The following is a 246,488-nucleotide window of genomic DNA, read 5'->3' as shown; positions in this document are numbered from 1 at the left end:
CTCCAATAAAAGTAATTGCTATAATTTAGTAAAAAATTGTATGAGTCAATACAGCTTAACATGAGACATATTTCTGTGAAATTATTCACTCATCACCTCATTGCTCCCACTACTCAATTACAAGCAATAGACATCGACCTGTAACTTCACCCTTTTATGTAGGTGGACAAATATCTCAAATTGTACTTGGAGTGTTTTTCTTAGTTCAAGTGGACACTGAACAAACGTTTTGCATACCCACTGTACGCTTCGCTGAAAACCCAGTGACATCAGAACGTTATTGCTTTGCAGAGTAAATGAACCTAGTGTGTGTTAATATTTATATAGGCCTGATTTAAAAGTTTTATTTTAATAGCTGTGAGAGCAGATGAATGAGCACCTTCTTGGCTGCCATTAATGTGGCTTTGGATCAGCTTCTCCAAGTGCGAGATTTAATCTCTGGTCTCCGGTGAGTAAATTGACCTCTGTAGAGGTGACACTATGCACTGCTACAATTGGCCTCAGTGCCCCTGGATTGGCAGAGGGCGAGAAGGGGATATTTTGGGTTCCTGTTCCTGGTTGCTATCCACTGATGCCCCGAATGAAAGTGCACATGGTGTTAACCAGAGTCAAATACCTGCCAGTGCTCACTGCATAGGCTCAGATGTGGAACAGCCACAAGGCAGCAGAGGGAAACCATACCAATAAAATGATGTCCAACCTTGATACTGCACCTCCAGAAAATGAGAAAATGGTTTTTTAAATTAGTTGGTGGGGGGTTCTTTAAAGAGAAATATATTCCATTTACATGTCAAAAATGGTATCACATTTTTCTCATGTCACATCCTGATGCTTTTACTGGCAACTCTGACCACCACTGTGATCATGGATTTATATGGCACAGAAAGAGACCATTTGGGCCATCCTGTCTACCGGATATGGTTTTGCTACCTGTAGTGTGTTGTGGATCACTGTGCCCTATTTCTGTGCTGTACAGAAATTATGCTAATTATTTTATATCCAGGTCAAAATTGTTTGGAAAGTTTTAGTTTACTTTCTATATTTTTCGATGGACGCAGTGAAATCAGAACCAAAAAACACTGCACGAGGCAGTTAATGTAGAGTCTCTTCAGAGATGATGATTGGGGGGTGATCTTCCCCGGAACTCCATGTTTGAATCCCTCCAATCAGGTTTCCGCCCCGCCACAGTACCCAAAAGGCCCGCATCAAAGTCACAAATGACATCCTATGTGACTGTGACGAAGGTAAACCGTTCCTTCTCGACCCCTCTGCAGCCTGTGACACGATTGACCACACTATCCTCCTCCAACGCCTCTTCACTGTCGTTCAGCTGGGTGGGACTGCACTCTCCTGTTTCCATTCTTATCTACCCAATCATAGCCAGAGAATCACCTGCAATGGCTTCTCTTCCCACTCCCGCATCATTACCTCTGGTGTTCCCCAAGGATTTATCCTTGGCCCCCTCCTATTCTCAACCACATGCTGCCTCTCGGCAACATAATCGGAAGAGCGTATGATGAGTTGGGGTGGGGGGGGGGGCGGTGGGGGCAAGGTATTCAAGAAGGGAGAAATAAATGGTGGGATGACCGGTGACAGGAAGGCAAAGAGACAAAAGGGAAAGTCCCAAGAGGGGCCAAGATAGGGGGTAAAGGGAGATAGAAGTAATGGGCTCGGCTCTGACAAAACAGTCGGTGCTCTGAATCTGCTTATTACTGAAGTTGGAGAGCCCAGATACAGCATTATTAAAATAAGCCTCAGCCAATCTGCGGTTGTGGGCTCCCAAATACATTGAAAACACCAGACTGCTTCCACTCATTGCTCGGTTGGTAAATTCAGTGAGCCATTGAAAACAGCAAGAGTCTACAGGCTCGATTTGTGGGCTTGGGTATAGGGGAGCTGCAATTGACCTCAGTGCCCCTGGGTTAAAGAAGGGAAAAATCAGTTAGGATTCTTGCTCTTGGAACATAGTGAGCGTGTGGAGGTTAGATGAGGACAAGAACTGAGTCTGCTACAGTCCACGCCACATTCAAGTAAATGGCCAACTTTCACTGTCTAGGCTCTTTATTTTTAGCATTCTTCAGGATGTGGGCATGGCTGGCAAGGTCAGCATTTATTGCCCTTGCCGAGTTGCCCTTGAGAAGTTAGAAATGTTGAGCTGTTTGAGTTAATACAATGTCAATAAATTAGCTAAATGCTAATTCAGGTTAAACAAGATCCTTTTTAAAGGCTGCAAGCATCAGAAATTTTTGTCTTGCAAACTGTTCTGAGGAAAATCAAAGATGCTATCGAGAGTGTGCCCCTGTTGCATCAGTTTCTTTTGGGCTGATTTTTTAAAAACTTTTCTTCCTTTCCTCTCCTCACGTTGATTCCTCGTTGGGGGACAGTTCCGAGGGCATCAACGGCCCTCCAAACCCTTGCCCAAAAGTCTAGATAGTGCACGTCAGAAAGATATTCAACCATGGGGGAACATCAGTCCAAGTCTGAACCTATCACCACTTGTAGTGCACTTTCCAGCAGGGATGAGTTGTAGTGCCCAACTACAATTAGACTGAGTCAGCAGAGAGCACAAAGTAAACCTTCTGGTTTCTTCACATAGAATTGCATGGAGTTTACAGCACAGAAACAGGCTGTTCAGTTCAACTGGTCCATGCAGTGTTTATGCTCCATACGAGCCTCCCTCAACTCTCTTTACTTAATCACATCCTATCAACATATTCTTCTATTCCTTTCTCCCTCCTGTACTTGCCTTGCAAAAAGATAAGACTCAAACAGTTCCTGCTGCGGTGTTATCTGCCAGAAATCCACATCGTGGGCTGCCCCGACCTGTGTGAGAACACCACCGCAGGTCAGGGCTATAAATAGAGCTGGAACATCGTGGGTGAAGGATCAGCGAATGAGGGTACGGGGCCCAGAAGAGCCGAGGGCCCAGAGGCAGTACGCACCTGCCCGCACTGCGATATGTGTGCGCACTAGGTTCGTACAGCAGAACAGGTCTCCAGTCGTCCTGGTTCAACCCTTGCCACTGGATAAAGGCCTAGCTCTGTCGAGCCCATGTGGTGGCTGATGTGCAACAATCACCACACATTAAACAAATCCACGCACAGGCATCTTCCACCCCCTCAATTGGAGTTCAGGACATCGGGTCCTTCATTGAAACATCTATGAACTCTTGTGGAAGCAAGTCATCCTCTTTCGAGGGACTGCCTATGATGATGACTTGCCTAGCTTCCCCTTAAATGCATCCATGCTATTCGTCTCAACCACTCCATGTGATAGCAATTCCAGATTCTAACCACTCTTGTATTCCCTGGAATATAGAAGGTTAAGGGGTGAATTGATTGCAGTTTTTAGGATTTTGAAAGGAATTGATAGGGTAGATAGAAAAAAACTTTTTACGCTGGTGGGGGAGTCTCGGACAAGGGGACATGACCTTAAAATCAGAACCAGTGCATTTAGGAGAGAAGTTACGAAATATTTCTTCACGCATTGAGTGGTAGAAGTGTGGAACTCTCTCCCACAAAAAGTAGTAGATGCTAGCTTAGTTAATAATTTTAAATCTGAGATCAATAGACTATGCTAGCCAAGGGTATTGAGCGATATGGAGCCAAGGTGGGTAAATAGCGTGAAGAATCATCCAGTCGGATAATGAACAGTCTATTCACTTTCTGATTGGCGTAGGAAGGCTGGCACAGCAAGGATGGACAAGTTGGGTGACCAATGGTGGGAGTGTGGGGGCGGGTCAGTTGGGGGCATGAGATGATGTGATGAAACCTCCAGAAATATGTCCAACCAGAGTTGGTAATCCTATTTCTTGACCTGTTGTCTACTTTAGAACTGCTTGCTATGGAGGAATAGAGGACCTGGAAGCTGATGTTTTGTTCTCCCCCAGCACCCACCCAAGGCTGGAACAATGTGATGTTCTATTCCAGTGACATTATGAATGGGGACAGTGCATTGTGGGTAGTCACTGGTGTTCCATTGTAAGACGTTGCACCCACAAGCAGTGCTACACAAGGTGTCTAGTTTATGAATCAGTAGCCAGGAGTGACTGAGACATACCAGTAAGTGTACAGATATCTCACTTTATGATGGTTAGGATAATGGGAGAAATTAATTAGACTGTACCTCCCCTTCGATTCCAAATGATAGTTGGTCCCTTTTTTTGATTTTTGCTGCAAAGTTTGGCCTATTTTCTGTTCTGAATGCTGTTCTACATAGGAGGGTCAATAACCAGATGAAAGTTATATCTTACTATCTGATTCCCCCGTAGCATTGTCTTGGGGGAGAGGGGTTGCTGTAATGTCAGCTGGTGGGAAGAAAGTAGAATGTTCAATCTACGAGAGTAAAGGTTCGTTACAGTTTTCCTTCTGATAACTGTACAACAAACTCAGCTACACAAACCATAGAGATAAAGAACATCCTGTGCCGTCTGACCAGTTCTGCACAATCTCCATTACAGTTACTAGATTGATTGCTGGGATGAAAGGGTTGTTGTATGAGGAGAGATTTAGTAGAATAGGCCTATATTCATCGAATTTAGAAGAATGAGAGGTGATCTCAATGCAATGTATAAAATTCTTAGTGGGCTTGAGAGGGTGGATGGTGAGAGGTTGTAAACTGGAGAGGTTAGAACTAGGGGTCGTTGCCTCAGGATAAGGGGTTGGCCATTTAGGACTGAGATGAGAAATTGCTTCACTCAGTGGGTTGTGAATCTTTGCAGTTCTCTACCCCAGAGAGCTGCGGAGGATATGTCGTTGAATATATTCAAGAATGAGATTGTTAGAATTTTGGACACTAAAGAAAGCAAAGGATATGAGGATAGTGCGAGGAAGTGGACTTGAGGTCGAAGATCAGCCATGATCTTATTGAATGGCAGAGCAGGCTCGAGGGGCCGTATGACCTACTCTTGCTCCTATTTCTTTTGCTTTGGCCATATTGTTGCACAAGACAAGCAGGATTTATATTCATAGGCTAATCATTGCCTGCTAGTTTTGGTTTATTATGGGGATTGCATGCTTGATACTGCTAGGGCACACAACTGTGATGGCAACTTCTACGAATGTATTTTTTTATCCTGGATCTGATTTTTAATCTGAAGGCTTGTGAGAAAATAAAATTGTCCAATTATAAAATCAGGCAATGTCTTTAAAACATTTTTTTTTACATAATTGACAGTGGTGATTCACAAAGCATCTACCAGAACTTCCAGTTTTTAAGCCCAGTTCCCCCACCCTATTCCAGAAGGTGTCCGCCTAAAGCTGCACTCTGGGAGTTGTAGTCCACCAGCATTGCATACACTGAATGACACTAGGAATTATAATCCACTATCTAACTGCTAAAACAATGCAGCCTTCAGGAATGTAGCAGAACCCAGGTTCCAGAGAGAAGCAGGGGGGAAATGTTGCAGAGATTTCAAACACTGCAAAAGGCAACTCTGTGTATGGTTAACGAGTTGATGGTGGATGTTGGCATATTTTGTATGTTTTTATCCTTCAACTACTGAGAAAGCAAGATGGCATTTTTGTTTGATTTCATTCGTTCCCTTTCTCCTTACTTGCTGTTTGCTGGAAGCTTTCTTTGCTGTTTACTTTTATTGACAAAATTAGATTATGCTGGAAGTACACAGCAAGTCAGTCAATAGGAGAAAAACAGGTTAGTATTGTGGGTGTGTACCCTTCATCGTGAACTCCCTTGGCTTTAGGCCCACAACATTAACTTGTCTTTTCACTTTTTCAGACGCTGGCTGACCACCTGTGTTTTTCCAGCACTTTTCTGTTTTTATTTCAGCTTTCCAGCATTTGCAGATTTTTCTTTTATTTGTACTTTTATTTTTGCTGATTTCCTTATTCTTTGCTCAGATTAATACCTGCTTGCTCCTTGTTGATTGGTAGATTCCCCATCTGCATTTCTATCTGTGCGGCAACATTTGAGGCAATAACTGAATATTATCCATCAGTGACATTTCTTTTTTACGAATAATGTTTTAGCAATCCAGCACAAGGGTGTCCTACACTTTCCATCTGTGACACTTGCAAGTGTGAGACTTTTTATCCACACAGCAAATGCACGCCAGGTGCGAAACATTTAATTATATAATAGATAGGTTAGCTTATCTCAGCGGGGAGCCATATTGGGAGAACCACCTCGAACTCAGCACCTCCCTGTTGTGGAGGGAATAAAAATCATCCAGGAAATTTACTCCTAAGCACTATCCGCCAACCCCTGCTGCATAGTACATGTGTGTCTAGATACCAGATGAGGACAGCATCCGAATCGCTGTGCTGCCCTTTACGACTGAATTATCTGCAGACAATTAAGCCCTGATTTTAACCTCACCTGCCCAGCGAGAATTGGGTGGGTTTGGGTGGAATATCTGATTCACACCTATGCTCCACTGAAGTCAATAGAGTGTAAAATCAGGTGGGGTGTAAACCAGGGGCCTGACCCCCAACCCACTGCGTTCTCGCCGGCTGGGTTAGGTTTAAATTGGGGCTTGACAGTCTGAGCTTGCGGATGATGCATAGCGACATGTCTGTAACTGTACCCAGCAAGGAATATGGACAGACAAAATTGACGGGCAGAAACAGACCAGCTTTTTCACTGAGCCTGCCCCAAATCATAATGGCCGGACCGTCATGGCTAGACTCACCTTCCCTCTGCCCAACCTCACACCTCCCATCCACCCCCACAGTCACAATCTCTTGGGAGAGGCAAAAAAATCCATGGCTTCAAGAGAGGAGGGTGATGTATTAAATTAAAATTCCTAGGTGTTGAGTTCTACACAGATTTACCAGTTCTTCATTATGTCAGTGATACTCGTTGTAGGACAAACACTTTGTTTAAATAAGTAAGTACAAAGTGCTGTGATCAGAGATAAAAGAAACAGCATAAAACGTGAGGATAACCAGAATTAGAGCAAACAGCAACATAACAAGCAAACCGACTTGGGATTTATTCCCTGCTAAAAGATAATGGAACCAAATATGTATGTTTTTATCTACAGGTATCTAATACTCTACTTTTAAATATGAATCTCCTGCTTGTGAACTAGACCTGGGGTTGCGGTTATCAAATGGGGAACATCAAAGCCGTGGAAAGTCAATATGTTGTATGTACATTCTGAGGGCTGCCACAGTTCAGTGGAGGAGGTGTGTCTCATGCTTCTGTGCTATGAGGTGAGCTCCTTCCTGTCGGGGCTGTCCAATCCACTCTTCTGTTTTGTCGTCCGGTACAGTTCCTTGGATTTCACCTCCGAATCTTCAGACAGAATATTCAGAGTTCGGTTGTCAATGACCTTGTCCTTGTAGTCAATCAGTTTCTCATTGTCTTCACTCATGCATGTGAGGTCATTCCTACAAGGGAATCAAAATGTTACACTTTTTTCTTTTCTCGGTTTTACTCCCCTTCTCCACTAAAATCCAGCTGCCAGTATCTTGTCCAAGTACTCGTTCTACAGCTGTGAGCAGACAGCTATCGAATGTCAGCAGGCTATTCAACAACGGTGAGCATCACTGCGAAGCTCCCACCTTCATCCAGTGACCAAACACAAGAACTTTCTGGCAGACATCACTGATCAGGAGCAGAAAATCAGGCTGATTTATTTGTACCTCCCTCCCTCCAGCCCAGGGGTGTGAGGCCAATTCTGGTCACCCCAATTCATCCCAGCTGAAATCAAATAATTCAATACAGACTGGGATGTTCATGATGCATCACTCAGCACCATGGCTGGTAATGTATTTACTTACTGGCCACAAGGGACTGCCAGCTTAAATGTTAGACATCAGTGAAATAAAATTATAAATTATACACAGACATTTTTTTGTTAAAGGTTTTGATGGAGAAACTAAGGAGAAACTGTTTCCACTGGCAGGAGTGTCGGTAACCAGAGGGCACAGATTTAAGGTAATTGGCAAAAGAACCAGAGGAGAGATGAGGAGAATTATTTTTGCACAGCGAGTTGTTATGATCTGAAATGCACGGCCTGGAACGGCGGTGGAAGCGATTCAGTAGTAATTTTCAAAAGGGAATTGGATAAATACTTGATCAGGAAAAATTTGCAAGGTTATGGGGAAAGAGCAGGGGAGTGGGACTAATTGGATAGTGCTTTTAAAGTGTCGGCACTGGCATGATGGGCCAAATGGCATCCTTCCATGCTATAAGATTCTATGATATTCATCACAGTAATAGCACACCCACGATCCCACTGCCATTGACTGTTGTGGTGAGAACAGAACTGGGCTCAGCTCAGGTGTGAGGCCACTCTTCTGGGAAATGAGTCACATGCACCACTTGCTGCTGTGGTTGTAGAGTATGTTCCCATGCTTTAATCCTTCTCTGGTGGCTTGCCAAAATGCACCTGAATGATGTATGAGACTAGACTGAGCATTCTGTAGGCTATTTGACCTTGGTAAATATATTTTCTGGCAGTGATGGTGATGAGGAATGAGAAAGCTGATTTTCCCTCTTAACCACAGATCCTGAGGCCAAGGATACTGCAGATAACTCAACAGATCTGTTAGCCGTGGCTCAATGGGTACCACTCTCGTCTCTGAGTCAGAAGATTATGGGGTCATGTCCCGCTCCTGAGACTTGAGCACATAATCTAGGCTGACGCTCCCAGTGCAATACCAAGGGAGTGCTGCACTGCCGGAAGTGCTGTCTTTCGGATGAAACCTTAACTCGAGGCTCCGTCTGCCGTCTTGGGTGAATGTAAAAGATCCTATGACAACATTTCAAAGAGGAGCAGGGGACTTCTCCCCAGTGTCCTGGCCAATATTTATCCCTCAACCAACTTCACTAAAAAACAATTATCTGGTCATTATCACACTGCTGTTTGTAGGACCTTTCTGTGTACAAATTGGCTACCGTGTTTCCTACATTACAACGTGGAGACCCTGACCTGTGTGAGAACACCAGCGGTAGGTCGGGGCCATAAAAGGAATGGAGGTGCGGTGGCCCGGGAGCAGCGCGAGCTGGTGCAGGAGGGCGGCGGCAGCGAAGAGTGACGTCATCAAGGTCCAGGTCGGTGACTGGAGCGTGGGCAGGTACAGCAGGAGCAGCGAGAGATCGTGGAGGGATGTGATTGGGGCCCAGGAGAGGCGTGAGTTTGGGGCCAGGGGACTAGGGGCAGCATGGGCCAGCCTACACTGCGATATGTGTGCGCACTAGGTCCGTGCAGCAGAGCAGATCTCCAGTCGTCTTGGTTAACCCTTGCCACTGGACCAAGACCTGGCTCTGTCAAGCCCGTGTGGTGGCTGGTGTGCAACGGCCACCACACGTTAAAAAAATCCACGCACAGGCATCTTCCACCCTTCAAGATGTAGTTCGGGGCCTGGAATATTAGGTCCTTCATTGAAACATCTGTGAACTTATCCTTTTTTGGTGTGGAAGCAAGTCATCCTCGTTTCGAGGGACTGTCTATGATGATGATGACACTTCAAAAGTACTTTATTGGCTGTAAAGTACTTTGGGACTGAGGTCATGAAAGGTGCTATATAAATGTAAGATTTTCTTTGAGACCTTGCTGATCTGTATGGTTCAGCTACTCACTGGATAAACTTCCTGACCCATTTAGGATGGTATTCATGGCACTTTACAAGTGAGGTCCTACCTGTGCTGTCCCTCTGCAGTCACGATGGAGCTTTCGTCATAAATCTTCAGCATGTTATCTGTTCTATCATCCTTCACCTCCTTTGGCTCTTTCAGTCTGCCAGAAATGAGCAAAGTGTGAGTGTCAGTAAAATGGACAGTGTCTTAAAGCCAAAAGATCGAGTGACAAATTGTTCCATTGGAAGGGAGAAAGTAATAGAAGGTTATGCTATTGGGGTTAGATAATGAAGGCTGGAAGGAGGCTCGTGTGGAGCAGAAACACTGGCAGGGACCTGATTCCGTGCTGTAAATTCTATGTAAAAACTCCGGTGAAGGGCCAAGGTCTATAATGCAAGACAGCATAAAGATTGAAAAGAGATGAGGAAGTAGTGATTAGATGATGTCAAGCTTGAAAACCTGAAGCTTGTAGGAGGAAGGAAAAGTGAGGAAAATAAGGAGTTTCACCGACTGATCACACCGTCTCCTACTCTAACCCAATCTGGGAAAGAGAGAGTCAGAATAAACAAGTCCTTTTCAGAATGGCAGGCAGTGACTAGTGGGGTGCCGCAGGGCTCAGTGCTGGGACCCCAGCTATTTGCAATATACATCAATGATTTAGATGAAGGAATTGAGTGTAATATCTCCAAGTTTGCAGATGACACTAAGCTGGGTGGCGGTGTGAGCTGTGAGGAGGATGCTAAGAGGCTGCAGGGTGACTTGAACAGGTTAAGTGAGTGGGCAAATGCATGGCAGATGCAGTATAATGTGGATAAATGTGAGGTATATTATTTGAATGGTGACTGATTAGGAAAAGGGGAGGTGCAACGAGACCTGGGTGTCGTGGTACATCAGTCATTGAAGTTTGGCATGCAGGTACATCAGGTGGTGAAGGCGGCAAATGGCATGTTGGCCTTCATAGCTAGAGGATTTGAGTATAGGAGCAGGGAGGTCTTACTGCAGTTGTACAGAGCCTTGGTGAGGCCACACCTGGAATATTGTGTACAGTTTTGGTCTCCTAATCTGAGGAAGGACATTCTAGCTATTGAGGGAGTACAGCGAAGGTTCACCAGATTGATTCCCGGGATGGCAGGACTGACATATGAGGAGAGACTGGATCAACTGGGCTTGTATCCACTGGAGTTTAGAAGAATGAGTGGGGATCTCATAGAAACATATAAAATTCTGACGGGATTGGACAGGTTAGAGGCAGAAAGAATGTTCCCGTTGCTGGGGAGTTCCAGAACCAGTGCTCACAGTCTAAGAATAAGAGGTAAGCCATTTAGGACCAAGATGAGGAGAAACTTCTTCACTCAGAGAGTGGTTAACCTGTGAAATTCTCTACCGCAGAGAGTTGTTGAGGCCAGTTCATTAGATATATTCAAAAGGGAGTTAGATATGGCCCTTACGGCCAAAGAATCAAGGGATATGGAGAGAATGCAGGAAAGGGGTACTGAGGTTGAATGATCAGCCATGATCTTATTGAATGGTGGTGCAGGCTCGAAGGGCTGAATGCCCTGCTCCTGCACCTAATTTCTATGTTTCTATGTTTCTATATGAGGAATGCAAGGAGTTAGAGTTTGTAGGGCACCTGATTTTCAGCTTAGAAAGAAAGTTCAGAGGAGCACTGACCATAGTTGTATCAGTAAACATTCACAATGTGAACAGTGCTGGAAAGGACCCCGGAAATCAGTTTCTTTATTTTATGCTCAAAAGAATATAAATATATGAAAATGTTATGGAGAAAATGTGTTTCTTTTTTGTTTCCATTCCTGGGTTACGGGAAGGCAAATTCAGTCTCCAGGTTCCCATTTCCAATCACCCAATGAGCCCTGCTTGGAATTAACTCTCCGTGTCTGTGGATATTAGCTGAAGACAGGCTAAGACCCGGTTTGATGCCTCCACAATAGAAAAGCAGCTAACCTTTATGGTCTGTAGATGAAGATAAGCCAGCGGAGGGCGACTGATGCCCCTACACCCAGCCCAGTAACACTCGGAACCTTCACGAGAGGAAAGGAACGCAGGGAATTGGAGGAGAGGGGAAAAAAAGTAGGAATGACGGGAATGTCTAACCTGGGCTCCAGACGCTCCTTCACTTTGGCAATCGAGCGAATGTATGGGCTGATCTGGCGCGTGATTGTCGTTAGGTACGTGTTCTCCTTCTTGAGCAGCATCAGGTCATGCAGTTGTGCTGGAAAATATAATAATAAAACGTGGAAGTCGTATAAGGATCTAGGCTGTACTTTATTGCAGTCACATGAATGCAAACTCCAGTGTAGCGTGACAACGAAGGAACGCCGATATTTGTCCAAGTCAGGATGGTGTGTGAGTTGGAGGTGATGGTGTTCCCATTCACCTGCTGCCCTTGTCCTTCTAGTTGGTCCCGGGTTTGGGAGGTGTTGTCGAAGAAACCTTGGCGAGTTGCTGCAGCCCATCTTGTAGATGGTGCACAGTGAAGCCACGGTGTGCCGGTGGTGGTGGGAGTGAATGTTTAGGCTACTTGTATATGAGCAAAAGAAATCATGCAAACCAGGTGGCAGTTTGAGTCATAAAGATACAAATATTTCACTTCCCCCTTCTAAAAGTTATTTAACTTCCCGTATCCCATCCTCTTTCAATCACAGCACAGCTACCTGACCAAGAAGGAGCACAGATCTCTGTCGGTAGGACTGTGGAGTCAGGCTTGCTGTCGGGCTGTGAGCTGGCTCAGGCATTCTGATACATTTTTGGGGTTGGGGGGGGATGGTTTTGGCAACCCCTCTCAGAATTTGGCTGCGATCATAAACTCAGTGACTATGTTCTCCAGTATAGTGCGCTGGTACAACAAATACTTTGCATCACTGCCTCTTCCCACAAGAACAATAAAGGAAACAATCCAGCCAGCCAGGCGCACGAGGAACACGTGTGTGAGAAACAGACATGGAGCATCAGTACCTTCGTAAATCTCCTGCTCGTTTGCTACCCGCTGGTATGTTTCTTCCCAAACCTGAGCAACAAACAGAAAAGTGAGCATTAGTTTATCCTTACTGTTTGATAAATATGTGCAACACTCTTCAATGACAACTTGCATTTCTTTAGTGCCTTTAACTTAGATAAATGCCTCAAAGGGCTTCACAGAGGCATAGCCAAAACATGTACACTGGGCCAAAGAAGAAAACATTAGGACAAGTGACACTGGTCAGAGATGGGTTTTAAGGAGGGTGGTAAGAGAGGAGGAGGAGGGTTTAGCCTGGTGCCTAGGTGGCTAAAGGCACAGATGTCATTGGTGGGAGGTAAGGGGAGAAAGAAATACTTGCATTTATATAGCGCCTTTCATGACCTCAGGATGTCCCAAAGCGCTTTACAGCCAATGAAGTACTTTTGAAGTGTAGTCACTTGTGGGAAATGTGACAGCCAATGTGTGCACAGCAAGGTCCCATAAACAGAACTGTGATTATCATTTTTTAGTGATGTTAGTTGAAGGATAAATATTGGCTAGATTACCAGGAAGAACTCCCCAGCTCTTCTTCAACACAGTGCCACAGGATCTTTTAACATCCACCTGAGGTGGCAGCTTAGATTTTGTTGTCAAGTCTCAGGAGTGGGACCAGAACTCACAACCTTCTGACTCAGAAGGCAAGAGTGCTATCACTGAGCCACAGCTGACACCTTGCACAAGAGACCACAGTAAGAGGAATGGAGAGCTCTTTGCTTAAATTGAGTAGGGGCAGCGATTACTCAGTCTGTGTTGTTTATTCACGCTCTCAGTTCAGCATTGTCATTAGTTGGTCAGGAAGGAATACACAGAGCACAAATTCTGGGACAGATTCTCTCAATCAACGCTACTCGCATTTTAATAAAAGTTTTCACCTAGTCTGGAATGGGGGAGTTGAGAGGAACAGTAGCAGAGTGGTAATGTTACTGGACTTGTAATCCAGAGGCCTGGACTAATGATCCACAGACCCGAGTTCAAATCCCACCACGGCATTTAAATTCAGCTAAATAAAAATAAATCTGGAATAAAAAGTTAATATCAGTAATGGTGACTATGAAACTATCAGATTGTCATAAAAACCCATATGTTTCACTAATGTCCTTTAGGGAAGGAAATCTGCCGACATTATCTGGTCTGGCCGATATATGACTCCAGACCCAAGCAATGTGGTTGACTCTTAACTGCCCTCTTGGCCTAGCGGGCCACTCAGTTGTAACAAACCATTACGAGAAACAAGAAGAAGAATAAACCAGACGGATCACCCAGCAGCGACCTCGGTGCTGGCTACGGCACACCCAGCCCAGTCGACCCTGCAAAGTGCCAAAATTGGGACAGCTGTCCCACAGACTGGTCAAGCAATAGCCTGACATAGTCATACTCACAGAATCATACCTTTCAGCCAATGCCCCAGACTGCCCCATCACCATCCCTGGGTATGTCATGCTGCAGGTACAGTGGGGAGGGAGTGGCTTGGGAGTCCTCAACATTGACTCCAGACCCCAGGAAGTCTCATGGCTTCAGGTCAAGCATGAGCAAGGAAACCTCCTGCTGATTACCACCTACTGCCCTCCCTCAGCTGATGAATCCGTACTCCTCCATGTTGAACGCTATTTGGAAGAAGCACTGAGAGAGCAAGGGCACAGAATGTACACTAGGTGGGGGACTTCAATGTTCATTACCAAGAGTGGCTCGGTAGCACCATTACTGGCCGAGTCCTGCCAGTCTGGGTCTACGGTAGGTGGTGAGAGAACCAACACGAGGGAAAAGCTACTTGACCTCGTCCTCACAGATGCATCTGTCCATGGCAGCAGTGACCACTGCACAGTCATTGTGGGGACGAAGTCCTGTCTTCACCCTGAGGACACCTTCCAGCGTGTTGTGTGGCACTACCGCCGTGCTAAATAGGATAGATTCAGGACAAATCTAGTAACTGGGCATCCATGAGGTGCTGTGGGACATCGGCAGCAGCAGAATTGTATTGCACCACAATCTGTAACCTCATGGCCTGGCGTATCACTCACTCTACCATCTCCATCAAACCAGGGGACCAATCCTGGTTCAATGAGGAGTGTAGAAGAGCATGCCAGGAGCAGCACCAGGTGTACCTAAAAACGAGGTGCCAACCCGGGAAGCTGCAACACAGGACTACATGCATGCTAAAAAGCAGAAGCAGCAAGCCATAGACAGGGCTGAGCGATCCCACAATCAACGGATCAGATCAAAGTTGTGCAGTCCTGCACATCCAGTCATGAATGGTGGTGGACCATTAAACAACTAATGGCAGGAGGATGCTCCATGAATAACCCCATCCTCAATGATGGTGGAGCCCAGCACGTGAGTGCAGAAGACAAGGCTGAAGCGTTTGCAATCATCTTCAGCCAGAAATGCCGAATGGATGAGCCAAATCGACCTCTTCCTGAGGTCCCCACCATTACAGAAGCCAGTCTTCAACCAATTAGATTCACTTCACGTGATATCAAGAAATGGCTGAGTGCACTGGATACAGCAAAGGCTATGTGCCCCGACAGCATCGCGACTGTCGTGCTGAAGACTTGTGCTCCAGAACAAGTTGAGCCTCTAGCCAAGTTGTTCCTGTCATGTATCTCACATTACTGTACATAACCGTATCTTACCATGCTATACGTGACTGTAACTAGAGATGACCTGTAACCACACGCTTACCTTACCACCAGGGGTGTACTTGCAGGAGGCACTGGATACCTGTCCCAGACAGGTATATAAGGACAGGTCTCAGGCAAGTATGGCATTCGAGAGCTGTGTCCTGAGTGACCTTGACTTCAGTATGTGCCTCGTGTGAATCTGTACTGCAGGGACAGGACTTTACAGTGGCGACGAGTTACGGGATTACAGAATCCACAGAATGGCGACCAGCGGCTCAGATGAAAAATTGGGAGGACTTTATAGAAAGTCTCCAGCAAAGCTTTGTAACCAAAGACTGGTTAGGCGACGATAAGGCAGACAAGAGAAGAGCCCATCACTTGACCAGCTGTGGCTCGAAAACATACGCCTTAATGAAGGACCTGCTGGCACCCAAGAAACCAGCAAGCAAGTCGTTTGAGGAGTTGAGCACACTGGTGAGAGACCACCTGAAGCCAGCGAGCAGCCTACACATGGCCAGACACAGGTTCTACAACTACAAATGCAGTGTGGGCCAGAGCGTACCCGACTTCGTGGCGGAACTTCAGAGGTTGGCTAGCTTATGTGAGTTCTCCGATGAACTAAGGAGGGAAGTACTGAGAGACTTTTTTATTGAAGGAATAGGCCACGCAGGCATATTCCGAAAGCTCATAGAGACCACGAACCTGACCCTAGAGGCAGCAGCACTGGTGGCACAGACATTCCTGGCAGGAGAAGAGACAAGGTTAATCTATACTGCGGGTACAACAACTAACGAAACATCGGAACAAGGGGTTCACAGCGTGAAACAAGCCGCTACCCCCACACACAGACAAAGGCAGGAGAGCATGCCCTCAACAGTAGGCAGTGGCGCCAAAAGCCATCAAGGGCCACATGAATGGCCGTTCACACCTCATCAACCCACAATGCGAGCAATCAACTACAAATTGAGAGAAGCTCAAGAGAGATCAGCCAGATGCAGCTCATCCTTTGGAAACGATGGAAACGGTCTGTGCTGGAGATGTGGGGGAAGGCACTCATCAAGGGGGTGTCGATTTCAGCATGCTGTTTGCAGGGCATCTGGCCCGCATGTGGGATGATGTTCACGCCATGTCGTCAGAGGAATGGACCTCCTGCTCAACAGTTCTAAGTCGATTTGAACATCTCTTTCAGCCAGGTTTGGGCACCTTCAAAGGGGCTAAAGTCAAAATCTACATCACACAGGATGCTAGACCGGGCCATCACAAGGCCAGAGCTGTGCCCTATGTGATGAGGGAAAAGGTTGAACATGAACTAGACAGGCTTCTGCGGGAAGGCATTATATCACCTGTGAAATTTAGCGACTGGGCAAGTCCCATCGTCCCAGTCATGAAGCCTGATGGATCCGTACGAATCTGTGGGGACTACAAATCTACCATAAACAGAGTCTCCCTACAGGACTAATACCTGCTGCCCAGAGCGGAGGACTTATTTGCCACATTGGCTGGAGGAAAACTTCTCTCAAAACTAGACATCACATCTGCGTATATGACGCAAGAATTGACCGACGAGTCCAAGCTACTCACCACCATCAACACACATCGAGGCCTTTTCATGTACAATCGATGCCCATTCGGCATCAGGTCGGCAGCTGCCATATTCCAGCGCAACATGGAGAGTCTGCTCAAGTCCATCCTGGGGAGGTTGTATTTCAAGACGACATATTTATCACGGGCAGGGACACCGACTCCCATCTCCGTAATTTGGAGGAAGTACTAAAGCGGTTGGATAGGGTAGGCCTAAGAGTTAAGAAATCCAAGTGCCTGTTTCTCGCGCCCGAGGTTGAGTTTTTGGGCAGAAGGATTACCGCTGATGGAATCCGCCCAACAGAGTCCAAAACAGAAGCAATTCGCCTGGCACCCAGGCCCCGGAATGTCTCAGAACTGCGCGCCTTTCTCGGGCTACTCAATTACTTTGGGAACTTTATGCAGAACTTAAGCACGCTGCTGGAGCCTCTCCACGTGCTACTCTGAAAGGGGTACGAATGGTTTTGGAGGGACGCCCAGGAACGCGCCTTCAATAAGGCACGCAACCTTCTGTGTTCCAACAGTATTTTGGCTATCTTCGATCCAGGTAAAAAGCTAGTTCTTACATGTGATGCGTCAGCATACGGGGTCGGGTGCGTTTTACAACATGTCAATAGTGCGGGTAAATTACAACCCATAGCTTATGCCTCCAGGTCACTTTCGCGGGCGGAGCGCAGGTACGGAATAGTGGAGAAGGAGGCGCTTGCGTGCGTGTACGGTGTCAAAAAGATGCACCAATACCTTTTCGCATTAGAAACCGACCACAGGCCCCTCACGTCCCTACTATCCGAGAGCAAGGCAATGAACGCCAACGCCTCGGCGTGCATTCAACGGTGGGCACTCATGCTGGCGTCTTACGATTACACCATAAGGCACAGACCAGGCATAGACAACTGTGCCGATGCGCTTAGCAGGCTACCCCTGGTGACCACGGAAGGGTCTGACGAACAGGACTGTGAGATAGTCATGGCAATCAATGCCTTTGAGTCCACAGGTTCGCCCATGACGGCTCGCCAAATCAGAGCCCGGACGACCAGCGACCCCATGTTATCCCTAGTCAAAAGATGTGTCTTAACTGGTGACTGAGCAGAGGCTTGCGATGCCTGCCCCGAGATCATCAAACCTTTCCATAGGCGCATGCAGACTGCCTGATGTGGGGCAGCCAAGTAGTTATGCCTCTGCGAGGCAGAGAGGCATTTGTCCGGGAGCACCACCGTGAGCACCCGGGGATCGTTCTCATGAAGGCCATAGCCAGATCCCACGTCTGGTGGCCTGGTATTGACGCGGACTTGGAGCTCTGCGTCTGAAGGTGCACCATTTGTGCCCAACTCAGTAATGCCCCCAGGGCCCCTGGCCCTGGCCCACTAAACTGTGGTCGAGGGTGCATGTAGACTATGCGGGACCATTCATGGGCAAAATGTTCCTCGTAGTTGTAGATGCATTTTCTAAGTGGATCGAATGCACCATTTTAAACTCGAACACCACCTCCACCACTGTGGAGAGCCTTGGAACCATGTTCGCAACGCACGGCATTCCTGACATATTGGTCAGTGATAATGGTCCGTGCTTCACCAGCACAGAATTCCAAGATTTTATAAGTGACCATGGCATAAATCACGTTAAGAGGCACCATTCAAGCCGGCCTCCAACGGCCAGGTGGAGCGAGCAATGCAGATCATTAAACAAGGCATGCTCAAAATCCAAGGTCCCACGCTGCAGGGCCGCCTGTCGCGACTGCTGCTGGCATACAGATCTCGTCCGCATTCATTGACTGGAGTTCCCCCCGCGCAACTATTAATGAAACGATCTTAAAGACAAGGCTCTCATTAATCCTCCCAGACATGCATGAAATCATTGAGTCAAAGCGCCGTAAACTAACCGAGTACCATGACCGAAATTCGAGGAGGAGGTGGAATGTGATAGGGGACAAAGTGTTTGTGCTAAACTATGGCAGGGGTCCCAAATGGCTTGCAGAGACAGTAACAGGCAAGGAAGGAAACAGGTGGTACAGATGGACAATGGCCAAACCTGCTGGAGGCATGTAGACCAAGTCAAAAGTAGATTTACCAACAACACTGCTGAACCAGAGGCAGACTACAATGTGGAACTCACACCACACCTGGTGGACAGACAGAGGGAACAACCTGAGGAAAGGGCAATCCCAACAGACAGCCCAGGCAAGACACCAACAATCATACTGAATGAAACAGACAGCCCAGGCGAGATACCAGCAATCACACCGAAAGAAAAACAGGCACCAAGGCAAACAACTGAACCACAACTAAGATGCTCCACGCGAGAGCGTAGACCACCTGAGAGACTGAACCTACAAAGACAACAAGACCTTGGGGGAGGGTGATGTCATGTATCTCACATTACTATACATAACTGTATCTTACCATGCTATACATGACTGTAACTAGAGATGACCTGTAACCACAAGCTTACCTTACCACTAGCGGGGCACTTGCAGGAGACACTGGATACCTGTCTCAGACAGATATATAAGGACAGGTCTCAGGCAAGTGTGGTATTCGAGAGCTGTGTAATAAAGGTGCAGGTCCTGAGTGACCTTGACTTCAGTATGTGCCTTGTGTGAATCTGTACTGCAGGGACAGGACTTTACAGTTCCAGTACAGCTACAGCACTGGCATCTATCCAACAATGTGGAAAACTGCCCAGGTATGTCCTGCCCATAAAAAACAGGACAAATCTAATCCAGCCAATTACCGCCCCATCAGTCTACTTTCAATCATCAGCAAAGTGCTGGAAGTGTCGTCAACAGTGCTATTAAGCGGCACTTACCAATAACCTGCTCACCGATGCCCAGGGTGGTCTTGGGTAGTGCCAAGACCACTTGGCTCCAGACCTCATTACAGCCTTGGTCCAAACAGGGACAAAAGAGCTAAATTCCAGAGATGAGGTGAGAGTGACTGCCCTTGACATCAAGACAGACAGCATTTGACCGAGTGTGTCATCAAGGAACCCTAGTAAAACTGAAGTCAATGGGAATCAGGGTAAAACTCTCCACTGGCTGGAGTCATACATAGCACAAAGGAAGATGGTTTTGGTGGATGGAGGTTAATCATCACAGCCTGAGGACATCGCTGCTGCAGTTCCTCATGGCAGTGTCCTAGGCCCAACCATCTTCAGCTGCTTCATCAATGACCTTCCCTCCATCATGTTAGAAGTGGGGATGTTCACTGATGATTGCGCAGTGTTCAGTGACATTCGCAACTCCTCAGATAATGAAATAGTCCATGCCCACATGCAACAAGACCTGGATGACATTCAGGCTTGGGCTGATAAGTGACAAGTAACATTCGGGCCACACAAGTGCCAGGCAATGACTATATTCCAACAAGCGAGAGTCTTGCCACCGCCCCTTGACATTCAACAATATTCTCCATTTGCCTGGATGAGTGCAGCTCCAACAACACTCAAGAAGTTCGACACCATCCAGGACAAAGCAGCCCGCTTGATTGGCACCATCTTCAACATTCACTCCCTCCACCACCGGCGCACCGTGGCTGCAGTGTGCACCATCTACAAGATGCACTGCAGCAACTCACCAAGGCTTCTTCGTCAGCACCTCCCAAACCCACAACCTCTAGCACCTAGAAGGACAAGGGCTGCAGGCGCATGGGAACACCACCACCTCCATGTTCCCCTCCAAGTTACACACCATCCTGACTTGGAGGTATATCGCCGTTCCTTCATCATCACTGAGTCAAAATCCTGGAACTGCCTCCCTAACAGCACTGTGGGAGTACCTTCACTATAAGGACTGCAGCGGTCCAAGAAGGCAGCTCACCACCATCTTCTCAAGGGCAATTAGGAATGGGCAATAAATGCTGGCCTTGTCAGCGATGCCTACATCCCATGAATGAATTACAAAAAAGTTAATGGCATTTCCTCAATGGCTCAGTGAGTTTGTCTAGTGGGTAGCTGAACCATACTGATCAGCAAGGTCCCAGTCTCAATCCCTGTTTGCTAATCTCAGCTGGGTTGACAACAGGAACAACTGAGTTGTCTTATTGCCTCTGCATTAGCGAGGGTAAATCGGCCAACATTACCAGTCACTATCTGGTGACTCCTGCTAGGAAATGTAAGTGTGTGTACAATGTATGGAGGCAAGTTTCGGTTCAGCTATGAATTCCCCCACCCCCTGATCACATATAACCTGCTGCCATTCACCATTTGAGCCCATACAATGATAATGAGCACTTGGGTGAACTTGCCTGGTTCCCATGGACTTGACCCATTCAATGGGCGCATTGGAGGAGAGAGTCCGGGAAGAAAACTAGCAAGAAAGTAAGTTCAATCAGAACTTTTTCATCCAATGAATAGTAAGATTTGTAGAATAAAGAGAAGGCCAGTTAGGTGTAAATGGAATGAGATTCCTTTTTAAAGAGAGAAGGGGTTGAGGTATACGGCGAGAAGCTGGGTGGGTGGAGCCCATCAGTGACCTTGTTTGATCCTAAAGGCCTTTTCCTGTTACTGGCTGTAAGGTTGCGATGAGACACGAGTTTGGACCCATTGCATAAAACTGCTTTGATAGGGTAGATACAGAGAAACTGCTTCCTCTGGTGAGGAATCCACAACAAGGGGATCCAATCTTAAAATTTGAGCCTGGCCACTCAGGAGTGAAATCTGGAATCACCCTTTCACAAACAAAGGTCGTAGAAATCTGGAATTCTCCGCCCCAAAAGGGTGTGGATGCGGGGGCCAACTGAAGCTTTCAAGTCTGAGAGTGATAGGCAAGGGATATGGATCAACGGCTGTTAAATGGAGTTAAGATACAGATCAGCCATGATCTAATAGGCCCGAGGGGCTGACTAGCCTACACCTAGTCCTAAGCTATTAACTTGGCACAAACTGGCCATCTAACTCAGAGACCACAGGCTAAATGGTAGACGAAATGTAAAATATCAACTGGTGAAGTAGGGAGTCCTCTTCTGAGGCTGAGGTACATTGTTGGCACAGTCCAGAGGGAGCTTTACTCCACCCCTAACCCAGCTGCATCTGAGAGTGCTTGACACAGGGTCCTTGAATAGAAAGTATTCAATGCCCCAGCACTAACTAACATTCCCCAAGCACAAAAATCACACTTAAAAAAAAAACTCTATAGTAAAACGATTTGGATCGTTCCTGTCATGTATTCAACTATCATTTTAACCCATGTATAAGCTGACCTAAGTTGTACACCTTGAGAACATTGACCACAAGGGGGTGAACTTGTGCGAGACACTCCTAAACCTGGACTTTCAGGTATAAAAGGGGAAGCTCCACCCACTTTCATCACTTGAGGTCTTGGTAATAAAGGTAACTGGTCACAGAGTGACCTTCTCTCAAGTATGGGCCTTGTGTGCATTTATACTGTACAGTAAGGACATATCATGGGCGACAAGAAACTGTGATTTAAACCACGCGAGCATGGCCACTAGCAGCACAGAAGAGAGGTACTGTGTTGGTGATGATTGGGACGACTTTATTGAGAGACTACAGCAAAGTTTTGTCACTAAGGAATGGTTGGGACAGGATTCGGCCGACAAACGCAGGGCTCATATCCTGACGGTTTGTGGATCCAGGATGTACTCCATGATGAAGGACCTCCTAGTGCCAGAGAAGCCAGTGGACAAGACGTTCGAAGAGCTCAGTAAGTTGATCGGGGAACACCTTAAACCGGCGAGTCGCATGCACATGGCGAGACACCGATTTTACACACACCGGCGGCGAGAAGGGCAAAGCATTCCAGACTTCGTGGCAGATTTCCAGCGACTGGCGAGCAGCAGGTAATCAGGAAGGCGAATGGAATGTTGGCCTTCATTGAGAGAGGGATGGAGTACAAAAGCACGGAGGTCCTGTTGCAACTGTACACGGTATTGGTGAGGCCACACCTGGAGAACTGCGTGCAGTTTTGGTCATCTTACTTAAGGAAGGATACACTAGCTTTGGAGGGGTACAGAGACGATTCACTCGGCTGATTCCGGAGGTGAGGTGGTTACCTTATGATGATAGATTGAGTAGACTGGGTCTTTACTCGTTGGAGTTCAGAAGGATGAGGGGTGATCTTATTTAAAATAATGAAAGGAATAGACAAGATAGAGGCAGAGAGGTTGTTTCCACTGGTCGGGGAGACTAGAACGAGGGGGCACAGCCTCAAAATACGGGGAGCCAATTTAAAACCGAGTCGAGAAGGAATTTCTTCTCCCAGAGGGTTGTAAATCTGTGGAATTCTCTGCCCAAGGAAGCAGTTGAGGCTAGCTCATTGAATATATTCAAATCACAGATAGATTTTTAACCAATAAGGGAATTAAGAGTTACGGGGAGCGGGCGGGTAAGTGGAGCTGAGTCCACGGCCAGATCAGCCATGATCTTGTTGAATGGCGGAGCAGGCTCAAGGGGCTAGATGGCCTACTCCTGTTCCTAATTCTTATGTTCTTATGTTCTTATGTTCCTATGTTCTATGCAAGTTCTCAGATGCATGCAGAGCAGAGATGCTGCAAGACTTTTTTATTGAGGGCATCGGGCACGCTGGGGTTTTCAGGAAACTGATTGAGACCAAAGACTTGACCTTGGAAGTGGCGGCTCTGATAGCCCTGACATTTATCTCAGGGGAGGAAGAGACCAGAATGAAGTATGACAATAATCTTGGCTCAGATGCGGCAATCGACCAGGAAGTCAACATTGTTAACACGGCACACAGTTCTCTAGGTAGGCAAGGGCAATCGGACAGGACCCAGCATGTAGTCGAACCCAAAGGGGGAATTCAACTGAGACAATGGCTAGCTGAACGGCGATTCATGCCATCGCAAGGGACAATGCGGCCAATAATGGGGCCATCAACACCTGTCAATGGTGCGTTTAAGGACAGTTACAGAGACAATCAGAGACGATCGACTGGTAATGGACCTTTTGTTTCCAACAACGGGGCCTTCAACTCATGCTGGAAGTGCGGAGGCAAACACCCAGCCAGAGCTTGCAGGTATCAGCAATATACCTGCAGAAACTGCAACGTTAGCAGTCACTTGGCGCGTATGTGCAGGAAGCCTGCAGCCAGGTTGATATACGAGGAGGACGGGCCAGATGTAAGCCCACGAGGCCAAATGAACACTGGGGGAAATCGCTGGAAGCTAAAGTTCAGCGCGTTCATGTGGAGCACATACACAGTTCATATACCAGGACACCACCGATACTGATGAAAGTGCTCCTCAATGGCATCCCAGTATTAATGGAGCTAGACACGGGGGCCAGCCAGTCCCCGATGAGTATCAAACAGTTCGAAAGGTTGTGGGTGTCCAAGGCCAGGAGGCCAAAATTATTGCCGATTGACGCACTGCTACGGACATATACAAAGGAAATCATTCCGGTGCTAGGCAGCGCCACGGTAGTCGTGACCCACAAAGATTCGGAGAATAGGTTGCTCCTCTGGATCGTCCCGGGGATGGTCCCACACTACTGGGAAGGAGTTGGCTTGCTGTCATGAACTGGGAATGGGGTGATGTCAATGCAATTTCTTCTGCGGAGCGAGTATCATGCTCACAGATCCTGGACAAATTTGACTCATTATTTCAACCCGTCATCAGCCCTTTCATGGGGCCAAGGTAGTGATTCACATAAACCCGGACGCCAGGCCACTACACCACAAGGCCAGAGCGGTGCCGTACGTGATGCGGGAAAAGATAGAATGCGAATTGGACCGCCTGCTGAGGGAAGGCATCATCTCGCCAGTCGAATTCAGTGACTGGGCGAGCCCGATCGTGTCGGTGCTCAAAGCGGATGAGTCAGTCAGGATATGTAGAAACATAGAAACATAGAAAATAGGTGCAGGAGCAGGCCATTCAGCGCTTCTAGCCTGCACCGCCATTCAATGAGTTCATGGCTGAACATGAAACTTCAGTACCCCCTTCCTGCTTTCTCGCCATACCTCTTGATCCCCCGAGTAGTAAAGACTTCATCTAACTCCCTTTTGAATATATTTAGTGAATTGGCCTCAACTACTTTCTGTGGTAGAGAATTCCACAGGTTCACCACTCTCTGGGTGAAGAAGTTTCTCCTCATCTCGGTCCTAAATGGCTTACCCCTTATCCTTAGACTGTGACCCCTGGTTCTGGACTTCCCCAACATTGGGAACATTCTTCCTGCATCCAACCTGTCCAAACCCGTCAGAATTTTAAACGTTTCTATGAGGTCCCCTCTCACTCTTCTGAACTCCAGTGAATACAAGCCCAGTTGATCCAGTCTTTCTTGATAGGTCAGTCCCACCATCCCGGGAATCAGTCTGGTGAATTATGTGGCGATTACAAGGCCACCATCAATCTGGTGTCACTCCAAGACCAGTACCCGCTACCGAGAGCAGAGGACCTCTTTGCGACGCTATCCGGTGGCAAACTTTTTTCAAAATTGGACCTGACCTCAGCTTACATGACCCAGGAGCTGGCGAGTGAGTCGAAGAAGCTGACCACCATCACGACACACAAGGGGTTGTTTGAGTATAACAGATGCCCGTTCGGGATTCGTTTGGCCGCTGCGATCTTTCAGCGAAATATGGAAAGCCTCCTCAAGTCGATTCCAAGGAAGGTGGTTTTTCAAGACGACATCCTCATCACGGGTCGCGATACTGAAGAACACCTCCACAACCTGGGGGAGGTGCGACGCAGACTGGACCGGGTAGGGCTGCGACTGAAAAAGGCTAAATGTGTCTCCTTAGCTCCAGAGGTAGAATTCCTGGGGAGGAGGGTAGCAGCAGACGGGATCAGACCCACTGCGTCCAAAACGGAAGCGATCCAGAGAGCACCGAGACCCCATAACACGACGGAGCTGCGTTCATTCCTGGGGCTCCTGAACTATTTTGGTAACTTTCTTCCCAAATTGAGCATGCTGTTAGAGCCGCTACATGTGCTCCTACGCAAAGGTCGTGATTGGCTCTGGGGGGGAAGAGCTTTTGATGAAGCATAATAAGTTGCGTGCTCTAACAAACTGTTAACGTTATATGATCCGTGTAAGAAACTTGTGTTAACGTTTGATGCGTCGTCCTATGGGGTCGGGTGTGTGTTGCAGCATGTGAATGCCAATGGTCAGTTACAGCCAGTAGCTTATGCCTCCAGAAGTCTGTCCCAGGCAGACGGGAAGGTAGAAAAGGAAGCGATAGCATGTGTATATGCAGTAAAAAAAAAATGCACCAGTACCTGTTTGGCGGGAAATTTGAGCTGGAGACAGATCACAAACCCTTAACGTCCCTTTTGGCTGCCAACAAGGCCATAAATGCAAATGCATCGGCCCGCATACAGAGGTGGGCACTTGCGTTAGCCACCTATGATTACACAATTCGGCACAGACCGGGCACTGAAAACTGCACCGATGCACTCAGCAGGCTCCCACTAGCCACCACTGAGGAGGCAACTGAGCATGATGCTGAGATGGTCATGGCTGTTGAAGCTTTCGAAAGCGAAGGCTCACCTGTGACAGCCCGTCAGATTAAAGTCTGGACAAATAGAGACCCGCTACTGTCTTTAGTTAAGAAATGTGTCCTGAATGGGGACTGGGCAGCCACGTACAGGTCATGCCCTGAGGAATTTAAACTGTTTCATAGGCGCAAGGATGAACTCTCGATTCAGGCCGATTGCCTACTGTGGGGAAACTGAGTAGTCATGCCCCACATCGGCAGAGAGATGTTCATCAGAGAACTCCACAATGAGCACCCGGGCATTGTCATGATGAAGGCAATTGCCAGGTCACACGTTTGGTGGCCAGGGATAGATGCAGACCTGGAACTTTGTGTTCGCAGGTGCAACACGTGTGCTCAGCTGGGCAACACACCCAGGGTAGCCCCCCTTAGCCCCTGGTCCTGGCCCGCCAAGCCATGGTCACGCATCCATGTGGACTACGCAGGTCCTTTCATGGGAAAAATGTTTTTGGTTGTAGTAGACGCCTACTTCAAATGGATTGAGTGTGCCATTTTAAATTCAAGCACATCCTCTGCCACGGTAGAAAGTCTACGGGCAATGTTCGCCACCCATGGTCTACCGGATGTCTTGGTCAGCGACAATGGCCCATGCTTCACAAGCACTGAATTCCAGGACTTCATGGCAGGCAATGGAATCAACCATGTCAGAACGGCACCGTTCAAGCCGGCCTCAAACGGCCAGGCGGAACGAGCAGTGCAGACAATCAAACAGGGGATGCTCAGAATCCAAGGGGGTTCCCTACAAAGCCACTTACCACGCCTCCTGTTAGCCAATAGATCCCGACCACACTCGCTCACAGGGGTTCCACCCGCAGAGCTGCTAATGAAAAGGACGCTCAAAACCAGGTTATCCCTTATACACCCTGCTATGAAAGAAATTGTTGAGAGCAGGCGTCAGTCACAATGTGACTACCATGACAGGAATGCGAGGGCGCGATGTATTGATGTCAATTACCCTGTTTTTGTCCTTAATTACGCTCCTGGGCCCAAATGGCTCGCAGGCACTGTGATTGCCAAAGAGGGGAATAGGATTCTGGTAGTTAAACTTACCAATGGACAAATCTGCCACAAACACGTGGATCAAACTAAAAGAAGGTTCAGCAACCCCATAGAAGAAGCAGATGAAGAACACGAAGTAGAGTTTACTCCACCACAGGTGACCAAACACCGGAACCAAGCGGAGGAGAGTCCAGTCACTGTGGGCGGTCCGGACAGGCCTGAGGCACCGCAAACAGCAGACACTCAGGCCTGTGGCCAACAACCAGAGCCCCAACTCAGGCACTCTACAAGGGAGCGTAAACCACCAGAGAGACTTAACCTGTGATCTCAATAAGACTTTGCGGGGGAGGTGATGTCATGTATTCAACTGTCATTGTAACCCATGTATAAACTGACCTAAATTGTACACCTTGGGAACATTGACTACAAGGGGTGCACTTGTGGGAGACACTCCTAACCTGGACTTTCAGGTATAAAAGGGGAAGCTCCACCCACCTTCATCACTTCAGGTCTTGGTAATAAAGGTAACTGGTCAAAGAGTGACCTTCTCTCAAGTATGGGCCTCGTGTGCATTTATACTGTATAGTAAGAACATATCAGTTCCGTACCTCCTCAAACATGGTCCTCATGGTCTCCACAGAGGAGTATTGGGAGGCGATTTGAATGTCCATCTGCAGCGATTTCTGTAGGATCTCACCCATTGCGTCTGTCTTGATGAGTGAGTGGTGCTTGGTCAGATCCCGGTGCATCTCTTGTACCTGGTCTTTCAGTGTCTGCAGCTCTGTCTGGAGGGTCTGGGCAAATGAGACAATGTCATTAGTTCAATCAGTACAACAGCTCTGATCCAAAATCCTTGACTGCCTTTGTTTGGGTCCTTAATGGCCTATTGCCTAAATTCCTTTTTAACTTGCGTGAATGTACTATGCTTTAAAATCTATTTAAAAGTAACCCTTCTCTTTCCAAATGGTTTCTGTGGGGGGGGGGAAATGGTCAACAAAAGAATGTTAAAATGTATCTCTAAATCTGGTTCTCACTCTCCCAAGGGTAGCTATAGACACTGTGCACTATGTTGCTGGTTCAGAATTATATTGGGGGTTCTTGGTATGCAGCCATGATTCTGTAGGTTTGTTTAATCTGTCAGCTGTAGGAGGCGCGAGTTCGGGGCCAGGGGCCCAGGGGCAGCACGGGCCCAGCCCACACTGCGATACGTGTGCGCACTAGGTCCGTGCAGCGGAGCTGGTCTCCAGTCATCTTGGGTAATCTTATGTAATCCTTGCCACTGGACCAAGACCTAGCTCTGTCAAGCCCGTGTGGTGGCTGGTGTGTAACGGCCACCCCACGTTAAAAAAATCCAGGCATCTTCCACCCTTCAGGATGTAGTTTGGGTCTTTCATTGGGGCACCTGTGAACTCATCCTCTTTTTGGCGTGGAAGCAAATCATCCTCGTTTCGAGGGACCGCCTATGATGATGAGCTCAGTGGGTAGCTCTCTCACCTCGTGAGCCAGAAGGTTGTGAGTTCAAGTCCCACCCTGGAGACTTGAGCACACAATCTAGGCTGACACTCTCAGTGCAGTCCTGAGGGAGTGCTGCCATAATTCAGATGAGACATTAAACTGCGGGCCCATCTGCCATCTCAGGTGGACATGAAAGATCCCACGGCACTGTTCAGAGAAGACCAGGGGAGTGAGGCTCGTGTGGAGTATAAACACTGGCATAGACCGCTTGGGCCGCATGACCTTTTTCTGTGTTGTTAATTCTATGTAATCACTAGTGAGGCACAGGTCGTTGCTAATATTTCTCAAGCCCCAAAATTTCTCCTTCCCCAGCTCTCCTGAGAGGTGCTGACTCCTAATGCATGTCTTTCCTGACACACCCGACCCTCAGCGACCACACTCAAGTGGCCATTCCTCAGGAGGGACCCAAGACAGTGAGTGTCACCAGGATATTTACCAATGGAGAGTCTCACAGCCGAATCCAATCCTGTACTTATCCACGTCCACACACTGGATAGTGATCAGGAGTGGGAATTCTGGCTGATTTCCCCCCCCCCCCCCCCCAGTCTAGTACCTCCAAAACCAAATACAGCAACAACTTATATGGCGCCTCTAACATAGCAAAACATCCCAAGGCGCTTAACAAAAGCAATGTCAATAAAACGTTTTGATATCGAACCACAGAAGGGGATAGTAGGACAGATGACTAAAAGCTTGGTGAAAGAGGTAGGTTTTATGGAGCATCTTAAAGGAGGAGAGAGGTAGTGAGGTGGAAAGGTTTAGGGAGGGAATTCCAGAGCCTAGGGCCGAGACAACTAAAAGTACAGCCGCCAATGGTGGAGCGAATAAAATTGGGGACGCTCAAGAGGCCAGAATTGGAGGAGTGCAGAGATCTCAGAGGGTTGTAGGGCTGGAGAAGGTTACAGAGATAGCAAGGGGCGAGGCCATGGAGGGATTTGAAAAAAAAGATGAGGAATTTTAAACTGAGGGGTTGTTGGACTGGAAGTCGGTGTAGATCTGCAAGCTCATCAGTGACTCAATCACTTGTCATTCAAGGTGTGTGTCAGCTTCAAGCACTCGCAGGTACAGCCCGGTCAGGGCTTGAGTAAAGCTCCCTTTGCACTGCGGCACATTGTTAGCACAGTTAGCCTGTAGCCTCTGAGTTACACTTTTCATTCCTCAAGATGACCCAAAGCACAAATTTGCTGCAGCGTTTCCCACATTACAACAACGACTTCTGAATCTCATTTATCAAGTTCAAAACGTTTAATTTTTTAAATTTCTTAAGTAATGACTTCTCTATTTTAGTTGGATCTATCTGCCTTGTTACTGGGCACTTAATACTACTGGTAGGTGTGAGCCTAACTCCCAATTTGGGTTCCCTTCTCCCTCTGTCCTATTGATCAAATAATACAGTTACAAGATTTTACCCATCTAAAACAAATATCATCGTATGTTGAGTCTTGAGACAATAGCCAATCTGTAGGGAATTTGACTCAACTCCATGATACTTTATTTAAGACTTGTAAAAGTTAACACAATACAGTACATGAGCGATAGTTTACAGAACCAAGCAGAAAGTATATCACCCGCTCCGTCCTGGATAGAGGTGTGCCTCTCCGGCATGGAAATGAGGGGCCGAATGGCCTCCTTCTGTGCCGTAATGACTCTTGAAGTGACACAATAGGTCTGTTCCCTTCCTCCTGGGTGTTTCCCCTCTCGCCTCAGAATTCTTCTACACAAAACAGCCTGAGCGCTCGTCCTTTACATGCCAGAAAACGGAGCTACACACAGCCGAATCCATCAGCACGTACCGCACTTACTTCCCTTGTTTCCGATCACACCACTGTGCAAACAGGCCTGCAACAGTCAGATTCTCATCCTGTCCTGTCTTCCTAGCATTACAGCTGAGATTTGTTGCGACTTCAATAAAAGGATACGGTTTGCTGACTCGCTGCTCAGTAGCTACTTACTATGTTAGTTCCTGCCGATGTTAGTTATAAATGCTATCACCAAGCTTTCAAGCAGATTAATCTTTTCTTACACTATGCTTCAAAAGTACTTCATTGTCTGTAAAACGCTTTGGGATGTCTTGAACTTATGAAAGGCACCGTATGAATACAAGTCTTTCTCACTGCCGGACTGATAACCTGACCTGCAGACACTCCACCAGACAATGTCCTCCTTTGAACTTAAAAGCACCAAACCTCCTGGATGCTGCAGGCTTGAAATGACCCTGGGTCGCTGGCCGCTCCTCACTCCATAACTCCCTTACCCTGAATGTGTTCTCGTAGTTCCGGCAATGCTCCATGAAAGGGCTGTGGACTCCCTCCGCCAGCAGGACCTTGGTGCTAATGTAGCGATGGGAGGTGGGTTTGCATGTCACGGCGTTTGTTAGGGACATGTCCCCCAAGGATGCAGGAGAGGCGGAACCTGGAAATGACTTTGTGCCCACTAAGTTCCTGTATTTTTAAAAAACAAAGAACATGGAACACAGTTAAAATCTCAAAAAAAAAACCAGAAGTGTTCTCTGAATATGAATTTTTAAGTCATTAATGCATAATGCAAACAGATAATGAAATTGAGGGGTGGTTTATGTATAGAATAACAGATACCCGGGAGTGAGTTACAGACTGGAATCAAATCGAGGGGTTCGGTTAGTTCGCTGCTATGACATTTTCAATCAACAGTGAGAGATGTCGCGCAAGGAGAAAAAAATCCTTTTCTCTTGTTTAGTCCCTGCGTCTCCTGAAAGTGCTGACTGTTACTGAGATTCAGTACCTCACCCAAGTATCTATTCTTTACATATCTTTCAGATGAGCTGTTAAACCGAAGCCCCGTCTGCCCTCTCAGGTGGATGTTAAAGATCCCGCGGCATTATTTGCAGCAGGGAGTTCTCCCCGGTGTCCTGGGCCAATATGTATCCCTCAACTAACATCACTAAAATAGATTATTGTCACATTGCTTGTCGCATTTCCTCCATTACAACAGTGACTACACTTCCAAAAAAGTAATAATTGGCTTTAAAGCACTTTGGGATGTCCTGAGCTCGTGAAAGGTGCTAAACAAATGCAAATCTTTCTTTTCTCTTTTATGTCAACCTAGACGGTGAGTGTCGCCAGGCTATTCATCTGTGGTGGCAACACAGTTAAGTCCAAACCAGCAAGAATCATGGGATAGTAATCAATAGCAGGAACCTGGTCCGAATTTTTTTCCCCGTCTCCTCAGCCCACTCTCAACTGCTTAGCACCGACTGTGATTGAACCCAGGCACTCCTGGAGTGTGTGGTTTAGTTATTCACTGGATAAATTGAATGAACCATCGGGGCAGCGACCAAATCACGGTCACTTAAACACGGAAGTGTCACAATGGCGGAATAATCCCGGGAAGGGGGCAAGTGGTGGGCACGGTTTGGGGGGAGGCCACATGCGGCTGTAGATTACAAAAGATACGAGACACCTTATTTTGGGGGATTTGGTCGTGCTGGCCCTCAATCCTGGGGAAGATTCCATGAGGATGAAAATTGAGCCAAATGTTGAAAGCACAAGAAAGAAACAAGGACTTGCATTTATATAGCGTCTTTCACAATCACCGGATGTCCCAAAGCAGTTTACAGCCAAGTAGTCACTGCTGTAATGCAGGAAATGCGGCAGCCAATTTTCACACAGCAAAGATTCACAAACAACAATGTGAGAATGACCAGATAATCTGTTTTAGTGATGTTGATTGAGGGATCAATATTGGGCCAGGACACTGGGGAGAACTACGATGTAACCAGTTTGGCTGGAGATTCAGATCATGGCAGCTTTGGGTTGTCACAAACCTTCATTTTTTCCGTTTGATACAAAAGGCACCAGGAAAACCGAGTAATGAGGAAAGTGAATATTCACTGAAAAACAGGAATGATTGCGCAGGAGTTTGCACTCAAAGTAAAGGAATTACAACCGGCATCAAAGGATGTGCAAAAGAGGTTAAAACCCATTGCTGCAACAATGATGACAGTCTGGAATGATTAACTAGCAAATTAAACCTATAATCAGCAACTTACCTGTGAAGGAACAGTCTCTAGTTCCCCGGTCACTCGGCAAGATAGAATTCTGCTTTGAAATCTTGCAACTATCTTGCCTATTCCAAACCCTGGTCTCCTTTATGTTCCCCTCTGTCTGAGTCCCGTGTGTAACTATTTCACTTTGTGAGGGCCACATACTGACATCAACAGGACTAAATATAAACAATCCCAGTGAATTGTGTCCTAGAGAGTTCCCTGAAATTCTGATAAAAATAGTGGCAGCAGGCAAGGCCTAGCTCCTGAGGCCTCACTCTGCCACTCAATCGCCTGTCAATCACTCCCAGGAGACACCGGGGCTGAAAACGTCACAGGATTTATGTGGAGAAATTACTGGTATTCACGTCATCATTCAGCAAAGAGCAGATAATGCGTTAATCCGTCCAGCACGGCCCGTACTAGCACACTGACTATAAATGGTAGGTAAGGCCTGGTTGCCATATTATGAGGTTACTATACACAAGACAAAGGGCAAGACATTGCTGAGTGAGGTGGTTCATCCCCTGAACAGTCCGTGACAATTTTTGCACCTAAAAGCAAGGTACAAACGGATCATATATAGCTTAAAAAAGAAAGTACTTGCATTTATATAGCGCCTTTCACAAACCCAGGACGTCCCAAAGCATTTTATAGCCAATGAAGTATTTTTAAAGTGTAGTAACTGTTGTAATATAGGAAATGCGGCAAGCAATTTGTGCACAGCAAGGTCCATCGTACAGCAATGTGATAATGACCAGATAATCTTTTTTTAAGTGATGCTGATTAAGGGATAAATATTGGACAGGATACTACGGAGAACTCTCCTGCTGTTCAAAATAGTGCGGTGGGATTTTGTACATCCACCTGAGAGGGCAGACTGGGCCTCGGTTTAACGTCTCATCCTCCGACTGCCTCCGACAAATCGCACAGATGAGAACAGGATTGGGCAGGTGGGGATGCCCCCCACAGTCAATCATCCATCTCACTATCCAGACTCACATGAAGGTACTGAATGGTGGCTTGCATTATGGAACCATACTCTAGCACGATCCCAGAGAGAAATAAAGGAAAGAAGGGGACAAGAATAAAAGACAATGATCGAGTTGAGCTTTCTGCAGTCTGCAATGTGCTGTCATGCCCAGCCCCCATGGGCCACGCAGCACCACAGCTCTCCGCTGTTCCGTATCTACATTTCCAAGAACTGTCAGATTTGGCAGTCACAGCTTGGAAATAAAACTATTCCATGTATTCAGATTATCCATCCACCACCTGTTAGCTGATAGAATGCAGCTCCACTCTAGTCAAGTACAGAATGTGTCTTACACACTGAAATGCACACTTGTCCATAGAAACATAGAAACATAGAAAATAGGCGCAGGAGTAGGCCATTCGGCCCTTCGAGCCTGCACTGCCATTCAATAAGATCATGGCTGATCATTCACCTCAGGTTTTCTCTCCATACCCCTTGATCCCTTTAGCCATAAGGGCCATATCTAACTCCCTCTTGAATATATCCAACGAACTGGCATCAACAACTCTCTGCGGTAGGAATTCCACAGGTTAACAACTCTCTGAGTGAAAAAGTTTCTCCTCATCTCAGTCCTAAATGGCTTACCCCTTATTCTTAGACTGTGTCCCCTGGTTCTGGACTTCCCCAACATCGGGAACATTCTTCCTGCATCGAACCCCTGTCCAGTCCTATCAGAATTTTATATGTTTCTATGAGATCCCCTCTCAACCTTCTAAACTCCAGTGAACACAGGCCCAGTCGATCCAGTTTCTCCTCATATGTCAGTCCTGCCATCCCGGGAATCAGTCTGGTGAATCTTCGCTGCACTCCCTCAATAGCAAGAATGTCCTTCCTCAGATTAGGAGACCAAAACTGAACACAATATTCCAGGTGAGGCCTCACCAAGGCCCTGTACAACAGCAGTAAGACCTCCCTGCTCTTATGCTCAAATCCCCGAGCTATGAAGGCCAACATACCATTTGCTTTCTTCACCGCCTGCTGTACCTGCATGCCAACTTTCAATGACTGATGTACCATGACACCCAGGTCTCATTGCACTTCCCCTTTTCCTAACCTGCTGCCATTCAGATAATATTTTGCCTTTGTGTTTTTGCCCCCAAAGTGGATAACCTCACATTTATCCACATTATACTGCATCTGCCATGCATTTGCCCACACACCTAACCTGTCCAAGTCACCCTGCAGCCTCTTAGCATCCTCCTCACAGCTCACACCACCACCCGGCTTAGTGTCATCTACAAACTTGGAGATATTACACAATTCCTTCATCTAAATCATTAATGTATATTGTAAATAGCTGGGATCCCAGCACTGAGCCCTGCGGCACTCCACTAGTCACTGCCTGCCATTCTGAAAAGGACCTGTTTATCCCGACTCTCTGCTTCCTGTCTGCCAACCAGTTCTCTATCCACATCAGTACATTATCCCCAATACCATGTGCTTTAATTTTGCACACCAATCTCTTGTGTGGACCTTGTCAAAAGCCTTTTGAAAGTCCAAATACACCACATCCACTGGTTCTCCCTTGTCCACTCTATTAGTTACATCCTCAAAAAATTCTAAAAGATTTGTCAAGCATGATTTCCCTTTCATAAATCCATGCTGACTTGGACCGATCCTGTCACTGCTTTCCAAATGCGCTGCTATTTCATCTTTAATAATTGATTCCAACATTTTCCCCACTACTGATGTCAGGCTAACGGGTCTATAATTACCCGTTTTCTCTCTCCCTCCTTTCTTAAAAAGTGGTGTTACATTAGCTACCCTCCAGTCCATAGGAACTGATCCAGAGTCGATAGACTGTTGGAAAATGCTCACCAATGCATCCACTATTTCTAGGGCCACTTCCTTAAGTACTCTGAGATGCAGACTATCAGGCCCTGAGGATTTATCGGCCTTCAATCCCATCACTTTCCCTAACACAATTTCCCGCCTAATAAGGATTGCCTTCAGTTCCTCCTTCTCACTAGACCTTAGTATTTCCAGAAGGTTATTTGTGTCTTCCTTCGTGAAGACAGAACCAAAGTATTTATTCAACTGATCTGCCATTTCTTTGTTCCCCATTATAAATTCACCTGAATCTGACTGCAAGGGACCTACATTTGTCTTCACTAATCTTTTTCTCTTCACATATCTATACAAGCTTTTGCAGTCAGTTTTTATGTTCCCAGCAAGCTTCCTCTCATACTCTATTTCCACCCTCCTAATTAAACCCTTTGTCCTCCTCTACTGAATTCCAAATTTCTCCCAGTCCTCAGGTTTACTGTTTTTTCTGGCCAATTTATATGCCTCTTCCATGGATTTAACACTATCCCTAATTTCCCTTGTTAGCCACGGTTGAGTCACGTTCCCAGTTTTATTTTTACTCCAGACAGGGATTTACAATTGTTGAAGTTCATCCATGTGATCTTTAAATGTCTGCCATTGCTTATCTGCCGTCAACCCTTTAAGTATCATTTGCTAGTTTATCCTAGCCAATTCACACCTCATACCATCGAAGTTACCTTTCCTCAAGTTCAGGACCCTAGTCTCTAAATTAACTGTGTCACTCTCCATCTTAAAAAAGAATTCTACCATATTATGGTCACTCTTCCCCAAGGGGCCTCGCACAACAAGATTGCTAATTAGTCCTTTGTCGTTACACATCACCCAGTCTAGGATGGCCAGCCCTCTAGTTGGTTCCTCGACATATTGGTCTGGAAAACCATCCCTAATACACTCCAGGAAATCCTCCTCCACCGTATTGCTACCAGTTTGGTTAGCTCAATCCATGTGCAAAGGCTGTTTGCACCACAGCCATGGGCTCAGCAAACCGCATGCAACATTTGGATGAATCCAGGACAAAGCAGCCCGCTTGATTGGCACCCCATCCACCACCTTAAACATTCACTCCCACCACCACCAGCGTACCGTGGCTGCAGTGTGTACCATCTACAAAATGCACTGCAGCAACTCGCCAAGGCTTCTCGCATCTCCTAAACCAGCAACCTCTACCACCTAGAGGACAAGGGCAGCAGGCGCATGGGAACACCATCACCTGCAAGTTCCCCTCCAAGTTACACAACTTCCTGACTTGGAAATATATCGCCATTCCTTCATTGTCGCTGGGTCAAAATCCTGGAACTCCCTCCCTAACAGCACTGTGGGAGTACTTTCATCACACGGACTGCAGCGGTTCAAGAAGGTGGCTCACCACCACCTTCTCAAGGGCAATTAGGGATGGGCAATAAATGCTGGCCTTGCGACACTCACATCCCAGAAACAATTTTTTTTAAATTGCAGATGTTTACTGAAGCCTTCTGATTTAGGATTGTGCCCCTGCGTAGACAAAGTTTCAGCTACAGACCTGTACCAAGATTGAGAGAATCAGCCAATATAGGTTCGGCCTATATTCTCTGGAGTTTAGAAGAATGAGAGGCGATCACATTGAAACATTAAATTCTGAGAGGGCTTGACAGGGTAGATGCTGAGAGGTTTCCCCTTGGCTGCAGAGTCTAGAACCAGGGGTCACAGTCTCAGGATAAGGGGTCGACCATTTAGGACTGAGATGAGGAGAAATTTCATCTCTCACAGGGTTGTGAATCTTTAGAATTCTCTACCCCAGAGGGATGTGGATGCTCAGTCGTTGAGTATATTCGAGACCGAGATCGATAGATGTTTGGGCACTAAGGGAATCAAGGGACATGGGGATAGGGTTGAGGTAGCAGATCTTATTAAATGGCGGAGCAGGCTCGAAGGGCCGTATGGTCAACTCCTGCTCCTATTTCTTATGTTCTATGTACTCATTTGACACATTTTGATTTCAGAGATGGGGCCTTTCTCTCTTGTCTCTATTTTAAAATAATAACTAGGTGAGGAAAGTGTCTGAATAAGCAGAAAACTAGCAAGGAGGAATGGCAAATGTATGATAGCAGAATAAGATGATCTGTGCAGACGGATGATAAAAGGGCTGGGACCAGGGTATCATTCTCAGAAAATATACAGGAATATGTTCGGGATACATTCAGGGTTGCCTGGCTGTATAGAATAGATGGCTGGGATTGAAGAGTAATGGAGAGAGTAGACTTAATGCAGTCGATGGAAAATATCTAGATTTCCAAAAGGCCTGCAATAAGGTACAGGTACCACATAATAGACTAATGAATAAGGTCAGAAGACAAATATCAGAATGGAGAGCTATCTCGCTGAAAGACAGAAGGCAGAGAGTAGGGGTAAAGGGTAGCTATTCAGAGTGGCAGGAGGTGGGAAGTGGGGTCACACAGGATCAGTGCTGGGACCACTTTTGTTCACAATTTATATTAACTATTTAGACCTTGGAATCAAAAACACAATTTCTAAATTTGCAGATGACACCAAATTGGGAGGGATTGAGGAGGACTGCAACAAATTACAAGAAGACATTGGTAAACTTGCAGAATGGGTGTATAATTGGCAAATGAATTTCAACATAGATAAGTATGAGGCATTACATTTAGGTAAGAAAAATAAGGCAGTCACCTGTTATTTGGAAAATAAAAATGTAAATGGTGTAGAAGAGCAAAGGGAGTACAAATACACAAATCACTACATACAGGTCAATAAGGCCATAACAAAAGCAAACCAAGCACTCGGGTTTATTTCCAGAGGGATAGAATTGAAAAGTCGAGAAGTTATGCTAAACTTATGTCGAACCTTGGTTAGACCACACTTGGAGTACTGTGTATAGGCCTGGTCGCCATATTATAGAAAGGGTATAGAGGCACTGGAGAGGGTGCAAAAAATATTTACAAGGGTGATACCAGAAATGTGAGGTTTATACCTATCAGGAAAAGATGAACAGTCTGGGTCTCTTTTCCCTTGGAAAGAGAAAGTTGAAAGGTGACCTAAAAGAGGACTTTAAAATGATGAAAGGTTTTGATAGAATAGACACAGAGAGAGTGTTTCCACTTGTGGGGAAGAGCAAAACTAGATACCATCAATATAAGTAGTCACCAAGAAATCAAATAGTGAATTCAGAAGAAAATTATTTACCCAGAGAGTGGTGAGAATGTGGAACTCGCTGCCATAAGGTGTAGTTGAGGCGAATGGTGTAAATGCACTTAAGGGGAAGCTAGATAAGCATATGAGGGAGAAGAGAATAGAGGGTTATGTTGATAGAGTTAGATAAGGAAGGATGGGAGCAGGCTCGATTGGAGTATAAATGACAGCACAACTGATTGGGCGGAATGGCCTGTTTCTGTTCTGTATATGCTATGTAATCCTATGTAATCAGACGGCTGGGAATGAGTTACCAGGCTGTACAGGTGTGAGTGAAGCTGAAGATTTTTCCCTTTAAGTATATTGTATGAGGGATTGAGACCTGAAGCAGAGGCACTGAATTGGGCAAATTTTGGTGAACCGTTTTTGCAGAGGCCTCATCAAACACCCCAGGTCTGATGTTAGCACTGGTCTGGAGGCAGAATAAACCCAGACATGAAGGGGCATTGGGGTGAGGTACCAGAGGGTCACCAGTGCCTACAGAGCCATATTGTATCAAGGGGTAGCCCTTGTCTTTGTGAAACAGGTTCAAAATGTTTACTGATACAAGACTGAAAGTCTCTAAAATGGCCGCCGGTTTCATTACTTCAATAGATCCTCAGGCCTCCCCGTTGATTAACTGGCTCCATCATGTTTCTGATCTTTGATTCTCATCCTTGTTTTCAAATCCCTCCATGGCCTCATCCCTCCCTATCATTTTAACCTCCTCCAATCCTACAACCCTCTGAGATATCTGCGCTCCTCCAATTCTGGCCTCTTGTGCATCCCCAATATCCTTCGTCTCACCATTGGTAGCTGTGCCTAGGCCCTAAGCTCTGCACTGCTCCAATTATGGCCTCTTGCTGATCCTCAATTTCATTCATCCCCACCAGTGGCGGTCGTGACTTCAGCTGCCTAGGCTCTAAGCTCTGGAATTCCCTCCCTAAACCTCTCCACCTCTCTCTCCTTCTTTAAGACACCCCTCAAAAGCTGCCTATTTTCCCTGACCTAATATCTCGTTATGTGGCTCAATGTCAAATTTTATCTGATAACGCTCCTGTGAAGCGGCCTTGGAACGTTTTACTACCTTAAAGGCGCTATATAAATGCAAGTTGTTGTTGATCCCTGTGCTATTAATCATGGTGTCTGTAGAGTAGCTTACATTCCATTTCCATTGTTAATTCCAGTTCCTGGGACCCCTCCAGTCACCGACCCGGAGCGCCGTTGGTTCAGGAAGAGTAGAGGTTCCAGACACCGCGCAAACTCTGGCCTGTACTCCGTGTTAATCTGGGGAAAGAAATGGCCACGGTTTAACCTTCAACCCTTTTCCTCTCCCAGTGGTCCAAGCAAACTGCTTTGATCCTACCTTGCTGCTCTGCGTTGGCCTCAGGCGGTGGGGGAGTTTAACGATCTTCTGCAGCCTCTCCATCAGTTGCTGCGAAGAAGTAAAAAGAAAGAGATCTGAAATTCTTCACGCAGGCTAGGGTTGCCAACTCTGGCTGGGCGTATTCCTGGTGGTTTCATCACATGACCTCTCGCCCTGCCCAGTCAAACAGCCTTTTCTCGGCCCATTTCCAATATTTCTATAACTAATAAACAAGTGTTTGAAGAATATGAAAAAAAAAACTTTTTGTTTTAAGCCCCGATGGTTTCTCTTTCAAGTTGTTTGCAGCAGTGTCTAGGAGATTAATCTTCAATTCCTGGAGATTCCAGGAGGGCTGGCAACCAAACGCAGATGCTTTGACTACCCTCACTCTGAACGCTCTTTTTTTAAAATGTACTGAGCTCATTGCAGAATAAACAAAACGTTTGTGACGAACCAAAGTTCTCGGAGGCCTGAAAGAGTCCCTGCTCACACCTCGCACCTTCGGGATTCGGCTCAGTTTCCTCCCTGTGAAATGTTCTACTAAAGAACGCAGAAATAGGAGCAGGAGTAGGCCATACGGCCCCTCGAGCCTGCTCCGCCATTCAATAAGATCCTGGCTGATCTGATCATGGGCTCAGTTCCACTTGCCTCCCCACTCCCCATAGCCCTTGATTCCCTTAACGCTCAAAAATCTGTCCCTCTCAGTTGGAAGGTTGGAGTGTAAGAGACCTCACTGGGGAGACGGTTGAATCCGGTTCACCCACCACCCCTGCACTCACTGACCGACATTGGCTCCCAGGCTGGCAATGTCTCAAATTAAAAATTCATTGTGTTCAAATCCCTCCATGGCCTCGCCCCCTCCCGATCTCTGTAGCCTCCTCCGGCCCTACATCCCTCTGAGATCTCAGCGCTCCTCCAATTCTGGCCTCTTGCGCATCCACCTCTTCCATCGCCCTGCCATTGGCGGCCGTGCCTTCAACAGTCTAGGTCCTAAGATCTAAATTCCCTCTCTAAACCTCCGCCTCTCTACCTCACTCTTTTTTAAGATGCTCTTTAAAATCTACCTCTTTGACCAAGGATTTGGTCACCTGCCCTAATATCTCCTTATGTGACTCGGTGTCAAAGTTTGTTTGCTAATACACCTGTGAAGTGCCTTGGGAAGATTTTACTCTGTTAAAGGGGCTATATAAATGCATGTTGTTGTTGAAAGATGTCTGATACTGAGGATTAAATTGCAGCAGCTCAAACGGTGAATGGAACTTTCCCAGAGCAGGGTGCTGCCAAACTGTCTATTTAGGTCAAACCAAGGAGAGTGGCTTGGGGAGGAAGGCGGGATCACACACAAACACAAGTCTGTACATGGCAGAAGATTGGCTGGAATGTTCTCATAACACCTCGACAACGCAAAGGATCAGCGTTATCACACATCCCATACTCCCCCATGCAATGAGCTTTTAATCTCTGAGTGAAACCCTTTTACCTCGGATGTGTTTTCAGGACGGGACAGAGTTGTTTTTAAGTGAGTGAGAAATTAGTGCCATTACGATATATCTTTACTTTTAATCCAAAGCTCTGCTGCTTGTATCCTAACTCGCACCGTCCCGTTCACCCATCACCCCAGTGCTCGCTGACCTACATCGGCTCCTGGTCCCCACAATGCCTCCATTTTAAGATCCTCACCCTTGTTTTCGAATCCCTCCATAGCCTCGCCCCCTCCCTATCTCTCTAACCTCCTCCAGCCCTACAACCCTCCGAGATCTCTGCGCTCCTCCAATTCTGGCCTCTTGTGCATCCTCGACTTCCTTCACCCCACCATTGGCGGCCGTATCTTCAGCTCTCTAGGTCCTAAGCTCTGGAATTCCTTCCCTAAATCTCTCTGCCTCTCTCTCTTCCTTTAAGACGCTCCTTAAAACCTACCGCCTTGACCAGGCTTTTGGTATGAGACATGTGTCTGCTGGCCTCAGTTCACCTAGCCTAGGGTGGCGGGGGGCAGGGGTTGGGGGGCAGGGGGATGGAGGGGTGGGGGCGGGAGTGGGGCAGAGGTTGGGGGCAGGGGGGGGGGCGAGGCGGGGATTGTGGGCGGGGGGGACTGAGGGGTGGGGGCGGGGGGTTGGGGGAGCAGGAGCAGGGGCAGGGATTGGGGGCGGGAGGCAGGTGGGGCGGGGGTTGGGGGCAGGAGGGGCGGGGGTTGGGGGTGGGGGGGCAGAAGGGGTGGGGGCGGGGGGGCAGGGGTTGGGGGGTGGAGGGGTGGGGGCGGGGGTAGGGGGGCAGGGGGGCGAGCGGGTTGGGCGCAGGGGGGGGGCGGGGGCATGGGTTGGGGGGCAGGGGCTGCGGAGGAGTGGGAGCGGGGGTTGGGGGGCAGGGCCGCGGAGGGGTGGGTGCGGGGGGCGTGGATTGGGGGGCAGGGGCCGCGGAGGAGTGGGGGCGGGGGCTGGGGGCGGAAGGGGTGGGGGTGGGGGGCGTGGGTTGGGAGGCAGGGGCCGCGGAGGAGTGGGGGCGGGGGTTGGGGGGGCAGGGCCGCGGAGGGGTGGGGGCGGGGGCTGGGGGGCGGGGGCGGGGGGCGTGGGTTGGGGGGCAGGGGCCACGGAGGAGTGGGGGCGGGGGTTGGGGGGGCAGGGCCGCGGAGGGGTGGGGGCTGGGGGGCGGAAGGGGTGGGGGCGGGGGGCGTGGGTTGGGGGGCAGGGGCCACGGAGGAGTGGGGGCGGGGGTTGGGGGGTAGGGCCGCGGAGGTGTGGGGCGGGGGCTGGGGGGCAGGAGGGGCGGAGGCTGGGGGGCAGGGGCCGCGGAGGAGTGGGGGCAGGGGGTGTGGAGGGGTGGGGGTGGGGGTTGGGGGGCAGGGGGCAGGGGGGGGCGGGGGCATGGGTTGGGGGGCAGGGGCTGCGGAGGAGTGGGAGCGGGGGTTGGGGGGCAGGGCCGCGGAGGGGTGGGTGCGGGGGGCGTGGGTTGGGGGGCAGGGGCCGCGGAGGAGTGGGGGCGGGGGCTGGGGGCGGAAGGGGTGGGGGTGGGGGGCGTGGGTTGGGAGGCAGGGGCCGCGGAGGAGTGGGGGCGGGGGTTGGGGGGCAGGGCCGCGGAGGGGTGGGGGCGGGGGCTGGGGGGCGGGGGCGGGGGGCGTGGGTTGGGGGGCAGGGGCCACGGAGGAGTGGGGGCGGGGGTTGGGGGGCAGGGCCGCGGAGGGGTGGGGGCGGGGGCTGGGGGGCGGAAGGGGTGGGGGAAGGGGGCGTGGGTTGGGGGGCAGGGGCCACGGAGGAGTGGGGGCGGGGGTTGGGGGGTAGGGCCGCGGAGGTGTGGGGCGGGGGCTGGGGGGCAGGAGGGGCGGGGGCTGGGGGGCAGGGGCCGCGGAGGAGTGGGGGCAGGGGGTGTGGAGGGGTGGGGGTGGGGGTTGGGGGGCAGGGGGCAGGGGGTGCGGAGGGGTGGGGGTGGGGGTTGGGGGGCAGGGCTAGGGGGTGCGGAGGGGTGGGGGTGGGGGTAGGGATTGGGGGGCAGTGTGGGCAGAGGGATGGGGCGGGTTGGGAGCAGGTGGGGTGGTGGGGTGGGGGCAGTGTCAGCTACGGTTCCCAGTCCTGATTGTTGCTCAGTGACCCCCGCTGGAATGTTGTGCAGGTGCACGATGACGAAGGGCAATATGGGGCTCGATACAGACTGTCGAGGTTCATTCACGATCAAACAGGTGCCTTTGGCATCTTCAGGAGAGGAAGGGAAACAATTGGGGAGAAAAAACAAAGAGAAAAAAAGTTGTTTAAAAAGAGCATTGAATGGGGGAGGGGTCATTGGGAGGTGGAATGTACCCAGGGGTCAGTGGGGGTCAATGGGAGGGGGTCATTGGGAGGTGGAATGTACCCAGGGGTCAGTGGGAGATGGAATCTTCCACTTCCAAACCCAGGGGTGCTGACAGCTGAGGCCTACTGCTAACCTGGCTGAGATCAGGTAACTGAGCATAGACTGAGGATCAAACCTGGGCCTCTCCTGTTGTATACGGCTCAGTGTGTTTACCAACCGGGAATCCGAGGTGTAAAAAGACCATTAATCCACCGGCAATACCAATTTCACTTCAGTACCAATCCCATTTTTCAGGCCCTCCAGTGGCTGGAACGAGTCCACTTTCCATTCCTGTCACACGGTGTTTGGGAATTACTGCTCCTACTTACGTAGCCCAAGTCCAGGAACTCAAACTTATTGGCAGAGCTGAGGAAAGCAGAACAGGTGACAAGGTGGACCTGTATCAGGAGGGAAAAGAGATCAGTTTGTCGTGTTCATTTACTTGAAAAGAAGTAAAGGAAGTAATGTTTGTGTTTATATTGGATCTTGTCACATCTTCAAAATATTTTAAAACACTTCACAAGGTGGCCTAGTTTTAAGTTTAGTGACTGTTTTGTAGGTAGAGAAAGTGAGTTACACAGATAGGGACACAGATAGAGACACAGATAGAGACACAGATAGAGACAGAGATAGGTACACAGATAGAGACAGAGATCGGTACACAGATAGAGATACAGATAGGGACACAGATAGAGACAGAGATAGGTATACAGATACAGACACAGATAGAGACAGAGATAGGTACACAGATAGAGACAGAGATAGGTACACAGATACAGACACAGATAGAGACACAGATAGAGACACAGATAGAGACACAGATAGGTACACAGATACAGACACAGATAGAGACAGAGATAGGTACACAGATAGAGACACAGATAGAGACACAGATAGAGACACAGATAGAGACAGAGATAGGAACACAGATAGAGACACAGATAGAGACACAGATAGGGACACAGATAGGGACAGAGATAGGTACACAGATAGAGACAGAGATAGGTACACAGATACAGACACAGATAGAGACACAGATAGAGACACAGATAGAGACAGAGATAGGTACACAGATACAGACACAGATAGAGACAGAGATAGGTACACAGATAGAGACACAGATAGAGACACAGATAGAGACAGAGATAGGAACACAGATAGAGACACAGATAGGGACACAGATAGGGACACAGATAGGGACACAGATAGAGACAGAGATAGGAACACAGATAGAGACACAGACAGAGATAGAAAGAGAAAGAAGAGAAAAGGATAAAAATAAATAACTTTCATTTATATAGCACCTTTCACAACCTCAGGACGTCCCAATGCGCTTTACAGCCAATTCATTATTTTTGTAGTCACTGTTGTAATGTAGGAAATGCGGAAGTCAATTTGCGCACAGCAAGGTCCCACAAACAGCGCTCTGATAATGACCAGATAATCTGTTTTAGTGATGTTGGTTGAAGGATAAATATTGGCCAGGACACCGAGGTGAAGGCTCCTGCTCTTCTTCGAATAGTGCCGTGGGATCTTTTACATCCACCTGAGAGGGCAGATGGGGCTTTGGTTTAACGTCTGATCCAAAAGACGGCACCTCCGCCAGTGCAGCACTCCCTCAGCACTGCACTGAGAGTGTCAGCCCTTGGATTTTTGTGCACACAGGGAGGGAGACTGAGAGTATCGCAGCCCAAATGCTCAGTGGCACAGAGCAGGGGAGTCGGGGCCCATGTTAACCCCACCAATCTTACAAATTGCCCGTCTCTGTGGTGTTCCCTGTAGGACAGGGTATCTCCGGCAGGGCTGCTCGCTCACACTCTTCCTAGCAGGCCCAGTACCCTAGCCAGGGTCTCGGATCAGGCCGCTCAGCCTGTCAATCAGATACAACTGAAACCCGGGGGCAGTTGCGAAGGAAGAACACAGCGTATGGACACCCACATGAATAGAACTCAGAGAGATATAAATCCACACAGAGATCAGGGCAGGTAATGGACAAAGACTTTTTATATGTGAGCAATGTCTAAAGTTCCCAGCCACCAGCAGCGCCCTTTGTATTTATTTTAACTTTCGATAAACACTCAAGAGACAGTAGCTGTTCCAGTGGCTCAGTAGCTGGGCCATACAGATCAGGATTGTTCCAGGTTTGACTCCTGGTGTGAATCAGGAAAGGTAATTTGGGCCAAGCTTTCTGCTCCTGATTACTATCCACTGGCCCCTGCTGAAGAGTGTGTGCACAGGGAGAATGAGTGAGGGCAGTTCACGCTCGGTGGTGATGCCGTACATGTTCCTCAGAGAGCTGTGGAAGCCGGGACATTGAATAAATTTAAGACAGAGATAGACAGTTTCTTAACCGTTAAGTGATGAAGGGGTTATGGGGAGCGGGCGGGGAAGTGGACCTGAGTCCATGGTTGGATCTGCCATGATCGTATTAAATGGTGGAGCAGACTCGAGGGGCCATATGGACTGCTCCTGCTCCTATTTCGTATGTTCTTATGGTCGAATAGCCGACTGACACTCAGCGTCTGGGCGCGCGCACATGCAGAATGGCCAGGAGCAGAAAGGAGAAAATTAACAGAAATAAAACGTAAAAAGACGCTTAGTGCTGCAGACCTAACTCCAGTGAATGTAAGAGTTTCGATTAAACGCTCGCACTTCCCAGTTGAACCAATTATTTACTGTTTGACTTCCTTTGCAGTGAGCAGATTTGCTGCTTTGTAGCAGCCTGTCTGACCGTAACCCCCTCCCCGACCCCCCAGTTCCTGATTCACTCACCTGAAGGGTGGGCAGGAGTGCAGCCATATTCGAGAGCTGTTCTTTAAAAGCTTTCTCCTTCTCTTCATGTTGGCTAGAAAAAGAATCAGAAAATGTAAAGTTGGAGCGAGAGACTCCTGTTTGCATTTTGTTCCTTTTCAGTGTTTCTTCCTGGCAGTTACCCCCCCTCCTCCCCTCCCCTGAAGGTGCTGACTCTCACTGGGGTTCAGGTTCTCTCCTCCCCTGAAGGTGCTGACTCTCACTGGGGTTCAGGTTCTCTCCTCCCCTGAAGGTGCTGACTCTCACTGGGGTTCAGGTTCTCTCCTCCCCTGAAGGTGCTGACTCTCACTGGGGTTCAGGTTCTCTCCTCCCCTGAAGGTGCTGACTCTCACTGGGGTTCAGGTTCCCTCCTCCCCTGAAGGTGCTGACTCTCACTGGGGTTCAGGACCCTCCTCTCTGCGATATTATTGTGTAGCCTGACATCCAGCCATGTCCTTTCCAGCAGGGCTCACTGGATGATAAGGAATGGGAACCCTCGATGATTTATCCTTTCTCAAGCCCTGGAGCACCGAGGCCTAATGTTGTGCCCATTACTGCTCAGCTCCTATTTCGTTGTGTGTCTCTACAAATTACTCCAGCAGCATGAGACGCGGTATGTATGCATGTGAAGCAGTGATGGCCTGGATCTATAGTGTGTCTCTAGGCACTGCCTCACCGAGTGATGGGAAGCAGATTCGCTTCCCGATTCATCTCACCGTCATTATGTCCAATAAACACTCAAATTGTAATGTAACAGCTGCTTTTATTTGAGACTCTCTGGACCATTACCGATAAATATAACATTCAAGGGAGTCCAAAACTAGAGATTGTAAATATAAGATAGTAACTAATATATCCAATAAGGAATTCATGAGAAACTTCTTTACCCAAAGTGTGGTAAGAATGTGGAACTTGTTACCACAGGGAGTGGTTGAGATGAATAGCTCAGATGTATTTAAGGGGAACCTAGATAAACACATGAGGGAGAAAAGAATAGAAGGATATGCAGATAAGGTGAGATGAAAGGGGTGGAAGGAGGTTCATGTGGAACACAGACCAGTTTACAAGAGGGGTAATTGCTGCAGTATGCTGATTGCCATCAGGGGGCGCTCCAGTGTTCAATGACCAATATGCAAGTCCATATCAGCTCTGACTGCAGCACCTCAGCTCAACACTGAGCAGTTACCCAGTGCTTCCTCTTGGGGGAGGTGGGAATGGTAGGTTGTCTACAATAAGATGTCTGCGCTCCTCAAATTCTGCTCTCTTGAGCATCCCTGATTATAATCGCTCAACCATTGGTGGCCGTGCCTTCAGCTGCCTGGGCCCCAAGCTCTGTAACTCCCTGCCTAAACCTCTCCGCCTTGCTACCTCTCTTTCCCCCTTTAAGACTCTCCTTAAAACCTACCTCTTTGACCAAGTATGCCGTAATTTCTTCTTATGTGGCTTGGTGTCAAATTTATCTGTTTTGTCTTGTAACACTGCTGTGAAGCACCATGGGACGTTTTACTACGTTAAAGGCGCTACATAAATAAAAGTTGTTGTTGTTGTGGGGCGAATGGGTCACTGCTAGGCCTCCCCACTCCTTCCCTTCCCTGGTGCAGGGTCCTGTTCGATACCACCAGCAGGTCGGGAGCCGGTTACCCAGTCACGCACACCCTGGCATCCCTCTCAGACAGGGAATGGTGTCTGGGCTCAGGGGGAGGGATATACACAGGGAGCCCGTGGAGATGGGGAGTCACAGGGAACCATGCTGACTTCAAGCCGCCTCGGGATTTACAGGGGAACCATAGCAGCTGTGAGAGTGCTTTATAAACTCTTGGCCAGCAGGGCTCGTCCACACAGAGACTTTCAGCAGACTCACTGCATCATGATCAGAAGCAGGAACCCTGGCTCATTTCTGTTTCTCCTCCTATAACCCAGGCCTTGGAGAGGCCGCAGAGATTTACTAGAATGATACCAGGGACAAGGGACTTCAATTATGCGGAGAGACTGGACAAGCTGGGATTGTTTGCCTGAGAGCCGGGAAGGTTAAGGGCAGATTTGATCGAGGTCTTCAAAATTCTGAATGGTTTTGATGGAGTAAATATAAGGAGAAACTGTTTTCACTGGTAGGAGGGTCGGCCAGCGGAGGTCACAGAAACAAGATAATTGGCAAAAGAGCCAGAGGGGAGCTGAGGAGATTGTTTTTACGCAGCGAGTTGTTGTGATGTGGAACGCACGGCCTGAGAGGGCGGTGAGAGCAGAGTCAACAGTAACTTTCAAAATGGAGTCAGATAAATACTTGAAGGAGAAACATTTTCAGGGCTATGAGAGTGGGACTAATCGGGATCGTTCTTTGAAAGAACCGGCACAGGGATGATGGGCCGAATGGCCTCCTTCTGTACTGTAAGCTTCTATGATTCTATGAGCAATGAGGCTGATTGTACAGTCCCTCCTGCTGCCCGAGCTGTGATCGGCTAACTTAGCTTCACTCTGGGGCCCGGTCTATGTTCATCAGCTACTCACTGCCCTCACCCAGCGAGCCATTAGTGAGTTGCCCAACATTATTTTGTTGGTCCTGTCCTGCCCGCCCACAATGCTGCCCCCTGACAGTACGGTCGGCTGCCGAGGACACACTTACTTCTGAGCGGTTCTCAACAGCATTTTCTTCCGCTCGGCTAATTTTTCCTGAAATATGAAAAGAAATACTGTCAGGTCTGCAACACGTAATTACCACAGTCCGCCCACCACACCCTCACACTCAGCACACAGGATCCCTCCCACCCACCACACAGGATCCCTCCCGCCCACCTCACAGGATCCCTCCCACCCACCTCACAGGATCCCTCCCACCCACCTCACAGGATCCCTCCCACACACCTCACAGGATCCCTCCCACACACCTCACAGGATCCCTCCCACCCACCTCACAGGATCCCTCCCACCCACCTCACAGGATCCCTCCCACACACCTCACAGGATCCCTCCCACCCACCACACATGATCCCTCCCACCCACCTCACAGGATCCCTCACACCCACCTCACAGGATCCCTCCCACACACCTCACAGGATCCCTCCCACCCACCACACAGGATCCCTCACACCCACCTCACAGGATCCCTCACACCCACCTCACAGGATCCCTCCCACAGGATCCCTCCCACCACCACACCCTCACCCACCACACAGGATCTCTCATGCTGGATCCCTCACACAAGATCCCTCACATAGGATCCAACACCCACCACAGGATCCCTCCCACACACCTCACAGGATCTCTCCCACCCACCACACAGGATCCCTCTCACCCACCTCACAGGATCCCTCCCACCCACCTCACAGGATCCCTCTCACCCACCTCACAGGATCCCTCCCACCCACCTCACAGGATCCCTCCCACCCACCTCACAGGATCCCTCCCACCCACCACACAGGATCCCTCACACAGCATCCCTCCCATCCACCACACAGGATCCCTCACACTCACTACACAGGATCCCTCTCACCCACCTCACAGGATCCCTCCCACCCACCACACACAGGCACTAATACACACACACACAAAGACACAGGCACAAACACACACTCATTCACTCGCGCACACTCACAGTTGGAGTTGCTGATCTCAGATATGCTTCTGTCGAAGCCATCCCTCCCAGTGAGCAAAGGACCCAGTGAACAATTGCCCTCTGGATCTGGAGTGTGGTTTTACAGTTGGAATATCGCCCGCCTGGATCAACACCGGGCTGGTGGGTCACAGTGTCTGTTTACACCGGACTGGTGGGTCACAGTGTCTGTTTACACCGGGCTGGTGGGTCACATTGTCTGTTTACACTGGGCTGGTGGGTCACAGTGTCTGTTTACACCGGGCTGGTGGGTCACAGTGTCTGTTTACACCGGGCTGGTGGGTCACAGTGTCTGTTTACACCAGGCTGGTGGGTCACTTGAATCATTGTGGGTGGAGATTAGAGATAGTAAGGGGAAAAAGTCACTGGTCGGCATAGTTTATAGGCCCCCAGATAATAACTTCACGGTGGGGCGGGCAATAATCAAGGGAATAATGGAGGCATGTGAAAAAAGAATGGCAGTAGTCATGGGGGATTTTAACCTACATATCGATTGGTCAAATCAAATCGCACGGGGTAGCCTGGAGGAGGAATTCATAGAATGCATACGGGATTGTTTCTTAGAACAGTATGTAACAGAACCGACAAGGGAGCAAGCCATCTTAGATCTGGTCCTGTGTAATGAGACAGGAAAAATAAACGATCTCCGAGTAAAAGATTCTCTCGGAATGAGTGATCACAATATGATTGAATTTGTAATACAGATTGAGGATGAGGAAGTTGTGTCAGAAACGAGCGTACTATGCTTAAACAAAGGGGACTACAGTGGGATGAGGGCAGAGTTGGCTAAAGTAGATTGGAAACAAGGACTAAACGATGGCACAATTGAGGAACAGTGGAGGTTTTTTAAGGAGCTCTTTCATAGTGCGCAACAAAAATATATTCCAGTGAAAAAGAAGGGCGGCAAGAGAAGGGATAACCAGCCGTGGATAACCAACGAAATAAAGGAAAGTATAAAATCAAAGACCAATGCGTATAAGGTGGCCAAGGTTAGTGGGAAACTAGAGGATTGGGAAAATTTTAAGCAACAGCAAAGAATGACTAAAAAAGCAATAAAGAAAGGGAAGATAGATTACGAAGGTAAACTTGCGTAAAACATAAAAACAGATAGTAAAATCTTTTACAGATATATAAAATGGAAAAGAGTGACTAAAGTAAATGTTGGTCCCTTAGAAGATGAAAAGGGGGATTTAATAATGGGAAATGTGGAAATGGCTGAGACCTTAAACAATTATTTTGCTTCCGTCTTCACAGTGGAAGACACAAAAACAATGCCAAAATTTGCAGGCCACAGGAATGTGGGAAGGGAGGACCTTGAGATAATCACTATCACTGGGGGGGTAGTGCTGGACAGACTAATGGGACTGAAGGTAGACAAGTCCCCTGGTCCTGATGAAATGCATCCCAGGGTATTAAAAGAGATGGCGGAAGTTATAGCAGATGCATTCGTTATAATCTACCAAAATTCTCTGGACTCTGGGGAGGTACCAGCGGATTGGAAAGCAGTTAATGTAACGCCTCTGTTTAAATAAGGGAGCAGGCAAAAGGCAAGTAACTATAGGCCGGTTAGTTTAACATCTGTAGTGGGGAAAATGCTTGAAACTATCATTAAGGAAGAAATAGCGGGACATCTAGATAGGAATAGTGCAATCAAGCAGACGCAGCATGGATTCATGAAGGGGAAATCATGTTTAACTAACTTACTGGAATTCTTTGAGGATATAACGAGCATGGTGGATAGAGGTGTACCGATGGATGTGGTGTATTTAGATTTCCAAAAAGCATTCAATAAGGTGCCACACAAAAGGTTACTGCAGAAGATAAAGGTACGCGGAGTCAGTGGAAATGTATTAGCATGGATAGAGAATTGGCTGGCGAACAGAAAGCAGAGAGTCGGGATAAATGGATCCTTTTCCGGTTGGAAATCAGTGGTTAGTGGTGTGCCACAGGGGTCAGTGCTGGGACCACAACTGTTTACAATATACATAGATGACCTAGAAGAGGGGACAGAGTGTAGTGCAACAAAATTTGCAGATGACACTAAGATTAGTGGGAAAGCGGGTTGTGTAGAGGACTCAGAGAGGCTGCAAGGAGATTTGGATAGGTTAAGCGAATGGGCTAAGGTTTGGCAGATGGAATACAATGTCAGAAAGTGTGAGGTCATCCACCTTGGGGGAAAAAAACAGTAAAAGGGAATATTATTTGAATGGGGAGAAATTACAACATGCTGTGGTGCAGAGGGACCTGGGGGTCCTTAGGTTAGTTTGCAGGTGCAGCAGGTAATCAGGAAGGCAAATGGAATGTTGGCCTTCATTGCGAGAGGGATGGAGTACAAAAGCAGGGAGGTGTTGCTGCAACTGTATAAGGTATTAGTAAGGCTGCACCTGGAATACTGCGTGCAGTTTTGGTCACCTTACTTAAGGAAGGATATACTAGCTTTGGAAGGGGTACAGAGACAATTCACTAGGCTGATTCGAGAAATGAGGGGGTTACCTTATGATGATAGATTGAGTAGACTGGGTCTTTACTCCTTGGAGTTCAGAAGGATGAGGGGTGATCTTATAGAAACATTTAAAATCATGAAAGGGATAGACAAGATAGAGGCAGAGAGGTTGTTTCCATTGGTAGGGGAGACTAGAACTAGGGGGCAAAATACGGAGGAGCCAATTTAAAACCGAGTTGAGAAGGAATTTCTTCTCCCAGAGGGTTGTGAATCTGTGGAATTCTCTGCCCAAGGAAGCAGTTGAGGCTAGATCATTGAATGTATTCAAGTCACAGATAGATAGATTTTTAACCAATAAGGGAATTAAGGGTTACGGGGAGAGGACGGGTAAGTGGAGCTGAGTCCACGACCAGTTCTGCCATGATCTTATTGAATGGCGGAGCAGGCTCGAGGGGCTAGATGGCCTACTCCTGTTCCTAATTCTTATGTTCTTATGTCACAGTGTCTGTTTACACTGGGCAGCCAATTAGTTCTTTGCTTCTCGCCATTTTCTCCTGAACCAGCATCACATTTGACGGAAGAGAAGCAGCATTTTGCAGCAGAATATTTTTGTGCCAGGGATTATTTATCCCGCTCTCGCTTTCATCTCATGTACCAGTCCCCGAGCGAGGGAGTGAGTGACCTGCTCCCAGCACCCTGTCAGGTAACCGTGTGCCTGGCTATCGACGGGAGGAGTTAACGGGGAGAGTCCTCACTGTGTTCAGGTCTGAGCACCACACCCCAGGAAGGATATATTGACCTTGGAGGAGGTGCAGCCCAGATGCACCAGAATGATCCTCGCATATATTATGAAGACAGGTTGCCTAAGATCTTGTATTCGCTTGAGTTTAGAAGGTTGAAGTGTGATCTGATTGCAGTGTTTAAAATGTTAAATGGATTTGACAGAGTGGATACGGAGAAACTAGTCCCTCCGGTGGGGGAATCAAGAAGATGGAGAAATAATCTTAAACTTGTAGTGTCAGCTGTGGCTCAGTGAGTAGCACCCTCACCTTTGAGTCAGAAGGTTGTGGGTTCAGATCCCACTCCAGGGACTTGAGCACAAAACAATCTAGGCTGGCACTTGAGTGTAGTGCTGAGGGAGCGCTGCACTGTCGGAGGTAACGTCTTTTGGAAGAGACGTTAAACTGAGGACACACTGATTTGTACTCTGAAAATGGCCTTTGTCTATGATTGGTCCCTTGGAGGATCAGCCACACCCTGAAGTTTCACTGGAAAGTGTAAGTAGAACCCTGCCCCCCTCATCCCAAGGTCTCACTGACTTTGCAAATTGTAACTCGATCCACTTTGGCTTCCTGAAGTGACAGAGGACAGAGCTCCCCAGAAGACAGAAAGGGCCAGCCAAAGTGCATGCCTCCCCCAGTCAAAGTCCCTCCTTACATCAGCGCAAGTGCATGTCTTTACCACCCCACCATAGATGACGCATTGTGTGTGGATTGTTAACAGGTTTATTGGGTATGAAGTGAATAATGATAGTGTCGTGACTTCTGGATTTCATCCACCCCAACTCTTAGGGGGTTAGAAGAATGTGATCCGAGTTCCCTCTCTCCCCTCCGCTCTCTCTCTCTCTCTCTCTCTCCTTCCCCCAGTCTCTCTCTCTCTTCCCGCTGGCCGCTTCTCTGCTCTCGGACGCGTGGAATGAGAGCGGGGCTGCACTTCCAGTTCGGGCGGGGGGCAGAGTTTGACAGACGCGTGCACAGAAAAAATGCAGTACAAATAGTTACATCGTTAAATCGAGGCCCCGTCTACCCTCTCAAGTGGATGTAAAAGATCCCATGGCACTATTTCGAAGAAGAGCAGGGGAGTTATCTCTGGTGTCTCTCAATCAACATAACAAAAAAACAGATTATCTGGTCATTATCACATTGCTGTTTGTGGGAGCTTGCTGTGCGCAAATTGGCTGCTGCGTTTCCCACCTTACAACAGTGACTACACTCTAAAAGTACTTGCGTTGGTTGTAGTAAAGCGCTTTGAGACATCCGATGTTCGTGAAAGGCGCTATATAAATCCAAGTCTCTATTTCTTTCTTTAGAGCCAGGTCATTTAGGAGGGAAATCAGGAAACATCTTTTCACACAAAGGGCAGTGGAAATCTGGAACTCTGTCTCCCAAAAGGCTGTGGATGCTGGGGGACAATTGAAATGTTCAAGTCTGGAATGGATAGATTTCTATTGGGTAAGGGTATGAAGGGATATGGAACAAAGGCAGGAAAATGGAGTCACGGTACAGATCAGCCATGATCTGATTAAATGGTGCAACAGGCTCCAGGGGCTGAATGGCCTCCTCCTGTGCCCATGTAATAATTTGAAAAGCAATCTGCAACTGTACCAGAGTTCCAATGCAGGATTTAGAGACAGGGGAGGGTTTGATTGCACACGCACCAAACAGGCAGCCTGTGGAAGCTGGTAACTCAAAGTGTGGTCATTTTTCACAGATGCTCGTCTTTTAAATGAGCAGTCAGGTTTAGAATGGACCAGAGATCCCAGGAGAGCACATCCTGCCACAGCTGTGTGATGTTGCCATCACTCACTCCAGTTATCCATGTGACCTCTCTTGAGCGAATTAAATTTAACCCTCTCCACCTCCTGGTGTTATTAAAGCTGGCATTTAACTCCACTTGCACCCAGTACAGTTGTGTAGACATGACACAGCGATATTACTGTGCAGCCTGACATCCAGCCCTTGGAGGAGGTCACAGAGAAAGGGAGAGGACGAGGCCACGAAGAGATTTAAACACAAGGATGCGAATTTTAAAATTGAGGCGTTGCCGGACTGGGAGCCAATGTCGGCCAGTGAGCACAAGGGGTGATGGGTGAACGGGACTTGGTGCGAGTTAGAGTATGGGCAGCAGAGTTTTGGATGAGCTTACGTTTAAGGAGAGTGGCAGATGGGAGTCCAACCAGCAGATGATAAAACAGCAGCCCAAGTATGAGAGAAGGAGCCCTGGGCCCTGCCACCCTCAGTGGCTGTGCTCACTGACACTCTAATTTATTGAATTTGCGGATGTTGTGCATTACCTGCATACTGTTGAACAGCGAGCTGATCGCTGACTCCTCTTCATTGACATTGTATCTCACCTCATCGATCATGGCCTTTAGGAGGATGATGGCCTCTCGTGTGGACGTCTGAAGCTCCTTCACTGCCTAGTGAGCAGAATTCACCAAGAAGACCTGAGGAATCGTCACCTTATTGGATCTTTAATAGAGGAGCAATCGCCCCCCACCGCCAATCCCCATCCACAGAGCTGGAGCGTCGCTTTCATTACATTACTATCAATTCTTTCATATCATTAGATTTGGTGTGAGCCGTGGCTCAGTGAGTAGCACACTCGCCTCTGAGGCAAAAGGTTGTGGGTTCAAGTCCCACTCCAGAGACTTGAGCACATAATCTAGACTGAACCTTCCAGTGCAGTGCTGAGGGAGTGCTGCACTGTCGGAGGTGCTGTCTTTCGGACTAGACGTTAAACTGAGGCCCCATCTACCCTCTCAGGCGGATGTAAAAGATCCCATGGCACTATTTCGAAGAAGAGCAGGGGAGTTCTCTGGTGTCCTAGCCAATATTTATCCTTCAATCAACATTATTAAAACAGATTATCTGGCCAATATCACATTGCTGTTTGTGAGACCTTGCTGTGCCCAAATTGGCTGCTGTGTTTCCCACATTACAAGAGTGACTAGACTTCATTGGTTGGAGAGTGGCCAAGGCCCAAGGTGCAACTGTACCTCAGCAAGGAATCGGGTGCTTTAGAAAATGAGGGGAAAGAATAAAGGGAGGGGCAGATTATAATTCCTATGTTCTCAAAGGCCATGAGGAATTCATTTTCACTGTCAGAATATATTCTTAAAGGGATGGTCCAACGTAATTAGCAGTAAAATGTTAAAATTTACAACAGGCCTTCAGTGTGAGGTTTCATCCCTAATTTATTTTAAACTTTTAAAATTAACATCGCAGTTCATAGGTTTACATGTAACCTTTAGGGCTCCTGACCAAGGGCCGTGCGGTTCTGTGTCGGCCGGCGCGGACATGATGGGCCAAAATGGCCTCCTTCTGCGCTGTAAATGTCTATGTTTCTATCATGAAACCAGCAGGTTGTATTCTTGCTGTAATTGATGCTGTTGTTGGCTAACTTTGACCATTCCAAGCCTTTCGCGGGTTACACCTCGGATTGGCAACTCCGGTTGGACGTATTCCTGGAGGGTTCACCACACAACCTCCCGCCACCAACCGCCCTACCCTCACACCCTCGCTATTGGCCGCCCAACATGCCCATTATCACGGCGCCCGCCTTCTCTCGGCCAATCGAAAAACAATCAGACTCTTCATTACCCAATCGGATGATTCTTGACTGGCAGTCAAACAGCAGTTTTTTTCCCCAATCTCCAATATTTTTATAATTAATCCACAAAAGTGTTAACAGAAAATTTTAAACAGAACACAATTTATTTTAATGCCCCTATGATTTTTCTCTTGGAGATTTGCCTTTAATTCCTGGCGACTCCAGGGCAATCCTGGAGGGGTTGGCAACCTGAGTTACACCTCCGTCACCCTCCCCCAGAATGAAGTCTGCAGTCCACATACCATCACGGCCTGGTCCAGCTTCTCGCAGCCTTGCACGTAAGCAGTCTCAATGTCGATACAGTGGGCTCGGCTCTCACTGAACAGGAGACAAAAACAGTTACTGTCAGATTGGAATGGCTCAAGGGAGCCAGCAACTACACCCTTAGTGTAACTTTACTTAAACAAATATCCACAATAATTGGTCCTTACTATACAGTACAAATGCACATGAGGCCCATATTAGAGAGAAGGTCACTCTGTGACCTGTCCTTTATTTGCCAGCACTGAAGTGACGAAAGTGGGTGGAGCTTCCCCTTTTCTACCTGAAAGTCCAGGTTAGGAGTGTCTCCCACAAGTTCACCACCTAGTGGTCAATGTTCTCAAGGTGTACAACTTAGGTCAGCTTATACATGGATTACAATGATAGTTGAATACATGACATCACCTCCCCCCCAAAGTCTTATTGGGATCACAGGTTAAGTCTCTCTGGTGGTTTACGCTCCCTTGTAGAGCGCCTGAGTTGGGGCTCCGGTTGTTGGCCACTGGCCTGAGTGTCTGTTGTTTGCGGTGCCTCAGGCCTGTCCGGACTGCCCACAGTGACTGGGCTCTCCTCCACTTGGTTCCGGTGTTTGGTCACCTGTGATGGAGTGAACTCTACATCGTGTTCTTCCTCTGCTTCTTCTATGGGGTTGCTGAACCTCCTTTTTGTTTGATCCACGTGTTTGCAGCAGATTTGTCCATTGGTAAGTTTAACTACCAAAACCCTATTCCCCTCTTTGGCAATCACAGTGCCTGCAAGCCATTTGGGCCCTGCAGCGTAGTTGAGGACAAAGACAGGGTCATTGACATCAATACATCGCGCCCTCGCATTCCTGTCGTGGTAGTCACATTGTGACTGGCGCCTGCTCTCAACAATTTCTTTCATGGTGGGGTGTATGAGGGATAACCTGGTTTTGAGCGTTCTTTTCATTAGCAGCTCTGCGGGTGGAACCCCTGTGAGCGAGTGTGGTCGGGATCTATTGGCCAACAGGAGACATGATAAGCGGCTTTGTAGGGAACCCCCTTGGATTCTGAGCATCCCGTTTGATTATCTGCACTGCTTGTTCCGCCTGGCCATTTGAGGCCGGCTTTAACGGTGCTGTTCTGACATGGTTGATACCATTGCCTGCCATGAGGCCCTGGAACTCAATGCTTGTGAAGCACGGGCCATTGTCGCTGACCAAGACGTACGGTAGACCATGGGCGGCGAACATTGCCTGTACACTTTCTACCGTGGCAGAGGATGTGCTTGAATTGTGAACGTCACACTCGATCCATTTGGAGCAGGCGTCTACTACAACCAAAAACATTTTCCCCATGAAAGGACCTGCATGGATGCGTGACCATGGCTTGGCGGGACAGGACCAGGGGCTAAGGGGGCTTCCCTGGGCGCATTGCCCAGCTGGGCACACATGTTGCACCTGCGAACACAAAGTTCCAGGTCTGCATCTATCCCTGGCCACCAAACGTGTGACCTGGCAATTGCCTTCATCATGACAATGCCCGGGTGCTCATTGTGGAGTTCTCGGATAAACACTTCTCTGCCCATCTGGGGCATGACTACTCGGTTTCCCCACAGTAGGCAATCGGCCTGAATTGAGAGTTCATTCTTGCGCCCGTGAAATGGTTTAAATTCCTCAGGGCATGCACCGTACGTGGCTGCCCAGTCCCCATTCAGGATACATTTCTTGACTAAAGACAGTAGCGGGTCTCTATTTGTCCAGACTTTGATCTGACGGGCTGTCACGGGTGAGCTTTCGCTTTCGAAAGCTTCAACAGCCATGACCATCTCAGCAGCATGCTCGGTTGCCCCCTCGGTGGTGGCTAGTGGGAGCCTGCTGAGTGCATCGGCACAGTTTTCAGTGCCCAGTCTGTGCCAAATTGTATAGTCATAGGCGGCTAATGTGAGTGCCCACCTCTGTATGCGGGCCGATGCATTTGCATTTATGGCCTTGTTGTCGGCCAAAAGGGACGTTAGGGGTTTGTGATCTGTCTTCAGCTCAAATTTCCTGCCAAACAGGTACTAGTGCATTTTCTTTACCACATATATACATGCGAACGCCTCCTTTTCTACCATCCTGTAGCCTCTTTCTACCTGGGACAGACTTCTGGAGGCATAAACTACCGGCTGTAACTGACCCTTGGCATTAACATGCTGCAACACACACCCGACCCCATAGGACGACGCATCGCATGTTAAAACAAGTTTCTTACATGGGTCATATAGCGTTAACAGATTGTTGGAGCATAACAAATTGCGTGCTCTATCAAAATCCCTTTCCTGGCTGTCCCCCCTAACCCATTCACGACCTTTGCATAGGAGCACGTGTAGCGGCTCTAACAGCGTGCTCAATTTGGGAAGAAAGTTACCAAAATAGTTCAGGAGCCCCAGGAACGAACGCAGCTCCGTCGTGTTACGAGGTCTGGGTGCTCTCTGGATTGCTTCCATTTTGAACGCAGTGAGTCTGATCCCGTCTGCTGCTAAACTCCTCCCCAGGAATTCTACCTCTGGAGCTAGGAAGATGCACTTCGCCTTTTTCAGTCGCAGACCTACCTGGTCCAGTCTGCATAGCACCTCCTCCAGGTTGTGGAGGTATTCTTCAGTATCGCAACCCATGATGAGGATGTCGTCTTGAAAATCAACCGTCCTTGGAATCGACTTGAGGAGACTTTCCATGTTTCGTTGAAAGATCGCGCCGGCCGAACGAATCCCGAACGGACATCTGTTGTACTCAAACAACCCCTTGTGTGTCGTGATGGTGGTCAGCTTCTTCGACTCACTCGCCAGCTCCTGGGTCATGTAAGCTGAGGTCAGGTCCAATTTTGAAAAATGTTTGCCACCGGATAGCGTCGCAAAGAGGTCCTCCGCTCTCGGTAGAGGTTACTGGTCTTGGAGTGACACCCAATTGATGGTGGCCTTGTAATCACCACATATCCTGACCGACCCATCCGCCTTGAGCACCGGCACAATCGGGCTCGCCCAGTCACTGAATTCGACTGGCGAGATGATGCCTTCCCTCAGCAGGCGGTCCAATTCACCTTCTATCTTTTCCCGCATCACGTACGCCACCCTCTGGGCTTGTGGTGTACTGGTCTGGCATCCGGGTTTATGTGAATCACTACCTTGGTCCCCATGAAAGTTCCAATGCCGGGTTGAAATAGTGAGTCAAATTTGTCCAGGACCTGTGAGCATGATATTCGCTCCACAGAAGAAATTACATTGACATCGCCCCATTTCCAGTTCATGACAGCAAGCCAACTCCTCCCCAGCAGTGCGGGACCATCCCCCGGGACAATCCAGAGTGGCAACCTGTTCTCTGAGTCTTTGTGGGTCACGACTACCGTGGCGCTGCCTAGCACCGGAATGATCCCCTTTGTATATGTCCGTAGCTGTGCGTCAATTGGCAATAATTTTGGCCTCCTGGCCTTGGACGCCCACAACTTGTCGAACTGTTTGATACTCATCAGGGACTGGCTGGCCCCCCGTGTCTAGCTCCATTAATACTGGGATGCCATTGAGGAGCACTTTCATCATTATCGGTGGCGCCCTGGTGTATGAACTGTATATGTGCTCCACATGAACTCGCTGAACTTCAGCTTCCAGCGATTTCCCTCAGTGTCCATTTGGCCTCGTAGGGCTTACATCGGGCCCGTCCTCCTCGTACATCCACCTGGCTGCAGGCTTCCTGCACATACACGCCAAGTGACCGCTGACGTTGCAGATTCTGCAGGTATATTGCTGATACCTGCAAGCTCTGGCTATGTGTTTGCCTCCACACCTCCAACATGAGCCGTTGTTGGAAACAAAAGGTCCATTACCAGTCGATCGTCTCTGATTGTCTCTGTAACTGTCCTTAAACGCACCATTGACAGGTGTTGATGGCCCCATTATTGGCCGCATTGTCCCTTGCGATGGCATGAATCGCCGTTCAGCTAGCCATTGTCTCAGTTGAATTCTCCCTTTGGGTTCGACTACATGCTCGGGCATGTCCGATTGCCCCTGTCTGCCTGGAGAACTGTGTGCCGCGTTAACAATGTTGACTTCCTGTCCATTTGCTGCATTTAAACCAAGATTTTGTCAAACATCATTCTGGCCTCTTCCTCCCCTGAGATAAATGTCTGAGCCATCAAAGCCGCCGTTTCCAGGATCAAGTCTTTGGTCTCAATCAGTTTCCTGAAAACCCCAGCGTGCCCAATGCCCTCAATAAAAAAGTCTCGCAGCATCTCCGCTCTGCATGCATCTGGGAACTTACATAGGCTCGCCAGTCGCTGGAGGTCTGCCACGAAGTCTGGAACGCTTTGCCCTTCTCGCCACCGGTGCGTGTAAAACCGGTGTCTCGCCATATGCATGCTGCTCACCGGTTTAAGGTGTTCCCCGATCAACTTACAGAGCTCTTCAAAAGTCTTGTCCGCCGGTTTCTCTGGCGCTAGAAGGTCCTTCATCAGGGAGTACGTCCTGGATCCACAAACCGTCAGGATATGAGCCCTGCGTTTGTCGGCCAAATCCTGTCCCAGCCATTCCTTAGTGACAAAACTTTGCTGTAGTCTCTCAATAAAATCGTCCCAATCATCACCAACACAGTACCTCTCGTCTGTGCTGCAAGTGGCCATGCTCGCGTGGTTTAAATCCCAGTTTCTCGTCGCCAATAATATGTCCTTACTATACAGTACAAATGCACACGGGGCGCATACGAGAGAGAAGGTCACTCTGTGACCAGTTACCTTTATTAACCAGCACTGAAGTGATGAAGGTGGGTGGAGCTTCCCCTTTTCTACCTGCAAGTCCAGATTAGGAGTGTCTCCCACAAGTTCACCACCTAGTGGTCAGTGTTCTCACGGTGTACAACTTCGATCAGTTTATACATGGATTACAATGACAGTTGAATACATGACACACACCTCCCCCATTGTTACCGAACTGAAACGTTAACTCTGTTCCCCTCTGCAAGATGCTGCCTGACCTACTCAGTGTTTTCCAGCATTTTCTGTTCTTGTTTCAGATTTCCAGCATCTGCAATATGTTGCTTTTGCCTCAGTGTGTAAACACTCGGCTCAGTGCAGGACTGAACGGCCAGCACACACCCGAAGGTCCCAAAGTGTGATTCCAGGTCCGCTTGGACTATCGTTGGTCAGGGCTGAGAAAACCAGCCTGGGTTCTTGCTCCGGATCGCTAACCCCGCTGAAGAAATCTGTCTGATTCGACCCTCCCGAGCCCAGGGGTGCTGGGGAAAACTGGAGCCTCCCCTGGTGCTACCTTGTCTCAGATCTAAGTGGGGCTTGAACCTGGGGCCTTGCTGGTCTGTGAGGCTCAGCAACTCCCTGGCAGGGAGCTTGTCCTGCTTTAATGCCCAGCAAAGGGAACGAGTTGCTTATTTGTGTGGGGCTGTCTCTTTGCTGTACACTCTGTGTGATTCTGTCTAATCTATTGAGTCCTGGCCCATCAATGTTTGACTCACACTTGCATGTCCCTGAAGCAGTTGATACAGAGCATGGACTTCTTCTCCGTGGAGAACATGATGTATGGTTCCTCGTGAAGAGCTGCAGAGACAAATAGCGAGACATAAGAATGTAAGAAATAGGAGCAGGAGTCAGCCATACATCCCCTAGAGCCTGCTCCGCCATTTAATGAGATCACGGCTGATCTTCGACCTCAACTCCACTGTCCCGTCTTATCCCTTGATTCCCATAGTGTCCAAAAATCTATTGATCTCATCCATCAGAATATACTTACTGGCGATGTTTGTTGGCTGTTAGCAGCAGGGAATGGCCAGAGAAATGGGCGAATAAGATGGAAGAATAGGAGGTCGCTATCAGAACTGTTATGTTCAGAATAAATTCACAGGACTATATTGCAAGCTCAAACTGTTGTGACCTTGGTCTCTTTATTCAGACTCCAGGGTGGGGAAGCAGCATGGTGAATCACCTTTTATACCTGCTTGCCCCAGGGTGCACAGGTGACCCTTAGGTCTCCCACAGGTGTGCCCCATAGTGGCAAGTCTTACATTTGGGTACGGTCTACATACATACATAACAAGAACCAGACAAAGAGGACAGTGGACTATGGAGCTGATCAGCAACTCTTGAGTAAAGCTTAGAGAATAATATAGCACAGAAGGAGGCCATTTGGCCCATTGTGCCTGTGCCGGTTCTTTGAAAGAGCGATCTGATCAGTCCCACTCCCTCTCTCCCCATAGCCCTGGAATGTTTTCCCTTTTTAAGTATATATCCAATTCCCTTTTGAAAGTTACTATTGCATTTTCTTCCACCACCCTTTCAGGCAATGCATTCCGGATCACAACAACTCACTGAGTACATTTTTTTTCCTAATCGCCCTCTGCCCTTTTGGCCAATTATTTTAAATCTGTGTCCTCTAGTTACCAACCCTCCTGCCAGCGGAAACAGTTTGTTTTTATTTGCTCTATCAAAACCCTCATCATTTTGAAGACCTCTATCAAATCTCCCCTCAACCTTCTCTGCTCGAAGGAGAACAACCACAGCTTCTCCAGTCTATCCATGTAACTGAAGTCCCTCAACCCTGGCACCATTTTAGTAAATCTCCTCTCCTTCGATTTTGTACAGCCAATCTGTTTTAACGCCAACCACAGGAAAGTACCTCCTCCTATTGCATCAGCATAACATTTTCTGTATCCCGTAGCCTCTTTAAGTGAGATTGCCAATTTAATGCTCAATTAAGGGCAGTTTGGTGCCGTCGAAACTGGACTTGTTTTATACTTCTGGATGTAAAATATCCCAGAGCACTATTCAAAGAAGAGCAGGGGAGTTCTCCCCAGTGTCCTACCCAATGTTTATCCCTCAATCAACATCACTAAATCAAATTGTCTGATCAATTATCACATTGCTGTTTGTGGGACTTTACTATGCGCAAATTGACTGCCGTGTTTCCTACATTACAACAGTGACTACACATCAAAAGTACTTCATTAGCTTTGGGATATCCTGAGGATGTGAAAGGCACTCTATAAATACAAGTCTTTCTTTAACCATTTTACTAAATGTATTTATAGTGGGTTTTGTTTTTCCCCATTTTTTACCCTCCTGTCTTGAAGGCCCTGACTCACTGGTGTGTGTCAGTTGCCCTATGGTCCCTCATCTAACTGGCCATTCTTCATTCGTGAGCCCAGACAGTGAGGGCAGACAGGCTGGTCAACCATGGGGTACATCACAATCCTGTCCTCACCTGACGCACGTTTCTGCAGACGTCACTGGATGATGATTTGCTAGCTGACTGTTCCCTTCCTTAACTCAACGGCTTAATTATAGCACACTCCTATTGTCACCCTGGCTGGGATCAGACATTCAGCACAGACCGCATTCCTGCTCTGTGTGGCTCAGAGACTGACAGGCTTTACTTACTATTTTTACATACTTTACAAAGGTAGCAGTGAAATCACTTTAAAAAAAAATATTCTTTCTCAGAATGTGTGCGTTTGTTGCCTGTCCTACATTACAACAGTGACAACACTTCAAAAAGTATTTAATTGGCTGTAAAGTGCATTGGGACGTCCGGTGGTCGTGAAAGGTGCTATATAAATGTAAGTCTTTCTTTCTTTTTCATCCCTTGTATAAGTGACTGTCTTGCCAGGCCAGTTAACAGCCAGCCACGTGGGAGTGGGAATGGAGTCACAGATAGGCCAGACTGGATAGGGATGGCAGGTTTCCTCCCCTACAGGACACGAGTGGACCAGCTGGGTTTTTACAATAATCCAGCGATAGTTTTTTTATTTCCAAACTTTTTTTCTTAAATTGAACTTAAACTGGGTTTGAACGCCCGGGTTCTGGATTATTAGTTCATGACATGTGATTACTGATCCAGTAACGCAACCACTGCACCACCATAGTGTAATGTCTGTAAGCTTGTAATGTTTGTAGCTCCACACTATGGATGTGGACGTATTGTGTACTGCAAGTGCAGGGTTAATAATAAACAGAACTAGGCAGATTTCCGGAGACTTCCGCGAGAGCTGCCTGCCATGTTAGGAAGCTGTGAGCACTGTGCTCTGTGAATATATCACATTTGCCGACGGAAGATGGGATTTTTCGGATGATTTAAAGCTTAATTTTTATTGGTGAAGGATTCAGCCAGCCGACAGAGAGACCTTGGAAGTTTCTGTCTTTGGAAAAAAGCTACAAAATCCGAGGTAAATTACAGCACATGGTGTGAACAGCTAGAGATTAAAATGGCAGGTGTATTGGGATATTTGGGTGAATATAGACATGACCGGGAACGTTTTAAAGCGTATGTGGATTGGCTAGAATTGTATTTCATTGCAAATAACATAATCGAAGTTCCAGAAAATGCAGTCCAGAACTGGGCTGTGTTGGAACGTAGGAAAGCGATCTTCTTATCGGAGGCAGGTCCGGCATTATATGACACCCTTGTAAATCTGCTTGTGCCTGATGAGCCAAAAGACACAACGCTTAAAGAGATTTTAACGAAGCTGGAGCAGCACTATAACCCCAAACCATTAGAAATTGCTGAAAGCTATCGTTTCGGGATTCGTAATCAAAAGGCTGATGAAAGTATCAGTAATTACATCGTAGCATTAAAAAAGCTATCGATGCACTGTAATTTTGGAAACTTTCAAAACCGAGCATTACGGGATCGTTTTGTTTGTGGGGTGAAAAATGATGCGATCAGAAGGAAGTTATTGACGACGGATGACTTGACTTTTGAGATTGCTTGTCAGACATCGAGATCAATGAGCATGGCCGAACAATATTCCCGAGAATTAAATAATGATTACGGTCGTAAGTCAACCGAGGTAAATCACCTGCAGATTCCAAGTAAAAGACGGCCATGGCCGGAAGTCTCAGAAACTGGAAATTCTACCAGAACGTCGAAGTCATGCTATAGGTGCCTGGGACAACACATTGCTCAAAGTTGTCCATACGTGAAGGCAGAATGTTTCTTCTGCAGAAAGACTGGGCATCTTGCGAAGGCATGCCGACTGAAGGGTAAACCAGCTTCCAAATCTATGAGTAGAAATCCCAAGAGACTACATAGTATGGAAGAACAACAACAGGACGAGGAGATGTTAAGAGTTACACGTCATCAGGAGCACGAGGTTAATGGACAGCGTTTCGGAAAGCATCAAAATCCACATAGATGTTGCGGGATTCAAAATACCAATGGAAATTGACACGGGTGCATCCGTGAGTGTAGTACCGGAGTCACTATACCGTGACAAATTGTGTGATTTTCAACTGGAGAAATCCAAGATAGAGCTGCGAGGCTACCCTGGAGAGAAAATTCCTGTGGTAGGTCGTATCACCGTACCAGTGACATATAAAGATCAATTTCAGAACTTGCCTCTAATAGTAGTGAAAGGAGACAAGTCTGCCTTACTAGGAAGAAATTGGTTGAGCTCACTTAAGCTGGATTGGAGTAAGATTTTCTGTGTGGAAGCAAGGTTTTCATCGACGGATGAGGTTATCAAGCAATATCCGAAGGTGTTCTGTGAAACGGGCAGTCCGATCCAAGGCTTCAAGGCGAGTGTCAGGGTACAGAAGGACGCTAGATCAGTTTACTACAAGCCATGTTCTGTACCATATGCACTCAAGGAGAAAGTTGAGCAAGAACTCAAAAGACTAGAGACTGAGAACATTATTTGTAAGATAGATTGATGTAATTGGGCCACACCCATTGTTGTTGTACCTAAGTCTGATGGTAAGGTAAGATTGTGTGGTGATTATAAAGTAACCATAAACCAGGTTCTAGAGGGTAATGTCCCCAATACATTGCCGAATATAGAAGATTTGTTCACAACACTGACAGGTGGTCAGATCTTCTCAAAATTGGATCTTACGAATGCCTACTTACAGCTTGAACTAGATGAGGAGTCCAAGTTATTTTTGACTATAAACACTCATCTAGGCCTATATCAATTTAACAGGCTACCGTTTGGAGTGTCTTCTGCCCCTGCCATATTCCAAGGGGTGATGAACTAGATTTTGCAAGGTATTGAAGGGGTAGTATGTTATTTGGATGACATACTAATTTCAGCACCAAATAGGCAAATTCATAATAACATATTGAATGAAGTCCTCAAACGGCTAGAGAAGCACAGAGTACGAGTGTCTGCTCATAAGTGTGAGTTATTTAAAAACTCAGTGGAGTACTTAGGGTACAGAGTAGACAAAGATGGTTTACATCCAAGCATGGAAAAATTGGATGCAATTAGAAATGCACCCACTCCCAGGAATGTCACTGAACTTTGTTCATTCTTGTGTATTTTGAACTATTATGGGAAGTTCCTACCAAATTTGGCTACAGTATTATATCCACTGAATGAACTTTTGAAAAAACAGGTCCATTGGAAGTGGTCAAAAGAATGCAATACAGCATTCAAGGAGTGTAAAAGCAAATTGGTAGAGAGCACCATGTTAGTTCACTATGACATATCTAAGGAGGTTAAGCTAGCATGTGATGCCTCTCCGTATGGAGTTGGGGCAGTAATCTCTCATGTATTAAGTAGTGCGGAGGAGAGACCAATTCCTTTTGCTTCACGCACTCTCAGTACCAGTGAGAGTAATTATGCGCAAATTAAAAGGGAAGCTTTGGCATTAATTTTTGGGGTTAAGAAGTTTTACAAATACTTGTATGGTCGTAAGTTTTCCATCGTTATGGACCATAAGCCCTTAACAGCAATCCTCCATCCAAAGTCTCCAGCTCCAACATTAGCTGCAGCCTGAATGCAGAGATGGGCTTTGATTTTGTCAGCGTATACATATGATATTGAATACAGACGATCAGCTGATCACAGTAATGCTGATGCAATGTCTAGATTGCCTTCCCCATCACAAGTTATACCCGATAGGGAAGAAGTGTTTTATTTTTCATACATTGATGAACTGTCAGTCACAGCTGAAGAGATTGGTAGAGCAACCAAACATGACCCAGTGATGTCAAAGGTGCATGGTTATATTGCAAATGGATGGCCAAACAGGTAACAGACAAAGATACACATCCATTCTTCATTCGTAGGAATGAATTATCAGTCGATAAAGATTGTATCATGTGGGGTGCAAGAGTGGTTATACCAAATAAATTCAGGTCCAAATTAATAGGAGACCTCCATGACCAGCACCTGGGAATGTACTTGACCAAGAGTTTTGCACGCAGTTATTTATGGTGGCCAGGTCTTGATAAAGATATAGAGTACATCGTGAGTCAGTGTACGACATGTCAATCGGTAAGCAAGCAACCACCACCAGTACCATTAAGCCATGGAAATGGCCTCCCAGGGTATGGCAAAGGCTACATATTGATTTTGCCGAGCTAGAAGGACAACAATTGTTCATTGTGATTGATAGCCATTCAAAGTGGGTTGAGGTGTTTCCAATGTGGAAAATAACAACAAGTAAAACATTGGACATTTTATGAAAATTATTTTCTTCATTTGGCCTCCCTGAAGAAATTGTTTTGGATAATGACCACAATTTTATTCAGAAGAATTTGCACAATTCACGAGCAAAAATGGTGTGAAACATACCAAGGTTCCACCATACCATCCTGCTTCGAATGGTGCAGCAGAGCGCACTGTACAAATTGTAAAACCTGCCCTCATAAAACAAATGTTAGATCCAAATCCAAGGAAATGACAGTTGCCATTGGATCACAAATTGGCTGATTTTTTGATTACATATCAAAATACTCCTCATACAACTACTGGTAGAACACCAGCAGAGTTGTTTCTCAAACGACAGCCACGAACCAGATTCTCATTGTTAAAGCCAAATTTGGCACAATCCGTAGAAGAGACACAATTAAGACAGAAAGAGAATCATGATAGAGGTAGAGTAAAAGAGAGAAGTGTGAAATTAACCAGAAGGTGAGAGTGAAGAACCATCACCATAAATGGGTAAAGTGGTTACCAGGAAGAGTGGTGAAGATATGTGGTCCTTGCACATATTTGGTAAAGATGTTTGATAATGAACAGGTTAGGTTGGTTCATATTGATCATATTTTACCTACAGACCTGGAAGGAGTTGAAGGTGGGAATGATTCAATGATTTCTGACTCATCAGATAGTTTTGATATGCCAGTAGCAAATCCTAAATCCTAAATGCACTGGAAACAAATCCAGGAGAGAATCTGAGTCCGAGTCAGGAAAACAAAGAGCCTGAAGTTAGAGTGAGTTCAAAAGAAAATCAAGGAAATTGCGTGGAGGAAAACGTTCCTCAGGATGAGCCTCGAATGAGTGTGAAATCGACACCATGTTTGGAAGGTTCTGTTCTGGAGCGAAGGTATCCTCTTCGAAACAGAAAACAAGTGGTAAAGTTAAATTTGTAAATATGGGGAAAAAAAGTTTATATCCTGTGTTATGTGTAAACATGAAAGTTATGTATGATGTTTGTTATGATGGTTTCTTCATTAAGGAGGGAGAAGTGGAATGTCTGTAAGCTTGTAATGTTTGTAGCTCCACACTGTGGATGTGGGTGTATTGTGTACTGCAAGTGCAGGGTTAATAATAAACAGAACTAGGCAGATTTCAGGAGACTTCCAAGAGAGCTGCCTGCCATGTTAGGAAGCTGTGTGTGCTGTGCTCTGTGAAGATATCACACATGCCACCCCCATCCTTTTGATTTCATCGTCATGGATAGACTACGAGTGAGCTTCCTGAGACCGGGACTGGAGATCCGTACCGCATTTCTTGTGCAGCTCCTTGGTGCGTTTGGCGAGAGTGACGATCTCGTGCCGGGCAAACATTTTTGCCGTGTGCGTGTCCTTGCGGCAGGAGCTGCAGAGCGGCTGGTTACACGTGTTGCAGTAAAACATGGCGTCCGCGTCCTGCACTGGACAAAGCGACAGCGTAAGACACTTCAAGGAGCAGAACTTAACGTTACCTTTTTAAAATGTGTTCCTTCGGCCAATTTCCCCTCCCCCTCTTCCCCCCCCACCCCCTCCCCCTCTCCCCCCCACCCCACCACCCCCTCCCCCCAGCCCTCTCACCCTCCCACCGAACCGCCTTTTCCCCCCACCCTGCCTCCCTCTCCCCCATCCCTCTTCCCCTCCATCGCCCCTCCACCTCTCCCCCTCTCCCCCCCTCACCCCCCCACCCCCTCACCCTCTCCCCCACCACCCCTCCCCCCATCCCTCTCACCCCCCCACCCACCGCCCCTCTCTCTCCCCCTACCGCCCCTCCCCCTCCACCCCCTCCCCCCCCCCACCCTCCAGTGCGGGTGCTGACTCCTGATTAGGTTTTCCGTAAACTGAGCTGAGACATTGGATACCTGCAGACTGTTCAACCGGGGATGTGGGGGGAAGGGCAGGGGCATCACGACTGAACCCAAACCTGTCCAACACGAGCAGGGAGTCACTGAGTAATAACCATGAGCAAAAACCCAGCCAAAAGTTTCTGTTTCGCAACAACAACAACTTGCATTTATATAGCACTGTAATGTAGTAAGACATCCCAAAGCGCTTCACGGGGCGTTATCAAAACTTTGACACCGAACCACGAAAGGAGATATTAGGACAGATGACCAACGTCGCCTATCCATTGCACAGACACATAGCTCTCTGCCAGTCCCGCGGAGCCTGGGACCAGCTTTTTCAATGTTACGTTTCACACATGCGCGAAACTGTGAACGGGCCCTCTTAAAGGGGCCGCGCAGCCAAAAGTAAAAAAGAGGGAACATTGATGATCAATAGCTTGGTCAAAGAGGTAGGTTTTAAGGAGTAGAGAGAGAGGTAGATAGCCGGAGAGGTTTAGAGAGGGAATTCCAGAGCTTGGGCCCAAGTAGCTGAAGGCATGACTGCCAATGGTGGAGCGATAGAAGTAAGGGATGGACAAGAAGCCAGAATTGGAGGAAAGCAGAGCCCTCAGAAGGTCATGGGGCTGGAGGAGGTTACAGAGATAGGGAGGGGTGAGGCCACGGAGGGATTTGAAAACAAGGGCGAGAATTTTAAAATTGAGGCGCTGCTGGATTGGGAGCCAATGTTGGCCAGCGAGCACAAGGTAATGGTCTCCTGACCCAGTCAAGCGTATCTCAGTTGTAGTTTTCTACCTCTAGCCCTGGCTGAAAGCGGCTAACTCAGCACAAACCGTGTAGCGAGCCTGCAATACTCCCCAGTGGTAGTTGAGATGATGTTTAACTGAAGCCCAGTCTGTGTTGCGTTATCTGACCTGAGCCGGGCAGCAGTTAGGGCACTACCATTGGCCTCAGCTCCACCAGATTGGTATCTATTGAACGCGGCTGGGAAAACTGTGGTTCAGGACTGGATTGAGTTTGGATATGACGCACCCCACAACTGAATAGCGACGGCTCAATGTTTAAGCTCACACGTGGCTTCTTGGGCAATGTGGTTGGTGCCCATGGAACTGGATCCCAGCAACAGACGGTGCCTTCAGGAGAGGAGGGGAGAAGACTCCAGAATTCCATCCTGCCCTCATTCTTCTACCCCCCCACCCCCCACCCCCTCGACGGTTTCACAGGCCCCCCCTTACCTGTTTCTTGCACTCCAGATCACAGTTTGCACACTGCACAATCTCCTCGCAGTCAGCCGAGCTGTCGACCAGGAACTTGAGCAGTCGATCTACCTTCGGGAGCCCGCTGGTGCCCTTCACAATTGACGGACGTCTGGAATAGAAACAGAGCCATTGGCCAGTGCAGGAAACCAAAGAGGTGCACAGGATATTCCCGTGGGGCGTGTGGGAAACCAAATACAGCGGTAGGGGTGGGGATGGGAGATGGGTAAAGGCAGCAGTGAGTTACAGAGATCACTACAAGGTTGGAAAGATCACTGAACTGGATTTGAACTTCACATGGAACAAGACCACCTTCAACTAAAGATGGATAACTCCAATCATCTCGGGACACACAGTCACTATAACAACAACCTGCATTTATATAGCACCTTTAACATGGAGAAACATTTCAAGGCACTTCACAGAGGCATGAGGATAAGAACTCTGACAATAGAAAGAAAGAACATAAGAACATAAGAATTAGGAACAGGAGTAGGCCATCTAGCCCCTCAAGCCTGCTCCGCCATTCAAAAAGATCATGGCTGATCTGGCCGTGGACTCAGCTCCACTTACCCGCCCGCTCCCCATAACCCTTAATTCCCTTATTGGTTAAAAATCTATTTATCTGTGACTTGAATACATTCAATGAGCTAGCCTCAACTGCTTCCTTGGGCCGATAATTCCACAGATTCACAACCCTCTGAGTTCCTTCTCAAATCGGTTTTAAATTGGCTCTCCCGTATTTTGAGGCTGTGCCCCCTAGTTCTAGTCTCCCCAACCAGTGGAAACAACCTCTCTGCCTCTATCTTGTCTATCCCTTTCATGTTTCTATAAGATCACCCCTTATCCTTCTGAACTCCAACGAGTAAAGACCCAGTCTACTCAATCTATCATCATAAGGTAACCCCCTCATCTCCGGAATCAGCCTAGTGAATTGTCTCTGTACCCCCTCCAAAGCTAGTATATTCTTCCTTAAGTAAGGTGACCAAAACTGCACGCAGTACTCCAGGTGCAGTCTCACCAATACCCTGTACAGTTGCAGCAGGATCTCCCTGCTTTTTTGTATTCCATCCCTCTCACAATGAAGGCCAACATTCCATTCGCCTTCCTGATTACCTGCTGCACCTGCAAACTAACTTTTTTTGAGATTCATGCACAAGGACTTCCATTATTTGAAGGGGCTGCTCCTGAAATTCTGGCTGCACTTCAGTCCCACTCTCCTGATCTTTGGGCACCCTTTGCGGAGGGGAGCGGGTAGGTCCGAAGGCCTCCTCGTAGGACTGCTCCTGGGCACGGCCAAGGCTGCCATCAGCCGGTCCAGGCAGCGGGCGGTCGAGGGGGTCGTTCAACCTGACTGCCTGCCTCTCTTCCGCTCTTACATCCGGTCCAGGGTGTCCTTGGAGATGGAGCACGCGGTGTCCACCGGTATGCTCGCGGCCTTCCGCGAGAGGTGGGCACCGGAGGGACTGGAGTGCATCATCACGCCCGGCAACCAAATTTTAATTTGATTTTACGTTTTAAAGTTTAATTTGCTTTCATTGCCGGTGCTTTTAGTGTCCCCCTCCCCTTTTATAGGGGGCACTGGAAAAATTTGATTTTAGCGCCCCAAAAAAAAACAAAAAAAGAAAAAAAAGGAAAAAAAAAAAAAGGGGCCTTGAAAATGTCTGCTGTGTCACCCAGGCGGGTGGCATGGTTTTAATGTTTATGTTTATTTTCAGGTAAACTCAAAAGAGTTTCATGCACAAGGACCCCCAGGTCCCTCTGCACCGCAGCATGTTGTAATTTCTCCCCATTCAAATAATATTCCCTTTTACTGTTTTTTTGCATCCCTATAGCACTTTTCACAAGGTCCCAAAGCACTTTACAGCCAATGAAGTACCTTTGAAGTGTAGTCACTGCTGTAATGTAGGAACTGTGGCAGCCAATTTGGGCACAGCAAGGTCCCACAAACAGCAATATGATAATGAGGAGATAATCTGTTTTAGTGATATTGGTTGAAGGATATAGATTGGCCAAAACATTGGGGAGAACTCCCCTGCTATTCTTTGAATAATGCTATGGAATCTTTCCCGTCCACCTGAAAGGGCAGACGAGTTCTCGGTTTAACGTCTCATTCAAAAGATGGCACCTCCGACAGTGCAGCACTCCCTCAGCACTGAGTTGAAGTGTCAGCCTGGATTATGGGCTCAAGTCTCTGGAGTGGAACTCGTGCCCTTCTGACTCAGAGGAGAGCGCGCTATCCACTGAACCACGGCTGACAATTTGAAGCCAATTGTAGTGGTCCTTGTACCACTGTGCTAGCCCAGATGAGAAAATGTTTGAAGAAACAATGTTCAAAATTGGAGCGTATGGCCCCTGCTCCCCTACAACTTAAACAACCTCCGTCCAACTCATCCCCTCACTGCACCTACTGATTAACCCCAGCCCGTATCTCCAATGACTCAACAATCTACAAACGAGAACGTAACACTCAGAAAGAAATGGGAGCTCTCACCTGTGGTCGTCTGATTCATCCAGCCTCATCTCTGATCCTCGATCTTCTGAGTCATCCAGGTTAGGTTTGGCGTGGCCTCCTCCCTAACCTGCCCGCCCACCGCTCTCTGTACCCCTCCCACCACTGGAATGGCCCGAATAGCCGACAGTGCCGGACTATCGAGTGCTGATCAGCGTGACTGGAGGAGCTTACAGGGACAAACTGAGTGTCAGGTTGGGGAGGGAGGCGGCAGAGTGACTAAAAAAGACACAGTCAGTCAGTCACCTGCGGGGGGATTGCATTTCATGAGAAAGGGCTCCAGCTGCCCCGGGCTATGCCTACACTGCACATTGGCCCAGCTCCTGGCCCCTCTGACCTTCATGGCGATACCCACAGTCTAATTATAATCTTCATCTGGAAACAATGAATTCAACAATACTTTGAAAGTTAAAGAAAGCCCCTTCAATCCCTGAGATAAGCAGGCCCCGGTCCGATCACAGACGTGTATATTTTTTTTTATCCCTCTGTGTTTAGATTTTTGCAACGTCAAATCTAAAATTAAAAGTTGACAAGAGGATCAGATCACCTTGTAAATGTCACGTGGGGTCACAACCCAAAAGATACACACCGGGGCTCCTGTACAACAAAACCTTGTTTGTTTACCGTTTTGGGGGGGTGGGGTGGGGTCGGCGGGGGGTGGGAGTGGGGGATGGGGGGGTGGGGTGGGGTCTGGGGGTGGGGGCGGACGGGACTGTCCATCTGTCTTTTAATTGGTCAGTGCTGGATTTAATTCCACTGTTAGATTAGCAAACCCTTTGCTTATTGTCATGGGGACTGCGTGCCTGTGCTATCTCGGCCTGGTGAGCCTGACTCGCCTCACATTCCGCTCCCTCTAAAAGTAGACTGGCTTTTATTGTGCAGCTGTTCGACAATGGGACTGAAGTGATTGATGCTTCTCTTGCTGACTGAGGTTTGAGTGGGTGACAACCGGCTGATCTCAATCAGTTAACTATCCCTTGGGATCGGCCGCGTCATCAGACTGTAAGTGAGGGATGTGCGTTTATCTCTGTCCTCTCTTCAAGGCACCGACAGTTTACCTGCCGTCCCCTCCTGTACCCCACCACAGTTTCAATGCTTCATGTGTGGACCTCGATACTGAGGGGCAATTTTAATCTAACCTGCCCCTCAGGGTAACTGATGGGATCGGGTACAGCGCTGGTTTTACTCCCCGCCCGATTTTACTCTCCACTGAAGTCAATATTAAACAAGTGTAAAACCGGCGTTCCACCCGATCCCATGGGATTCCCGCCCGGTGAGTAGGTTATAAGAACTTAAGAAATAGGAGCAGGAGTAAGCCATTCGACCCCTCGAGCCTGCTCCGCCATTCAATAGGATCATGGCTGATCTTCTACCTCAACTCCACTTTCCCGCACTATCCCCATATCCCTTGATTCCCTTAGTATCCAAAAATGTATCGATTTCAGCCTTGAATATACTCAACGACGGAACAACCACAGCCTTCTGAGGTAGAGAATTCCAAAGATTCACAACCCTTTACGTGAAGAAATTTCTACTCATCTCTGTCCTAAATGGCCAACCCCTTATTTGGAGACTGTGACCCCTGGTTCTAGACTCCCCAGCCAGAAAGAAAGAAAAGTCTGGCCTATATGTGACTCCATTCTCACACACACGTGGTTGACTGTTAACTGCCCTCCGAACTGGCCGAGCAAGACTGTCATTTATACAAGGGATGAAAAAGAAAGACATGCATTTATATAGCACCTTTCACAACCACCAGATGTCTCAATGCCCTTTACAGTCTATGAAGCACTTTTTGAGATGTAGTCACTGTTGTAATGTGGGAAACGCAGCAGCCAATTTGTGCGCAGCAAGCTCCCACAAACAGCAATGTGATAATGACCAGGTAATCTGTTCTTGTGATGTTGATCGAGAGATCAATATTGGTCAGGACACCGGGGATAACTCCCCTGCTCTTCTAAATAGTGCCATAGGATCTTTTACATCCACCTGAGGGAGCAGGTTTAACGTCTCATCTAAAGGACGGCACCTCCAATAGTGCAGCTTCCCTCAGTACTGCACTGGAGAGTCAGCCTAGATTTTTATGCTCAAGTCTTTGGAATGGGACTTGAACCCACAATCTTCTGACTCAGAAACAAGGGTGCTATCAACTGAGCTATGACAGACATCCTCCCAGTGTCTACCCTGTCAAGCCCCTTAAGAATTTTATACGTTTAAATTAGATTTTTTTATTTATTCCTGGGACATGAGGGACGCTGGCAAGGCCAGCATTTACTGCCCACCCCTGATTGCCCTTGAGAAGGTGGTGGTGAGCCGCCTTCTTGAACCGCTGCAGTCCGTGTGGTGAAGGTACTCCCACAGTGCTGTTAGGGAGTTCCAGGATTTTGACCCAGCGGCTATGAAGGAACAGCGATATATTTCCAAGTCAGGATGGTGTGTGACTTGGAGATCACCCCCCATTCTTCTAAAGTCTAGGGAATGTAGGCCTAGTCTACTCAATCACTCCACATAGGACAATCACCTTCATCCCAGGAATCAGTCTAGTGAATCCTCACTGCACTTTCGCTAAGGCAAGTATAGCCTTTCTTAGGTAAGGAGACCAAAACTGTACACGGGACTCCAGATGTGGTCTCACCAAGGCCCTATATAATTGCAGTAAGACTTATTTACTCTTATTCTCCAATCCGTTTGTAATAAAGGCTAACACACCACTTACTTTCCTAATTGCTTGTGGTACCTGCATGTTAACTTTAATTGCTCCCAGAGTGTCGGCTGCTAGCGTCGGGATCACAGGCAGGTCCAGGCCTGACCCCTGCCAGCTGGGGTCACTGGATCAGCATGAGAAACCGTGGCCTCTCTTCCTTAGCCCTGTGATGCCTAGATCGATTGTAGCCACCCCTCCTCATCCCCGCGCCTCACGCCCCTCACTGTTGCTGTGTGGCACAATCCAGGGATTAGGCCTTTGACCTTCCAGGTCTGTATAACGCAGTGGGTCATGAAGGATTATCCATGGCTCATGGCTGAGTCAGAAGGTTGTGGGTTCAAATCCCACTCCAGATATTTGAGTATATAATCTAGGATGGCAGTACTGTCAGAGATGCCGTCTTTCAGATGAGATGCTAAACTGATGTCTGCTCTCTCAGCTGAATGAAAAAGAGCAGGGGCGTTCTCCTGGGTGTCCTAGCCACGATTTATCCCTCAACAAACAGCACAAAAAAATTATCCGATCATTATCACATTGGTTTTATTGTGTCTGTGAGCACTCTAGTAATGGCTCCACGAGGTAAGGTATTGTACTTGAACTGCGGTGACCTTAGTCCATTTATTACAGCTCCTGAGTGAGGGTACAGCATGGCGAACTCCGATTTATACCTGGTTATCTGCAGTGTACAGTTGACCCCTAGCTCTCCACCAGTTGCACCCTCTGGTGGTACAAGCATTGTGCATACAGTGTGACGGTACATCCTTATGTAACTGTACATTGAGCGTACAGGGTATATCTTATGTTTTACATACACAACAGGTTTTTGTGGGAGCATGCTGTGCGCAAATTGACAGTGACTATACTTTGTCCCGAGATTGTGAAAGGCGCTATATAAATGCAAGTCTTTCTTTCAATGCCACACAGGGCTGAGTATTCACAGACTGAGTTTCAGGAGAACAAGTTTCATTTGAAATGGAACTGGTTGCATATTATTATATCATTTTCAAGTTCTTACCCACAGAGAGGGCAGGAGAGGCGTCCTTCTGTAGCTCTACCCCGCAGACAGGTGGCACAGAAGGTATGGTAGCAGTCCAGCAGGCAGGGGTGTTCATACTGCTCATAGCAGAGATGGCAGACCAGGGGGTGGCTGTTTGCATTGTCCAAATCGTACAGGTGATCCAAGGGAGAGAATATTCCACCAGACATCTGCAACAAAGAGAATTATCAGGACCAGTCACTCTCTCAAAATATAAGAGACAGAAATAGTCAATTGCCCATCCCCCCGCCCCCACTCTCGATCCTGTCAGATGCCTGAACTTGTCCGACACAGACCCTGTGCTACACCAGACCCTCCCCCTACACCCAGCCTTCCCCTACACCCGACCCTGTGCTACACCCGGCCCTCCCCCTACACCCGCTCTGTCCTACAGCCTTCCACTTCACTACAGGAATGGGCTCTGGATAGGGGAGTGGAGCCACTGACACATTGCGGTTCAAAGGACAGTAATCACCCTCGTGTACCTGACTGAAGTGGCTTTTCTTCATGTGCGAACCAAGACAATGAGTGTTGGCTGGCTTTTTCACCAGTGTCAGCTGTGGCTCAGTGGGTAGCACTCTCACCTCTGAATCAGAAGGTTGTGGGTTCAAATACTTGAACATGAAAAATCTAGGCTGTCTAGTGCAATGTCGGAGGTGCTGTCTTTCAGATAAGACGTTAAACCACGGTCCCTTCTATCCTCTCAAGTGGATGTAAAAGAAAATCCCATGGTGCTATTTTGAAAAACACCAGAGGAATTATCCCTGGTATCCTGGCCAATATTTATCCCTCAATCAACATCACAAAAACAAATTAGTTGGTCATTATCATATTGTATACCCGCTCAGAGGTTGGACCATGTACAGTAGACGCCTCAAGTCGCTGGAGAAATACCATCAACAATGTCTCCGCAAGATCCTACAAATCCCCTGGGAGGACAGACGCACCAACATTAGCATCGTCGACCAGGCCAACATCCCCAGCACTGACCACACTTAATCAGCTTCACCAGACACGAGACTCCCAAAGCAAGCGCTCTACTCGGAACTCCTTCATGGCAAACGAGCCAAGGGTGGACAGAGGAAACGTTACAAGTACGCCCTCAAAGCCTCCCTGATAAAGTGCGGCATCCCCACCGACACCTGGGAGTCCCTGGCCAAAGACCACCCTGAGTGGAGGAAGTGCATCCAGGAGGGCACTGAGCACCTCGAGTCTCATTGCCAAGTGCATGCAGAAAACAAGCGCAGGCAGTGGAAGGAACGTGCGGCAAATCTGTCTCACCCTCACTTACCTTCAATGACTGTCTGCCTCATATGTGGCAGGGACTGTGGCTCTTGTATTGGACTGTTCAGCCACCTAAGGACTCATTCTAAGGGTTGAAGCAAGTCTTCCTCGATTCCAAGGGACTGCCTATGACGATGATGATGTGTTTGTGAGAGGTTGCTTGTGTGCAAATTGGCTGCTGCGTTTCCTACATTACAACAGTGAGTAACACTGCACGAGGTAGAAAAAGCCATAAGACAGCTTAAAAACAACAAGGCTACGGGTGCGGACAGAATCCCTGCTGAGGCATTGAAATATGGCAGAGAGGCACTGCTGGCACGAATACACGACCTCATTTCTCTCATCTGAAGGGAGGAAAGCATGCCGGGGGGTCTCAGAGGTGCAGTAATCGTGACTATTGTGTTCCTAACACAGATGAGACTGCACACAGGGAGGTTAAAGTAACAGTGACCTCAGTCTTTATTAAGACACTGCAGAGTGAGGAACAGGCCTTAGGGGCCGGCTTATATACAGTGCTCCCAAGGGATGTTGGGATCCCTTGGGACTTCCCTGGTGGTGGAATATGGGAGTGCATGCTTTACAGATACACAACATCACTCGCCCCCCAAAGTCAAAGTGAAAACTATTTACAAGATGGGGCGGTCGGGAGCCTTTCTTTCCCTGGTGGACCACCTCGGTACAAATGTCTGTTCTGGTGTGTTGGCTGAGCCCTCGCTGGGCTGGCGTGTTGTTGGCCCTGAAGGGCTGCTGGGTGAGCCTGGCCTTGCTGGGCTGTTGGGCGTGATGGGTTCAATTTCCTGGTCTGGGGTGGTGTCGTTGATCCTTTGGGTGTGTGTTGTGGGCTCGAAAAAGATGGTGTCTGCTGTGGGTTGTTCAGGGCAGTCTGTGAACTGCAGCCTCGTTTGGTCCAGGTGCTTTCTGCAAATTTGTCCATTGTCTAGTTTGACTACAAACACCCTACTCCCTTCTTTAGCTATCACTGTGCCCGCGATCCACTTGGGTTCATGTCCACAGTTTAGCACATACACAGGGTCATTCAGATCAATTTCCCGTGACACAGTGGCGCGGCCATCGTTTACATTTTGTTGCTGCCTCCTACTCTCTACCTGATCATGCAGGTTGGGGTGAACCAGTGAGAGTCTGGTTTTAAGTGTCCTTTTCATGAGTAACTCAGCCGGGGGCACCCCTGTGAGTGAGTGGGGTCTCGTGCGGTAGCTGAGCAGTACTCGGGACAGGCGGGTTTTGAGTGAGCCTTCTGTGACTCGTTTAAGGCTCTGTTTGATTGTTTGTACTGCCCGCTCTGCCTGCCCATTGGAGGCTGGTTTAAACGGGGCCGAGGTGACATGTTTGAACCCATTGCGGGTCATGAATTCTTTAAATTTGGCACTGGTGAAACATGGCCCGTTGTCACTGACCAGTATGTCAGGCAGGCCGTGGGTGGCAAACATGGCCCTCAGACTTTCAATGGTGGCGGTGGCGGTGCTTCCCGACATTATTTCATATTCAATCCATTTTGAAAAAGCATCCACCACCACCAGGAACATTTTACCGAGAAACGGGCCCACATAGTCGACATGGATCCTCAACCATGGTCTGGAGGGTCAGGACCACAAACCTAGTGGTGCCTCTCTGGGTGCGTTGCTCAACTGAGCACACACGCTGCATTGCCGTACACAGGACTCTAAGTTAGAGTCGATACTGGGCCACCACACGTGGGATCTGGCTATCGCTTTCATCATTACTATACCCGGGTGTGTGCTGTGGAGATCCGAGATGAATGTCTCCCTGCCCGTTTTGGTAGCACTACGCGGTTACCCCACAACAGGCAGTCTGCCTGAATGGACAGCTCCACCTTTCGCCGCTGGATTAGCTCTTGCATTTCAACGGGGATGCTGACCCAGCTCCCATGCAGTACACAGTTTTTTACTAGGGACAGCAGAGGATCTTGGCTGGTCCAAGTCCTAATCTGGCGGGCCATGACAGGTGATTTATCATTTTCAAACGCTTCCATGACCATCAACAAGTCTGCGGGCTACGCCACCATCAACAAGTTTGAAGGCTGCGCCATTTCCACCCCCGTGGTGGGCAATGGTAGCCGACTGAGAGCATCCGCACAGTTCTCGGTGCCTGGCCTGTGGCGGATGGTATAGTTATACGCTGATAGCGCGAGTGCCCACCTTTGTATGCGGGCTGAGGCATTAGTATTTATCACCTTGTTTTCAACGAACAGCGATGTGAGGGGCTTGCGATCGGTTTCCAGCTCAAATTTGAGGCCAAACAGGTACTGATGCATTTTCTTTACCCCGAACACACACGCTAATGCCTCTTTCTCAATCATGCTGTAAGCCCTCTCGGCCTTAGACAAGCTCCTGGAGGCATAGGCGACAGGTTGCAACTTCCCTGCAATGTTAGCTTGTTGTAATACACACCCGACTCCGTACGACAACGCATCACATGCTAGCACAAGTCTTTTACACAAAACAAGCAGCTTGTTGGAGCATAAAATGTTTCTGGCTTTCTCAAAAGCAATTACTTGTTTTTTTCCCCATACCCGGTTCTCACCTTTATGCAATAACACATGTAGGAGCTCTAAGAGGGTGCTTAACCCTGGTAGGAAGTTACCAAAATAGTTGAGGAGTCCCAGGAACGACCGCAGCTCCGTGATGTTCTGTGGCCTGGGCGCGTTCCTGATAGCCTCTGTCTTGGCGTCTGTGGGCCGAATGCCGTCCGCCGCGATCTTTCTCCCCAAAAACTCCACTTCTGTTGCCATGAAGACGCATTTCGACCTCTTCAGCCGCAGCCCTACGCGATCCAGTCGCAGCACCCCACCGACACCTGGGAGTCCCTGGCCAAAGACCACCCTGAGTGGAGGAAGTGCATGCAGGAGGGCGCTGAGCACCTCGAGTCTCATTGCCGAGTGCATGCAGAAAACAAGTGCAGGCAGCGGAAGGAATGTGCGGCAAATCTGTCCCACCCTCCCTTACCTTCAATGACTGCCTGCCCCATCTGTGGCAGGGACTGTGGCTCTCGTATTGGACTGTTCAGCCACCTAAGGACTCATTCTACGAGTGGAAGCAAGTCTTCCTCGGTTCCAAGGGACTGCCTATGATGATGATGGGTTTGTGAGAGCTTGCTTTTGTGCAAATTGGCTGCTGCGTTTCCTACATTACAACAGTGAGTAACACTGCACGAGGTAGAAAAAGCCATAAAACAGCTTAAAAACAACAAGGCTACGGGTGCGGACGGAATCCCTGCTGAGGCATTGAAGTAAGGTGGAGAGGCACTGCTGGCGCGAATACACGGCCTCATCTCTCTCATCTGGAGGGAGGAGAGCATGCGGGGGATCTCAGAGATGCAGTAATCGTGACCATCTTCAAAAAAGGGGACAAGTCTGACTGCGGCAACTACAGAGGAATCTCCCTGCTATCAGCCACTGGGAAAGTCGTCGCTAGAGTCCTCCTCAACCGACTTCTTCCCATGGCCGAGGAGCTCCTCCCGGAGTCACAGTGAGGATTTCGTCCCCATCAGGGCACAACAGACATGATTTTTGCAGCGCGACAGCTACAGGAAGAATGTAGGGAACAGCACCAGCCGTTATACATGGCCTTCTTCGACCTTACAAAGGCCTTTGACAATGTCAACCGCGAGGGTCTATGGAGCGTCCTCCTCCGTTTCTGATGCCCCCAAAAGTTCGTCACCATCTTCCGCCTGCTCCACAACGACATGCAGGCCGTGATCCTTACCAACGGACACACTCCACGTCTGGACCGGGGTGAAACAGGGCTGCATCATCGCCCCAACCCTCTTCTCAATCTTTCTCGCCGCCATGCTCCACCTCACAGTCAACAAGCTCCCCGCTGGAGTGGAACTAAACTACAGAACCAGTGGGAACCTGTTCAACCTTCGCCGTCTCCAGCCCAGATCCAAGACCACCCCAACCTCTGTCGTCGAACTACAGTAGACGGACGACGCCTGCGTCTGCGCATATACAGAGGCTGAACTCCAGGACATAGTCGACGTATTTACTGAGGCGTACGAAAGTATGGGTCTTACGCTAAACATCCGTAAGACAAAGGTCCTCCACCAGCCTGTCCTCACCGCACAGCACTGCCCCCCAGTCATCAAGATCGACACCGTGGACCACTTCCCCTATCTCGGGAGCCTCCTATCAACAAGATCAGGCATCGACAACGAGATCCAACACCGCCTCCAGTGCGCCAGTGCAGCCTTCGGCCGACTGAGGAAAAGAGTGTTTGAAGACCCGGCCCTCAAAACTGCCACCAAACTCATGGTCTACAGGGCTGTAGTAATACCTGCCCTTCTGTATGGCTCAGAGACATGGACCATGTACAGTAGACACCTCAAGTTGCTGGAGAAATATCACCAACGATGTATCTGCAAGATCCTACAAATCCCCTGGGAGGACAGGCGCACCAACATCAGTGTCCTCATTCAGGCTAACATCCCCAGCATTGAAGCACTGACCACACTGGATCAGCTCCGCTGGGCAGGCCACATAGTTCGCATGCCAGACACGAAACTCCCAAAGCAAGTGCTCTATTGGGAGCTCCTTCATGGTAAACAAGCCAAAGGTGGGCAGCAGAAACCCTACAAGGACACCCTCAAAGCCTCTCTGATAAAGTGCGACATCCCCACTCTCACCTGGGAGTCCCTGGTCCAAGATCGCCTTAAGTGGAGGAAGTGCATCCGCGAGGGCGCTGAGCACCTCGAGTCTCAACACCGAGAGCATGCAGAAATCAAGCGCAGACAGCGGAAAGAGCGTGCGGCAAACCAGTCCCACCCACCCCTTCCCTCAACGACTATCTGTCCCACCTGTGACAGAGACTGTGGTTCTCTTATTGGACTGTTCAACCACCAAAGAACTCACTTCAGAACTCGATTCCGAGGGACTGCCTATGTTGATGACAACAGTGACTACACTCCAAAAGTACTTAACTGGCTTTGAGACATCCAGTGGTCATGAAAGGCACTATATAAATCCAAGGCTTTCTTTCTTTTCATGGGGGCATCACTAACAACCCTCACCAAATTATCACCCAACAGTCCACACACATGCTTTCCAGCAGGGGTCAATGACAGGAGTGGGAGCTTTGGCAAGCCCAGGGACACCTATCCCACCACTCTGGCTAAGATCAGATATAACTACAGACTGGTGTTGCCCCAGCGCCTTCCTGATCTGTATGGCTCAGTACCTCAGCTGGTAATATATTTATTTGCTAAGTCACTGGGCGAGTCTACATAAGAACATAAGAAATAGGAGCAGGAGTAGGCCATACGATCTTGGCTGATCTGATCATGGACTCAGGTCCACTTCCCTGCCCACTCCCCATAACCCCTTATTCCCTTATCGGTTAAGAAACGGTCTATCTCCGTCTTAAATGTATTCAATGTCCCAGCTTCCACAGCTCTCTGAGGCAGCGAATTCTACAGATTTACAATCCTCTGAGAAAATACGTTTTTCCTCATCTCAGTTTTAAATGGGCGGCCCCTTATTCTAAGATTATGCCCCCTAGTTCTAGTGTCCCCCATCATTGGAAACAGTCTTCCTGCATCCACCATGTCAAGCCCCCTCATAATCTTATACGTTTCGATAAGATCCCCTCTCAATCTTCTGAATTCCAATGAGTAGAGACCCAACCTGTTGTGTATCTGTAAAGCATGCACTCCCATGTTCCGCCACCATAGAGCTCATCCCCTGAAGTCCCAAGGGATCCCAGCATCCCTTGGGAGCACTGTATATAAGCCGACCCCGAAGGCCTGTTCCTCACTCTGGAGTGTCTTATTAAAGACTGAAGTCACTGTTACTTTAACCTCCCTGTGTGCAGCCTCATCTGTGTTAGGAACACAATAACTGCCGACGAGAATACGAATCCAACGTAAAGATGCAGCAAACTGTGGGCATCCTGGAGAAGTTCTCGGAGGGTGAGGACTGGGAAGCCTATGTCGAACAGGTAGACCAGTACTTTGTAGCCAATGAGCTGGATGGAGAAGGAAGCGCTGCAAAAAGGAGAGCGGTCCTCCTCACAGTCTGCGAGACACCGACCTACAGCCTCATGAAGAATCTTCTGGCTTCGGTGAAACTCACAGATAAGTCGTATGAGGAGCTGTGTACACTGGTTCCGGAGCATCTTAACCCAAAGGAGAGTGTGCTGATGGTGAGGTATCGGTTCTACACGTGCCAGCGATCTGAAGGTCAGGAAGTGCCGAGCTACGTTGCCGAGCTAAGGCGACTTGCAGGACAATGTGAGTTTGATGGCTACCTGGAGCAAATTTTTTTTTTTTTTTTTTTAATTCGTAGCCAATCGTTCCAATTCTTTGTCAAATCACAAACGCCAGAGGTCACCTTGCACACATCAAGGATCACTCTGCGCCAATGCTCTTAGCCAAAAGGCCTAGAGCCACTGCACCGTTCCTGGAAGTACTGCAATACCAGGTTCGTGCCATGGAGGTGGATGGGTCAGGTCCCCCACACACCTCCGTGGAGGTGGATGGGTCAAGCCACCCCACCCACCTCCTACCTGGAGCAAATGCTCAGAGACTTTTTTGTACTGGGCATTGGCCACGAGACCATCCTACGAAAACTTTTGACTGTAGAGACACCGACCCTCAGTAAGGCCATTGCGATATGTCCACCAAACGAGCGGCAAGCTCTGCAAAACCTGCTAACCACCACATCACAGAGGAAGTTCGATCCATGGTGGATCAAAGCAATTTCGAGCCTCAGAGGAGGCAGATGCTGAAGTACACGGGGTGCACACATTTTCGACGAAATGTCCACCTATAATGCTAAACGTAAAATTGAAAGGCTTACCTGTAGCCATAGAACTGGACATTGGCGCTAGCCAATCCATCATGAGTAAAAAGATGTTTGAGAGGCTGTGGTGCAGCAAGGCATTCAGACCAGCCCTGAGCCCCTTCCACATGAAACTGAGAACGTACACCAAAGAGCTCATCTCTGTCCTGGGCAGCGCCATGGTCAAGGTCACCTACGAGGGCACGGTGCACGAACTGCCACTCTGGATTGTCCCAGGCGATGGCCCCACACTGCTTGGAAGGAGCTGGCTGGACAAAATCCGCTGGAACTGGGATGACATCCGAGCGCTATCACATGTCGATGAGGCCTCATGTACCCAGGTTCTTAACAAATTTCCTTCCCTTTTTGAGCCAGGCATTGGAAACTTTTCCAGTAGGCGAAGGTGTGGATCCACTTGGTCCCAGAGGCACGACCCATTCACCACAAGGCGGTACCTCACATGATGAGGGAGAGAGTGGAAATCGAGCTGGACAGGCTGCAACGTGAGGGCATCACCTCCCCAGTGGAATTCAGCGAGTGGGCCAGCCCGATTGTTCCAGTACTCAAAAGTGCTGGCACGGTCAAGATTTGCGGCGATTATAAAGTAACTATTAGTCGTTTCTCACTACAGGACCAATACCCGCTACCTAAGGCAGACGACCTATTTGCGATGCTGGCAGGTGGCAAGACGTTCACCAAGCTCGACCTGACTTCGGCCTACATGACGTAGGAGCTGGAGGAGTCTCCGAAGGGCCTCACCTGCATCAACACGCACAAGGGACTGTTCATCTACAACAGATGCCCGTTTGGAATTCGGTCAGCTGCAGCGATCTTCCAGAGAAACATGGAGAGCCTACTCAAGTCGGTACCACACAAGGTGGTCTTTCAGGACGACATATTGGTCATGGGTCGGGACACCGTCGAGCACCTACAAAACCTGGAGGCGGTCCTCCAGTGAATGGATCGCATAGGGCTGCGGCTGAAGAGGTCGAAATGCGTCTTCATTGCAACAGAAGTGGAGTTTTTGGGGAGAAAGATCACGGTGGACGGCTTTCGGCCCACAGACGCCAAGACAGAGGCTATCAGGAACGCGCCCAGGCCACAGAACGTCACGGAGCTGCGGTCGTTCCTAGGACTCCTTAACTATTTTGGTAACTTCCTACTGGGGTTAAGCACTCTCTTAGAGCCCTTACATTTATTATTGTGTAAAGGTGACAACTGGGTATGGGGAAAAAAAACAAGTAATTGCTTTTGAGAAAGCCAGAAACATTTTATGCTCCAACAAGCTGCTTGTATTGTATAACCCGTGTAAAAGACTTGTGCTAGCATGTGATGCGTTGTCGTACGGAGTCGGGTGTGTATTACAACAAGCTAACATTGCGGGGAAGTTGCAACCTGTCGCCTATGCTTCTAGGTGCTTGTTTAAGGCCGAGAGGGCCTACAGCATGATTGAGAAAGAGGCATTAGCGTGTGTGTTCGGGGTAAAGAAAATGCATCAGTACCTGTTTGGCCTCAAATTTGAGCTGGAAACCGATCGTAAGCCCCTCATATCCCTGTTCGTTGAAAACAAGGGGATAAATACTAATGCCTCAGCCCACATGCAAAGGTGGGCACTCGCGCTATCAGTGTATAACTATACCATCCGCCACAGGCCAGGCACCGAGAACTGTGCGGATGCTCTCAGTCGGCTACCATTGCCCACCACGGGGGTGGAAATGGTGCAGCCTGCAAACTTGTTGATGGTGGCGCAGCCCGCAGACTTGTTGATGGTCATGGAAGCGTTTGAAAATTATAAGTCACCTGTCACTGCCCGCCAGATTAGGACTTGGACCAGCCAAGATCCTGTGCTGTCCCGAGTAAAAAACTGTGTACTGCATGGGAGCTGGGCCAGCATCCCCGTTGAAATGCAATAGCCAATCAAGCCGTTCCAGCGGCGAGAGGACGAGCTGTCCATTCAGGCAGACTGCCTGTTGTGGGGTAACCGCGTAGTGCTACCAAAAAAGGGCAGGGAAACGTTCATCTTGGATCTCCACAGCACATATCCGGGTGTAGTAATGATGAAAGCGATAGCCAGATCCCATGTGTGGTGGCCCGGTACCGACTGTGACTTCGAGTCCTGTGTACGACAATGCAGTGTGTGTGCTCAGTTGAGCAACGCGCCCAGAGAGGCACCACTAAGTTTGTGGTCCTGGCCCTCCAGACCATGGTCGAGGATCCATGTCGACTATGCGGGCCCATTTCTCGGTAAAATGTTCCTGGTGGTGGTGGGTGCTTTTTTAAAATGGATTGAATGTGAAATAATGTCGGGAAGCACCGCCACCACCACCATTGAAAGTCTGAGGGCCATGTTTGCCACCCACGGCCTGCCTGACATACTGATCAGTGACAACGGGCCATGTTTCACCAGTGCCAAATTTAAAGAATTCATGACCCGCAATGGGATCAAACATGTCACCTCGGCCCTGTTTAAACCAGCCTCCAATGGGCAGTCAGAGCGGGCAGTACAAACAATCAAACAGAGCCTTAAACGAGTCACAGAAGGCTCACTCCAAACCCGCAGTCCCGAGTACTGCTCAGCTACCGCACGAGACCCCACTCACTCACAGGGGTGCCCCCGGCGGAGCTACTCATGAAAAGGACTTAAAACCAGACTCTCGCTGGTTCACCCCAACCTCCATGATCAGGTAGAGAGCAGGCGGCATCAACAAAATGTAAATGATGGTCGCGCCACTGTGTCACGGGAAATTGATCTGAATGACCCTGTGTATGTGCTAAACTATGGACATGGTCCCAAGTGGATCACGGGCACGGTGATAGCTAAAGAAGGGAGTTGGGTGTTTGTAGTCAAACTAGACAATGGACAAATTTGCAGAAAGCACCTGGACCAAACGAGGCTGCGGTTCACAGACTGCCCTGAACAACCCACAGCAGACACCACCTTTTTCGAGCCCACAACACACACCCAAAGGATCAACGACACCACGCCGGACCAGGAAATCGAACCCATCACGCCCAACAGCCCAGCAAGGCCAGGCTCACCCAGCAGCCCTTCAGGGCCAACAACATGCCAGCCCAGCGAGGGCACAGCCGACACACCAGAACAGACATTTGTACCGAGGCGGTCCACCAGGGAAAGAAAGGCTTCCAACTGCCTCGCCTTGTAAATAGTTTTCACTTTGACTTTGTGGGGTAGTGATGTTGTGTATCTGTAAAACATGCACTCCCATGTTCCGCCACCAGGGAGCTCATCCCCTGAAGTCCCAAGGAATCCCAGCATCCCTTGGGAGCACGGTATATAAGCCGACCCCTAAGGCCTGTTCCTCACTCTGAAGTGTCTTATTAAAGACTGAGGTCACTGTTACTTTAACCTCCCTGTGTGCAGTCTCATCTGTGTTAGGAACACAATACAACCTACTCAACCTTTCCTCATAGGTCAACCCCTCATCTCCGGAATCAACCTAGTAAACTGCCTGCCTCCAAAGCAAGTATATCCTTTCGTAAATATGGAAACCAAAACTGCACGCATTATTCCAGGTGTGGCCTCACCAATACCCTGTATAACTGTAGCAAGACTTCCCTGCTTTTATACTCCGTCCCCTTTGCAACAAAGGCCAAGATTCCATTGGCCTTCCTGATCACTTGCTGTACCTGCATACTAGCCTTTTGTGTTTCATGCACAAGTACCCCCAGGTCCTGCTGTACTGCAGCACTTTACAATCTTTCTCTATTTAAATAATAACTTGCTCTTTGATTTTTTTTCTGTCAAAGTGCATGACCTCACACTTTCCAACATTATACTCCATCTGCCAAATTTTTGCCCACTCACTTAGCCTGTCTATGTCCTTATGCAGATTTATTGTGTCCTCCTCACACATTGCTTTTCCTCCCATCTTTGTATCATCAGCAAACTTGGCTACGTTACACTCAGTCCCTTCCTCCAAGTCGTTAATATAGATTGTAAATAGTTGGGCTCCCAGCACTGATCCCTGCGGCACCCACTAGTTACTGATTGCCAACCTGAGAATGAACCATTTATCCTGACTCTCTGTTTTCTGTTTTATTTTAAAGTAATCAATCTCCCATGGAGGTGCACACAGGGAGTCAAGACCACGTGTAGACTTCACTTGTAATGGGTCTCGAGGATGGGAGAATGCATGCAGATTTAGAATACCGTGTAGCCACACTTGAACAGTTCCAGTGGTTTCCATATTAGAAAAAGGATATAGAGGCACTGAAGAAGAAGCAAATAAAAATGTAGAAGAATGATACTAGAACTGAGAGGGTATAACAATCAGGAAGGATTGAACAGAATAGAAAAGAGAAGAGTGAGAGATGATCTGATTGAGGTCTTTACGATTATGAAAGGGTTTGATCGAGTAAACGTGGAGATGTTTCCACTTGACAGGGAGTCTAAATCTAGGGGCCATAAATATAAGATAGTCAGTAATAAATCGAATAAAAAATTCAGGAAAAACATTTTTACCCAGAGAGTGGTTAGAATGTGGAACTTGGTTGAGGTGAATAGCATAGATGCATTTTAAGGGGAAGCTAGATAAACACATGAGGGAGAAAGGAATAGGAGGATATGGTGGTAGGGTGAGATGAAGAGGGGTAGGAGGAGGCTGGTGAGGAGCATGAACACCGGCACGGACCAGCTGCGTGAATGACCTGTTTCTGTGCTGTAAATACAGTGTAATTCAGTCCCCATCTTGAAGTCATACATTTAAAAATTGTCATTAGAATTTCCTATGTCAACATTTATAACAGAAACTGACTCTATAAACTTGTCGTATTGTAATGACATCTCCCAACAGTGGTGACATTGCAGCTCGTCCATTGGTGAGAGGATGTCACTTCAGCGTGATATCTTTACTTAGCACGTTCCATTATAAATGTGGATGTAGAAACATGTAATGGAAAATATTGCCAGGAAGTGCGCACAAATGTAATTTTTCACATATTATGTAAATGTCTTAATTTTAATAAGTATGAATTATCGTTTAAAAGTTTTCTAAATTATAAAACTATAAAATTAAAATCAATTTATTTTAGAGCGTTCTGATACTGTGAGTTTGGTGGCATGTCCCAATTTGGTTCTTTTAGTTTATCTGTCAACCCAGTTCACAAATGTGACTCAGAATATAAGGTGTGTTTTATTCATTGTAATATTGTAAAATAGACCAGTACCGGCACTAAAACTTCTATTCAACATGCAACAAGTCCAACATCTAAAAAAATATATTTTGTATGAAATGGAAATTAAGTAAATATCTGACTTCTGTTTTAATTCTTGTATTATTGTAAAGATATACTTGTGAATCTTATTTTTCACAACAACATTATTCCTGTGCTATATTCCAAAAAGAGCAAGCTCATGGAAAAAAACAAATTCAAATCTTTAAACAAGTATAAGCAGTACAAATAGGAGCTGCATACAGCAGTCCCCTCTCCACCTCACACCACACAGCGGATCCTGTGACTGCACGTTATATAATAACATCAGACATTAAAGCGATTTTAACAAGAGTAGCGGGAGATGTTATCTGGGACTCGGCTGTGCTCTCCTTACCTCGGTTCTGTCTCTCTGGCCTCGGGCTGGTATGAGAGAAATCTCTGATCTCTTTTAGAAAGCAGCTGCCCATTGACGTCATGGCCCCATGAACTTGTGTCCTTCACTGGGAGGCTCCTGGGTTATCAGCAGGCTGAGGTCTGGACTGGGAGGTTGACTTCTGTTTACTCCCTCGTGTGTTTCATTTCAGCACACAGTGATGCCGAAGAAGTGATGGCAATTTTAATCAGCCCTTATTGTTTACAGTGGAGAAATTGTTTTGTTTTTTCCACTTTATTTCCCTTCTCTCAAGCTTCTTTCCCACAACTCCAGTCAAGTTACCCCTGCCACAGCACTGAAAAGGTACTAATCAAAGAGTCACAGATGACATGCAATGTGACTGTGGCCCTCCTCATTTTTCTCGACCTCTCTTTGACACAGTTGACCACACCATCCCCCTCCAACGCCTCTCCTCCATCATCCAGCTGGGTGGGACTGCCCTCGGCTGGCTCCACTTTTACCTCTTCAGTCGTAGCCAGAGAGTCTCCTGCAATGGCTTCTCTTCCCACTCCTGCACCTTTATCCCTTGAGTCCCCCGAGGATCTATCCTTGGCCCCCTCCGTTTTCGCACCTATATGCCACTCCTCGATGACATAATCCGAAGACAAGATGTTAGGTTCCACATGTACGCTGCCAACACTCAGCTCTACCTCACCACCACCTCTCTCGACCCCTCCACTGCCTCTGTGTTGTCTGACTGCTTGTCCAGCATCCAGTCCTGGTTAAGCCACTGATTCTATCTTCCTCCCTAGACACTGTCTCAGGCTGAACCAGACTGTTCACAGCCTCGGCGTTGTATTGGACCCTAAACTGAGCTTCCAACCCATATCTGCTCCATTACAAAGACCACCAACTTCCACCTCTGTAACATCACCTGTCTCTGCCCCTGCCTCAGCCGATCAGATGCTGAAATCCTCATCCATGTCTTTGTTACCTCCAGATTTGACTACTCCAATTCTCTCCTGGCCTGCGTCGCATCTTCCAGCCTCTGTAAACTTCAGCTCATCCAAAATTCTGCTGCCTATATCCTAACTCACACCAAGTCCCGTTCACCCATCACTCTTGTGCTCAGTGACCTACATTGCCTCCAGTTCACAATGCCCCAAATAGAAAATTATCATCCTCATGTTCAAATCCCTCATTGGCTTCGTATCTCCCTATCTCTGTAATCTCCTCCAGCCCTACAACCCTCTGAGAACTCTGCAATCCTCCAATTCTGGCCTCTTGTGCATCTATCATTCCCTTCACCCCACCATTGGTGCCTTCAGCCACCTAGGCCCTAAGCTCTGGAATTCACCCCGCAAAACCTCACCACATCTCTACCACACTTTCCTTCTTTGAGTCCATCCTTAAAACCTACCTCTTTGACCAAACTTTTGGTCACATGTCCTAATATCTCCTCTGTCCACTCGTTGTCCATTTTTGTCTGATTAAAATCCTGTGATACGCCTTGGTATGTTGTTCGACATTAAAGGTGCTATATAAATGCAAGTTGTTGTTAAGTGGGTACCCATGAGCAGGCTACCGACTGCACATTAATAGGTTTGTGCATTTAGGTGTATTGATAGAGTAAATAAGAAGAAACTGTTTCCAGTGGCAGAAAGGTCCGTAACCAGAGGACGCAGATTTAAGATATTTGGCAAAAGAACCAGAGAGCAGATGAGGAGAATATTTATGCAGCGACTTGTTGTGATCTGGAATGCACTGCCTGGAAGATTGAGAAGTAACTTTCAAAAAGGAATTGGATATGTACTTGAAGGGGTTACATTTGCAGGACTATGGGGAAAGAGCAATGGAATGGGTCTAATTGGAGAGCTCTACCAAAGAGGTATCAATGGGCCGAATGGCCTACTTCTGAGTCATTCTATTATATGGTGCCTGTTTCTTTAAATGCAGCCTCAATAATGGAGGATGGAAAGATGGATTTCACTCGGCCTGCCCTTCCGCTGTAGCGATCGATCTTTCAGTAACCTGGTGAGGGGCACAGGCACGGTACATGTCTGTGATTGGTGGTTCTCCGCCTGCAATACGCAGGCGCAGTCTCTGTGCTGTGATTGGTGTCTCAGGGTTGTACAGTAACCAGCCCGGAGACACCGGTCGGTTTGCACTGTGATTGGTGCTTCTAAATGTCGCAATGCGCAGGCGCTTTGTTCCGCACTGTGATTGGTGCTTTCTGGGAGCGGGGCAGGCGATGTGTCGCGCAGGCGCGGACCTCTCCCCCTCTCTCTCTCGCTTCCGCCATCTTGTACAGACATGGCTCCCGCGGTGAGTCTACGGCCGCGCCGCAAATAGCGATTCCGAGCAGGGGGACCGCGTGGCCGCCGCCGGCCCTCGATTCCATCGGGTGTCGGCCTCTTCACGGGGACGTGTGAGGATTGGCTCGGCTCTTGTCTTGCCATTGCTGGCGATCTGTGGGGGAGGGAGGCCTGAGCAGTAGGCCGCGGCCTCGGGGTGGGAGTCTGAGTGTGGGGACCAGGCTCAGGCTCTGTAGCCGCGGGGCCGGGGCTTCAACACCGCTTCCGGCCTGTGGATATTTCTGGAAGGGAGCGTTATCTCCCCCACTGCGGGCGGAGACGCCGGGCTCATGTTTCGGGCTGTTTGTGCGACACGTGTTTGGAAAAGTTTGTTAAAACCTTTTTAATTCCCTTCAAAAGTCAATAAATACAGAATAAATGGATATTTTACAATCCTTTGCGTTGACGACAGCTCTTACCCCGCCCCGGCCTTCAGACTCGGAGCGCCGCATGTCGTGACCAGTTCTTCAACATATTTTCATATAATCCTTCTCATTGTGGCTGTAAATCTCAGCCAGTTGGGGTCTGGTCTTTAATGTGATTACAGAATGGCAATTTTGGCCTGCGGCTGTGATGCCCTCCACAGTGCAATATCCTGCTGACATCATTTCCAGACTTTGATGATGTTGGAACAGGAGTAGGCCGTTCAGCCTGTCGAGGCAGTTCCGCCATTCAGTGAGATCATGGCCGATCTGTATCTTGACTTTATCCACCAGACTTTGCTCCATATCCCATAATATACCCATGACTTGTGAAAATCTATCTCCGATTTAAAATTATTAATTGAGCTAGCATCTGCTGCTTTTTGTGGGAGAGTTCCAGCCTTTACGTGAAGTGTTTCCTAACCTCCTGAATGGCTTGGCTCTGATTTTAAGGTTGTGTTCTCTTGTCCTAGACTCCCGCACCAACGGAAAGTGGAACCTGTACCTGAGTAAGATTGTTTGTAAATTCACACTAGTGTTCTAGATTGTGACATGTATATCTAAAGAAGGATGTTTGCACACAGCAACGTCCCACATACATGGTTGAAGGATAATTGTTGGTCAGGACATGAGAACTCATCTTGTGGTGAAATAATGCCTTGTATGTTCAACTGCATGGTAGACGTGGTGTTGGTTTAATGTTTCATCTCAGTATGGCACTGAAGTATGAATCTAGATCATGTGCTATGATTCTGGAGTGAGACTTGACCCCATGACTTTCCAAGTTGTGGACAAGAGTGCTAAGAACAGCTGTAATTTGGCACTCCTGCACATGTTTGCTGAATTGCTGTGATAGTTCTAGAAATGTGGTGCATCTCCTGTCTGTAGGTTGTTGCCCCCTGTTGTGTATTTGCTGCCATCGGGTGCATTGTAATCTGTAATCATTAACCTTTCTTCCTTCCCGTTCTGCCACAGTTGGATTGCCGCTGCCCATTTCAAATCAGATTCTCGTTGTGGGGAAGGTGTCTGCTCAGCAGTCTCGCTGTGGTCAGGAGCCTGCATGGAAAATTGCAATTGCCACTGTAGAAACATCATTGATACACACATGGTCGTTTAAATCAGGCACTGGATCTTTAATAAAAAGGTTCCCTACTTTGCCCTGAAGACCAGAAAGCTGAATCATTTGACAATTTAATCGTAATTGCAGTTATATTGGAAAATTGATGGTTACTTTTTATTGGCTATTTTCACATGATTCAGCACTGCTGTGTCACAGTATGTCACTTCTTGGCTTTGTGCATCCCACTAACATTTACTCCCAATCTCCTTGCTTTGCAGAAGAAGCTTCTGACGAGGGGCAAGAAGAAGAAGCAGGTGCTGAAATTCACCTTGGATTGCACACATCCAGTGGAAGATGGCATCATGGACGCCTCCAATTTTGTAAGTTTACTTGGTGGCAGTTCCTAATGCCTGTTCTGTAAATTAAACCTGAATTGGGAATAGCCCACCTTTTGCACTTGTATGCAGCAGGGACTCTGGCGGTCTCCTACTAGCTTTCCTCTGCGCACCAGCTCACAATAGGCAGAGAAGACACAGCAGACATAGTACGTTATATGCAGGCTGCAGTTGTGGCTGCGTCCTAGCGCTGTGGTGATGAGTACTGTGACAGTCTCTACACTAAACCAGTGTATGCTTCTGCTTTCTGTTCACATTTGTCATTCTGGAACACTAGGTACGATGATGGGGTAACTTTAACCACTCATTGAAATTGTCAGACTGCTTGTCCGATATCCAATTCTGGATGAACAGAAATTTTCTCCAGTTGACTATTGGGAAGACCAAAGCCATTGTTTTCGGTCCCCGCCACTGACTCCATCCCTCTTCCCCAATTTCTGTCTGAGGCTGAATCAGACTGTTTGCAATCTTGGTGTCATATTTGACCCTGAAATGAGCTTTTGATCACGTATCTGCAGCATAACGAAGACAGCCTATTTCCACCTCCATCACACTGCCTGTCTCTGCCCTTGCCTCAGCTCATTCTCTGCTGAAACCCTCATCCATGCCTTTGTTACCTCTAGACTTGACTATTCCAACATACTCCAGGCTGGCCTCCCACATTCTACCCTACGTAAACTAGAGGTGATCCAAAATTCAGCTGCCTGTGTCCTAACCCGCACCAAGTCCTGCTCACCCATTACCCCTGTGCTCGCTGACCAACATTGGCTTCTGGTTAAGCAATGCCTCGATTTCAAAATTATTTTCAAATCCCTCCATGGCCTCGCCTCTCCTTATCTCTGTAATCTCCTTGAACCCCCCCCCCCCAAGATGTCTGCGCTCCTCTAATTCTGACCTCTTGAGCATCGCTGATTATAATCGCTCAACCATTGGTGGCCGTGCCTTCTGTTGCATAGGGCCCAAGCTCTGGAACTCCCTACCTAAACCTCTCTACCTCTCTTTCCTCCTTCAAGACGCTCCTTAAAACATACCAAGCTTTTGGTCACCTGTGCTAATTTCTACTTGTGCAGCTTGGTGTCAAATGTTTTAATCTCATAATACTCCTGTGAAGCGCGTTGGGACGTTTCACTATGTTAAAGGCGCTATATAAATACAAGTTGATTGTACGTGATGGTGCCTATTAATCTGAATGTGTTTTAGCATCAGTATTAAAAAAAACAACGTTCAGGTGGCAGGGTGGATACAGAATGTTTGTCTGTTGAAATAACTGTTTAATTCTAGCAGTGTTGTCACTAGGTGTAGTGAGTGTATTGGTACCAATATGCTCTTAGAAAGCATGCACCATCCAATAGGCTTTCCAATTGTGTGCAGTATTTCAATTAACATCTTTAGTTGCTCACTGTATAACTGTCTTGAGCTATCTGGGTATTTAAAGACACCGTCCAAATTTGGAAATCTATATAATTAAATTGATGGTTATTCTTTGCAATTCAAGTAGCTGTAATGTTAAAATTTCACCCACAGTGTTACATGCTATTTTCCAAAATTTTGCCTCTGTTGTCTAACTGCGCACCAGGAGACTCTAGTTTTAAATCCATGCTCCCATTAACTTGCAGATCTTTTGCATTATTAATACCAACAGATTTTGTCATTCTTGTATAGAAGAATTTGCATGCACTCAGGTCATGAAATACAGCAGAGTACATACTCCTTGATAGGTAATACAATACCTGCAGATACATATGCTGACATTCCTATCTTTTTAATCAACTTAATTATCTGTTGATATTTAAAGGCTAAAGCGCTCTTGTTTGTGAGTTAGACACTTGCCAGCAGTGCAGCCTGAAACTTGGACCTTAATCTCAACTTCTGTCTGTAACTATAGAAATTAACCAAACTCCTCCAGCTTGGTGTGTATTGTTTTTGTGTGCTGTCTGCCAATATAAATGCAGTTACGGCTCCACAACCCAGCTATGTGGAGGCAAGAAAACCTGGCTGCACCGAACCTGTGCTTCTCTCTGTAATTGCTCTTTCAGGAGACTTGATTTAACTGGAGTCCCTTGGTGCAACCGCTGAATAAGTCTCTGCTTTTCCAACCGTACATTATGGTAGGGAGGAACTGAGTTGAAGAAGTATCATCAAATTTGGCTAAAAAAAAATGTCCATATTACCCATGGAGCTCTGGGAGAGCAGTGATCCATGGGATAACTGCAGCCTTCAGGTAACACCACCTCTCTTCCTCTGCTAGCCTGACACTGGTCCCATGTCATTCCAATTGGAAAGAGATGCTTGTTTTTTTTGGTGCTGCCCTCTGGTTTTTGGGAGCCACTAAAGGACAGGTCCTGGGCAAGGCTGCAGTATCAGAAATCAACATTGGGATGAGAGTGACTGATCTTTTCATGAGCATTTCATATGTCCATAGGAACGGTGAGTTGGGAGTGCTATGTGCTCAACAATACCTGCATTTATATAATGCCGTTAACATCTACAGGTGTTTCACAGGGGCATAAGGAAGGAGCCAAGCTAAATGCATTATTAGGAGGGTGACCAAAGGCTTGGTTAAGGGTGGGTTGTAAGGAGAAGAGGCAGGGAGAGTGTAGAACTTAGATAGCTGTAGGCATTAGGAATTAACACTGATGGTGTGAAAAATGGAGGAATTTTAGGATGAGACCATGAAGTGATCTGAATGGGAACATTTAAACTTAGAATTTGAGGTGTCAAGTCAGTGAGGGCAGGGGTGGTGGGTGAGCGGAGTTTTGGATGAGCTGAAGTTTATGAAGGATGGAAAATGGGAGGTTGACCACGGAAGCATTGGGTTAGCTGAGGCTGGAGGTGGCCTGGACATAGAATGGTGGTTTCAGTATAGATGTGGGCAATGTTACGATATGGAAATAGTTACTCTGATGGAGAGGATGTTACGTCGGATGCTTCGCTCGGGGTGAAATGGGATGCTGAGACTGTCTGGCGAGGGAGGTGGAGTCAGTGGTGAGAGTACAATGTTTGTGACGGCCCATGGATGATGGCTTCAGTCTTCCCAGTGTTTAGTTGGGGAAAATTGCAGCTCATCCAAGGCTGGATGTCAGGTGCGCTTTGTAACAACACCGAGGCGGTGGAGGATTTAAGGCAAAGCTGCATGCTATCAGTGTACACGTGGAAGCTGACCCCATGTCCGTTGAAGTCACCAAGAGGCAGCATGCAGATGAAGAAAAGGATGGGGCCATGACTATACTGGCTGAGAAGAGAAGTCGTTAGCGGTCATGAAATGCCATTTGTGTTTTGATTAGCTCCGTTTTGGTACTTTGGGGAGGGGCATTGGAAATCTTGATTGTGGAGGGTTTCAAAGAGGGAGTTGTAGAAAGTTGGACATCTGATCCAGCAAAATAGTTAAGATCTTGAGAGGACGGGTGGTTGAGGTGGGGCAGTAGTTTATCTCCTGGGTGGTTGAGGTGGGGCAGTAGTTTATCTCCTGGGTGGTTGAGGTGGGGCAGTAGTTTATCTCCCGGGTGGTTGAGGTGGGGCAGTAGTTTATCTCCTGGGTGGTTGAGATGGGGCAGTGGTTTATCTCCTGGGTGGTTGAGGTGGGGCAGTAGTTTATCTCCTGGGTGGTTGAGATGGGGCAGTGGTTTATTTCCCGGGTGGTTGAGGTGGGGCAGTAGTTTATCTCCCGGGTGGTTGAGGTGGGGCAGTAGTTTATCTCCCGGGTGGTTGAGGTGGGGCAGTAGTTTATCTCCTGGGTGGTTGAGATGGGGCAGTGGTTTATCTCCTGGGTGGTTGAGGTGGGGCAGTAGTTTATCTCCTGGGTGGTTGAGATGGGGCAGTGGTTTATCTCCTGGGTGGTTGAGATGGGGCAGTAGTTTATCTCCTGGGTGGTTGAGGTGGGGCAGTAGTTTATCTCCCGGGTGGTTGAGGTGGGGCAGTGGTTTATCTCCCGGGTGGTTGAGGTGGTGCAGTAGTTTATTTCCCGGGTGGTTGAGGTGGTGCAGTGGTTTATTTCCGGGTGGTTGAGGTGGGGCAGTGGTTTATCTCCCGGGTGGTTGAGGTGGGGCAGTGGTTTATCTCCTGGGTGGTTGAGGTGGGGCAGTAGTTTATCTCCCGGGTGTTTGAGGTGGGGCAGTAGTTTATTTCCGGGTGGTTGAGGTGGGGCAGTGGTTTATCTCCCGGGTGGTTGAGATGGTGCAGTAGTTTATCTCCTGGGTGGTTGAGGTGGGGCAGTAGTTTATCTCCCGGGTTGTTGAGGTGGGGCAGTGGTTTATCTCCCGGGTGGTTGAGGTGGGGCAGTAGTTTATCTCCCGGGTGGTTGAGGTGGGGCAGTGGTTTATCTCCCGGGTGGTTGAGATGGTGCAGTAGTTTATTTCCGGGTGGTTGAGGTGGGGCAGTGGTTTATCTCCCGGGTGGTTGAGGTGGGGCAGTGGTTTATTTCCCGGGTGGTTGAGGTGGGGCAGTGGTTTATTTCCCGGGTGGTTGAGGTGGGGCAGTGGTTTATCTCCCGGGTGGTTGAGGTGGGGCAGTGGTTTATTTCCTGGGTGGTTGAGGTGGGGCAGTGGTTTATCTCCCGGGTGGTTGAGGTGGTGCAGTGGTTTATTTCCCGGGTGGTTGAGGTGGGGCAGTGGTTTATTTCCTGGGTGGTTGAGGTGGGGCAGTGGTTTATCTCCCGGGTGGTTGAGGTGGTGCAGTGGTTTATTTCCCGGGTGGTTGAGGTGGGGCAGTGGTTTATCTCCCGGGTGGTTGAGGTGGGGCAGTAGTTTATCTCCCGGGTGGTTGAGGTGGGGCAGTGGTTTATTTCCCGGGTGGTTGAGGTGGGGCAGTGGTTTATTTCCCGGGTGGTTGAGGTGGGGCAGTGGTTTATCTCCCGGGTGGTTGAGGTGGGGCAGTGGTTTATTTCCCGGGTGGTTGAGGTGGGGCAGTGGTTTATTTCCCGGGTGGTTGAGGTGGGGCAGTGGTTTATTTCCTGGGTGGTTGAGGTGGGGCAGTGGTTTATTTCCTGGGTGGTTGAGGTGGGGCAGTGGTTTATCTCCCGGGTGGTTGAGGTGGGGCAGTAGTTTATCTCCTGGGTGGTTGAGGTGGGGCAGTGGTTTATTTCCCGGGTGGTTGAGGTGGGGCAGTAGTTTACCTCCCGGGTGGTTGAGGTGGGGCAGTGGTTTATTTCCCGGGTGGTTGAGGTGGGGCAGTGGTTTATCTCCTGGGTGGTTGAGGTGGGGCAGTGGTTTATTTCCCGGGTGGTTGAGGTGGGGCAGTGGTTTATCTCCCGGGTGGTTGAGGTGGGGCAGTGGTTTATTTCCCGGGTGGTTGAGGTGGGGCAGTGGTTTATCTCCCGGGTGGTTGAGGTGGGGCAGTGGTTTATTTCCCGGGTGGTTGAGGTGGGGCAGTGGTTTATTTCCCGGGTGTTTGAGGTGGGGCAGTGGTTTATCTCCCGGGTGGTTGAGGTGGGGCAGTAGTTTATTTCCCGGGTGGTTGAGGTGGGGCAGTGGTTTATCTCCCGGGTGGTTGAGGTGGGGCAGTAGTTTATTTCCCGGGTGGTTGAGGTGGGGCAGTGGTTTATCTCCCGGGTGGTTGAGGTGGGGCAGTAGTTTATTTCCCGGGTGGTTGAGGTGGGGCAGTGGTTTATCTCCCGGGTGGTTGAGGTGGGGCAGTGGTTTATTTTCCGGGTGGTTGAGGTGGGGCAGTAGTTTATGTTCCTTGCGTTCAGTACTCAGCAGTGCAAATGGAGCAACTTAAGCAGGAGACTGCACCTCCAAATGCTTAGACCTAGATGCTGTATGTGGGTCTGAATGTAAGCAAGAGATAAAGACTTCCCTTAGTTGTGTTTGTTGCCTGCTTTCTGTCATAGCATAGTATTTCTGTGGTTTTGGGGTAGTTTGGTGCCACCACAACCTGGAGCTGACCCCTTGCAACTTGCGTAATTCTTTGGTGCCTCCCTTTCATGTGTCTGGGGCTTGCTGGGATGTACATGTCCTGTATCTGCACCAGCCCACTATAGTGAAGTCCAGGTGAAGTGCATTTTGGTAAATTTTAACATCACATCGATGATCAAGTCAGGTGACTTTCTCGTCATCGTTGCCCCCCGCCCCCCCCCCCCGCCCCAACGATGCTGACCTGTGCTCGGATACAGTTACACAGACTCCCTCCAGTATTCTGTCCTCACGTGTGATCCTGAACCTGAGGTATCCAGTCTGACCCTGTAAACCCAGGCAACTCTGTGACTTTAGGGACATGTGCGCTTTCCAGCAGGGGGCTCAATGTTGGGAGTGAGAACCAGATGCTCTGAACCCAGTTCTGGAGCCAAACCACTACCAGAGACTGCTCACTTGGCACAGGCCACTGATTGAATGCACGACCTTCCTGCTCAGTGCTGCACTGGTAGTGCATTTATCGACTGAGGGTGTTGCTTCCAAAGCATTTTGGAGATCATTCTAACGGAGTGCTTCCGGTGGTTTGGCAACAGGAGCTCTCCTGGAGAATGGAGGGTTTTGCTTCTGCTTTCCTTCCCAGTTGCTGAGGCCAAAACAGGTGATTTGGAATTACTTTGCTGTGTGCTTGTGTGGAAGAAGCTTTGATGGTTACATGTGCTTTACTTTCTGTGAAATCGCATTTCTAAAGTCAGGGTTTTGTAGATCTTTATGCTCAAGGTGAGGGAGAGCAGTGCTGGGGAATGGATGTGCGGGGACTAGCTGAGCCATCAGGTTCACCCTGATCTCTTCTGCTGTAAGTCAGAAGTGCAGCTTTTATTCCCTTGTAGTTCGATGCCAAGGAGGGGGTGAAAAATGCAACTGCAGCAGATAAAACGTAAAGAAAGTTATCAGCCATGTAGCCAGATGCTGAGCGATTCAAAAACAGTGATAAATGTTCAGAGTACTCTACCAATCAAGCTAGTTGAAGCAAAATCAAGAAGGTTACTCAGGATACAAAGAGTTAATATACCGCAGGAATGATCTCTCAAATTTAACACACATTCAACCCTTGTATCTGATTGGCTGCCTAACACAGAGCAATTTTCCTGAACACTGCTGCTCAAGAAGCCAGATTGTGTTTATCGGTAATTTTATTTCCAAGGTAAATTATCCTTATTTGAAAACCTCCTGTTGAGATGCTAGGCAGCTCGTCTGCTCACAGTCTGCCAGTGTCCCTTTTGGCTGGCTGCTAGGGATAACAGCCACCCAGGGTGGCTGCTGATACTCTGTCCCCCACCCCCGCCATTCATTAACCCAAGCTCATTGGGAGGCACTGCAGCAGCTGCAGTGTTACTGCAGAGAACACATGTAAGTCAGCGCAGTTTAATGTCGTACTAACGTTTCTTGTGATACTCTTAATGGGCATAGGGCGGGAAAGTGAAGTTGAGGTCGAAGATCAGCCATGATCTTATTGAATAACAGAGCAAGCTGGAGGGGCTGTATGGCCTACTCTATTCCTTATATTTTTAATCTACCGCTTCTAATTGTTTCCACCACTTGCACCACCACTGACTGAACTGTAGCTATCAATATTTCACCCTCGTGTCGTAGAACTCAATATACACACTCCAGTCACAACCTGAATTTGATGTGACAAAATCTGGAATCTAATTCTACAACTGCCCATTGTTTCACAGTCCAAGTGGACACAGTAAAGCTGTTTACATTTATACCATGCCTTTAACATGGAGCCATTTCAGAGGAAGACAGAAGCAAACTATTCAACCCACCCACCCATGCATTTCACGGAATTCCTAGTGACATCATTGCTCTGTATGGCTTAGATGGAGTTGCCGGGGCAGAATTGCACTGTTGTCCACTGTCAGTGACACTGACTTAGTTTGCCTATGCTGGACATTGTTGGGTGCTGGTTTTGTCTCACACCCGATGAGTTGGATATAACAGTAGTGTGGGGTAACTATACAGCGAATTTTCTCATTGGGTCCGATGCTTAATGTAAGTCTACAAATACAAGGGCTCTGTGATAAAATGGCGAATGTTTTAACTATAGTTCTGTCCTCCATTCTGTCTTGAAGTTGCAGACCCCTTGTGGTTGTACAGATGCTGGCGCCTTCTCCAGTGCACGTGTCTCAGGCTGGGGCAGGTATCACAGCCGAACCCTGTGTAGTCTTTACCCAGCCTCCACATCAGCCTGTTTTTCAGCAGGGGTCATTGGTTCATAATCGAGTAGGAACCCTGGCTGATATTTCTGCTCTCTGGCTCCATTGTAGTGTCTGTGTGGCTCAGTGATGCACCAGGCAGAGCTCTTTCTCATTTGGTGATTATGACGACCTTATTAACACATACAATTCAATGCCTCCTATCCGTACACAGCAGGGGGTTAAAAACTTACCATTGCTAATAATTGTTCTTCTCCTTACAGGAGCAGTTCCTGCAGGAACGCATTAAAGTGAATGGTAAAGCTGGGAATCTGGGCAATGTGGTAACCATTGAGAGGAACAAGTCTAAGATCACTGTTACCTCTGAGGTGCCATTCTCAAAGAGGTGAGTCAGAAAGCAGGAGATGAGTCTGCGGTATGTTACAGGAATAGAATTCTTTGCGAATTCCTTCTCTTTCTAATATATCAAATAGTTTGGGTACTATCCGTAAACTAATCAGATCAAAGGGTAGGGGTTAAAAGTAGTTACTCGGACTGGCAAAAGGTGGGATGTGGCGTTCCACTAGGATCGGTGCTGGGAACACTGTTGTTCACTGTTTACATAAACTATTTGAACTCTGGAATTGGATGCACAATTTCAAAATTTGCATAAGACACCAAATAGAGGGTGTCATTAATACAGAGGAGGACTGCGACAAATACAGGAAAACATTGATAAACAGAGAATGGATGTGTAATTGTCAAACCAACTTCAATATGGATAAGTGCGAGATAGTGCATTTTGGTAAGAAGAATGAGGAGGTCACATACTCCTTGGAAAATAAGTGTCTAAATGGGGTAGAGGAACAGGGATCTTAGGGTTCAGGTACACAGATCATTAAGAGTAGCGACACAGGTTAATAAGGCCATAAAGAAGTAAACAAAGCACTGGGGTTCATTTCTAGAGGGATCAAATTGAAAAGCAGAGAAGTTTGTTAAATTTGTATAGAACCCTAGTTAGACCACACTTGGATTACTGTGAACTGTTCTGGTCTCCATTTTATAAAAAGGATATAGAGGCTCTGGAGAAGGTGCAAATAAAAAAAAGATTTATTAGGATGATACCAGAACTGAGAGGTTATACCCATCAGGAAAAATTGAACAGGCTGGAACTCCTTTCTCTAGAAGAGAGAAGGCAGAGGGGTATCCTGATAGTTCTTCAAGATTATGAAAGGGTTTGATAGGGTAGACATAGGGAAGATATTTCCACTTACGGGCCTGATTAGAACTACGTGCCATAAATATAAGAAAGTCACAAAGAAATCCAATAGGGGATTCAGTAGAAACTTTTTAACCCAGGGACTGGTAAGAATGTGGAACTCACTACCACAGGGAGTAGTTGAGGTGAATAGAATTGATGCATTTTAAGGGGAAGCTGGATAAGTACATGAGGGAGAAAGGAATAGAAGGATATGGTGATGGGGTGAGATGAAGAAGGGTGGGAGGCGGCTGGTGTGGAGCATAAACACCGGCACGGCCCTGTTGGGTTGCCTGGCCTGTTTGTGTGTGTGTGTGTGTGTGTGTGTAAGTACTCTGCAATACTTGCTGTTTGCCGAATTATTTTTGTGGGTGCTTGCTGATGTTGGATAGTTTCAACAATAGTTCAATTTTATTCATCCGATTTTAAAAGTTTTCCGGTGTTTACATTGGAATGTGCATTTTTATGGTGCTGTGTACACTTTGCTTGTGCTTGCGAGAGGGTGCGTTGGGTTTGTTTTGGCTATGCACACAGGAGGGTGGGCCGGGGGGGCGGTGGGGGTGCAAGTATTTAGGAGTTGTCTTCAACTGCATTCAATTGGTCTGTGTTCCAACTACTATCCATGGCAAAGCAGCATCCAATTTCTCCTTTCTCCCCCCCCCCCCCCCCCCCCGTCATATTCTATGATTCTGTAATCGTGGCGAACAGGTTTGTACAGTTTATCTCGTTGCGATTGTACAGTGGTATTGTATTTAATATAATGAAATTAAATTGGCCAAGATAAACCTTGAACCTTGACCTCTAAACTGTGTTCCTTGGCATGAATATGTCGAGAATCTGAGCCTAGGTTGGATGAGAGGGGCTCGCGCTCGAGAAATCTTGCTATGTGAATATAATGGCTCCTTTGCGTCTCATGGTAATAACCTGCTCCAAACTTGCTGGTGGTTGTTTGCGCGTGTCAGGTTTGGCCTGGTTCTTTATTATTGCCAGACTTGAAGAGTCAAGGCTCGGTGTGGGACAGCCAAAACTTGAAAAGAGTGAAAGGGAAGAGTCCGGGTTTTGCCAGGTTTGGATTGTAAAAGCCTTTCGGCTAAGGGAGATGCGTTCCATAGTTCTGAGATCAGGGGACAACGAATGGCAGTAAGAGACGGTGTAAGGAGGCCTAACCCTTTGGTAAACCCTGATGCTTTGTATTGAACCGACTGTTTCTTTTCTGCAGGTACCTGAAATACCTCACCAAGAAGTACCTCAAGAAGAACAACCTGCGTGACTGGCTTCGCGTAGTTGCAAACAGCAAAGAGAGCTACGAGCTCCGGTACTTCCAGATCAATCAGGATGAAGAGGAGGAGGAGGATGAAGATTAAGCATAAGGCTGGTCTGGACTTTTGTACAAAATATCTTCAATAAAGGAAAAACACGCAACTCTGGGTTATGTTTTTATTTGTACAGAAGAATTGTGCAATAATGTATCTAGCTTTGCTGTATTACTGTGAACATAAGGTCTCGTAAATGTAATGCAATTTGCATTTCCGCATTGCTTCTGTAGATGCTGACTCATGAAATTCCACTGGTACCAGTTAAGCTATGGTCTAGAAATGTAGAAAATAGGTGCAGGAGTAGGCCATTCGGCCCTTCGAGCCTGCACTGCCATTCAACGAGTTCATGGCTGAACGTGCAACTTCAGAACCCCATTCCTGCTTTCTCGCCATACCCCTTGATCCCCCTAGTAGTAAGGACTACATCTAACTCCTTTTTTGAATATATTTAGTGAATTGGCCTCAACAACTTTCTGTGGTAGAGAATTCCACAGGTTCACCACTCTCTGGGTGAAGAAGTTTCTCCTCATCTCGGTCCTAAATGGCTTACCCCTTCTCCTTAGACTGACCCCTGGTTCTGGACTTCCCCCAACATTGGGAACATTCTTCCTGCATCTAACCTGTCTAAACCCATCAGAATTGTAAACGTTTCTATGAGATCCTCTCTCATTCTTCTGAACTCCAGTGAATACAAGCCCAGTTGATCCAGTCTTTCTTGATATGTCAGTCCCGCCATCCCGGGAATCAGTCTGGTGAACCTTTGCTGCACTCCCTCAATAGCAAGACTGTCCTTCCTCAAGTTAGGAGACCAAAACTGTACACAATACTCCAGGTGTGGCCTCACCAAGGCCCTGTACAACTGTAGTAACACCTCCCTGCCCCTGTACTCAAATCCCCTCGCTATGAAGGCCAACATGCCATTTACTTTCTTAACCGCTTGCTGTATGTCAACCTTCAGTGACTGATGTACCAAGACACCCAGGTCTCGTTGCACCTCCCCTTTTCCTAATCTGTCACCATTCAGATAATAGTCTGTCTCTGTTTTTACCACCAAAGTGGATAACCTCACATTTATCCACATTATACTTCATCTGCCATGTTCTGTTCTGTTGGCAATTCATCATGTTTGAATGATTAAAATGTAAAATTTTCATCTGTGTTTAAATCCCTCCATGACATCCCCCCCCCCCCTCCCCACACACACACACACAAAACTATCGTAACGTATTCCAGTCCTGCAACCCTTTGTTCCTCCAATCATGTCTTTTGTGCATCCCCGGGTCCCTTCACCCCACCATTGGCAGTGTAGGCCCAAAGCTCTGGAATTCCCTCCCTAAACGTCTACTACTCCTTTAAGACGCTCCTTAAAACCTACCTCATTGACCAAGCTTTTGGTCACCTGTCCTAATATCTCGTTATGTGGCTCAGTGTCAAATTTTGTCTGATTACATTCCTATGAAGCGCCTTGGGACGTTTTACTACGTTAACGGTGCTGTATGAATGCAAGTTGTTGAATGTAGATGATGAGGTTTGGAAGGCTATTTGACCCTTTGTGCCCGAGCCTGAAGTCCACATGCAGGAGTCACTGGCTAACGATCAGGAGCAGGAATCCTGGCTGATCTTTCATGTTCCTAGCCCATGGATTTTGAGATAAGTCTCCACAGACTGAGGATGAAAGCCGGGGCCTTAACCAGATGAGTCATTGATTACACTAAATGTAGGTTCAAATCTGAAGAGATTTCCTCGCTGCCCTTTGTCAGGTCATCATTCTCGTGATGTATCCAGGATCATTCATGTATTTTATATTGCATTTATTAATTTGATCCATGCAGTATTTCCTCAATGGACAGGTTTACTAATCATAGAAAGAAAATTTACGACACAGAATTGGCCATTTGGCTTGCTGGCATGATAACAGCATGTAGGAATTTGCACTCATCGGGGTGAAAGTACCTGAACTTCGGTTGGTTTGGTCCCATATCTTGTCCCGTCTTTCTTCCCTCCCCTGCTTGTGTCTGATTCCTTTCAAGTGACTTCTCACGAGAAATTGGATGGGAAATAGCAATATGAGAAAAGGGAGAGAGAGTACTTCCATTCATACTGTCACAGCCTCCTAGGTAGAGTAGCATGGTGTAATGAAATTTTTGGACAGTGAGAGGATGCACTGTAAATTTAATTGCTGAAATTCATTTTTAATTGATTTCCCAAACTGGACTACAATTGTGTTGAGTAGAATTTGAGATAATTCCTGCTGCATATTAACTCACTAAGCATCCAATTGCATTTTCAGTAACCCTGTCATTTTTGCTGTAGCTAGCTTGCTTGGTAGAGAATTCTGAACATTTATCACTCGTGGGTTTTTTGTGATCTAAAAGAATTAGATATAGAGTTAAAAAGGAAATATTTGCAGAGCTATGGGGAAAGAGCAGGGGAGTGGGACTAATTGGACAGCTCTTTCAAAGAGCTGGCTCAAGCACGATGGGCCGAATTATTCTACGGTAACTTTTTACTAAATTCAATTTGCAGCATTTGGTTCTGCTTCCTTGGTGTACTTTGAACTAATCAAGGTTTAAAATTTCCCCTGGTCAGTCGGCAGGCTTTAGTTTGTGAGGTTGGCATTGATTGACTGCTTCCACCGGTCATTGATGTAACAACCCAGGCATCAATTCCTGCTGTTACGACCCAAGATTGCTGCGATTGTGAAATTTTGTCTTGAGGTTTTAGGGCTAGTTTCTCTTTTAATGACTATTCTCTTCCAGTTCAAGATGCCTATATATGTTTTTCAATGCTGCGGTCGATTTTCATTTTGATACTCAGTTTTTTGCTTCAAATTGCTGGTGCGAGTTCTGAAGTTATTAGAGATGTGGGCAGTGTAGCTTCACAGAAGGCTCAGCTGGTTTAACCAGCGAGGAGCTGTGCTGTAGGCACCAAAAAGGACGTGGGTTTTAACCCCTAGTCTGTGCTGCGTCAGCTGTGGCAGGAGAGGGCGAATCAATTGGCTCCGATGCCCCCTGAATTAGGGAAAGTAGGGTCAGCAGGGGATTCCTGCTCCTGAACACTGCAGAGACCGCCGCTGGAAAATGGATGTCGGGTGCGTACCAGAACTAGCAATAACTCCCATAGTCACATGGCAAGCTGACCCTCACTGCAGGCTTTAAAAGAATGGCCACTTGGAAGATGCTTGCAGGAATTTACTCTAGCAACGTTTCAACATCTTAAGGTAAGGAGAGAAAATTGGTGGAAACAAGGAAGTGGGTGAGGGGAAATAAAAGCTTGGGAAATGCATCATTGCTTAACATATGCTCCCTCTTGCTTCAGGGCATTAAGCTCTCTACTTGGATGTGAGGACCCTCAAGGAGGGGAGAGAAAGTGGCCTTAAATTTCTATTATAACTCAGCACAAATCATTTGCCTTGGCTCCACGTTATCAATTTTGTAGAACTTCCAACTGCTTGGGGAAATTCCTGGGACTGTAGGAAAAGCTTTTCCCCTTGAGTGCCCACACTGGTAATTACGGGTACTCTCTGGCCTTGCAGGTTTGGGGTCTTGGGGATTTTGCTTCTATCTGCACATGCATTGTGTGAAAAGGGACCATATGGTATCTCTGCAGTGAGCTCCAGTGAGGACATCTACACACAACTCCAAATAAATCTTATCAGCCAAGCTCGCAAATAACATGCATTTCAAAGTGATGCTACTTAAATAGATGAAGATTTTCTCAGCACGCTTTTGTGCATTCTCTGCTGTTTTCAACAATCCTCCCAATTCATTTTTCCCTGACTCAAAGGTCAATATTGGGTGATAGTTTTAATACTTTGCCCAAGTGGCCTGCATTTTGCAGGCAAAAGTACACTTGAATTTTGGCTGGCCTTTCTGACTGAGGTTAGCTAATTTGGCATCGACTAGGGATTAACCCTTGGGTGTATGCTGGACTACAGTTGTGTGGGGGCTGATGCCTTGCTGAAATTGCCATTTATGTGTGAGCCTGATGCTGTGTGCTAGCGGGCTATTTAACTGTTGTGGAAGTGGATTGAGGGAATAAGTGCTGTCTTCAGCTGATTTTAATACACACGTTGCATGCACAGGGCTCACTAATAGCTGTCAGGAGCAGCACTCTGGGTGATTTAAAAAAAAAATTGTTGACCATCTTAATCTAGATGTGCTGAGTGAGGCTCTTGTGCTCCTGCAACCTCCCTGGCTCAGGTTAGCTATCTCACCAGAGATCATACCTGGGGACCATGCTGATCTGTGTGGTTCTGTGCAATCCAACTGAGCTTTTGAGCAAGGCAATTAAATGCAAGCAACAACTTGCATTTTACACGTTCTACATTGTGATAGAAACCCAAATTTTATTTGTAAATTACTAACAACTGAGCTTTCCCAAAAAGATCTCCCACTTTTCCTGCATGCTAAACTGTTGTGTTTCCTCTGATTTGCAACCCATTGGTGCATTCCAGTAAGGTGACAGCAGCAGGAACATCCAACGGTCAATGTAGATTGAAACACTATGGGCGATAGCCCAGTTTGAGAGAAGCATATTTTCCCTAAGGCTGGGTGAGGCAAAACTCTTCACAGAGTATGGTCCCAGTTCTTGGCCTGCTGCCAGGAGCTGGCTGGCACATAAGTTGCATGCCAAGTACCTGGAACAGGCACCACCTGCCAAACACAGAAACCGTCAAAAGAACTGTTGATGGCCAAAGCCCACAGGGCACTGACAATGGGTGAGCACCACAGTGTACACACACACCACTGACACCGCCTGGGACCAGTCATGGGGTCGTACAGCACCCCAGTCACTCAATAAACCTTGCTCCCACAATGTACCATGCACACTGTAGCAAGGTATGTGTTGTAACCAAAGAATAATTGCAACAACAAAAAAATCAAGTCACGTTTCGGTGGGTTAAAACCCAAATATTAACCTTTCTCTTTCAAGTGTCTTATAAAATCCATAAGGAGACACTGGGTTACTTTAGTGTCATCAAACAAAAAAACCTAAAAAAAGGGCCCCCTTTTTTTAGTGGGACATGACAAATAGAAAACAAAATCATAAAAAGCAAATCTCTCTCAGATGCTGACTGACTTTTCTCTTTCTATTGCACCCTGTGTACCTGACTATAGATGACGAGGGGTTTGTGAAGTTGTAATCTACCGTACTGCTGTATGTCACACTGATTTAAGACCTGTCTTAAGTTGTCGTATCTGGTGTGAGATTTAAACATTTCTGCTGATTACATCCTAGCCTCACATCTGCCAATGTTCAGAGCTGCATAATTGGATGAAATGACTGCTTTTATAAACCTTTAAGGCAAGAAACCAAAAAACCTTTCCACAGTTTTTCCTTTTTATTTACATTGTATGTTGTGGGAATTTGAGTGTGGAAAAACAGCCTGCTGCTTTAGTGCACTGTTCCTCTTTACTCTGGTTTTGACCTCATTTGATCTATGAAAAGAAATTACACTGTGGTGCATGGTTTAACTATCAGAAGGCGCAAGCTAAAGCTGAGCAAGATCAGAGTAAGAAGGGAAGTCAGTCAGAACATTTACATGCAACAGGTAAAAAGAGTTGTGGAATAGGTTACAAAGAAAGCCCGCAAAGCAGGCAGTATAAAGTGCGTTCAAAAGGTAATTAGATGATTTTCTAGAGAGTAAAGGGATTGAGGGATATGGTGAAAATGTTTGAAGTTAGATTTTTGGGTATAATGGCCTTGTACCGTAATATTGTTCTGCATATCCAGCAATGCTATTTTCCAGTAATACACTGCAGATTAAATTTTGGTAATCTTGCCTACAATGTGTCAACAGTATGGAGCATTCTAGTCAAACAAGCCAGTAAGGTAGAATCAAAAACGCCTTTCGCACTGCAACAGGTCAGGTGCCAATGTTATGGTTATAAATTATGCTGTTTGTATATATTTTGGAAATGATGAGTATGGAGGATATAATGCGGTGAAAATAATCTCATTGAGGGGGTTTTGGCTGACAATATGACCCCCTGGAGAAGCTTGTATTGCCTTGTGACTCCTGCCTCTCATTAATTTCTCTAAGAATCCCTCACTGGCCTGCTGAATATCTTGGCAAAATAGTTATGCAGCGAGATCAGAGTTCAGTTGTGAAGCATAGGGTGCATTTTAAAAATTATTTGCAGCACAAGTGTACACTGTACATTTTTTTAAAAACCTTTTGTATATTTAAATAAAAATGTGTGTTTAAGAATAAAAAGTTCAAAGTGATCAGTAATGGAGAGTGGCACTAAAACTTCCCCCCTTCCCCCCTTCCCCCATCCCAAACAGCAGACTCCACCAGCACCAAAACCTGGTTAACCACTACCATAACTAGCAGGTTAGGGATAATTATGGGATGCATGGTTACCGGGGCAACCAGACGAGACGTCACAACTGGGCATGTGCGTTCCAATTTTTCTCTCCCCTCTTTCTGTCTCTTTTTTTGGATTATTTTCAGGCGGGGGGCTGAGGAGATTTTTTTGTTGGTGTGTGGCGGCCATTTTTCCACCTCACCCTGACAAATCTGTCAATATAGTCACTCCATCCGACTCCTGCCCTCTTTAAAAAATCCAACAAGGGCTTCCACCCCCCACCCCCACCCCCGTCTTTTTATTCATTTAGAAAAAAAATCCTCCTTATTTGCATTTCCTGCCTCTTTTTATACATATAAATCCTTCCCTTCCAGGATTTTTTTTAAATGTAAATTTTCTGTGCCCCCCCACCACCACCACCTTTTTAAAAGATATAAATATATAATTTAACATTTCAATGATGCCGGCATCTTTTGGCAATGAGGAGGACGGGATGGAAAACGATGAGGGAGCCCCAGGTAGGTGCTGATGAGGATCTCATTAATAATCATTTTCACGCTCAAGTTGTCGGTGCAAAAAGATAAGAATAGTAACCAGGCAGCAACTCCCTTTTATATATATAAAAGAATTTGTGTATATCTCTATTTAAAAGAATCTAAAGGCCAGCAGCGAATGCCGGCAACTTCATGGCTTGGCCAAGCCCGGAGTGCCTGCAGAAAGTGTGTGAGGAGGAGGAGCGGGAGCCGGGCCGCGGGAAGCCGCGATTCGGGGGCTTCTCCTCGGTTTATTTTGCAAGTTTATTTTTCCGGCTGCTCTCCGCTCCCTCGCAGCCGCCGCCGGCACTTTGTGCTCGATGCTACCGATGGCGCGGGGTTTGGAGCAAGAAAAGGGGCTGATGCATATTCATTACTATTTTTTTTTTAAGTTTGTTTTTATTAATTGTAGAAAATAATGTTTAGATTCGTGGCCTTTAAAACGCTTCCTAACGGGAAGACGGCCGTTTAAAGCAGTGCAATCAAATCAGTTTATACAGCAACAAAAAAAATGGGAAAATTAACCAAAACCTTCTAAATCTGTTCCTAGCAGTACTTGACATACGTGAAAATGTTGTAAATGATTATATGTGTATATTTTAATTTTTTGAATTCTGCATTTATATTTTCATAATCCGTTTTGATTGATTTGTTGTATTATGGATCATGTTGACAGATCTTATCTGGACCTATGCAGAAAACACAGTATTCATACCCAGTGACATTTGAATTACTCTTGTAGTATTCTAACCTGTGATCTTGCTTCCCCCCCCCCCAATAATTTTAAATTAACATTGTGTTGACTAGTTGCTACATTTTTGCACTGGATACAAGCAAGATCTGGACACAGCATTGCAATTCTGTACCGTGTTTTTATAGCTCAAGATGCAAATTATTGATCCCAGCACCAGTCTTAATTTTTGTGACATGTATCTTGTACAATACCTGTGTGATACATTAAAAAAAGGGAGACTCAATACTTTTCATTCATTTCTATATTTAAAAAAAACATAGATAGCAAATATTTTTGAAAGAGGGGAAGTTTTAATGCTAAATGTCAGACGGTTGGTTACTAATTCTGACATTGCATTTCTGGAGGAGTTTTTTTCTTTTTAAAAAAAACAGGAGAAAAGTTCTGCGACTGACTATTCTGGGCTGGCTGAGAGTTTGGGGTTTGCACTGAACGGTCTCTGGTCTGTTTTGCCCCATCAGCTGCCCCGCTCTCTCCATTGATGAACAAATTTATTCAAAGCAGGCCCATTATGACGTCACAAAGCCGGCTGCAACCTACCCTGCTGGCGGCCGGAGCCCCGCCCCCTCCTGTGCCCTCCCATTGGCCCGCCGACTGATGGCTGGCTTGGTGATAGGTCAGTCACGGCGGGCTGACAAGTTCGGTTGAGCCGCGCTGAAATGTAGCAATTATTTATATACCAAAAAGGCAAAAAAATAAAATGCTCTTTTGTTTCAGCTGTTCCACTACCCAGGGTTGCTGCTCGACCCCAGGGCATGTCATAAGGCGGTGCCAGATCTCTCTCCAAAGTTTATTTTCTCTTTTTTTCTGCTCTCTGTCTCCTTGAAGGTGGCAACACCTTTATGGCAGGGTACTGCTACATTGGTGCCCCTTGGCCTTTGGTACCTCACCCAAGTGGTTATTCTGTACGCTTGAATCTTGAGTGATATATGTAGATACGCGCACATACACACTTTCCAGCTGGACTTGAGTTAATTTTTTTTAAAGAGGTGCCATTATATAGCACCTTTCACAACCTCAGGGCGTCGCAAAGTGCTTTACAGCCAACAAAGTATTTTTTGAATACAAAGTCACTGTTATAGGGGAAAGTGGCAGCTAATTTGCGCACAGCAAAGTCCCACAAACAACAATGAGTTAAATAACCAGATCAACTGTTTTTGGTGATGTTGGTTATAAGAATATAAGAATTAAGAGCAGGAGTAGGCCATTACTCCTCAATCCTGCTCCGCCATTCAATAAGATCATCATGGTTGATCTTCTACCTCAATTCCACTTACCCTCACTATCCCCATATCCCTTGATTCCCTTAATATTCTATCGATCTCTGTCCTAATATACTCAATATATATATACTGAGCATCCACAGTCCTCTGAGGTAGAGAATTCCAAAGATTCACCACCCTCTGTGAAGAAATTTCTCCTCGTCTCAGTCCTAAATGACCGACCCCTTATTCTGAGACTGTGACCCCTGGTTCTAGACTTCCCAGCCAGGGAAAACATCCTCCTGGCATCTACCCTGTCTACCCCTGTAAGAATTTTGTATGTTTCAATGCGATTACCTCTCATTCTTCTAAACTCTAAAGAATATAGGCCTAGTCTACTCAATCTCTCTTCGTAGGACCATCCCCCCATTCCAGAAATCAGTCTGGTGAACCTTCATTGCACTCCCTCTATGGCAAGTGTATCCTTCCTTAGGTAAGGAGATCAAAACTGTACACAATACTCCAGATGTGGTCTCACCAGGGCCCTATATAATTTCAATACGAGATCTTTACTCTTGTACTCAAATCCTCTTATAATAAAGGCCAACATACCATTTGCTTTCTTAATTGCTTGCTGTACCTGCATGTTAACTTTCAGTGATTCGTGTACAAGGACACCCAGGTCCCTCTGAACACCAACATTTCCCAATCGCTCATCGTTTAAAAATACTCTGCTTTTCTATTTTTCCTATCAAAATGGGCAAAACAGTGGCAAATGGATTTTAATGTAGGCAAGCATGAGGTCATTCACTTTGGATCTAAAAAGGATAGATCAGAGTACTTTCTAAATGGTGAAAAGCTAAAAGCACTGGAGGTGCAAAGAGACCTAGGGATAGAAACATAGAAAATAGGTGCAGGAGTAGGCCCTTCGAGCCTGCACCACCATTCAATGAGTTCATGGCTGAACATGCAACTTCAGTACCCCATTCCTGCTTTCTCGCCATACCCCTTGATACTAGTAAGGACTACATCTAACTCCTTTTTGAATATATTTAGTGAATTGGCCTCAACAACTTTCTGTGGTAGAGAATTCCACAGGTTCACCACTCTGGGTGAAGAGGTTTCTCCTCATCTCGGTCCTAAATGGCTTACCCCTTATCCTTAGACTGTGACCCCTGGTTCTGGACTTCCCCAACATTGGGAACATTCTTCCTGCATCTAACCTGTCTGAACCCATCAGAATTTTAAATGTTTCTATGAGAACCCTTCTCATTCTTCTGAACTCCAGCGAATACAAGCCCAGTTGATCCAGTCTTTCTTGATATGTCAGTCCCGCCATCCCGGGAATCAGTCTGGTGAACCTTCGCTGCACTCCCTCAATAACAAGAATGTCCTTCCTCAAGTTAGGAGACCAAAACTGTACACAATACTCCAGGTGTGGCCTCACCAAGGCCCTGTACAACTGTAGTAACACCTCCCTGCCCCTGTACTCAAATCCCCTCGTTATGAAGGCCAACATGCCATTTGCTTTCTTAACCGCCTGCTGTACCTGCATGCCAACCTTCAATGACTGATGTACCATGACACCCAGGTCTCGTTGCACCTCCCCTTTTCCTAATCTGTCACCATTCAGATAATAGTCTGTCTCTCTGTTTTTACCACCAAAGTGGATAACCTCACATTTATCCACATTATACTTCATCTGCCATGCATTTGCCCACTCACCTAACCTATCCAAGTCACTCTGCAGCCTCATAGCATCCTCCTCGCAACTCACACTGCCACCCAACTTAGTGTCATCCGCAAATTTGGAGATACTACATTTAATCCCTGTATATTGATCATGAAAATGACATGCATAGGTACAGAAAATAATCAAAAAGGCTAATGGAATGCTGGCCTTTATATCTAGAGGATTAGAATACAAGGGGATAGAAGTCATGCCTCACCTATACAAACCCTGGTTAGACCAGATCTGGGCACCACACCTTAGGAAGGAAACATTGGCCTTGGAGGGAGTGCAGTGTCGAATGATACCTGGACTCCAAAGGTTAAATTATGGGGAGAGATTACACAAACTAGGGTTGTATTCCCTTGAATTTAGAAGATTAAGGGTGATTTAATCAGAGTTTCAAGATATTAAGGGGAATGGTCAGGGAAGATAACGAGAAACTCTCTGCGCTGGTTGGGGAGTCTTGGATTAAATTAGAGCCTGACCTTTCAGGAGTGAAGTTAGGAAACACAAAAAGGGTGCTAGAAGTTAGGAACTCTCTTCTGCAAATGGCAGTTGATTAATTTTAAATCTGAGATTGATAGATTTTTGTTAACCAAATGTATTAAGGGATATGGAGCGAAGGCGGGTATATGGAGTTAGATCACAGATGAGCCATGATCTAATGGTGGAACAGGTTCAAGGGACTAAATAGCTTACTTCTGTTTCTATGTCTGTTATATTTCATATGCCATATTTCTGTCTACAAATATCTTCTGTCCAAATCGCCCTGAATAATGATCATAAGCAAGAACCTAACCCTGACTCAGGCTTGATTTTGTTTTTTCCTCTTCTGAGCTAATGGACATCGAATCCCTATTGTCTTCCTAACTGAGACCAGATAACTCTGCGCACACTGGAAATTTGACCTCATCCTTCCCCATTACTGCAGCCACTTATTTGTTAAATGATTCCAGGGTTTTTCCCCGACTATTTTATCTGGATGTCCATTCCAAGTGGTGATCACTTTCTGCATGAAAATCTTCCTGATATCAATCCTGAAGTTACCGTTTACTAGTTTAAACCCGTCCCCTTGTCAAACTCCCATAGTTTAATTTAAAGTAGAATTCCGGATGAACTCTTTCCATACTATTGATTATCTTACATGCGACGTCTCGGACACATCCTTTCCAGGCTGAAGAACCCAAGTCTTTGCTCATAACTCATACCCCTGACCAATATTCCTCCTAAGGTGGGTGGCCGCACACCAATTGTGAGGTCCCGCGCAGGTTGCTCGCCAGCGGCAGCCCCTGAAAAAGATATCCCACATGCACAGCAAATTTAAAGGGACCGCGCACCAAAATTTAAAAATGAGCAGGAACGTTGCCCCGAAACTAATGAATCAAACTTGTTGCTCTGTTCTGCGCTATGTCTCCCTTGTTTCCCAACCACCAGTGTTGGCCAGGACACAAGCAGTTTTAAAATCTCATCTGAAATACGGCAAGTCCGACAATGCAGCCCTCCCTCCATAACACAGAGGGAGTATCCGCCTCTATCAAGTTCCCAAAGCTTTCCACCACCGGAACAGAGAAACTGGAGTAGGCCATTCAGCCTCTCTAGCCTGTTCCACCATTCAATTAGATCATGGCTGATCTGTACCTCAGTGCCATTTACCTGCCTTTGCTCCATATCCCTAGATACCCTTGCCTAACAAAAATATATCGATCTCAAGTCTTGAAAGCTCCAAATGACCCCCAGCATCCACAGCCTTTTGTGGAGAGATTACCAGATTACTACTACCTCTTTGTGTAAAGAAGTGTTTCCTGATTTCCCCCCTGAATGGCCTGGATCTAATTTTAACATCATGCCCTCTTGCTCTGGATACTCCCACCAGAGGAAATAGCTTCTCTCTGTCTATTCCACAGAATCCTTAACACCTTAAATAGATCACCCCTCAATAGTCTATAGTCAAGAGAATTCAAGCCAAGTTTATACAACCTGTACTGGTGATTTAACCCTCGAAGCCCCGGTATCATTCTGGTGAATCTGTGCTACACCCCTTCCAAGGCCAATGCATCGTTCCTGAGGGGCAGTGCCCAGATCTGAACACAGTGCTCCCAGATCTCATTGCTTCTCCATTCTTCCTAGTGTCTAATCATTTAGAAATTTGTCTTCCTTGGATTGAAAGTGGATGACCTCACACTTCCCGACACTGAACTCCATTTGCCACAGTTTTGCCCACTCACTTAATCTGTCTATGTCCCTTTGTAACTTCCTGCTCCCATTTGCACTACTTACTGTGCCTCCTAACTTATTGTCATCACTGGGGGTTTCCTCACCTCCTGTCTGGGTCTGCTGTAGATTACATCAACTTACGTTTATATAGACTAACAGACTAAACGCTAGAGGTTGATTTCCATGATTAGGCATCCACTCCATTATCGTTCTATCATGCAACTACCAGGAAGGTAGAAGGTGAACGAGATGGACCTTGGTCTTTTACTGCCAGAACTTCCTATGTAACTTCCTGGCCTGTACTTGCTGCCTTAGCCAGCAGAGAAGTTTTTAATTCTAAGAACATCAGAAATAGGAGCAGCATTCGGCCCCTTGAGCCTGCTCCACCATTCAATAAGATCATGGCTGATCTTCTACCTCAACTCCACTTTCCTGCACTATCCCCATATCACTTGATTCCCTTAATATCCAAAAATATTTCGATCTCTGTCTTGAATAGGCTCAACGACTGAGCCTCCACAGCCCTCTGGGGTAGAGAATTCCAAAGATTCACCACCCTCTGAGTGAAGAAATTTCTCCTCATCTCAGTCCTAAATGACCGGCCCCTTATTCTGAGAATGTGACCCCTGGTTCTAGACTCCCCAACCAGGGAAAACATCCTCCCGGCATCTGCCCTGTTAGCAACATAAATTCAAAGAAATTACATTTATGGTGGTTGTAAAATTGGTAGCTCTTGTTTTGTGAAATTTGTGCTCATCGAGGTGAGTGATGTTGATGCTGTTCAATACAGTACAGGCCACACTGCCCAAGAAGGTCCTGTGCTCTATGCTGAGTTAGCTGATCTCAGTTCAGGCAGCGTTTGGAACACTACACTTGGCCTCAGCACCCTTGAGCTAGTTCGAGGGGAATATCAGCCAACTGGCGTTCCTGATTGAGAAAGGAACAGAAGGAGGCCATTCAGCCCCTTGGTGGCTGATCTACACTTCAACTCCATTTTCTCACCATTGCTCCATATCCCTTGATGCCCTTCCCCAACAAAAATATATCAATCTTAGTCTTGAACATTTCTATTGACCCCCAGTATTCGCAACCTTTTGGAGAAGCCAGTTCCGGTTTTCCACTACATTGTGTGAAAAAGAGCCTCCTGATTTCACTCTTGAATGGCCTAGCCCGAATTTTAAGTTCCCTCGTTCTTGATTCCCCCACCAGAGGAAATAGTTTTTCCCGATCTACCCTCTCGAATTCTGTTCTCATTTTAAATCACCTTGATCAGATCACACCTCATCTTCAAAACTCAATGGAATACAAGCCTAGTCAGTGCAACCTATCCTCATATTGTAACCCTCTAAGCCCTGGTATCAAGCGGGTGAATTTGCACTGCACTGCAAGGAAAATATAACGTTCCTGAGGAACGGTGCCCAAAACTGAACGAAGGGGTCTGACCAGAGCTCTATACAACTGCGGCATCACTTCCTCTCCTTCGTATTCCAGTCCTCTGAGATAAAGGCCAGCGTTCCATTAGTGCTTTTTGTACCTGTCTACCTGAACTCCAGCAACCCCTGGAAAGTGCGTGAGAATGTTGGGTGAGGACTGGATTAGGCATGGCTGTGAATGTGGAGCTGAATGACCTTCCAATGCTCTTGTGCCTAGGCTCAGAGATGGATAGCGGCCATTTGGACGAGGTACTGGAGGGGCAGCCGGCACCTGTAGAACTCCGGACCCCAGCAAATAGAGGAGGTGAGGAAGAAGCTAAGTCAGGTAACGATTTCCACAGCGTGCAGCATGGCGCTGGGTACATTGCCGGGCTCTGTGTTGTTGTATTGAACATTTAAAGGCCCACTGCACAGTGCACATCTTTTTTTTACACTATTTTACCAACGTTCTCCCTGCTCTTTCCTGAATGTGTAGTTTTCTTGCTGAGGCAGTGTTGCTTGGCTGCGATCTGCTCACTCAACAACCACTTGTTTTTATATAGTGCCTTTAACGTAGTAAAATGTTCCAAGGCACTTCACAGCAGCGTGATCAGACTAAATTTGACAACGGGAGATATTAGAGCAGGTGACCAAGAGGTAGGTTTATTGGAGTGTCTTAAAGGAGGATAGAGAGGTGGGAACTCCAGAACTTAGGAGTTTGGCAGCTGAAGATATGGCCACCAATGGTGGTGCGATTAAAATCGAGGATGCGCCAGAGGCCAGAATTGGAGGAGTGAAGAGATCTTGGAGTGTTGTAGGGCTGGAGGAGATTACAGAGATAGGGAGGGGCGAGGCCATGGCAGGATTTGAAAATAAGGATGAGAATTTTAAAATCGAGGCGTTGCTTCAGTGGACAGGGCGACGGAACCTGAGACCTCCTGGCCCATATGGCTTAGAGCTGTAACATGTAGTGTAGCCACTTACTGAACTGTTATAGGAGCCGGGCTTAACAATAATAACAACTTGTATTTATATAGCGCCTTTAACATAGTGAAATCTCCCAAAGCGCTTCACAGGAGTATTATGAGATAAGAAATTTGACACCGAGCCACATAAGGAGAAATTAGGGCAGGCACCCAAAAGCTTGGTCAAAGAGGTAGGTTTTAAGGAGCGTCTTGAAGCAGGAAAGAGAGGTGGAGAGGCGGAGAGGTTTAGGCAGGGAGTTCCAGAGCTTGGGGCCGAGGCTACAGAAGTCACGGCCGTCTTAGAGGAGCACAGACATCTCCCGGGGGGCGGGGGAGGTTGGAGGAGATTACAGAGATAGGGAGGGGCGAGGTCATGGAGGAATTTGAAAACAACAATAAGAATTTTGAAATCGAGGCGTTGCTTAACCGGGAGCCAATGTAGGTCAGCGCGCACAGGGGTGATGGGTGAGCGGGACTTTAGCGAGAGTTAGGACACGGGCAGCCGAGTTTTGGATCACCTCCAATTTACGTAGGGTAGAATCTGGGAGGCTAACCAGGAGTGCGTTGGAATCGTCGAGTCTAGAGGTAAGCAATGACATGGATGAGGACTTCAGCAGCGGGTGAGCTGAGGCAAGATGATGGTACGGAGGTGGAATTAGGCGGTTTTGGTTAACACTGATTTAAGCTTCAGCTGCTCAGTGAAGAAGTTCCTTTGAATGCTTCTGATCCTTTCTTTGGATCTGGCACGGTGAGGTGCCCTCTCTGTTTAGTTGACACGCAAATTCTGGCTCCAGACAAACAAAATGTCGCAACACTTGTGAGGAGCTGTGAGAGCTGACGTTGCTTTTCCAGTTGTACTGAGAGCGAGGTGTGAATCTCTGCTGAGTCTGTTTAGTCTTTTTTTCATAGATTGGAGGATGTGCAGTTAGCAATTCCCAACCCCCCCTCTCTCTCTCATGAGTACTTACTATTGCCTGAGCCAGGTACAGGCAGAGGGAGGAACATAAAGTATTGTCATTGGCCTTCTCAAAGGGTGTGACAAACGTTTAGCTCCCAGCATCCGTTTGACTCTTATCTTTCTTTCTTTCAACTATGCAGTAACTCCTTGCTGGGCAAAGTTTCACAGATGGCCTCGGGTTCCTTGCCCCAAGTGGCTATAAGAAAGACTTGCATTTATATAGCGCCTTTTCTGATCCCCGGACGTGCCAAAATGCTTTACAGCCAATTAAATACTTTTTTTGAAGTGCAGTCACTGTTGTAATGTAGGAAACGTGGCAGCCTATGTACGCACAGCAAGCTCCGACAAATGTGATAATGACTAGATAACCTGTTTTAGATATGTGGATTGAGGTATAAATGTTATCTGAGGATAATTCCCCTGCTCCTCTTCGAAATAGTGCCATGGGATCTTTTACGTCCACCTCAGTGAAAGCCTCATCCGAAAGACGGCACCTCCGACAGTGCAGCACTCCCTCAGTACTGCACTGAGTATTAGCCTAGATTTTTGTGCTCAAGTCTCTGGAGTGGGTCTTGAACTCACAACCTTCTGACTCATGTGTTATAAAGTGTTTTGGGATGTCCTGAGGTCGTAAAAGGCGCTATATAAATGCAAGTCTGTCTTCCTTTGCCCATCGGAGAAGGGTGTGCTTGCTGACCTACATTGGCTCCTGGTCTGGCAAGGCCTCGATCTTAAAAATCCCAAAAGAGAATCGGATAAATTCTTGAAGTGAAAAAAATTACAGGGCTTTGGGGAAAGAGCAGGGGAGTAAGATTAATTAGATTGCTCTAAAAGGAGGGAGAGAGAAAACACGGAATTATAGACCGGTCAGCCTCACATCGGTAGTGGGTAAAATGATGGAATCAATTATTAAGGATGTCATAGCAGTGCATTTGGAAAGAGGTGACGTGATAGGCCCAAGTCAGCATGGATTTGTGAAAGGGAAATCATGCTTGACAAATCTTCTGGAATTTTTTGAGGATGTTTCCAGTAGAGTGGACAAGGGAAGAACCAGTTGATGTGGTATATTTGGACTTTCAGAAGGCGTTCGACAAGGTCCCACACAAGAGATTGATGTGCAAAGTTAAAGCACATGGGATTGGGGGTAGTGTGCTGACGTGGATTGAGAACTGGTTGTCAGACAGGAAGCAAAGAGTAGGAGTAAATGGGTACTTTTCAGAATGGCAGGCGGTGACTAATGGGGTACCGCAAGGTTCTGTGCTGGGGCCCCAGCTGTTTACATTGTACATTAATGATTTAGACGAGGGGATTAAATGTAGTATCTCCAAATTTACGGATGACACTAAGTTGGGTGGCAGTGTGAGCTACGAGAAGGATGCTATGAGGCTGCAGAGCGACTTGGATAGGTTAGGTGAGTGGGCAAATGCATGGCAGATGAAGTATAATGTGGATAAATGTGAGGTTATCCACTTTGGTGGTAAAAACAGAGAGACAGACCATTATCTGAATGGTGACAGATTAGGAAAAGGGGAGGTGCAAAGAGACCTAGGTGTCATGGTACATCAGTCATTGAAGGTTGGCATGCAGGTGCAGCAGGCGGTTAAGAAAGCAAATGGCATGTTGGTCTTCATAGCAAGGGGATTTGAGTACAGGGGCAGGGAGGTGTTGCTACAGTTGTACAGGGCATTGGTGAGGCCACACCTGGAGTATTGTATACAGTTTTGGTCTCCTAACCTGAGGAAGGACATTCTTGCTATTGAGGGAGTGCAGCGAAGGTTCACCAGACTGATTCCCGGGATGGCGGGACTGACCTATCAAGAAAGACTGGATCAACTGGGCTTGTATTCACTGGAGTTCAGAAGAATGAGAGGGGACCTCATAGAAACATTTAAAATTCTGACGGGGTTAGACAGGTTAGATGCAGGAAGAATGTTCCCAATGTTGGGGAAGTCCAGAACCAGAGGTCACAGTCTAAGGATAAGGGGTAAGCCATTTAGGACCGAGATGCGGAGGAACTTCTTCACCCAGAGAGTGGTGAACCTGTGGAATTCTCTACCACAGAAAGTTGTTGAGGCCAATTCACTAAATATATTCAAAAAGGAGTTAGATGAGGTCCTTACTACTAGGGGGATCAAGGGGTATGGCGAGAAAGCAGGAATGGGGTACTGAAGTTGCATGTTCAGCCATGAACTCATTGAATGGCGGTGCAGGCTAGAAGGGCCGAATGGCCTACTCCTGCACCTATTTTCTATGTTTCTACCAAAGAGCCGATACAGGCACGATGATCGAAATGACCTTCTTCTGTGCAGTATCATTCTATGATACATCCTTGTTTTCAAACCCCTCCATGGCCTCGCCCCTCCCTGTCCCTGTAACCTCCTCCAGCCCCACAACCCTCCGAGGTCTCTGGGCTCTTCCAATTTTGGCCTGTTGTGCATTCTCGATTTTCATCGCTCCAGCATTGGCGGCTGTGCCTCCAGTTGCTTAGGCCCAAAGCTCTGGAATTCTAGCAAAGCCTCAAATTTGTATTTCTGATCCTTGCGTTCAAATTCCTCCATGGCCTCGCCCCTCCCTATCTTTGTAACCTGCTGCAGCCCTACAAACCCTCTTGAGATGTCTGCGCTCCTCCAATTCTGGCCTCTAGTGCATCCTTGATTTCCTTCATCCGCGTAGGCCCTAAGCTTTGGAATTCCCTCCCTAAACCTCTCTGCCTCTCTACCTCTCCCTCCTTTTTTTAAGATGCTCTATAAAACCTACCTCTTTTGACCCAGCTTTAGGTCACCTGTCCTAATATCTCATTATGTGGCTCGCTGACCTACATTGGCTCCCGGTTAAGCAACGCCTCGATTTCAAAATTCTCATCCTTGTTTACAAATCCCTCCATGGCCTCACCCCACCCTATCACTAGTCTCTTTCAGTCTCCCACTGTTGTGTGTATGTATAATATAGATATATGCCCTGTACACTCAATGTACAGTTACATAAGACCACTGAATGTATCTTCACACTGTATACACAATGCCTGTACCACCAGAGGGTGCAACTGGTGGAGACCTAGGGGTCACCTGTACACTGCAGGTAATCAGGTATAAAAGGGAGCTCACCATATTGTACCCTCATTCAAGAGCTGCAATAAATGGACTACGGTCACCACAGTTCAAGTACAATACCTTACCTCGTGGAGTCATTACTAGAGTGCTTACAGACACAATAATCACAACCCCATGAGATGTCTGCGTTCCTCAAATTCTGCCCTCTTGTGCATCTCTGATAATAACAGCTCAGCCATCGGTGGCCGTGCCTTCAGTTGCCTGGGCCCTAACCTCTGGGACTCCCTCCCTAAACCTCTCCGCCTCTTTGACCAAGCTTGTGGTCATCTGCTGTAAATTCTTCGTGTGGCTCGGTGTCACATGTATTTGTTTTGTCTTGTATCACTGCTGTGAAGCGCCTGGGGACGTTTTACTATGTTAAAGGCATTGCATTAATGCAAGTTGTTGTTAAAGCTGCTGCATCGGTGATGGTGAATCCCATGACTGTGTCTGTCACTGTATTGGGTGTGCGAGGAAAGGCTTGCCTGCCACATTTTCATGAAGTTGACGGAGAAAACGCTGGAAGCCTGCAGCTCTGACAAGTGACCTCAACAGCACACACGACCTGCCTCTCACCCTTTCCCACACTGACTGATGTGCTGTCTATTTCCAACATCTATGCGTGGTTTTTTTTTCAGATTCCTAATATTTGTACTTTAAAGGGGCAGAGATTTTTTTTTTAATGAAGACAATGCCCCTTAAAGTCTTTTGTATTGCGAGATGTTTTTACCATTGGATTTGAGTGCAGTTTGCTGTGTGCCCGCGCTCGATCAATATCCAGGTCGAGACAGTAATTCCATTAGGGCATTTATATAATCGCACAAGGACTTATAAATTATACAGTTGAGTGACAGTTTCCTGACCGAACGCCATTTGCTCTCCCCTGACTATGAGCTATTCCGCTCTGTGACTCTTCCCTCCTCTATCCTGGCCGAGGATTGACAGAATAGCAGGCCATTGTCCTGCTTCAGTGTGGCTTTTGCAGGCGTTTTATTTTTAGATGCTCCCCCACCCCACTGCACCCCACCCCCATATACCCCCGCCCCCCCCACTACCTCCCCCGAATGCACCGGCATGGGCGGGGACTACTGGTGACAACCACCCTCTGGCACATTGCCCAGGTGACCATTCTTTACACGTGGGGCTATTCGACAGTGGAGGGCATTGCAGTGGAATGCTGCCTTCGCCTACCCCCACCCCACACGTCCCACCCCTGTACTGCCCATCCGACTGATTGGATTTTGTGCGTTTATTCTTCCAATTATCACCTTCTGTACCTGGGGAGACTCAGACCCACTCTCTCTTAATCCAGCCCAGCTGAACAGCAGGAATCCAGGTTGACTTCTAGTCCCCCCCACACCCTGCTTCCCTCGCCAAATATTTAATTGACTGTAAAATGCTTTGGGACATTTGGAGGTCTTGAAAGACACTCTAAATACAAGTTTTTTTTCTTTCTGTATTGCTGACCACCAGATTGTTTCTACTTTTCCTGTTTTCTGTTGTCACCTCCTCTTTCTTCTCCTCCTGCTGCTTATTCCCTTTTGTCCTCTTCCTGTTTCTCCCTCCTTCCTCCTCCTCCTCCTCCTCCTTTCTCTCCTCCTGCTCCTGTCCCGCTCTCCATCCAGAGAGCGGGGTTGGGTGCTCCTTGCCCTTTGCCCTTTGCCCTGTCGGAGCTGCTCGTTGGTGGTTTTGGATGCGCTCTTGCGCTGGCCTGGAGTGGTTATTCTGATTGGCCAAACTGGCCATGGTGACCCCTCCCCTCTCCATACCGCGTTGCTGGTGTTTCCGTGATGGTGAAGTCTGATGCTTTTATCCGTGGCACACACTATTTGAGCAGATAACCGGTGAGCAGTAACCAAGTAAGTAAAGCACACACAACGACCAAAACATAAGAAATAGGAGCAGGAGTAGGCCAAAGTACCCCTCGAGCCTGCTCCGCCATTCATTAAGATCATGGCTGACCCGATCCTGGCCTCAATCCCACTTCCCTGCCCGCTCCCCATAACTCTTGACTTCCTTATCTTTCAAAAATCTGTCTATCTCTGCCTTAAATATATTCAATGACCCAGCCTCCACAGCTCTCTGGGTTGGAGAATTCCAAAGATTCACAACCCTCTGAGAGAAGAAATTCCTCCTCATTTCCGTTTTAAATGGGCGACCCCTTATTCTGAGACTATGCCCCCGAGTTCTAGACTCCCCCACGAGGGGAAACACCTGCACACTCTGCTTTCTGTCTGACAATTTTACCAACCACTGCATAAAAAGGTTAAAGTTCACATGCATGCACCGTGCGGGTGTGAGTATTGAGATCACATGACCAACGATGGTGTCTATTCTTATTTTTCTTTACAACTCAGAAGTGCAATTAGCCTCATCTGGATTCCCAATTAGCCACATGTGGCTAGTGGCTGATGTATTGGACAGCACTGAAATAGAGGGTACAGGATTATCGTAGACACCCAGCAGGACTTTGTCTTTCAAGTATCAGTAGCGACTATTTCCAGGTATCGGTTGCTAAATGAATCACTGATAATAGTGCAGCATAAAAATAGCTCGTCATCACAGTAACTCTTCAGAGAATGGCTGCACGCATCACTCTGACGTTGAGCGATTTGCCATCAAGTGCGATCGGAGCCTGGATCCCAGACAGGAAGAAATGATCCATTCGTGGGGACAAGGTCATGTTCTGTTCTGTTGACGTTCATCCTACCAGAACCGTCCTGTCCCTTCATTAATATGGAACTCTTCAAAGTTTGGGGCTCAGTCATAATTAAAAGAGGCTTGTTGAGCTCACTGCGCACTGCTACATCGAGAAAACATACCTTAAAGTGACAGCTTTGGATTCCAAGGAGTGGATTAGCTGCGCCAAAATCGATAACCCGAGGCAAGGTTTGAACAGTACAGGGGTCAATCAATTTATGGGCCACAAACCGTTGCGGGGTCATCCAATTAATAGTGAGCTAAAGACTTGTCATAGAAACATAGAAACATGGAAAATAGGTGCAGGAGTAGGCCATTTGGCCCTTCGAGCCTGCACCACCATTCACTAAGATCATGGGCTGATCATTCCCTCAGTAACCCTTTCCTACCTTCTCGCCATACCCCTTGATCCCTTTAGCCGTAAGGGCCATATCTAACTCCCTCTTGAGTGGGAGTTGTGTACAGACCTCCAAACAGTAGTAGTGATGTTGGGGAGGGCATCAAACAGGAAATTAGGGGTGCATGCAATAAGGGTGCAGCAGTTATAATGGGTGACTTTAATATGCACATAGATTGGGCTAACCAAACTGGAAGCAATACGGTGGAGGAGGATTTCCTGGAGTGCATAAGGGATGGTTTTCTAGACCAATATGTCGAGGAACCAACTCGGGGGGAGGCCATCTTAGACTGGGTGTTGTGTAATGAGAGAGGATTAATTAGCAATCTCGTTGTGTGAGGCCCCTTGGGGAAGAGTGACCATAATATGGTGGAATTCTGCATTAGGATGGAGAATGAAACAGTTAATTCAGAGACCATGGTCCAGGACTTAAAGAAGGGTAACTTTGAAGGTATGAGGTGTGAATTGGCTAGGATAGATTGGCGAATGATACTTAAGGGGTTGACTGTGGATGGGCAATGGCTGACATTTAGAGACCGCATGGATGAACTACAACAATTGTACATTCCTGTCTGGTGTAAAAATAAAAAAGGGAAGGTGGCTCAACCGTGGCTATCAAGGGAAATCAGGGATAGTATTAACGCCAAGGAAGTGGCATACAAATTGGCCAGAAATAGCAGCGAACCCGGAGACTGGGAGAAATTTAGAACTCGGCAGAGGAGGACAAAGGGTTTGATTAGGGCAGGGAAAATGGAGTACGAGAAGAAGCTTGCAGGGAACATTAAGACGGATTGCAAAAGTTTCTATAGATATGTAAAGAGAAAAAGGTTAGTAAAGACAAATGTAGGTCCCATGCAGTCAGAATCAGGGGAAGTCATAACGGGGAACAAAGAAATGGTGGACCAATTGAACAAGTACTTTGGTTCGGTATTCACTAAGGAGGACACTAACAACCTTCCGGATATAAAAGGGGTCAGAGGGTCTAGTAGGGAGGAGGAACTGAGGGAAATCCTTATTAGTCGGGAAATTGTGTTGGGGAAATTGATGGGATTGAAGGCCGATAAATCCCCAGGGCCTGATGGTCTGCATCCCAGAGTACTTAAGGACGTGGCCTTGGAAATAGCAGATGCATTGACAGTCATTTTCCAATATTCCATTGACTCTGGATCAGTTCCTATAGAGTGGAGGGTAGCCAATGTAACCCCACTTTTTAAAAAAGGATGGAGAGAGAAAACAGGGAATTATAGACCGCTCAGCCTGACCTCGGTAGTGGGTAAGATGATGGAATCAATTATTAAGGATGTCATAGCAGCGCATTTGGAAAGAGGTGACATGATAGGTCCAAGTCAGCAAGGATTTGTGAAAGGGAAATCATGCTTGACAAATCTTCTGGAATTTTTTGAGGATGTTTCCAGTAGAGTGGACAAGGGAGAACCAGTTGATGTGGTATATTTGGACTTTCAGAAGGCTTTCGACAAGGTCCCACACAAGAGATTAATGTGCAAAGTTAAAGCACATGGGATTGGGGGTAGTGTGCTGACATGGATTGAGAACTGGTTGTCAGACAGGAAGCAAAGAGTAGGAGTAAATGGGTACTTTTCAGAATGGCAGGCGGTGACTAATGGGGTACCGCAAGGTTCTGTGCTGGGGCCCCAGCTGTTTACATTGTACATTAATGATTTAGACGAGGGGATTAAATGTAGTATCTCCAAATTTACGGATGACACTAAGTTGGGTGGCAGTGTGAGCTACGAGAAGGATGCTATGAGGCTGCAGAGCGACTTGGATAGGTTAGGTGAGTGGGTAAATGCATGGCAGATGAAGTATAATGTGGATAAATGTGAGGTTATCCACTTTGGTGGTAAAAACAGAGAGACAGACTATTATCTGAATGGTGACAGATTAGGAAAAGGGGAGGTGCAACGAGACCTGGGTGTCATGGTACATCAGTCATTGAAGGTTGGCATGCAGGTACAGCAGGCGGTTAAGAAAGCAAATGGCATGTTGGCCTTCATAGCGAGGGGATTTGAGTACAGGGGCAGGGAGGTATTGCTACAGTTGTACACGGCCTTGGTGAGGCCACACCTGGAGTATTGTGTACAGTTTTGGTCTCCTAACCTGAGGAAGGACATTCTTGCTATTGAGGGAGTGCAGCGAAGGTTCACCAGACTGATTCCCGGGATGGCGGGACTGACCTATCAAGAAAGACTGGATCAACTGGGTTTGTATTCACTGGAGTTCAGAAGAATGAGAGGGGACCTCATAGAAACGTTTAAAATTCTGATGGGTTTAGACAGGTTAGATGCAGGAAGAATGTTCCCAATGTTGGGGAAGTCCAGAACCAGAGGTCACAGTCTAAGGATAAGGGGTAAGCCATTTAGGACCGAGATGAGGAAAAACTTCTTCACCCAGAGAGTGGTGAACCTGTGGAATTCTCTACCACAGAAAGTTGTTGAGGCCAATTCACTAAATATATTCAAAAAGGAGTTAGATGTAGTCCTTACCACTAGGGGGGGATCAAGGGGTATGGTGAGAAAGCAGGAATGGGGTACTGAAGTTGCATGTTCAGCCATGAACTCATTGAATGGCGGTGCAGGCTAGAAGGGCCGAATAGCCTACTCCTGCACCTATTTTCTATGTTTCTATATCTAACGAACTGGCATCAACAACTCTCTGCGGTAGGGAATTCCACAGGTTCACAACTCTCTGAGTGAAGCAGTTTCTCCTCATCTCGGTTCTAAATGGCTTACCCCTTATCCTTAGACTGTGACCCCTGGTTCTGGAAACAATATTCCATATTGACGAGAAAATATGGAATATATAAGAATGAGGATTAAATGTTGTGTATGATATTGAAGGGAATGGTTTTGGAATATGAATTATACAAAGTGTGTAATAATAAGGGTCTCCATGTAGGAGTTATGTTGATGAGGACTAAGCATACTACACTGTACCTGTCCTGGGAGTGTTTGATGGGACAGTGTACAGGGAGCTTTACTCTGTATCTAACTCGCGCTGTACTTGCCCTGGGAGTGTTTGATGGACAGTGTATCATGGAATCATATAAAACTTACGACACAGAAGGAGGCCATTCGGCCCATCGTGTCCGTGCTGGTTGCAAAAGAGCATCCAGCCCAATCCCACCTTCCAGCACCAGGTGCGTAGCCCTGTAGAATACGGCTCTTTGTGCACATCCAAGTACTTTTTAAATGTGATGAGGGTTTCTGTCTCTGCCACCCTTTCAGGCAGTGAGTTCCAGACCCCCACCACCCTTTGGTTGAGGGAATCTTTCCTCATTTCCCCTCTAATCCTTCTATCAACTACTTTAAATCTGTGTGCTCGGGTTATTGACCCCTCTGCTAAGGGAAAGAGGTCCCTCCTATCAACTCTATTTAGGCTCCTCATAATTCAGCCTCTTCTGTTCCAAGGAATTGAGTGTAATATCTCCAGGTTTGCAGATGACACTAAGCTAGGTGGCGGTGTGAGCTGTGAGGAGGATGCTAAGAGGCTGCAGGGTGACTTGGACAGGTTAGGTGAGTGTGAAAATGCATGGCAGATGTAGTATAATGTGGATAAATGTGAGGTTATCCACTTTGGTGGCAAAAACTTGAAGGCAGAATATTATCTGAATGGCGGCAGGTTAGAAAAAGGGGAGGTGCAACGAGACCTGGGTGTCATGGTACATCAGTCATTGAAAATTGGCATGCAGGTACAGCAGGAGGTGAAGAAGGCAAATGGCATATTGGCCTTCATAACTAGGGGATATGAGTATAGGAGCAGGGAGGTCTTGCTGCAGCTGTACAGGGCCTTGGTGAGGCCTCACCTGGAATATTGTGTTCAGTTTTGGTCTCCTAATCTGAGGAAGGATGGTCTTGCTATTGAGGGAGTGTAGCGAAGGTTCACCAGACTAATTCCCGGGATGGCAGGACTGACATATGAGGAGAGACTGGATCGACTGGGCCTGTATTCACTGGAGTTTAGAAGAATGAGAGGGGATCTCATAGAAACATATAAAATTCTGATGGGACTGGACAGGTTAGATGCAGGAAGAATGTTCCCGATGTTGGGGAAGTCCAGAACCAGGGGTTACAGTCTAAGGATAAGGGGTAAGTCATTTAGGACCAAGATGAGGAGAAACTTCTTCACTAAGAGAATTGTTAACCTGTGGAATTCTCTTCCGCAGAGAGTTGTTGATGCCAGTTCGTTAGATATATTCAAGAGGGAGTTAGATATGGCCCTTACGGCTAAAGGGATCAAGGGGTGTGGAGAGAAAGCAGGAAAGGGGTACTGAGGTGAATGATCAGCCATGATCTTATTGAATGGTGGTGCAGGCTCGAGGGGCCGAATGGCCTACTCCTGCACCTATTTTTCTATGTTTCTATGAAAACAACCCCAGCCTATCCAATCTTTCCTTATAGCTAAAGTTTTCCAGTCCTTGCAACATCCTCGTAAATCTCTGCACCCTTTCTAGTGCAATCACATCCTTCCTGTAATGTGGTGACCAGAACTGCACGCAGTACTCAAAGTTGTGGCCTAGTTTGTGTTGTATACAGTTCTAGTATAACTTCCCTGCTCTTGTATTCTATACCTCGGCTAATAAAGGAAAGCATTCCATATGTTTTTTAACTACCTTATCTACCTGTCCTGCTACCTTTAAGGATCTGTGAACATACACTCCAAGGTCCCTCTGTCCCCCACACCTCTCAGTATCCTCCCATTTATTGTGAAGACGGAGCTTTACTCTGTGTTTAACCCATGCTGTACCTGCCCCGGGAGTGTTTGATGGGCAGTGTCGAGGGATGTTTACTCTGTATCTAACCCGTGTTGTACCTGCCCAGGGAGTGTTTGATACTGCTGCTGGATGCTGTAATGGAAAAAGTGATTCATTTTCGAACACTGACAACTCTCACTTTGAAGAAAACAATCTGACTGTAAAATATAAATGCAGTGTATACTGAGCACTCTAAATGCTGCAGCTAACTTTGAGTACTAGCATCATCTTGTATCAGCCACATTGAATCTGAACCCCTTGATGGATTCCAGCCTGTAACTCACTTCTTCTATGTAGCACTTACTCGGTTGATCATTTGTGCTAAGATAGGGGACTGATTAATTTTTGGCAGTTTATTCTCACTACGGTGTATGGAGTGACTTCTCTCTTTGGTTAGATTAGGTTGTTGTCTATGTTTGTACATTGGGCCTTGTTTAAAGAAAGAAAGACAGACTTGTATTTCATGACCTCAGGATGTCCCAAAGAGCTTTACAGTCAACCAAGTGCTTTTGAAGTGTCGTCACTGTTGTAATCTGTTTTAGTGATGTTGGTTAAGGGATAAATTTTGGCTAGGACACCGGGGGAAACTCCTCTGCTCTTAAAAATATGGCTGTGGGATCTTTTCCGTCCGCCCAAGAGAACAGACGAGGCCTTGGTTTAACGTCTCAATGATGAAACACCAAAAAAAAAGGCCTCCCCACTGACCCAGTGGGTTGGGGCAGTGTGGCATTGTGCCGCACAGACCAATAGGACCCTGGGTCAATCCTTGGTCTGTAAGGGGTCAGCCAGCCTGTGGCCAGACTCCTGGGCCATCACTGAGAGAATAGAGTGAGGCTGTATCTTTAATTGAAGTGGGGCATGGTCGGCATTGCATTGCTGTGAGAAGTTGATGGTGGGCCTTCTCCTTGAACCGCTGTAACACTTCATTTTATTCTGTAATGAAAGAATTGCATTTAGAAAAGAAAGTAAGATTTGCATTTATATAGCGCCTTGCATGACTTCGGGACGTCCCAAAGTGCTTTACAGCTGATGGAGCAATTTTGAAATGTAATCACTGTTGTAATGCAGAAAATGTAATGGGTTGTTTTACCAGGGGGTTATTCTGAGTCAGCCACAGTGCGAGCCTTGAGTTGTCAACGTGACAACCTCAATTCCTTGAATGACATTAATGAACCGATTGGATTTTTACAACAATCCAACAGTTTTAATCATTTTCCTTTGCGCTCGCCCATAAGTGACCGGATTATTGAAATTGGAAATTGCAGAGCAGTGAGCCAAACATGCGTATTGGGGAAAGTGTATTAGGCAGGGCACCATCATGGCTCACCTGAAGAGCTGGGGGAAGCGTGGGGAGGAATCGGCATGGATTTAGAAGGACATGCCTCAATCATCGCTACAACCCTTTTGAGGAGGTAATTAAACCTGTGCTCGAGGGCTAACCGTGAGATCATTTCACAGTTGAGGCTTTTAATGAAGAGTAAGACCCAGGTAATTAATGGCAGCTAACCGAGCTGGATGGACACTTGGCTCGTTAGGTAGGTGGGAGAAAGCTCTGACTGGGGCCAGTCACCAGCGGAGTGTCACAGGTGTCTATTCTGGGTCCCTCATTGTTCCTAAGAGGTTTGGAGGAGAATATTTTCATTATTACATTTCCTGATGATACCAAGATACTTGTTTGGTTGGTAAATATGTGTGCCATCAGCGGCCACTCGTGTAAATGGACTTTACGCGCCTTATGAGCTGGAGTGCGCCTTTACCTGCCCAATATCTAGACAAATATAGCGAGACCCAAGGTAGAAGAGAACCCTGCTCACTGCGCTACAAATTACTGGGAATATAATCGTGTATAGCCTTGTGATCTGCTTCTCATGTACACATTAGACAAATTTATTGAAAAATAAACATGTAAATGAGCAGAGTTCAGCAGATTAATAGTATTTACAGACTTTAATATTCTTCTTGAAATGTAAAAATAGCAAAGGCACTTCTGTGCAAACCCTCATTATAAATCAGGTCCTTGAAATATTTAGTTGCTTAGTTCTCACATGGCTAAGTGCTCCCCTGATTATCCCAGTATCTCTGCTGCCTTCAGAGTGACCGGTGAACTAAGTGGTCATTATAAGCCCACAGTGGGAAGCTACTGACTCGGAAGCAGTCTGTCAAAGGGACTAGATAGAATAATGGGCTCTGCCCCTCTCACAGACACGACCCGCCTCAGACAAAGATATCAGTCGGACCTATGCTCAGGCTGTCAGTCACACAGGACGTTGGAGCTGAATAGCTTGACCCCTTCCTGGGAAACTCCTAAACTCTGCTGCCCGTACCCTAACTCGCACCAAGTCCCGTTCACCCATCACCCCTGTGCTCGCTGACCTACATTGCTTCCTGGTCCAGCAAAGCCTCAGATTTATATTTCTCATCCTTGTGTTCAAATCCCTCCATGGCCTCGCCCCTCCCTGTCACTGTAACCTGCTGAAGCCCTACAACTCCCCCGTGATCTCTGCGCTCCTCCAGTTCTGTCCTCTTGTGCAACCCTGCTTTCCTTCAGTCTTTTAGGCCTTAAACTCTGCAATCCCCTCCCTAACCCTCTGACTCTCTACCTCTTTTAAAACGCTCCTTAACCCTATCTCTTTGACCAAGCTTTTGGTCACCTGTCCTAATCCCTCGTGTGAAGCACCTTGGGACGTTTTACTAAAAACATAATTGCATGTTGTTGTGTGTGACCAGCAAGAAAGAATCCAGTGAACAATCCACCATGGATAAAAATAGTTCATTAGTGATGGGTGTGCTGGTTATTGCTTTTACTTAGTGAGCAACTGGGGTAACCGGGACCTGTAAATAACTGGTAACTGAGGCATGTGCCTCCTCACTCTCGTGTTCTGTTCTTTTAATGTCTTTCCTGTGGGAATTGGGGACAACCTCCCGTCTGACTCAGTAAGTCCTGGCAGACTTGGCTGAGCCCTTAAAATCTTTATTGATTTCACAGAGGAAGAGGAAGAGGAAGAGGAGGAAGAGGAAGGTCGTGAAGCGATGTTTTCGGAAGAAGAGCCGGCCAAAGTGAAGAAAAAAAGGAAACCACGGAAACAGAAAGAGAACAAGACTCCCAAAATGAAGAAGAGAAAGAAAGAGGTAATGTGGGAGAGAATCACAGACATACTGAGGTTACCGTGGGAGGGAATTGAAGAGATTACTGCTACACTGAGGCAATTGGGGGATAAGGGGGAGAGATTGTAGTGAGAATGGGGGAATTGGGGGGTGAGGGATAGGGGTGGCAGTGAGGGTGGGACGGGGGAGGGGGGTGAGGGAGAGGGATGACAGTGAGGGTGAGAAGGGGAGGAGGTGGTGAGGGAGAGGGATTGCCGTGAGGGTCGGGTGGGGGGGGGGTGGGGGTGAGGGAGCGGGATCGCAGTGAGGGTGGGGGAATTGTAAAAGTCACACCAATGACAACTTTCATGGCATCTTTAATGTAGAAAAGATGCTTTTACAGAGCGGGGAGAAAAAGTTAAATAAAATAGATCATGGGGATAAAGGAATGGACTGTGAGCCAGGGTGGGAGAATTAAAGTGACAGAAAGCTTTTGGGAAGATTTTTAAAGATGGGTGGAGAAGTGGAGAGGGCTTCAGGGCGGGAGTCTGACTGAATTAACTGAAGCTTCTGCCACCAATGGCTGGGGTGAAGGGAGGGGATGTGCAGAGGGACTGAACGCTGTGGGAAGCGATACGAGGCTGGCTGAGGTTGCAGAGATGGGTGGGTTGGGGATGTGGAAGGTTTGGTTGAGGCGGATGGTGATTTGAAATGGAATGTGTTGAGGGGAACAGGGCGCCAGTGTAGCGCGGGGATGATGAGCGAACAGGCCCTAGCGCAGCACAGGATGTAGACAAGTTGGTGTTTATGGAGGATGGCAAGGACGCCATTGGAGAAATGGGCTCCAGAGATGACAAAAGTGGGGATAAGGGTATCGGTGACAGCAGAGGTCAGGTAGGGGGAAGAGGTGCCGTGGTCATGGAAACAAGCATTCTTGGTGAAGGATAAGATGTGGAGTTTGTAGCCGAGCTCTGGGTTAAACAGGGTACTGAGATTTTACCTGGTCTAGTTCAGTGTGTGGCCGGTGAGGGAAGTGGAGTCAGTCACACGAAAGTTGACTTTATGGCAGAGTTTTCCCAGTGTTCAGTCGGATGGTGGACAGACCATCCGACTGCATAGAGAAGGATAATAAGGCTTCAGAGAGCCTGTGATGCAGATTCACGAAGGTGCTACTTGGTGTGAGGAAATACAAATACCAAGAAAGACTCAAAAAAGTTAGGTCTTTTTTTGTTAGAACACAGATTACAGGGTGACATACAGAAGTGTTTAACATTTTGAAAGGATGATACTGGGCAGATAGAGTCAAACTGCTTCCAGTAGGTAAGGGGTCAAGAACAAGAGGCCACTGATACAATTAGAAGATTTAGAACAGAGGGCAGGAGAAAAATCTTCACCCGGAGAGAGTTGTGAGGCAGTGAAATTCATTCCCGGGTTAGTGGTTGAGGCAGAAACGATGTCAACATTCGAGATTAGATTGGAGAGGGGGATGAAGGAAGAGGGGAACAGGGTGGGTAAATGGAGTTGGGACGATTTGTTCGTAAAGGCCGGCACTGACTGGTTGGGCTGAATGGCCTGTTTCCGTGTTGTAACTTCTATTTATTTAGGATGTTGCTGAGAGGAAATGTGGTCCAGGGTAAAATCCTGAATATGATGGGCAAAGTGGGGCTGACCAGGCTATTGTAACTTCAGCTGCGACCATGATCATTTTTAAAAAGAAGCTGATCTCAGCCAAGGTGAGGCGAGGGAGTGGCCTTTGACCATGAACAAGATCAGGCTCCTCACCCCCCCCGCCCCGCAAGTTGACTAGCCACTTTATCCTCACCGTCTAGGCCCGAAAGAAAAGAAAGACTTGCATTTATATTCTGCTTTTCACGACCTCAGGATGTCTCAAAGCGCTTCACAGCCAATGAAGTACTTTTGAAGTGTAGTCACTGTTGTAATGTGGGAAATGCGGTAGCCAATTTGCGCACAGCAAGCTCCCACAAACAGCAATGTGATAATGACCAGTTAATCTGTTTTAGTGATGTTGATTGAGGGATAAATATTGGCCCCAGGTCACCGGGGAGAACTCCCCCTGCTCTTCTTGGGAGTCCACTCGAGAGAGCAGACAGGGCCTCGGATTAACGTCTCGTCCGAAAGGCGGGACCTCCAAGAGAGCAGCACTCCCCCGGTGCTGCACTGGGAGTGTCAGCCTGGACTATGTGCTAGGTTCTGGAGAGGGGCTTGAACCCACGACCTTCTGACTCGGAGGCGACAGCAGACGCAGCCCATTTCAAGGTTTGCCTAATAATCGCAAGTTGTGGGTGGTGTTGGAGGGGTGGGGGGGGGGTTGCGGTGTGGGTGAGGGGGTTGTGGGTGGGGGTGAAGGGTTGGTGGAGGTGGGGGGTGTTGGGTGGGGGGCGTTGGGTAGGGGGGGAGGAGTGGGGGGGTGCTGAGGTGAGGGTGGGGGGGCTGGGTGGGGATGCAGGGTGGGGGGGGTGGGGGTTCGGGTGAGGATTGGGTGGGGAGATTGGGGTGGTGTGGATGGGGGGAGGATGGTGGGTTGGTTGGGTGGGGGTGGGGCAATATTATTTATTTATTCAATCTTCAACTACCGACTGTGCCATTTTGCAGCAGACGTGATGGTTTATTTAACTGGAAGCTGGCTGGCATTCTGCACCGGGTTATTTCTGCATCTTTATCGTGATGTCTAAATGCTGCAGCCTCCATTCCGGGATTGAAAGGAGAAGCACCGACAATCTCATTACTTCAGTGTCTGGCCTCTGGTTAGCTTAGGGTCTGTCAGAAGAAGATGTGATTTCTGTGACCGCAGAACCTGAACACTTACTTAAATGTACAACACTGGCTGGTAAATTGAGCAGTGGATGAGCTGCAGATGGAGCCTGCTTCTCTTGTTACGTAAAGCTGTATATCTTTCCATGTAGCATTTCCATTCCCAGCTCCGGCTAGAGATCAGGCAGGAATTGTTTTCTTTTGGCAGACATGTGTCTTTCAGAATTGTTTCTTGGTAAATGTTACCATTTGTTTAAAGAAAATCCAGTTGAGGAATATTTCTGTATTCATTGATTAGCAGGAAGAAATGATTTGGTTGTGAAACCTGCTGTTTATCCCGACCTCACCATGGCCGGCTTTATCACGTCCAGGCTAACATCCCCAGCATTGAAGCACTGACCACACTTGATCAGCTCCGCTGGGCAGGCCACATAGTCCGCATGCCAGACACGAGACTCCCAAAGCAAGTGCTCTACTCGGAACTCCTTCACGGCAAACGAGCCAAAGGTGGGCAGAGGAAACGTTACAAGGACACCCTCAAAGCCTCCCTGATAAAGTGCAACGTCCCCACTGACACCTGAGAGTCCCTGGCCAAAGACCACCCTAAGTGGAGGAAGTGCATCCGGGAGGGCGCTGAGCACCTCGAGTCTCATCGGCGAGAGCATGCAGAAATCAAGCGCAGGCTGCGGAAAGAGCGTGCGACAAACCAATCCTACCCACCCCTTCCCACAACGACTATCTGTCCCACCTGTGACAGAGACTGTGGTTCGCGTATTGGACTCAGCCACCTAAGGACTCATTTTTAGAGTGGAAGCAAGTCTCCCTCAATTCCTAGGGACTGCTGAAGATGATGATGATCTTTGCCTTGGCCTCTCCGGAAGGCGCTGACTGTTGCCAGGACGACAGGCTCCACGAATGTCTGATGCTCTCTGGCACCTCATCCAAGTGGCCATTCTTCACCTGTGAGCCTGGGCCGTCGAGTTTTGGCACGTTGCAGCCAGGAGCTTGAGCCCATCTTTCCTCCTCTCCCCTCCCCGCCCCTGCCCAGGGGAGCTGAGGCTATCTGTAGCAGGCCTGGCTGTGACCGGTCTAAATTTAAATGTTTTACAGGTGTTGGGCCCCTTCCCCCTCGCCCCTCCCTATCTCTCTAATCTCCTCCAGCCCCACAACCCTCTGACACCTCTGCGTCCCTCCAATTCTGACCTCTTGTGGATCCTCGATTTTCATTGTACCACCATTGCCAGCCGTGCCTTCAGCCTCCGAGGCCTTAAGCTCTGGAATTCCCTCCCTAAACCTCCCCGCCTCTCTAACTCTCTCTCCTCTAAGATGCTCCTTAAAACCTACTTCTTTGTCAAAGCTTTTGGGCACTTCTAATAACTCCTTTATGTGCTTGGTGTCAAAGTTTGTTTGATAATCGTTCCTGTGAAGCATCCTTTGGGACGCTTTACATTAAAGGTGCTATATAAATGCAAGTTGTTTGTAAAAAGCATCTGGTAAATTATTCCATCCCTTCAGCAATTTGGTGGGAAATTGTTTAATTTTTTTGGCCACCTTCACTGATGACACGTGACTAAATATTAAACAAATTAAAGTTCGATTGGCCCGTTTGTGTTTTAAATGTAAATGAGGCTCCCAGCAACATTTGGCATTAGTGAGGTCACCTGACTTCTGTTCCTCCAATGGCAGAGCAGAAAGATCCAGTCAGAACCCCCCCCCAGATCTCAGGGCCCTGATTGGTGGCAAAACACACTCTTCAGAAACCAACTCAAACCTCGTTATAGAGAAGGCCCCATCTGCCTGCCTCTGTTCCTCGATACTCCGCACCTGGGTGGCCCTGGAGAGGGAGAATACGGTATCTGCCGGCACGGTTGATGCCTTCCGCGACCATCGGGCACCGCAGGGTATAATGTGTCTGTTAGACACTGGTAACAACATTGTCACTTAATTGGGAAGGTTCCCTTTGCTTTTGTTGCTTATGTAGAGCTTTTAGTTTGATGGGACCATATGTTTCCTTCAAAAGGGACACATGCTGTTTTTTGTTTATTGACCCTGAAGCAAGCCAGTGTCGCCCTTCACCAATCGTCAAAATTGGCCCCATCTGTATTTCTGTCTTTTTATTAAGATTGAGCCTTTGGAGGGAATAGTTTTGTCAGACCACGTTTGATTTGGCATCAACAGCCAAGTGTAGTGATTGCTGGGCATTGAGGGAGACTGAATGGGAGCTCAAGGTGACTAAATTGCCGATCTTAGGAGCCCATCCAAACATTTGCAGCTTGCAAAATCTGCTGCAGAACATTATAATTTTACGTAGCTCCCTGTGTATCTTGCACCAGGCTATAGAACTGTTTCTGCCCTGAAACCCAGGACGGTGCTTGAGATTCTAAAATTGGCCTCAGCACCCTGGGTTAGAGAGGGGGAAAGCTATCAGCCAGAGTTCCTGCCTGTAGTTCCAGCCAATATTTAGCCCTCAACCAACATCACTAAAAACAGCTTATCCGATCATTATCACAATTCTCTTTGCGGGACCTTGCTGTGTGCAAATTGGCTGTTGCGTTTCCTACAACAACAGTATCTTGCATTTATATAGCACCTTTAATGTAGTAAAACGTCCCAGGGTGCTTCATAGGAGCATTATCAGACAAAAATTGGACACCGATCCATGTGAGACATTAGGACAGATGCCCAAATGCTTGGTTGATAAGGTAGGTTTTAAGGAGCATCTTAAAGGAGGAAAGAGAAGTGGAGGGGTTTTAGAGGGAATTCCATTGCTTAGAGCCTAGACTGCTGAAGGCATGGCTGCCAATGGAAGTGGTAGATGCGCATGAGGTCAGAATTGGAGGAGTGCAGAGATCTCGGAGGGTTGTAGGGCTGGAGGAGGTTACACAGATGTGGAGAGGTGAGGCCTTGGTGGGATTTGTAAACAAGGATGAGAATTTTAAAATCTACAACAGTGACTACACTTTGAACGTACTTCATTGGCTGTAAAGTGTTTTGGGATGCCCTGAGGTCATGAAAGGCGCTATATAAATGCAAGGGTTTGTTTTTGTTTAATTGATTACTATTGATTGCCCCTCCCTGGAAAGTGCATGTGTGCGGATGTTGGGTGAGGACAGGATTGGGCTGGGCTCTGGTGTCCCCAGGGTCCTATAGCCGGCCGATATTCACCGTCTAGGCTCGGCTGTGAGGACCGAGCACTTGTCAGGTGCCCCAAGGAGCACCCTCCAATTTGTACCTCAGTAGGGTCAGCGCCTTCAGGAGAATAGAGAAACCCATGAGGAAAAGTCACAGCTGGTCATGCAAACTTGCGACACAGGATGTTGAAGGGGCTTTTGGTCCATCAGGGGTTAAGTGAACCTGTGCAGTCAAATTTTGTTTTTAGTGAAGAGCATCACCAAGGGTTGAAAAGAGTGGAAGAATTAACGAGGTAAACTAGGGAATAAAAGCAGAAAATGCTGGAAATACTCAGCAAGTCAGACAGCATTTGTGGAGAGAGAAACACAAGAACATAAGAAATAGGAGCAGGAGTAGGCCACTATTTAATAAAATCATGGCTGATCTATCATGGACTCGGCTCCACCTCCCCGCCCGCTTCCCATAACCCTTTATTCCTTTATCACTCAAAAATCGGTCTATCTCCGCCTTAAATATATTCAGAGTTTAATGTTTCAGGTCGATGACCTTCCATCAGAACTGGAAAAAGTTCGAGATGTAACCGGTATTAAGCAAACACAGGGGAAAGGGAGGAAAGAGCAAAAGGGAAGGTCTGTGATAGGGTGGAAGGCAGGAGAGATTAAATAAAAGCAGTGATGGTGCGAGATAAAAGGGGATGGTGATGGGACAAGTAAAGAAACAAAAGGTGGGTCGAGAGGAGCTGTAAGTGGCGACAGGAGAACCATTGCCAGCAGCTGTTGCCCGAGACAGTGGGGACAGTGGTTATAATCTGAAATTGTTGAGTCCGGAAGGCTGTAAAGTAACTAATTGAAAGGTGGGGTGTTGTTCCTAGCTAACCACTGAAGTTGGGTTTTAAAAGCTTGAAGATTGGCGGAGGAATGGGGAGAGGAGGAGTTGCCCAGTTTTGGGGTCTTGGGGAGTAGTCCGGTCACAATCCGTTTCACTCTTTTCCCCATATTCTTCAGGAACAGAAATCTTCCACATACTTAATGGATGACTGGGGTTTGGAGGACGTGGATTACGAGTTCACGGAGGAGGATTACCACACCCTGACCAACTACAAAACCTTCAGCCAATTCCTGAGGTACACGTCGATGCAATAATTATTCACGAACATTTAAAAAATGCTTCTCTCTCTACCGTTATATTTTTTTTGATCATTTTCATTTTGACTTGCTTTTTGCTGTTCTGTTTTATTCTGTTACTGGCCAGTTCGCTGACATTTTCCATGCAGTTCTGTGCCATTCTGAGCAGGACAAAGAGAAGCTTTATCTTATTAGCAGAAACCAAAATACTGTTCAATCCAGGATTCCGAGCCTTGAAATCGGTTTATATTCCCAAATCCAATTCGCAGTATTAGGCTCATGGAGTCAAAATAAGCAGATTGCTAATGTGTGTCCCATGTGGTACCAGTATGCCTTTGATTGTGACATGGCCAAGTGTTCACTAAATGTGCTAATGACAGTTCCTGGCAGGACCAACCTTTCACTCTATTGACAGGGTGTCCAGTTTAAAGGCATTGCCTCCTCCGGAGTGCCTTAATTGGATTGTCAGTTGTCCATTGGGCTTAAACATTGGCTAATGTCAGCAGCACATGCAACACCGATTCTAAATGTAAGCACTGTGAATTACGGTGTATAGATTTCCCTTAATGTGTTGTTTTGTGTGTGTGAGGTGGGGATGTGCTATCCACCTGTACAATTTCTCTTACAATCATAGAATGATACAGTACAGAAGGAGACCATTCCGCCCATCGTGCCTATGCCAGCTCTTTGGTAGAACTATCTGATTAGTCCCACTCCCCTGCTCTTTTCCCGTAACCCTGCAAATGTTTTCCCTTCCAGTAGTTATCCAGTTCTCTTTTGAATGTTACTATTGAATCTGCTTCCATCAGCCTTTCAGGCCGTCCGTTCCAGATCACCACAGCATCGCTGTGTAAATTTTCTCGTTTGCCAATTGCCTTAAAGCTGTGTCCTCTGGTTACCAACCCCTCTGCCACCGGGAACAATGCTCGTCTCTTCTGCTTGTTTAAGTTGTTGCGCCTCTCTCCATCCTTCGCTCCACCATTGGCGCCGGGCCTTCAACCGCCCAGGACCCACTCTCTGAAATTCCCTCCCTAAAGGTAATCAACCTTTTTAAGGTAATCGGCAAAATTTAAGGTAATTGGCAAAAGAACCATTGGTAACAAAAGAAAAGGATTTTTTCTGCACAGCGAGTTGTGATGATCTGGAACGCACGGCCTGGCAGCAGATTCCACAGTAACTTGCAAAAGGGAATTGGATAAATAGTTGATGAGCAAAATGTAGCAGTGCTGCGGGGAAAGAGCAGGGAGTGGGACTAATCGGATTGCTCTTTCACAGAGGGGCACAGGCACGATGGGCCGAATGGCCTCCTTCTGTCCTCTATTATTCTATTTCAACAGCACAAACCCCTCATATATATGACCCCTCCTAATACCTTGTTGTTTGTCTCAGCGCCTGTTTTATCTTTCCGCCTCCTGTGAAGCGCCTTGGGACATTTTTCTATGTTAATGCTGCGATCGAAATGCGATCGAAATACACTGATGTACCAGATTTTACAGTAAATACAATACTTTACGTTTAAAAGTTTGTAGCTAGCTCCCCTGCTGAGAGCCTGTCCTGTAATCTGGAAAACTCCCTGCCAAAAGGCTGTGGATGCTGGGGGTAAGTTGGCTTTTAAGATAGATTTTTGTTGGGTAAGGGTATCAAGGGGTATGGAGCAAATTCAGAAAAATGGAGAGTTGAGTTACAGATCAGCCATGATCTAATTGAATGGCGAAACAGGCTCAAGGGCCTGGATGACCTCTTCCTGTTCCTATGTACTGCATGTTGTGCTGTTAAGCTCAGTAATCTATCTCTGCTCCATGTTGAGTGAACAAAACACAACTGGGGTGATGGGAGGGAGGCTACACTTAGCCGCGGCTTTACTGCGTTAAGGAGGAGTGGGGAGGAATCTGCTAGGTCCTTCTCCCTCATTGCTATCCCATGGGCACCTCTCCTGCCACCCCCCCACTCCCCCCCCCCCCCCCAGTTTGCCAGAAGTGGATTTTAGATGAGCCCGAATTGGGCTGTGTTGTGATGGTCAACTAGCCCACCAACACATGGATTACGCAGGGAGATTAGCCAATTTTTTTGCGAGGTGCTGCATGGTGCCTGTGGATTAGTACCCCAGAAGTTGGCAACACCTACAGGAAGAGGGAATATTGGAACAGGGCAAAAACATGTCCCTCCTGAAACTCTCATCCAATGCCTTTGTTAACTCCAAACCCGACTATTCCAAAGCTCTCCTGGCCGGCCTCCAATCCTCCACCCGCCGTAAACTTGAGCTGATCCAAAACTCTGCTGCCCTCATCCTAGCTCGCACCAAGTTTCAATCACCCATCAGCCCTGACCTGCATTAGCTCCCAGTCCAGCAATGCCTCAATTTAAAAATTCTCATCCTTGTTCTCAAATCCTTCACCCACACCCTTCCTTATCTCTGTAAACTCCTCCGGCCTCACAACCCTCCGAGATCTCGGAGCTCCTCTAATTCTGGCCTCTTGCACATTCGCGATTTCCATCGCTCCACCATTGGCGGCCGTACCTTCAGCTGCCTAGGCTCTAAGCTCCGAATTCCCTCCCTAAACCCCTGCCTGTCCACCTTTCTCACCTGTTTTAGATGCTCCTTAAAGCCTGCCTCTTTGACCAAGGTAGGGAATTCAGGAGCAATTTCTTTACTCAGAGCAGTGAGAAAGTGGAACTCGCTACCATATAGAGTGGTTGAGGCGAGTAGCATAGAAACATAGAAAATAGGTGCAGGAGTAGGCCATTCGGCCCTTCGAGCCTGCACCACCATTCAATGAGTTCATGGCTGAACATGCAACTTCAGTACCCCATTCCTGCTTTCTCACCATACCCCTTGATCCCCCTAGTATTAAGGACTACATCTAACTCCTTTTTGAATATATTGAGTGAATTGGCCTCAACAACTTTCTGTGGTAGAGAATTCCACAGGTTCACCACTCTCTGGGTGAAGAAGTTTCTCCTCATCTCGGTCCTAAATGGCTTACCCACTTATCCTTAGACTGTGTCCTCTGGTTCTGGACTTCCCCAACATTGCAAACATTTTTCCTGATCTAATCTGTCCAGTCCCATCAGAATTTTATATGTTTCTATGAGATCCCCTCTCATTCTTCTGAACTCCAGTGAATACAAGCCCAGTTGATCCAGTCTTTCTTGATATGTCAGTCCCGCCATCCCGGGAATCAGTCTGGTGAACCTTCGCTGCACTCCCTCAATAGCGAGAATGTCCTTCCTCAAGTTAGGAGACCAAAACTGTACACAATACTCCAGGTGTGGCCTCACCAAGGCTCTGTACAACTGTAGTTACACCTCCCTGCCCCTGTACTCAAATTCCCTCGCTATGAAGGCAAACATGCCATTTGCTTTCTTAACCGCCTGCTGTACCTGCATGCCAACCTTCACTGACTGTAACATGACACCCAGGTCTCGTTGCACCTCCCCTTTTCCTAATCTGTCACCATTCAGATAATAGTCTGTCTCTCTGTTTTTACCACCAAAGTGGATAACCTCACATTTATCCACATTATACTTCATCTGCCATGCATTTGGCCACTCACCTAACCTATCCAAGTCACTCTGCAGCCTCATAGCATCCTCCTCGCAGCTCACACTGCCACCCAACTTTGTGCCATCCGCAAATTTGGAGATACTACATTTAATCCCCTCATCTAAATCATTAATGTACAATGTAAACAGCTGGGGCCCCAGCACAGAACCTTGCGGTACCCCACAAGTCACTGCCTGCCATTCCGAAAAGTACCCATTTACTCCTACTCTTTGCTTCCTGTCTGCCAACCAGTTCTCAATCCACATCAGCACACTACCCCCAATCCCATATACTTTAACTTTGCACATTAATCTCTTGTGTGGGACCTTGTCGAAAGCCTTCTGAAAGTCCAAATACACCACATCAACTGGTTCTCCCTTGTCCACTCTACTGGAAACATCCTCAAAAAATTCCAGAAGATTTGTCAAGCATGATTTTCCTTTCACAAATCCATGCTGATTTGGACCTATCATGTCACCTCTTTCCAAATGCGCTGCTATGACATCCTTAATAATTGATTCCATCATTTTACCCACTACCGATGTCAGGCTGACCGGTCTATAATTCCCTGTTTTCTCTCTCCCTCCTTTTTTAAAAAGTGGGGTTACATTGACTACCCTCCATTCCATAGGAACTGATCCAGAGTCTATGGAATGTTGGAAAATGACTGTCAATGCATCCGCTATTTCCAAGGCCACCTCCTTAAGTACTCTAGGATGCAGACCATCAGGCCCTGGGGATTTATCGGCCTTCAATCCCATCAATTTCCCCAACACAATTTCCCGACTAATAAGGATTTCCCTCAGTTTCTCCTTCTTACTAGACCCTCTGACCCCTTTTATATCCGGAAGGTTGTTTGTGTCCTCCTTAGTGAATACCGAACCAAAGTACTTGTTCAATTGGTCTGCCATTTCTTTGTTCCCAGTTATGACTTCCCCTGATTCTGACTGCAGTGGACCTACGTTTGTCTTTACTAACCTTTTTCTCTTTACATATCAATAGAAGCTTTTGCAGTCCATTTTAATGTTCCCTGCAAGCTTCCTCTCGTACTCTGTTTTCCCTGCCCTAATCAAACACTTTGTCCTCCTCTGTTGAGTTCTAAATTTCTCCCAGTCCCCTGGTTTGCTGCTATTTCTGGCCAATTTGTATGCCACTTCCTTGGCTTTAATATTATCCCTGATTTCCCTTGATAGCCACGGTTGAGCCACCTTCCCTTTTTTATTTTTACGCCAGACAGGGATGTACAATTGTTGTAGTTCATCCATGCCGTTTCTAAATGTCTGCCATTGCCCATCCACTGTCAACCCCTGAAGTATCATTCGGCAATCTATCCTAGCCAATTCACGCCTCATACCTTCAAAGTTACCCTTCTTTAAGTTCTGGACCATGGTCTCTGAATTATCTGTTTCCTTCTCCATCCAAATGTAGAATTCTACCATATTATGGTCACTCTTCCTCAAGGCGCCTCGCACAACGAGATTACTAATTAATCCTCTCTCATTACACAACATCCAGTCTAAGATGGCCTCCCCCCTAGGTGGTTCCTCGGCATAGATGCACTTGAGGGGAAGCTAGATAAAAACACACGAGGGAGAACGGAATAGAAGGATACGTTGGTGGGGTGGGAGGAGGCTCGTGTGGAGCATAAACACCGGCATGGACCAGTTAGGCCGAATGGCTTGCTTCTGTGCTGTAAATACTATGGAAACTTTTGGTCCTAATATCTTCTTGTAAGGCTCGGTGTTAAATTGTGTCTGATGACGCTCCTGTGAAGCGTCTTGGGATGTTTTACTACCCTAAAGGCGCTATATAAATGCAAGTTGTGTCAGTCAGTAGTCCGTTGTTGCCTCCAGAGTGCCTCTTGTGAAATACTCTGAGCCGTGTTTTGTCTCCCATTTCCTCACCAGGCCGCTCATCGCCAAGAAGAATCCGAAAATCCCCATGTCCAAAATGATGACGGTGCTCGGTGCAAAATGGAGGGAGTTCAGCGCCAATAACCCTTTCAAAGGGTCCTCGGTGGCTGCGGCAGAGGCTGCAGCGGCCGCAGTGGCAGCGGTGGTAGAACAGGTGATCGTGGCTCCGCCGGTGCCGATTCCACTGCTGCCGCCGCCCCCTGTCCAGCCTCCGGCCCCTGTAAGGAAAGCCAAGACCAAGGAAGGGAAAGGTAACCATTCCGTGGCAGCCAGGGTCTTGCCGTCTCTTTCCACCAGCAGTAACCCGGAGGACGCAGATTTAAGATCTTTGGCACAAGAACCGGGAGGGAGATTGGGAGATTCTTTTTTTGTGCAGAGAGTTGTTATAAGCTGGAATGCACGGTCTGAAAGGGTATCAGAAACAGATTCAACAGTAACTTTCAAAAGGATGTATACATTTGCTGTGCCTTTGGAAAAGAGCAGGTGACTAATTGGTTAGCTTTTTCAAAATATCCGGCACAGGCACGATGGGCTGAATGGCCTCCCTCTGTGCTGTAAGATTTTATGATTCTGATCACTGGGCCCTCATGGGGAGTGTTTACATGTGGAGGTCTGCTCACTATCTAGGCTGACACATGAAAAATGGGGAGGGGGTAGTGGGGGGGGGGGGCGGGGGGCAGTGGGTGGTGACCGGTGCTCGTGGAACTGCACTCCACTAAGAGTCACCGTCTTCAGGAGAGGAGGGGTGAAAACTGAAAGGGCAGGAGGGGACAAAATAGCGATGTGTCAGTTTAGGAAGCTGGAGTGCACAGCGTCTAACTCTGGTTACTCTGACTCCCAGTCTGTGTTTCACCAGCGTCGCTGTCTGTTTGCAGGCCCAGGGGTCCGGAGGAAAAGCAAAAGTGCTCGAGCTGCCGACTTGAAGAAGAAAGGAAAAGGGAAGAAGATGGCACCTCTGAAGATCAAACTGGGAGGATTCGGCGGCAAACGGAAAAAGGGATCTTCGGTAAGACAGGTGGCTATTCCACTGAGCCATCTGCTTCGGGCTGGTTGCGGGGGTTGATGTAGGTGAGGGAGGGGCCCTGATGGGTGTGTTAATACACCAGAGGGATACCCTTCACTCATTCCTGTTATATATGTAAACTTGTATATACTCTGTATATACCGCCACCAGAGGGCTCCTCCCCTGGAGTCCCAAGGAATCCCATAATCCCTTGGGAGCACAGGTATTTAAGGAGGCTTCACAGGTTGGAGAGGCACTCTGGAGACCTGTAATAAAAGACTACGGTCACACTTTACTTTGAGCTCACAGTGTTCAGTCTGACTCTTTCTCCATACATAACAACTGGCGATGAGATACAGATAGCGAACCCAAAGATGCAGAGAACAGTGGGCATCCTGGAGAAATTCTCGGAGGGAGATGATTGGGAAACTTTTGTGGAGCGACTTGACCAATACTTCGTGGCCAACGAGCTAGATGGGGAAGAGAACGCTGCCAAACGAAGGGCGATCCTTCTCACCGTCTGTGGGGCACCAACGTATGGCCTCATGAAGAATCTGCTTACTCTAGCGAAACCCACGGAGAAATCGTACGATGATTTGTGCACACTGGTCAGCATTTGAACCCGAAGAAGAGTGTTCTGATGGCGAGGTACCGGTTCTACACCTACAAAAGGTCTGAAGGCCAGGAAGTGGCGAGTTATGTCGCCGAGCTAAGACGCCTTGTAGGACATTGCGAATTTGGAGGACATTTGAAGCACATGCTCAGAGTCTTTTTCGTTCTTGGCATTGGCCACGAAACCATACTTCGCAAACTTTTGACTGTAGAGACCCCAACCTTGAGCAAGACCATAGTGATAGCCCAGGTGTTCATTGCCACCAGTGACAATACGAAGCAAATCTCTCAGCACACAAGTGCTGTTACAAGTACTGTGAAAAAAGTGATGTTGTTTTCAAATTGCAACATACAGGGCAGGTCACACATGCCTGCAGCTGCACGTTCGCAGGTGTCTCAGAATCCACCATCAAGGGTGATGAATGCAAGGCCATTAACACCTTATTGGCGCTGCGGGGGTGATCATCGTTTCCATTCATGCCGATTCAAAGGGTACGTTTGCAAGGGCTGTGGAACAATGGGACACCTCTAACGTATGTGCAGGCGAGCTGCAAACCCTGTTAAACCTGCAAACCGCCATGTTGCAGAGAAGGACAGATCCACGGAGGATCTCGACGAACCAGAGCCTCAGACCGAGGGGGCAGAGGTACATCGGGTGCACACATTCACCACGAATTGTCGCCGGATAATGCTGAATGTTGAACTAAATGGACTCCCGGTGTCGATGGAGCTGGACACGGGCGCGAGCCAGTCCATCATGGGCAAAAAGACTTTCGAAAGGTTGTGGTGCAACAAGGCCTCAAGGCCAGTCTTAATTCCAATTCGTACGAAACTAAGAACTTACACAAAAGAACTGATTTGTGTAATCGTCAGTACTACCGTAAAGGTCTCCTACGATAGAGCGGTGCACAAGCTACCACTCTGGCTGGTACCAGGTGATGGTCCCACGCTGCTCGGCAGGAGCTGGCTGGGAAAGATACGCTGGAACTGGAACGACGTCCGAGCGCTATCGCCCGCTGACGACACTTCGTGTGCCCAGGTCTTAAACAAGTTCCCTTCGCTGTTCGAACCAGGCATCGGGAAATTCCAAGGAGCAAAAGTGCAGATCCACCTAATTCCGGGGGCGCGACCCATCCATCACAAGGCGAGAGCAGTACCGTACACGATGAGAGAAAGGGTAGAGATCGAGCTGGACTGGCTGCAACGAGAGGTCATCATTTCACCGATCGAGTTCAACGAGTGGGCCAGCCCGAACATTCCAGTCCTCAAGAGAGACGGCACCGATTACAAAGTAACTATCAATCGTTTCTCCTTGCAGGATCAATACCCACTACCAAAGGCCGACGACCTCTTTGCAACGCTGGCGGGAGGAAAGACGTTCATGAAGCCAGACTTGACTTCAGCCCACATGGTGCAGGAACTGGAAGAATCATCGAAGGCCTCACCTGCATCAACACGCACAAAGGTCTTTTCATTTATAACAGGTGCCTGTTTGGAATTTGATCAGCAGCGGCGATATTCCAGAGAAATATGGAAAGCTTACTGAAGTCGATCCTGCACACCATGGCCTTCCAGGACGACATCTTGGTCACAGGTCGGGACACAGTCAAGCATCTGCAGGACCTGGAGGAGGTTCTTAGTCGACTCAACCGCGTGGGGCTCAGGTTAAAACGCTCGCAGTGCGTTTTCCTGGCGCCTGAAGTGGAGTTCTTGGGGAGGAGGATCGCGGCGGACGGCATCAGGCCCACCAATTCGAAGATGGAGGCAATAGAGAACGCACCGAGGCCACAGAACGTGACGGAGCTGCGGTCATTTCTAAGATTCCTGAATTACTTTGGTAACTTCTTACCGGGTCTCAGCACACTGTTAGAACCACTGCATGTCTTACTGCGTAAAGGGGATGGATGGGTTTAGGGCAAAAGCCAAAAAAATGCCTTTGTAAAAGCTAGGAAATTGTTCAGCTCAAACAAATTGCATGTGTTGTATGATCCATGTAAGCGTTTGGTGCTAGCATGTGGAGTGGAGGGTAGCCAATGTAACCCCACTTTTTAAAAAAGGAGGGAGAGAGAAAACAGGGAATTATAGACCAGTCAGCCTGACATCGGTAGTGGGTAAAATTATGGAATCAATTATTAAGGATGTCATAGCAGCGCATTTGGAAAGAGGTGACGTGATAGGTCCAAGTCAGCATGGATTTGTGAAAGGAAAATCATGCTTGACAAATCTTCTGGAATTTTTTGAGGATGTTTCCAGTAGAGTGGACAAGGGAGAACCAGTTGATGTGGTGTATTTGGACTTTCAGAAGGCTTTCAACAAGGTCCCACACAAGAGATTAATGTGCAAAGTTAAAGCACATGAGATTGGGGTAGTGTGCTGACGTGGATTGAGAACTGGTTGGCAGACAGGAAGCAAAGAGTAGGAGTAAATGGGTACTTTTCAGAATGGCAGGCAGTGACTAGTGGGGTACCACAAGGTTCTGTGCTGGGGCCCCAGCTGTTTACATTGTACATTAATGATTTAGATGAGGGGATTAAATGTAGTATCTTCAAATTTGCGGATGACACTAAATTGGGTGGCAGTGTGAGCTGCGAGGAGGATGCTATGAGGCTGCAGAGTGACTTGGATAGGTTAGGTGAGTGGGCAATGCATGGCAGATGAAATATAATCTGGATAAATGTGAGGTTATCCACTTTGGTGGTAAAAACAGAGAGACAGACTATTATCTGAATGGTGACAGATTAGGAAAAGGGGAGGTGCAACGAGACCTGGGTGTCATGGTACATCAGTCATTGAAGGTTGGCATGCAGGTACAGAAGGCAGTTAAGAAAGCAAATGGCATGTTGGCCTTCATAGCGAGGGGATTTGAGTACAGGGGCAGGAAGGTGTTGCTACAGTTGTACAGGGCCTTGGTGAGGCCACACCTGGAGTATTGTGTACAGTTTTGGTCTCCTAACTTGAGGAATGACATTCTTGCTATTGAGGGAGTGCAGCGAAGGTTCAGCAGACTGATTCCCGGGATGGCGGGACTGACATATCAAGAAAGATTGGATAACTGGGCTTGTATTCACTGGAGTTCAGAAGAATGAAAGGGGATCTCATAGAAACGTTTAAAATTCTGATGGGTTTAGACAGGTTAGATGCAGGAAGAATGTTCCCAATGTTGGGGAAGTATAGAACCAGGGGTCACAGTCTAAGGATAAGGGGTAAGCCATTTAGGACCGAGATGAGGAGAAACCTCTTCACCCAGAGAGTGGTGAACCTGCGGAATTCTCTACCACAGGAAGTTGTTGAGGCCAATTCACTAAATATATTCAAAAGGGAGTTAGATGTAGTCCTTACTACTCGGGGGATCAAGGGGTATGGCGAGAAAGCAGGAATGGGGTACTGAAGTTGCATGATCAGCCATGAACTCATTGAATGGCGGTGCAGGCTCGAAGGGCCGAATGGCCTTCTCCTGCACCTATTTTCTATGTTTCTATGTTTCTATGTCATATGGCGTCGGGTGTGTATTGCAACAAGCTAATGATTTCGGGAAACTGCAACCGGTTGCTTACGCATCCGGGAGTCTGTCTAAGGCTGAGAGAGCCTACAGCATGATTGAGAAAGAAGCGTTAGCGTGTGTCTATGGGGTAAAGAAAATGCATCAATATCTGTTTGGGCTAAAATTCGAATTGGAAACTGACCGTAAGCCACTCGTATTCCTGTTTTCCGAGAGTAAAGGGATAACTACCAACGCATCGGCCGCATCCAGAGATGGGCGCTCACATTGTCCGCATACAACTACGCCATCCGCCACAGGCCAGGCACAGAAAACTGCACCGATGCTCTCAGTAGGCTGCCATTGCCCACCACGGGGGTGGAAATGGCGCAGCCCGCAGATTTAGCCATGGTTATGGAAGCATTTGAGAGTGAGAAATCGCCCGTCACAGCCCGACAGATTAAAACCTGGACGAGCTAGGACTCATTATTGTCCCTAGTCAAAAACTGTGCTTCACAGGAGCTGGTCAGTGGAAATGCAGGAAGAGATAAAGCCGTTCCAGCGGTGCAAAGCTGAAATGTCTATACAAGCAGACTGCCTTCTGTGAGGCAATCGAGTAGTGATCCCCAAGAAGGGCAGATACACCTTCATCAGTGACCTCCACAGTACCCACCCAGGCATCGTAATGATGAAAGCGATAGCCAGATCCCACGTATGGTAGCCCGGTGTCGATGCGGACTTAGAGTCCTATGTTCACAGATGTAATACATGCTCGCAGTTAAGCAGTGTACCCAGGGAGGCGCCGCTAAGTTTATGGTCTTGGCCCTCCAAACCATTGTCTAGGGTACACGTCGACTATGCAGGCCCGTTCTTGAGTAAAATGTTTCTTGTGGTTGTAGATGCATACTCCAAGTGGATTGAATGTGAGATAATGTCGGCTAGAACGTCCGCTGCCACTACTGAAAGCCTGCGGGCCATGTATGCCACACATGGCCTCCCCGATGTCCTGGTGAGCGACAACGGGCCATGTTCTACCAGTGCTGAGTTCAAAGAATTCATGACCTGTAATGGGATTAAACATGTCACATCTGCCCTGTTTAAACCAGCGTCCATGGTCAGGCAGAGAGAGCAGTGCAAACCATCAAGCAGGGCTTGAAGAGGATAATGGAAGGCTCACTGCAGACTTGCCTATCCCGAATCCTGCTCAGCTATCGCACGCTACCCAACTCACTCACTGGGATCCTAGCTGCTGAACTGCTCATGAAAAAAGCACTTAAGACAAGGCTCTCGTTGATTCACCCTGATCTACATGAACAGTTAGAGAGCAGGCGGCTTCAACAAAGTACATACCATGATAGCGCAAATGTGTCACACGAGATTGAAATCAATGATCCTGTATTAGTATTGAATTATGGACAAGGTCCCAAGTGGCTTCCCGGCACTTTCGTGACCAAAGAGGGGAGCAGGGTGTTTCAGGTCAAACTTTCAAATGGACTCATTCACCGGAAACACTTGGACCAAATCAAACTCAGATTCACGGACTATCCTAAGCACCTTGGACCCTACCTTCTTTGATCCCCCAACACACACACCAGTGGCAACCGGCACCACGGTTGGCCACGAAGCAGAACCCATCATCCACAGCAGCCCAGCAGAATCCACCACACCAGGCAGCCCAGCAAGGCCAGCTGCACAGCAGCCCGAGGGCCCAACAATTGATTCAACAATACCAGCTTTCATGCCGAGATGATCAACCAGGGCAAGAAGGGCCCCAGATTGACTCACATTGTAAATAGTTACACTATTGACTTTGGGGAGGGAGTGTTGTTACATATGTAAACTTGTATATACTCTCTACAACCACCAGAGGGCTCATCCTCTGGAGTCCCAAGCGATCCCATAATCCCTTGGGAGCACAGATATTTAAGGAGGCCTCACAGGTTGGAGAGGCACTCTGGAGACCTGCAATAAAAGACTAAGGTCACACTTTACTTTGAGCTCACAGTGTTCAGTCTGACTCTTTCTCCATACATAACAATTCCTACCTTTATCTATTCTATCTCTGCATGGGTTCACTAGTGGGAGGGAATGTTAAGTCATTTTGATGATGTGCCAGTGGAAGAGTTGGTGCAGATGGAACTGAATCCCAGCAGAGAAAACGCAGGACTGTGGGAATCTCAAACCTTTAACCTCTCCTTGTGCGTGTTGTGCTCGTGTCCGCAGAGCGAGGACGACGAACACGGCGAATCCGATCTCGACAACGCCAGTGTCCACAGCTGCTCCGTGCGGTCTGAGGGCTCTGCTGCTTTGGGCAAGAGAAGAAGGAAAGGTGGCAAGAGGAAGAAGAAAGGTAAATATTCCACTTCTTCCTGTTGGGGTGTGTTAGGTTGTAGCGTTTTTCCCTCTGAGCAGCGGGGGAGTGTACAGGGGGAAACGGGCTCGATGCAGTGTGTGGGGAATGACCATTACTGGATGGGTGTTGGTGGTGGGTTGGTAAGCAGAGCCATCCCCCGAGGTACCCAGCACATACAGACCAGCCACCCCATCTTCAATTCCTGGTCCGTACGTAGTCGGCTGATCTCGGCGTTGCAGTTGGCCTCAGAGCTGCTGGGCTCGGGAGGGGAGGGGAGAAAATGAGCCGGGGTACGTGCTCCTGAATGTTACCTGGCTGGAAAGTGTGTGTGCGGGGGTGGAGTGATTGTGCTCACTGATTGTCCTTCTCTTCCCGCCCCCCAGCTACCATTCAAGGTCGAATAGCCTGCTAACACTCACTGTCTAGGCGTGCGCATGGCAATTCTCACATGGAACATTCAGCCTTCAATGCGATCATGGCTGCACCTCGACTCTATTTACCCACCTTTGCTCCATAACCCTTGATAACCTTACCCTACACAAATCTACCACTTTCAGTCTTCAAAGCTTCAATTGACCCCCCGTATCTCCTAGCCTTTTGAGGGAAGAGAGTTCCAGATTTCCACTGCCCTTTGTGTGGAAAAAGTGCTTTCAGATTCCACTCCTGAATGGCCCAGCTCTCATTGAGTAGATTGGGCCTATACTCTCGTGATTAGAAGAATGAGAGATGATCTTATTGAAACATATAAAATTCTGAGGTGGCTGGACAGGGTAGATGGAGAGTGGCTGTAGAGTCTAGATCTCGGGGGCATAGTCTGAGGATAAGGGGCCGGCCATTTAAGACTGCGATGAGGAATTTCTTCACTCAGAGGGCTGTGAGTCTTTGGAATTCTCTAACCCAAGGGGCTGTGGATGCTGAATTGTTGTGTGGGGATTGGGCAGGTAAGTCGAGGTCGAAGATCAGCCATCTTATTGAATGGCGGAGCAAGCTCAAAGGGCTGTATGGTCTACTTCTGCTCCTAATTCTTATGTTCTTGTGTTCTTATGTTCTTAAGACTGTGTCCCCTCATCCCTGATTTCCCCCACCAGAGTAAATCATTTCTCTGTATCTACCCTATCAAATCCTTTTCACGTTTTAAACACGTCAAATCAGATCACCCCTCAACCTTCTAAACTCGAGGGAATACAACCCAGGTTTATGTAACCTGACCTCATAATTTATCCCCTTTAGCCCCGATATCGTTCTGGTGAACCTGCGATACATCCCTTCCAAAGCCAATAGATCCTTCCTGAGGTGCAGTCCCCAGTACTGAACACAGTGCTCCAGACGTGGTGTGACCAGGTTTTATATAACTCAAGCATCACTTCCACCTCGTTGTATTCCTGCCCTCATGAGCTAAAGGCCAACATTCAGTTATATGGAGAAACTGGAGAAGTTGGGATTGTTCCCCTGAGAGCAGAGAAGGTTAAGGGGAGACCTAATAGAGTTATTCAAAATTATGAGGAGTTTTTCTCGAGCAAGTAGGGAGAACCTATTACCAAGTGGGTCAGTATCCAGAGGTCATGGATTTAAAATAATTGGCAAAAGAACGAGAAGGAAATGAGAATTTTCTTCACACGGAGGGTTGTTAAGATCGGGAATGCACTACCTGAAGGGGTGGTGGAATCAGATTCCATAGGAACGTTCAAAAGGCAATTGGACATGTATTTGAAGAGCACTAATTTGCAGGGTTATGGGGAAAAAGCTGGGAAGTGGGACTAAATTGGACAGCTCTTTCAAAGAACTGGCACAGACACAATGTACATGGGTATTGGAGGTTCCCAGGACTTAGAGAGCTGCGGGCCAGCAAGAACCAGAGTTACTGAGAGAGAAGAATGGCTATAAACTATTTGCTGACTGCAGATATGTGACCCTGATGTTGTTTCCAGTCCCCAGCACTGGAATCTCTCACTTTGAGAACTCAAACAAATGTACCGAGAATCTGAGTAGTCACAAATCGTGCAGATAAACCTCTCATCATCACCCTTTCATTACATCATCAGCAACACTACATCCAACCCCTCGATTAGACTCACCCCCAGGTATCCGTTATTCTATATATAAATCCCCCCGAACCCCTCGATTAGATTCCAGCCTGTGACTCCCTCCCGGGTATCCGTTATTCTTTATATAAATCCCCCGAACCCCTCGATTAGATTCCAGCCTGTGACTCCCTCCCGGGTATCCGTTATTCTATATATAAATCCCCCCGAACCCCTCAATTCGATTCCAGTCTGTAACTCACTCCCGGTCCCAGGTATCGGTTATTCTATATAGAGACCACCCAAACCCCTGATTCTGGTCTTGAACTCATTAAGTGCTACATATTTGTTAAGTACACATTCTTTCTCTCCTCTGCGTCCACACTGTGTTGAAATGATGACTCATTGCGCTGTCTCCGACTCTAGCCTTCTCTCCCGGGACCTCTCTCAGTCTTCCCTGCAGGCTTCGAAAACCCAAGCACGACATTAATGAATCACCACTACTTACCTTCTCTTCTAGTCTTTTCCACCCTGGAGCTGTACTGCAGTAAAGAACTTGGCTTATATTTATTTCCCAAACAAACGGACAAAACTGTCCTTGGAGAATGTGACTTTGCCTCCTCCTTGTATTGTGTGCTGGGAGGCCTTAATTTCCATGTTTCTTTTGTAATTCCCAGTGGAGGAAGGTGATGGGTATGAGACGGACCATCAGGATTACTGTGAAGTGTGCCAGCAAGGAGGGGAGATTATTTTGTGTGACACCTGTCCTCGGGCCTATCATTTGGTGTGCCTGGACCCAGAGATGGAGAAGGCCCCGGAGGGAAAGTGGAGTTGCCTGCATTGCGTAAGTTGTCAGCTTCCTGTTTTGTTGGAGATGCTACTGGGTGTTACTGATGTACCAGCCGGCGTGGTGGTCAACCACACAAGAATGGGAAGTTCCCAGATTTGATCCCCGGTCTACGTTGTGTTGGATGATCTTGCCCAGGTGGTAGCAGTGAATTTCCATTTGGCCCCAGTGTAATTGGGGAAAAGTTGCAGGGTACCCACGCCTGATGACTCTCCAGTGTCCCCACGACTGGAAAGTAAGTGTGCATGTTCATGTTGGATGAGGACAGGAGTGGGTGTGTAGAACTATAAAGGATTTTGCCGCACATAAATAGGCCATTCGGTCAAACCGGTCCATTGACCAGAAACTTAACTGGACCAGCCACATAAATACTGTGGCTACAAGAGCAGGTCAGAGGCTGGGTATTCTGCAGCAAGTGACTCACCTCCTGCCTCCCCAAAGCCTTTCCACCATCTACAGGAGTGCGATGGAATACTCTTCACTTGCCTGGATGAGTGCAGCTCCAACAACACTCAAGAAGCTCGACACCATCCAGGACAAACCAGCCCGCTTGATTGGCACCCCATCCACCACCTTAAACATTCACTCCTTCCACCACCAGTGCACCGTGGCTGCAGTGTGTACCACCTACAAGATGCACAGCAGCAACTCGCCAAGGCTTCTTCAGCAGCACTTCCCAAACCCGCGACCTCCACCACCAAGAAGGACAAGGGCAGCAGGTGCATGGGAACACCACCAGCTCCAAGTTACACACTGTCCTGACTTAGAAATATATCACCGTTCCTTCATCGTTGCTGGGTCAAAATCCTGGAACTCCCTCCCTAACAGCACTGTGGGAGTACCTTCACTACACGGACTGGAGTGGTTCAAGGGCAATTAGGGATGGACAATAAATGCTGGCATCGCCAGCGACGCCCACATTCCATGAATTAGTTTGTTTTAAAAGCCGGAGTTTATGCTCCACATGAGCCTCTTCCCACCCCGCTTCATCTAACCCTGTCAGAATTCCATTATGATGCCCACCATGATTGAATAATCTATCCACTGTCGCATCTTCGCTCAGACCCGCTCTCGGGATGTGGCCGTCGCTGGCAAGGCCGGCATTTACTGCCCATCCCTCATTGCCCTGGAGAAGGTGGCGGTGAGCCACTGGCTTGAACCACTGCAGTCCGTGTGGTGAAGGTGCTCCCACACAGCTGTTAGGGAGGGAGTTACAGGATTTTGAGCTAGCGTTAACGAAGGAATGGCCGATATATGTCCAAGTCGGGTTGGCATGTGACTTGGAGGAGATGGTCCTCCCACCACATTACTGCTCTTGTTCTTCCCGGAACGGATATAGTTACCTTGGTGAGTTGCTGCTGTTTGTTTCTGCGTGCAAATGTGTGATTGTGGTATAATGCACCCCGTATAATGTATACCGAATAATCCCTCTAGGAAAAGGAAGGAATCCAGTGGGAGGCTAAAGAGGATGAAGAAGATGAAGAGGAAGAGGATGGAGTGGAGGAGGAGGATGACGATCACATGGAATTCTGCAGAGTCTGCAAGGATGGAGGCGAGCTGCTGTGTTGTGACTCCTGTCCTTCCTCTTATCACATTCACTGCCTTAACCCCCCGCTACCCGAGATCCCCAATGGAGAGTGGATTTGTCCACGCTGCCTGGTGAGTCTATAACTGCCCCGCCCACCATGGGCTGTGATTGACATGAAATACAGTATTGGCTGGGACCTTGCCTACTGAATTCAACTTGCTATGTGGGGGGGGATTTGAACTCATCACCTCTAGGGAGCTAATCCGGTACCGTAGCCAGAAGGGTAATGGGGCCTGCGTTTGGGAAAGGAACAATTATCTACTTATTGCTGCGGGTGTGTGTTCAGTGCGCGTGCGGGTGAGTGCGTGTGCGCGCGCGTCTATGCTGCGGGGAGCCCAATAGCTTGTTGATGCTCACACGACACATGGCCACTGGGTGAGGTCCCAAGGAGCAGCCTGCAGCTGTGGGTCGTACTATAGTAAGGAATCGACGCATTCAGAACTGAACAGAAGAGGAGAGGAGAGAATTGGGGGGAATAGATTAGTAAGGGAGAAGGGATAATGTTACCACGTGTAGAACCCCTCCCTGTGCTGCCCCTGTTCGGGTATGGTGTGTAGAAGTGAGAGTCCTCACTAAGGGTCAGCCAGGTTATACCTATTAATGCGTCAAAAATAAGTGTGTAAATCTTTGTGTGTGTTACTTTTTAGTGCACACCTCTAAAAGGCAAAGTGCAGCGAATCTTGCACTGGGTATGGGGCTCACCCCCACTGCCACGCACCCCTTCAGGACTGACAGATGCAGCCCCTGATGCCGAGCAGCCCAAGGCCCTGGAAGGACGGCCTGAGCGAGAATTCTTTGTGAAGTGGGTGGGCCTGTCCTACTGGCACTGTTCTTGGGCCACGGAGCTGCAGGTAAGCTGGTCCAACAAAGCCCCCTGCACATGACACAAGCCCACACTGTTCCTGGGGCAATGGTTCCCCCGGCCGAGCAAGTTCCATATTCTATCCACTCTCGGGGTAACAAAGTTTCTCCTGAATTCCCTATTGGATTTATTAGTGACTATCTTATATTAATGGCCCCTAGTTCTAGTCCCACCGCAAGTGGAAACATCTCGATGTCTACTCTATCAGACCCTTTCATAATCTGAAAAATCTCGATCCGGTCACCTCTCGATCTTTTTTCTTTTCAAGAGAAAAGAGCGCAGCCTGTTCAGTCTTTCCTCATAGGTATTGTTATGTATAGAAGAACTCCAAGGCTGAGTACTGTGAGCTAAACTTAGTGTGACCTTAGTCTTTATTACAACTCCAGAGTGCCTAAACAACATGGCAGCCTACCTTTTATACTGGCCCTGTACATGTATGCAGGTGACAATTAGGACTCCCTCTGGTGGCAAGTATTACATAGTTACATACATAACATCAACCCTCCCTCCCCCCCCCCCCCCCCCCCCCCCCGCCCAAAGACTTTGGTACAAGTTATTTACAAGTTGAGGCTATCCGGAGCCCTTTGCTCCCAGGTTGATCGTCTCAGTTCAGACCCTGGTGTGCGTGAGTTGGCCGGACCATTGCTGCACTGCACTGCGACTGGTCTGACCGGACTGCCAGGAACGGTGGGTTCATCCTCGTGATTGACAGCGAGGTCGATTGCTGGTTGGGTGTGTGTTGGTGGATCGTCGATGATGATGTCCTCTTCAAGCCGTTCCTGGTTGTCAGTAAATCGCAATGTGGTCTGATCTAAATGCTTTCTGCACATTTAGCCATTTAACAGTTTGATTATAAACACCCTATTCCTTTCCTTGGCCAAAACAGTGCCAGCAACCCACTTGGGACCATGACCGTAATTCAGGACAAACACAGGGTCGTTAACATCAATGTCACGTGAAACAGCCGTGCGATCGTGGTACATGTTCTGCCAGTGTCACCGGGTTTCCACGTGATCATTAAGATATGGGTGGACTAGGGAGAGCCTGATTTTGAGGGCTCTCTTCATTAACAATTCTGCCGGGGGATCCCCGGTGAACGAGTGGGGTTCGTGTTTGGTAACTGAGCAGAATGCGAGACAAGCGGGTCTGCAGGGAGCGGGTCACGCGTTTCATGCTCTGTTTGATTGTTTGGACTGCCCACTCTGCTTGACCGTTGGACACGGGCTGAAACGGAGCAGACCTGACATGCTTGATGCCATTGCGGGTCATAAACTCGTTGAATTACGAGCTGGTGAAACACGGTCCTTTGTTGCTGACAAGGATGTCGGGCAAGCCATCGGTGGTGAATATGGCCCGGAGGCTTTCAATGGTGGCTGTGGACGTGTTGGATGACATGATTACGCATTCAATCCATTTGGAGTAACCGTCCACAACTATTAAAAACATCTTTCCTAGAAAGAGGCCGGCAAAATCTACGTGGATCCTGGACCACGGTTTGGAGGGCCATGACTACAGACTCAGTCGAGCCCTCCTTGGTGCATTGCTCAGTTGCGAGCAAGTTTTGCACTGATGCACGCATGACTCCAAGTCCGGTTCAATGCCGGGCCACCAAACATGTGACCTGGCACTTGCTTTCATCATGACAATGCCTGGGGTGAGTACTGTGTAGGTCACATATAAACGTTTCCCTGCCTTTTCTTGGCAAAATCATGCGATTACCCCATAAGAGAATCCGACTGGATGGACATTTCATCTTTGCATCGGTGAAACGGCTTAATTTCGTCTTGCATTTCCCTGGGAACGGCCGACCAGCTCCCGTTTAGGACGCAACTCTTTACTAATGATAGCACAGGATCCAGGCTGGTCCAGGTCCTGTTCTGGCGAGCTGTGACAGGTGACCCCTCACTCTCAAAAGCATTCATGACCAGTAGCAAGTCTGTGGGCTGCGCCATTTCAACCCCAGTGGTGGGTAATGGTAGCCGGCTGAGAGCATCGGCACAGTTTTCATTGCCTGGTCTGTGGCAGATAACATAGTCATAAGCGGATAATGTTAGCGCCTATTTTTGGATGCAGGACGAAGCATTGGTACTTATACCTTTGCTCTCTGAAAACAGTGAAATGAGCGGCTTGTGGTCAGTTTCAAGCTCAAACCGAAGTCCAAATAGATATTGGTGCATTTTCTTAACCCCATATACACATGCTAACACCTCTTCTCGACCATATTATAGGCTCTCTCAGCCTTAGACAGACTTCTAGACGGGTATGCAACTGGTTGGAGTTTGCCCGATACATTGGCTTGCTGTAACACACAGCCGACCTTGTACGATGAGGCGTCACAAGCTAGCACTAAACGTTTAAATGGGTCATAGTGTACAAGTAACTTATTTGAACATAGCAGGTTCCTGGCCTTCTCAAAAGCTGTGTCTTGAGATTTGCCCCAAACCCAGTCGTCGCCCTTATGTAGCAACATGTGCAAAGGCTCTAACAACGTGCTCAACCCGGGTAGAAAGTTACCAAAATAGTTGAGGAGTTCCAGGAACAAACGCAACTCCATCACATTCTGTGGTCTGGGTGCATTCTTGATGGCCTCTGTCTTTGAGCCCGTGGGCCTGATGCTGTCTGCCGCAATCTTTCTCCCCAAAAATTCGACTTCTGGCGCCAGGAAAACACACTTGGAGCATTTCAGCCTGAGTCTCACTCTGTCTAGGCGACTTAGAACCTCTTCCAGGTTGTGTAGATGTTCGATGGTGTCACGACCAGTGATCAGAATGTCGCCTTGAAACACAATGGTGCGCAGAACAGATTTCAACAAACTCTCCATGTTTCTCTGGAAAATGGCTGCAGCCGAGCGAATCCCGAAAGGGCACCTGTGGTATATAAATAGCCCTTTGTGTGTGTTGATGCAGGTCAGTCTTTTTGAAGATTCAGCCAGCTCCTGTGTCATGTAGGCGGAGGTTAGATCCAACTTGGTGAACGACTTCCCTCTCGCTAATGTTGCGAACAGATCATCCGCCTTGGGCAGCGGGTACTGGTCCTGTAGTGAGACTCGGTTAATCGTTACCTTGTAGTCTCCGCAGATTCTGACCGTGCCATCGCTTTTCAACACCGGAACATTTGGGACTGGCTCACTCGTTGAACTCGACTGGTGATATGATTCCTTTGTGTTGGAGTCTGTCCAGTTCGATCTCGACTTTCTCCCTCATCATGTACGGGACTGCCCGAGTCTTGTGATGGACAGGCCATGCATCGGGGCCTAGATGGATCTGTACCTTGGCATCTGTGAAGTTGCCGATGCCTGGTTCGAATAGCGAGGGAAACTTGCTCAGCACTTGAGCACACTAGGGTCATTCACTGAAGATAATGCTTTGATGTCGTTCCAATTCCATCTAATCTTTTTTCTAGCCAGCTTCTGCCAAACAGCGTTGGGCCATTGCCTGGAACAATCCACAATGAGAGGTCATGCACAGCTCCATCATACGATACTTTCACTGCCGCACTTCCAATGACTGGTATGAGCTCTTTGGTGCAAGTACGCAGCTTTGCATTAATCGGACTCAGTTTGGGCCTTTGTGCTTTATTGCCCCACAGTTTCTCAAGCTTTCTAGCTCATTATTGACTGACTCGCACCCGTGTCCAACTCCATGGATACTAGAACTCCATTTAATTTGACTTTCAACATTATAGGAGGGCTCTTGGTGGTGAAGGTATGTGCCCCATACACTTCTTCCTCGGGTTGAGTTGCCTGTGCTGCGTGATCCGCGCCGGATCAATCATCCTCTGCCACGTGGTGTGTCGCCGCACGTTTGCACATTCGCTGGAGATGCCCCATTGTTGCGCAGCCTTTGCACACGTAGTGCTTGAACCGACATTGATGGGCCCGACGATTACCCTCACAGCTCCACCACAGTGCTAATGGATTCACATTTGCCCCCGATGGAAGACTCTGAGTCATCACAGGTCTTGCAGCCGCAGACGTATAGGCCCTGCCATATGCAGTTCGGCCTGCTAGCAACGTCATTTTATGCACAGTACTTGCCGATGAGCTTCGATGTTGAGAAGATATCTGTTTGGTGTTATCATCCGTGGCCATGCATGCCTGGCCGATCGCGACGGCCCTGCTCAGGTCTCGGGTTTCGGCAGCCAGCAGCTTTCGAAGTATGACCTCGTGGCTGGTGCCCAGCACGAAAATGCCCCGCAGCATTTGCCCCAACACAGCTCCAAAATCGCAAGGTCCCGCGAGGCGTCTCAGGTCGGCGACATAATCTGCCACGTCCTGGCCCCCGGAGCGATGGTGCGTGTAAAAACGATATCTGGCCATGAGGATACTCTCCTTCGGCTTGAGGTGGTCCTGAACCAGCGTGCACAACTCTCTATATTCCTCCTCCGTTGGTTTTGGTTTTGTCGGTGCGAGCAGATTCTTGATGAGGCCGTATATTTTAGGCCCACAGACGGTGAGGAGAAACGCCCTGCGCTTGGCCGCATTAGTGTCTCCTTCCAGCTCGTTGGCCACGAAGTACTGGTCGAGACGCTCGACGAAGGCTTCCCAATCATCACCCTCTACGAATCTCTCTAATATTTCAACAGCAGCCATAGTTGCGTGAAGGTTCGTATTCTGTTACTCGTCGCCAGTTGTTGTGTATAGAAGAACTCCACGAGGCTGAATACTGTGAGCTAAACTTAGTGTGACCTTAGTTGTCTTTATTACAACTCCAGAGTGCCTAAATAACATGGCAGCCAACCTTTTATACTGGCCCTGTGTGTGCAGGTGACCATTAGGACTCCAGCAGTCGTGCCCTCTGGTGGCAAGTATTACATAGTTACATACCAGAACTGAGAGGTTATACCTGTTATGTATCATCCTAGCAAATCTGGTTTGCACCTTCTCGTGTGCCTCTATATCCTATTTATAATATGGAGACCAGAGCTATTCACATTGCTCCAAGTGTGGTCTAACCAAGGAGTAACTAATCTGGAAAATTCCTCTCCAACCCCCTTGGGCGACCGATTATAGTCCAAGTGACCATGTCGAATGTGCTTATATTTCACCTCCCTTTTATAAGACGTCATCTCTGCTTTGAAGGTGTGTGAACATATAAAAATGTCGGGCGGGAAAAGAAATGAAAATCTCGTGATTGTTGTGCATTGCTGTGTTGTCGGTCCACAGTGAAATTTTTCTCACTCATTCTTGGCACAGAACTTCATTTACTCGCTCACTCCCTCTCCCACTCAAAAGTTATCGTAACCATTGTTGGCTCCTCTTCACTTACAGATTCAATGGGGGGAGAATGGGGTTGGTGGGTGGGTGGGGGGGGGGGGGTGATAATTGACATGTGTGCGTGTTTAAACATTGACTTGCTCTCTGCCCATTTCAGCTGGAGCTGTACCACACGGTAATGTTCCGGAACTTCCAAAGGAAGAATGATATGGACGATCCTCCGCCATTTGATTACGGCTCCGGGGATGATGAGGAAAAGAGCGAGAAGCGGAGGACCAGCGATCCGCAGTTTTCGGAGATGGAACAGCAGTACTATCGATACGGGATCAAACCCGATTGGCTGATCGTCCACCGAATCATCAATCACAGGTCAGGCATCGATCACAGGAACAGGAGGAGGCCATTCAGCCCCTCGAGCATGTTCCGACATTCAACTCGGTCATGGCTCATTTGTATCTTACTCGCATTGGTTCCATAATTTTTTATACGTTTACCCAACAAAAACCTATCAATTTCAGCGTTGAAATTTGCAATTGATCTCCAGCCTCAGCGGCTTTTTGGGGGAGAGTTTTCCACATTTCCACGACCCGTTGAGTGAAGATGTGCTTCCGGACATCACCCCTGAACGACCTCGCTCTTGTATTAAGGTTATGCCCCTTGTTCTGGATTCTCCCACCAGAGGAAATAGTTTCTCTATCCAGCTACACAGGGGTGGTTAATTTTTCAAAGGTGTTCCTTGCCGAATAATTATTTTTAAAAACCAAACTAAGGCAGGGACTGGGTGATGTAGTCAGTGAGGTCATTGTTCCTTTGTCTTTGGAAACGGAGTTCTAATCCAGCTGCTTAAATATCTCCACTGTCCCATCAAACACCCACAGGGCAGGTACAGCGCAGGTTAGATACAGAGTAAAGCTCCCTCTACACTGTCCCATCAAACACTCCCAGGACAGGTACAGCATGGGTCAGATACAGAGTAAAGCTCCCTCTACACTGTGTCATCAAACACTCCCAGGGCAGGTACAGAACGGGTTAGCTACAGAGTAAAGCTCCCTCTACATTGTCTCATCAAACATTCCCAGGGCAGGTACAGCTTGGGTTAGATACAGAGTAAAGCTCCCTCTATACTGTCTCATCAAACACTCCCAGGGCAGGTACAGCAAGGGGTTGTATCTAACCTGTGCTGTTGACGTAATGGAATAAAAATGTTTTCATTCTCTTTCTTTTCATTCAGCTTTGATAAGAAGGGTGATTTGCACTATTTGATTAAGTGGAGGGATCTGCCATATGACCAGGCCACCTGGGAATTCGAAGAGTTTGACATTCCAGATTATGACACTGTGAAGGAGATGTATTGGAATCACAGGTCAGTGCCTCTTAACAGAAACAAAAGACACCATATATTGACCTGTTCAATCCAGGCTGAGGATTTCACTGTCGTTCACTTTAATACAACTGAACACAGAGCTTAACCGGTGTGGCGGACATGTTACTGCACTGGTGACCCAAAGTCAAATCCCACCATCCCAAGCTGTGAAACTGAATTCGACAAATCTTGTAATCTGTGGGCTAGCACTAGGAATATGATCATGAAAGATGTCAAATTTTCGTAAAACCCTGACTGATTTACCAGTGTCGTTCAGTAAGGGAACCTGTCACAATTTCCAGGTCAGGCCTAGTCTCAGTGTTTTTAAAAAAAAAATTCTCTGGATGGGCGCCCTCATTTATTGCCCATCCCTAATTCCCCTTGAGAAGGTGGTGGTGAGCCACCTTCTTGAACCGCTGCAGTCCGTGTGGTGCAGGTGCTCCCACAGTGCTGTTAGGGAAGGAGTTCCAGGATTTTGACCCAGTGACAATGTGTTCAATTCAGGATGGTGCGTGACTTGGAGGGGAATGTGGAGGTGGTGGTGTTCCCATGCATCTGCTGCCCTTGTCCTTCTCGATGGTGGAGGTCGTGGGTTTGGGAGGTGCTGCCGAAGAAGCAACTGCTAAAGTGTAGGTGACTCCTGTCGCTCTAAAACTGGCCTTACAAGCCACACAGCTGCACTCAACTATTTATACAACAAAAAAAAATGTAACCATGCAAACTTCATCCACATCCTAAAAAAAGGAATAAAGCAGGGAGACACTTGGGTCACTGACGCTTCGCTGTTTTGCGACTTGTATGAAGGTTCAGTTCTGGGGCAAGATACTGGGCCAGCCGAGATAGAGAAAGAGAGAGAGAGAGGTGCGGACTAAATTGGGAGCTGGGTGACGAGGGCGGGGGTGGGGAGGGGGATATGTTAGTTTATTGATGCTCTTACATTCCCGTAATAACCGAGTGTTGCCGGTCACATGCTCTGATTTTCTCCTCTCTCATGCTGCAGGCAACTGATTCTGGGTGAAGACATGAGACCAGTGAGGAAGTTGAACAAAAAAGGACGGAAAACCAGAGAGTTGACCTTCGACCCGCCGCCGGCACAGCCTGTAGTGGATGTAAGTGAAGAGTCGCGCTGGTTGGGGCAGGGTGTGCCGGTGCGGCTAGTCGTGTTCTCAGATCCCAGTACAGGGAAAGCAAAACCTTAAAAATGATTCAATTTGATGCTGATGCTTTGGATTTAGTATCACCAGATACAGAGTAAAGCTCCCTCGACACTGTCCCATCAAACATTCCCAGGGCAGGTACAGCACGGGTTAGATACAGAGTAAAGCTCCCGCTACACTGCCCCATCAAACACTCCCAGGGCAGGTACAGCACGCATTAGTTACAGAGTAAAGCTCCCTCTACACTGCCCCATCAAACATTCCCAGGGCAGGTACAGCACGGGTTAGATACAGAGTAAAGCTCCCTTTACACTGCCCCATCAAACACTCCCAGGGCAGGTACAGCACGCATTAGTTACAGAGTAAAGCTCCCTCTACACTGCCCCATCAAACACTCCCAGGGCAGGTACAGCACGGGCTAGATACAGAGTAAAGCTCCCTCTACACTGTCCCATCAAACACTCCCAGGGCAGGCACAGCACGGGTTATATACAGAGTAAAGCTCCCTCTACACTGTCCCATCAAACACTCCCAGGGCAGGCACAGCACGGGTCAGATACAGAGTAAAGCTCCCTCTACACTGTCCCATCAAACACTCCCAGGGCAGGTACAGCACGGGTTAGATACAGAGTAAAGCTCCCTCTACACTGTCCCATCAAACATTCCCTTGGCAGGTACACCACTGGTTAGATACAGAGTAAAGCTTCCTCTACACTGTCCCATCAAACACTCCCAGGGCAGGTACAACACGGGGTTAGATACAGAGTAAAGCTCCCTCTACACTGCCCCATCAAACACTCCCAGGGCAGGTACAGCACGGGTTAGATACAGAGTAAAGCTCCCTCTACACTGTCCCATCAAACACTCCCAGGGCAGGCACAGCACGGGTTAGATACAGAGTAAAGCTCCCTCTACACTGTCCCATCAAACACTCCCAGGGCAGGCACAGCACAGGTTAGATACAGAGTAGAATCCTTGCAGGCAGGGAGCAGAGGAGACTTGTCAGTTGTTTTGTAAACCCGGCTGTTTCCTGAAATTGGCGACATGGGGAATGTGTGATTCCTGCTGGGATACTGTAAGTCTGACCAGTTATGTGTTAACTGCACCTGAAGCAGCTTTGTCCCTCTATGCGGCTTGTATTTCCCATGTGAATAATGATATACTTTTCCATCTCACGATAGCCAACCGTGAAGTTTGACAAGCAGCCGGACTACGTCGACATCACAGGAGGCAGCCTGCACGCTTACCAGCTGGAGGGACTGAACTGGCTGCGCTTCTCTTGGGCACAGGGCACCGACACAATCCTGGCCGATGAGATGGGATTGGGAAAAACAGTTCAAACCATTGTGTTTCTGTACTCGCTCTTCAAAGAGGTGAGGAACGCTGGGAGCTAGGGTTTGTCGAGTGGAGAGGGGATTGGCACAGGGGCTGGGGTGAGCTGGGGCAGGGTGGTGGGGCACAGGGGTTGGGACAAGCAGCGGCAGGAGTTTTGATAAGCGGGGGTCAGGGACTTGGGTGAATGGGGGAAGGGGGGCCAGTGGTTTTGGTAAGCGGGGGGCAGGGACTGGGGTGAATGGGGGAAGGGGGGGCAGATACTGGGGTGAATGGGGGAAGGGGGGCCAGTGGTTTTGGTATGTGGGGGGCAGGGACTGGGGTGAATGGGGGAAGGGGGGGCAGGGGTTTTGGTAAGCAGCGGGTGCAGGGGCTGGGGTGAGGAGTTGACATTTGGGGCTGGGTTGTGACCAGACGATCGGATGGACCGGAGTAAAGGAGCTCCTTAGTGTGACAGTTTTAAAAAAACTCATCCCTCTGCTATGTTGACTTCCCCTTAAAGCCCTTCCATCTAGTACATTGACTCTCCCATCGATGTCCATCTCTCTGCTACATCCCATCTTCATGTCTAATTGTACTTTGAATGACCCAAGTGTTCTTTACCTCCGGATTATTCCAGATGATTAACACTGAGTAAAGAAGTTTTTTCTGATGTATCTGCTTACCATGCATTTGTGTCCTCTTGGCATTTGTGTCCTCTTGGCCTACTTTGCTGATTTACTAGTGAAATAATAATTTGGGCTTGTTCTATTTAGCGTTTAATAATTATTATATATTAAACTCTTGATTCTGTAGTTTGGAACAAAAGTTTAAATTAATAGTGAATTTCCCTAAGTGTTGCTCATTGATAAAACTAAAGATATAATTTGCGAGCTGTGTCTGTATTTGTCGCCTGCTCTGATTCCAAACACTAAAAATATCGAGTAGACATTCCAGACAATAGGAAATGGCTGCCTGATGTGCTTTTGCTGGGGTTCCGATTGGTCTGTGGTGTCACATGGTTAACATGGACGAATCATTTCACTGCTGTGTTACAGTCACACTGACAGAGTTTTAATAAGCTGGATGTGTTGTTATTCTCTCCAGGGCCACTCCAAGGGGCCTTTCCTGGTGAGCGCCCCGTTGTCCACCATTATTAATTGGGAGCGGGAGTTCATGATGTGGGCGCCGTACTTCTATGTGGTCACCTACACAGGAGATAAAGACTGCAGATCCGTCATCCGTGAGAACGAGTTCTGCTTCGATGATAATGTAATCAAAAGCGGGAAAAAAACCTTCAGGATGAAGGCGAGTATCTGGCCTCCTATTTGAGAAGAATTTTTTTGTTAATTCTCAGGATTTGGGCGTCGCTGGCAAGGCTGGCATTTGTTGGCCTTGATGTCCTTGAGAAGGTGGTGGTGAGCCGCCGCCTTGAACCGATGTAGTCCATGTGGTGAAGGTACTCCCACAGTGCTGTTGGATAGTGAGTTCCAGGATCTTGACCCAGCGACAATGATGGAACGACTGATATATGTCCAAGTCAGGATGTTGTGTGTGACTCGAAGGGGAACTTGGAGGGGCTGGTGTTCCCATGCACCTGCTGCCCCCATCCTTCTAGGTGGTGGAGGTTGTGGGTTTGGAGGGGCCTTGGTGAGTTGTTGCAATGCATTCTGTAGATGGTACACACTGCAGCCACAGTGTGCCTGTGGGGGAGGGAGTGAATGTATGAGGTGCTGGGTGGGGTGCCAATTGAATCGACTGCTTTGTAAAGCTTTGCAAACTCAGCTCTGTGAATGATTATATTTAATCGATTCCCTGATGGGTTCCATTGGCAAATCGGTTGTGGTACTGAGCCCGACAGACCAGGGCACTTCTGGGGCTGGGACCTGGGGCTGATACCTAGGACCTGAGGGCTGGGGGCTGGGGCTGATACCTAGGACCTGAGAGCTGGGGCCTGGGACTTGGGACCTGGGGGCTGGGACCTGGGGCTGATACCTAGGACCTGAGGGCTGAGGACTGGGGGCTGGAACCTGGGGCTGGGGCTGATACCTGGGGTTGGGACTGGGGACCTGGGGCTGGGGGCTGGGATTTGGGGTTGATACCTGGGGGCTGGGACCTGCGGGCTGGGACCAGGGGCTGATACCTGGGACCTGGGGGCTGGGACCTGGGACCTGGGGCTGATACCTGGGGGCTGGAGGCTGGAACCTGGGACCTGGGGGCTGGGGCGTGGGGCTGGGGCTGATACCTGGGACCTGGGGGCTGGGGCTGAGGCCTGGGGCCTGGGCTTGGGACCTGGGGCTGAGGGAGTGCTGTGGGTCTCCGTGCTCATGGGCAAAGAAGATAAAAATTTGATGGGGTTCCCCCTCTTCATCGCTGTCCAATGAGCCCCGCTGAGAAGTGTTGGGTGATGACATGACTGGGCCCTGGCTGTGATGCCCTCTGTGACTGAATAGCCTGCTGGCCCTCAATGTCTAGGCACATGAGGAATGGCTGTCTGTGTGTGGAACTGGAGGGTGACCATGAAACTGTACCCAGCACTTTCAGGAGATGAGAGATGAAGAAAAGAGACAAATATAAGTATTCTTCTTCCTTGGTGGGTTCCTGAAGTTGTAATTGAGAACAGGTAGTGGTGTGAGCAAGGAAGGTTCTCGGAGATGCTGATGGAAGAAGTCCGTAATCCCCATAGTGATTTACCGTGCATCTAAAATCAACGCCTTTGTCTTTAGTTCTTGGAACCTTGGTTTGATTTGGTTACCCAGGACCTCTTCCCTCCTTCTGAGTAACCAAAGTGTCTGGGTTGATGATGCTCAGTAAGCACTGTGTCTGGGTTGATGATGCTCAGTAAGCACTGTGTCTGGGTTGATGATGCTCAGTAAGCACTGTGTCTGGGTTGATGATGCTCAGTAAGCACTGTGTCTGGGTTGATGATGACGGGACAAAACCTTTGCTGTTTTCAGAGCGAGGCACAAATAAAGTTTCACGTTCTGCTCACATCGTATGAGATGATCACCATCGACCAGACCATCCTGGGATCCATCGACTGGGCGTGCCTCGTTGTCGATGAAGCTCACAGGCTGAAAAATAACCAGTCCAAAGTAAGTGTGTGGTGGTCTCGGTGCCCCTAGACTTGGGGAGAGGATTGTCTGCCAGGGGTGGGCCCTAATCTAGCGGCTCCTGCTCGGAGAGGTATGTGTGGAGATAGAGTGAGGGTGTTCACAGCCAAATATCCTGCCGACATTCACTGTCGAGACTCATGGTGAAGAATGGCGACTTGGTACCGGAGGTCCATGGAACTCGTATCCAAGGAATAGTCGGCAACTTAATGAGAGGAGGAGGAGAAGGGGTGAAGTAATGAGTGGTTTATTGACAGTTAAATTGATTCCTGTTGTAAATGGGGGACTCTGGAACAGCAGAGGTTTATAAATACAAGATGTGGCCATTGTGTCTGTGCTGGCTCTTTGCTCGTGCAATCCAAAACTAATTCAACTGCCCCAGTAGAACACAATATATGGAGAGGCTGGGGAAACTGGGATTGTTCTCCTTGGAGCAGAGAAGGTTAAAAGGAGATTTAATGGAGGTGTTCAAAATTATGACGGGTTTTGACAGAGTAAATAAGGAGAAACGATTTCCAGTGGTGGGAGGGTGGGTAACCAGAGGGCACAGATTGAACCGGAGGGGGCGATGAGATTTTTAATTATGCAGCGAGGTTTACTGATCTGGAAAGCGCAGCCTGACAGGGCGGTGGAAGCAGATTCAACAGTGGCTTTTCAAAACGGAATTGGATAAATACTTGAAGGAGAAATATTTGTAGGACTACGGGGAAAGAGCGGGATAAGTGGGACTAATTGGATCGCTCTTCCAAAGAGCTGGCACAGGCACGATGGGCCGAATGGCCTCCTTCTGTGCTGTGTGATTTTTAGTTGGTGCCTTTGTGGGGGGTGGGGGTGAGAGACCCTCAATAACAGTAGCATGTCACCTATAAACTGAAGTGCAGGCACAGGTCATGTGGTTCTGTCTGCTGCTGTGTGTCCCGCGTGTCCGTGTGTGAGAAGCTGTTTATTTCTCAGTACTTCAGGGTGCTAAATGCTTACAAGATCGATTACAAGCTGCTGCTAACAGGGACACCACTACAGAATAACCTGGAGGAGCTTTTCCACCTGCTCAACTTCCTCACGCCTGTACGCTTCAAGTAAGTTTTAATTGTTTTAAAATTTCCATCTCCTTTTCTTGGTCAACAAAAAAAATTATACCTTTCACCACCTCCGGGCATTCCAAAGCACTTTACAGCCAATGCAGTACTTTTGAAGTCTAGTCACTGTTGTAATGTACGAAACGCAGCAGCCAATTTGTGCACAGCAAGCTCCCACAAGCAGCTGTGCGACAAATGACTAGATAATCTGTTTTAGCGATGTTGGTTGAGGGCTAATTATTGGTCCAGGACACAGGGGAGGGCGCCCCTGTTCCTCTTCCAATAGTGCTGTGTGATCTTTTACCTCAACCTGAGAGGGCAGACAGGTCCTCAGTTTAACATCTCATCCAAAAGACGGCACCTCTGACAGTGCGGCACTCCTTCAGTACTGCACTCGGAATGTCAGCCTGGATTATGTGCTTAAGTCTCTGGAGTGGGAATTGAACCCACGAACACCTGACTCGGGAGAGTGGACTGAGCCACAGCTGACACCTTTTTATTACAAATTCTGTCCTCTTCTCCCCTCCTTTCCTGAAGGTGTTGACTCTCTGGCCATTACTCATATGTGAACCCAGGCAGTGAGTGCTGGCTATTCGACCATGGTGGGGAGGAGAGTACAGCCAGACCCAATTGTGATCTTTATCCCAGATCCACAGTTGGAGTTGCTGGATAGCGATCTGGAGCAGGATTTCCCGATCCAAAACTCAGGAATTGTTGCTGGACTCAGATGAGCTGACTCTGCACAGACTGGGAGTACCCTCTGCAACCCTTCCTGGTCTGTGTGACTCAGTGAGAGTAAAGTGAACTTTGGTGAGGAGCGGAACGGGGATGTGATGGAGAGAGGGGGAAGGGGATGTGATGGAGAGAGGGGGGAGGGGTAAGGGGATGTGATGGAGAGAGGGGGGAGGGGTAAGGGGATGTGATGGAGAGAGGGGGAAGGGGATGCGATGGAGAGAGGGGGAACGGGGTTGTGATGGAGAGAGGGGGGGAGGGGTAAGGGGATGTGATGGAGAGAGGGGGGAGGGGTAAAGGGATGTGATGGAGAGAGGGGGATGTGATGGAGAGAGGGGGAACGGGCTGTGATGAATCGGACACCTGTTATACACGCCGCTTCAATGGAAAGGAAATCGGGCACGGTGTATGTGGGACGCCGATTTATTAAGGCCTGTTTTGTTGAAATTCACTTACCGTGTTACACCGGACAGTGGAGGTGCCCTTTACCCACTGGACCAGGAAGAGAAATCCCTCGATGTTGTTTTTCCCATTCCTCCCGACTGGGATCGCGAAGTTGCTGCGTTGGGGCTGTGACTGTAGACCGACTTCCTCGCACGCTGCACTGGAGCCTTGTTGCACTACAGCACTGCTGCCCAGGCGCGCAGCCATCAGGGAGAGGCTGGGCAGGGGTGGTTTGGGCCGAGTGTGAACCAGAGGACGAGCGGATGGCTCTCCTGGTGACCCTGCCTTTGAATAAGGGGGCAGGGGAAGGGGCCGTGGGAGTTTGAGTTCTCTGGCCGTGGGACTGGTTTGGGAAAGAGGTTAGCGTTGGATGGGTCTTCAGCCAGACGGAGCCCAGCACCAGGGAGCGAGGCAGCAGCACTGACCCTTCCTGTTTTGTTGCAGTAACCTGGAAGGTTTCTTGGAGGAGTTTGCGGACATCTCGAAGGAGGACCAGATTAAGAAACTCCATGACCTACTGGGCCCACACATGCTGCGGCGTCTCAAGGCCGACGTTTTTAAGAACATGCCGTCCAAGACTGAGCTGATTGTCCGTGTGGAGCTCAGCTCCATGCAGAAGTAAGTTGGGAAAAACCAAGCGGGGAATCTGTATCCAGGGGCAAACCATTTGTCCTTGCTCTCGGTTTCTTATATTTGTGTGTATGCCCTCGCAGGAAGTATTACAAGTTCATCTTGACCAAGAATTTCGAGGCTCTGAATTCGAAAGGCGGTGGGAATCAGGTGTCACTGTTAAACATCATGATGGATCTAAAGAAATGTTGCAACCATCCCTACTTGTTTCCGGTGGCTGCAGTGGTACGTATCGAATGCAGAGAGGGCAGATAAGGGGGTTGGAGAGTTGCACACAACCTATAACTCAATGTCAGTTTGCCTCCGTTCACACACTTACCGCCCAGTCAGAAGGCCGTGGGTTCAAGCCCCACCCCAGAAACTTACAGCAGAGAAACACGCCATTTGGTCCATGGTGGTGTTTATGCGCCACACAAGCCTCCCACAATACTTAATCTAACCCCATCAGCATATCCTTCAATTCCTTTCTCCCTCGTGTACGTATCTAGCTTCCCCTTAAATGCATCTATGCAATCGCTTTACAACTCCATTAGTTCCACATTCTCACCACGCTTTGGGTAAAGAAGTTTCTTCTGAATTCCCAATTGGATTTATTAGTGACTAATATGTCCTTACCAAACAGTACAAATGCACACGAGGCCCATACCAGAGAGAAGGTCACTCTGTGACCAGTGACCTTTATTCGCCAGCACTGAAATGGATAAGATGGGTGGAGCTTCCCCTTTTCTACCTGAAAGTCCAGGTTAGGAGTGTCACCCACAAGTTCACCACCTAGTGGTCAGTGTTCTCACTTAGGTCAATTTATACATGGATTACAATGACAGTTGAATACATGACATCACCTCCCCCCCAAAGTCTTATTGGAATCACAGATTAAGTCTCTCTGGTGGTTTACGCTCCCTTGTAGAGCACCTGAGTTGGGGCTCCGGTTGTTGGGCGCTGGCCTGAGTATCTGCTGTTTGCGGTGCCTCAGGCCTGTCCGGACTGCCCACAGTGACTGGACTCTCCTCCACTTGGTTCCGGTGTGCGGTCACCTGTGGTGGAGTGAACTCTACATCGTGTTCTTCCTCTGCTTCTTCTATGGGGTTGCTGAACCTCCTTTTTGTTTGATCCACGTGTTTGCAGCAGATTTATCCATTAGCAAGTTTAACTACCAGAATCCTATTCCCCTCTTTGGCAATCACAGTGCCTGCGAGCCATTTGGGCCCTGCAGATTAGTTGAGGACAAAGACAGGGTCATTGACATCAATACGTCACGCCCTCGCATTCCCATCATGGTAGTCACATGTGACTGACGCCTGCTCTCAACAATTTCTTTCATGGTGGGGTGTATAAGGGATAACCTGGTTTTGAGTGTCCTTTTCATTAGCAGCTCTGCGGATGGAACCCTTGTGAGCGAGTGTGGTCGGGATCTATTAGCCAACAGGAGACGTGATAAGCGGCTTTGTAGGGAACCCCCTTGGATTCTGAACATCTCCTGTTTGATTATCTGCACTGCTCGTTCTGCCTGGCCGTTTGAAGCCGGCTTGAACGGTGCCGTTCTGACATGGTTGGTACCATTTTCTGCCATTAAGTCCTGGAATTCAGTGCTTGTGAAGCACAGACCATTGTTGCTGACCAAGACGTCCGGTAGACCATGGGCGGCGAACATTGCCCATAGACTTTCTACCGTGGCAGAGGATGTGCTTTGGAGTAGGCGTCTACTACAATCAAAAACATTTTTCCCATAAAAGGACCTGCATAGTCCACATGGATGCGTGACCATGGCTTGGCGGGCCAGGACCAGGGGCTAAGGGGGGCTTCCCTGGGCGCATTGCCCAGCTGGGCACACGTATTGCACCTGCGAACACAAAGTTTCAGGTCTGCATCTATCCCTGGCCACCAAACGTGTGACCTGGCAATTGCCTTCATAATGACAATGCCCGGGTGCTCATTGTGGAGTTCTCGGATGAACGACCCATTGCCCATCTCGGGCATGACTACTCGGTTTCCCCATAGTAGGCAATCGGCCTGAATTGAGAGTTCATCCTTGCGCCTGTTTAAATTCCTCAGGGCATGCCCCATACGTGGCTGCCCAATCCCCATTCAGGACACATTTCTTGACTAAAGACAGTAGCGGGTCTCTATTTGTCCAGACTTTGATCTGACGGGCTGTCACGGGTGAGCCTTCGCTTTCGAAAGCTTCAACAGCCATGACCATCTCGGCAGCATGCTCGGTTGCCTCCTCGGTGGTGGCTAGTGGGAGCCTGCTGAGTGCATCGAAGCAGTTTTCAGTGCCCGGTCTGTGCCGAATTGTGTAGTCATAGGTGGCTAATGTGAGTGCCCACCTCTGTATGCGGGACGACGCATTTGCATTTATGGCCTTGTTGTTGGCCAAAAGGGATGTTAGGGGTTTGTGATCTGTCTCCAGCTCAAATTTCCTGCCAAACAGGTACTGGTGCATTTTTTTTTTTACTGCGTATACACATGCAAGCGCTTCCTTTTCTATCATCCTGTAGCCCCTTTCTGCCTGGGACAGACTTCTGGAGGCATAAGCTACCGGCTGTAACTGACCCTTGGCATTAACATGCTGCAACACACACCCGGCCCTATAGGACGACGCATTACATGTTAAAACAAGTTTCTTACATGGGTCGTATAGCGTTAACAGATTGTTGGAACATAAAAAATTGCGTGCGCTATCAAAAGTGCTTTCCTGGCTGTCCCCCCAGACCCATTCGCGACCTTTGCGTAGGAGCACGTGTAGCGGCTCTAACAGCGTGCTCAATTTGGGAAGAAAGTTATCAAAATAGTTCAGGAGCCCCAGGAATGAACGCAGCTCCGTCGTGTTACGGGGTCTGGGTGCTCTCTGGATCGCTTCTGTTTTGGACGCAGTGGGTCTGATCCCGTCTGCTGCTACTCTCATCCCCAGGAATTCTCCCTCTGGAGCTAGGAAGACGCACTTCGCCTTTTTCAGTCGCAGACCTACCCGGTCCAGTCTGCGTAGCACCTCCTCCAGGTTGTGGAGGTGTTCTTCAGTGTCGCAATCCGTGATGAGGATGTCGTCTTGAAAAACCACCATCCTTCGAATCGACTTGAGGAGACTTTCCATGTTTCGTTGAAAGATCGCGGCAGCCAAGCGAATCCCGAACGGACATCTGTTGTACTCAAACAACCCCTTGTGTGTCGTGATGGTGGTCAGCTTCTTCGACTCACTCGGCAGCTCCTGGGTCATGTAAGCTGAGGTCAGGTCCAATTTTGAAAAAAGTTTGCCACCGGATAGCGTCGCAAAGAGGTCCTCCGCTCTCGGTAGCGGGTATTGGTCTTGGAGTGACACCCGATTGATGGTGGCCTTGTAATCACCACATATCCTGACCGACCCATCCGCCTTGAGCACCGGCACGATCGGGCTCGCCCAGTCACTGAATTCGACTGGTGAGATGATGCCTTCCCTCAGCAGGCGGTCCAATTCGCCTTCTATCTTTTCCCGCATCACGTACAGCACCGCTCTGGCCTTGTGGTGTACTGGCCTTGTGGTGTACTGGCCTGGCGTCCGGGTTTATGTGAATCACTTCCTTGGTCCCCATGAAAGTGCCAATGCTGGGTTGAAATAGTGAGTCAAATTTGTCCAAGACCTGTGGGCATGATACTCGCTCCACAGAGGAAATTGCATTGACATCGCCCCATTTCCAGTTCATGACAGCAAGCCAACTCCTCCCCAGCAGTGCGGGACCGTCCCCCGGGACAATCCAGAGTGGCAACCTGTTCTCTGAGTCTTTGTGAGTCACGACTACCGTGGCGCTGCCGAGCACCGGAATGATCTCCTTTGTATATGTCCGTAGCTGTGCGTCAATCGGCAATAATTTTGGCCTCCTGGCTTTGGACACCCACAACTTGTCGAACTGTTTGATAATTATCAGGGACTGGCTGGCCCCCGTGTCTAGCTCCATTGATACTGAGATGCCATTGAGGAGCACTTTCATCATTATCGGTGGCGTCTTGGTGTATGAACTGTATATGTGCTCCACATGAACTCGCTGAACTTCAGCTTCCAGCGATTTCCCCCAGTATCCATTTGGCCCCGTAGGGCTTACATCGGGCCCATCCTCCTCGTACATCCACCTGGCTGCAGGCTTCCTGCACATACGCGCCAAGTGACCGCTGACGTTGCAGTTTCTGCAGGTATATTGCTGATACCTGCAAGCTCTGGCTGTGTGTTTGCCTCCACACCTCCAACATGAGTCATTGTTGGAAACAAAAGGTCCATTACCAGTCGATCGTCTCTGACTGTCTTTATAACTGTCCGTAAATGCACCATTGACAGGTGTTGATGGCCCCATTATTGGCCGCATTGTCCCTTGCGATGGCAAGAATCGCCGTTCAGCTAGCCATTGTCTCAGTTGAATTCCCCTTTGGGTTCGACTTCATGCTCGGGCATGTCCGATTGCCCCTGTCTGCCTGGAGAACTGTGTGCCGCGTTAACAATGTTAACTCGCTGTCCATTTGCTGCATTTAAACCAAGATTTTTGTCAAACATCATTCTGGCCTCTTCCTCCCCTGAGATAAATGTCGGGGCCATCAAAGCCGCCGTTTCCAGGGTCAAGTCTTTGGTCTCAATCAGTTTCCTGAAAACCCCAGCGTGCCCGATGCCCTCAATAAAAAAGTCTCGCAGCATCTCCGCTCTGCATGCATCTGGGAACTTACATAGGCTCGCCAGTCGCCTGAGGTCTGCCACGAAGTCTGGAACGCTTTGCCCTTCTCGCCACCGGTGCGTGTAAAACCGGTGTCTCGCCATGTGCATGCTGCTCGCCGGTTTAAAGTGTTCCCCGACCAACTTACTGAGCTCTTCAAAAGTCTTGTCCGCCGGCTTCTCTGGCACCAGAAGGTCCTTCATCAGGGAGTACGTCCTGGATCCACAAACCGTCAGGAGATGAGCCCTGCGTTTGTCGGCCGAATCCTTTCCCAGCCATTCCTAAGTGACAAAACTTTGCTGCAGTCTCTCAATAAAGTCGTCCCAATCATCACCAACACAGTACCTCTCGCCTGTGCTGCTAGTGGCCATCGTGGTTTAAATCCCAGTTTCTCGTCGCCAATAATATGTCAGGAGAGAGAGTGGAGAGCACCAGTTCAAACTGTCACAGGAGCATCCAGTCGTGCCCCGGTAACTGCCCCCAAAGGAAGTGGAGTGTGGGAAATTGCATTCCGCTTCCATTGAGGGGTGGTAAGGCCAATTCTGCGACGGGAGCAGGACTTCCACGCTGGAGGCTAAAATTCCCTGCCCCAGAAGGTTACCGCCCCCAAGATGGGAGCCTGTGCGGGGAGGCAGAGGGAAGTTGAGGGGAGACGGGGGGCGGAGAAACCCAGGGCGGGGGACAGGAGGGGCCACATTGCAGCGGAGGTCTGGGGGGGCGAAATGTGTTGGAGGGGCGGGCCTGGGGGCTCTGTGCCTCGGTGCGGGGAGTGTTCAGAGTGGGGTGGACGGGTTGACTGCGCAGATGGCGGTTGGTGGATGTGGTGTGGTTGGGGGCGTGGCTCCGGGGTGGCCAGGGCTGGGGGCTCGACATCCGGGGGTGTTCGGCATTTGGGAAGGATTCGGACGGGACGGGGTGGGTTGGGTGCGGGGGGGAGTGTTCCCGGTGTTGGGTGGGTCCGGGGGTGGGGGGGGGGAGGGGTGTGTGGGGGGGAGGTGCTGGGGTGGGTGATCAGCCATGATCTTGTTGAATGGCGGTGCAGGCTCGAAGGGCCGAATGGGCTACTCCTGCACCTATTTTCTATGTTTCTATTTTTTCTATGTCCTTACTATACAGTACAAATGCACACGAGGCCCATACTAGAGAGAAGGTCACTCTGACCAGTGACCTTTATTCGCCAGCACTAAAGTGGAGAAGATGGGTGGAGCTTCCCCTTTTCTACCTGAAAGTCCAGGTTAGGAGTGTCTCCCACAAGTTCACCACCTAGTGGCCAGTGTTTTCATGGTGTACAACTTAGGTCAGTTTAGACAAGGATTACAATGACAGTTGAATACATGACAGTGACTATCTTATATTTATGACCCCTAGTTTTGGGGTCCCCTACTCCTTGTGGTAGCGAGTTCCACATTCCCTCCGCGTCAGCATATAATCCAGGCTGACGCTTCCAGTGCAGTGCTGAGGGAGTGTTGTCCAGTACCGGAGGAGAGGAGAGCAGCACTGTTGGAGGGGCAGTACTGGGGGAGTGCTGCACTGTCTGAGGGGCTGTACTGGGGGAGTGCTGTACTGGGGGAGAGCTGCACTGTCTGAGGGGCTGTACTGGGGGAGAGCTGTACTGGGGGAGAGCTGCACTGTCTGAGGGGCTGTACTGGGGGAGTGCTGCACTGTCTGAGGGGCTATACTGGGGGAGAGCTGCACTGTCGGAGGGGCTGTACTGGGGGAGTGCTGCACTGTCGAAGGGGCTGTACTGGGGGAGTGCTGCACTGTCGGAGGAGCATACGTTTAGATGAGCCGTATGCAGTATCGAGTTCAATGGGAGCTGTGCAGCTTCTGGTATCCGGTCTGCGTGGCCATCCTTCATGGTCGAGCCAACACAGTGAGTGTTGGAAGGCCATTCACTGGGATAACAGAACGGAGCCCGAACCTGTTCTTGCCTTATACCTTCAGTAGGAGCAGGAGCCCTGGCTGCCTTTTCCCCTTTCCTTAATCTGAGGGAAACCTGCAGTCAGTTACAGCACCCCACATCTTGCCTGGCCAGGATCAGGTAACTCAGCACAGACTGGGACTGTCCTGGTCAGGGCAATCTGATTTATTCAGTTCGGGTCAATTGTGGTTAAGGAATAAGGCTGTGCAGTAGTTTGAGCATTTTCACCCCAGCAACCTGGGTTTGCATCCAGCACTGACTGATGGGATGAAAATCTTCTCCCTCTATCACTGGGAAAACCCAGTCTAGAACATAAAAACATAAGAAATAGGAGCAGGAGTAGGCCACATGGCCCCTCGAGCCTGCTCCGCCATTCAGCAAAGCTACCAGTTATTTGGCACAGCTTGGCAGTCTGACGGCTGATTGTACCACACAGTTTGCATTGAGTTGCCGCTGTTGTGTGATATAGGTACACTGGTGCAGTGGTTCTGTTACTGGACTAAGACAACATAAGTTCAAATCCCACCAGGGCAGTTTGATCATTTGAATTCGGTCTTTAAAAGAATCTGGAAATAAAAAGCTGGTTATCAGTGAAAGTGACCATGAAGCTGTCGGATTGTCATATCATCATCGGCAGTTCCTCGGAATCGAGGAAGACTTGCTTCCACTCTTAGATTGAGTCTTTAGGTGACTGAACAGTCCAATACGAGAACCAAAGACTCTGTCACAGATGGGGCAGACAGTCGTTGAGGGAAAGGGTGGGTGGGACTTGTCTTCCGCACGCTCTTTCCGCTGCCTGCGCTTGATTTCTGCATGCTCTTGGTGATGAGACTCGAGGTGCTCAGCGCCCTCCCGGATGCACTTCCTCTACTTAGTTCATAAAATCTAACTGGTTCACCAATGGGACAGGAACCTGCCGTCCTTACCCGGTCTGGGCCTATATGTGACTCCACTCCGACACCAACATGGTTGACTCTTAACCGCCCTCTGGAGCAGCCTATCACATCCCTCGGTTGTTTTAAAACCTGCTGGCTCAGGAAGGAGGCCCACCAGCCCTTCTGGGAAATAAATGCTGGCCTTACTAGCGACACCCTCATCCTGAGAATTACTAATACTAAAAAACGGAACCCTGCTCTTTGAGGAACTGTTGCTTGAGACAGAGGAGAAGAGGGCCTCAAAGAGCAGTTAGATTTAATGGACCTACAGCTCCATAACTATAGAACTGAGTTTACGAACATATAGAATAAGATGAAAGGACTATATGCTCAGATGTTTCTCGGGGTAGATATCTTTAGCTTGAAATCCATAGGGATAACGCCACCATTTGTGGGTGAGGGTGGGGTTTGACACTACACTCTCCAGCTCTGTACGTGGCGCCTTTGTTAACCGTGATGCTGCCTTGCTGGTGTTGACAGGAAGCTCCGGTGTTGCCGAACGGATCGTACGACGGGAACTCACTGGTGAAGTCCTCGGGGAAGCTGATCCTCCTGCAGAAGATGATGAAGAAGCTGCACAGCCAAGGTCACCGAGTGTTGATCTTCTCTCAGGTAACGCGGGGGAGCACTGATCGGGCTCCCTCTCTCCCTCACTCCCTCACCGTCAAACAGCCAGGCTGATAAATTCGCCACACTCGGTAGTCCTGAGGCTGGAGGGCCCTGGGTTACGTGCTGTACCGTGGCAGGGGCTGGGGAGCCGTAATCACCCTCCGTGCCCCCCTGGCTAGGATGGGAAAATTCATGCCAGAGCTCCCGTTCCTTATCCCGTGAGCCCTGCAGGACACGTGCCGATTAACCGTGGATTTTTCGACATAGACGCTCAGCCGTCTCCGTGCTGTGCTCGAGGTGTCCGTCAAGTCCCACCCAAAGACTTGGGCGCGTGATTCAGGCTGCCACTCCCCAGTGTAGTGCTGAGGGAGTCTTTCAGATGAGACATTAAACCTGCCCTCGCAGGTGGACATAAAAAATCCCATGGCATTATTGGAAGAAGAGCAGGGGAGTTCTCCCCGGTGTCCTAACCAGCATTTAACCCTCAACCAGCAGCCCAAAATGGATTAATCAGTCATTTACGGCATTGCTGTTTTGTGTGATCTTGTTGCATTTGCCTACATTACAATAGTAACCACACTTCAAAATAGATCATTGACTTCAAAGGAAGGGACGAGGTCATGGAGGGATTTGAACACTAGAAAGAGGATTTAAAATTCGAGGCATTGCTGGACCGGGAACCAATGTAGGTCAGCGAGCACGGGGTGATGGGTGAGCGGGAGCGGGAGCCAATGTAGGTCAGCGAGCACGGGGTGATGGGTGAACGGGACTGGGAGCCAATGTAGGTCAGCGAGCTCGGGATGATGGGTGAACGGGACTGGGAGCCAATGTAGGTCAGCGAGCACGGGGTGATGGGAGAGCGGGAGTGGGAGCCAATGTAGGTCAGCGAGCACGGGGTGATGGGTGAACGGGACTGGGAGCCAATGTAGGTCAGCGAGCTCGGGATGATGGGTGAACGGGACTGGGAGCCAATGTAGGTCAGCGAGCACGGGGTGATGGGAGAGCGGGAGTGGGAGCCAATGTAGGGCAGCGAGCACGGGGTGATGGGTGAACGGGAGTGGGAGCCAACGTAGGTCAGCGAGCACGGGGTGATGGGTGAAGTTTGGATTGGTTCCGAGGGTTCCTGTTGTGTATAAAAATGCTCTTTGTGACCGACAGATGACTAAAATGCTGGATCTGTTGGAGGACTTCCTCGAGTACGACGGATACAAATACGAGCGGATAGACGGGAGCATCACTGGCAATCAGCGGCAGGAGGCGATCGACCGGTTTAACGGTGAGCAAGGGCTGGCGGTTCAGAGGGAGCGCTTTTTAAAATCTTCTTGTGGATGTTAGTAAAACAATAATCTACCATTCACTCAGTGATTGCGTCGAGTACTGCAGGTAGAAAACTCACTCCACACTATACCAAGAGAATCCCCTCGACCCCAGTCAGTGCTCGCTTGCTCAGGCTGCAGTTGGAAAATTGCCCCCAGTTTGGGACGCCTTTCCTTTAGGAAAGATGTCAAGGCTGCAGAGAAGGTGCAGAGGGATTTGTTAAGCTGATCCCAATGCTGAGAGGCTTCAGTTATGAGGGGAGACGAAAATAAGAGCACTTTACACTAGAACGAAGAAGGTTAAGAGGAGATCTGATAGAGATGCTCACCATTATGAAGGGTGTTGATGAGGAACATCAGGAAAAACTATTTTCAGTGGTTGGAGAGTGGGTAACAAGAGGGAATAAATTTAAAATGATCACCAAAGAACAAAGCGAGAGATGAGAACTATTAAATGCAGAGAGTTGTTGGGACATAGAAACATAGAAAATAGGTGCAGGAGCAGGCCATTCGGCCCTACGAGCCTGCACCACCATTCAATATGATGGCTGATCATTCAACCTCAGTACCCCATTCCTGCTTTCTCTCCATACCCCTTGATCCCTTTAGCCGTAAGGGCCATATCTAACTCCCTTTTGAATATATCTAACGAACTGACCTCAACAATTTTTTGTGATAGAGAATTCCACATGCTCACAACTCTCTGAGTGAAGAAGTTTCTCCTCATCTTGGTCCAAAATGGCTTACCCCTTATCCTTACACTGTGACCTCTGGTTCTGGACTTCCCCAACATTGAGAACATTCTTCCTACATCTAACCTGTCCAATCCTGTCAGAATTTTACAAGTTTCCATCAGAACCCCTCTCATTCTTCTAAATTCCATTGAAAATAAGCCTAATCGATCCAGTCTTTCTTCATATATCAGTCCTGTCATCCCGGGCATCAGTCTGGTGAACCTTCGCTGCCTCAATAGCAAGAATGTCCTTCCTCAGATTAGGAGACCAAAACTGTACACAATATTCAAGGTGTGGCCTCATCAAGACCCTGTACAACTGTAGTAAGACGTCCCTGCTCCTATACTCAAATCCTCTCGCTATGAAGACCAACATGCCATTTGCCTTCTTCACCGCCTGCTGTACCTGCATGCCAACTTTCAATGACTGATGTACCATGACACCCAGGTCTCATTGCACATCCCCTTTTACTAATTTGTCACCATTCAGATAATAATCTGCCTTCCTGTTTTTACACACCAATCTCTTGTGTGGGACCTTGTTAAAAACCTTTTGAAAGTCCAAATACACCACATCCACTGGTTCTCCCTTGTCCACTCTACTAGTTACATCCTCAAAAAATTCAAGAAGATTTGTCAAGCATGATTTCCCCTTCATAACTCCATGCTGACTTGGACCGATCCTGTCACTGCTTTCCAAATGCGCTGCTATTACATCTTTAATAATTGATTCCAACATTTTCCCCGCTACTGATGTCAGGCTAACCGCTCTATAATTCCCTGTTTTCTCTCTCCCTCGTTTTTTAAAAAGTGGGTTACATTAGCTACCCTCCAATCCATAGGAACTGACCCAGAGTCGATAGACTCGCCCAGAAACAGCGAGCGAAGTGGATAAATATTTGTAAAAAAAAATCTTTTAAAAGACTATGGGAAAAAGACCAGGGAATGGGACTAATGGGATAGCTTATTTTGGAGAGCCGTCACAGGCAGGCTGAGCTAAACGGTCTCTTTCTGTGCTGCCTCTGATTCTATAATACTGTGTTCAGAAACAGCGCAGCGCTATACCGTCTCCTATCCGTGGGGCATGTGACTTGTGGCTGGGGATCTGTTGTAGTGAATGCAGTGCTTGTGGAAACTCGCAGGACTGTTATGAACATAGGAACAGGAGTAGACCATTCAGCTCCTCGAGCCTGTTCCGCCATTCACATAGGTCATGGCTGATCTGTATCCTAACTCCATCCACCCATCATGGCTCCTTATCCCTCACTACCCTGGGCTAGCAAATCGATCTCAAATTTAAAATTATTAATGGAGCTAGTATCTGCTGCCTTTTGTGGGAGAGAGTTCCACACTTTGCGTGCAGAAGTGTTTCCGAACTTCTCTCCTGAATGGAGTGGCCCTGATTTTAAGGTTTTGTCCCCTTGTCCGAGACTCCTACACCAGCAGGAAAGGTTTCTCTCTCTACCCTGTCAATTTGTTTAAAATCCTAAAAACCTCAATCAAATCACCCTTTAACCTTCTATATTCCAGGAACTACAAGCTTAATTTATGTAATCTCTCTTTGCAATCTAACCCTTGGATCCCTGGTAACCTTCTGGGGAACCTGCACTGCGCTCCTTCCAAGGCCAGTATATCCTTTCCAGAGCTGTACAGTGTACCAGACATGGTCTAACCAGGGCTTTGTACAGCTGGAGCAAAACTTGCTCCCCTTTATATTTTAGCCCTCGAGTTATAAAGGCTAGGAAAACACATTTTAAAAAAAGTAAAACAAACATTGATTCAAATTACTAAAATTAGTAATTAGTCATTAGCCTTTTGGATTATTTTTACCTGACCACTGCGTTTTACTGGGGTGTTGCATCAAATCATTCACTGGATGCCGATGTTTGTCATGTAGTGTTCCGTCCCCCGCAAAATCCATGAATTCAAACCTGGAGAAGTTGCTGGAACTTCTGGGCAAAACACTGGGCTCCCCCGCCCCCCTCCCCACCTCCTCCTCCCCTCCCCCCCCTCCTCCTCCCCTCCCCCCCCCCCTCCCCTGCCGCCCATCCCACCTCCGCCTTCTACCCTCCCCACCCCTCCCTCCCTCCCACCTCCTCCCCCCACTCCCCTCCCCCCTCCACCCCCCTGCTCCATCCCCGGAGCTGCAAAGTTTCCCACTGCCACTTTGAGTGAGGCGTCAGGTCCCTTCAGGGCATGTACTGAGGAGATTATATTCATTTTCAAAACACGATGTTTGGCTTTAATTTTTCTCCTTTTCTCTCTGTCCGCACGTCCTTTGGCTTTCCCCGAGGTAGCACTGGACCTCCCGCAGTGCCAGGGGATGGAGTGACTCTGGGAGCAGTCACCCTGCTCTTGGTGAGGTTTTGGGGTCCAGCTCAGGGGGCGACAAACAGTTGACGGCACATGCTGCCTCCACCCTTGCTGAACATGTAGACGTATGAAAAGGATGGGCAGGAGAAGACCAGCTGGCCCATCCAGCTTGCCCCACTCAGCCTGAAGCGTTGTGGTTAGACAACCCCGTCCCGTTCTCCCCCCCCCCCCCCCCCCCCCACCCCCGGACTCCCCATCAGCAACCTCCTGGGACAGGCATAAAACCAGATAAAAATCCAAGAACAATTGAGGAAAATATCTGGACAATTCCTCACCGAGTCCCTTGGGCGATCGGAACTAGTCGATAAGGTCACATTGGCCATGTTTATATTATCCAGTATTCCGCCAACCTTTTATACGGTGTTATTTTGCCCTGATAAGGCACCGGTTCTTTGTGGCTTTGCAGAGAACCAGCTCTCACTCTGCGACTTGGGAACTCTGCTATCCTCCGGGAAAAGAATTGCCCTATATCTAATCTGGCCCCACCCTGTCCCGGTGTAACTTATGCACTCGTCCCCTGGCCTTCCCCAACCTAGCAAACTGAAATAATCTATCACCGGGAAGGCAAGCGAGCCTTTTAACTATTTTATAGACCTGTTTCAAAGCACCCGAAGTCTGCACATCACTAAAGCGAATAGACGCAGCTCTCTGAACCTTTTCCAATGCCAAGGCCATTCAGGGATGATGTCTGGAAGCACTTCTTCACACACAGGGAATCTGGAGCTCTCTCCCCCAAAAAGCTGTTAAGATCGGGGTTCAATTAAAAATGTAAAAACTGAGATTGATAGATTTTTGTTCGGCAAGGGTATTAAAGATTACGGAACTAAGGCAGATAGATGGGGTTAAGATACAGATCAACCACGATCTAATTGATGGTGGAACAGGCTCGCTGTGCTGAATGGCCTCCTCCTGTTCTTACGTAACAGGCTCGAGGGACTGAATGGCCTCCTCCTGTTCTTACGTAACAGGCTCGAGGGACTGAATGGCCTCCTCCTGTTCTTACGTAACAAGCTCGATAGGCTGAATGGCCTCCTCCTGTTCTTGTGTAACAGGCTCGATAGGCTGAATGGCCTCCTCCTGTTCTTACGTAACAGGCTCGATAGGCTGAATGGCCTCCTCCTGTTCTTGTGTAACAGGCTCGAGGGACTGAATGGCCTCCTCCTGTTCTTGTGTAACAGGCCCGAGGGACTGAATGGCCTCCTCCTGTTCTTACGTAACAGACTCGAGGGACTGAATGGCCTCCTCCTGTTCTTACGTAACAGGCTCGAGGGACTGAAGGCCTCCTCCTGTTCTTACGTAACAGGCTCGAGGGACTGAATGGCCTCCTCCTGTTCTTGTGTAACAGGCTCGAGGGACTGAATGGCCTCCTCCTGTTCTTGTGTAACAGGCTCGAGGGACTGAATGGCCTCCTCCTGTTCTTGTGTAACAGGCTCGAGGGACTGAATGGCCTCCTCCTGTTCTTACGTAACAGACTTGAGGGACTGAATGGCCTCCTCCTGTTCTTGTGTAACAGGCTCGAGGGACTGAATGGCCTCCTCCTGTTCTTGTGTAACAGGCTCGAGGGACTGAATGGCCTGCTCCTGTTCCTATGTCCTTTCCTGTGCCTCCATCTCACTCACCACTTGCACAAGGTCCTGGAACGAGCACTCAGCAAAGAAGTAACAGCGAGTAAGAGAGGGAGCAAAAGCTCGTTGAGAAATGTAAAAGTGAAATACTCCGCGGTCCCAGTGAGTTTGCGCAGACCCTGCATGTTCGCCGATTGGCTGCTCACCCATCTCGTTCTCTCTCTCGCTCACAGCCCCGGGGGCCCAGCAATTCTGTTTCCTTCTGTCCACTCGAGCTGGGGGCCTGGGAATTAACCTGGCCACTGCAGACACCGTCGTAATCTACGATTCAGATTGGAACCCTCACAACGATATTCAGGTCAGAGCACGCTTTACCAGAGACTTCTAAATGGGACTGTTCAAAGTTATTTATGTCTTCCTTTTTGTTTTTGTTTCAAATCGCTCGGTAGAATTTAACGCTGTGTCGCCAGGACTTACGGCAGATGAGCAACCCAGTGGTTGAGAGTTCAGATTCCAAGTCCGGAAATTGAACTCAGTAATTCTGGTCACTTGTTGGCGGGCACCATGAAACCCAACTGGTTCACTAATGCCCTTCGGGGAAGGGAACCTGCTGTCCTTACCCAGTCTGGGTCTATATGTGACTCCATTCCCACACCAATGTGGTTCACACTTAACTGCCCTCTGAAGTGACCTCGCAGGCCGCTCCGTTGTGTGAAACCGCTACCAATGGGCCAAGAAGGCCCACCACCATCTTCTCGCCAACTGCGGATGGGCAACAAGTACCAGCCTTGCCAGTGATGCCCACATTGCAGGAATGAATTTTTGAAAAATAAATGTATTGGTAAAAGGTGACCATATGAGAGTTTGGTCTCCCATCGCACTTTACCTGGTAGTGACAGGCTCCAGTTCCTGACCTCCTATCTCTGCCTGTGCGGAGGAGGTGCGAGGCTGAGGTCAGGCGCTTCCTGACAGAGAGGAGAGATCAGAGCATCAAATCTCTCCAGCCTGCCTTCCTAGTGTCTGGGGAGCAGGGTTCCAGCCTGTTCCATTGGCTTGGGAAGGTGGCGGGGGCGGGGAGAGAACGTTCGGTAAAGGAGTTCAGAAATCAAATCAAATCCAACATGTGTACTACAGGCGTTCAGCAGAGCTCATCGTATTGGCCAGAACAAAAAGGTGATGATCTATCGCTTCGTGACCCGTGCGTCGGTCGAGGAACGCATCACTCAGGTGGCCAAGAAGAAGATGATGTTGACCCACCTGGTAGTGCGGCCAGGCTTGGGCTCAAAGTCTGGGTCAATGTCCAAGCAAGAGCTGGACGATATCCTCAAGTTCGGCACAGAGGAACTCTTTAAGGATGACGAAGGTGAGGAAGCGTGGGGGGGGTGGATGGGGGTTGGGGGGGAGATTGGGGGTGGGGGCGGTTTGGGGGGGGGTGGGGGGGGGGAGATTGGGGGGGCGGGGAGGGTGAGTAGTGCGTGGGATGACGTAAAGAGGGGAGGAGAGATATGACATAGAGCCAGGCGGGGGTGCAAGGAGGATTTGGCCCTTTTCCCCCCCTTGATTGATAACATCCTGTTCAAAATGTTCAGAAGATTAATGAAGTCATCCTGTGAGAATTTTATGCAACTAGTTTTAAAAAAACAGGTTGCATTATTGAGATTCGCCTCGTGGCTCAGTACGTAGGAACAGGAGGAGGCCATTCAGCCTCTCGAGCTTGTTCCGCCATTCAGTAAGATCGTGGCTGTTCTGTCGCTCTGCTCCACCTGCCTTGGCTCCATATCCTTTTATAACCTTTCCTAGCAAAAATCTCTCGCTCTCCGGTCACAGGTACAAGGCCCAGTGTAGTTTGGAGCCTTACATTCCAGGAGGGCGGCTCTCCACCGTGTGGTGAATCAGTTGATGTCAAGTGCGGCAGCGTTAAGGAGTCTGAGTGCCTGGGTTTGCAATCAAAGCCAGCCAGTGATCTTCCTGCAGTCAGCATGGCTGGAAAGTGTGTGTGGACATTGGGGGGAAGAGCACGATGGGCCCAGTCACGATACTACATCCGCTCCCCCCCCCCTCCCCATTGGTTGAATACCCACCACCAGTCATCATCTCGTCTGACACACACACAATGGGCTAGAACTGGCCCCTGTGGAACTGTACCTGGGCAGGAATCACCGCCTTCAGCAGAGGAAGGGACAATGCTGAAGGGGAAAATATTTTTTTAAAAGAGAGAGCGAGAGAGAGAGAGAAAGAAAAAGTTCCCCTCAGTCTGTGCTGGGTCTGACCTCAGGTTTCAGAGATGAAAGAAGATGGATAGGAGGGAGATTACTGCCCCTAAACGGGGGCGGGGGACGACAAAGTAGATCCAACTATCGGGAATTTAAGTTCTGAGGGATCGTTAAGGAAGTTGGGCTTATTTTCTTTGGAATTAAAGAGATTTTGAGGAGACATAAAACCATTATGAAGGAAATTGGTAAAAGTGGTGAAGGTGAATTGTTCAGTAAGCTGTTAACCAGGGGATACGAGAGAGAAAAGGGAATGTTTCACCCGCAGGGTAATAGACCTGGTGAATACCTCACCAGAGAAGGCCATTGATGTGGACAGTACAATTGGGTTGAAGAGCCAACTGGAGAGAGCAGGGTGAGGAGGGTTTGCTCTGTCAGGGGAGATAGGCTTCTGGGACTGAATGGCCTTTGCTCCTCAATTTAAAAAAATCTAAAATCTTCCTTTTGAGGGAAGAGAGTTACAGAAAGGGGGAGGCTGAAAGTATTCAAAACATCCAAAAAGTTGTGGATGCTGGAGGACAGTTGGAGCTTTCAAGACTGAGATCGATCGAGTTTTGTTCAGTAAGGGTATCAAGGGATATGGTTCAAAGGCAGGAAAATGGAGTTAGAAACATAGAAACATAGAAAATAGGTGCAGGAGTAGGCCATTCGCCCTTCTAGCCTGCACCGCCATTCAATGAGTTCATGGCTGAACATGCAACTTCAGTACCCCATTCCTGCTTTCTCACCATACCCCTTGATCCCCCGAGTAGTAAGGACTTCAACTTGACATCAACTTGACATCATCTGATTCACCACACATTGGAGAGCCGCCCTCCTGGTCTGTAAGGCTCCAAACTACACTGGGCCTTGTATCTACGACTGGAGAGCGAGAGATTTTTGCTAGGAAAGGTTGTAAAAGGATACGGAGCCAAGGCAGGTGGATGGAGCTGAGCTATAGATGATCTTATTGAATGGTGGCACAGGCTCAAGGGGCTGAATGGCCTCCTCCTGTTCCTATGCTCCTTTGTTCCTGTAGTTGGAGGGAAATATTACACAGTATTTACAGCACAGACACAGGCCATTCGGCCCAACTGGTCTATGCTGGTGTTTATGCTCCACACAAGCCCCCTCCCACCCCTCTTCATCTCACCCTATCAACATATCCTCCATTCCCACAGATATTGTATGTATGTTTGTGTGCATATAATATGTATATGTACTTATGTGACAAATGTATAGAGGCATAAAGAGAGTGTGAAAGAGTTAGATTTAATAGCCTAGATTTTCTAATAGGTATTATTTTAACACCAATCAGAAACTCTAGGCTTTGGAGTTGAAGACAAACCAAAGAGAGAGAGAGAGAAGGTGAAGAATTATGGAATGGGAGAGAAGCAGAGAAAGTTGCAGAAAGAGAGAAATGATTAATAAGATTGTAGCCCCATGAGCAATGCCACGGGAGGCCAGTCACTGTACAGGTCGGTTATTCGAAGGCGCCCACCCTAGAGTGAGCGACGTCGTTGTTGATGATTGTTGCTTAACTTTCAGCTGAGAAGGAGGCGGAGGAGATCCGGATGATCCACTATGATGACCGTGCCATCTCCAAGCTGCTGGACCGCAACCAGAACGCGACAGACGACGCTGACATTCAGAACATGAACGAGTATCTCAGCTCCTTCAAGGTTGCTCAGTACGTGGTGCGGGAGGAGGAGGAGCAGGTGACTGCTTTGCTTCGAGGGCTAAAGCCAGCGAGAGCACACTGGGTTCGGACTGAGCAGCAGCAGTTAGACAGACCCAGAAAGACCTGGGAAGGGAGGGGACAGGTGGCTTATAAAGAAACTAGCAGGCGCATGGGAGCAAAGTTACCTGAGGAGGGGGAGGTGGGCATTGTTCCCTTTAAGCTGCGCGGCCGTGCAGAGCTCTGGAGCTCCTGTGCGGTCAACTCACCGGGTTTTAAATGGGGTAAACGCGCATGTGCTGAATTTTGAATGGATCACGCAGCCAATAAAAAATGAAAGGAACATTGGCGGTGGGGTATCTGATCTCTACTCTTGGTGACTCTGACTCCTGTGTGGATTGTGCTGGAGGGTTGGAGATCGGGTGTAATAAAAGGAAAGGGGGTTAAAGGGCCACCTGGAGAGGAGAAGGGGGTAGAATTGATGGTGAAGAATGGGGTGGTTTATAGTTACTGTCACGTTGGCCCGATATCCTGTTTCTTATTTGTAGTTTGATCATATAGAATAATTAATAATTTAACATTTACCTCCTGACTTCCCAAATTGCTTCAATGCCAATTAATTAGGTTTTTGAAATTGTAGTCACTCTTGTTATATAGGGCATGTTCATTTATATATGCGCACACACTAAGATTTTACTCAGTAACATACAGACTAAACCTTCCCCCAAGTCTTGTCTGTTTTCCCTGAGAGGCATCTCATGAAATGGCCCTTGTTTTGGTGATGATTAAAGATCCGGGATGAAGGACAAAATGCAACTGCACCCCTCAACAAACCAACAAAGCTCACTGTAATGCATTTGCTTCATGGGTTCTTTGCTTAAGAATTCCGAGCAACACATCACTATTAAGAACTGGTTGATTTATTAACAAAGGTTTAACAATCACACTACACATTACCTCATCATCATCATAGGCAGTCCCTCGAATCGAGGATAACTTGCTTCCATGTCAAAAAGTTCACAGTTGTTTCAATGAGGGACCTGATGTTCCGGTCCCGAACTAAATCTTGAAGGGTGGAAGATGCCTGTGCGTGCATTTTTTTAACGTGTGGTGGCCGTTGCACACCAGCCACCACACGGGCTCGACAGAGCTAGGTCTCGGTCCAGTGGCAAGGATTACCCAGGACGACTGGAGACCAGCTCTGCTGCACGGGCCTAGTGCGCGCGCACATAACGCAGTGTGGGCTGGTGCGTGCTGCCCCCGGGCCCTCGTCTCTCGTGGGCCCCGAACTCACGCCTCTCCTGGGCCCCGATCACGTCCCTCTACAGTCTCTCGCCGCTCCTTCGCCCTGACCTCGCTACTCCTGCTGCATCTGCCCACGCTCCAATCACCGACCTGGATCTTGGTGACGTCACTCTTCACTGCCGTTGCTCTCCTGCTCCAGCATGTGCTGCTCCCTGGAGTGTACACTGCCACTAGGCTCACAACTGCATACCACAATTCAGCAACTCTACACTATTTTTGTAAAACCATAATTCAAGTGCCCCCTTATTAAAGGGGCACTAAAACCGACAAATTAAACAAATTAAACTTTTAACATTAATGGATCAAATTAAAATTTGGTTGCCGGGGGTGATGATGCACTCCAGTCCCTCCGGTGCCCACCTCTCGCGGAAGGCAGCAAGCGTACCGGTGGACACCGCTTGCTCCATCTCCAGGGACACCCTGGCTTGAACATAACCCAGGCTGTCTTGACCGGTTAATGGCTACTTTGGCCATGTCAACAGCTCTACAACTATTTTGGTGTAAGACAATAAACAAGTGCCCCCTGATTAAAGAGGGGGGGCACACTCCAAAAACTTTTCAGGTGCCCCCTTGTTTATTTGCGGGTTTTTTTGAGGGTACCAACACATAAATTATACAAGTGCCCCCTGGCTAAAAGGGGGGGAGGCACTAAAACCTGCACAATAAACAAATTAAACTTTGGACAAAAACCATCAAATTAAAATTTGGTTGCCGGGGCTGATGATGCACTCCAGTCCCTCCGGCGCCCACCTCTCGCGGAAGGCCGCGAGCGTACCGGTGGACACCGCGTGCTCCATCTCCAGGGACACCCTGGCTCGGATGTAGGCGCGGAAGAGAGGCAGGCAGTCGGGCTGAACGACCCCCTTGACCGCCCGCTGCCTGGACCGGCTGATGGCTAGGTTGGCCGTGTCAACAGCTCTACAACCCAAGAGCATGCTCACATGTGCATACAATACACTCACTGTGCTGATAAATGGCCGGGTGTTAAGGACCTGGTGCAAGGGGAATTTATGATGTAGGTTTTATTTTGAGTTTTTTGCTTTAAGCTGACTGTTTCACGGCTGATTTCCCTTTAATGCAACTGATCTATTGATGGTCTTGAATTGTTTAGGAGGAAGTTGAACGAGAGATCATTAAACAGGAAGAGAATGTGGACCCTGATTACTGGGAAAAGCTCCTGAGACATCACTATGAGCAGCAACAAGAGGACCTCGCCAGGAACCTGGGCAAAGGCAAACGCATTCGCAAACAAGTCAACTACAATGATGCCTCCCAAGAGGACCAAGGTATTTACCCGCACGGCAGAAAGAGCGGAAATACGGGCAGTGGGTTAGTGAGGGCTCACAATCAGCCGGCTGATGTTCTTGAGTCTTCGAGAGCTTCTTCCCTTCCCTTCAGTGTCAGACCTCTTCCTCTGCCTTGACTGTTGGACCAAAGACTTGTGTAATTGTTCAGTGCTGGTAGGGACATGGAGTGGGTACTTTAGTACATTCCACGACTGGGAATCATTCCCCCACCCCACCACCTCTTTTTCTGAAAGCTTTGTCACTGCTCGGGTTGGATTCCTTGGGTCCTGAATGCAATCCCGTCAAGTCACAGGACCAGCTTCCAGTCGGGGTACTTAGATACGGACACAGTCTGGTTACCACCCTTGCCCAACCCTGCTGTGTTGGACATTAACTCTGCTGTCTCATCTGCCACTCTGAGTGAGTTCAGCCCATTTGGTCGAAGCTGAGGACTAAACCTGGGCCCTTGGTCTGAATGGCTCATCTACTCATAGCCTGAACCAGGTCTGGCTGCCCAACCATTGTCAGGGTATCCCCGACATCCGGTAATTCTCCATCTTCCAGCAGGATCTGAGCACCTGGGGGGAGAGGCGATATAAAAAGGCCAAAACAAAATGTGTTCTGAACTTGTGTCCTGGAACAAGTTCAGAGGATGGCAACTAGACTAGTGCTGAGATAAGGCCCGGAGCGAGTATGATAGGCTAAGAGAGCTCAGTCGTCATTCTAGAAAACATAGACTGCAAACAGAGTTGATTGAGGTCTTTAAAATAATGAAAGGATGAGACTTGGTCCATTTGGATAGCTATTCGAGCTAGTTGTGTTGCAGAGGACCAGGGGACATGTGTAGAAGTTCTGTAAGTGTGGGAACTGGTTAAATGCCAGGAAGGTTTTTTTTTCCAGAGGGTTATCGGCCTCTGGAACAAGTTCAGTGAGTGAGTCACTCCGTGTTTGAATAAGGGGCTGGGATAACTCGACTGCTACGGCCAACACCACAGCTTATTAAAGGTTGGTGGGGCATTGGGCAATGCGCCAGCTGTGGCTCAGTGAGTCGCACTCTCACCTCTGAGTCAGAAGGTCATGGTTCAAGTCGCACTCCATAATCCAAGCTGACACTCCAGTGCAGTGCCGAGGGAGCGCTGCGCTGTTGGAGGTGCCGTCTTTTGGATAAGGCGTTAAATCGAGGTTCAATCTGCTCTCACAGGTGGATGTAAAGATCCCACGACACCAATGTTCCCCCTAACTTTTTTTGGGCAGCATGGCCCCTTTAACCAGCAGCGCGGCGCATTCAAAGGTCCACCCAGGTCTGGTTTATTTCAATTTAATTATCGGCTGCGTGGGACCCCTGGAGCACTACTTTGAAGAAGAGCAGGTGCAACATCACCAAAACAGGTGATCTGGTTGTTATCACATTGCTGTTTATGGGAGCTTGCTGTGCGCAAATATTCTACATTATAACAGTGACTACACTTCAAAAAGTACTTCAATGGCTGTAAAGTGCTTTGGGAAGTCCTGAGGTTGTGAAAAAATGCTATAGAAATGCAAGTTCTTTCCTTCTTTCTTTCATGGTCACTAGTTCAGAGTGGAATTTCCCTGAGCTTTCTATCCCCTGAATTACCCTCCGGTTTTGTTTTAATTTTATTTGGTCCCAGGAGCTGGTGTGGCCGCAGGTGGGAGGCGATGGGTGTCCATGATGCTCAGTGGCATCGTGGCGGTACGGGACAGGCTTGATGGGCCAAGTGGCCTTTGCCCATCCGCCATTTCTGTGTGTCCGTATTCCTACTCGTCCTCCTGTTCTCTTTTCCAGAGTGGCAAGATGAGCTGTCAGACAACCAGTCTGAGTACTCTGTGGGGTCAGAGGATGAGGACGAAGACTTTGAGGAGAAGCCTGAAGGTGAGGGTTTAGCTGTGGTTCCCTTTCTCATTTAGGGCAGTGCTTAATCTTGGAATTGTGAGCAGTGTCGGTCCAGAACTTTCAATCCCGAATTTTGTCCTTTCCAGCAGGGAGACGACAATCACGGAGGCAACTTAAGAACGAAAGAGACAAACCCCTCCCACCCCTACTGGCTCGAGTCGGTGGGAACATTGAGGTAAAAATATCTTCTTCAAATAACTTTACTCTGTAACCATCGACCACAAACACTCCCAGGGCAGGTACAGCACGGGTTAGATACAGAGTAAAGCTCCCTCTACACTGTGCCATCAAACACTCCCAGGGCAGGTACAGCATGGGTTAGATACAGAGTAAAGCTCCCTCTACATTGTTCCATCAAACACTCCCAGGGCAGGTACAGCACGGGTTAGTTACAGAGTAAAGCTCCCTCTACACCGTCCCATCAAACACTCACAGGGCAGGTACAGCATGGGTTAGATACAGAGTAAAGCTCCCTCTGCACCGTCCCATCAAACACTCCCAGGGCAGGTACAGCATGGGTTAGATACAGAGTAAAGCTCCCTCTACACTGTGCCATCAAACACTCCCAGGGCAGGTACAGCATGGGTTAGATACAGAGTAAAGCTCCCTCTACACTGTGCCATCAAACACTCCCAGGGCAGGTACAGCATGGGTTAGATACAGAGTAAAGCTCCCTCTACACCGTCCCATCAAATATTTGGTTCGGTATTCACTAAGGAGGACACAAACAACCTTCCGGATATAAAAGGGGTCAGAGGGTCTAGTAAGAAGGAGGAACTGAGGGAAATCCTTATTAGTCAGGAAATTGTGTTGGGGAAATTGATGGGATTGAAGGCCGATAAATCCCCAGGGCCTGATGGACTGCATCCCAGAGTACTTAAGGAGGTGGCCTTGGAAATAGCAGATGCATTGACAGTCATTTTCCAATATTCCATAGACTCTGGATCAGTTCCTATGGAGTGAGGGTAGCCAATGTAACCCCACTTTGTAAAAAAGGAGGGAGAGAGAAAACAGGGAATTATAGACCGGTTAGCCTGACATCGATAGTGGGTAAAATGATGGAATCAATTATTAAGGATGTCATAGCAGCGCATTTGGAAAGAGGTGACATGATAGGTCCAAGTCAGCATGGATTTGTGAAAGGGAAATCATGCTTGACAAATCTTCTGGAATTTTTTGAGGATGTTTCCAGTAGAGTGGACAAGGGGGAACCAGTTGATGTGGTGTATTTGGACTTTCAGAAGGCTTTCAACAAGGTCCCACACAAGAGATTAATGTGCAAAGTTAAAGCACATGGGATTGGGGGTAATGTGCTGACGTGGATTGAGAACTGGTTGTCAGACAGGAAGCAAAGAGTAGGAGTAAATGGGTACTTTTCAGAATGACAGGCAGTGACTAGTGGGGTACCGCAAGGTTCTGTGCTGGGACCCCAGCTGTTTACATTGTACATTAATGATTTAGACGAGGGGATTAAATGTAGTATCTCCAAATTTGTGGATGACACTAAGTTGTGTGGCAGTGTGAGCTGCGAGGAGGATGCTATGAGGCTGCAGAGTGACTTGGATAGGTTAGGTGAGTGGGCAAATGCATGGCAGATGAAGTATAATGACGATAAATGTGAGGTTATCCACTTTGGTGGTAAAAACAGAGAGACAGACTATTATCTGAATGGTGACAGATTAGGAAAAGGGGAGGTGCAACGAGACCTGGGTGTCATGGTACATCAGTCAGTGAAGGTTGGCATGCAGGTACAGCAGGCGGTTAAGAAAGCAAATGGCATGTTGGCCTTCATAGCGAGGGGATTTGAGTACAGGGGCAGGGAGGTGTTAATACAGTTGTACAGGGCCTTGGTGAGGCCACACCTGGAGTATTGTGTACAGTTTTGGTCTCCTAACTTGAGGAAGGACATTCTTGCTATTGAGGGAGTGCAGCGAATGTTCACCAGACTGATTCCCGGGATGGCGGGACTGACATATCAAGAAAGACTGGATCAACTGGGCTTGTATTCACTGGAGTTCAGAAGAATGAGAGGGGATCTCATAGAAACGTTTAAAATTCTGATGGGTTTAGACAGGTTAGATGCAGGAAGAATGTTCCCAATGTTGGGGAAGTCCAGAATCAGGGGTCACAGTCTCAGGATAAGGGGTAAGCCATTTAGGACCGAGATGGGGAGAAACTTCTTCACCCAGAGAGTGGTGAACCTGTGGAATTCTCTACCACAGGAAGTTGTTGAGGCCAATTCACTAAATATATTCAAAAAGGAGTTAGGTGTAGTCCTTACTACTAGGGGGATCAAGGGGTATGGCGAGAAAGCAGAAATGGGGTACTGAAGTTGCATGTTCAGCCATGAACTCATTGAATGGTGGTGCAGGCTCGAAGGGCTGAATTGCTTACTCCTGCACCTATTTTCTATGTTTCTATTTAACAGGATTGTTGCTAAACCCTGATTTATTTATTTTGTTAGATTATTGTTTGGGTAAGGTTATTAAGGGGTATAGAGTTATGGTTGGTAAATGGAGATGAGCTACAGATCAGCCATGATGTAATTGAATGGTGGAACAGGCTCGATGGGTTGAATGGCCTGCTACTGTTTCTAGGTTCTCTGTCGCAGAATGTTCTCGTAAGTAGTTCCTGCATTTTTGAAGCGTGAGGTTCAGCTCGGGGTTTCTCGTTATGAGCAGTCCTGGTGGTTTACTCTCACTGTTAGCAGACCAGAGAGAGATGGAGCACATCTCTCAGTCACTTCACACAGCACCCGAGATGCTCTCCGTCACAGTCAACATTTGTCTCCAGTGTGGGAGGCAGAACATGGCACTGTTCCTGCGGAGGTGGCTGACCGGATACAGCATGGATCCCTGATGCACAACCTACTCACACTGTAGACAGGGACACTGGGGAGTTAAAGGCCTCGGTAAAAATAAATCAGTCACGAAAATAAGAAAATTAGCGGGCAGGGAAAGACCAGCTGGTCCATCAAGCCTGCCCCCACACTCGTGATGTCGGAGACACTTCTCATCCCCTCCCCACTGCCGTGTAATCTCCTGGGAACGGTGGAAAAAGAACAGTGATTGTCTGCGCAGACATTTTTGTGTTCTTCTGCACGTGCGCACAGTCGGTGTGGTTGGGGGGGGGGGGGAGGTGCTGGTAAGAGGGGAGAGGGAGAGGGAAGGGTGGGGGGGTGCTCGTGGGAGGGGATTGTGGGAGGGGTGGGGAAGGCTGGTGGGAGGGGAGGGTGGGTGGAGGTGTGGGGGTGTGGGGAGGGATGGAGAGGAAGGGAGGAGGTTGTGGGGTGGGAAGAAGGAGGAGGACAGGAACTTGGGCCAAGTGTGGGTGGAATGTCAGGAATTTGGGCAGGGGAGCAGCAACTTGTTTGGGGGTGGGAGAAGGTTTTATCCCGCGAGGGTGAGCCCTGTCTGTTCCATGTGGGCTCAGTTCTATCTGGAGTGCGCAGTCAGAATGGCTCGAATTACACTTTGCAAAGTAACTGATTCCACAGGCAAGCACAATCTAATGACACAATCCTAACTGCTGGGTGTGACTTGTCCTCCAAGGCGACCAATCAGCAAGCAGAACTTGTCCAACAAGTCGACCAATCGGAATTTTTGGTGTTGCGAATAAACCCGTCCAAAAAAGAAACCAAGGGCCAGAAAGGATAAATACTTGGTGAAATTCCTTTCCGACCCCCTCGGGCGATAGATCATAAGGCCCTGTTCCAGGCGAGAAGCAGTCCAGCTCCCTTGTGGAGAGGTGCCCAGAGAGTCAGCATCCACCACGTCCAAACAACCCGTATCCAGGGCAGGAAAATTCTTCACCCGCTTAACAAAGGAAAACCTGGAACGGGAATATCGTTGTTAGATTCTGGTTTTGAAATGTTCCTGGGACGGGCTCCATTCAGGGAGGACGAGTGACGGACGTGTTACTGGTCCGTGTCCAAGTGTTGGTGATGCGAGGGTGGGGGCCATAATCTTAACATTCCAGGACCGAGTATCAATGAAGGTTTCCGACCTGTCCTGATGTTTCATTCTGTGTGTTTAGGTTCTCGGATTCAACGCCCGCCAGCGTAAAGCCTTTGTGAATGCCATCATGCGCTGGGGAATGCCACCGCAGGATGCTTTCAACTCTCACTGGCTCGTCCGTGATCTCCGGGGAAAGAGTGAGAAGGAGTTCAGGTACGTTTGAAATAAAGGAATAAATTCCTGCCGTTTTATTTCCTCTTGCCCTCTCCTCCTCCACTCCATCATAGAGAGGAGAGGGGAGTCCCGACAGTCCCCGGGGGGAGAGGGTTGCTCGCTCTGAATTCTGGGTTGCCATACAGCGGGATACACGGGTCTGGTAGGTGTGAGTGCCCCCCCCCCCTTCACCGTATGGGTTGTGGGGGCCCATAAACCCGCTCCTGCGCCCCATTGACTGGGAGAAAGCGAGTTACTGCCAAGGAAGGAGTGTCACATCGCAGCCTATTCGCCGGCCCATGAGTCCTTCCACTGCCTCTCACTGTTCCCCAAGCGAGGGGTGTGACACCATTCTCCGAGGGGAGAATGTGATGATACAAAGCCTTTCTATCAGCAATCCAGATTTGAGGAAGTGATTTGTTCTTGTCGTGTTTCTCGAGCAGCACATGTTTAACGTGTTTGGCTGTCTCTCCCCAGGGCCTATGTGTCACTGTTTATGAGGCACTTGTGCGAGCCGGGAGCGGATGGATCCGAGACCTTTGCCGATGGCGTCCCTCGGGAAGGGTTGTCCCGGCAACACGTGCTCACCAGGATAGGCGTGATGTCACTGGTCCGGAAGAAGGTGGGTGGCTCGGTGTCGGCTTTGGTCTGATTTACGCTCCGTGCGAAGCGCCTCGGAACGTTTTGCTGCATGAAAGGCGCTATCTAAATGCAAGTTGCTGTTCCTCGGGCGTTCCCCTCTCTCTGGTACCTCTCCCAATGTTCCTGCTTTCAACCAGGAATTAGCGTTTGTAGCAAATAGACAGTGAGCGGGATTGTGGGGAGGTGGGGGGGTGGGGAGCTCATGGGATCTTCACACCTCCCAGACCACACACCATCCTGGCGGGGGTGGGGATTGGGGTGAATAGGGTTCGGAGGCTGCGGGGGAGGGAGGGCTTCACAGCTGGAGTCAGAATCCTGGAAGGGAATATTGGTGAGGAAGAATGGCAGTCAGTGGTGCCATGGGGCAGGGCTGTTCAGTCTGGCCCTCCGAACCCGGGCAATCCAGCCCTTGATTCCCAGATTTGCTGTTGGAGTTCTCATTCGCTGCATTGTCCTGTTTGAATTTGGTGGGACTGCAGGTTTGGGCAGGGCTGTTTTTAACACTGTTACCTCATTCGTTCTCTTGTATTTCAAGCTGCTAAAGAAAGACTTGCATTTATATAGCGCCTTTCACGACCCCAGCACACCCCAAGGCGCTTGACAACCAATGAAGAACTTTTAAAGTGTAGTCGCTGTTGTAATGGAGGAAGCAGGAGACCCAGTTTATGGTCTAGCAAGATCCCACGAACAGCAGCGAGATACTTGACCAGCTAATCTGCTTTGGTGGCGTTGGTTGTGGGCTAAATATTGGCCAGGACACTTGCTGTTCTTCCAAGAGTGCCGTGGGATTTTCTACGTCCACCTGAGAGGGCAGGTTCTGTCCGTGCCTTGAGATATATGCAAATTAATAGGAGCAAGGATTTAAATTCTACCCATGGTCCCAGGGTGCAGCCAGTCAACGCACATGGCTTGGACACCCCAAGTCGTGGCAAACTTTTCACATCTTTCACAAAAGCAAAGTACTGCGGATGCTGGAAATCTGAAATAGAAACGGAAAATGCTCAGCAGGTCAGGCAGCGTAGTGTTAACACTCAGCAGGTCAGGCAGCGTAGTGTTAACACTCAGCAGGTCAGGCAGCGTAGTGTTACCAGCATTTCCTGTACTTCAGTTCTTGCTGCGGGCTTAAGGCCAAGCAACAGCAGTTTGCTGAGCAATACTGCCGCCCAGTGGGCGATTTAAGTAGCACCAAGATAAGTCACAAATTATAATCAACAATTATGCTTCTGTACTTTTGACCAGAAGCAGATTGTGACACGAGACACTAATTCAACAACCGCTCTCTTTGGCCCCAGTGATAAAGAGGATGTTAAATTTATGTGTGATTTTTAATAAAATACAGATCAAGTCAATAAGTAGAGACAAGTTAATTACATCATTTTATCAGAAGAATGTATGTGGGGTATAGAATCATAGGTTACAGCATAGAAGGAGGCCATTCGGCCCATCAAGCCCGTGCCAGCTCTCTGCAAGAGCTCTTCAGCCAGTCCCACTCCCCCGCCCTTCCCCCTTGGCTCTGCAAATTCTTTCCTTCAGGCACTTGTCCAATTCCCTTTTGAAAGCTGTGATTGAGTCTGCCTCCACCACTCTTTCAGGCAGAGAATTCCAGATCCTAACCACTCGCTGCGTTAAAAACGTTATTCCTCATGTCGCCTTTGGTTCTTTGGCCAGTCACCTTAAACCTGTGTCCTCTCCGCCAATGGGAACAGTCTCTACCTACTCTGTCCACACCCCTCATGATTTTGAACACCTCTATCAAATCTCCTCTCTACCTCTCTCCTTCATGGAGAACAAACCCAGCTTCTCCGGTCTATCCATGTAACCAAAGTCCCTCATCCCTGGAATTTTCTAGTAAATCTTTACTGCACCCTCTCTAAGACCTTCATATCCATCCTTAATTTCACTTTCATTTTCAGTGAATTTTGTGCTCATACAGGTGGGGAATGGAACATTTTCCATTTCTGGCAATTAGTGGCAGCTTTAAACTCACCCAGGGCAGGTACAGCATGGGGTTAGATACAGAGTAAAGCTCCCTCTACACTGTCCCATCAAACACTCCCAGGGCGGGTACAGCATGGGGTTAGATACAGAATAAAGCTCCCTCTACACTGTCCCATCAAACACTCCCAGGGCAGTTACAGCATGGGGTTAGATACAGAGTAAAACTCCCTCTACACTGTCCCATCAAACACTCCCAGGGCAGTTACAGCACGGGGTTAGATACAGAGTAAAGCTCCCTCTACACTGTCCCATCAAACACTCCCAGGGCAGGTACAGCACGGGGTTAGATACAGAGTAAAGCTCCCTCTACACTGTCCCATCAAACACTCCCAGGGCAGGTACAGCACGGGTTAGATACAGAGTAAAGCTCCCTCTACACTGTCCCATCAAACACTCCCAGGGCAGGTACAGCACGGGTTAGATACAGAGTAAAGCTCCCTCTACACTGTCCCATCAAACACTCCCAGGGCAGGTACAGCATGGGGTTAGATACAGAGTAAAGCTCCCTCTACACTGTCCCATCAAACATTCCCAGGGCAGGTACAGCACGGGTTAGATACAGAATAAAGCTCCCTCTACACCGTCCCATCAAACACTCCCAGGGCAGGTACAGCACGGGTTAGATACAGAGTAAAGCTCCCTCGACACTGTCCCATCAAACATTCCCAGGGCAGGTACAGCATGGGTCAGATACAGAGTGAAGTTCCCGCTACACTGTCTCTACCTCAGAATAGCGTCCCTTACCTGTACCAGAGTGCCAGTTTCTGAGCGAGATTGCTCAGGTTTTGTGTTGTGAGCCCATGCTGCCGGAGTTGGATGGGAATTTCCCCAACGCCTTTCATGCTGGTCCCAAACAGTTCAGGGGAAACTTTCACCTCCGCAATCTGGGCTGGACTTGAACCTAGACCCCATGGCTTAAAGGTCAATGTTTGACCCCTGCATTACCCAGTCCCATGCCGTATAGTTTTTACTGTTTTCATTTCTGATTTGATTTTCTTCTCATCACTAAAATTACATTTTTAATTAAAAAAAAAAAAAATCGAAGGTGCAGGAGTTTGAATATATCAACGGAAGATACAGCACACCGGAGATGGTGCCTGAGCACATGGATAGCAAGAAGCCCCTCGACAGCGTCTCATCTGATCCCAGTACACCTGTGGCAGCCAGCCCTGCCTGTCCCCTGCCCAGTGCATCGCTCCCGAGCTCCACAGGTGGGTCTGTCATCCCATTCCAAAGGCCAGTGTTTGTCTTCTGTAAGCAGCTATCCTGTGCCATTGCTCACAGTAAGTGTATGATATCGGGGGGGAGGGGTGTACCGTGAGGACCTGCGTGTGGAGGGGGGTGTGGGGGAGGGGGGAGTGTGGGGGGTGTGTGTGTGAGGGAGTGTGGGGGACGGGGGAGCGTGGGTGGCTGGGGGGGGGCTAGTGTTACATATGCAATAAAGGTACACACTGAGTACTGTTAAACTAAGCAAGGTACAACCTTGGCTCTGCTTTATTTAGGCCCAAAGTGCCTGACTCTCAAAATGGCTGGCCTTTTATACCTGAGCAGCACCATGTGCGTGCTGCTCAGTGGCCTCCAACAATGACGCCATCTGGTGGCTAAAAACAGAATATACATACATGACAATATCCCCATCTGAGATCTTATCACAGTCTTTCACAGGTTGAGACGGTCTGGTGCTTTGCGCTCCCGGGTTGACCGTCTCAGTTCGATTCCAACCTTGGGGGAGTGTGCGGGGTCTGTTGTGGCTGATGGCTGGATGATTGACTTGTTGGGGGTGGCAGTGGCCATGTCAGGAATTGCAAGTCCATTTTTATTGAACAGGTCCGTGATGGAAATTCTGGGTTCACTGATGACCTTCGAGTCCTCTGAAGACTGCTGGTAGGTTGGTTGGTCGTCGATGGTTTCTTCATCCGATTGCTCTGGCTCGTCTGTGTGCCTCAGCTTTGTCTGACCCATGTGTTTCCTGCACGTTTGCCCATTCTTGAGCTTAATAATGAATACTCTGTTGCCCTCCTTGGCCATGACCATACCAGCGATCCATTTGGGACCTGACCATAGTTCAACACATATACAGGATCATTCACAGAAATCTCGCGTGACACAGTTGCACGATCGTGGTACCCTTGTTGACTTTGTCTTCTGTATTCAACATGATTATTTAAATCTGGGTGTACCAGAGATAGCTTGGTCTTAGGACCTCTTTTCATCATGAGTTCAGCAGGGAAGACCCCTGTGAGTGTGTGGGGTCTTGCCCTGTAACTCAGCAGTATGTAGGACAAGTGGGTCTGCAGTGACCCTTGGATTACTCTCCTCATGCTTTGCTTGATAATTTGTACTGCACGTTGGACGCAGGCTTGAACGGTGCTGATCTTACGTGTTTTATGCCATTGAGTTTCACAAACTCCTGACACTCCTGACTGGTGAACCACGATCCATTGTCGCTCCACCACTATGTCAGGCAGAGCATGTGTCGCGAACATGACATTGAGATTCTCTATGGTTGCCGTGGACATGCTGGGTGACATGATTACGCATTCTATCTGTTGTGTATCTGTAAAGCATGCACTCCCATGTTCCGCCACCAGGGGGCGCATCCCCTGAAGTCCCAAGGGATCCCAGCATCCCTTGGGAGCACTGTATATAAGCCGGCCCTTAAGGCCTGTTCCTCACTCCGGAGTGTCTTAATAAAGACTGAGGTCATTGTTACTTTCACCTCCCTGTGTGCAGTCTCATCTGTGTTAGGAACACAATACTATCCACTTCAAATAAGCATCCACCACCACTAAAAACATCTTGTCCAGGAAGGGACCTGCAAAATCTACATGGATCCTGGACCAAGGTTTGGATGGCCACAACCACAGACTCGGCGGCGATTCCACTGGTGCTTTGCTGAGCTGCATGCAAGTGTTGCACTGATGCATGCATGCTTCCAGCTCAGAATCAATTCCTGGCCACCATACATGGGACCTGGCAATGGACTTCATCATCACTATACCCGGATGTGTGCTATGTAACTCACGCACCAACTTCTCTCCCTTTCTTGAGCATTACAACGCGATTGCCCCACAATATGCAATCTGCTTGTATAGACAGTTCATACTTGCGACGAATGTACGGTTTGGCCTCCTCGCACATTTGCATAGGTGTGGCAGACCAATCCCCTTTGAGGATGCAACCCTTTCCCACCAATAAAATCGGCTCCTTGCTGGTCCAGGTCTTAACTTGTTGAGCCGTGACAGGGGTTCCTTCACTCTCAAAAGCATCCATGATTAACATTAGATCCGCCGGTTGTGGCGTTTCCACCTCCGGTGTGGGCAACGACAACCGCTTAAAGCATCGGCACAATTTTCTGTGCCAGGTCTGTGGCGGATGACATAATCATAGGCAGATAATGCCAGCACCCACCTTTGGATACGGGATGAAGCATTGGTATTGATACATTTGCTCTCGGAAAACAATGAAATGAGCGGCTTGTGATCAGTCTCTAATTCGAACCTCAGACCGAACAGGTATTGATGCATCTTTTTAACACCGTACACACACACTAAAGCTTCTTTTTCTATCATGCTGTAGGCTCTTTCCACTTTAGACTAACTTTTGGATGCATACGCGACAGATTGAAGTTTCCCCGACTCATTGGCTTGTTGAAGCACGCAACCAATTCCATATGACGATGCGTCACAGGCCAAATCTAAATGTTTATATGGGTCATAATGTACCAGTGGCTTGTTCGAGCAAAGCAGATTGGTGGCTTTCTCGAAAGCTGTGTTTTGCGATGTGCCCCACACCCAGTTGTCGCCTTTTCTCAATAGCATGTGCAGTGGTTCTAGTAAGGTGCTCAATTTAGGTAGGAAGTTACCAAAGTACTTGAGTAGACCCAGGAACGAACGCAGCTCCATCACATTCTATCCAAACGCAGTAGAACCTCTTCCAGGTTGTTCAGATGTTCCTTGGAGTCATGACCGGTGATCAGGATGTCATCTTGGAACACAACGGTTCTGGGAGCGGACTTAAGTAGACTTTCCATATTCCTCTGGAATATTGCTGCAGCCGAGTGAATTCCAAAAGGGCACCTGTGGTAAATAAACAGTCCTTTGTGCGTGTTAATGCACCTAAGTCTCTTCAACTCCTGTGTCATATAGGCCGACGTCAAGTCCAGTTTTGTGAACGACTTCCCTCCGGATAGCGTCGCAAACAAGTCATCAGCCTTCGGTAACAGGTACTGATCTTGTTTCGAAACCCTGTTGATCGTAACCTTGTATTCTCCACAGATTCTGACTGTGCCATCACTTTTCAGCACAGGAACAATGGAGTGGCCCATTCATTAAATTTGACTGGTGATATGATTCCTTCATGCTGGAGTCTGTCCAGTTCAATTTTGACCTTCTCCCTCATCATATACGGAACTGCCCAAGCTTTATGATGGATGGGTCTTGCATCTGAGTCCACGTGGATCTGCACCTTGGCTCCCGTGAAGTTGCCGATACCTGGTTCGAACAGCGAGGGGAACTTGCTCAATACTTGGGCACATGTATCTTCCTCCGATGACAACGCCTTTATGTCGTTCCAGTCGCATCTGATTTTCTCCAACCAGCTCCTACCGAGCAGCGTTGGTCCATTGCCTGGAACAATCCACAGTGGTAACTCGTGAATCGCACCGTTATACGACACATTCATTTGTGCACTGCCAATTATCTTTTTCAGTTCTTTGGTGTACGTGCGCAGCTTGGCGTTAACAGGGCTCAGCCTGGGCCTCACAGTCTTAGTATCCCACAGCTTATAAAATGCCCTCTCGTTCGTGATCGATTGACTCGCCCCCGTGTCCAGTTTCATCGATACCGGTATCCCGTTAAACTTCACATTAATCAAAATTGGTTTACTCTTGGTTATGAAGGAGTACAGTCCATACACTTCCTCCTCTGGCATCTCAGATTGCGAGTCGGATCTGCGCTAGTCTGACTCTCATCCTCCACGTGATGTGTCGCAGCACGCTTGCTCATCTGCGGACACTTGCGCTGGAGATGCCCCACTCTCAGACAGCCTTTGCAACTATATTGCTTAAATCAGCACTGCTGGTGCCGGTGATTTCCCCCACAATGCCAACATGGAGAAGTCGGATATATTCCCCGCTGGCAGACTTTGGGTAGCCACAGGTTTCGCGAACACAGCCGGATAGGCCCTGCCATGTGCTGCTCTGCCGAACGCCGAATCAATCGCATTTACAGTACTTGCCGAGGTTCGGTTCTTCACCGCTATTTGTTCTAGACTCCTGTCCGTCGTCATATATGATTGAGCGATGGCCCTTTTTAAATCTAACTCCTCCACCATCAGAAGTTTGCACAGGATCACCTCGTGGTTGATACCGATAACAAAGAAGTCCTGCAGCATGTCTGCCAACACCGTCCCGAACTTGCACGGTCCCGCTAGACGTCTCAGGTCAGCAACGAATTCCGCCGTGCTCTGGCCCTCCGATCGAACGTGTGTATAAAACCTGTATCTCGAGATGATGATGCCGTTGTCTGGCTTGAGCTGCTCACGTACCAATGTACACAACTCCTCGTACGTTTTCTCTGTTGGATCACTAGGTGTGAGTAGATTCTTTTTCAGACCATGGATCTTTGAACCGTACACAGTGAGGAACATGACCCGGCGCCGATCTGTATCGTCGACCCCCTTCATTTTGTTGGCCCCGAAGGACTGGTTCAAACGGCTCACAGAGTCTGCCCAATCTTCTCCCTCCACGAATCGTTCTAAAAATCCAATCGTGCTCATTTTGCAAACAAAGGTTCTTGTATTCTCGTCGCCAAATGTTATGTATGCAATAAAGGTTCAAGCTGAATACTGTATTAACTAAGCAAGGTACAACCTTGGCTCTGCCTTATTTAGGCCCAAAGTGCCTGATTCTCAAAATGGCTGGCCTGTTATACCTGAGCAGCACCATGTGTGTGAGGGACGGGATGGGGTGTGGGAGACAGGGTGGGGGGAAGGGGAAGAGGACGGGGTGAGGGGGGACAGGGGGATGGGATGGGACAGGTGTGAGTCGGGTTGGACAGGGGGGTGTGAGGATGGACGAGTTGCTCACGACAAGTTGGAGAAAAACGTCCTTATCCATCTGTGTTCTACTATTTCTTTCTTTCTCTCTTCCTTCACACTTTCTCTCTCTGCCTCTGTCTCTTAACTGCAGTCCTTTTGGATAGGCAGTTGGACAGGACTGCACTAGGAATGTCGGCCTGGATTATGTGCTCAAGTCTCTGGAGAGGGGCTTGAACCCACAACCTTCTGACTCCGGGGCGAGAGTGCTGCCCACTGAGCCACAGCTGACACCACTGATGGCAGGAACCTGGCAGGGGCCAACAAGCTGGACTGTTGTCTGTCCCGGGGTGGGGAATGTGCTGAGAGCACCCAGTGCCACAGTACCGTCTAACTTGAAGGACGTACTGGTACATGTAATGTCGCTCACTGGGAAACTGAACCCACGACAGCTTAAACCACGGTGGGGATAACATGCCTCGATCTTCCATTGCCTTTGCTGTCACTGTCGTTGCTGGGTTTACATCACCCGGTTTTATCCGATGCGGAGGGTGGGGTCAGAGGTCAGGCTGCATCGTTTCTGCCCCCCCCGTGAAGGTTATTCCTGACATGTCGGAAACTAAAAGGGGCTCGCAGACTTGACCTGACTGCTGAAATTCTTTTCCCTCTTAGAGAAGAACGACTGCCGTGAGATGGTGACAGACGATAAAGAGAGAGACAAGGAAGAGAAAAGGCTGACGGAGAACGAGGCAAGTGATGGCTCCTGAAGGGACATGAGTGAGTCTCGCTGCCTGAAATCTGTCTGTCCGAGCTACTGGTTGCAGGCTGCCCAGGTGGCCTGATTGATTAACGTGTTAGAGAATGGATCTTTTTACTTAGAAGTTTGTAAGTTATTCCATATGATAATAGGGTTCAAAGGAATTCAGCATACAATTATTGGCTCTGGCTTTGTGAGAATCCACCATACCTTATCCAACTAGCTGAATCACTCCCACTCACGCACCTGGAGACAGTTATAGGGAACCAGCGCTGGGACCGCTGACTCCAGCTGGGGTGCCTGTTGGGACCCCACGGTGTCCCTCAATACCCTTGGCTTAGGGAGCTGCTAATCTGCCAGGTTTTCTGCTCCTCATCACTGTCCACTGACCTGTTCACACTGGGTGCGGTCAGGATCCTGTGAGATTTCCCACCCCTCCCGGTTGAATGTCTGAATGCGCACTGTCTAGGCTCCCCCGTCAATAATGGCCACTAGCGCCAGGCCCCAGAGAGTAACTGGCATCTGTGGAACCCATTCCCCAGGGAGAGTCAGTGTCTGTGGGACTGTACCCCAGGGAGAGTCAGTGTCTGTGGGACTGTACCCCAGGGAGAGACAGTGTGGGACTGTACCCCAGGGAGAGTCAGTGTCTGTGGGACTGTACCCCAGGGAGAGTCAGTGTCTGTGGGACTGTACCCCAGGGAGAGTCAGTGTCTTTGGGACTGTACCCCAGGGAGAGTCAGTGTCTGTGGAACTATACCCCAGGGAGAGTCAGTGTCCCTGGAACCCGTACCCAGGGAGAGACAGTGTCTGTGGGACTGTACCCCAGGGAGAGACAGTGTCTGTGGGACTGTACCCCAGGGAGAGACAGTGTCTGTGGGACTGTACCCCAGGGAGAGACATGCCTGTGGGACCTGTACCCCAGGGAGAGTCAGTGTCTGTGGGACTGTACCCCAGGGCAAGAGGGAGCGGGCAGGAGAGGGAGGGAGGAAGGGAGGGAGACTGTACCCCAGGTAGGGTTCAGCACATTGAGGGGAGGGAGGGAGGGCCTGAGCTGGCTGGGGGTACATTTGGACTATCACTGATTTATTTCTCTGTATTCTTTCCCAGATTCCCAGCGGTGGTAATGCCGCTTCCAGCAGCGAGAAGCCACCGGAAATGGAGAGCAAGAAACAAGCAAGTGAGGCGGGAACCGAGGAGAAAGGAGAGTGTGAGCAGCAGGATCAGACAGCCCCTCCTCAACCCAAAGGTGTGGATAAAACGGGCCGGTGGGGATCTGTCCGATGGTCACTCACTGCTGGACCCTGACCCCTGACCCCCGACCCGGGCCCTGACCACAGGCCCTGACCTGACGTGGGCCCTGACCCGACCCGGGCTGTGACCCCTGATCCCTGGATGTGTGCCGCTCACGGTGACTGTCTGTGCCCAGGACCTCCAGACACCATTGAGGGAGCGGGGAGAATGAACAGTCTGAACAGGCCCATAGCATAAATAAATTGGGTGTAGATCGAACTGACCTCTGGGTTAGGTGGTTGATGCAGTGAAAGAAAGTCCTGCCTTTATAGTCACTGTTGTAATGTAGGAAACGCGGCTGACAATTTGTGCACAGCAAGCTCCCACAAACAGAAATGTCATAATGACCAGTTAATCCTTTTAGTGATGTTGTTTGAAGGATAAATATTGGCCAGGACACCAGGGATAAAGCCATGGGATATTTTACCTGAGAAAGCAGACATAGCACTGCCCTGGACTGTCAGCCGAGATTTTGTGCTTAAGTGTCTGGAGTGGGGCTTGAACTCCCAAACTTCTGATGCAGAGGCGAGAGTGCTGCCCACTGAGCCACGGCTGACGCCTTGTGACCAGCTGAACTCGGACTCGATCCTCAGTCTAGGCTGAGTTAGCCGACCTACGGCGGAGGGAATGGAGCAGGTTGGCCTCGCGGCAGAGTCAGTGAGCCCTCGGACAGAGCAGGTGGATGGTGACTGGGAGTGTGTGGGCGGGGGCCGCAGTTACACATATATTCTGAATGGGCCGGACTGCCACTGGAAATGGGATTGATTTTACGTTTCTCTGACAGCTGAAGATGCAAGTGAGGGGAAAGAGATTGCGGAGAATCTGCAGAATGGAGAGATAGTGAAAGAAGTGAAGGAGGAAGAGGGGAGAAAGGAGCAGGCTGGCAAAGGGAAATTTATGTTCAATATCGCAGACGGGGGCTTCACAGGTAAAAAATGTCAGCTGTCCCCGCCTACTCCACAAATAACCACCCATTTAATTTGAAGTTAACACTTACTAATAACAAGATTAAATCTCTCTCTCGCCCGCCCCGTCTCTCTCTCTCTCTCTCGCCCGCCCCGCCTCTCTCTCTCTCTCTCTCGCCCGCTCCCTCTCTCTCTCTCTCTCTCTCTCGCCCGCCTCGTCTCTCTCTCTCTCTCTCGCCCGCCTCGTCTCTCTCTCTCTCTCTCTCGCCCGCCTCGTCTCTCTCTCTCTCTCTCTCGCCCGCCCCGTCTCTCTCTCTCTCTCTCTCTCTCTCTCGCCCGCTCCCTCTCTCTCTCTCTCTCTCTCGCCCGCTCCCTCTCTCTCTCTCTCTCTCTCGCCCGCCCCGCCTCTCTCTCTCTCTCTCGCCCGCCCCGTCTCTCTCTCTCTCTCTCGCCCGCCCCGTCTCTCTCTTTCTCTCTCTCTCTCTCGCCCGCCCCGTCTCTCTCTCTCTCTCTCTCTCTCTCGCCCGCTCCCTCTCTCTCTCTCTCTCTCTCGCCCGCTCTCTCTCTCTCTCTCTCTCTCGCCCGTCTCGTCTCTCTCTCTCTCTCTCGCCCGCCTCGTCTCTCTCTCTCTCTCTCTCGCCCGCCTCGTCTCTCTCTCTCTCTCTCTCGCCCGCCTCGTCTCTCTCTCTCTCTCTCTCGCCCGCCTCGTCTCTCTCTCTCTCTCTCGCCCGCCTCGTCTCTCTCTCTCTCTCTCTCGCCCGCTCCCTCTCTCTCTCTCTCTCTCTCGCCCGCCTCGTCTCTCTCTCTCTCTCTCGCCCGCCTCGTCTCTCTCTCTCTCTCTCTCGCCCGCCTCGTCTCTCTCTCTCTCTCTCTCGCCCGCCCCGTCTCTCTCTCTCTCTCGCCCGCCCCGTCTCTCTCTCTCTCTCTCTCGCCCGCCGCGTCTCTCTCTCTCTCTCGCCCGCCGCGTCTCTCTCTCTCTCTCGCCCGCCCCCTCTCTCTCTCGCCCGCCCCCTCTCTCTCTCGCCCGCCCCCTCTCTCTCTCGCCCGCCCCCTCTCTCTCTCGCCCGCCCCCTCTCTCTCTCTCGCCCGCCCTCTCTCTCTCTCTCGCCTGCTCCCTCTCTCTCTCTCGCCCGCTCCCTCTCTCTCTCTCGCCCGCCCCCTCTCTCTCTCTCGCCCGCCCCCTCTCTCTCTCGCCCGCCCCCTCTCTCTCTCTCGCCCGCCCTCTCTCTCTCTCTCGCCTGCTCTCTCTCTCTCTCTCGCCTGCTCCCTCTCTCTCTCTCGCCCGCTCCCTCTCTCTCTCTCGCCCGCCCTCTCTCTCTCTCTCGCCCGCTCCCTCTCTCTCTCTCGCCCGCCCCCTCTCTCTCTCTCGCCCGCCCCCTCTCTCTCTCTCGCCCGCTCCCTCTCTCTCTCTCGCCCGCTCCCTCTCTCTCGCCCGCTCCCTCTCTCTCTCTCGCCCGCCCCCTCTCTCTCTCTCGCCCGCCCCCTCTCTTTCTCTCGCCCGCCCCCTCTCTTTCTCTCGCCCGCTCCCTCTCTCTCTCTCGCCCGCTCCCTCTCTCTCTCTCACCCGCTCCCTCTCTCTCTCTCGCCCCCTCTCTCTCTCTCGCCCGCTCCCTCTCTCTCGCCCGCTCCCTCTCTATCTCTCTCGCCCGCTCCCTCTCTCTCGCCCGCTCTCTCTCTCTCGCCTGCTCCCCCTCTCTCTCTCGCCCGCTCCCCCTCTCTCTCTCGCCCGCTCCCTCTCTCTCTCTCTCGCCCGCTCTCTCTCTCGCCCGCTCCCCCTCTTTCTCTCGCCCGCTCCCTCTCGCTCTCTCTCTCGCCCGCTCCCTCTCTCTCTCTCTCTCTCGCCCGCTCCCTCTCTCTCTCTCGCCCGCTCCCTCTCTCTCTCTCTCGCCCGCTCCCTCTCTCTCTCTCTCGCCCGCTCCCTCTCTCTCTCTCTCGCCCGCTCCCTCTCTCTCTCTCTCGCCCGCTCCCTCTCTCTCTCTCTCTCGCCCGCTCCCTCTCTCACACGCCCGCTCCCTCTCTCTCTCTCTCGCCCGCTCCCTCTCTCTCTCTCTCGCCCGCTCCCTCTCTCTCTCTCTCGCCCGCTCCCTCTCTCTCTCTCTTGCCCGCTCCCTCTCTCTCTCTCTTGCCCGCTCCCTCTCTCTCTCTCTCGCCCGCTCCCTCTCTCTCTCTCTCGCCCGCTCCCTCTCTCTCTCTCTCTTGCCCGCTCCCTCTCTCTCGCCCACTCCCTCTTTCTCTCTCTCGCCCGCTCCCTCTCTCTCTCTCTCTCTCTCGCCCGCTCCCTCTCTCTCTCTCTCTCGCCTGCTCCCTCTCTCTCTCTCTCTCTCGCCCGCTCCCTCTCTCTCGCCCGCTCCCTCTCTCTCTCTGTCTCTCGCCCGCTCCCTCTCTCTCTCTCTCTATCGCCCGCTCCCTCTCTCTCTCTCTCTCTCGCCCGCTCCCTCTCTCTCTCTCTCTCTCGCCCGCTCCCTCTCTCACACGCCCGCTCCCTCTCTCTCTCTCTCGCCCGCTCCCTCTCTCTCTCTCTCGCCCGCTCCCTCTCTCTCTCTCTCGCCCGCTCCCTCTCTCTCTCTCTTGCCCGCTCCCTCTCTCTCTCTCTTGCCCGCTCCCTCTCTCTCTCTCTCGCCCGCTCCCTCTCTCTCTCTCTCGCCCGCTCCCTCTCTCTCTCTCTCTTGCCCGCTCCCTCTCTCTCGCCCACTCCCTCTTTCTCTCTCTCGCCCGCTCCCTCTCTCTCTCTCTCTCTCTCGCCCGCTCCCTCTCTCTCTCTCTCTCGCCTGCTCCCTCTCTCTCTCTCTCTCTCGCCCGCTCCCTCTCTCTCGCCCGCTCCCTCTCTCTCTCTGTCTCTCGCCCGCTCCCTCTCTCTCTCTCTCTATCGCCCGCTCCCTCTCTCTCTCTCTCTCTCTCGCCCGCTCCCTCTCTCTCTCTCTCTCTCGCCCGCTCCCTCTCTCTCTCTCTCTCGCCCGCTCCCTCTCTCTCTCTCTTGCCCGCTCCCTCTCTCTCTCTCTTGCCCGCTCCCTCTCTCTCTCTCTCGCCCGCTCCCTCTCTCTCTCTCTCTCTCGCCCGCTCCCTCTCTCTCTCTCTCTCTCTCTCTCGCCCGCTCCCTCTCTCTCTCTCTCTCTCACCCGCTCCCTCTCTCTCTCTCTCTCGCCCGCTCCCCCTCTCTCTCTCTCTCGCCCGCTCCTTCTCTCTCTATCTCGCCCGCTCTCTCTCTCTCTCTCTCTCTCTCGCCCACTCCCTCTCTCTCGCCCGCTCCCTCTCTCTCTCTCTCTCTCGCCCGCTCCCTCTCTCTCTCTCACCCGCTCCCTCTCTCTCTCTCGCCCGCTCCCTCTCTCTCTCTCGCCCGCTCCCTCTCTCTCTCTCGCCCGCCCCCTCTCTCTCTCTCGCCCGCTCCCTCTCTCTCTCACGCCCGCTCCCTCTCTCTCTCTCGCCCCCTCTCTCTCTCTCTCGCCCGCTCCCTCTCTCTCGCCCGCTCTCTATCTCTCTCGCCCGCTCTCTCTCTCTCGCCTGCTCCCCCTCTTTCTCTCGCCCGCTCCCCCTCTCTCTCTCGCCCGCTCCCTCTCTCTCTCTCTCGCCCGCTCCCCCTCCTTCTCTCGCCCGCTCCCTCTCGCTCTCTCTCTCGCCCGCTCCCCCGCTCTCTCTCTCGCCCGCTCCCCCTCTCTCTCTCTCGCCCGCTCCCTCTCTCTCTCTCTCGCCCGCTCCCTCTCTCTCTCTCTCGCCCGCTCCCTCGCTCTCTCTCTCGCCCGCTCCCCCTCTCTCTCTCTCGCCCACTCCCTCGCTCTCTCTCTCTCGCCCGCCCCCTCTCTCTCTCTCTCGCCCGCTCCCTCTCTCTCTCTCTCGCCCGCTCAATCTCTCTCGCCCGCTCCCTCTCTCTCTCTCTCGCCCGCTCCCTCTCTCTCTCTCTCGCCCGCTCCCTCTCTGTCTCTCTCGCCCGCTCCCTCTCTCTCTCTCTCGCCCGCTCCCTCTCTCTCTCTCTCTCGCCCGCTCCCTCTCTCTCTCTCTCGCCCGCTCCCTCTCTCTCTCTCTCTCTCGCCCGCTCCCTCTCTCACACGCCCGCTCCCTCTCTCTCTCTCTCTCGCCCGCTCCCTCTCTCTCTCTCGCCCGCTCCCTCTCTCTCTCTCTCGCCCGCTCCCTCTCTCTCTCTCTTGCCCGCTCCCTCTCTCTCTCTCTCGCCCGCTCCCTCTCTCTCTCTCTCTCGCCCGCTCCCTCTCTCTCGCCCGCTCCCTCTTTCTCTCTCTCACCCGCTCCCTCTCTCTCTCTCTCTCTCTCGCCCGCTCCCTCTCTCTCTCTCGCCTGCTCCCTCTCTCTCTCTCTCTCGCCCGCTCCTTCTCTCTCTATCTCGCCCGCTCCCTCTCTCTCTATCTCTCGCCCGCTCTCTCTCTCTCTCTCGCCCGCTCCCTCTCTCTCTCTCTCTCTCGCCCGCTCCCTCTCTCTCTCTCTCTCTCGCCCGCTCCCTCTCTCTCTCTCGCCCGCTCCCCCTCTCTCTCTCTCGCCCGCTCCCCCTCTCTCTCTCTCCCGCTCCTTCTCTCTCTATCTCGCCCGCTCCCTCTCTCTCTCTCTCTCTCTCGCCCACTCCCTCTCTCTCGCCCGCTCCCTCTCCCTCTCTCTCTCTCTCGCCCGCTCCCTCTCTCTCTCTCTCGCCCGCTCCCTCTCTCTCTCTCTCGCCCGCTCCCTCTCTCTCTCTCTCGCCCGCTCCCTCTCTCTCTCTCGCCTGCTCCCTCTCTGTCCCTCCCTCTCACCCTCTCTCTCTCTCTGACTATTTTTCTTTTTTTTTTTTACTGAGTATAAATCTTGACATAAAATAAATAAGCTTGTCATTCTTCATATTTTCTGAGATCTGATTGGTGGATACCCAAGTACCCAAGTGAGAGTCAGTGTGTTTGGGACTGTACCCCAGTGAGAGTCAGTGTGTGTGGGACATTACCCCAGTGAGAGTCAGTGTGTGTGGGACTGTACCCCAGTGAGAGTCAGTGTGTGTGGGACTGTACCCCAGTGAGAGTCAGTGTGTGTGGGACATTACCCCAGTGAGAGTCAGTGTGTGTGGGACTGTACCCCAGTGAGAGTCAGTGTGTGTGGGACTGTACCCCAGGGAGAGTCAGTGTGTGTGGGACTGTACCCTAGTGAGAGTCAGTGTGTGTGGGACTGTACCCCAGTGAGAGTCAGTGTGTGTGACCCGTACCCCAGGGAGAGTCAGTGTGTGTGGGACTGTACCCCAGTGAGAGTCAGTGTGTGGGACTGTACCCCAGTGAGAGTCAGTGTGTGTGGGACTGTACCCCAGTGAGAGTCAGTGTGTGTGGGACTGTACCCCAGTGAGAGTCAGTGTGTGTGGGACTGTACCCCAGTGAGAGTCAGTGTGTGGGACTGTACCCCAGTGAGAGTCAGTGTGTGTGGGACTGTACCCCAGGGAGAGTCAGTGTGTGTGGGACTGTACCCCAGGGAGAGTCAGTGTGTGTGGGACTGTACCCCAGGGAATGTCTGTGTGTGGGACTGTACCCCAGTGAGAGTCGGTGTGTGTGGGACTGTACCCCAGTGAGAGTCAGTGTGTGTGACCCGTACCCCAGTGAGAGTCAGTGTGTGGGACTGTACCCCAGTGAGAGTCAGTGTGTGTGGGACTGTACCCCAGTGAGAGTCAGTGTGTGTGGGACTGTACCCCAGTGAGAGTCAGTGTGTGTGGGACTGTACCCCAGTGAGAGTCAGTGTCTGTGGGACTGTACCCCAGTGAAAGTCAGTGTGTGTGGGACTGTACCCCAGTGAGAGTCAGTGTGTGTGGGACTGTACCCCAGTGAGAGTCAGTGTGTGTGGGACTGTACCTCAGTGAGAGTCAGTGTGTGTGGGACTGTACCTCAGTGAGAGTCAGTGTGTGTGGGACTGTACCCCAGTGAGAGTCAGTGTGTGTGGGACTGTACCCCAGTGAGAGTCAGTGTGTGTGGGACTGTACCCCAGTGAGAATCAGTGTGTGTGACCCGTACCCCAGTGAGAGACAGTGTGTGTGGGACTGTACCCCAGTGAGAGTCAGTGTGTGTGGGACTGTACCCCATTGAGCGTCAGTGTGTGTGGGACTGTACCCCAGTGAGAGTCAGTGTGTGTGGGACTGTACCCCAGTGAGAGTCAATGTGTGTGGGACTGTACCCCAGTGAGAGTCAGTGTGTGTGGGACTGTACCCCAGGGAGAGTCAGTGTGTGTGGGACTGTACCCTAGTGAGAGTCAGTGTGTGTGGGACTGTACCCCAGTGAGAGTCAGTGTGTGTGACCCGTATCCCAGGGAGAGTCAGTGTGTGTGGGACTGTACCCCAGTGAGAGTCAGTGTGTGGGACTGTACCCCAGTGAGAGTCAGTGTGTGTGGGACTGTACCCCAGTGAGAGTCAGTGTGTGTGGGACTGTACCCCAGTGAGAGTCAGTGTGTGGGACTGTACCCCAGTGAGAGTCAGTGTGTGTGGGACTGTACCCCAGTGAGAATCAGTGTGTGTGACCCGTACCCCAGGGAGAGTCAGTGTGTGTGGGACTGTACCCCAGTGAGAATCAGTGTGTGTGACCCGTACCCCAGGGAGAGTCAGTGTGTGTGACCCATACCCCAGGGTGAGTCAGTGTGTGTGGGACTGTACCCCAGTGAGAGACAGTGTGTGTGGGACTGTACCCCAGGGTGAGTCAGTGTGTTCAGAGGACATCAGTAACACTTGGAAGCCAGCAAGGTTCTGTGATGATTCGATCACGGCCCATCTACCCGTGGCTCGATTGGCGAGCAGAATGCTCTAGATTCTCTCCGACGGATAACATCTCCATTTTTGTTTTGTCAGAGTTGCACACACTTTGGCAGAATGAGGAGCGGGCTGCAGTTTCTTCCGGAAAGATCTACGATATCTGGCACCGGAGGCACGACTATTGGCTGCTGGCCGGCATTGTTGCGTATCCTTTTGCCGAGATGCGGGTTTGGCCGTGAGAAGCGAGACTTTGGGCTCCACCCCCTCGCACAGATTGAGGAGGCTCGAGTGTGTCCGCGAGTGTGTCACCGAGTGTGTGCGTGTGACACCGAGTGTGAGTGTGTCACCGAGTGTGACACCATGTGTCACCGAGTGTGAGTGTGTCCCCGAGTGAGTGTGTCCCCGAGTGAGTGTGTCCCCGAGTGAGTGTGTCGCCGAGTGTGTCGCCGAGTGTGAGTGTGTCACCGAGTGTGAGTGTATAACTGAGTGTGTCCTTATTAGGCGGGAAATTATGTTAGGGAAATTGATGGGATTGAAGGCCGATAAATCCCGGGGCCTGATAGTCTGCATCCCAGAGTACTTAAGGAAGTGGCCATAGAAATAGTGGATGCATTGGTGATCATTTTCCAACAGTCTATCGACTCTGGATCAGTTCCTGTGGACTGGAGGGTAGCAAATGTAACACCACTTTTTAAAAAAGGAGGGAGAGAGAAAACGCGTAATTATAGACCAGTTAGCCTGATATCAGTAGTGGGGAAAATATTGGAATCAATTATTAAAGATGAAATAGCAGCGCATTTGGAAAGCAGTGACAGGATCGGTCCAAGTCAGCATGGATTTATGAAGGGGAAATCATGCTTGACAAATCTTCTGGAATTTTTTGAGAATGTAACTAGTAGGGTGGACAAGGGAGAACCAGTGGATGTGGTGTATTTAGACTTTCAAAAGGCTTTTGATAAGGTCCCACACGAGAGATTGGTGTGCAAAATTAAAGCACATGGTATTGGGGGTAATGTACTGACGTGGATAGAGAACTGGTTGGCAGATAGGAAGCAAAGAGTAGCAATAAACGGGTTCTTTTCAGAATGGCAGGCAGTGACTTGTGGGGTACCGCAAGGTTCAGTGCTGGGACCCCAGCTATTTACAATATACATTAATGATTTAGACGAAGGAATTGAATGTAATATCTCCAAGTTTGCAGATGACACTAAGCTGGGTGGCAGTGTGAGGTGTGAGGAGGATGCTAAGAGGCTGCAGGGTGACTTGGACAGGTTAGGTGAGTGGGCAAATGCATGGCAGATGCAGTATAATGTGGATAAATGTGAGGTTATCCACTTTGGTGGTGGTAACAGGAAGGCAGATTATTATCTGAATGGTGACAAATTAGTAAAAGGGGAGGTACAATGAGACCTGGGTGTCATGGTACATTAGTCATTGAAAGTTGGCATGCAGGTACAGCAGGCGGTGAAGAAGGCAAATGGTATGTTGGCCTTCATAACTAGGGGATTTAAGTATAGGAGCAGGAAGGTCTTACTGCAGTTGTACAGGGCATTGTGAGACCACACCTTGAATATTGTGTACAGTTTTGGTCTCCTAATCTGAGGAAGGATGTTCTTGCTATTGAGGGAGTACAGCGAAGGTTCACCAGACTGATTCCCGGGATGTCAGGACTGACATATGAAGAAAGACTGGATCGACTAGGCTTATATTCACTGGAATTTAGAAGAATGAGAGGGATCTCATAGAGACATATAAAATTCTGATGGGGCTGGACAGGTTAGATGCAGGAAGAATGTTCCCGATGTTGGGGAAGTCCAGAACCAGGGGTCACAGTCTAAGAATAAGGGGTAAGCCATTTAGGATCGAGATGAGGAGAAACTTCTTCACCCAGAGAGTGGTGAACCTGTGGAATTCTCTACCACAGAAAGCTGTTGAGGCCAATTCACTAAATATATTCAAAAGGGAGTTAGATACGGCCCTTACAGCTAAACGGATCAAGGGGTATGGAGAGAAAGCAGGAATGGGGTACTGAGGTGAATGGTCAGCCATGATCATATTGAATGGTGGTGCAGGCTCGAAAAGCCGAATGGCCTACTCCGGCACCTATTTGTTTCTGTGTCACACAGCGTGTCACCGAGCATGTCACCGAGCGTATCACCGAGCGTATCACAGCGTGTGTCACCGAGCGTGTCACAGCGTGTCACCGAGCGTGTCACCGAGCATGTCACAGTGTCACAGTGTGTCACCGAGCGTGTCACAGCGTGTCACCGAGCGTGTCACAGCGCGTGTCACCGAGCGTGTCACAGCGCGTGTCACCGAGCGTGTCACCGAGCGTGTCACTGTGTCAACGAGCGTGTCACAGCGTGTGTCACCGAGTGTGTCACCGAGTGTGTCACCGAGTGTGTCACCGAGCGTGTCACCGAGTGTGTCACAGTGTGTCACCGAGCGTGTCACAGCGTGTGTCACCGAGCGTGTCACCGAGCGTGTCACCGAGCGTGTCACCGAGTGTGTCACCGAGCGTGTCACAGCGTGTGTCACCGAGCGTGTCACCGAGCGTGTCACCGAGCGTGTCACCGAGCGTGTCACCGAGTGTGTCACAGTGTGTCACCGAGCGTGTCACAGCGTGTGTCACCGAGCGTGTCACCGAGCGTGTCACCGAGCGTGTCACCGAGTGTGTCACAGTGTGTCACCGAGCGTGTCACCGAGCGTGTCACCGAGCGTGTCACTGAGCGTGTCACCGAGCGTGTCACAGTGTGTCACCGAGCGTGTCACCGAGCATGTCACACTGTGTCACACTGTGTCACAGTGTGTCACCGAGCGTGTCACAGCGTGTCACAGCGTGTCACCGAGCGTGTCACCGAGCGTGTCACCGAGTGTGTCACAGAGCGTGTCACAGTGTGTCACCGAGCGTGTCACAGTGTGTCACCGAGCGTGTCACCGAGCGTGTCACAGTGTGTCACCGAGCGTGTCACAGTGTGTCACCGAGCGTGTCACCGAGCGTGTCACCGAGCGTGTCACCGAGCGTGTCACAGTGTGTCACCGAGCGTGTCACAGCGTGTCACCGAGCGTGTCACCGAGCGTGTCACCGAGCGTGTCACCGAGCGTGTCACAGTGTGTCACCGAGCGTGTCACAGTGTGTCACCGAGCGTGTCAGTGTGTCACCGAGCATGTCACCGAGCATGTCACAGTGTGTCACCCAGCGTGTCACCGAGCGTGTCACCGAGCGTGTCACAGTGTGTCACCGAGCGTGTCACAGTGTGTTAGCGAGCGTGTCACCGAGCGTGTCACAGTGTGTCACCGAGCGTGTCACCGAGCGTGTCACCGAGCGTGTCACCGAGCATGTCACACTGTGTCACAGCATGTCACCGAGCGTGTCACAGCGTGTCACCGAGCGTGTCACAGTGTGTCACCGAGCGTGTCACCGAGCATGTCACACTGTGTCACAGCATGTCACCGAGCGTGTCACAGCGTGTCACCGAGCGTGTCACCGAGCGTGTCACAGTGTGTCACCGAGCGTGTCAGTGTGTTAGCGAGCATGTCACCGAGCATGTCACAGTGTGTCACAGCGTGTCACCGAGCGTGTCACCGAGCGTGTCACAGTGTGTCACCGAGCGTGTCACAGTGTGTTAGCGAGCATGTCACCGAGCGTGTCACAGCGTGTCACCGAGCGTGTCACCGAGCGTGTCACCGAGCGTGTCACAGTGTGTCACCGAGCGTGTCACCGAGCGTGTCACCGAGCGTGTCACAGTGTGTCACCGAGCGTGTCACAGTGTGTCACCGAGCATGTCACCGAGCATGTCACACTGTGTCACCGAGCGTGTCACCGAGCGTGTCACCGAGCGTGTCACCGAGCGTGTCACCGAGCGTGTCACAGTGTCACAGTGTGTCACTGAGCGTGTCACCGAGCGTGTCACAGTGTGTCACCGAGCGTGTCACCGAGCGTGTCACAGTGTGTCACCGAGCGTGTCACCGAGCGTGTCACAGTGTCACAGTGTGTCACTGAGCGTGTCACAGCGTGTCACCGAGCGTGTCACTGAGCGTGTCACAGCGTGTCACCGAGCGTGTCACTGAGCGTGTCACAGTGTGTCACTGAGCCAGTGAGGGCAACAGGGTGTTAGAATTAGAGATCGCTCAAAACTTACAGAATGTACAGCTCAGAAACAGACGTTCGGCAAACCAGTCCGTGCCGGTGTTTATGCTCCACACCAGCCCCCTCCCACCCCTACTTACCTCACGCTATCATCCTTTCTCCCTCATGTGCTTATCTAGCTTTGCCTTAAATGCATCTGTGGTATTCGCTTCAACCACTCCGTGAGGTAGTGAGTTCCACATTCTAACCACTCTCTGAGTAAAGAAGTTTCCCCTGAATTTTCTGTTGAATTTATTGGTGACCATCTTGCGATTATAGTCTCTAGTTTTGCTCTTCCCCACAAGTGGAATCATCTTCTCTGCATCGACACTATCAAACCCTTTCATAATCTTATCATATAATCAAACCTTGCATATACTTATAATTGTCTCCGCCTTCTTCCTATTTGACAGGAACAGTGCATCAAACTGGCAAACCCACGGAACAGTTAGTTTGGGAAACAGAAAATATCACATGATGCAGTGAGGGAGCAATATTGTTAAAAGATTTGGACAGTTAGAGGGAGTTTTACTCTGTATCTAACCCCATGCTGTACCTTCCCTGGGAGTGTTTGATGGGACAGTGTAGAGGGAGTTTATGAATGAGGTGCAGTATTATCACAGACCACGAGGGAGTCTGAGACATGTCTGTCCCGTGTCCCCTGCAGTTGCCTTGTGCTTCTCTCTCTCTGTGTTTTCCTTGATGTTTCTGTGCAGTCACGGCTATGCTCGCTGGCAGGATATACAAACCGATCCCAGATACACCATCATCAATGAGCCTTTCAAAGCAGAGATGAACAAGGGGAATTTCCTGGAAATGAAGAATAAGTTCTTAGCCAGGAGATTCAAGGTAAATTAAGCCGCTTCTGTGTTTGTGTGACTGGTTCTACACGTATGTGTGTGTGTGTGTGTGTGTGTGTGTGCATGCACCTGTGTGCATGTGTGTGTGTGTGCACCTGTGTGTGTGTGTGTGTGTGCACCTGTGTGTGTGTGCACCTGTGCGTGTGTGTGTGCGTGTGTATGTGTGCACCTGTGCGTGTGTGTGTGTGCACCTGTGCATGTGTGTGTGTGCACCTGTGTGTGTGTGCACCTGTGCGTGTGTGTGTGTGTGTGTGCACCTGTGTGTGTGTGTGTGTGCACCTGTGTGTGTGTGTGTGCACCTGTGTGTGTGTGTGTGTGTGCGCACCTGTGCGTGTGTGTGTGCATGCACCTGTGTGTGTGTACCTGTGAGTGTGTGTGTGTGCATGCACCTGTGTGTGTGTGTGTGTGCACCTGTGCGTGTGTGTGTGTGCACCTGTGTGTGCATGCACCTGTGTGTGTGTGTGTGCACCTGTGTGTGTGTGTACCTGTGAGTGTGTGTGTGTGCACCTGTGTGTGCGTGCACCTGTGTGTGTGTGTGTGTGTGCACCTGTGTGTGTGTGTGTGCACCTGTGTGTGTGTGTACCTGTGAGTGTGTGTGTGTGTGCACCTGTGTGTGCGTGCACCTGTGTGCGTGTGTGTGTGTGTGTGCACCTGTGTGTGTGTATGTGTGCACCTGTGTGTGTGTGCACCTGTGTGTGTGTGCGCACCTGTGCGTGTGTGTGTGTGTGTGTGCACCTGTGCGTGTGTGTGTGTGCACCTGTGTGCGCACCTGTGTGTACCTGTGAGTGTGTGTGTGTGTGTGCACCTGTGAGTGTGTGTGTGTGTGCGCACCTGTGAGTGTGTGTGTGTGTGTGTGTGCACCTGTGTGTGTGTGTGTGTGCACCTGTGTGTGTGTGTGTGTGTGTGTGCGCACCTGTGTGTGTGTGTGTGTGTGTGTGCACCTGTGTGTGTGTGTGTGTGTGTGTGTGTGTGTGTGTGCACCTGTGTGTGTGTGCACCTGTGTGTGTGTGTGTGTGTGCACCTGTGTGTGTGTGGTGTGTGTATGTGCACCTGTGTGTGTGTGTGTGTGTGCACCTGTGCGTGTGTGTGTGCACCTGTGTGTGTGTGTGTGCACCTGTGTGTGTGTGTGTGTGCACCTGTGCGTGTGTGGTGTGTGTGTGTGTGCACCTGTGTGTGTGTGGTGTGTGTGTGTGTGCACCTGTGTGTGTGTGGTGTGTGCACCTGTGTGTGTGGTGTGTGTGTGTGTGCACCTGTGAGTGTGTGTGTGTGCACCTGTGCGTGTGTGTGTGTGTGCACCTGTGCGTGTGTGTGTGTGTGTGTGCACCTGTGCATGTGTGTGTGTGTGCACCTGTGTATGTGTGTGTGTGTGCACCTGTGAGTGTGTGTGTGCACCTGTGTGTGTGTGTGTGTGTGCACCTGTGTGTGTGTGTGTGCACCTGTGTGTGTGTGGTGTGTGTGTGTGCACCTGTGTGTGTGTGTGTGTGCACCTGTGTGTGTGCACCTGTGCGTGTGTGTGTGTGCACCTGTGTGTGTGTGTGTGTGCACCTGTGTGTGTGTGTGTGTGTGTGTGCACGTGTGTGTGTGTGCACCTGTCTGTATGGTGTGTGTGTGTGTGCACCTGTGTGTGTGTGGTGTGTGTGTGTGTGTGTGTGTGCACCTGTGTGTGTGTGGTGTGTGTTTGTGTGCACCTGTGTGTGTGTGTGTGTGTGCACCTGTGTGTGTGTGTGTGTGTGTGTGTGCACCTGTGTGTGTGTGTGTGTGCACCTGTGTGTGTGTGTGTGCCTATGCCAATACGTGCCTACCTGTGTGTGTGTGCCTATGCCAGTACGTGCCTACCTGTGTGTGTGTGCCTATGCCAGTACATGCCTACCTGTGTGTGTGTGTGTGCCTATGCCAGTACGTGCCTACCTGTGTGTGTGTGCCTATGCCAGTACGTGCCTACCTGTGTGTGTGTGCCTATGCCAGTACGTGCCTACCTGTGTGTGTGTGCCTATGCCAGTACGTGCCTACCTGTGTGTGTGTGCCTATGCCAGTACGTGCCTACCTGTGTGTGTGTGCGATCAGAATCTCTTTGCTCTCACCTCAGAGTCAGAAAGTCGTGGGTTCAAGTCCCACTCCAGAGCCTTGAGCACATAATCTAGGCTGACTCTCCAGTTGCAGTGCTGAGGGAGTGCTGCACTGTTGGAGGTGCCGTCTTTCAGATCAGATGTTAAACCGAGGCGCCTTCTGCTCTCTTGGGCGGATGTAAAGCTCCCAGGGCACTATTTCAAGAAGAGCGGGGGAGTTCTCCCTGGTGTCTTGGCCAATATTTATCCCTCAACCAACATCACTAAAAACAGTTTATCTGGTCATTATCACATTGCTGTTTGTGGGAGCTTGCTGTGCACAAATTAGCTGCTGCGTTTTCTACATTACAACAGTGACTATGCTTCAAACGTATTTCATTGTAAAGCGGTTTTGGGACGTGCTGAGATTGTGAAAAGTGTTGTATAAATGCTAGTTCCTTCCTCCCTTTCCTTTTCTTTCCTCCCTCCGTTCTTTCTTTTCTTCCTCTGGTCTTTCTTTCTTTTCTTCCTTCCTTCTCTCCCCCTTTCCTCCTTTCCCTTTCATTCCCTTACCCTCACTTCTTTCTTCCCTTCTCTTCCCTTCTCACCTTCTGACCTTGTGTGACTCAGGACGACTCGGTGACCCAGTGGGTCAAGGGGCGGGGGTTGGAGGTGAGGGTCAAGGGGTGGGGGTTGGAGGTGAGGGTCAAGGGGTGGGGGTTGGAGGTGAGGGTCAAGGGGCGGGGGTTGGGGGTGAGGGTCAAGGGACGGGGGTTGGGGGTGAGGGTCAAGGGGTGGGGGTTGGGGGTGAGGGTCAAGGGGTGGGGGTTGGGGATGAGGGTCAAGGGGCGGGGGTTGGGGGTGAGGGTCAAGGGGTGGGGGTAGGAGGTGAGGGTCAAGGGACGGGGGTTGGGGGTGAGGGTCAAGGGACGGGGGTTGGGGGTGAGGGTCAAGGGGCGGGGGTTGGGGGTGAAAGGCTGTGAAAGCGATTAACTGGACGCCACTTGAATTGATCCCTGTTCTAATTATTCTTTCTTGTCTCGGCCCCCCGGCTAACATCAGCTCTTGGAACAGGCTCTGGTGATTGAAGAGCAACTGCGGCGAGCCGCTTACCTCAACATGACGCAGGACCCTAATCACCCAGCCATGGCCCTCAACGCGCGCTTTGCCGAGGTCGAGTGCTTGGCCGAGAGTCACCAGCATCTCTCCAAGGAGTCTCTGGCCGGCAATAAGCCTGCCAATGCCGTGCTGCACAAAGGTTTGTCGCGTGAGCTCGGGCGCCCCCTCCCGTCTACCTCCCGTCTCCATAGTGACCGTCTCCATAGTGACCATTCAGACAGGTCCTGGACATCGTAGAGATTGAAAGATAAGAGAATAGTTTCAGCATCACTTGCACTGGCCCGCAATATCATCTTGTAAAAATTGTTCCTTTTTCATTTTAGCGAACCTGCGAATAAATTCAGCTTTTTGTAATGAAGTGCCTCTGGTGTAATTGTGATCTTAATTTATTTTTGGATTATAAACTATATTTAATATAAGAGGGCCCAGGGGTGTATTGTGGTCACACACCAGCCTAAAACCCTGGGGTGTGGTGGAGGGGCCGCTCTGCGGGCGGCAAGGGTCTACGTGAGTGAGTGCCGTCAGTCTTGGCCTAGTCCATCGTGGGCCCGACACTCAGCCTGGTGTTAACGGACGGGCAGGTCGGCTGGCATGGAAAACGCTACCTCGGTGTAGCAAAGGGGCACTGTTTGAGATTGGTGGCGGGGGTTAGGGGGTTAATACGCAGTGTAGAGGGAGCTTTACTCTGTATCTGACCCGTGCTGTACCTGCCCTGGGAGTGTTTGATGGGACAGTGTAGAGGGAGCTTTACTCTGTATCTAACCCGTGCTGTACCTGCCTGGGGAGTGTTTGATGGGGCAGTGTAGAGGGAGCTTTACTCTGTATCTAACCCGTGCTGTACCTGCCCTGGGAGTGTTTGATGGGGCAGTGTAGAGGGAGCTTTACTCTGTATCTGACCCGTGCTGTACCTGCCCTGGGAGTGTTTGATGGGGCAGTGTAGAGAGAGCTTTACTCTGTATCTAACCCGTGCTGTACCTGCCCTGGGAGTGTTTGATGGGGCAGTGTAGAGGGAGCTTTACTCTGTATCTAACCCGTGCTGTACCTGCCCTGGGAGTGTTTGATGGGGCAGTGTAGAGGGAGCTTTACTCTGTATCTGACCCGTGCTGTACCTGCCTGGGGAGTGTTTCATAGAATCATAGAAATTTACAGCACAGAAGGAGGCCATTTCGACCCATTGTGTCTGCGCTGGCCAACAAAGAGCTACCCAGCCCAATCCCACTTTCCTGCTGTAGGTCCATAGCCCTGTAGGTTACGGCACTTCAGGTGCACATCCAGGTACTTTTTAAATGTGGTGAGGGTTTCTGCCTCTACCACCCTTTCAGGCAGTGCATTCCAGACCCCCACCGCCCTCTGGGTGAATAAATTTCCCCTCACATCCCCTCTAAACCTCCTACCAATTTCTATAAATCTATGCCTCCTGGTTGTTGATCCCTTTGCTAAGGGAAATGGGTCCTTCCTATCCATTCTATCTAGACCCCTCATAATTTTATACACCTCAATAAGGTCTCCCCTCACCCTCCCCTGTTCCAAAGAAAACAAACCCAGCCTATTCAATCTTTCCTCATAGCTAAAATTCTCCAGTCCAGGCAACATCCTCGTAAATCTCCTCTGTACCCTATCTAGTGCAATCACATCTTTCCTATAATATGGTGACCGGAACTGCATGCAGTACTCTAGCTGTGGCCTAACTAGTGTTGTTATACAGTTCAAGCATAACCTCCCTGCTCTTGTATTCTTTCCCTCAGCAAATAAAGACAAGTATTCCATATGCCTTCTTAACCACCTTATCTACCTGGTCTGCTACAGTCAGGGATCTGTGGACCTATACTCCAAGCTCCCTTTGTTCTCTACACTTCTCAGTGTCCTACCATTTAATGTGTATTCCTTGCCCTGTTAGCCTTCTCCAAATGCATTACCTCACACTTCTGCATTTTGAATTCCATTTGCCACTGTTCTACCCACCTGACCAGTTCATTGATATCTTCCTGCAGTCTACAGCTTTTTTCTTCATTATCAACCACACAGCCGATTTTAGTAACATCTGCAAACTTCTTAATCATACCCCGTATATTCAAGTCTAGATTATTGACATATAGCACAAAAAGCAAGGGACCTAGTACTGAGTCCGGCGGCACCCCACTGAAAATAGCCTTCAGTCACAAAAACACCCATCAACCATAACCCTTTGCTTACTGCCTCTGTTTGATGGGACAGTGTAGAGGGAGCTTTACTCTCTATCTAACCCATGCTGTACCTGCCCTGGGAGTGTTTGATGGGACAGTGTAGAGGGAGCTTTACTTTGTATCTAACCCGTGCTGTACCTGCCCTGGGAGTGTTTGATGGGACCGTGTAGAGGGAGCTTTACTCTGTATCTAACCCGTGCTGTACCTGCCCTGGGAGTGTTTGATGGGACCGTGTAGAGGGAGCTTTACTCTGTATCTAACCTGTGCTGTAGTTGAGTGTAAGGAGTGCTTGATGCTTCAAATACAAGGTCTTCCATTCTCTAGCAACAATACCCCTTGCTTTGACCAGACAGTTCACACGGAAAAGTTAATACATTGATGTGTTACTTCAGATTTGCACAGAAACTGGCCGCTCGGCCCAACAGGTGCATTCGGTGTTTATGGTCCACACGAGCCTCCTCCCACCCCTCTTCATCTCACCGTATCAACATATCCTTCTATTCCTTTCTCCCTCATGTGTTTATCGAGCTTCCCCTTAAAATCATCTATGATATTCGCATCAACTGCTCCATGAGTTCCACATTCTCACCACTCTGGGTAAAGAGGTTTCTCCTGAATTCCCTTTTGGCTTTAGTAGTGACTATCCCCCACATGTAGAAACATCATGTCCAATTCTACCCTAGCGAACCCTTTCATAATCTTGAAGACCTATAGAGCTCCAGTCTGTTCAATCATTCCTGATAGGTCCAACCTCTCAGTTCTGGTATCATGGGGCCAGTGCCTCTATAACCCTTTTATAATATGAAGAGCAGGCTGTGCACATTGCTCCGTGTGGTCTAACCCATCTGATACCAGCGAACGCAACACAGACTGGGAATTGAGCCTGGGACCCTCTCTGGCTCTGTCATTTACCAGCTACACCACCAGGGGGAGCTGTTAGTTCATTCCTGTTTGAAATTATTTATGGTGGACAATAACCAAATAAATCGATTTAAAGTAGATTTGTTTAAGCTTCGAACCCCATGTCAAATGGTATAACTGCAATCTAAAAAAGACACCATGCTGCTGAACGAATGAACCAGTCATAGCCTCTGATTGAGGAGGGGGATTTTGGCATTGGTACAAATCTCACTCAGTTCTGGGGCCTGATCTACATTTCGCCCATCGATGTACAGCATACCGAACCCACTAGGGGGCAGGTGTGGGTTACATTAGTTACTCTGTATGGGAAGGAGCTGGAATTCAGGGATAAAATACTCCTTATTCTGTACAGTAAACGGGGAATACACTCTTTATTTACTCTCAAGTCCTTGAACGTGTTGTCCCTTCCCAAATCCGTGCCCATTTTTCCCGCAATTCCATGTTTGATTCTCTCAAATCAGGTTTCCGTCCCTGCCACAGTACCCAACAGGCCTCATCAAAGTCACAAATGACATCCTTTGTGACTGCGACTGTGGTAATCGATCCCTCCTCATTCTCTTGGCCTGCCTGCAGCCTTTGACATGATTACCGACACCATCCTCCCCAATGACTCTCCACTCTCACCCACTGGATGGGACTGCACTCGCTTGGTTCCATTCCCATCCAATCGTAACCAGAGAATCTACAGCAATGTCTTCTCCTCCCACTCCCGCACCATTACCTGTGGAGCTCTCGAGGATCTATCCTTGCCTCCTGCTATTCTCATCTACATGCTGCCCCTTGGCATCATCATCCAAAAATAGACACCCAGCTCTGCCTCAGCACCTCCGACCCCTCCACTGTCTCTGATTTGTCACACCGATTGTCCGACATCCAATACTGGATGAGCAGAAATGTCCTCCAACTAAATATCGGGAAGACCCCTCCACAAAGCCCGTTCCCTAGCCACCAACTCCATTGTTCTCCCTGGCAACTGTCCGACATTGTTCGCACCCTTGGTGTTGTATTTAACTCCCAGATAAGCTTCCGACCACATCTCGCCATCACCAAAACCGGCGATTTCCATCTCTGTAAGGTCGACAGTCTCGGCCCTGCCTCAACTCATCTGCTGCTGAAACCCTCATCCATACCTTGGTTACCTCTAGAGTTGACTATTCCAGCGCTCTCCTGGCTGGCCTCCCATCTTCCACCCTCTATAACTTTGAGCTCATCCAAAACCTGGCTGCCCCATGTCCTAACTCGCACCAAGTCCCGCTCACTGACCTACATTGGCCCCGGTTAAGCAACACTTTGATTTCAAAATTCTCCTCCTTGTTTACAAATCCCTCCATGGTCTCGGCTGCTCCCTATCTCTGTAACCTCCTCCAGCCCCACAACCCCCGCGATCTCCGCACTCCTCCAATTATGACCTCTTGCGCATCCCTGATTGTAATCGCTCGCGGCCATACCTTCAGCTGCCGAGGCCCTAGCTCTGAAATTCCCTCCCTGAACCTCTCCATCTCGCTATCTCGCTCTCCTTTAACCTACCTCTTTCTCCAAACTTCTGGTCATCTGTCTGAATATCTCCTTATGCTTTGTTTGATAACGCTCTTGTAAAGCACCTTGGGACGTTTTACTACGTTAAAGGCGCTATATAAGCAAGTTGTTGTTTGGGATTGTACACAGGGATAATATACTCCTTATTCTGAGACTGTGTTACTGGGAGCAATACATTTCCCCTCTCGCCTCGTGCTGTTTATTGAAAGGATGGAGATTACCCTTCAAAGTATTTATATTCGTGTAGAACCAGTAAATCTGGTTTTAATCATTTGGAATCCTATTGACTGCTGACACTATTCTCTGTGGTGATGTTTAATGTTGGATCTGTGATTTCAATGTGGGACACTTGTGAGGTGAGCAGTACTCCTTACTCTGTTTGTAGAGCAGTAAATATTCAGCCCTTTTCCCTCCTGCTCCCCTCTTAATGGGTGTTCTTGGGCCAGAAGGGCAGCGGCACTCTTGGTGCCACTAAAACATAATCTCAGAAGAAAGCAGTAAACAGACCCCCACACCCAACCCCCATTGACTCCGCTGGTTTGGCAGTGACTGAGCCTTAGAGACCAGGAGGGCCTGGTCTAATCTGCTGTGTGCTGAGTTAGCCCAGGCCATAACTGAACTGTGGACTCGGAACCCAGGAACTGGAGCCTGGTTTTAGCACCTCGAGACTGTTCCGCCATTCAGTGAGATCATGGCGATTTGCAACCTACCCCTTTGCCCCATATCTCTTAATACCTTTGGTGAAGAACAATTTATCAATCTCAGACTTAAAATGAACAATTGGCCTGGAATCAATTGCTAGAAAGGGGCTGAGGCTGGGGGGAGCTTAACCTTGAGTTTAATTTCGCCCCTCCTTCCAGGGTGCTTATAGTTGTAGCCCAGTGATCAGGTGTCTCTGCATAGACTGGGATGGCTCAGTATCAAATCACTGGTCAGTGAAGAGCACCTTCTGCCACTTCTCGGCCTCCAACAGCTGCCAACACTTCACGAATGAAGGTTAGTAAAGTGATTCCTGAGGAGGCTGTCCTTGTATTTAAAAAAACGTGTTGTTGGGGATGTGAGTGTCGCTGGCAAGGCCGGCATTTATTGCCCGTCCCTAGCTGCCCGGAGAAGGCGGTGGTGGACCTTCTGAACCGTTACAGTCGCAGGTTTTGATACAACTGAGGCAGTTAACAGTCAACCTGGAGTCACCTATAGACCGGGTAAGGAAGGCAAGTTTCCTAAAGGACATCAGTGAACCAGTTGTGTTTTTACATCAATCCAACAGCTTCATGGTCACTTTTACAGAAACCACATTTTTATTTCCAGATTTTTAAACTGAATTCAAATTCTTGTCCAGGGTGGTGCAGTGGTGGGATTGTAATTCAAGTTCTCTGGATTCCTGGTCTAGTAACATTAGCCACAACACCACCGTTCCCTGTCTTGTATGTACAACAGCCAGTTCAGGATTCCAGGTTATTCTGTGATATATTCTGCACAATCTATCAGGATATTTCTCCAGTGCACACGTAGGGTTTAAATTCACCACAAAAATATTCCAGTGTTGCTCAGAGAAAAGCAACGTACATAGGAGGGGCTGTGAGCAAATATTGGAGATCGTTATCACAGCCGCACGCCCCCCAACCTCCCCCAACCTCCCCCCCCCCCGTCACTCCCCCTCCCCCCCGTCACTCCCCCTCCCCCCGTCACTCCCCCTCCCCCCCATCACTCCCCCTCTCCCCCCTCCCCCCCGTCACTCCCCCTCCCCCCCGTCACTCCCCCTCCCCCCCATCACTCCCCCTCCCCCCCGTCACTCCCCCTCCCCCCCGTCACTCCCCCTCTCCCCCCTCCCCCCCGTCACTCCCCCTCCCCCCGTCACTCCCCCTCCCCCCGTCACTCCCCCTCCCCCCCGTCACTCCCCCTCCCCCCGTCACTCCCCCTCCCCCACGTCACTCCCCCTCCCCCCGTCACTCCCCCTCCCCCCGTCACTCCCCCTCCCCCTCCCCCCCGTCACTCCCCCTCCCCCTCCCCCCCGTCATTCCCCCTCCCCCCCGTCACTCCCCCTCCCCCCCGTCACTCCCCCCTCTCCCCCGTCACTCCCCCCTCCCCCCCGTCACTCCCCCTCCCCCACGTCACTCCTCCCTCTCCCCCGTCACTCCCCCTCTCCCCCGTCACTCCCCCCTCTCCCCCGTCACTCCCCCCTCTCCCCGTCACTCTCCCCTCCCCGCGTCCCTCCCCGCGTCACTCCCCCCTCCCCCCGTCACTCCCCCCTCCCCCCGTCACTCCCCCCTCCCCCCGTCACTCCCCCCTCCCCCCGTCACTCCCCCCTCCCCCCCCGTCACTCCCCCCTCCCCCCCGTCACTCCCCCCTCCCCCCCGTCACTCCCCCCTCCCCCCCGTCACTCCCCCCTCCCCCCGTCACTCCCCCCCTCTCCCCCGTCACTTCCCCCCTCCCCCGTCACTTCCCCCCTCCCCCGTCACTTCCCCCCTCCCCCGTCACTCCCCCCTCCCCCGTCACTCCCCCGTCACTCCCCCCCTCCCCCGTCACTCCCCCCCCTCCCCCGTCACTCCCCCCCTCCCCCGTCACTCCCCCTCTCCCCCGTCACTCCCCCTCTCCCCCGTCACTCCCCCTCTCCCCCGTCACTCCCCCTCTCCCCCGTCACTCCCCCTCTCCCCCGTCTCTCCCCCGTCTCTCCCCCGTCTCTCCCCCGTCACTCCCCCGTCTCTCCCCCGTCACTCCCCCGTCACTCCCCCTCTCCCCCGTCACTCCCCCTCTCCCCCGTCACTCCCCCTTTCCTCCGTCACTCCCCCCTACCCCTCCCCTTCCCTCCCCCCCATCACGCCCCTCTCCCTACACCCGTCACTCTCCCCCTCCCCCGCCCCCGGGTGTGTTGCCGTGCTGTGCCGGGTGCTGGGTGCGTGGTGTTATCGCGGCAGGCAGAGCTGCGAGGTGCCACAACACCGGCTGTGAATGTTGCCGGCTGCTGTTGGGATGTGTTGTCTCTGCGTCCCTGCTGAAACCCGGGCCCTGAGCTCCTCGCCCTCTCTTTGCTTTTTGTTTCTTTCAGTCCTGAATCAGCTGGAGGAGCTCCTCAGCGACATGAAGGCAGATGTGACGCGATTACCCAACATGTTGTCGCGGGTCCCGCCCGTCACAGCGCGGCTCCAGATGTCGGAACGAAGTATCCTGAGTCGCCTTGCCAACCGGGGAACCGAGCCCCAACAGCAGGTGAGAAACCGGGCAGGGGCCTTGCGGTTTGCGAGGTTCCTGGGGGAGGGGGGGATTCTGGGGAGGGGAGGGGACTCTGTGGATGAGGGGACTCTTGGGGGGGGGGGGGGGGGGTGGTGAGGGGAATCGGAGAGTGAGAAACTCTGGGGGTGAGGGGAATCGGAGAGTATAATCCCCTGCCCCTTGGTCTGTGCATCCCACATAATTCAACGGGGTGGTGTGCAGGAGAGCCTTGCGTCTCCCAGTCGGCAGTGGATGGGACGGAAACACTCCGTGCCGCTGTACTGTGTTCGTTTTTTTTTTTTGCCGTGCATTGTCTGTTCATAAATGTGAGCCTGTTAGTGCTGAGGACTGGAACACATTCTCATATTGAGCGGCAAGTATCCCATCAAACCCTTCCAACGCAGGTACAGCACGGGTTAGATACAGAGTAAAGCTCCCTCTTCACTGTCCCACCCAACATTTAAGGAGATATTTCATAACTCAAGGGGGATGGAGTATAAAAGCAGGGAAGTCCTGCTACAACTGTACAGGGTATTGGTGAGATCACACCTGGAGTACTGTGTGCAGTTTTGGTCCCCGTATTTAAGGAAGAATATACTTGCATTGGAGACTGTTCAGAGAAGGTTCACGAAGTTGATTCTGGAGATGAGCGGGTTGACTTATGAAGATAGGTTGAGTAGGTTGGGCCTATACTCATTGGAGTTCAGAAGAATGAGAGGTGATCTTATCGAAAAATATAAGTTAATGAGGGGGCTCGATAAATTGGATGCAGAGAGGATATTTCCACTCAAAGGGGGAACTAAAACTAGGGGGAATAGTCGCAGAATAAGGGGTCACCCATTTAAAACTGAGATGAGGAGGAATTTCTTCTCTCAGAGGGTTGTAAATCTGTGTAATTCTCTGCCTCAGAGAGCTGTGGAGGCTGGGTCATTGAATATATTTAAGGCAGAGATAGACAGATTTTTGAGCGATAAGGGAGTAAAAGGTTATGGGGAGCGGGCAGGGAAGTGGAGCTGAGTCCATAATCAGATCAGCCATGATCTTATTAAATGGCGGAGCAGGTTTGAGAGGTCAAATGGCCTACTCCTGCTCCTATTTCTTATGTTTCTAACTCAGCAAAGATATATTCCAGTGAGAAAGAAAGACTAAGAGAAAGATGAACCAACCGTGGCTAACTAAGGAATTAAAGGATGGTATCAAATTGAAAACAATGGCATACAATGTTGCAAAGATTAGTGGAAGGCCAGAGGATTGGGAAATTTTTAGAAACCAGCAAAAAAAAAAGAGACAGATAGATTATGAGCGTAAACTAGCAAGAAATATAAAAACAGATAGTCAGAGTTTCCGCAGGTATATAAAAAGGAAGCGAGTAGCTAAAGTAAACATTGGTCCCTTAGAGGATGAGACTGGGGTATTAATAACAGGAAATAGGGAAAATAACAGAGACTTTGAACCAATATTTTGTATTGGTCTTCGCGGTAAAAGATACTAAAAGCCTCCCAATAATAATCAAGGGACTATTGGGAGAGGGAATGAAAACAATCACTATCACTGGAGAAAAAGTACTAGGCAAACTAATGGGACTAAAGGGGGACAAGTCCCCTGGACCTGATGGCCTGCATCATAGGGTCTTAAAAGAAGTGGCTGCAGAGATAGTGGATGCATTGGTTGTTATCTACCAAAGTTCCCTGCATTCTGGGGCGATCCCAGTAGATTGAAAAACTGCAAATGTAATGCCCCTATTTAAGAAAGGAGGGAGACAGAAAGCAGGAAACTATATACCAGTTAACCTAACATCTTTCACTGGGAAAATGCTGGAGTCCATTATTAAGGAAGCAGCAGCGGGACATTTGGAAAAGTATAATACAGTCAGGCAGAGTCAGCATGGTTTTATGAAAGGGAAATCATGTTTGACAAATTTGCTGGAGTTCTTTGAGGATGTAACGAGCAGAGTGGATAAGGGGGAACCAGTGGTTGTGGTGTATTTGGATTGCCAGAAGTCATTCGATAAGGTGCCACATAAAAGGTTACAACACAAGATAAGAGCTCACGGGGTTGGGGGCAATATATTAACATGGATAGAGGATTGGCTAACTAACAGAAAACAGAGAGTCGGGATAAATGGGTCATTTTCAGGTTGGCAAACTGTAACTAGTGGGGTGCCACAGGGATCAGTGCTGGGGCCTCAACTATTTACAATTTATATTAATGACTTGGATGAAGGGACCGAGTGTAATGTAGCCAAATTTGCTGATGATACAAAGATAGGTGGGAAAGCAAGTTGTGAGGAGGACGCAAAGAATCTGCAAAGGGATATAGACAGGCTAAGTGAGTGGGCAAAAATTTGGCAGATGGAGTATAATGTGGGAAAATGTGAGGTTATCCACTTTGGTAAGAAAATTGAAAAAGCAAATTATTATTTAAATGGGGAGAGATTACACAATGCTGCGGCATAGTGACCTGGGAGTACTTGTACATGGAACACAACAAGTTAGTATGCAGGTACAGCAAGTAATCAGGAAGGCAAATGGAATGTTGACCTTTATTGCAAAGGGGATGGAGTATAAAACTGCTCCAACTGTACAGGGTATTGGTGAGGCCACACCTAGAGTACTGCATCCTGTTTTGGTCTCCTATTTAAGGAGGGATATACTTGCATTGGAGGCTGTTCAGAGAAGTTCCACGAAGTTGATTCCAGAAATGAGTGGTTGTCTTCTGAAGAAAGGTTGGGCCTATACTCATTGGAGTTCAGCAGAATGAAAGGTGATCTTATTGAAAGGTATAAGATTCTGAGGGGGCTTGACAGGGTATATGCAGAGAAGTTGTTTCCCCTTGCGGGGGAATCTAGAAGTAGGGGGCATAGTTTCAGAATAAGGGGTCGCCCATTTAAAATGGAGATGAGGAATTTCTCCACCCCAGAGCGCTGTGGAGGCTGGGTCATTGAATATATTTAAGGTGGAGATAGATTTTTGAAAGATAGGGGAGTCAAGGGTTATGGGGAGTGGGAAGTGAAGTGGAGTTGAGGCCAAGGTCAGATCAGCCATGATTTTATTGAATGGTGGAGTAGGTTCGACAGGCCAAATGGCCTACTCCTATTTCTTATGTTTTTATGTAAACACTCCCAGGGCAGGTACAGCACGGGTTAGATACAGAGTAAAGCTCCCTCTACACTGTCCCATCAAACACTCCCAGGGCAGGTACAGCACGGGTTAGATACAGAGTAAAGCTCCCTCTACACTGTCGCATCAAACACTCCCAGGGCAGGTACAGCATTGGGTTAGATACAGAGTAAAGCTCCCTCTACACTGTCCCATCAAACACTCCCAGGGCAGGTGCAGCACGGGTTAGATACAGAGTAAAGCTCCGTGTGTGTGTGTGTGAGAGAGAGTGTACATTGTGTGTGAGAGAGAGTGTACATTGTGTGTGAGAGAGAGTGTACATTGTGGGTGAGAGAGAATGTACATTGTGGGTGAGAGAGAGTGTACATTGTGGGTGAGAGAGAGTGTACATTGTGGGTGAGAGAGAGTGTACATTGTGTGTATGTGAGAGAGAGAGAGAGTGTACATTGTGTGTGTGTGTGAGAGAGAGAGAGAGCGAGAGAGAGTGTGTACATCAGGTGAGAGCAGGATCGCATTTGATGGTGATGCCACCCACGGTTGACCGTCCTAAACAGAGCTGCTCAGTGCCCCGGAGCTGGACTTGATCGAAGGGCCAACACATTCAACCGAGGAGAAGGGGGAAATCCTGTGCTTAAAGCTGTGAATTCTTTGTGTAAACGCTTTGAGTTTGACGATCTGATTAATTTTTGTTTAAACAAAGCGTATTTTGCAGCCGTTCCCACAGGGTCCGTATGGAGCGGCACAGATGTACAGTAACAGCTTTGGGCCCAGCTTCCGAGGTCCAGGGACCGCGACCCTCATTAACTACAATCAGATGCCTCTGGGGCCCTATATCAGTGGTACGTTCTCCAAACATGGCCTCTCACATCTGAATTCTGCAAATAAGCTGGTATCAGTAAAAGTGACCATGGAGCTGACGGATTGTGGTAAAAACCCAACTGGTTCACTAACGTCCTTTGGGGGAGGAAACCTGGCGTCCTTACCTGGTCTGGGCCTACATGTGACTCCAGTCCCACACCAGCATGATTGACTCTCTGAAGCAAGACATTCCTTCTGTCCAGGGTCCAGGGTAACTGGGATGGGCAATAAATGCTGGCCTTGCCAGTGATGCTCACATCCTGAGAATGAAGAATAATAAAGAACATTGATCAATGGGGAGAAGGGAGTTCTCTCCCCCGATGAGACGGATAGAATTCAGCCTGGCAGTCCCCAGACCTCGTTGTACCGAGAACCAGACTGTAATCTGGGGCAGGACATCTCCCATGTCTCTTGTGCACAGTTGCCCAGATTAAGTAACTGAACGGAGGGAAATTTAGGATCAAAGAAAGAGACTGATCACAGCCATTGAAAAACGGCGAGCTCAGTATCTGACATCTGTTACTTTAGATGAAACCAAAATGTCTCCACGAGAGATGGTGCAATGTCAGCTTGGGGGTGGGGTTTAAAACAATCCAATTCTGGCCTCTTGTGTATCCCCCATTTCTTCGCCCCTCCATTAGTGGCCGTGCCTTCAGCTGCCTGGGCCCTAAGCTCTGGAATTCCCTCCCTAAACCTCTCCGCCTCTCCACCTCCCTCTCCTCCTTAAAACCTAACTCTTTGACCAAGATTTTGGCCATCTGCCCTAATATCTCCTTTGGCTCAGTAGCAAATTAATTGTCTGATTACCCTCCTGTGAAGTGTCCTGGGATGTTTTATTATGGTAAAGGTACTATATAAATACACATTATTGTTATTTTGAAAAAAAATGAAACAGAATTTGCCAGCTAAGAGAAAAAGATATTGAAGTCATTCTGCTTGTTTGCAGCAACCACAAATATTTCGGCTGTGAGTGTCCCGGATAAAAAGCTCCTATCGGAAGGACTGAAAGAACTGGAAGCAGGCGAGAGGAAAGATAAAGTCAGCGATGTGATCTGCATCGAGGATTGATGGCAAGATCCCCAGCGACAGCTCCCAACTCTGGCCACACTGCAGCTACCCTTCTCCTAATCTTCTTTAAACTTTGTCGGAAAACATCAACCGTTTTCATCCGGGGGGCTCCGCTCACTTGTACATATTTGCACATTTTTCGCACGTTCATGGAAGGCATTTCCTGTTACATTTACTGTTGTTTCAGGAGAATAACTCCAGAGATTCAGGCCAAGAGACAAGAAAAGCATGATCCTAACCAGAGTCTGTAAACTCTGGAACATCAAACTGATTCTACAGATTGTGCTCCGCATAATAACCCCCAGTACAACATATTATCAATAATCCCCCGTACCATCCCTAACCCACCCCAATTCTTCCCCCCCCCCCACCGTACCATCCCCCCTCCCCCCGTACCATCGCCCGCTCCCCCCCCATACCGTACCCCAACCCCCTTTTATCACCCCCCCCAACCGTCCCTACCCCCTCCGTCCAATTACCCCCCCCCCCCTGTACCATCCCTAACCTCCCCCCCCCCCCCCCCCCCAAGTACCATCAATAACCTGCAACACAATGCACCATCCCAGGCACCAAAGTGAATCCCTGGTCAAGGTTAACTTGCTCCCCTGAACGGGCATAGGATTCTGGGATTCTCCGGGGAAAGCGGGCACAGATCATACAGTGCTGTGAAAGGATTTGGGGGCACTCAGGGAAGGCCCTGATTTCCCACAGGGCCAGCCTGGCCCTGCCCCCAGTAGCCCGTAGGTTGGTTTGGTGCGAGGTTAAGGGATCAGAGTTCTCCCCAGCCTGTCTCCCATGTGTTAGCAGCGCAGGGTCACTGCTACCTCTTTACACCCGCTCCCCAGATGCATTGTTTTGGGGTGATGGAACAAGGAATTACTGCCATTGGATGCATCGTGCCGATTACCGTTACGTATTATGAAGGATGTTTGCTGAGACTGGACACTAACCCGCTTCAGAAGGATCACATGCCCGGGAAGTGCTCCTGATCACATGACCAATATGATGCCGTACCCAGAGATTTGCGTGTGTGTTACTGATAACCCAGAGGAATTTGACCAGAATTATTCCGTTTCTTGTTAACTGCCCAATGGCTTAGTGGGTCGAGGCTCTACCCATTGCACAGCTTAGCCACACAGACCAGTGCTGAGGGATCCAGGTTTGACTTTGGTCCATGCCAGTTAGCTGATCTTTGCCTGGGTGGAACTTGAGGTGGCCGGGAGCGTAGAGGGGGCTTGTGGGGGTCCTGGAATTGGCCTCAGTGCCCTGAGCCAGGGTGAGGCGGGGGTAAGGGGGCCGGCAGGGTGGAATAAAATTAGCCAAGATTGTTCCTGATCTGTAGCCAGTGACTCCTGCTGGAAAGTGTCTGAGTGAGGCTGAGGGTAGGACTGGGCTTAACATTCTCTCCCTCTGTCACTGCCGACACTCATGCATGAGGAATGGTCAATTGGATAAGGTAGTGGAGGATGCCTGGAACCCCAGCGCCTGCACGCCCCCCCATACCCCAGCGCCCCCATACCCCAGAGCACCCCCATACCCCAGCACCTGTGCGCTCCCATACCCCAGCGGCCCCCCCATACCCCAGTGCACCCCCATACCCCAGTGCCCGTGCGCCACCCCCATACCCCAGCACCCCCATACCCCAGCACCCTTGCGCTCCCCCATAATCCCAGCACCCCCATATCCCAGCTTATGTGCACTCCCATACCCTAGTGCCCCCATACCCCAGTGCCCCCCCATACTCCAGCACCCCCATACCCCAGCTTATGTGCCCCCCATACCCCAGTGCCCCCCCATACTCTGGCACCCCCATACCCCAGCGCCCCCCCCATACTCCAGTGCCCCCCCCATACTCCAGCATCCGCACAACCCAGTTGGTTAGTAGAGGGTATTTCTTATTTCTATCGTTTTTTAATGATTCTTCCTGACATTAATGTTTTTATGAAGCTCACGTTACATTTTTCACGAAATGTCATTTAAGCTGATTCATTAAACTCAGCGAAACCATGAAGACTGAAATAATGTAACGTCAGTGACTGTTTAAAGCCACAATTTGTAAATTGAGGTGATGTGTCAGAACTCATTGAGGTTTAAGTAAGTTTCTGAGATCAGCATTTTAGGACATTGAGTGTGAGAGCCCTTCGCATCCTTTCTAACTTTCTCTCATTACATCTTACCCTCTCTCCCTCCTTCCTTCCCTTCACTCCTTACTGTTAAAGGCTCTATATAAATGCAAGTTGTTCCTATCCACCCTCCTCGCTTCATCCTTCCTTATTTCCCTTACTCTATCCTTTCTTCTCTTCTCTCCCCCATTCCTCTCCCTTTCCCTCTCCCATGCTTCTTCCCATCCTCCTTTCCCCCTCTCTTCCTTTTACTGCCCCCTGCCCACACACACACACACACACTATTTCCTCCTGTGTAAAAGTGTTGACAGCTCGCTGAGTTACGGGTTTCATGGGAGTCGGTGCCCTCGGGTTCCTGTTCCTCAGGTGTGAGCCTTAACTGCGAGTCAGCAAAGTTGTGGGGTCCAGGGCGGGAGCCGGGGAGAGGGCAGGGAGCTGCAGTGAAAGCTGAGCCTGTTGTGTGTCGCGCTGGTCGGGAGCAGGACGGCACAGGGCTCGGGTTCCAGCTGTTTTTTTAAAGAACCAAAGTGAGAGACAATCACCATGTGTGCTCACTCCGTCCATCAGACGCTGCCCAAACCCGCCAATCACAAGTGACGCTGACTCTTGGCGGAGGCAAAAAAATCAAAACCAATGTCAATTTCAAGAAAAACTGGCAAATTCATCGCCAATTTCCCGAGCCAATCATTAAGCTTCAGGAGATGATGCAAAACTAGATATAAACTAGCAAACAGCGGAAGCATTTGGTGATGATAAACACTACTGTGGTCTCACTCGTATATTTTGCTGATTTCTCACTCACCCCTGGCTCAGTTCCTCTTTCCCTACTCTATCTTTAATCCAATACTAGGGTGTTGGCGTGTGAGGGTGATTTGATAAAGGATCTTTTTGCTTAACAGTGTTGTGTTATAAATATAAATGGTAGGTATTGTATTGCTCAATTGATTTAATACATGGGAGACCAGCTGAGAGAAATCCCAGCCATTTGCACATATCCGCTCAAAATTCGTGTTTTAACTTGTTTATTTTTTTTAAACAGTACCTTGTAAGGTGTTATTGTATTTTCCAATTCTGTGTACAGAACATTACCGCTGTCCTACTTGAGATTAATAAGCTATTTGGTAAGAAAGTCTCTCAAAATTGAAAGGCTTTAACCTGA

General features: G+C 48.9%; 3 protein-coding genes across 8 annotated transcripts; 2 read left to right on the top strand and 1 right to left on the bottom strand.

Annotated features, from left to right (window-relative positions):
* Window positions 1–6,928: 6,928 nt before the first annotated feature.
* rnf207b (ring finger protein 207b) lies at window positions 6,929–91,963 on the bottom strand. Of its 3 annotated transcripts, none has more exons than XM_070860421.1 (18): window positions 91,879–91,963; window positions 78,191–78,381; window positions 71,939–72,071; window positions 70,134–70,278; window positions 62,924–63,005; window positions 57,450–57,525; window positions 55,889–56,014; window positions 49,386–49,432; window positions 46,748–46,820; window positions 44,305–44,373; window positions 40,160–40,228; window positions 39,956–40,080; window positions 30,999–31,185; window positions 27,838–28,023; window positions 12,520–12,571; window positions 11,659–11,776; window positions 9,611–9,706; window positions 6,929–7,352 (listed from the first exon to the last, which is right to left on the bottom strand). In XM_070860421.1, the coding sequence occupies exons 2-18, from the start codon at window positions 78,379–78,381 to the stop codon at window positions 7,169–7,171; spliced, it is 1,959 nt and encodes a 652-aa protein (XP_070716522.1). In that variant the 5' UTR covers window positions 91,879–91,963; the 3' UTR covers window positions 6,929–7,168. The 3 variants fall into 3 exon arrangements, with proteins under 3 accessions (XP_070716522.1, XP_070716523.1, XP_070716524.1); XM_070860422.1 differs by lacking the exon at window positions 91,879–91,963 and adding an exon at window positions 79,503–79,520; XM_070860423.1 differs by lacking the exons at window positions 78,191–78,381; window positions 91,879–91,963 and adding an exon at window positions 74,454–74,506.
* Window positions 91,964–94,100: 2,137 nt separating this feature from the next.
* rpl22 (ribosomal protein L22) lies at window positions 94,101–106,815 on the top strand. The gene is made up of 4 exons (XM_070860424.1): window positions 94,101–94,182; window positions 95,972–96,073; window positions 104,420–104,541; window positions 106,613–106,815. Exons 1-4 carry the CDS (start codon window positions 94,171–94,173, stop codon window positions 106,755–106,757), a joined length of 381 nt encoding a protein of 126 aa, XP_070716525.1. The 5' UTR covers window positions 94,101–94,170; the 3' UTR covers window positions 106,758–106,815.
* Window positions 106,816–113,078: 6,263 nt separating this feature from the next.
* On the top strand, window positions 113,079–243,666 carry chd5 (chromodomain helicase DNA binding protein 5). 4 transcript variants are annotated; one of them, XM_070860418.1, is made up of 39 exons: window positions 113,080–113,541; window positions 121,106–121,192; window positions 136,734–136,876; window positions 143,740–143,858; window positions 149,311–149,567; window positions 150,192–150,322; window positions 156,633–156,759; window positions 159,461–159,627; window positions 161,065–161,289; window positions 161,866–162,069; window positions 167,453–167,664; window positions 168,527–168,658; window positions 169,659–169,767; window positions 170,997–171,188; window positions 172,234–172,434; window positions 174,084–174,221; window positions 175,194–175,315; window positions 176,936–177,109; window positions 177,205–177,346; window positions 185,128–185,259; window positions 186,415–186,532; window positions 191,477–191,601; window positions 192,378–192,606; window positions 195,041–195,210; window positions 197,587–197,761; window positions 199,566–199,652; window positions 199,760–199,848; window positions 203,709–203,842; window positions 204,320–204,464; window positions 207,534–207,693; window positions 213,191–213,267; window positions 214,383–214,521; window positions 215,350–215,493; window positions 222,255–222,363; window positions 227,004–227,136; window positions 230,255–230,450; window positions 237,998–238,158; window positions 241,993–242,119; window positions 243,085–243,666. In XM_070860418.1, the coding sequence occupies exons 1-39, from the start codon at window positions 113,481–113,483 to the stop codon at window positions 243,204–243,206; spliced, it is 5,715 nt and encodes a 1,904-aa protein (XP_070716519.1). In that variant the 5' UTR covers window positions 113,080–113,480; the 3' UTR covers window positions 243,207–243,666. The 4 variants fall into 4 exon arrangements, with proteins under 4 accessions (XP_070716520.1, XP_070716519.1, XP_070716518.1 ...); XM_070860417.1 differs by having other exon boundaries at window positions 207,528–207,693; XM_070860419.1 differs by lacking the exon at window positions 199,566–199,652 and having other exon boundaries at window positions 113,079–113,541; window positions 207,528–207,693.
* Window positions 243,667–246,488: the final 2,822 nt, after the last annotated feature.

The sequence above is a fragment of the Pristiophorus japonicus genome, chromosome 18, assembly GCF_044704955.1.
Source record: "Pristiophorus japonicus isolate sPriJap1 chromosome 18, sPriJap1.hap1, whole genome shotgun sequence".
Lineage (NCBI taxonomy): Eukaryota > Metazoa > Chordata > Chondrichthyes > Pristiophoridae > Pristiophorus > Pristiophorus japonicus.
Note: the sequence above shows the minus strand (reverse complement) of the source record. Positions and strands in the feature narration are given on the sequence as shown.

What these genes read in the sequence shown, in the direction of transcription:
- rnf207b (XM_070860421.1), bottom strand. Translation starts at nt 78,381, where the DNA reads ATGTCTGGTGGAATATTCTCTCCCTTGGATCACCTGTACGATTTGGAC. An exon ending in CGCTGTTCAACAGTATGCAG is followed by an intron (nt 49,433 to 55,888) that starts GTAATGCACAAC and finishes TTCATATTTCAG; the next exon opens with GAAAAATTAGCCGAGCGGAA. An exon ending in ACTGCAGAGGGACAGCACAG is followed by an intron (nt 7,353 to 9,610) that starts GTAGGACCTCAC and finishes ATTCCCTTGTAG; the next exon opens with GAATGACCTCACATGCATGA.
- rpl22 (XM_070860424.1), top strand. An exon ending in TCATGGACGCCTCCAATTTT is followed by an intron (nt 96,074 to 104,419) that starts GTAAGTTTACTT and finishes TTCTCCTTACAG; the next exon opens with GAGCAGTTCCTGCAGGAACG. An exon ending in GAGGTGCCATTCTCAAAGAG is followed by an intron (nt 104,542 to 106,612) that starts GTGAGTCAGAAA and finishes TCTTTTCTGCAG; the next exon opens with GTACCTGAAATACCTCACCA.
- chd5 (XM_070860417.1), top strand. Translation starts at nt 113,481, where the DNA reads ATGATGCCGGCATCTTTTGGCAATGAGGAGGACGGGATGGAAAACGAT. An exon ending in GGCGATCGACCGGTTTAACG is followed by an intron (nt 186,533 to 191,476) that starts GTGAGCAAGGGC and finishes TCTCGCTCACAG; the next exon opens with CCCCGGGGGCCCAGCAATTC. An exon ending in CAATGCCGTGCTGCACAAAG is followed by an intron (nt 230,451 to 237,997) that starts GTTTGTCGCGTG and finishes TGTTTCTTTCAG; the next exon opens with TCCTGAATCAGCTGGAGGAG.